General features: G+C 38.5%; 1 protein-coding gene across 2 annotated transcripts; it reads right to left on the bottom strand.

Annotated features, from left to right (window-relative positions):
• Positions 1-33909: 33909 nt before the first annotated feature.
• On the bottom strand, positions 33910-193679 carry IL1RAP (interleukin 1 receptor accessory protein). Of its 2 annotated transcripts, none has more exons than XM_062210153.1 (11): positions 193514-193679; positions 148580-148644; positions 91618-91903; positions 87568-87754; positions 78379-78544; positions 75475-75546; positions 72829-72955; positions 70121-70269; positions 46393-46542; positions 44762-44905; positions 33910-34628 (listed from the first exon to the last, which is right to left on the bottom strand). In XM_062210153.1, exons 2-11 carry the CDS (start codon positions 148641-148643, stop codon positions 33910-33912), a joined length of 2064 nt encoding a protein of 687 aa, XP_062066137.1. In that variant the 5' UTR covers position 148644; positions 193514-193679. The 2 variants fall into 2 exon arrangements, with proteins under 2 accessions (XP_062066137.1, XP_062066145.1); XM_062210161.1 differs by lacking the exons at positions 33910-34628; positions 193514-193679 and adding exons at positions 38129-41466; positions 161031-161096.
• Between the last annotated feature and the right edge of the window lie 90573 nt (positions 193680-284252).

The raw sequence follows: 284252 nt of genomic DNA on the forward strand, positions 1-284252 counted from the left end.
GAAGTGACAAGGAAGCTACAGGTTACAACAGATTGGTGAGCTCCACCAAACACAGTGGTGGCAGAGCCTAGCTGCTACAAAGAAGACATGTTTTAGACAATACTCACATGTATGGGCAAAAAACCTTAAAGACTGTGTTTATGACTTACTATATAATAGTATATTTTATTTCTGTTTTGTGGAAAGGGTAAAAAATCCAACAAAGGGTTTCTTCTTTTTTTTTATCTTTTGTGCCCTGGCTGTTGATTGCTAAATGCAATAGTCTGTTCATGACACTGAATAAATGTGTTTTCAAAAAAAAGAAAGAAATGTATAAATTCCTAGAAAGTTATGACCTACTGAGACTGAATTATGAAGAAATAAAAAATCTGAATAGATTTATGACTTATTGAGGAGACTGAAGTAGAAATAAAAATCTTCACAAATATGAAAGCCCAGAGGCCTTTGCTGTAGAATACTAACACTTAGTGGCCAGCACTGTGCCATAGCAGGTAAAGCCACCACCTGCAGTGCCGGCATCCCATACAGTTTGAGTCCCGGCTGCTCCATTTCTGATCCAGCTCTCTGCTATGACCCAGGAAAGTAGCAGAAGATGGCCCAAGTCCTTGGGCCCCACCACCCTTGTGGGAGATCAGGAAGAAGCTCCTGGCTCCTGGCTTTATATCACACAGCTCTGGACGTTACAGCCAATTAGGGAGTGAACCAGAGCATGGAAGATCCTTCTCTCTCTCTCTCTTTCTCTCTCTGCCTCTCCTTCTCTCTCTGTGTAACTCTGACTTTCAAGTAAATAAATAAATCTTAAAGAAAAAAAAAGAATAGTAACACTTAAAGAAGAGTTAAAACCAAGTGTTCGCAAACTTATACAATGAATTGATGAGTGGAACACTTTCAAACATTTTCTCTGAGTTCGGCAGTATCCTGAGACAAGAACTAGACAAATATACCATAAATGAAAGGGTGCAACTAATAAACCTAATAAGTATCGATACAAAAATACTAAACAAAATACCAGCAAACTGAATTCAATGGAACATTAGAAAGATTATAGACCAAGGCCAAGTGAGATTTATATATGGAATATAAGGATGGTTGAACATATGAAAATTAGTAAGGGGTGGGCATTTTATGCAGAAGTTAAGATGTCTCATGGGATAAACACATTCTTTATCCTATATTGGAATGCCTGATCTCAAGTATTGGCTCTTCTTGTGATTCAGGTCTCCTGCTAATGCACACCCCACAGGCAGAGGAGATAGCTAAATTACCTGGATCCATGCCATCCACATTAATGTGCACCCTAGGAATGGTGATGGCTTAAATAGTGAGTCCTTCATATCAATGTGGGAGACCAAGATTGAGATCTAGGAACTTAGTTTGGCCTAGCTCCAGCTCTTGTGGGCATTTGGATAGTGAACCAGAGATGGAAGACCTCTGTCTTTATCTCTATGTCTATTGCTATCTCTATCTCTATCATCTCTATCTCTATCTCTATTTCTATCTCTATCTTTATCATGTCTATCTCTATTTCTATCCCTATTTCTTTCTTAACTCTCTGCCTTTCAAATAGACAGAAAACAAAATCAATAAATATAATAAATCACAGTAACAAAATGAAGGACAAAAAACACGGGATCATCTCAACTTATATGTAAATAGCATTTGGCAAAATCTAACATACTGTCATGATAAAAACACTTATAAATCCAGAATGGCAGTGAACTACCTGAACATAGTAAAAGTTATATATGAAAAACTCACAACTAACATCATACTCAGTCAGGAAAGACTAGCAACTTCATTTCTAAGATGAGTACATGTAAATAATTGTTCTTGCCACTACTAATCAACTGTAAGTCTAGCTGAGGTAATTGCATCAAAACTGACTATATAAATAAGAAAAAACTCTAAGCAAATTAAAAAGCATGTAAAATTATTTCTGATCACAGACCACATGACATTATATGTAGAAATCCCTAAAACATACACAGAAACATATCTTCAATTGCTGATTTAATAAAAGGTCTCTTCAAGTTTGTAGAAAAAAAATCAACACTCAAACATTATCTAATTGCATACAATATCATATTTATGGATTGTAGGGTTTACCAGTTACAATGGCCACACTTCCTTAAAAAATTTTCATGTTTGAAACAATCCTTGCCCAAATCCCAAGTGTTATGAAATATGAAGAGAGATATTTCATGATTATAAAGTGATCAGTTTACCAAGAAGTCATAATAATGCTGGATAACTGAGCAACTATTAATGAAGCTTCAAGGCACGTGAAGAAAAAACAGACAAGTTTCAGTAACTACAGACAAAACCTTTTTTTCTGCAACATAATTGACAGGAAACCTCAACAAAAAAAATACAGCTATTCTAAATAATACTATCATATTGACCAAATTGATGTTTATGGAACAATTCACCCAATCACTGCAAATAAACATAATTGTTAAGTGCACATTGGAAATTTACTAATAAATGTTATATGCTGAATCATAAAGCAGTACACACTATTTATCTTAAAATAATGAATATTTCAGAGTATGCTTTTAGACTATCCATATAAGAAAACAATAAAATGTTATATGGAAAATCCTGTTATTGGAAAATTTGGCAATACATTCTAAATGACTGATAGGTCAATGAATAAGCCACATAAAATTATAAAATATTTTGAATTGAATGATAATAAAAATGTAGAATATTTTAATTTGTGAGATAGTTTAAAAACACCCTGCACCCCGTGGGAGACCAGGAGAGGCACCTGGCTCCTGCCATCGGAACAGCGTGGTGCGCCGGCCGCAGCGCGCTATCGCGGCGGCCATTGGAGGGTGAGCCAACAGCAAAAGGAGGACCTTTCTCTCTGTCTCTCTCTCTCACTGTCCACTCTGCCTGTCAAAAAAAAAAAAAAAAAAAAGAAAAAGAAAAAAAAGAAAAAAAAAAGAAAGAAAAAAACACCTAGATGCCCAGCTTAAATTTTAAATGCTGATATTAGAAAAAAGAAAGATAATAAATTGATAGCCTTAACTTTCACCCGGTAGAGATAGAATTATGAAAGTCAGGCAGAAAGCAGCAAGAAATTCAAAAGTAGAAAAAAATAATATAGGAAAAAGGCAAGAAATTAATACAAAAACAGTTGACTATTACAAAGAATAATATAATCCACACATAGAATAAACAATAAAAAGTGAGAATATAGAAATTACCAGTATCATGAATAAAAAGAGTATTTTAACAATATCCTAACATGCAAACAATCTAAAAATGATATATGTGTAGCTTTTTATCAACAGATTTGAAAATTTAGTTTGAACAAAGTTTTAGCAAATACAATTCACAATAAGTGGCATAAAATGAAATAAAAAATCTGTAAATAATTAAGTTATTGAATGTATTAAAAATAACAGAAACCTTCACACAATCAGCATTTAGATCTGTTTTTCCGATGGTTTACTCTAACAAACTCCTGTGAGAGAATTAACACCAAAACTACAAACCACCATTTGCAGATGACATTATGACCAAGTAGCATTTATCTCCTAAGATTTGTTTAACATTTGAAAATCAGTAGATATAATTCCCCATATTAAGTGAATACCGGAGGTTTTCTATAGCATTTTTTCAATAAGTCCAAAAATAAATAACATTCAGAAACTATTTATGATTTAAATTCCTAATAAACCATTAACAGAACATATCATTTTCTGTTTAAGCTTGTATGTGTGTGTTAATGTGTGTATGTGTATGTGCATGCTTGTGTGTGCTTCCGTGTTAACAAAACTATCATACCTATTGAAAAAAAATTCAAATGGTGATTCTCTTTCCTCCAGGATCAGAAATAAAGCAAGCTTGTCCAATTTCATCAATTCTATTTACCATGATAATGGAAGTCCTAGTCATGATAATGGAAAGGAAGAATTCAAACTGTATTCAAATAGCATGGTAACTATTAAAACAACATTACCAAGCATTGTACAAAGCAACCATTAAAACTGATAAATGTATGGTGGATATCTGTCTAAATGGCTGTGTGTTAGAATGCCAATGTCTCATATCAGAGTGCCTTGGTTCAATGCTCTCCTCTGCCTATTCCAGCTTCCTGCCAATTTGGATACCAAGAAGCAGTGGGGTGAGGTTCAAACGTTTGGGCCCCTGTCACTCACATGGATGACAAGGATTAAATTCCTGGATCTCAGCATCACCCTTCCCTCAAATGTTTCTGGCATTGGGAGAGTGATGGGAACTCTTCCTATTTGTCTCTTGAAAGAATATATATATATATACATATTTATATATATAATATATATCTTAATATATATTTTATATATTATGTATATTAATTTTGCTGATAAATTAATTTAACAAGGTCAGATGATACAAAATCAGTTTGTCATATCTGTTACACTTTTATAACACAGTAAAAAAATTGGAAAATACAATTGAAAATAGTGATTTCACTTACAATAGCATCAAATAACAAAAATAATTAGGGATAAATTTAATGGAAGGCATGAAAGACTGAAAAATTTTATTGTTTTTAAAGATCAACTGATTTCTTTTAAAGACAGCATGAAAGTGAAGAGAGAGAGAGACAGATCTTCCACCCACTGGTTAACTCCCCACATGGCCGTAGTGGCCAGAGTTGGTAAGATCAAAGCCAAGAGTCTACAGTTTCATTTGTTCTCCCAAGTGAGTGGCAGGAGCCCAAGCAAGTGCACTGTCTTTCTTTGCTTTTCCCAGACCATTAGCAGGGAGCTAGATCAGCAGTGGAGCATCCTGGACACAAACCAATGCCCATATAGAATGTGAACAAATGTTGGCCCCTAGACAAATTTTCATAAGACCTAAAAAAAAAAAGAAAGCTCTGCCATACTCATGAATGGAAAGGCTGAACTTGTTAAGATGGTGATTTTATCCAAATTGATTTATACATTCAACATAATCACAATAATCATATTAAAAGAATTTTAAATTGACATTGACAACATGATTCTGGAATATGTATGTAAATGAAAAAGTACTCATAATACCAAAGATCACTCTGAAAATGAAGAGCAAACTTTAAGAGCTTACAGAACTTGATGATTCACCATAAAGCTGTAGTGATCAAGACAGTGTGTTATTAGCATAAATAGACAAATATATCAGTGCAACACAGAAATAGACCTATACTTAACACAGTCAATTGACTTTCAATTAAATTACCAGAACAACTCATTGAGAAAGAACAATCTTTACAACAAATAGTGTTAGAACAGATATACAAGCAAAGAGGGAAAAATAAGTTTGGACCTTCACTTAACACCATATGCAGTCATTGCTTCAAGAAAATAATGGAACCTAACCTAAAAGTAAACTAAAAAAAAAAAAAAAAAAGCTTTTAGTAGAAAACACAGAAGAATTTTTTTTCTATCCTTGGATAAACAACTTGTAAAGACAGAAATAAGAGAAATTGGTAGTCATAAGAAAATAAGAAAGACTTCATTTAAATTAAATTTTTGGTACATCAAAAGGTTACATTAAGATTAATGAAGAGTCTACATGCTGACATAAAATATCATATATGCATATAACATACATATGCATATACAATGCATACATATCATCAAGGTCTTATATCTAAACAATATATCAAGCATTGCTAAAACAATAATGAATATATTTTAAAAATGCAATCAGTGTGGGAGGCAAAATATTTAGACATATAAATATGGCCTATGAGCAATTATCATATGATGACATTCCAAGCATAATTTCCCATTAAGGAAAACCAAATTCAAAATGTGATACAAGTACCCAACCACTACATTGGCTAAAATTTTTAAAGCCTAACATTATCAATAAAGACCAGCATGTGAAACAATAAGCCATAAGAGAGTAAGAGCTTTCACACACTGCTCTTGGAGACATGAAATACCATAATTACTTTTGAAGAAGTTTAGCAATTTCTCATGTAGTTTCAAATATATACTTACCCTGTAATCAAGTGATTAGTCTCATATATTATGCAATAGAAATGAAGGCATAATTTCTCAGAGACTTGTATAGAATATTCATAAATTTGTTCTAAAAAACCAAAGACTGGAGACAGCTCAGAAGTTCACAGAGAACACAATGATTTATTTTTAAATTATAGTATAGTCTCACAGTAAAATGCTATTCAAGATTTAAAAATAAGTAAAATGCTGATGCATGCTACAATATGGATGAATTTCATAGGTATTCTCCTGAGTGAGAAAACACTCACAAAGAGAAAGTACTATGCTATACTACATATGAATTTTTGGAAAAAAGTAAACTAATTTTAAAGTAGCAGGAATAATTTCCTCTGATGGTGGGGCACATACATAACTTACTGATAAAGGCCATTGAGGAACTTTCAGGGATGGTGTAAAGATTGACTGTAAAGGTAATTATATTGGTATGGTAACGCAATTTTTAATAAATAACATTAATGTACATCTCTTCCCTCTCTGTGGGTGCAAACTGTTGAAATTTTTACTTAATATATACTAAATTGATCTTCTGTATATAAAGAGAATTGAAAATGAATCTTGGCCGGCGCCATGGCTCAATAGGCTAATCCTCTGCCTGCGGCGCCGGCACCCCGGGTTCTAGTCCCGGTCGGGGCACCGGATTCTGTCCCTGTTGCTCCTCTTCCAGGTCAGCTCTTTGCTGTGGCCCAGGAGTGCAGTGGAGGATGGCCCAAGTCCTTGGGCCCTGCACCCACATGGGAGACCAGGAGAAGCACCTGGTTCCTGGCTTCAGATCAGTGTGGTGTGCTGGCTGCAGCACACCAGCGGAGGCAGCCATTGGAGGGTGAACTAACGGCAAAAGGAAGATCTTTCTCTCTCTCTGTCTCTCTCTCTCTCACTGTCCACTCTGCATGTCAAAAAAAAAAAATGAATCTTTTTTTTTTTTTTTGACAGGCAGAGTGGACAGTGAGAGAGAGAGACAGAGAGAAAGGTCTTCCTTTTGCCGTTGGTTCACCCTCCAATGGCTGCCGCGGTAGCGCGCTGCGGCCGGCGCACCGCGCTCTTCCGATGGCAGGAGCCAGGTGCTTCTCCTGGTCTCCCATGGGGTGCAGGACCCAAGCACTTGGGCCATCCTCCACTGCACTCCCTGGCCACAGCAGAGAGCTGGCCTGGAAGAGGGGCAACCGGGACAGGATCGGTGCCCCGATCGGGACTAGAACCCGGTGTGCCGGCGCCGCAAGGTGGAGGATTAGCCTAGTGAGCCGCGGCGCCGGCCAAAAAAAAAATGAATCTTGATGTGAATGGAAGGGGAGAGGGAGCAGGAGAGGGGAGGGTTGCGGGTGGGAGGGAAGTTATGGGGGGGGGAGTCATTGTAATCCATAAGCTGTACTTTGGAAATTTATATTCATTAAATAAAAGTTAAAAAAATTAATGCATACATATAATATTTATGAATTTGAGTTAATGTAAATTTTCAAAATAAGTTTATTTTTAATACTAACATTTTTAATACACAAAGTAAAAACACAAAGTATTGCATAGAAGGCAGTAGAAATGATCATTGACTTCTTTCCAGAGGTCTTTAAAATATTTGAAAGTAAAAGAATCAAAACAAACTGTCACCTTGAATTCCATATCATTAAAATATCCTTTAAGATTCACAAAAAATAAAAAAGTTTCATACTGACAAAATCCAAGATAACTTGTTTCTAATTCACTTGTACTGTAAAAACTTTAAAATGCCAAATGAAATGCTCAGGCTAAAAAGAAATGATACCAGAGGGGTATCCAGTTCCCTGGATTGGCAGGAAGGAATGAATAGCATCCAATAGATACATATCTGGGTAAATACATTAAAAAATTTTGTCCATATATTGTATGTCATTTTAAATTTAAAAGAATATTAAACATTTGAAACAAAATAATTTAAGATGATTTGTACAGGATATGTGGATGTAAAATGAAACAAAACTGGAGTACAGTAAATGGGAGGAGCAGAAATAGAATTATATTACTTAACAGTCCATGAAGTGTGGTTCTATAACATTATTTGAAGGTAAATTTCAACAATGTAACAATGTTTGTTCTTATCTCTAGAGCAATGGTTAAAAATAACATAAAATCAGTTAGTTCAAAAAGCAAATCAGAGGATGAAAATGCATACTACAAATAGTGAGTTCTGATTCCCTCAAAATGGTAGAAATGATAGAGTACAGAGTGGACTGGATAAACGAAAACCTTAAACCATATTAGTAATTGACTACATGAAAATGAGCTAAGCATTCTAGTGATAATAAGGCAAAAATCCCCACACTGTTTTAAGGAAAGAGCTAACCATATGCTGTTTACCTGAAGTACACTTTAAAAATAGACTGCAGAACTAATTGCCTTAACCAGAGCTCTAGATCACACAAGGGATTTTTAAGGCATCTTCACTCTGCATGGAGACCTTAGTCTTCTGGTAAGGTAAGAAGAGCCAACCAGGCTCTATGGAAAACATCAAGTATAGAAATGTGTGCTTGGCAAGAAAGGTTCAGAAGGAAAAAGTGTTGTTGGTAAGAAGGGCTAAAAAGGAAAGAGCTTTTTAAATAAGGAAAGGACATGGTTTGTAAGAATGACTTTATCCTGATGGCTAGTTTACTCTAGACTGGAATGAAAATGGTAAAATGTTTAAAGTAAGTTAAAGAGGGTGTGTAAAAGTCACAAAAGGTTATAAAAAAAAAAAGTATTAAACATGCTAACTGCTGCTCCAGGGGGTATCTGTGCCATGCTCCAGGAAGAATGTTGTTTCTGGGTCAGACTGGACAGGTACAAACCCAAATTTGTACTTTTCCTGGACAATTCCAAACAGCTCCAGGACCAGGCCAAGCAGGGCTGGGATTTCTGGCCTGACATCTGGTCATGGAAATCTTGGCTATTTCCTCTCCTTGGCCCAATAACTTCTGTAATCTTGCTGCTTCTCTTTGGACCGTGTGTTTTTAATGCCCTTGTTCGTTTTGTCTCTAGCAGACTAAGAGCTGTTGAACTCCAAATTGTCGTCAGACAAGGCTTCCAGCCCATCCCACTGTACGACCTGAGCAGCCCCCTGGACCGAGCAGCACAGTCTTTCTAAGGCTACTGTCACATACCATAAGACAGATAGCAAGAGGAAATACCCAAATCTCCCTCGACGCCCACATGCCAGCTTTGAAGAAGTTACAGAAGATGGAACTTCATCCATAATCCCAAAAAGAATTTTGGGTATTACCTCTTGAGGGGGGAATGTTAGGTAGGAAGTCAGTTATGAGCTTATGTGTGTGTGACAGGCCTAAAGAGAAGACATCTATATGCATCTGCATCTCAAAGTCATCCTAACAATGTTTCAGGGGAAGCCCAGATTTCACATCCTGCCTGCCCTGCCCCCTTTTACCTGATAACCTGCCAGGTGGAGGCCCTCACCCCTCCTGCTTCCTGCCTGATAAATCTTCCACAATCTCCCAGGTGCAGCCCAGTATCTGCATGTCAAACACCCTGCTCCCTTCCTCAGGTCTGATAACATTTGCATCCATAAAGTCCTTTGTTTCAGACCTTCAAGAGAAGTTTTTCTATTTACATCCAAAAAGCCCTTTGTTCCAAGAGGAGCAGAGGTGGGGAAGCAAGACCCATCTCCTTAAAACCCCCAGCCTCAACTGGACTGCACGCTCAGCTCTCTGCATCTTTGCTGAGTTGCCCGCCTGGCCTGGCCTGGCCTGGCCAGGTGTACTCTCCACTCACCCATGCAGCCCCCCCCCCCCCAGTCTGAGGGACTGGGCACTCTCTCTCAGGTCCTGTCTGGAGAGGTGCCCATCTGTCCTTACAGATGTTCCTTCTTAATAAACCTTGCTATTTTACCTCCCACTACAAAAAAAAAAAAAAAAATAGACTGCAAATAGGTTGAAAATAACAAGGTACAGTGTTTTTTCTCTTTTTTTTTTTAAATCTACCATATAGTACTAAACATAAGGAAACTGATATGGCTATACCATATTTTGCCACAGCTTACCCAAATTAATCATAGTTTCTGGGTGTGTCAATGAGAGAATCTCCTGATGTCAGCAGCATTTGAAATATGTACTCAGTAAAATCCATGCTCTCCTCAGTGTGTGTGTGTGTGTGTGTGGGGGGGGGTTATTCCAAGGACTGAGGGCCTGAAGAGAACAAAAGGTTTAGAACATAGGGATTCTTTCCCTTTTTCTAGCCTCAGCAGTTATGCTGAGACATGTCTTCTCATTTATTCTTTACACCCTTGGCCTCCCTGGTTCTCAGGCCTGTGAACACAGACTGAGTTAAACCCTGGCTTTCCCAGGTCCCCAGCTTGTACATGGCACATTCTGGGTATTCCCACCCTCCACAATCATGTGGATTAATTCCTCATAACAAAGGTACCTTTCTGTATCTGTGTCTATGTCCATATCCATATTATCAATTTGAAATATATCTGTATCTCCTGTATGTCCTGTTTCTCTGGAGAACCCCAACTAAGACGACAATCATGAAGGACTCCAATCACACTGAACCCAGGATTTTAAACAGCAGAATGAAGACACATCAGGTATACATCTACAGCCTTGCTTACAATACTAAATAATTGATCAATCATATTTGAACTACACTTCCAGTTGTACATGGATCAAGACATTTTTTCTATTGTGTAATCACAATTTTTCAAAGTGACAGTGTTTATAGCCAAAGATATCCCAGTTTACTGAAAAGTAATATGTCATTGTCAAAGTATGTAAATAAAACAGGTATAATCTTCCAAACAAATTAGGAAATAAGTTCTTCACAATACAAAAGATTCTTGAGTTATCTGCTACAGCAAAACTAATACTGGAGAAACATCAGCTTTGTCTGGGACCATCAGGGTCATGTAGAATCATTTGGAAGGACATGAGTTCTCTGATGTTTAAGATGTCATTTTATATTCTTTCTGATTTCATGTTTTAATCATGACTAAAAGATTCCCAGAAGCATCTTGAGTCTAACAGATGGAATTAAATTAAATTCCTAATTTTTTCAAACCACCAATTTGATGTTATTGTTTCTGACTGTAAACTTCTTTCACTACAGTCAAGCTTAACACTCTTTCCAATGCACCTGCTTCTCTTCTCATATATGTTACTTTGTAATTCTTCTTATTTTTCATTTTTCTGTCATTCAACCTATAAGTAAACTACTTGAAAATTTTGCTTTCAATATCTTAATATCCTCCATGTCTGATTGAGTACCTGCTTGAACAAATGTTTGTTGGTTTAAATTGAATCAAGTACAATTAGACAAAGTCAAGCTAAATAATTTACATTTTAGCATTGATATTTATCTTTTCCAAATCTGCTCTTGTATTTCTTGGATGTGTGTGTGTGTGTGTGTAGTCTTTTGAAATTAAAAGTAATAAAAATTATTTTAGCTACTTTAGGTAAAGTAGTCTTTTTTAAGGATTTACGTGTCAATACACAATCACACAAAGGAACCCAGAAATATCTTGAAAAGCTAATGGAGTTACTTATTCACACCAGATGCAGGAATTCATGATCTTCACTTTGGTAATGTACTATTAATATGAATTGACTACTTCTAATTAAAATGGAGGTGTTTTAAAAAATTTAAGCATAAAATGGTATATTCACCATTAATTAATATATTCACCATATATTCACCATATTTTAGTGAAAGAAGCAGTGCATTTCACCTATCCCCCATCTCATTTCTCTTTCTTATTTCCAGAAACAACCACTGACAGGAATTGAGTATACTCTTTTCTGTATTTTTACCTAGACATACCTATTCATAATTCATATGTAATATATTCCTGGATTTTTAAACTTGGTCAAAAAGATACTATACTAGTTGTTAATATTAGTTTTATCACTTAATTTGTGTTTTTTTCTTTATCATGATTTGTTTTTGGTCCCTCCATTTCCTACTTCCTAAAGATTTACAGAATTTTCTGTTTGTATGAATGTTTTCTGTCTTTATATGTGTTACTTTTGAAGTCAAAATTTGATGTTCATTTACTAGATTTTGTCATATTAATATGTGTACTTGATTTATGTTTTTCTGAAAAACTGGACTTGATATTCCTATATTTTGCCTAAACAGGAAAAACAGTCATCTTAGTTATCCCTATCTATTCTTTTATATGTTATCAAGTATTTCCATTCCACCATATTTTTCCATACATGAAAAAATAATCATTCAAAATTTACATTAACCCTCAGGTTTATCAAAATGAGTAATTTAATTCTTAATTCATATTTTATTTTTGCATGCTGTTTCTTTCTACTTAGTTTACTTTCTTAACTGCTTAAGTATAATTTTTATTTATAAATTTTATGAAAAGTGTTTTTACTTATTATTTGTTCTGGGACAGGTCTTTATATCATCAAATGATATGAATTAAGGTTTACGTGGGTATGCAATCTTAATAGACAGTCTTTTCCTCAGCACTTTAATGATAATATTCCAAAAGTTGGCTATCCTCAGTTTTTGCTTATGAGAAGTTCACTGACAGTCAATAATACGCATTTTTTCAAATCATAACCTTCTGTGCTTTTTCTTGTTATAGTTTTGTTTTGTTTGATCACATTGAACATTTTCATCACATAAAGGTAGATTTATTTTAATGTCGCCATCTTATTTACCTTATTACCTTGGCTCCATACAATAATTTCCTGTTTGCTAAACCTTTTGTCTATCCATATTTCATGTCTTTAAGAAAATCTTCAATGTTTGAACTTGCCACAGAACATTTTGCAAAATCTAAAAACTGGAATTTAACTGGGAATTGGTTCTTTTTATTTGTTTTAAGATTTATTTTATTTTTGACAGGTAGAGTTATAGAGAGACGGAGAGATGGGGTGGGGGTGATATTTCATCTGCTGATTTACTCCTCAAATAGCTGCAACAGCCAAGGATGGGTCAGGCCAAGGCAGGAACCAAGAGCTTCTCCCATATCTCCCATGTGGGTGCAGGGGCACAAACACTTGGGCCATCCTTTGCTGAATTCCCAGATGAATAAGCAAAGAGCTGGATTGGAAGTGGAGAAGCCTGGAGTCAAATCGGCACCCATATGAAATATCAGCATTGCAGGGGTAGCTTTACCCCTGGGAGCAGTTTTATAGTTGCCTCTGCTTTGTTCCTGTAGGATAAGCTAGTTCCAGTTTTTACATCAGTTTTTCTACTTAAGGTCTTCCAAACTCTTTAGGTAGTATAAATTTGGGCTCCACATAGGTATAGGACTGAGATATCAATATCTTACTGGCAACTTTGTTCAACCTATGAATCTCAGGTGCCACTGGTCAATGGACAGAGGTTTCAGAGATTTTATGATCCCTTACAAATACAAAACATCATTTGTTTTATTTCCAGTTTATACTGAGTTCAGCTACAGTTATCATCACAATGTGGGAAATAAAATACTGAAAATTATTGCACACAGCTTTAAAAGTCATGCCACTGATGCATATACTGTTACTCTCACAGAGACAACATAACTTCAACTCCTGCTTATCATTGCTCTTGGATTGTTTTTCATTCCCTGTATTTGTAATTTTTCTCTTTCTTGCATGGTATGCTATCTAACTACTTTAAGTTTATTTTAAAGATGTTTTCCAGAAATGCTGTGTGTTCAGAAAAAAACCAAGGGCATCTGCTGTATCAAATCTGATATTTAGCTCAAAAGTATGGCTCTCTTAGTTCCTCAATCTCTCCTTGTCTTTAGATGTCTTGCTATTTATTTCTCCCTATCTAAAATTATTTTTTCTAAGTTCAAATTCTGGAGGAATAATATCTGCTTGGTTCTCTGTCAAATATCTGTGAGCATATATTTCTCACTAGGTAATATTATGTTAGTAGCAATTTCAAGAACAACCTAAATCAGCTTCTCTTAGTGGAGGTGGTAGATTAGGTTTTTATTCCAAAATACAATAGAACTGGTAGGCACTGTCCTTAACATATCTAATGTGCCCTATAATATATGGCTCAATCTTGGGAAATGAGTGATTTCTTGGACATCATTTAAGAAATAAGACTGTATGTCATATAACAGGTGTGTGAAATTAGCTATTGAAAGGTTGAATACATCAATGAACATATGGCCTACCTGTGTGTTTTCATCTAGGCTCTTTATTCATTTGATTTGAGCAAACCCCCTTTTCTGTCCCACAATTTCTCAACTCTAAAATGGTGAGAATAATATTGGCTCTGCCTACTTCACCGGTTGCCATGAGAACAGAATCACACAGTTATAGAGTATTTGGAAATATTTTGAAACTGTAAAATGTTTTCTTAATGTGATTTATTGCTGGTGCTATTGCTGCAACATAACAGGAACTATATTTTCAATCACACGGTCATTTATGTAATCTCATTATAATCTATAATGACAAAGTAATAGGGTTTATTAATCATCAAACCCATCTAGATCACATTTCATTATTATAATATGTCAATAGTGTAAAATTATGAACAACGGTTTACAAATTATGCTTAGTTGAATGCTATGAAACAGTCAGATCTGTGAAGAAAACTTAGACATTAAAGCCGTATTTATCTGGTTTTCAAATCCTGCTAGATGTTTGATCTTTTAGTGTGTTAGTTTTTCTAATCTCTATTTTCTCTTCCATGAAATGGGGATAACTAGCCTGCCTATTGTCATTCTTAGGATGATTAAGTAGCACGATGTATGTGAGGGTGGGAAGCCCATAATACTTTTCATCTTGCTATCTCTCCAACAAGTTCCTTACTGTCTCCCACACGCAATCCTTTGTAACAAATTTCAAGGTCAGAGAGATTGAAAATAACTATATGGTACAAAGAAAATATTTATTTTTAAAGGAAATCAATATCTGCAAGCATAACTATTTATAAAGTACCCAGCTGTGGCATTTGTCTTACATTTTTTATCAATGTAGGCCATCAGAAATGTGCTCCAAGAGATAGATCATTGTCTGCACTTAATTGAACTTGATGATCAATTGCTATGGTCTGTTGCATGCAATTAATGTAATTCTCTGAATAAATCGATGTAATTTTCTGAATCAAATGTCTAGTCTAGGGTTTGCCAGATTAGGGTGTTTGTAACAAAACAGTGTTGTATTTTATGAATATGCTATTGTTTATTATTCTGTTATCCACCAGAAGGAAAGGTGTTATCTTTATTTCTTCTTTTAAAATTCTTTAAAAAACAATTTTACAAAAATATGTGTCTTAGATCTACTTACACTTTTCAAACTTTGAAAATAATTATTCAGTGTACTTAGAGAATTTTTTTCTGTGCCTTTTGTGTTTAACCTGTCACTGTTCTGTTCTAGTGGTTGCTGAATTAATGATAATTGATTAATTAATTGACTTATAGCTCTGAATATAAAATTCAACTTCATGAATGAAATGTATTAAAAGATCTTCCTGAGGGTAAGTGGTTTCATAAAATGTAATGGGAAGCAAATTTGCTTTGAAATATTTTGGTTTTAAATTTTTCTTTGTTTCTCTCAAGGGCAGATTTTGTCTTAAAACTGTGTGACTTGTGTTCAATATGGGTACTGTCATAATTGAATGAACCCTTAATTGTAGACTTTGGGTGGGTTTCAGAAGGAGGAAAGGTTTCTTTTAAATATCTTTGCCTAATTATCTCTGCACTAATGGCCTGACTGATGCTATTCATCTTAAGAAAAGCATAAATAGAGAATTAGGACTAAGAAGAAAAGTGCAAGACAGTCTTATCTCCCCACTGTTCCTGTGATGGGTTCTAGAAGACTTGATCATTTTCAGGAACTTGACCACCAGGCACACTACTTCTGACTTTTCATAAAAAAAAAAAAACAAAAACAAAAACAAAAAACAAAACAAACAAACAAACAAAAAAACTGTGGTCATTTACTTATAAAAGGAATATGTTCACATCAGCTGTTTTAAGAAAAAACAGAAAATGTATTGATATACATGATTTGAAAATCCAGGGGTTTGAATTGCTTTAAATACTGCTTCTTCAAGAGACTAAAAATAGGTCTTTAGGAGTCATTCTCTCTATCTCTGGGCTCATCTTTCTACCCACTTTGGTTTAATTCAGGTGATCTCTTTTGTGGTAAAGATTTTGGTAGCTCCTATTCTTTCAGCAACCCTATTAAAAGATAATTTGTTTTTTTAGAATTGTCAAGGGTAGCTGCAACTGAATTTTGGACTGATTTGGATGACATGTCTTCTTAAAACTAATTACTGGCCAGCATCGTGGCTTAACAGGCTAATCCTCCGCCTTGCAGCAATGGCACACCGAGTTCTAGTCCCGGTTGGGGCGCCGGATTCTATCCCGGTTGCCCCTCTTCCAGGCCAGCTCTCTGCTATGGCCCGGGAGTGCAGTGGGGTATGGCACAAGTGCTTGGGCCCTGCACCCCATGGGAGACCAGGAGAAGCACCTGGCTCCTGGCTTCGAATCAGCGAGATGCGCCAGCCGCAGTGGCCATTGGAGGGTGAACCAACGGCAAAAAGGAAGACCTTTCTCTCTGTCTCTCTCTCTCTCTCACTATCCACTCTGCCTGTCAAAAATTCAAAAAAAAAAAAAAAAAACAAACTAATTACTGTATCAGAAAAACACTACTACTGAATATTCTTAAGTTTTATGTACTCTTCTGAATTTAATCCTACTCCTTAAACAGGAATTGAATAAAGGAAAGAGATGGATGACTACCCCCCCCAAAAAAAAAAAAAAAAACAAGCAAACATTAAAAAACTAGAATTTTATTACTGTGAAAAGGAAGAATGTATAAGAGTTACAGAAATGTATTTTTGTACATTTGTCAAGAATATGATATTTGGCTGGCACCACGGCTCACTAGACTAATCCTCCACCTGCGGTGCCGGCATCGCAGGTTCTAGTCCCAGTTGGGGTGCCGAGTACTAGTCCCAGTTGCTCCTCTTCCAGTCCAGCTCTCTGCTGTGGCCCAGGAAGGCAGTGGAGGATGGCCCAAGTGGTTGGGCCCTGCACCTGCAGAGGAGACCAGGAGGAAGCTCCTGGCTCCTGGCTTTGGATCAGCGCAATGCGGCAGCTGTAGCGGCCATTTGTGGGGTGAACGGAAGGAAGGAAGACCTTTTTCTCTATCTCTCTCTCACTGTCTAACTCTGCCTGTCAAAAAAAATAAAAGAAAAAGAATATGATATTTATATTTAGCCTCAAATGAAAATCAAAAATTTATAAGGTGAACAAGTAACTTACTTTTAAGAAGCACTGTAGTAGATATTTGAGGCAAAGGATATATAAAAGACACAGGGATCATTGAAGGGCATAATAATTTGGAGAAATGATTGTTGGCTATTCTAGTGGCTCAATCTCATTGTATCAATCTCCATATTGTATTACTTAAGCAGAAGCAGGACAGTTGAAGCTCTAGTCATTCCAAGGATAAGCATTTACAAATTATATTGTACAAATTTGAGGCAAAATAGGAAAGTTAGTTAGTTCAAGAGTAAGGAAAGGTGGATAGATTGTTACCTCAACATGCTTACAAAGAATCTACTATGCATAAGACCTTGAAGATTTTTAGAGAAATTAAGGAAATAGCAATAATTTCAAGGAGCTGTTAAAAGGGTACTACCAGTGTCTTTCAAAAAGTTTTGGGGAAATGAAATTACAAGACATTTATTTTGGTGCAAAAAATCTGTAACCCTTGCATAGAAGCATCCTAAAAAGTTCATGGAAAAATGTGTATTATGAAAACTGATGCCCTAGAATGTTAACTAATCATTATTAGTAGTTTGCAAAAAAAAAAATATCCTTCTTTATTATGCCCTTCCCCAACTCGATCTAATCTCATATCCATCTCTCCTCTGGTGTCTATGAGTCTAGTTTCATCACAGATGACACATGAACTCAAGGCTCCCAGAACATCTTCATTCCATGGACTATAATTCACACCTGGTTCTATGCTCTCTCTTTTCTGATCATACTCTTATTCCTCTCTAACTACAACATTTTTCACTCTGCCCTCTGCAACTGATGGTAAATAGTCAGCAAAGTTTCTGATATTTGCTCTAAGTTCTCTTCTTCTCTCACTCTATTTGGAACTGTTTAGCCCTTGAAGATACTGTTTCTCCCCTAACACTCCCAAGTAGTGACTATTTCCTTTCCTTGTCCCTTATTTCTCTGGTTAGCAGTAACTCTTCATGTTGCATCTGGACAATGTCCCTCTTTCCTCTACACCTTCCCCCGATCTTAAATTTCATATATAGTACCCCAATTGCCTGCTGAGTACAGTCATTTACTAAGGCCTGGTTTCTTCCTCTCATTTACTGTCTTATTCATGATAGTTTCGCCTCAATTCTTGGTGACTAAAGTATTCACATAGACTATCCTTCTGATCTATCTATTTTCAATCTACTTATTTCTCTCACTGTCACTGCCTTACACATAATATTATGATTCTGAAGGATTTCAGCTTCTCCTTTACCTCAGTTCCAAGTATCTCGCTCTGTGTATCACCTATCTCTCTAGCTCATGTAAGAGAGTAGTCTAATTCCAACAATCCTTTGACTTTGCCAAGACCCCAAATATACTACTTTTCACTACTCCTAACTCTCTCTTTCTTTCATTCCTTATATGACTTCAATTCTACAGTCAATCAACATAAGCAAGACTTGGCATTCATTCTCAATCCACATTATAGTGAAACCCATCTCTCCACCTACTCTTCACTTGTATACATGTACCCAAATGTGATGGAGAAAAACATACAACCATATTAACTTATCTCATATCAAATTCATAACCACTAATCTCATAAAGGCATTATTTACCCAAAGAAATCATATTATATTACACTCTTACTTTTCTAGATGACTATTTCATACCTGAACGTTTTGTCTGAAATCTAGCACCAATACTTCGTCTCCTATTCTCATTCAGGATATGTATTTCCTTGATTTAGAAACTAATAGAAGAGAAATAGACTCAAATTATCAGCACTACATCTGTTGACCTGCACTTTGCTCAACTGTGATAGTAGGGAAACTTTTCCACTTTTGTACTAAAATTAGTTCATTCTGGATCATTCCTTCAGAAATTTTCTCCTCTTTACACTACTTGTTTAATTTTTCTCTCTCTACATACCTATCTGTCCATGTGCTCCTAAATGTGGGTGAAAAAACATGCAAGAATGATTAAAATTTTCATATCAAACTCAGGTTTATCATTCTGAAGTGAAGATTTCTTGATGGTTTTAATCACATCATTATTGGAAAAAAGCAATCACTTTTCTTGATGTTACTTTACACCACATTTCTCTGTTTCCCCGTAAAGCCATTTTCCTTTGAGAATTATTTTACTTGTTGTATCCAAATGTCTTTCTCCATGCTCTTGAACTTGCTCCAGTTGGATCTTGCTGCCACTATACTACAAAACTGTTTGTCAAGTTCACTAGTGAACCATATGTTGCTAAATTCAATAGTTAATTTTCAATTCTCATCCTACTGGATCCAGCCCCATCATTTTCAATGCTTATCATTTCCTTCACTTTGAAACATTATCTTCCCTTGACTTCCATGGATCTACATACTTCTGATTTTCTTTATTTCAGTCTTTTTCTTAGTCCTTTCTCATTATTTTCACCTTCCATTACTGGGATCCTTCAAAGGTAGTCTTTAGAGCTTTCCTTTTCCCAATAAGTAATGACCTTATTTTCTAGAAGCTTCTAGTGAGGCCACTAGAAACTAGATGCATTTTCTGCCCAGTCCTTTGTCTTGAATGGCCCTTCTTATTACTAAGCTGTCTCTTGAACATTATAATTCTGTAATTTCAGAGCATCTTACACTTTAAAAATCCTTGATCTCTGATCTCCGCCGTCAAAACTGTCATTCCATATTTCCAGTGGCTTAAGCCAACCTATGAATGCATCCATGGGTTCTCTCATACTTGCATGCATACTATCTAATCTGTCATAAAATCCTCTTGGTTTAACTTCTAAAACACTGGCTTAGAATCATTTCTTTTTTTTTTTTTTTTTTTTTGGACAGGCAGAGTTAGACAGTGAGAGAGTGATAGACAGTGAGAGAGACAGAGAGAAAGGTCTTCCTTCCGTTAGTTCACTACCCTAATGGCCACCATGCCCAGCTCTGTGCCGATCCAAAGCCAGGAGCCAGCTACTTCTTCCTGGTCTCCCATGCAGGTGCAGGGACCCAAGCACTTGGGCCATCCTCCACTGCCTTCCCAGGCCACAGCAGAGAGCTGGACTGGAAGAGGAGCAACCGGGTCTAGTACCCGGCACCCCAGCTGGGACTAGAACCTGGGAAGTTGGCACTGCAGGTGGAGGATTAGCCAAGTGAGCCACAGCACTGACCTAGAATCATTCCTTGACACATCCGTGTTAACATGCTGATTCAAATCGCCATCATCTCTCACTTTGTGTAATTTAATTACTTTATTGCTCCCCTAAAATTTGTTTTCCACAAGACAAATGGAGCTATCTTGATAAACCTTAAAGCAGATAGAAGGCTCAGAAATCCCCAGGAGATTGCAAGGTTGAATATCTGTTGCATATCCTCTAGAGCCTCTCTGCTCTCCATGCTGCTTTCTGTCTAGGAGATTGAGCTTTCAGCAGGTACCTACAACATTCCCTGACTTTTAAGTACTGATTAAGAGACAATAGGCAGATTGTTGGGCAGGAGAGTGAAATATTTTCCTTGCTTCTATCAGTGGAACAACTATTGACTATACCCTCTATTGAGAGCCTCAGCTGCTGTCCTACAGCCCATTCCATACAAATAGCCCTTTTTTCTTATAACTACTCCTTCCCTTGGCCATTTTAAAGTTAGGGTATTAATTCATTCTTGCTGTTGCCAAGACTGGGTGTTATACTATCTCTTAATGTGTTCCCTAAACATTGTCTGCACATCTGTAAGAAGATATTTTATTAAATTGTCTTTAAATATTCCAGTTTATGTGTGCCATCTGTTTCCTGCTGGGACACTGGATGATACGCTTGTATTTCACTAGGAGAAAACTGAAAGGCCTTTACATTGTCTTGCAACAGCATACATAATCACCACTTTAGTATCTCTGACTTCATTGCCTACTCTCCCACATACTCTTTGTACACCAACCACAGTTATTCTTGGTTTTCTTTTTTGACATCTTTGGCCTTTTACATTTGTTGTAGAATCTGTTCATTTCCCCACTTCATTTAGATCTTTACTCAAAGTCATCTGCTCAGCGGGGCTTCCTATGAACATTATTTAAAATGGATAATATACTCCCAGTACCATCTATTCCATGTCTTTGCTTTATCTACTTCTATAAAAGCTTTTATAATAAACATATTTATTTCATTTACTGTGTGTCCTTGCTGCTAGAACGTAATCTTGGATAGAAAGAAATTGGTTAGGTTGTTCATTATTGTGCTCTTAGTTTTTACAACAGAGCTGGGTACTTAGAATATATTAAATTAATATTGTTAAGTGGGTAAACAAATGAAAATCAATAAGAAATGCTATGAGTGATTTAATAGGAAAGAATTTATTCTCTAATGGAAGCACTGGAAAAATGATATTTGAAGTAAACCTTGAGAATCACATGTGAGGTATATAGAATAGTTTTCTCAGACAGTGACAGTTTGGACTTGGTCATACTGATGGAAAAGTATTCAAGAAACAGTAATTCCTTTAGTTGGAATGCTGAGTGAATACCAGCGAAATTCATAAAGTTCCTGGAAAATGGAATTAAATGATAAATTTATTTTGGTGCAAAAATTTGATATACAAATATAGTTTATCGTAATATATATTTCTATGAACATTTGTGAACATCCATGATATTTTCAAAGAAACATGAAAATATTACATTTCATTTTATATAAATTTTTTAATTATATTCATATATGGGAATATGTATGCAGCCTGAGGCTACATATAGGAATGGCCTTAAAACAAGGTAAAACAAACTGAAACAACTTTATCTAGTATTAAGAAAGATGACCCAGTCTGTGTAATGTCAAGCATTGTAATGGGCGTTGTACTCACTGGTAGTAGTGATTTGATGATGGGTATAGAGTGCTTGTGAAAGACTAAGACTGGAGTCATCAAAGGAAACTAGAAAGCACTTATGAAAGGTGATGAGTCTTGAACTGTAGCAGTTATGATCAGCATGGAGCAAGATGTAGGATGTCTAAGATAAGACAGCAAAAGTTTACTAGCTGATGGAAGACAGTGCAGAGTATTTGGAAGCATGAATCTTTTAATCAATATAGTACCTAATTTTATTGTTCCAATATCATTTAGATTTTGAGGCAGTAAACAGGTTTAATGTTTTTGTTTTTGTTTTTGTTTTTCTGCTTGCATTCATTAGCCAGAAATACTGTGCGGCACACTCTAGGTAGCAGTATTTATCACAGTTTAGTGTTCATCATTTTGAGAGTATTTAACAGCAAGATCATAGACAGAACATCTGCCAATGAGCCTGATGCTTAATCCAGCATGAGCTATTACTGCAGATAAACAGGAGAGGAGCATTGATGGACATCCTTAATGTGAGGGTGGCAACAAGGACAGACACGGCACAGCTGGAGCTCTTTCCACTTTTACTTGGTTGTGGATCATTTGTCCTTAAGTAACATCAAGGGGGAAACTGAAGGTGCAGGATGTTGTGTTGGGAGCCCCCGGATTCCAATACTGAAATAAATCTTATGCACTGATGAGCAAAAGCCTAAAATGATGAGTTTACTAAATACTGTATTTTTGATGGAGGGATGATGAAACAAAGAAGGAAGGGGAGGGCACTTGAAAATCTGCCTAGGGAACGTTTAATAACTTTGGAAACATTTGATATGAGCCTCAAGCAGTGTAAGTGCTCTTATATGGAGAAGGAAGAAGTAGACATTGTAAGCAGAAGGAACATGAACAAAGGCATATGAGCTATGAAAGCAGACAGTGTGTCAGGAAGTGGAGCACACATTATATATGTAGCATAAACTCCTGGGATTCCTGGGGAAATGGAAGCTAAGGAATTTTGAAAGAATTGTGGACAAGAACTTGTCTCATTATGAGTGGAATAGAGGAGAGATATGTGAGATTGGGTTTGACTTCATCCACTCAACTAGCATGTCATGTACTTACAGAAAATTCCAAAATTTTTAGATATATGATTTGGAGTAAGTATGAAAGTGGCATGTATTGTTCAATGAAATACACAAAAAAGGCTCTCTTCACTATTATTACACCATTCCCCAGAATATCAGAGAAGGAAGGCAAATGGTGATCCTTCAATTGTTTTAGTGGGTAAGTATTTCTCTGTTTGTGCCTTGATCAAGGTCTCATAACAAAAGAAATATAATTTGGATTAGAACTCATATTTCTTAACTCCTGTTCAAAACCAGTCTCTATTTATTTGGTTTGGTAACATGAAATATATAGACATGCATGAACAATAGGAAGGTTTCTATGGGTAAGAGTTAAGGGCACAAACTTGTTAGGAAGACAAAAAGTGGTATGGGCATTTCTCTTAGTGATAAAGACACCTGTGTCCCACTGCATCCCACATCAGATTGTTTTGGGTCTGCTTCCTGTTTTCGGTTTCCTGTTGCTGCAGCTCCTGGGAGGCAATAGTAATGATTGAAGTTGCTGGATCTCCACCACTCACTTGGGAGACCTGGATTGAGTTCTTGGTTCCCGACTTCAGCCAGACCCATCCCTGTCATTGTGGGCATTTGAACAGTGAACTAGTTAATGGGAGTGCTCTTTCTCATTCTCTCTCCCCTTCTTACATACATGAGTAAATAAATATTCTTTAAGATTTTATTTATTTATTTGAATGCCATGGTTATACACAGAAAAGTGAGAGACATGGAGAAAGGTCTTCCATTCACTGGTTGACTCCCCAAATGACTGTAATGCCTAGAGCTGGGCTGATCTGAAGCCAAAAGCCAGCAGCTTCTTCCAACTCTCCCGCATAGATGCAGGTGCCCAAGCACTTGGGCCATCTTCCACTGCTTTCCCAGGCCATAGCAGAGAGTTTGATGAGAAGTGAAGCAGCTGGGACTTGAACTAGCACCTACATGGGATGCCCGCACTGCAGGCAGAGGTTTAACCTACTATGCCACAGCACTGGTTCCTAGTAAGTAATTATTTTTTAAAAAGGAAAACAAAATGTATCTTTTTTCCTATCTAAATTACAAGCCAGTTAACTTGGATCTTGATGTTAAAATTTGTTTCGAGAAATTCGAGCCATTGGAATATGAACAGGTTCCATGTAGACAAAACACATAGTCTCAGAGCTACTAGACCCAGTGACAGAAAATAAGAACCTAAGTTTAGCTTTACAAATGAGAAATATATGTTACAACAAGTAGACCTAAATATATAGACTAGGTGTTTCTGAATCATTTGAGAAGAATCCTCAGACTTCTAAAAAAAATATTCTTTCTGGTATCGTGAGACACTGAATATGTGTGTGTGTGTTCATGTGTATGAGAGTTTATGTGGAAAAGTGAGGGGATTTTTTAAGTATTCCATGAAATCAAACATTCTACATATCCTACATAATTTTTAGTTTAACCTCATTTATTTTGGGGGAACAAAAGTCTGAAACACGGAGAATAAAAATGATTGCAATATTAACATTTAACCATTTCAGTTCAGAGCTAAGATGAGAACATGAATTATTTCAAAGTGAATCAAATGCACATTTTTTCCCTTCAGTGGCTGTGTTTTGGAATAATCACTTTCAGTCTCTCTAGAGGTAACACTGGAATAAAGCTCATATTTCAGTACCAAGTCCCCAGATCAAGACTGTGATCCTCTCCAACTTCCAGCACCTGTCTTTTCTTTTCATCAACTAAAATAGAACCACAGTGAAAATGAGAGAATGAGTGATAGACAGAGTGTGGTGGTGGTGGTGGAAAGTGGAGAGGTGGGGGGAGAGTAAGAGGGAGAGGGAGAGGGAGAGGGAGAGGGAGAGGGAGAGGGAGAGGGAGAGGGAGAGAAGGATACTGGAGCTTCACAGTATAGAATTCTTCCTCATTCTACAATTTCTTAACAGGCAAAAACTTATCCTGGACAGAAAAGAGAGCATTCATTTGCTTGATAGTCCCACTATAGCCAGTTAGGTTACCAGGTTAGGGATGAAGTTAGGAAGGGTGAGGACAATTCACTTTTCTTTTCTGGACCTCAGTTTATTCAACTGAAAAAATAATTGGCTATGTTACTATGGTGACTTTAAAATACATTCACAGATTCTTTGAAATTCCTCCATTCAAGTGGTAGAGCTGAATTCTCCAGCTCTTGAATTTGGGCTGAACTTCTGGACTCATTTCTAACACATAGGATGTTGCAGAAATGATAATGTGTCTGGGAAATTTGGGTTATTAATGGCTCTGTGGATTTTCCAGGTTCACTCTTTTGGATCTCTTGTTCTGGGATAAGGAAGCTAATATCATGCAGATCCTCAACAGCCCGATGTGGAGGTTCATATGACAAGGAACTGAGGTTTCCTACCAACTTCCATAGGCCTATACTTGCAAGTGTATCCTCCACCTCAGGTGTACCAAAACCCTAGCCTGCAGTTTGACAGTCTGGTCATTCACAGCTAAGGCTCTTCCATATTTCAGAACCACAGGAACTGTACATTAATAGGCTTCTTATAAGGTAACTTGCTCATAGCAACAGACAACAGTTATTTCAACTAATTTTTAGTTTTCCAGAGTTTTCTTGATTATTTTCAACCATTAAGATAATTTAATACTTTAGTTTATATTCCCTAAATTTTAGGTATCAAAGATTATACCTGGATCATGTGATATGGAATTTAGTAAGTTGAGGGGCTTCATTTAAATGTCTTCACTGGGGACAGTGCTGTAGCATAGTGGGTTGACGCCCTGGTCTGAAGTGCCGGCATCCCATATGGGCACCAATTTGAGACCCGGCTGCTCCACTTTCGATCCAGCTCTTTACTGTGGCCTGGGAAATCTGGGAGTGGCTCCTGGCTCCTGGTTTTAGATCGGCGCTGCTCTGGCCGTTGCGGCCAATTGGGGAGTGAACCATTGGATGGAGGACCTCTCTCTGCCTCTCCTCTCTCTGTGTAACTCTGACTTTCAAATAAATTAAAAAAAAAAATCTCTTCACTGTTCCCAGGTTTCTTGGGTAACAAAACATCGATAATAATTATAGTACTATTACCAAGGATATACTTTATAGATTTTAGACATTCATATTTATTATATAATTTTATCCTTACAACAATCCAGTGAGGGGGTTTCTATATTATTCACATTTGAAATATGTAGAAACTGAAGATTTGTGAGCAAAATTATGTAATTGAAAGTAGTAATGCAGCCATTCGAAGAATATTCTGATTCATATCTTTTACTCCAACTTAATATTTTTATACTTTTAACAAAAGTACTTATAATAAGCCATCTAACTTTATTCCCTAAACCCTAACATCTATGCCACATGTTAACTATCCAGTCTCATTTCAGGGAGTTTTTATACATTCCTTTCTCTTTTACATTACTGATGTTTGGAAATGGTAAATGAGCTTTAATTTCTCCTTTGTTATTCTGATTCTCTTTACAGGTCATTTCATAGTCTTTGTACAAAAGCAAGGCATTATATCATATTTGGTTTGTCTTATTTTGGATGACTGATGACAGGAAAGTAATAAATACTAGGGTCATGGCATCTTTTAGCTACCCAGTTCAGTAGCTACAGTATTTCTTTCATTTTATTATGTTTATTTTGCTATTTGATATTTTATATAAATCATAAAAGATGTTAAAGAATCCAAGTCTCAGTGTTTAGCAATTCATTTCAAGTTTTGAACTTTATGAAAATAATATTATCTACAATATAAGGATTTGTTTTTACATTTTTAACCAGTTTTTCTAATAAATCATTAATTTTTTCACTGAAAAATTTGTAAAAATTTTCAAGGTACAAAAGCTGTTCAGTTGTTTTGGAAGATTTAGTAGTTTGGGGTAGGTCCAGGCCTGTGCAATTTTTAAAATATGGTATTCAATTCTAGGTAAGAACTACAGACTCAGATATCTCAACGTATTGTACAAAATAAAAAAAAAATGAATTGCAAACGTGACATAGTCTATGAGGATAGAAATGAAATGAAGCTTTTGTGTATGCTTTTTTGTTAAATAAAAATAAATGCATAGAAGAGTTTGTCTCTCAATTTTTTTCTAAATAAAATATTGGAGTATTAAAATCCCAATCACCAACGTTAGATAAAAGTAGCTCAAGATCTGGTTTCAGAATTGATTTAGAATCTTTCTGAGACCCTGGTGAACAAGACCCCAGCAGAAGGAACAGGCCATCAAGGAGAGAGGCGCCTTTCTCTGAAGGGAGGAAGGAACCTCCACTGTGACACGGCCTTGACTAAACAAGTTCAGAGTCGGTGAACTCAAGGGACTGCCATAGCCTAGACAGCTCATAGCAAGAGTCTCGGGTGATTGCTGACGTCATAAATAAGAGTGGCAATTGTTAAATCAACAACAGGAGTCACTGGGTACATGCTCCCCTCGTAGGATCTCTGTCCTTAATGTGTTTTACTATGAAACTTAAAAACACTACTAGTCGAACAATACCCTATACCTTGTGCGGTTGTGTGAGTGCAGCCTGTTGAAATCCTTGCTAAGTATATACTAAGTTGATCTTCAGTATATGAAGGTAATTGAAAATGAAACTCGATAAAGGGTGGGATGGGAGAGGGAGGGGGGAGGGCCACGGGAGGGAGGGAGGTTGGGGGGGACCACAACAATATAAAAGTTGCACTTTGTAAATTCACATTTATGAAATAAAAAATTTAAAAAAGAGAATTTCTGTTTTCTCTCCATGAACACATTTTCAAGGATTTTTTTTTTTTTTTTGACAGGCAGAGTGGACAGTGAGAGAGACAGACAGAGAGAAAGGTCTTCCTTTTGCCATTGGGTCACCCTCCAATGGCTGGCGCACCACGCTGATCCGAAGGCAGGAGCCAGGTGCTTCTCCTGGTCTCCCTTGCGGGTGCAGGGCCCAAGCACTTGGGCCATACCCCACTGCACTCCTGGGCCATAGCAGAGAGCTGGCCTGGAAGAGGGGCAACCGGGACAGAATCTGGCGCCCCAACCAGGACTAGAAGCCGTGTGCCGGCGCTGCAAGGCGGAGGATTAGCCTGTTGAGCCACGGCGCCGGCCCAAGGATTTTTTTCTTTCTACTTCAGTATTTGTAAATGTATGAACTGCCCAAAGGAAAAACATTGTTAATGATTCTAAAAAGGATTTTGAATGTATCAGAAATCTGGCTGTAACAAGAAATAAAACTCTTCCTTGTTCAGCATTATTATTTACTAACATAGCTCTAGACTCGTTAACCCTAATTTTTATCAACCTAAAGAACTCTCATGATCAACTGATACTGAACACATTAGAGAAGTCACATAAAATTTTAAACCTTAAATATCAACCGAATCCAATTCATAGTGTGAACAGATGCACAGTGAGCAGCAGACTTCATAACATCCACACTAACATTTGTCTCATAATTCATCTGAGCTTTAGTATGTTCAATTTGAATTCTCTGTTTAGCTCTTCAGATAAATGGATCAAGTGATGCTTTCTAATGATCATGTTACATGCTCTGCTGTGTTTTAAATGTCTTTAATTCTTCTGAGGCTCCTTGGATGTTCAAATTAAAACGGCTCATTTACAAAGAGTTTGAGCATCACAGCCAGAGAACTAACTAAAACTGCTGAAGAGAAAGTAATCAAATATAGCCGCTTTCAAATTTTCAGGCATGCTTCCTCCTTATCAGAAGCTGTAGTATCATATATTCCTTCAACAACTTTTCTTTGGGCAACATTTATGAACAATTTCTACTATTTTCTTTGTGATTTTTTTTTTCCTGATACCTTGGTACACTGAGGTGAGATGTTAAAGTCATTCTAAACTTCCTTCATCAAAAGTGTACCCTGTATCGCAGTTTGAAGGCATCATGCCTCTTCACATTCTCAGTATCTCATTCTTGTCTCATTTGTAAAAAAAAAAAAAAAGACAATGCTGTGTGTGTGTTCACCAAGTTTCATTTTATTTTGCTCTTCCCATGGAAACAGAAAGATTGTATTTTTTAGCTTTCTCTGTGACTGTATTAGGACTTTGGAGCTGTTCGAGCCAATAAATTTTAAATTTTAAACGAAAGAAATGGGTGCTATATTTAAACTGAAGCATAAAATAAAAGAAAGCCACACAGTTCAGATGGGAAACTGCAAAGAGTATGCTGGGCAAGTGGTATAAATAGTAAGGCTTGTTACATGAAGCTACTGAAATATTGGGATTATTTGTAAGTGCAACATAGCTTATCTTAACTCTGTTTAATATGCTAGATGACTACAGCTTTCCCATGAGGTCCCAAATGTCAGTGTTTGATAATTCATCTATTGCACGTATACTCTGCTAACCACTCTATTCAACTGTCTTCTTGTGCTGAGGCAACTCCAAGGACTAAACATGCCCTGCATTTTCATCTATTGCCTGTATACCCTTTGTTATACTGATGATTCGTAGTCTTCCTTGACTGGAGAAAATCAGAGCCTACAAGGAGTTAAAGAAAGATAGCAATTAATGGTTCTTAAACATTTTGAACATCAGAATCACTAGGGAAGTTAATTCAAAGTGCAAATCTTCCCCATTTTAGATATTCTCATTCTGTTAATCTTAGATTGGGTGAAGTACACATTTTAATATACACCCCAAAGCTTCTAATGTGAATGCATCAAAAAATATACTTTAAAAGCTTGGAAAAGGCTCTAAGACTTTCCAGGGCCAGTGCTGTGGCATAGGAGGTAAAGCCGCTGCCTGTGGCGCCAGCATCCCATATGGATGCTGGTGGTTTGAGTTTTGGCTGCTCCTCTTCCAATCCAGCTCTTTCCTGTGGCTTGGGAAAGCAGTAGAAGATGGCCCAAGTCGTTAGGCCCCTGCGCACACATGGGAGACCCGGAAGAAGCTCCTGGCTCCTGGCTTCAGATCGATGCAGCTCTGGCCGCTGTGACCATATGGGGAGTGAACCAGTAGATGGAACACTTTTCTCTCTGTCTCTCCCTCTTTCTGTCTGTAACTCTACCTCTCAAATAAATAAATTTTTTTAAAGACTTTCCTTTCCTTACACCTTGAATTATAATCTATAAAATATGAGAAATATTTTGAAGAGTTAGCATAGAGAAAGTTTTCCAAGTTGGACCCATAGACTATTTCATTCAAATTCTCAAGGCACAATTTAAAAATGCCAACTCCTAGACAATGCCCAGCTCCTAATGAATCAGCCTTAAGGGCAAGGGTATATCCTTGGATTTTCATTGTAAGATGCCCCCTAAGTGATTCTTAGATGCACAAAAGTTTAAAACAATGGTTATATGACTTGTTTGTTCTTCTGTGCATACCTTTATAATTGCTTCCATTTTTTATTTGAACAGGAATTCTATTTTTTTCTGAACAGAAATACTAGTTTTCCCGTGCACCTCAAATCTTCAAACAGGAAGTTAATATGATATAATTACAATTTGTAATAGTTATAAGAAGAAGTGACTCTAGTACTCGCAGTGTCTAGCATAACTTCTGGAAAAATAAATAAAATTAATTTTTCAAAATAAATGGTGAATATATTTCTTAGAAAGAATACAAATAATTAATTTATCTTGAAAAAATTTATGGTAGAATTATAGTCTGTAGGCTATCTGAAATGATTATGCATTTTAAATACTTTAAAAGGTTATAAAATGAACACATATAATATAACATGAAAAGGTCAAATGATAACATCAGACAACATAATATTGAATTTGTTGTGTATGGCTTTATGTGAACTGCTTTTTAAATTATAACATGTTTCCAGTGAAATAGTCACATTAAGGTGATTTGTAATAGAAATACAACTACCTAATCTTACAGGGATCATTCTAGAACAAGCACTGCTCAAGTATTAGAAAAATAAATTAGAAGTCCAACTCTGTTACCAATTAGATGAATGTCACTAGGAAAGTCACTTAACCTGGATAATATATCCCTGTTTATACTGCTTTATGATATTTTATAACAGTAAAAATAATACATATGAAATAAATTAGTAGCATATAATTTAATGCTCACAGCACCCATGAGGTTAATAAATTATCTCCATTTTGAGGAGCAAGAGATAGATGTGTACATAGGGAAACCCTGGTCAAACCATGGTCAAACAGATAAGAGAGAAGCTGAATTTTAAAATCTATAAAGTATGTTTCTAAATAGGTAATTTCTATGTAATGAAATATCCATTTAACCTATGTTTGTATCATTTCAATTATAGTCACTTATGGCCCATGAGAAAGTTTTCTTTCTTATCATTTGCCTTGTTGATTTGCATGACACAAAATATCACATTCAATTGTGGCATATCTGGTCACAAAATAATAACAACCTCTAAGCCTTTCTCCATGCAGTAAAAGCACAGCCCATTATCTGTGAACCCTATAGAGCTAGTACCAAAATTTATGGCTTTATACTGCTTAAACTATACTTATTTTGTCTAATGAAATTAATATTGACTAAAATTTGGCTTTGGGATGATCAAATTTATTCATAATCAGAGCTTGTATTTAATTTCAATGTCTTTGCCACTAGTTCCTTAAGAAAATGCATAATAAATTTTGTAAGTAATTTTTCAATATTTCTAGGGTTATTTTACAGTTTGGGACACCATGTCAATAACAAATAAGACCAATTATGATTAGCAGCCTTTCCTTCCCTAGAATTTAGAGCCATTTACGTTACCTGCTGTTAACAGTAGAGATAATCTATTGCCTACCAAGTTAAGATCCTTGAACATACATCAAGGATGTTTTACCTTTTTGTAAAGAAGAGATATAATATAGAGCAAGGCATTTGATTGTGTTGTAGTTTTTTGCTGGCTACTAAAGTAGGTGGTCTGTCATTTCCAAATTACAAGCTCATTATGGGCCCATATCTCCTCATTTTCAGTTTTCCATCTTCTTGTTTCAACAGGACAAGGATCTCTGTTTCCTTTTCCAAGAGGGGTGGTGTCATAATACTGCTTTTTCTCCATGCTACTCATTCTCTATTAGTGCTCGGGAGGCTACCACTCCTTAGACCATTCAGAGCTCTCTAGCAGTCAGTGCTAATGGGGTGAAGGAGGAAGTTATGTTTGATACAGTCTCTTTTTTCACTGTGCCCCTGTTTAGGAGCAGCAAGTTTTATGCTTTGAATTTTCTTACAGTAAACACAATAGGCAGGGGATCTACAAGAAGATGGAAAACACACTCCCTGTTGGCTTTTCCCCCTCTGATGGAGGGTTAAGTCATATCAGTTCTGGTCTGAGGCCCACATGTCTTCAATTCAGGGAGGAGATAAACCTCCCCCATCATGTCCTCAAGACTAGTGTATGTTCTCCGCAGTTCTACTGTAGGCAGGAGCTCTTGAATCTCCATTTGGACATATGTTCTTTGGCTGAATATCTTAGTTCTGAAATAACAGACTAATGGCCCTTAGTAGGAGTATGTACCACAAATGTGTTTAACTTAGCTCTTCTTATTTTTTCTAAGTTTAAGCTATTCCATAACTGACAGCATACATAAAAAAAATCTGGATTTTCAGAGGCTCTGGAAAAAACAGGGCAATCTGGCAACACAGGTGCTAAATCAGTGGCAACAACCAAATGGAGCTGATTAAAGCTGACTTCTTTTTAAAGAAATGTGAGAATACTTCAAAAAGGTCACAAAAATGTAATTAAAATATGTTTATATTGCAGCATGAAAATTTGAAATCCATGCATACTTTCTCATAATATGGATTTCCCATTAAACTTTTGAAGATCCCATATATTTGTCCCTGACTTGAAATAAAATGGCATGTGCCTTTTATGTTTTTGTGAAATTATTTACAGAAAAGAAATACTTACCAATGTCTATATTCCTGTGCATATCGGCATTAAAGACAGACCATGTATGTTATACTTATATATGGCTTCTTTTTCTCTTCTTTCTTACCTTCTGATCCTTGTAAGCACTTGTATTTACTACAGTTTCTCACAATCCTGAATGGGAAGAAGGTTTTCAGGCACCAAACTCTACACTATGAGCTATCAGTTTCATAGTAATAAAAATAAAATCTTTGCATGAATTTTCACTTTATTTTAAAATCTCTAACTCCCCTCTGATCCATTTCCAGGTCATTCTTAATACACATTAGAAGTAAACTAAAGACTCATCTATGGATGCTAAACCATATTTTGATTTCCTGAAATGCAGTATTTTGAGATATGAATATAGAAGTCACACAAAGTAGAAGGGAGATGAAAGGCAAAAATATGTTAGTACTAGTGAAGTGACATAAAAATATAATTTTATTAATGCTAACAACATCAGGAAGCTTAGAGAACATTAGTTTACAGTGAGGCAGAGTACACCAAGTATCCCTGGATGGATATTCTTGGTTCTTTGGGGGAAAATGTGCTGTAGATTTTTCTGTTGAGCTTTGTCCTACAGCCTCCACCAGAACCTGTTCCTCTCCAGGATGCTTCCTTGGGAAATTTACCCTGTTAGTGTTGTAGCCAAAGCACACCAGACTGGCTCACACATGAGACTGATTAGCAAACTCAAAGAAATATTTAAATTCTCTGCACACTTTTAAACCACTGGGCAAGACAGAGGATCAGACTTTAGGCAACTTACACATACTGACCTTCTAGGGCCCAAGAAGAGTGTGCTCTTCTGAGGCCATTAGAGGCAAGCACTCTGGATTCAGGTCCTTCAGGTCTTTTGTCTCCTAGAAATAGACAGTTTTTAAAAATCAATAAAGGGGACACAAATCTGATAGTCCACTAGATGATAAAAACGTCAGTTATTCCCATAGGTTCATGACATATGTTGGTAGAGAGAGCAGCCACCACCCACCGCACACCGTCATTATAGGATATAAAAGTCGTTGTTATTGGATAAATCCGTGAAATGGTGAAGAGCAAGGGCTGAGATCTGGGGAACAGGGGGTTCCAATCTGGTGCCATTTTGTATCCATTGAGTTTCTGACTCTTGGGGAACAGGCTTACAAAGGTGTGTCTCCCACTGTGGCTGGGTATTAATCTCTGCCCGACTCTTGCTCCTTTGGTGGCTTTCTCCTTCACAGTAGGTGACACAGCAGCGACAGGCTGCAGAGGGCTTCCCTCGGTGCTTGGACACTGTGTCTGAGGCTGGAGGAGCATCTGCAGCCCTCTCTGAGCTCTGTAGTTCTGGCGGCTCTTTCAAACGACTTCTCCTTCTTTGAACATGATCCAAACTGATGTCAGACTGGGAAGAGAAGCTCTCATTCCAGCCAGAACTGGCACTCAGACTTCTCAGGGGAAGAGCCAACCGTAAGGCTTTCCAGAATTTGGAGCCAGAATGTTTGGACTTTTCTCCCTTCCAGCTCACAAAAGAAACAGATTCCTTCAGCTGCAGGATGCTTGGATGTGGTTGCTCAAGGGGGCGATACTCCACCACAATGAGTTTTGTGGCAATGGAGTTCTGGCACATGACACCGAGTTTGAACTCCAGCATGCTGATGCTCTTTTCTGTCACATAGTCTGGACTCAGGACAACAATCATCCTTCGGCTCCTCTGAATGAAATCAAAAACTGCTTCCACTGTATCTACAGGAAAATAGAAAAAAATAGCATAGTGTCTAGTAAAAGCTTCCCAGTTCATCATGCCCATCCTACAAAGGATGGGAAATGAATAAATATTTAAGAATACAGGATCTCAGTGCTACATGATATACCAAGGCAAGAAATGTGATCTACAATCTATATCTGCTCTTTCTAGTGGTTGCTAAGGATCTGTTATCCTCATGGATGAAGATGGGTCTCTACTGCAGACCTTCCTTGCTTCAGCTGTCTCCTTGTTGAATTAATTATTCTTTACCATCAAAAACAAATATAGATGGAGAATTAAATTAATTACTTCAAAAGGCAGCGAATTTGAGCTCTGCATGTAAATTATTTCTTGTTTTGAACTCTTCAATCCAGCAAGCTATATTTGGTGATCTCAGATTTGATGTCTTCAAGTGTTTGAAATACTGGACAATTATTGTGGTATCATTGTATGTTTTCTTACTGTCAAATTGAATAACTTCATAAATTTTCTCTTGTTCCATATATAAAATGTCTTCAAGTCCCCTCCACTCTTTGATCACTTTCTTCCGAATAATATTCAGCATATATATGTATATATATATATATAAATACATATATGTGTGAGTGCATGTGCATGTGTGTCTCTCCTAATGGTAGTATATTCAACAGGAATAAACATTCTATCACAGTCTGACCAGTGCAAAGCTCCTCCCAGGATCCCCAGTTTTATCTCTTGATTGATATTTAAGATTTTTGGAAATGACATCAAACAATATAAACAATACTCCCTGTTGTCAACTAAAATTCTCTCACTATCCTTTCTGTGTGAAGAATTCGTCTGATAATTTACTAAAGGGACAACAATAACAACAGCTAAGAATCAGTCAATTAGTTAAGACTTCTGGCAAAACATTCAGTTCTAATGCTACTGACAGGGATTTGGACTGGCCCCAAAGGAAGTTCTTTAAATTAATAGAGTGCTTAACTCACCATGGTGTTTAGGAACTTAGGCAATGTAATTATCTGAAGAGAAAGAATTCTAGATAGTAAATCTTAACCATTGACAACTCAGAAAGCAGGTGTCAGCTTTAGAATGAGGCTGAGTACCTAGTCTTTCGGAGTTAAAGCTGAAACAAGGATGGAGAGACTTTTTACCCTATGGAAATAAGGTAAAACTGCAATTAATTTGTTCCATATGAACTTCTCAGTGAATGAGGAAACTTAGTTTCTTACCAGATTGACTCTTTCTAATTAGTGGTTTTGATATGAGTTGAAATGGAAGTCAGAAACATATGTGCTCAATTTTGGAGTTTTGACTGGTTTTAACAAGAGTGTAAAAATGTTTTAGAGAATTTTTTGTTTTGTTTTTTAATGATAAACCTATATTTTCATTTGTCTTCAGAGACTATATCTGTGTGTGTGTGTGTGTTTGAGTGAGCATATGTGTATTGATAATTTATCTGTACCCTCTAGTCCTTCTCAGAATATTCTGGAAAATATCACAAATAAAAGAGGATGAGAGTGGAAATCTGCTTCTCTTGGCTCATGAGGAATGTTAAATAAGCTTAAGGTAACTAAGGTAACATGAATAGCTTCCCAACAAAGGGAACTTACACCAATTGTGTTTGTGTGTGTGTGTGAGTCTGTGCAGTGCTTTATTTCAACTTGGTCATAAAAAATGGTCTTTCCATTGACTATACCACTATTGAAACATTTTCTTAGATCCGCTAAAAATGTTTACAGCCTGTGGTTATTCATTTCTTTCTTTCTTTTTATTGGTACTCCTTCCACAAAGTGAGAAATTTACATTTGAATGGCAGCAATGCTAAATATAGATATAAGTGGTGAAATGCCAGACACTGAGGAATGAATGTAAGAGATGCTTGTCAGATAGGGTTTGGTCTGTATGTTGGGGTCTTCAAGTGATATTTCAAAGGCATTTGCCTCTTTTGTGGAATTTTTTCTGAATTTTTGGCATTATCAAAATTCATATTTTTGAGGATGAGAGTATTATTTTTTATGCTAAAGTATATTTGGGGGATAGTTCCATTTGTTAGATTGCTTACTCTGTTTTGGCTCAAAAATGAGGTATGGTTATATAGTAAACAAAACCAGGTTTCTTCTGTGGTATTAAACTTATTTTGTAGTCATGTTTTCTGGTCTATAACTCTCCTTTGAAGGTCAAAATTTCCCTGGGATTCACCTAGAAGAAAACTAGGGCTGTAATTTTGTTCTTTTGTTAGAATAAAGAATGGGCCTATATCTCAGTGATCCTCTTAAAGCTGGAACCTCGTGAAAAGGGAGTACCAATGCTGGAAGATGTATCTGAATCCAAATCTTGGTTTCTCTTTGAAATCTGTTTTAATCTTTGGGTTATTTTGTTGTTTGAATCTTTCTATCTTTGAACCTGAATTCATCCATCAATAAAATGCATACGATGGCAGCAAACTTAAGGAGATGGTAGACAAATTAGAGATACTTTTATACAAATGCCTAGCACACAGTAGACATTTGAATAAATCAATTTGAGTAAATTATCACTCAATATCTAGCAGGGGCAATATTAAAATACTATACAGGCTAATGTATATCGATTCAATATCAATTCCTAAATTTAGAACAGCAACTTAATATGTGAACATATGTGAGTAATTTGGATATAAAAAATCTATCTATTCAGTTTAAGATAGATGGGGACAAAAAATACTTCTGAAACATTCAATCCCCTACACCATTGCTAAAGTTACCTGGAATTACTTGAGTAGAAACAGAGAAATAAGACAGACCACATAAATGTATCTCTCGTACCATACCATGAATTTAGAGTGAATGACCTAGTAACATTATCAAGCAACTACAGAAAATATCCTAAGAGTTTCAACAAGTAAATTGTAGCCACACACACATGATGCTAACAAAATGCTAGTCACTATTCTGTTCTAGAGGTAATTTAATTATGTTCATAATTGAAAATTATATCAGACACACCACTAAGAGATGCAAATTGTCAACTAGTAATACAGGGTATTAATTTTCTCAACTCATTCCAAAGAAACAGCTTTGTTGTTGCATTAAACCAATAAAAGTTAAGAGATTACTATAAGCTACCCAATTTCAAAGTTGAATGAAAAGGAATAGGCTTCTTTGTTTTAAGAGAATCACTCTCATTCTCTTCTCTTCTTTGTTCTCTGTCTCTATATCATCTATCTATACTTTATCTATCTATCTATCTATCTATCTATCTATCTATCATCTATCCATATCTATCTATAATCCATCTATCTCTTTACACACACACACACATACACACACAAAGATACTCTAGTTTGCTGAAACTACTTAAGGGGTTTTATCACTCACCTGTTAAGAAAATGGTCTTGATTTGAAGTTATAATTTTTCACAGATTTCTGTCAGAAATAAACTTAACTAGTGTAATTTATTAAATTCCTTCTTTGTAAGTGCAATTATTAACTTTTTATTCTTACATGATAATAAAGACATAAAAACATGCACAAAATAAAATTCAAAGCTGAAAATAAATGGTTTATTTTAAAAATAGGTAAATTTACAAATCAGATGAAAAATGGAATATACAAAAGTTCATGAATAAAATTAAAAAGGTAATCCTTAAATATTAAAACCTGTGTATAGAAAATGGATAGTTAATAAGTGATTTTTTATTTTCCAATACAATGGAGTCTTTTTTATTAGAATCCTAAGGAATCATCTATGTTACAATACAAAAGAGAATCAAATAAATTTTATATCATGGTCTTTTGTTAACCTGGGTACAGAAGGTCTTACAGAGGATACCCAAAATCATTGTTTTGTTTTTAGTGAGATGTGATTTGTTATTGCACTCTAAATTACAAGGATGTTTCCCTCATCAAATGTTCTGTATGGGACATGTCCTGGAGCATAAAAAGTACCATCAAATAAATTTCTTTAGGATGAGCCATTTCACTTAGATCTGATATACTTTATACAATAAAGTTTGGAAAATTTCAGTATCAAAGACAGCAATATAAATAGGAAAAAATAAGGAGTTTCTAAGGGCACCCAACAGCATTTGGGATAAATAGGGAATCCAAAAGTGCAAAGAATGCAGTACCGGCAAGAGACTGGCCACTACAACCCACTACCTAAAGCTTATGTAAGAATTGATGCTCAGTTTATCTGGAGTCCGCACTCCTGTAATCTTCTGAGAAGTGTTAATAGAGGAAATAGCTGTGATTTGTAACAAGGAAAAGAATGAATAAGGCTAAAAATATTATATCTAAGAGTGATTCTACATCATTGTTTTATAGTCAAGAATTCAAAGGTGAAGCTTTTCTCAATTTAAACAATCAACTTTCATATGTGGAAATGATTTATTATGAACTTTAGAATTGATGGAGGACACTTAAATGTGGGGAGCAATCTAAGATTTGCTTATCAACATTTGTACTACTGGGATAGGGTTTCTTTAACTTATGATTCGTTGTGCTTTTTTAGGATACTGAGACTTACATATATGTATATTTATTTTCCTTTTAACTCAACAGTCTAAATTGATGGGCAGTGAGATTAACATAACTTAGTTTCTAAATGTGTTTCCTGGGAATAGAGTATAAAATCAATTAATATCAGAGACTGGCTACTGCTTAACAGTGACCATGGAAGCTCTATGCACAAGAGATTCCACTGTACCCAAAGTCAACTGTAGTAGTAGTAAGCTGTTTGTACTAACAAGAGAAGGCAAGTAATAATGACAAGTACCACTCTGCCAAATGTGAATTTACAATTACTATTAATGTACCAAAAACACTAACACAAAAGCATTACAGTAAAAACGTAACAACTGGACAAATGTTCCAGTGGTTTGCCATATAGTACTGATGGCTGTTATTTTATACACATACATACACACACACACTTACAAATGAAGGTACGTAAAATAATCCATGGAAAAAAAAACAGAAATAAAATGTAAGTTTTTTGGTGCAAAAATTTTGAAATCTATGCATAGTTTTTTCTTAACAGCATTTTCCACAAACTTTTTAAAGTACTATCATATAATTCATGTGGCAGGATAGTGTGTACATATATATATATACATATATATTCATATATATGCACACATATGTGCACACTTTATATACGCATATCCACACAAATGTATAGAAATTTCATATGTGTGGATATATATACATATATACATGTATATATATATATATATATAAAATCTACATGTAACATAGATATTCACCACTCTGTAAACTTTGCACTTAGCTTTAACTTTTCCAAGTCTTGCAAACAATAAAATTTTACTTAAACAAAAACAAGTTTCACGGAGAATGACTTTTCAGAATGATTTAACTGGGGCAATGTTTGATCTATACTGGTGCATAAATTATGGGAAATATAACTAATTCTCTGAGACTGGTAATGTTAAAAGCAATACTCAAGGTTGCTAAGTCTAAGCTCCACACTTTGCAAGGAAGAGACAAAAACAAGTGAGGTGGGACCAGTTTCCTAATATTCACATTAAAAAGGCTAGGATTAAAAGACAAATCACCAAACACCCTGTAATGTGTATTTCCACAGGACAAAATAATTTCTGAAAGCATTCTGCTGTTATATCACTCTCCATTACCACCATTAGAAGAAGCTTTCTTTCAGAATGAATCAAATGTGGAGCCACCTGCAAAATCTGTTTGTTTGTTTTCTTCTCATTGGATCTGCACACTTTGAATAACTGATACAAGTAAATAGGGAGATGGAATGATACATATGGGTTGATCTGAAGACAATCAGGAATTTACTATAATAAAACAACAATCATGATGTATTTTTCAAATTTACAAATATGATGTCAATTACTTGAGATGAGGGTAAAGGTGATACAGTGGGTAAAAATGCAGCATACTTTTCAAATCAATTATAAGAAGCATTTTCAGTTACACTGCTTTATCTCATTCTAAATGGGTGATGGTGTGGGGGTATACTGTGCAGCTGAATGAGCCAGTGCGTTTGTTCATTCTGCTAGGCTCAAATAAATGCAAGCCCTGATTTTCTTGTTAATGAATAAGTAAAAATAAAAGAAAAAGAAATACTTGGAAACTCATAATGCCCCTGTTCAACAATGTCATATCTTAAAGGGATCTATATTTAAATCCATGGGTAAGGCTGATTCATAATATTAAGATTTTTTTTTAAGTAAGGATATATACGAATACAGACAGAGGATGCAAAAGGGGAAATCCACATCAACCAAGTCTTTGCCTGCAAAGAACATGATGATCTCAAAGTCTGGTGACAGGCTATTGACAACATATTCTAAACTTTAGTATTGCCTGAGAAGCAGAATAGCCAGCCCTGTCCATAGCATCCTGAATTGATCCCTATGGAAAAGCTTAGACAGAATTTTTTTCTGCCTATGCAACCACAAACTGGGAATGAAGAGTGACTCTTCCTTCCTGGAGTACACTTTGTTCTTTGTCCCCTTTCATATGTTTTTCAAGGATGAATAGGAGAGACCCTGCTCATCACTGCTACACCGCCTGGGACTTTTCTTCACTGGCATGGCCACCTGTAGCTGTTTCCAGAACCTGCCCTGTGGATACTTGGATTTCTCCCCCTTCCATTTAATGACCGTGAGCACCGTCTTAGCCCTCTTCAGCTCTTTCACCTTCGTCTCCTTCACAGCTTTGTACTGTACTAAAATGACGTTGATGTTGCCCCGAGAGGCCATATTTTCTAGGCCAGCCTTGAGCTCCAGGAGGGCTTGGGTTCCCTGGAGCACGTAGTTGGGGCTTAGGACAACCAGGAGTCGTCTGCTTTTCTGAATGAAGCTCAAGGTCTCATCTGTGACAACTGAGAAAGAAAACACCATGGAAATTAGTGTTGGCCAAGAACTCCCCAAGAGCATGGGGTTTTGGGGTTTGAGGAGCAAATGTAGGGAATTAGGGTAACAGCCTGAGAATAGAGGTGAATCTTTTTACCAGCAACAATTTGAACAACTTAATGCTTAGATTCAATAATGCTCTCACTAAACACGACTCTTCTTGGGGAAAGTGGAAGTATTCACTTACATTCCACCCCAGAAAGAATCCCAACAGACAAATAATGAAAATGTGCTATATTGCATGAAATTCATCTTCCAAAGCAATATTTGAAATATGAAGAAGAGATGTGTTGGACTCAAGTCAGTTTCTTCAAACTATCTGGTATGTTATGGCCCAGCCAAACCAGCTTTTGAGTCCTTTCTGCCCAAGGTTACTCATATATAAACTCTTTATTTCCAAAAATGCATAAACAGATATTCATTAGAAGTCACAATACTCCATTTTTGGCAACACAGGACAATAGTGATAGAAACCTTTATTTTTTGAAAGTCCCTTTCTGTTGTTGGACTCTTCCCTAAATCAAACTGATGTCACTATGTCACTGGAACAGGATCTTTAAAAGGTCCAGGCATTAGATGGCATCTGGCTAGCAATACATTCTCAACTCAGTTTTCTCTTTCTGCTCTAAAGCCCAAGTTACCCCTGAACCTCTCTCTAAAATTCTATGAATACTATGGAGGCATGCATCTAGACAGCTGCAAGCTGATGTGCCTGCTTTTGCAAATAAGCAAGTGCTTTCTGCAAGTAAAAAGAAGAAAAAGCAGGGAAAATGGAAACATGGTGTAATTGTATTCTAATGTCAAGAGCTTTAATGAATTCCTGTCACTATATTCTTGATGCCAATCCATCTCCTCACAGTTGCATATTGAAGATTGCATAATCTTTTACCTGGGGCTCAGAGTTACCAGCTTCAGGTAATGCACTGGAGTTGTGGAAAATCTATACCACGGCTTGCCATACCAATCTTATTCTTCACAGGTATAGAAGCTGTAGGCAAGTACTTGCAATTAAAACCTAGAATGTGCTGCCTGGAGGAGAATCTAGGAATAAGGATTTGTATTCTACAAGAAGTGTCACAAGAAGCTGACCACGTGTAAGCATAGCAAGAGATCCAGAGGCAAAGAAGATTAAGAGAAGATGGAAGAACACAAAAGAATACAAGGACCAGCTATCCAAAGAAAAACGCAAGGGTGATCATGTAGAACTTGACCTCTTCAGAGGATTATTCACTCATATTGGAGGATTCTAGCTATGTATATACTATGTATGTTTACACAACTTTTTCAACAGTAGTATATGTTGAATGGCTGTATGAATTGATAAATGGACAAAAAATACTCGTGATTTGAGTGTGATTTGCCCTTTACCTCTATAGTTAAGTCATCATTGCCTAGCAAATTTATACTGAGCAAGGTATCATCTGTAGAAAATAAGCATTATGGACTTTTGGATGGCTATGATTATAAAGTGATCAAACTAATTAAAACTGAACATAAAATCTTGTCTATTTTGTATCTCAATTATTCATAGATTTTTTAAACGATAAACAGGTGATTAAGGTAAACAGGATTTTAAGCGAAGAAGATTAGTTTGTCATGCTTAAGGTTAAACATATTATATATATTTCAGCAGTGAAGGGTTTAATAGTAGGTATAGAGATGTTACTGATGTGTTTTATTAAAAGAATTAATAAGGAGAGAATGTTCCAACATGGAAGCAGTCCATACAGCAGACTCATAGGATGGCAATCTTTTTAAACAGCATTCTGACCTCAGAATCAGCCCTTAAGGCATTCTGGTCTGGCTGGAATGCCCATGAGAGCATTTCAGGCATGCAAAGCCAAGATACTGTGGCAAAAATGTCTGACATGAAGGGTCTCTGTGTGAGAGACCCCAGTGGAAAGAAGTGGCCATCAAAAAAGGATGATGTATTTTCCTCTGAAGGGAGGATAGAATGTCCACTTTGCTTATGGAGTTATCTAAATATGACAGAGATTGTGGATTCAAAAGGCATCCATAGCCTTGGCAGCTCATGTCAAGAGCCTTGGGTGATCACTGACATCATACATAAGAGTGTTAATTGTTAAATTTACAACAGGAATCACTGTATACCACTCTACACTTACTTCCCGTGTAGGACTTCAGTCTTTAATGAGTTATGAGAGTTAATTGTAAAACTTGTTCTCGTTTGTTTTTTTTTTTTTTTTTTTTTTTTGTGCATGGGTGTGCAAACTGTTGAAATCTTTATTTAGTGTAGAGTTAGTCTTCTGCGTATAAAGTTAATTAAAAATGAATCCTAATGGAGAATGAGACTGGGAATAGGAGAGGGAGGAAGAGGTGGATAGGAGTGGGGGTGGGAAGGTGGGTATGGTGGGAAGAGTCACTATATTCCTAAAGTTGTACTTATGAAATTTGTACTCATTAAATAAAAGATTTCTTTGTTAAAAATTTTAAAAAGGAATTAGTGAAAAAAAAAAGACAAACGGACCATTATTTTGCGTGTTAATGTGTGAACCCAAAAAGAAGAGATGTGTTATGATTTTAAAACATTCAGCATTTCTGGTTTCATTTTCTTAACCACTAGAATACCCTGGTCTTCGTAAAATTTTCAATTATATCTCAAAAGTATAAGCTAACAAAGAGGAAGAAACGGACACAAACAAAGTGGAATCTGAGGAGGGATAGCTTGCCAGTAAATGAAAGAAAGGAAAAGGAAATAAGCAAAGGACAAAAGGCAACAGAATATTCTAGTTATTACCAGATAGTATTATAATGGAAAATTCCATACACTCTCAGTTGCAACTCAACTTTAGAAAAACTAAGTTAAACCTCATTTTCTGTAAATAACAATAATAATAACAATAATAATAATAATAAAACTAAGCTTTTTAATATTAGGTCTTTAAAAAACTGTAGGCAAACCAATTCAGGCCAGTCTAAACCTAAAAATCTAAGTGTGAGTAAATGGGATGTTTAAAGGTATGGCTTTAATAGAGCTCAAATCTACTGTACATATATAAATTTTGGACTTGGTAATCTTGAGGACTACCAAGAAAGGCAAATATTTGAGCACCTTAAATTGAGTTGAATACTATACATCTTACATTGCACTTTTGCTCCTAGAGAAGTCTATTACTTCAAAGAGTTGGACATTAAATATATAAAGTTGCCAACAGAAAGCTAAGACTCTCCCACATAGATCAAGGCTGATATTCTCCTTTGCTTTTTAAGGAGGCACCATTTGGACTCATCTGAAATACCTACTTCCCCCAGGAAGGCTGTCTCTGTCAAAGATGCACAACTTATATCCAAATTCATTCTCTAAAACTCCACGGAGAGTCAGTAAAACAAATTCCTCTTCTTCAGCATTCCTTGCATAGGATATATAAATATCATACTCCTTCCCATCTATGAAAAGAACACAGATACAATATGAATTAGAATATACAAGATGAAAAAATACAACATAAATTAGGAAAGTAACTCGATAGTATTGCATTTTTCTTAAATGAAACTTTTGCATATTAGATATGCTCTTTTTTTACATATATGAATCATGCCACGGATTCCAGTGTAGTTTTCCACTTCTGGCAAATCTCCAGGCGAAATGACTATTTTCAATTTAGTTTGATCTGATGTGTCTTTTAATCCCATCTTACCGAATTGAGTCTTCAGTGTAGAGAAAAAGTGAGGTTTGGCTCATACAACTTTGAATTAAAGAATCAGGACATAAATCATAAGTGCTGATAATTATTACCACCCAGAAAATTTCTACTGTGTGTCTCAGTTGATCGCTCATAAATATATTGGAATCATAAATGGAGCAAAACTTTTTGAAATTGTCAAAATTACTTATAACTACAAATAAATAAAACTCAAAATGTGCTCAGATTCACTGGATGATTTTCTCAAAGTTATAAATCATTACCCAATTAAAAAAAATATAGACTCTGTGACTTTCCTACAATCCTGCTTAATTAGAATCTTTGTAGAGTGAACCTAAGAATCTGTATGGAATTGGAAGCATAGGCAGAACTCAAAGCCAGACAGTTTGATACGTGGTGTGGGTGTCCTAACTGCAACTTAATCACTGAGCCAATGCCAGCCCCATGGGTCACCTTTTCAGTACAAAGAGTGTGGACTTTCACTGTTTAACACAAATCACTTGTATCTACTGAGCACCTGAAATGTGGCTGGTTGAAGGAAGATATGCTGTAAGTGTAAATGTAATATATTCTGAATTTTGAAGTTTTTAGGTATCTCATTAACTTTTTATTGTTCGTTGCATGCTGAAATAATAATATTATGAATAGATGGAGTTGAATAAGTATCTTCATTTGTTTGTTTTCTTTTCCTTTTCTAGTGTGGTCAAAAGAGAATTTTAAATCTCATATATGGCTATATATATTTCCATGTGAGCAATGCTAACTTATTCTGAATCACATTTATTAAAGGAAAGAGGATAATGCACATTGTGAAGATTTTTCACTGGTGAGACCTGAAATAATATAATTGTTTACAGCCTTTGTCACTACTGTTGAGGAACAATATTTTTCTTTTCTTACTATTTTTTGAATTATTTACTTAGTGTAGGATTAATCTTATGAGTATAAAATAGACTGAAAGTAGGTCATTGTAAAAATTAAAAGAAAGAATAAGAAAGGAAAGAAGAGGGAGTATGAGAGTATGGATGGGAGGGAAGGTAGAGTGAGCCGTATCACTATGCTCCTAAATCTGCATATATGAAATACGCTAAATTTGTTCACCTTAAAAATAAAAAATAAATTTAAAAAGATAATCTGCTTACATTTTCCAGCTAATCTAGATTTCTTCAAAAGAACATGTTTTCTAAAGATCACTATAGAAGAGATTTACATCAAACTTCCGTTACTTACCTAAAATGGTTTCATCTGTTCCAAAATGGGCTCGGTAAAATAGGACCATCTCCAGCCAGTAAACATGATAAACAACAATGAGAATCACCACTAGCAGGACTGTGGCTCCAAAGCCACATGCCAGTTCCACTGTGTATCTTGGAGCTACCACTGTAATGAATAACAGAGAAACAGAATTGATTTGTATGCCGTGATCTCAATGACCAATGATCTTACAAGTGGTTGGATAATTCAAGCAGTTGAACCATGCACCTGACTTACATGTATGAACAAGCATGATGGAGTTTACATACTACTTTTTAATAGCAGACTGTCATATTTACCACTTTTGTTTTCAGCACGTGGCACCTAGGAGTATATACCTGTTAGTTTATTTTAATACACTTTGATGATACAGGAATTAAAACAGAATCTTAATACTGGGAAGCATTTAAGAGATTACATAATTCAATTCACAATTTTTAATCCTTTGTTTTTTATTAATTTCTTTTTTGTTGAAAGGCAGAAACTGGGAGGGGGGAGAGAAATATTTCCCCCATTTGTTGATTTCTTCCCCAAGTACCCACAAGAGCTCAGGCTGAGTCCAGCCAAGGCAGAGAGCCTGGAACTCAATTCAAGACTCCCATGTGGGTGGCAGGGATCCAACTTCTTGAGGCATCACAGGGCGCACATTAGCAGTAAGTTGGAACTGGGATTCAAAACCAGGCACAGCATTATGGCATGTAAGTATCCCAAGAGCCACCTTAACTGCTGTGCCAAATGCCTGCCTATCAATTCACAATTTTATACTTGAATCTCCTCAAAAATACTTTTGAAAAATGTCATTTCATCCTGCGTTCATCTCTTGAGAAGAAATCCTCACTGCTACCAGGAGAAAATTGAATTGGTAGAATTTTAGTTATTGGCGCAGCTTATCTGAGTACCAATCTTAATGTGTTCTGATCAATTTTAGTTTCATCCTTTGTCCAGTGTCAGTTGGAAGGAATTTAATTCCCTTTCCAATATGCTGGAAATAGGCCTTAAAAACGTGTTTTTATTGGGCAGCACAAGGGGCACCCACTAAATGCTGAGTATCTTTGGCTTTAAAATGATCTCTCATGTCCACAGTTCTAGGATACACATTCCAAAGATCAATTTGTACTATCTGAGTATGGACAGAGTCCACATGACCTGCTTACTTTGTATGCTAAACCTATAACTCTGCAGCTTCCTCCGAACTATCAGAAATAGAATGAGGTAATTCACAATTATCCAACGAACAGCTGTTAACTCATTAGCCCTGGGAATAAGGTCCATCACAACTATGCAACTACCTTCCTGTCTCATTGCCATTGCACTTTCATCAGAATCATCAGGGATATTGAATGTTGTGCCTTTCTGGTTCAAACAGTGCTTTCTCCTTTTAGTTAGTTTTCAAGCCCATGCTCAAATGTCATTAGTTTGAATAAACTTTCATAAGTTAAAACTATTCTTAAAACCTGAGCTCAATTTGGTAGAATATCCCATTCTTCCTTTGTCTATAATTCTTGTATAGTGTTTTTAACTATATTGTAATTTGTTTACTGGCTTACTGTTCCACTCCCTCTTACTCTCCATTAAACTCTACATTGACAGTCTTCCAGGTGAACATTATGCATTTTCCATCCATCTTACCCCCATTACACCTATTACTACCATCTCCTAGTACTATTATCTCAAAGCACATTTCTGTATTTCACATGTCATGTTTCTGGCATATTTCAAAGATGCCCCGATGATAATACTTATTGATATTGATTATTTGTCAAATGCTTTTTTAGAATATAAAGGTAGATTAGACATATAGGCTACCTGCCATATGGGGATTCATATTCTAATTCAGAATAATAATTAAACAAGGAAATAAGTGAACCAATTATTTTTAAATATTGATCAGTATTATAAAGGAAACAAACAGAGTTACGTGATAGAGATAATTAAGGGGCAGGGCTGGGGCAGGAAGGAAGGAGGATATTTCAAAATGTTCATGAAAATACTAGATGAAAAACTAAGTTTATTTTGGTAAAAAAAAATTTGAAATCCATGCATACATTTTCTTTTTTTTTTTTTTGCATAGAATTGTATGGAGGTATGTTTAATGATTTCCTTATTTCTCTTTTTTTAAACTTTTATTTAATGAATATAAATTTCCAATGTACAGCTTATGGATTACAATGGCTTCCCCCTCCCATAACTTCCCTCCCACCTGCAACCCTCCCCTCTCCCGCTCCCTCTCCCCTTCCATTCACATCAAGATTCATTTTCAATTCTCTTTATATATGGAAGATCAATTCAGTATATATTAAGTAAAGATTTCAACAGTTTGCCCCCACATAGCAACACAAAGTGAAAAAATACTGTTTGAGTACTAGTTATAGCATTAAATCGCAATGTACAGCACATTAAGGACAGAGATCTTACATGAGGAGCAAGTGCACAGTGGCTCCTCTTGTTGACCCAACAAATTGACACTCTAGTTTATGGCGCCACTAACCACCCTAGGCTCTTGTCATGAGTTGCCAAGGCTATGGAAGCCTTCCAAGATCACCAACTCTGATCATATTTAGACAAGGTCATAAAAGACAGGGTGAGGATAGTAACCAATGATCCTAAGAGCGGCATTAACCAGGTCTGAACAATTATACAGCATTAAGTGGGGAAGAGGACCACCAGTACACACAGGTTGGGAGTAGAGCCATTGGTGGTAGAGTAGAGGTTATGATTACAAAGGAATGAGGCCCAAGTGCACTAGACAGGGCGTAGAACAAAGGACAGAGTCATTATTAGAGGAGCTAAGAAAGGTGCTGTCTAAGCTACAATTAAGTTTTCTGATTGAGAGGCAAATAGAACCTGATAGAAGGGACTTGATAATAATCTGATGGGCTTTAGGCCTTGTAAATTCAGAGGCCCAGACCTATCTATCTCTTCACATGGGGTATATCCTAAGGGAGGTGTGAACCTCTTAGGGGAAGGCACTCTGTTGACTTTCATTACTTGGCTGGCCTGGGAGGAGAGTTGGTCAGGTAAAGGCAGGTGGCATTTCTAACAAGAAATTTACAGTTCTGCCTGCAATGTTGCTGACCCTACTTGGCCATCCCCTCAGCTGCAGTGGTCACTTTGGAAGTTGGGCTGAGTGAAGGGCTTTTCAGCTTAGAGCCAATAAGATCTGTGGCTCTGACCTGGGCATCCTTCGACTCCAGGGCAGGTCCATTTCCAGTGATCCAACTCTTGGCAGAGCTGCCAGTGCTCTTCACAAGCTGACTTCTGCTGAAGCCCAGGCTTACCACATTGAAAGCCACTGCAGTGGACTGGCCTGTTGGGTCTCCTTGAGGGCAGATCACTGTACAGATCAGCCATTAATAGGCCTGTCACCCATTGCTTCTGATGCCTAGCTTTCTTTTCCTCCTGGTTTGTGTTAAAGCAGACCAGAGGATGCAAGTCAAGGGAGTGCCCGTGTCCCATCTCTAATCTTCTGTGGCCTGAACTACAAGTCTATAGTCACAGGCACGTTCTGTAGTAGTTTTTCTAAGGTAGACAATGCCCATGAGGAAAATTATATTCTCACTTTCAAACTTTCTTTCCCTTTGGTCTGAAAGGGAGGTTTTTTTTTCTACTTACTGTATACTTTGCTGATGGCGAAGTGAATCTAGCTATGAGATTATTATTTAAGCTTTTATTTTGGCTATGCTATTACAGAAAAATATTAGCCATCTCTTTTATAAGGTCTAAAGATTAAATTGTGTGTCCTACAGATTCCTTCATAATAAAATTAGTGTCCTACCTTGAGGAGAATAGAGAAATGAAAGAACAAGTTGGGCTTAGAATAGAGAAATGAGGGAGCAAGTCCTAGATCACTTGCTGACAATAGCAATATTACATGAATACTTAGCAAACAGTTTCAACCATTAGATAACAACTTAAGAAAGCATTTACCAGAAGGTCCAATGCCTTCTATAAATTTTAAGAATCATGTATTTGGAAACACCTCTTAAATATCTAACATGGTGTAGTTTGTTTAACCAGAAAACTTAAGCACAATCATATAAAATGTTTTTAGCTTCTTTCTACCAACAAGTTTAAAACATATGATGCAGAGATTCTGGTCACACGAATTAAAATGTATCTTTGATTAATTTTAGCAGCTTAAATTTATGGACAATCTTATCTATAAGCCAATTAAAATAAAACTCTTAATAAAATTTTCCCATGTGGACATACAATATGTACACACAAAGAACATAACATAATAGACAAATATAGCAATTTTAATAATAGCTTTTAAAATCTTTAACTCTTTTTGTAGATTGCCAATTGATTTGAATTGCTTTTTGTTTTTAGTAACTTCAGTTAATCATACTTTCTCTCAGTTGGTACTGTTAATACATTATTGGCTTCATCTGTTTACAGAGCCATCCCAAAGTACTGAATACAATAGAGGTGGCTGGAAAAAGTCCATAGGAACCTATAGGAGGACAGCTAAACACAGAACCAACAACGCTTTAGTTTTATGAGCAGCATACATTTACACAATATGCATTTTCCATGAACTTTTTGAAAATCTATCATGTACATGGATTTCAAACAATTCTGCACCAAAATGGAATTAATTCCATTTTCCATGGACCTTTTTTTATTATTATTCAAGAGGCAAAGAGACAGAGAAAGGAAAGAGAATGGGAATTTCATTTGATGGTTCATTCCCCAAATTTCAGCATCAGCTAGAACTGGGCCAGCAGAAGCCAGAAACCAGAAACCAGAATTCAATCCAGGTCCTCCATGCGGTTGGCAAAGGATCCACTACCTGAGGCGTCTCCTGCTACCTCCCAGGATCTGTATTGGCAAGGAAGCTGGAGTCTGGAGTGAGAGTGACAAAACCAACCCAGGTACTCCAATACGAGATTCTGGGTTTTAATCGCTAGACCAAGTATCTGGTGAACTTTTTGAAGTCTCTTCATATATTTTGTAGGCTGTTGAGGAGGGCTCTTGTGAGTTCCTGGAATGTTGCAGCTAGTTGCCTGATTACTGAGACATGGCACATAAAAATCTCATCCAAAGCTGGAATTGCTGTCAAAGCTCCCTGGCTCTTAAGTACAGGGATTTTTGCATAGCACCACCATCAAGTCCAATTATTGATTATATCCTAATGGAAAAATCCCTTTTAAAACAAATGTGTATCCTAAGGGGAAAACAGTAAGCAGCCTGGAGCTGAGCCTAAATTTTATAATTAAGAGGCAAATTATTAAACTTCAACTTTTTTTATCCCAAATCCCAGAATATCAATACTGCCATCGGTATGGGACTCAGAAGTCAGAATTATATCAGAAACTCTGGTACTCATTCAATGAATAATAAAACTTTAAAAAATGCTCTATCATAAAATGCCAGAAACACTGTCAGGGCAGTTGTTGAGAATTTACTAAGATCAATTCAGATGTCTGGCATAAAAATGACTGTGTCCTTGGTACTTCTGTGTACATGTGATGTTAACAGTACACTGGTGTAACCTGCACTGTTATTTTCCTTATTTGCTCAGTTATTTTGGTTCCCTCTGGATAAACATTTTTAGTGGGTGGGAAAGGCAAGGTTATTGGTTGCACTTTCCTGAAACCGATTTTTAAAAAGTCAATAGAGATCTTGCTTGACTACCATGAGATCAATCACACCCATAAATTACTCTCTGTCACATTCATTTTACTACTATTTTATTTTTAGTGGGGTTTTTCAATTTTGTTTTGTGTGACACAGTCACATGTGCCATATTTATAGGCTGTATTTTGTGTAGCCATCTAGATATCAATGAATCCCAAATGTTACTTAACTAATTGGACTCTTAAGATAAATAATCCATCAGCTTGATTTTCTAAATTGCAGAAGCTGTGTGTAGGAAGAGCTCTACAAGGCTTTCACATAAAGCATTGTTGGTTTACAGGGAAAGAGTGACCCTTAACCTGTATTTTCTGCCTGCCCCAGTTGGAACTGTGATGCAATACCAAAAAGAGGCTTTCTAATCAGGCAGGGGTGTGCAAGTTGACCCAACTGGACTCCTAAACTTCTTCTCTCCTTGATTTCACAAATAATCTGATTCAGGATGCAGGCAAATCTATTCATTTGCTTGCAAATTTCACCCTGCATCAGAAATCCTTCCACCCTGTTAACAGTTCTACAGTAATAAATGCTCTGGTACTCAAATTTCCACTGATCACCCTTAGATCAAACAGTACAAAACCTCAGCTATAGTTTTTCTTCCTATTTCAACTTCTCATTCTATAATTGTGTTTTTCCTTGGAAATCCAATTAGGATTTAAACCTTCATTACTGTGGCTCCAGCCCTGGTGTCTGTTGATTTTCCAAATCAAATACCAGCTATTTGGATACTCAAGTTCCTGCTGCCACTTAAACTGTGACTTCTGCCTTTTAAACTCCTGGGACTCCTTGACAATTTTTGCTTCTTTGGAACTTAGGTAATAAGCCTTTTCCTGATTTGCAAACAAAAAAATGTTTATTTAAATGATGGCAAACCAAAGACCTATGACTACTTGATCTTAAGACCCGAAATTGTTTGGCTATTACTTTGTGATAAAACTTGTGCATTTTGGACTTGCCTTCTTTCCCTGATAGTTAAGATAATCTTTTTTTAATGTTAAACCATTTGCAGCACATGAAGATTTGCAAGGGAAAAGACAGCAAAAAAAGAAACCCCATAATTGTGCTGACTTCTCTAAAGACCCATTCTGGAATGTGGCACAGAAAGAGGAAAGCCAAAAGAAGACAGTAGTCACACCAAGTTAAGGATACAGAAATTACATTTTAAGATTATTGAGTTGGGTTGAATTCTTAGGACTGCACACCAGAGAGAAGAACTGTGTAGAAAGTAAACTGCAAAAATTTGCATGGGTTATTTATTGTCCAAATGCAAGATTGTTTGTGTGTGTGTGTGCACACACACATTTTATAAGCTTGGTGAAGAACTACTTGGAATGAAACAACTCTAGGAACTCAGGTAGAACTAGACAACGAACAGAGTTTTTTCACCTCCTCAAGTAGTAAGTGGAGATTTCAGATAGGCCAGTAGGTCCAATCTAGCTCTACAGAAAAGGCTACTTCAGACCTAATCTAGCAAAGATAAAGATGATTCTTTTTTAGTGTAATATTATACAGATAAATTGACCACCTGCTAGAACAAAACTTAACACTTTGTTAAAAATGCAGATATTCATTGATGTATACAGCACATGATAAAAAGAAAACAAAACTAGAATAAAGCAAAAAAAAATCTAAATTCAGAGATAAAATCATCCAATAAAAATAACCAGAATTATCAAAGATGATAGAAATACCCAAAAATATTTTAAGATATATTTATAAAATGTATTTGTTGAATTTCACAAAAGAAAATAGACATTCTGAACAGCAAAGAGAAAATATCAAGAATTTTCAATGGGGTAATGTAATTCAAACCCTGAAGAATCCAATTCTGAAATTAAAATCGCTGAGGATAACATCACAACAGAAATGATTAGTGCACATTATTAAGTAACTATCCACAGAGGGAAGAAAAGGGCAAGAATGGATGAAAGGAAAATGAGAGTCCCAGAGATCTGTCAGCTACTACCTAGCAGGTATGGTCTAATTCAAATGTACCTGAAGTACTAAAAGAAGAAAAATAGCAGCGAGGGGCAACAAAATATACTTGCAGATACCTTGGGGAAAAGTTTTCATACTAATTGAAAAACATAAACACACAGACCAGGAAGTTTAATGAACTTTAAATAAGATACATGTTAATAAAACCACACAAGATACCATAACTGTTAAAAATCAATAAAGAAGAAAAATATTAACACCTGCTAAATAAAAAGAGACAAGCCATACAAAGGGGAACAATAAACAGAACAAAACAACACAAAGTAAGCTTCCCAATTTGCATCATAAATAATGTTCATTGATTTATTTATTTATAATATAATAATAGCCCAGAGAAATTCAAATGAAACTTTGAGGGACCAAAAGAAGGCAGAAGGATACACGAAAACTTTTAACCTCATATTTATGATGGAAGCACTGGATATTGGTATGAAATGAAAACCAAACTTTAATTTTTATTTCTCACCATTCACACACACACACACACACACAAATTTGAGCTGGATCACGGACTTAAATAGAAGGTGAAATGTCAAGATTTTGTGACATGTAAACCTTCCTTAGGACACAAAAAACAACATGATTAAAGAAAACCGACACCATTTGATGTAGTTGACCAATGAATATAGAAAGTCAGGACTTGAACCCAAGTCTGTTGAGAAGTAAATCTGGGTTCCATGATGGCAGAATAGTGACAGGGTGATCTGATTTACTCATGGTGAAATTAATAAAAAAAAAAGTGGAGAAGGTACACTCTCAGGTTAAGGCTGCAGGGGAAATTGCATTGGGAGATCCTGTGAAAGCAGTAGAAATGGCCCGGACCAGTGTAGAATGTGCAGACATGCAGCAAGGTGCAATGAGACAACAGAAGGCCCAGCAGCTTGGATCCAGGAAAGAAGGTACCTGCCCTGTCAAACCAGGAGAGATCAGACTCTATGGACCCACACCACTGTTGATATAGTGGGAGGGAGAGCTTAGAGAACTGTACCTTTTTGAGTGGATGAAGAGGAATGGTCACCTCTGTTGGTGTAACCACTCCTTCTCCTTCAAGCTGAGGGATGCCCAGGTGATAGCCCCCTTGTGTTCAACACTCATCAGTACCACCATATAAACTGTATGTATAATCTGTGCAGCCCCTCCTGTGAGCACTGTTCCCTCTCTGTGAGCTGCTCTAAACAACCAAGGAGCTCTGAGAGTGTGCAGCAATACTCTGTGATTGCCCAGGTCGCAGCCACACCCAGTCTCTTCTCACACAATCACTGTGTTTTCTTGCTTTCAACACCCAGGGCTCTGAGAGTCTAGAAGTACAAGAAGAGCCACTCCACCAGATCCCCCAGGATAGCAGGGTGAGTGCTCACCATGTGGGGAGAGCAGATGTCTCTCTCTCTCCCCTCTTCCCTCCTACAACAGCAGCCTGCAACCAGTGATGGGAAGGTTGGCACCATATTTAGACATAGGCACTTAGCCACAGCCACAGCTTGTGTGCATATACCCAGTAATTTTTGGGTCCACCAACAATTGTCACTTCTCACCCAGTTGCCCTCCATGGTACTAGAGAGCAACTAATGGAGACAGTCTCCACTGTGCCAGTTGCACCAACCTGGCAAAGGGAGGGGTGGGGCAGCCATCCCTATGAAACAGAAGTGCAGCCTGGGGGACTCTCCTATGTGACCAACACAATTCCAAAGTAAGCAGGGCTGCAGCTGGCAGGTATTGTACACACCTGTGATCCAGAGATCTTACCAGAGAGAAAAACCCACGTCCCCCACTAGCATTGACTCTGGTTGGGAGGACAGGACCAAAAACAAGAAGAGGAAATTAGAAAACTTAAAACAATGTTGGAGATATTTGGAATACTATTAAACAACCCAAGACACAGATATTAGAAGTGTCTGAAGGAGTAGAAAAAGAAAAGGGAATAGAAGGCCTACTTAGTGAAATAATTATAGATCACTTCCTAAGCTTAAAGAAAGGAAGGTCCAAGTACAGGAAGCACACTGAACTCCTAACAGATATGACCAGAAAAGATCTTCACCATGACACACTGTAGTCAAACTTTCTACAGTAAGGTATAGAGAAAACATTCTAAAATGTGTACAAGAAAAATGCCAGATAACCTTCAGAGTATTTCCAATTACAGTCACAGCTGTAATCCTACAGGTCAGAAGACAATGGCAAGAAATAGTCCAAATTTTAAGAGAAAAAGATTGTCAACCCAGAATACTGCATGCTGCAAAGCTCTCAGTTATGAACCAAGATGAAATAAATACCTTTCATAACAAACAGAAATTGAAAGAATTTTTCACCACATGTCCAGCCTTACAAAATATGCTAAAGGTTGTGTTACACATAGAAACACAGAAAGAAACCCACCATCATGAAAGAATGTGAAGACAGAAAATCCACCTGTAAAAGTAAAAAAGAAATTCAAAGTAAATGATAGTATTATTCATGGAAAAATGGCACAGCTAAATACTTATTTATCAATAGTTACCTTGAATGTAATGGCCTCAATTCTCCAATTAAAACACACAGACTAACCAAATGGATTAAAAAAACAAGACCCATATATTTGCTGCCTATAAGAAACAGACCTCACCAACAAAGGTGCATATAGACTGAAAGTGAAAGGATGGAAAAGATATTCCAAGCTAATGGAAAAGAATAAAAGGCTGCTGTAGCCATCCTAATATCAGATAAAATAGACTTTAACAAAAACTGTTTAAAGACAAAGAAGGGCACTATGTAATGATTAAGTGATCAATACAACAGGAAGACATGACTATAACAAATGCATATGCACCCAATTACAGGGTGCCTGGCAAATTAAAAGACTTGCTAAAGGATCTAAAGGGAGACATAGACTCCAATACAATAGTAACAGGGGAATTCAACACTCTACTTTCATCCATGGATAGATGAACTAGATAGAAAATCAACAAAGAAATAGAACTAATTGACACTATGGACCAAAAAGACGGAACTGATATCTATAGAACTTTTCACTCCACAGTTGCAGAATACACAGTCTTCTCAGAAGTGCATGGAGCTTTCTTTAGGATAAACCATCGACTAGGCCATAAAAGAAGCCACAGCAAATTCAAAAAAATCAAAATCATGCCATGTACCTTCTCTGATCACAATGGATTTTAGCTCAAAATCAACAACTCAATAATCTCAAGAACATATACAAACACATGGAGATTGAACAACATGCTGTTAAATGAACAGTGGGCAATAAAAGAAACCAAAAGAGAAATTAAAAAAAAAAAAGACCCAAATAAACAAAATCAGAGATGAAAAAGGAAATGTAACAAAAGATACTGCAGATATAAAAAGAACGATTAGGAATTACTACAAAGAGCTGTATGCCAACAAATTGGGAAACCTAGAAGAAATGGGTAGATTCCTGGACACAGACAACCTACCTAAAGTGAGTCATGAAGACAGAACACCTAAACAGACCAATAACAAAGCAGAGATCGAATCGCTAACAAAGACCCTTCCAAGAAAGAAAAGCCCAGGTCCTGATGGCTTCAGTGTTGAATTCTACCAGATATTTAAAGAAGAACTAATTCCAATACTTCTCAAGCTATTCAAAACAACTGAGAGGGAGGGAATCCTCCTAAACTCCTTTCATAAAGCCTACATCACCTTCATTCCTAAGCAAAAAAAAAAGATATGACAGAGAAAGAAAACTATAGACCAATATCCCTCATGAACATAGACACAAAAATTCTCGACAAAATACTTGTCAATCAAATCAAAGAACATATCAGAAAGATTATTCACCTGGAACAATTGGGTTTTATTCTGGGAATGCAGGGATGGTTCAATACCTGAAAATCAATAAAAATGATTAACCACATTAAAAAGCTGAAGACCAAAAACCGTATGATTATCCTAATAGATGCAGAGAAAGCATTTGGTGAAATTCAACACGCTTTTAAAATGAAAGCCTTAAACTAATTAGGTATAGAAGGAAACTTTCTCAACATAATGAAAGAATTCCAGTTCTTCTCAAGTTATTCAAAACAATTGAAAAGGAGGTAATCCTTCCAAACTCCTTCTATGAAGCCTGCATCACCTTCATTCCCAAACCTAATAAATATGCAACAGAAAAAGAGAATTACAACTAATTTCCATGATGAACATGGATGCAAATATCCTCAACAAAATTCTAGCCAATCAAACCCAACAACATATCAGAAAGATCATCCACCCAGACCAAGTAGGATTTATCTTTGGTATGCAGGGATGGTACAACATTCACAAATCAATCAATATGATACACTACAATAACAAATTGCAGAACAAAAACCATATGACTATATCAATAGACACCAAGGAAGTATTTGATAAAATGCTTTCATGATGAAAACTCTAAGCAAATTGGATATAAGGAACATTCCTTAACACAATCAAGGCAATTTACGACAAACCCTTGGCCAGCGTCATATTGAATAGGAAAAATTTGGAAGCATTTCCATTGAAATCAGGTACCAGACAAGGATGCCCACATTCACCAAATTGCTATTGAATACAGTTCTGGAAGTTTTAGCCATAGCCATAAGGCAAGAAATCAAATGCATACTAGTTGGGAAGGAGGATGTCAAACTATCCCTATTTGCAGATGACATGATTCTATACATAAGGAATCCAAAAGACTCCACTAAGAGACTTTTGGAATTCATAGAACAGTTTGGTAAAGTAGCAGGATGTAAAATCAAGACAAAAAAATCAACAGCCTTTCTATACACAGATAATGCTAAGGCTGAGACTGAGCTTATAAGATCAATCCCATTTACAATAGTTACAATAAATCATATACTTTGGAATAAATTTAACCAAGGATGTCAAAGAGATCTACGAAGAAAATTACAAAACATTAAAGAAATAAATAGAAGATACAAAAAATGGAAAAATCTTCCATGTTCATGAATTGGAAGAATTATTATCATCAAAATGTCCATTCTTCTGAAAGCAATTTACAGATTCAATGCAAAACAAATGATGCTGAAATTCATACAGAGGTACAAGAATACTAGAATAGCTAAAGCAATCTTATAAAACAAAAATAAAGCTCTAGGTATAACAATACCATACCTCCAGACATACCGCAGGGCAGTTGTAATCAAATAATCTAGTACTGATACAAAAATAGATGGGTAGACCAATGGAATAGAATAGAAACACCAGAAATCAATCCAAACATCTACAACCCACTTATATCTGACCAAAGAGCTAAAACCAATCCCTGGAGCAGGGACAGTCTCGTCAACAAATGGTACTGAGAAAACTGGATCTCCACATGCAGAAGTATGAAGCAAAACCCCTACCTTTCACCTTACACAAAAATCCACTCAACATGGATTAAAGATCTAAATCTATGACCCATCCCCATCAAATTATTAGATAATATTGAGGAAACCCTGCAAGACATTGGCACAGGCAAAGAGCTCTTGGAAAAGACCAAAGAGGCACAAGCAGTCAAAGCCAAAATTAACAAATGGGATTACATCAAATTGAGAAGTTCCTGTATGGCAAAAGAAACAGTCAGGAAAGTGAAGAAGCAACCGACAGAATGGGAGAAATTATTTGCAAACTATGCAACTGATAAAGGATTAATAACTAGAATATACAAGGAGATCAAGAAACTCTGCAACAATAAGACAAACAACCTCATTAAGAGATGAGCAAAGGACTTTAACTACAGACATTTCTCAAAATAGGAAATCCAAATGGCCAACAGACACATGAAAAAAATGTTCAGGATCACTAGCTGTCAGGGGAATGCAAGTCAAACCCACAATGAAGTTTCACCTCATCTCAGTTAGAATGGCTTTCATACAAAAATCAACAAACAACAAATGTTGGCAATGATGCAAGGAAAGAGGTAACCACATCCACTGTTGGTGGGAATGTAAACTGCTAAAGCCACTATGGAAGTCAGTATGGAGATACCTCTAAAATCTGAATATAGAGCTACCATATGACCCAGCCATTCTGATCCTGGGAATTTACCCATGGAAAATGAAATCAGTAAACAACAGTGCTATCTGCACTTCAATGTTTATTGCCGCTGAATTCCCAATAGCTAAGACATGGAATCAACCTAAATGCCCATCAACTGAAGACCGGATAAAGAAATTACAGGATATGTACACTATAGAATACTACACAGTGGTTAAAAAAGTGAAATCTGGCCATTTGCAACAAAATGGATGAATCTGGAAAACATCACATCATACTTAATGAAATAAGCCAGTCCCAAAGAGACAAATACCATATGTCTCCTTGATCTGTGGGAACTAACAGAGCACCTAAAATTAAATATATAGGAGTGACATTGAACTTTGAGAACAGATGACATGAGCTGCCCTTGTCTTGACTGTCAAGGAACAGTTTCATTTTTTTGTTGTTTTTATTTTCTTCATAGTATTTGTCACTTATGGCCTTTACTTTACATAGAGTTAATTGTATGTGTATAAAATCAATTGAAAATAGATCTCAGTAAAAAAAAAAAAAGAGTGGGAATAAGAGAGGGAGAAGGAAGTTTGTAACTGTAAAGCTGTATAGTTCTGCATACATTCCTCAAGACTTATTTCTAAGAGCAGAGTTTAAAAACTTGTCAGGGGACCTCAAATCTCATTAAGCTTGGTGGTAAAAATGCCATCTTAAGTGTTAAAGAGATTATATTAAGTGTTAAAGTGAACATATAGATAGGATTAAGTGTTAAAATGATCATATAAATATAATCAAGTGTCTGGTAATAATAGTAGATAGAACTAAAATTCAGGGAATGTTCCAATATGGGAAAGAGTCCACACAACAGACTCATCGAGTGCTAATTGCTTTAAGTAACAATCTGACCTCAGAATCAGCCCTTAAGGCTTCCTTGTCTGGCTGAAAAGCCTTTGAGGGCATTTTAGGCATGGAAAGTTAAGACACTGTGGCAAAATAATGTTCTACATGAAGACTCTCTGTGAGTGAGACCCCAGTGGAATAAAGTGGCCATCAAAGAAGGATGTACTTTACTCTGAAGGGAAGAGGGAACTCCTACTTTGCTTATGGCCTTGTCCAAATACTGATGGAGATTGTGGATTCAAAAGGCTTCTACAGCCTGGGTAGCTCATGTCAATAACCTTGGGTGGCCACTGAAGGCATACATAAGTTTGTTAATTTTGTTAAATTAACAACAAGAGTCACTGTACATTAACTCTCCATGCAGGACCTCTGTACTCATTTTGTTATATTATGAGAGTTAACTGTAAAACTAGTTCTCAAACAACTTGTGTTTGTTTGTGTGCAAATTGTTGAAATCTTTACTTGGTATAGAATTGGTCTTCTGTGTAGAAAGTTAATTGAAAACAAAGCTTAATGGAGAATGGGACTTGCAAGGGGGGAGGGAGGAGGAGAAAGAGGGGTGAGAGTGTGGGTGGGATGGCAGGTATGGTGGGAAGAATAACTATATCCCTAAAGTTGTACTTATGAAATTTGTATTCCTTAAAAAATAAACTTAAAAAAAACATAATGAAAGCAATTTAAAACAAATCCACATCAGCATTGTACTGAATGGGGAAAAAATGGAGGAATTCACATTAAGATCCAGAAGCAAACAAGGATGCTTACTTTCACCACAGCTATTTAATATATTCCTGGTGGTTTTAGCCACAGCCATCAGGCAAGAAAAAGATATCAACAGGATACAAATAGGGAAGGAAGAAGTCAAACTATCCCTATTTGCTGATGACATGACTCTATATATAGGAAACCAAAAAAACTCCACAGACTATTGGAATTCATAAAAGAGCTTGGTAAAGTAGCAGGATATAAAATCAACACACAAAAATCAACAGCCTTTGTATACACAGACAATGCCATAGCTAAGAAAGAACTTCTAAAATCAATCCCATCACAATAGCTATTATAAAAATTGAAATACCTTGGAATAAATTTAACCAAGGATATCAAAGATCTCTATGATGGAAATTACAAAACATTAAAGAAAGAAATAGAAGAAGACATAAAAAGTGGAAAAATCTTCCTTGTTCATGGGTTGGAAGAATCAACATCTTCAAAATGTCCATACTACCAAAGGCAATTTAAAGATTCAATGTGATACCAATCAAAATACCAACAACATTTTTCTCAGGTCTAGAAAAAATGATGTTAAACTTCATATGGAAACACAAGATACCCCAATTAGATTAAGCAATTTTAAACAACAAAAACAAAGCTGCAAGCATCACAATAGCAGACCTCTAGATATACTGCAGGGCGGTTATATTCAAAACAGCCTGATACTGGCACAAAAAGAAATGTGTAGACCAATGGTACTTAGAAAACTGGATCTCCACATGCAAAAGTAGGAAAGACTCCTATCTCACACTACACAAAAATCCACTCAAAAAGGCTCAGAGACCTAAATCTATGAGGTGATATCCTCAAATTACTAGAGAACGTTGGGGAAACCCTACAAGACATTGTAATATGGAAAGACTTCTTGGAAAAGACCCCAGAAGCACAGGCAAGCAAAACCAAAATTAAAAAGTGGAATTGCATCAAACTGCAAAGCTTCTGCACTGCAAAAGAAACAGCAAAGTGAAGAGGCAACCAACAGAATAGAAGAAAATATTTGCAAACTATATAACTGATCAATGTTTAAGAACCAGAATATACAAAGAGATCAAGAAACTCAACAACAACAAAGCAAACAATCGTATTTACAAATTGGCAAAGTACCTGAACAGACATTTATCAAGAGAGTTCATTTAAATGGCCAATAGATACATGAAAAAAAAATGTTCAGGATCACTAACCATCAGGGAAACGGAAATCAAAAGCACAATGAGGTTTCACCTCTCCCCTTTTAGAATGGCTCTCATACAGAAATCAACAAACAACAAATGTTGGTGAGGATGTGGGGAGAAGGAAACCTTAATCCACTTTTGGTGGGAATGGAAACTGGTACAGCCACTGTGGAAGACAATGTGGAAATATATCAGAAATCTGAATATAGACCTACCTTATGACCCAGCTATCCCACTCCTGGGAATTTATCCAAAGGAAGTAAAATCAGCAAATGAAAGAGTTATCTGTTCCTCCATATTCATTTCAGCTCAATTTACAATAACTAAGATGTTGAATCAACCCAGATGCCCATCAAATGAAGACTGAATAAAGACATTTTGGTATAGATAACACTATGGAATACCACACAAGAGTTAAAAAATTAAATCCTGTCATTTGCAACAAAAGAGATGCAACTAAAAACCATTCTACTTAGTGAGATAAGCCAGTTACAAAAAGACAAATACCATATGGTCTATTTGATCTGTGGTAACTGGTAGAGTGCTTAAAATGTAGGAAGCGAAACTATAGGAGCAAAACTGACACTTTGAGATGTGATGACTTTGAACAGCACTTGCCTTGACAGTCAGGGAACAGTGTTTTTCCTATTTGCTTCTTTTTGTTCTTTACTTCTTTTTCTTCATACTAATTGGTGAACTCTATACTTAGTGTAGGGTTAACCTTATAAGCATAAAAATTAACTGAAAATTGATCTCTATAAAAATAAGAATAGGAAAGGAAGAGGGAGGAGGAAGAAAGGTGAGAGTAAGGGTAGAAGGGAGGTGGTGGGGGGGGAAGCATCATGTTCCCAAATATGTATATATTAAATGCATGAAGTTGTATTCCTTAAACAAAATAAACAAATAAAAATAATGGACGGGGGAAAAAGAAAAATAGAAAGCATGAGCAGGGCCAGTGTTGTGGTGCAGTGGGTTAACAGTGGGTTAATGCCCTTGCCTGAAGCGCTGGCATCCCATATGGACACCAGTTCAAGACCTGGCTGCTCCTCTTCTAATCCAGCTCTCTGGTATAGCCTGGGAAAGCAATAGAAGATGGCCCAAGTCCTTGGACCCCTTCCACCCATGTGGGAGACCCAGAAGAAGCTCCTGGCTCCTGGCTTTAGATCAGCATAGCTCCAGCCGCTGCAGCCATCTGGAGAGTGAACCATCAGATGGAAGACCTCTCTCTGCCTCCCCTCTCTCTGTGTAACTCTGACTTTCAAATAAATAAATAAATCTTTAAAAAAAAAAGCATGAGCAAAGAGCACATGACATAAAATGAAATACATATGTAGAGGCTGACTATCATTTGCAGGGGTTAGGGCCCAATGCCATGGTGAAACTGAAGTCCATTTTACATGGGGGGATTTAATATTTAAAACTAAGCACATAAAAAAGGAATTAGTAACAGAAAAACCAACATCAATTGAGGTGACTGTTCTCAGAGATGTTTTTTACATAGTTTCCTTCTGGCTGTCCCTTGTCTTTCTTGCACTATCCTAGATCTCTTTCAATAGGTATATTTTCTTTTCCCCCCAGAGATAGCCATAATTTTATCTGCTTTAGTTTTATGAATCAGCTTCCACTGTGGAAAAGTTCGAGGTGACTTTTCTACCCTGGTGTGTGAAGACTTTGAGAGTTCAAGAATTGTCTCTGTTGTATGGAACTCCTTCTCTCAGGAAGTAGGTTCAAAGAATGATAGACATGAAGTTCCTGGAAACGTCTCATGATATATTGTCTTTATTTTATCCCATCCATACACAAGTATAAGGAGTGGCTTTTGCCAATTCTAACTATGAGTTAAAAAGAGTAAAAAGAGTGTAAGATATAAAATATAAACATAAAAACACAAATTTGATATTTTAAGAAATAGTGATGTGGAAACTGGTATCATTGTTGTAATAAATTTGATAAATATTCATGTAAGAATAAACAAAATAAATATTATAGAAATAAAAAAAAGAGAAGCAAATCCTATGTCCTTCCCACTCTATCATACATTAGAAATACCATTCTCAGGTAGTTCTGTCTGCAAATTCCCATTCTTGACTTCATTTGATTGCTGATTGTTTTAATTACCAAAATGTAAAGGACAATATAAAATATTACAAATTACTTTATCAAAAGTGACTTAACACAGTCAATTTTAAAATTTAAATAAAATTTCCCACATACTATAATTAAAAGATGAAGAAATCCCCCAAATATATACAAATTAACATGTTTCTATGTAATCCATAATTTTTAAAAAAAGGAAAATTAGAGAATGCTTTGAATAATGAACATTCAACATTTTGATATTTCTTGTATTAGTTAAAGTATTTCTGTGAGAGAAATTCATATCTCTGAATAGTTATATTTGAAAAGAAGAATTACTTAAATCAGTGATCTCAAATTTCACTTTAAGGTAATGCAAAATGCAAAGCAAATTAAATGTAAGCTAAGCCAAAAGAAGAAAATAATACAGAAGTAAAGATGAATATATTTTAAAAACATATAAACAATAAAGAAAAATCAAATTAATCATGCTTAGACATTGAAAAAAATTAATAAAATTTGGAAATCTTTATCTTGAATTACCTAGAGGAGAAAATTAATGAAAGCAAAAATTACTAATATCAGGAATGGGAGTGGAGGTTCTCCATTATCATGTGGACATTGAAAGGAGAAAAAGCAAATAATGTAAAAAAAAGTATGGTAATAATATGACAATTTAGATGAAATGAAAAATTTCCTTAGACAAAAGATGAAAATTCTCTTGAAAAGCAAATCCTAACATGCAACATGAAGAAACAGAAAATCTGAATAACGGCTAAAGAAATTGAATTTATAATTAAAAGTTTCCCATAAAGAAAACATCAGGTCCACATGGTTACATGAGTAATTCTTTCAAAAATGTTACCCAGAAATAACACCAATTTTAATACACAGGCTTTCAGAAAACAGTAAAATAAGGAACATTATTCAAATCAAATCATGAGGTTAGCATAATTTTGACAGAAGCAATAAGCAAGCAAAATGGCAAACAAATATCTCTCATAGTTAAAGATAAAATTCCTACATGGGAGCAAATATGATTAGCTAATCAAATCTAACAGTATAAAAGGACAATAAATCACAAAAATACAGTAGTTTATTACAGGAATGCAAGACGGGTTGATTATTTCAAAATTAATCAGTGTAATTATCACAATTACTAATAAATGAAAAATCATGATATGTCTTCAACAAAATTCAACATACACATTAAAAAAAAGTCTTAGCAAACTAAATGTAGATCAATACTTCTTGTAGATAAATGCCATCTGCAAAAAAATTCCTACAAGTAGCATTACATTTAATACATAAAAACCAAATTCTTTCTCTCAATTTGGAAATAATGCAAAGCTGGCCGCTCTTGTAATTGCAAATGATCAGTATGCCAGAGGTCAAAAATAGGAAGTAAACAGTCACATCATCAAGCATAAAGTTGGAAAAGGAAGAAGGAAAGAGCTATTTATGAGTCACAGAATCAAGTTTGTAGAAAACTGCAAAGAATCAAAGAAATAAAAGAAGCAAAAAACCTGCAATTAGCAAATTGGAAAGATCAAAATGCCAAGATCCAAATATAAAAATCAAATTATTGCATTTCTATGTTTTGTGGGGATGAAATGGACCCTAAAATAGTCAAATCAATCTTGAGAAAGAAAATGGAGGAGGACATACAATATCTGACTTTGTGACTTACTTTAAAAGTTTGTTAATCGGAGCCAGCGCTGTGGCACAGTGGGTTAACTCCCTGGCCTGAGACACCAGCATCCCATATGGGCACCGGATTGAGTCCAGGCTGTTCCACTTCCTATTCAGCTCTCTGCTATAGCCTGGGAAAGTAGTAGAAGATGGCCCAGGTCCTTGGACCCCTGCACCCACGTGCGAGACCCAGAGGAAGCTCCTAGCTCCTGGCTTCAGATCCGCGCAGCTCCGGCTGTTGCAGTCAATTGGGGAATGAACCATCTGATGGAAGACCTCTCTCTCTCTCTCTCTCTCTCTCTCTCTCTCTCTCTTCCTCTCCTCCCTCTGCGTAACTCTGACTTTCAAATAAATAAATATATCTAAAAAAAAGAAGTGCTCTCTAAAAAAAAAAGAGTTTGTTAATCAAGATAAAGTAGTATTAGGATAAAGATAAGCATTACACAAAACAGAGTGAGGAAAGCAGAAAAAGACCCCTCTCAAAGAGTCATTAATTAATTATGTTTTCAAAGTTAAATAAAAGACAACAAAAAACAATTTTTCAATATAACAGTGAAACAACTGGTTATTTTTATGGAAAAACAAAACAAAGTAATAAACTGTAACCCATATTTCACATCACATAGAAAATATTTTTAAATGGATCATAGGCTAAATTATTAAGAATAAAAATATACTTATATTCCATAAGAAAACAAACGAGACTATCTTTCTAGATTTGTTAAGGTTAGAACATTTGATAACACAAGTTCTAGAAAGCATTAATCACAAAAGTAGAAACTGAGAAAATGAACTCCATCAAGTTTTCAAAAATTCTCATCAAATGAAAATGAATTCACAAAATGAGTGAAAATATTGAGAAGACACATACTTGGCAACAGACTTGTGCAGGTGTGTCCATCGTATTATAACACACTGAATTAAAAAGCAAACAATCCAACACTAAAATGGCTTAATATTGTAATGGATATTTTACAAAAGAAATATTAATTAATGATCATGGATAAATGCTCAAATTTATAATTATTGGGGGAAATGTAAAGGAAAACACAGTGTGAACCACTGCATATTATTACTATGGTTGAAATTTAAGTTTGACAACTCCAAAAGTTGATATGGAAATAGAACTTCTGCAGTTGATAAACATTGCTAGTGGAAGTGTAAACTGGTTACAACCTTTGGGAAATAAGTAAGACAGTTCCTTGGTCCTACCACTCTCCTATTATAACGTAACTGTTTAGTATGGTTACATTAGCTGCTTCTTTGTTTTAACTAACTAGACTGAATTGTGCTGTCATTAGAACCTATCCAGATAAATCCTTCTTCCAGGCCTGAATGCCTTCCTGTCACGTCCTTCATAAAGTACACAGGCTGTTTTGTGAATGAATTCAAAGAAGGACCCACAGTGTAAGGTATGAACATGAACTCAGACACCACCTCTGAATGTCAGCATCAGCAGCCTCAGTGTGGAAGCTCAGGAACCAAAGCTACAACTCCTGTGGTACCATGATGTACACAGACCTAACTGGATCAGAGGTCAGCAGTGAGGACAGGTCATCTGGCCTAGAGGATCCACTCATCACTTCTCATGCCTGACACTGACTACACTACAACACTTACTGAAGGGGCTTCTAAGCAAGGGGGTTACACAACTAGCTTTGAAGGGGAAACTCACACTTTACTCCTACATAAAACAATATTTTAATACATTGTATTGGTATTGTCCTTGACAATAACTTACTAATTTATGTCATTCCCCCATAACTGTTCCCCAGTATACACATCTCAGAAGATGAATTCACAAGATACTCTTTATTTAAGAAATCTGGAATCAAATATATATGAAAATATCCTGTCTGCTATAATGAAAACCCTTGCAGATACCCACACCAAATGTTAATATATGAAACACTCTAAGAATCCTGAACTAAAGTAATTAATTGACTTGTTTTATGTAGACTATAATGACACTTATTTGATTATACGAGCCTTTGTCAAATGCCATCTAGGAAACAGCTTGTGGAAACAGTAAGAGCTAATATTTATTGAGCATTTAATAGGATTATATATATATGCCAGTAACCAGGCTGAGCTCTTGAAAACCAGCTTATGTGACAACGGTTTTATTTATTTAATTTATAAAAATTGAAGCTCAAAGAAATTAAGTGACTTTTTTTTTTTCAAAATTAAATAAGTCTGATGCATAGATTGGGATTTCAACAAGCTACCTGACTGTAGGGCACAAATAATGCACTGCAGTACAACAGTTCTTAGCAGTGTTTTTAGGAAGTGACATTGGGAAACTGCCTAACATGTACTTGAATCCTGTCTCAATACAGTGGTTTCAAGGAGCAGAATCTATGGATTTTCCTTAACGAATCCACTAAAACTTCTCATAAGGTATATACACTTCAGGTCTTCGCTCTTTACTTTCTACAGTGTCATGAAATGTCGGCATGAATCCCGTTTGCTTGTCAGCTTTAAAAAAAAATTAAGTCCCACTGCAAAATGTAACAATCATGAGTTAATTTTTTTTTTTTTAGATTTTGATGTAAATGATGGAGTTTACATATACATGACAGACATATAGACTCCATCATTGACTAATTAAGGAGGATCCTGAATAACCTGTCTGAATGTGTAGGAAGTCATCACTCCTTTTCTCCAGATCTCTGAAAAACTTTTGCAGGGATTAATAGTCTAGGATTTGGTGTTTAGGAACAGACCCAAAAAGTAGTTTAGATATAATCTGTTTAAGAGCAACAGCTCACAAAAGAAGGCTTTATATTTTTTATTGTTTTAGAAAATATAGTAATTTTAACATAGAAATAATTTTTACATCATTTAAAACAATGGTTTAAATAGTTTTCACTTTAGCAATTGTAGCTAGTGGTATATTATAAACATGTATGATTCTTGACACACAGTGTTCAAAATTATAATGCTGATGTTATTTTATACATTACTTAACTACATGCATATATTTAGATGACTGCTATGTATAATACTTCATTATTATAGATATTGCTTCTAATAATATAAAATTTCTGTTATTTGCTCAGGAAATATTTCAAAAGTAGTATGCCATGCAGTATGGCTCTTTAACTCTGCCACCAATGATTTCTAAAAGAATCTGTATAACACACCAATGATGTGTCACTCTGTAAATTTGATTATATCCTTGGTAGCTTGGAATATTTTCTTTATTTTTCATTTTCATGATTATATAGATATAAATTTATGCCTTATTATTATAATCACAGAATATTTTTAGGCACATTTGGGTGCTAAATTACTAACCACAACAATATTTTGAACATCACTGCACAGATGGAAACTTCTAAGATTTTTCATTCAACTTTTATTCATTACTATCTGTAAGATGTGCTAGGTGCTGAAGAACTACAAGTCTCAATTTCTCCTTTTTCCTCATTCACTTATTACATTTGGTTTTCACAGATTCATCCACTGAGTGCATCCATTACCTTTCTGTTTCACCTTGGCTGCTTTGTCAACTTCACCTTTGGCATTTCTAGCATGACAGACATAGTTGCGCTTGAGATCCTCTGGAGTAACTTTCTTGATGCTTAAAACATGTGTTCTTGTTTCATCTTCTGTTTTACTATAACTTAGACTAGAAATAGACAAAATATATTCATGAGACTCAAAAGTCATGTACTTTCTGTGAATCAGACAAGTAAGCAATCCCAGAGCCCCTAAACAGGGAACACATGATGTTGATAAACTGTAACATAATGGTTATAAAAGGAGAACAGTTAGACAGCAATCCTGGTCCTTATCATCTACACTGAACACCATACCAATGTTTATATCAAATTCCAATCTTGGTTTCTTACTATAGATCTTTCTTCAAAGCAAAATGCTTCATGCTGTGCTAGTTTAGACAGAATTTCCTGGGGCCAGATCTACCTGAGTTTCGATACACATTGTCACGGCTGATCTATCATGTCTTGTGTTTCTCTTTTGCAAGAAGAAAGTAGTGACACCTACAACAATATATGGCATGCATTAATTACTCAAGGATCCTGAGAGCAGGATATATGGATTCACATCCATTAGAAGAATGCTTAGTAACTGTTCATGTACAGCTATTATTATTATCTCACAGTAATAGTTGCTGCATTTCTGAGATTCCAAAAGCCTGGATTTCGAACATAGGTAGAATGTTTTCATCAAAATGCTAAAATACTATGGTTAATCTTAACACACAACAAAGTGGAGCAGCAAATTTTTTGATAATAAATACATTCAAATTTTGGTGAGTCACAAATTAAGTGTGTTGGGTTCAAGATCAAGATTCAAAGTCCTAGGGATTGAGCCACCATCAGCAACACCAGCATCCCATATTAGCACTGGTTTGATTCATGGCTGCTCTACTTCCAATCCAGCACTATGCTAATGCATCTGAGCACAGGATGATGGTCCAAGTCCTTGGGCTCCTCTACCCATGTGGGAGACCCAGACAGCGTCCCAGGTTGCTGGCTTCGGCCTGGCCCAGTCCTGGCTGTTGTGACCATTTAGGGAGTGAACCAGCAGAGGAAGATCTCTCTTTCATTGTGTTTTTCCCTCTCTGTTATTCATTCAAATAAAATAAATAAATCTTTACAAAAAAAAAAAAAGATCCAAAGTCCCTTTGAACTACTTTGTTCAAATGAGAACAATCTTCCTCCTCCAGCTGCTGGCTATGCAGGCTCCATTTGGGATTAGGCTTACTGTCAGTCATACAGATTTGATTAAGGGCTCTGACTGGTTTAGCTAAGCTTAACTCTACTGCTTTTGTGAACACTGACAACGCGTTTCCATAGCAGCCAAAAAGAAAAACACGACTTTCACTATTATTCATTTATTATTATTACAAGAATGGGGAGCATAATGTTCGGAATTCCTGAAATGATCAATTACTCCCTCAGAGCCTCCAGCCACATCTTTCATCAAATTCTTCTCAACAAAGTATTTCAACTTCAGGAAACGCCTTTTCCAGCTTTGAGTCTGTTCTGCTTCAGTAAACTCCAGGCCTTTGCAAATGATGTTCCCCATACCAGAACACATTTTGCATTTATTTCTCTATCTAGTTCCCATTCATCATTCAAATCTTAATTTAGATACTATACCATCTGACAAGTATTATCTAATCTCCAAAAAACTGACTGAACCTCCTAATAAATCCTCATATCATCATCTAATACTACTCAGTCACGATATTTATCACTTTATATTGAAATGTCTGCTCTCACATTGTTATTCCTATAAAACTTATCTAGTTAGGGACTAAGTACCTGAAGCAAAGTGAACATTTTAGAATTTCTGCACAAAGTCTGAGTTTACTATTAGGAAAGAAACATCTTCTAAATTCTAGAAACTCATGTAGCTTAAGATCAGTAGGCACATAGATAATGAAGGTTAAGGTCATTGAGCAACTTGATCATGTAGCTGATTAGCTGCTAATTCTTACCAACTGTTGAGGTGAACCAAATGGTCTTCAACAATGGTATACTGTATTTATCGAGTAATTTTGTCTTTAAGGACTAAAATATTCCTTAAGAAAATCAAGTTTACTTAGTAATAAAATGACTCAGGTTATTATTTTAAGTGAGGTATGTTACTACCCACACAGATTTAAAACACAATTTAGAGAACATACACGCATTTGCTCAATATTTTAACAATTATCAGTGATAAGTGTAACATACATGTGCATTAAGAAAGAGGCAGAGGCAGGAAGTCCATGTTCATTACAACTCAACAAATGAAACATAATTATTAAGGCACAAAAATATTGGCCTAGATGATAAGATTGAAAAAGAAGACCCAAGTACCTCAATAAGATTTTCACTTAGGATTTGTATCCTATTTCCAAGTGAGTATCATAAATATGTGAATCTTGCTGAGCTTAAGACAACAAAGTGCATGCCCTACAGACAAACTGTGATGAAGATGCCTACCTCCAGAACATTCTAATTCAAATCTGTGAACAGTCATCAGGTAGCATCTGGCTCTGAGACAATATGTCCAACAATCCTGCTTTGGGGGACAACTACTGAAGATTTGAAAATCTTCCTGATTTTTGCTAATGATAATCAAAAATGATAATTTGTACTTTCATTATTATACAACAGGAAGCCTTAGACTGAGGGACAAGGGTTAGTGAGTCCCTTGCCTGCACCCATAGTACCTTTCATTAATGGTTACATCAATGCTGATATCATCGGGCTTTTTTCCATCAATGGTCCACCAAACCTCATTGCGAGAGTCCATCATGAAAGTAAAATAGACTTCACAGGGGATGAGTAGCTCCTCTCCTGAAACAAACAAAAGGGCAATTTAGTAGATGAAGTTAGTACAATGATTTGTAACTTTTATGTGGTTGTAACTGGTTTTACTCTATAGCTAATCAGAAACTATAAAAACTACATACACCTAGCCGGCGCCGCGGCTCACTAGGCTAATCCTCCGCCTTGCGGCGCCGGCACACCGGGTTCTAGTCCCGGTCGGGGCGCCGGATTCTGTCTCGGTTGCCCCTCTTCCAGGCCAGCTCTCTGCTGTGGCCAGGGAGTGCAGTGGAGGATGGCCCAAGTACTTGGGCCCTGCACCCGCATGGGAGACCACGAGAAGCACCTGGCTCCTGGCTTCGGATCAGCACAATGAGCCGCAGCGGCCATTGGAGGGTGAACCAACGGCAAAAGGAAGACCTTTCTCTCTTTCTCTCTCACTGTCCACTCTGCCTGTCAAAAAAAAAAAAAATTACATACACCTAAAACTCTGCTTTTGGTTTTCTAGTGAACTTCCATAAAAGAATTTTCTTCCAATCATACAAAAACAGAATAAAATGCCAGAAACTTATACAAACTTATCAGAATAGCCATTATTAATAAAATCTAAATATATTATAACATGGCAGCATTGGTTCTGAAAGGCTCTGACAAAATACTATGTAACTCTAAACTTCCTTTCTCACTTGCCATTTCCTTCCTAAACAAGGAAAGGTTTTCTAATCAGAGGTCCAGGGCAGATGGGTGATACCATCACTGAGAGACTGGCCAAAGAGGATGCATCCTGACATGCTCAATCTATAGCAGTGCACTCAATAAATCTAAAGACATTTTACAAACAGAAAATTCTATGCTACTCTTTCTGAAACAGAACATGAGTTTAGGGACATCCTTACTAAATGTGAATTTGGTAAAAGTCCCTGTGCCACGTATTTAAACCTACTCATGGCCTTAAGCAATTGTGTACAGAACAATATGATGTATTTTTTTTTAAATGGATGTCCACCACATATAAAAGCTAAAGCTTAGGGGACAGTGGTGTGGCGTAGTGGGTTAAGCATCCACATTCAGTGCCAGCATCCCAAATGGGCGCCAGTTGGAGCCCCAACTCCTCCACTTCCAATTGAGCTCCCTGCTGCTGATAATCTGGGGAAGCAGTAAAGGATGGCCCAATTGCTTGGGCCCTTGCACCTGCATGGGAGACCAGGAGGAAGCTCCTGGCTCCTGGCTTCTCTAGCTGTTGTGGTCATTTGGGGAAGGAAACAGTGAATGGAAGACTTCTCTGTCTCTGCATCTCTCTGTCTGTAAATCTGATTCTCAAGTAAATAAGTAAATCTTTATAAAAAACAAAAAGAGGAAATAATGGTAAAGCTTAAAGATGTTAAAGGGCATTCCTAGTCAAACTGTCAATATGTGATAGACCAGGATTTGACCTAGGCTCACCTTCCATTCCAAGTTGCTTATAAACAATTCTGTTTTTTTTTTCCATTCCTGCATAGCTATTCATATTGACTGCTTTCACTATCAAAAAGGTGTCCAGGTTTAGATGATAAACTATATCATCACCCTAATTTAAATTTAGGTTTAACTCTCTGAGTGGTCATACTCTATCCTCCTTCCCAATTCGTGATTCCTAAGTCCTTCTCCTCCAGTTACCTATATCCATACATTACTAAAGAACATACAATAAACATGATTTTGAGGATATTTATATCAGCATAATATGAGAGGTAAATGAAACACATTTAGGTCATTAATAAGGGCTTATCCCAACTTCACTAAGAATGTTCATATTAATATACAAACCATAGCTAATTGTACAAATGCAGTTCCATTGAGGTTAGCAGATTCCTTAATGTGTTCTCTGTTTAAGTCAAATCATACTTACAAACTTATTTTATTTTGTTGGTATTATTCTTTTCTAAACCTTGAATTGAATTTGTAGTGAATATTGCAAGAGATACAATATAGAAAATTCTAAAGCTTTCTGTGTTTGCCAATTCACTTAATTGTGGGAGGATTTGAATTGGAAGAATAAACTGTTATTTGATCAGTAGTAAATGATTTTTATTGGGAATAAAAAAATCACTATTAGACCCACAGTAAACATTGTTTGTATGCTGAATCCAGGTGTACCAGTTCTATCCATTGCTACTGTGTACATCCACAGACCTGCTCCAAACTCCAACTCTGCCCTCTTATAATGGAGAAGCTTGAAGGTTGTCTTCAGCTCCTATTGCTCCTTCTGCAAAACAATGTCCCCCCCACACTGACATTTTCCTGAAACAGCAATCCCTAATCAGCAGAGGAAGACTATGAGAAGACAAAAAGGGAGCAGATGCTGAGACAGAGATGAATACCTCTCACTGTCCCTGAAGTTGATAAATAGCTAATCCCCTTAGTAGCCTTGACTTCTCACAACATTTCTGTTTTAATCTATGTTTTTCTTTTACAATAGCCCTGTGTCATCCAGCACCAACTTAATGGGCATTTGAATTCCTTGTAGGTAAGAAGATCTAACTGAAATTCACAGCCATATCTGTAATTACCTGGTTCTTTCTCATACACCACATGATCATTGGGTGAATGGATCTGAGGGGGAACTGCATCTTTTGGAGATCCTGTGATAGAGAAGAAATAAAATAGAGAGGTTTATTCAAAAGTCTGCTCTTCTGTGAAGTCTCACCCAACTTCCTGGCCTGGTATAGTTTGTTAAAAGAAATCCCTTAATTTCATTTTTATTTAATTTTTGCTCTTAATTTATCTAAAATAAGCAAAGTGTGATATGACAAGAAATGCATGATTTGGTCTGTGCTCCAGACTTCTAAAATTCTTGTAATTTCCTGAATGAAGGAAGTAGCAGGAGCAGCTTTTGTTATATTTGGTTTCCTTTCCTACTTTTGGACACAGTGCTTGTATGACCTTTGGAATCTCTGGAATGATATATCGTATTGAGATGAATGGGGCTGAGGTCCCTTGGTAGCTTCAAGGTGAGGGCTGGTAGCCAGAAATGAAGATCATGACATGATTAAAGAACTAGAAATCTGAGCTCACCCCCAAAACTCCAGGAAGTGAAGAAGGGCCTGGAGATTGAATAACTCCCCAATAGTCAATGATTTAACCAATCATGCTATGCAATGGAACTTCTGTAAAATACCTTATAAATGGAATCTGGAGAACTTCTGGGTTGTACAAGCAAGGAGGTTGTGGCATCTCAACTCTACAGGAACTGAAGCTCCTACACACAAGACCCTTCTATAACTTGCACCCGTCTTTTATGTGAATCCTTTGTAATAAACTTCCTAACATAAGTAAAGCGTTTCCTGAGTTCTGTGTCATTACAGGAAGCCATAGAACCTGAAGAGGGAGTTGTGGGAAACTTCACCTTGTAGACAAGTTGGGCAGAAGTGTGGATAACCTTGGCAATCACTGACTAAAACTGGTATCTCAAGCAGGGGTAGGGCCGTCTTGTGGGACTAAGTCCTCAGCCTTTGGGAGCTGGGCTAACTCTGATAGTATCAGACTGAACCATATTGTAGAACATGTAGTTGGTGTCTACAGAGAATCAGAGAAATGCTTTGTATTTCATGTTTGTGATGGAGTATTCTGAACATAGAAAAACAATTTCCCCCCAACATAAAAACAAATACAGCATTCTCTATGTCTCAGCAGATGGTTTAATCAGTTTTTTTTTTTTTTTGCTTTTCAAAGCTTACATGAGATACACATATCACACTACATTACTATTAATTGCTTTCATATCTTAATTATTTCTTCTCTATATTTTCCTCAATATTTCCAGATTACCTAAAATATTAAATTAGTGAGTACATAAATGGAAAAATCAAAATTATACTTTAAAAGAAAGCATATAAATCTACTTGAGGTCAGTTACCAGCTGAATTGTATTATTGGGATTGCTGCTCTTCTGTAATCCCACATTGAAAGAACAATACCTGGAAAACACTTTTCAGTACACTGGACTCCAAACATTTGGAGCAAGATCTAATCCTGATTTGGCTATTTACTAAGTGTATTAACCTAATTTTTTTATTTGATTTTTAAGAGACTAATTTTCTCAAACTATAAATTGAGGACAAATAAAATTCACCTCATGGTTTAGGTACAAGGTATAAATTAAGTAATATAAATTAAAACATCCCTTAGTAACAAATAATAAGTATTTAATACTTTGCAACTCCAAAAAAATTAAAGTCTCCATTGCATGAGAGGTGGGTAAGAATCCCCTGCTCCATTTCTGTCAATTTTTATATCTATAAATTAGAGTATCCAAACATCCCTGTTCCCAACTTTCCAAAAATGAATAAATTTAAGTATATTTCTATCTCTATCTGTATATCTAAATATTAAAAACTACTGCCAAGATGAATAAGGTTCATTCATAAGGTTTGACTTCTAAAATCCATTCATGTTACATATAAAATTTAGTCTGCTTTTTTTTTCCTTCCTGAATTAATATCCATCTCAGAATTATCTAGAAAATAAGCAGCATTATCCAGAAAGAGCAAAAATGGTTACAAAACTGTTTGATTTGAATTTATTTGCATTGTGGTAAAACCCTTCATTTTTGTAACTTACACTGAATCTCAGTTTCAGTCTAGTGCAAAAAAAACCTGACAAAGAAAGATCTGGGGTTTAGAATTACTTCTATTATCTCATGGAGTTATGTGTAAAAGGTTATTCTCTGTCCTAAATTTCAATGTTAGTAGGGCAGTGAATCCTATGAAAAGATGTGATATGGCAAAATGCCACTTTCCTATGCTATTATCACTATTAACACAATGAATGCAATCACATATCCTGTCACTAGTTCTCATGATATTGGAGAGGGAGGGGATCAGAGTCTATCGACTGCCTTTGAACTTCTCTAGTTTCTCATCCTCTCTTCTCTCAGTGCAGAAATTGTACACTGCCAGTAAACAGTTTCAGGAACAATAATAGCCGTTTTGGTACACACAAAGATAGAGTTTAATTAATCCAAATAAAACACTCTTTTGAAATACTATTAACTAACATTCATTCATTCATTGTCTACCAGTTGCAGTCACACAATATACTATTTCTAATATTCTGGATCTTCCCGAATGCACACACTGGTCCCAGATTTCAGATAAGCAGACTAAAAGATTGACCAAAGTCACGTTGCTAGTAAGTGGCAGTAATATAATTTGAACACAGTCATAGCTGGTACTCCTTTCACTTCCCAAACTGCCTTTACATCATTCATTAACAAATTTATTCAGTTGATCTATTCTTATTGAATTAACACCACACACATGGACTTCCTGTAAAGTTCAGAGAATAATTCAGTGGACTAAAAGCATTAATTTATTTTCTTACAGTGCTTACATATTTGTGTGTCACAAACTACTAGAGTCCTGAACAAAATCTTTGTGCTTTTGCTGGGTATAGTTAATACAAATCATGCTTACCTACCACCTTTACAGTCACAGTCCTTGTGAGATGAAAGATACGCCCATTTTCAGGATATGTGACAACACACGTGTAATTGCCATTATTTGAAACCAAAGCAATGACAAAATTCAAGTTCATGCCTTCCGGTATTACGTTATGAAAATCTTGCACTTTATAACAGCCCTATAAGAAGTAAAACAAAATATGTTTATTCTTTTGTTAAAAATATTTATTTTAAAATCAGAGTTATACAGAGAAAAACACATACACACACACACACACAGAGAGAGACAAAAAGAGAGAGAGAGAGAGAGAGGGAGTAGGAGAGAAAAAGAGAGAAAGAGAATCTTCCGTCTTCTGGTTCACTCCCCAAGAGGGCTGCAATAACCAAGTTTGGGCCAGACCATGCCAGGAGCCAGAGCCAGAAGTTTCATCTAGGTCTCCCATTTGGGTGTCAGGGGCCCAAACACTTGGGCCATCCTCTGCTACTTTTCCCAAGCCATTAAAAAGGACTTGAATCGGAAGTGGAACAGCCAGGACACAAACTGTCACTCACGTGGGATGCAAGATCGCAGGTAAGTTGTTCTATCCACTACAGCAAAATGCAGGCCCTATTCTTTCCCCCCCCCCCCACTTTTCAGAAATTTTAACGTTTAATTTGAATTTAATAGATTCAGTGTGACTTGTAGATATAATTCTAAGAACACAATATTACCTTCCTCCCTCCCCACAGTTCTCTTCTGCCTTCTTTCCATCTCCATTTCTTTTTTTTTTCCAGAGGGTTAACATATTCTAAAATTACATTACAGCAAAGACTTAATGCTTCTTCGAATGACTAGTCTATATTCCCACTAAACTAAAGCCCCTTTTATTTAGATATATGTATAAAAATACACAAACACATTTGCACAAAACATACAAATATCTGTGTTTCATTTTTATGAGATTATCGTGGTCAAATGCATGATAATGTTTCTAAAATGAATGCATTTGTCATTATCTTGTGTCTGTAAAAGATACATTAAAATTCTGAACTTACATATGACTTCAATAGCATAGGTTTTCTATCTCAGGTTCCAGTATTAAAATTCTTGGAATCCTATGTTGATAGTGAAGCAACATTAAAGTTTTAAAACAATGATTAAGGAAATTTGAGCAACTGAAAACTGCTGTTTAGAAAAGAATTGTTTTTCTTTTTCCTACATTTCTTCATGGATTATATTAATTCAGGAATCTGGTCACACTGTTTGGTAATCCAGGACTAAATTTAGATGTCTGTTTTTTGACATTGTTGATTACTCTGTTGAATCCCTGTGTACAAGCATTTTTGTATTCCCCCCACCACCATTTTATCCTGTTTTCACAATTATTACAGACTCAATAATCTAAAAGTAAAATATTTTTCATGAACTTTATTAAGACCAAGGAGTTTGTTTCTGCTCTAAAGTTACATTTCATATATTCCAGTTGTTTGATATTGAAAATCCCCTTTAACATATCTAGAATCTTGTATTTCATTTCTCAGTTTCACTAAAAGACTACATTGTTTTACCTTTTATATCTGTAAAAATATTCAATGTATTATCTATGATGAAAATATATGTTGATTATATATACTTTTAGAGAAAAATCTTGATTTTTCATCAATGACAAAATGTAGTACATTATCTCAGAACATTTAGATGTTTAAAAATCTGGGAATCTATCACTGACTTATATGTTCAATTTTCTATATTCATATATTTAAACTTTGAGTCTAGTATACTTAAGGTTCTTTTACTTCAATTCCCGGATCATGTGTTTTGAAATATGACAGTTACGACAAGAAGCAAATTTTGTAATTCTTTGCAGCAGGAAATGTCTTTTAAAAACAGCACTGAACTTCTGTCTCATGGAGATCATCAAGAGGAAGCTGATATATGCTCAGGTTAACACATTTTGTCAATTTCTCCAGTTTGGTTAAGCAATGCTTCCAATCATTTGTCACATCAGCAAACAATTTCAAAACCCTTAGGTCATCACAAAGCATAATGCCACAAAAGCCTGTATTCCTACAATGAATTTTCCTTAGATTTGGTTTAAATTAAGTTAAAAATGTCTATAGAAATCTATTTGATTTTTGTAGCACCTTTCATTTAATCAGTTCAAACATAAGTTTTTCCCTTACTTGTTATATTAGGTGTTTTTAAATTCCTGTGAAGCAGACAAATCAGAATAAATATGCTCTAGTTGTGCAGATGGAACAAAAGGAGACAAAATATATTCTAGATAGCACAATACAAAGCTGAAACTCAGTTTTCCAAATGGCTGAATAAACGTCTTTCCCTAGCTTCCTAACTGAAAATCAACACCTACTCAGCAATGAATTGAGGCTGTAAAAATTTTACTGAGCCACATGCTTAACATATATTCTATTATCTCTTTTGATCTTCATTCCAAAGTTACAAAATTTATAAGGCACTAATTTTGTAGATGAATAAGCAAAGACTTGCAAAGGTTAAACAATTGCAATGTCACACTAGTATCAAAGCTGGAGTGTGAACTTACTTCTATTTGTTTTGCAACTATTGCTTTTTAAAAATGCATTTATTTATTTGGTCATATAAAGAGAACAGATTTCATCTATTTCATATATACAATTTTAAGAACATAATACTTCCCCTTTACCCTGCCCTTTTTCCTCTTTCCTTTTTTCTTTTTCTTTTTTTTTTAAACTTTTATTTAATGAATATAAATTTCCAAAGTACAGCTTATGGATTACAATGGCTCCCCCCCCATAACTTCCCTCCTACCCGCAACCCTCCCCTTTCCTGCTCCCTCTCCCCTTCCATTCACATTAAGATTCATTTTCAATTCTCTTTATATACAGAAGATCAGTTTAGTATATATTAAGTAAAGATTTCAACAGTTTGCCCCCACATAGCAACACAAAGTGAAAAAATACTGTTGGAATACTAGTTATAGCATTAAATAACAGTGTATGGCACATTAAGGACAGAGATTCTACATGATATTTTTTAAAAATTAATTAATTTTCTATGCCATTTCCAATTTAACACCAGTTTTTTTTTTCATTTCCAATTATCTTTATATACAGAAGATAGATTCTGTATATAATTAGAAAGATTTCATCAGTTTGCACCCACACAGAAACACAAAGTGTAAAAATACTGTTTCAGTACTAGTTATAGCATCACTTCATTTTAGACAACACATTAAGGACAGATCCCACATGAGACGTAAGTACACAGTGACTCCTGTTGCTGACTTAACAATTTGACACTCCTGTTCATGGCGTCAGTAATCTCCCTATGCTCTAGTCATGAGTTGCCAGGGCTATGGAAGCCTTTAGAGTTCGCTGACTTTGATCTTATTCTGATAGGGTCATAGTCAAAGTGGAAGTTCTCTCCTCCCTTCGGAGAAAGGTACCTCCATCCTCGATGGCCCCGTTATTTCCACTGGCATCTCACTCGCAGAGATCTTTCATTTAGGTCTTCTTCTTTTTTTTTTTTCTTTTCCATGGTGCCTTGGCTTTCCATGCCTACAATACTAAGTTCCATTTACTTTATAATTACAAGTTTAATGTTCTGCTAAATAGAGAATTCAACAGTATACGGTAGAAACACCACATCTGATATTGTCTCCTCATCCTATATAGTGGCCCTGAATCTACGTCACAGGCAGAGCCAGCCTCAGTGTTAATAGTGTTAATGCAACTTAAATCAGGCTAATTCTTCCAAACTGTGGTAAACTGGAAAAGCATGCTTTTCAAGATGAGAAGTCAGCCATTATTACTGAATTTGTCATCAGTAATTATTTCTTAACAATGTGCTGAAAAGAACTTTTCAGCTATTTTAAACCTACAAGGCTTATAGCAGTTTAGAAAGAAAATAAAGGAAATATTTTACATTCCAAATGCCCATATATGTATGTATACACACACAAACATACAAGGTGGGAGTAGTTTCAGGGCACTATTGAATTATAAATGTTCATCAACTTTAGCCTGTAGTGTTTAGTTAGTTTCCTCTCTCTCCCTTTCCCCTCTCTCTCTCAGCAGCTCCAATTTTTGACCCTTTAGCACATGCACCAAAGACACATGATATTTTGAAAGATAAATTAATTTTGCAAATAAGTCCTGCAAATTTTATCATGATTTCAAAACCCTTTGAACTGCAGAAGAAAATGATCATTAACAAAGGTCTGGATACCCAAAGTATAGAAAACATGTTTCCAAATACAAGAAATTAGTAGTAAGTGAGTTTCCACAAAGAAGCAAACACTTGCCTGACTAGAAGACAAATAGTCCATCTAGTTGACCTATCAGTTCCTCATTCTGAATTCAAAAAAGAGAAGTTAAATAGAAGAGCAATTTTCAACCATGCAATGATCACCATGAGAATTAACCATAACATTATATGGAAAGAACAGCACAAGAAATGAATCATGAGGGTAGATATTGGGTACATGTGAGGCAATGTTATGAGAAAATAAAGGTAAGTATTTTAATTTTAGAAATCTACAACATGTAAAGAATTGTGTGAAGGCACAAGGAAGGAAAAGATGTGGTGTTTCTCATATTCGTATTCACAGCCTAACACAGAATTGCAACAAATGCAATGCAGGTACATTGGGGCATGAGACTGTGGGAAGAAAATCAAAGAGTAAGCACTTAGAAAAATTTAATAAGGTAGATTTGGGCCGAATCTAAAGGATAAGTGGAATATTAATAGCAATTAGGGAAGAGTGGAGATGTGGGAGATAAACACAGGAACAAGTAAGAATTACCCTGCCTGTCATAATATTTCCCCCTCATTCTAATGGCTTAAATTATTTTACACTAATGTTCTGTTTTCATGTAGAACTGCTCTTCTGGGAATTCACTCCATAAAGGAGAAGTGGGGAGTGGATGAGTTCTGTATCTGTATGACTGACAACTGGCCCAATACTTGGCCACATGGTAAATATTCAGTGTATCTGTGTTGCATGAAGAAAAGTATGAATGAAAGAAACAAAATAGCAAGTAATGAAATTGTGAGCCCCTGGAATATATAAGTGATGATGAGTATATGGAATATATATATTGGGTGGTAGACTGCAGGATGGGTAGAGAAAGTTGGAATGAGGATACAAAGAGTTAAACTGCAACATAAGACTTAAGCAGTTAAGACTATCTACTGAAGTTTGTGCATCAAAAACTATGTTGGTATAAAATCCACTATACATTGTCACTAAGTGCTATAAAATTTCTACAAACCAATCACTTCCAATGGACAGAAATAAGTCTTCCAATATTTATACAATATTTATATTTACAAAGTCCCTTGTATGTGCTGGGCACATAATAGCCAGTAACAGTAAAAATGGTACTGATTTTCTGGAATTTTACAGCCCAGTCCAATCTATTCAATTATAGAGTCAATTCATAAGTGTAATGTATCTTGTCTCTATTTTGTGCTATGTGTTTGGTATTCAAGGGGATAGAAAGAGAAAGAGAGACTCCACTACCTGTAACAGAAAAAAGAAATACAATCATGATACTAACAAAAAAGAAATATGAGTGGAGTGCTATTAAAATTATAGAATTGGTTACTCACTTTATTTGGCTTCAGATATTTGAATTTGCTTTAAGTTTCAATAATCAATCTTGGGCCATTAGAAACTTTAAAACTACATATAAAATGCTGTGTGTGTATGCACATATAGAACTATAGGTAACTCTGAAAGAAAATATGATACTCTTTATGTATTTAAAAATTACTATATTGGAAGTTTAAAGAAGTTTAACATAATTTGTTAAATAAAATTGGAGAAAGCACATAAAAATAATCTATTAGACAGACCTTGTACTAACTTCTCAACAACATGTGCTATGCCACCAGAAAGGCTTGTCCTGGAACATTCTCAGAAATGTTCTTTCCTGGCAGTAATATCAAAAAAAGCAAAGACCTTCCTATTTTATGAGACATTTACAAACAATATCTGATGAATTTTGACTAACTGCAGAAAAACTTAGAAGTGGAGGTAATGTATCACTTTTTAAATATTGTATGTATTTATTTGAGGACTATATATATATATATATATATATATATATATATATATGGAGAGAGAGGAATATATAATTAATTATAGAGGAATCTATATAAAATTATATATAAATAATTTATTTGAGGAATATATATATATACATACACACACACACACATATATATATATATATAGAGAGAGAGAGAGAGAGAGAGAGAGAGATCTTTCTTCTCTTTCTTCCTTCCTCTGGTGTATTCTTCAAATGTGCACAACAGCCAAAATTGGATCACTCTGAAGCCAGGAGCCAAGAATTCCTATGTGGATAATGGCAGGAACCCAAGTTCTTGGGGCATAATCTGCAGCCTCTCACGTGTATTATTAGCAAGAAGCCGCATCAGAAATGGAGGTTTGACTTGGTTCCAGACACTCTGGTATGAGATACGGGCATCCTAAGTAGAGGCTTAACAAGCTCCATCACAATGACTGACCCAGAATATAAATTTTAATGATTAAAATGAGTAAAGGAACAAACATACTTTTGCAAACTATTTTTCATAATTATATTCATATATCTAAATAGAAGTTGTGCATATTTCAACAGCTGCCATAAATGTAATATCCAAAACACCAAACAGAACTTCATCTGATGCTTACAGGAAGGAAAAATTGCCTTTGCTTTTGTGTCTCTAAAAGTAAAAAATTCAAATACCCAAATTTAACAATGGAGACTTAATGTAGTAATTTTAATGTGAAGATGACTTGCCATATTTTAAAATCCAAATGTCTAAATAAATATAATAATAATAGGAATAAATAACAGGATCACACATGTGTATCTACTGGTATATATTTTTAGATCCCTATGTGAATAGGCAGTATCCAATTTATACCCATATTGTGTTCCAGACATTCTTTTATAAGCAACTTGAAATTCAGCAAATCTCTTACAAACCATGGCTTGTTCTCCAGGCTAGTTACAAAATCTAGCTTATTCAACAAACATTTATTGGACACCAATTTAAATCACAGTATTTTTGAATTATAGAACTGTCAATTCTGAGTCCTGAGTTAAGGAAGTCCTGCCATGCAAGAGTGAAGAAAAAGAGGAAGAGAAGACAGGCAGAGGAGAGAAATCCAATCCTGTCCCATTTTCTCTGCAATTCTGTAATATACATGTTTGTGTTTCTATTCCCCCAAACTCAGTTTGTTTGAGATCCTTCTGCTTTTCCAAGTCTCATGGTCCATCCCACAACCCAATATGTATCAAAAGATCATTCTGCCCTTCAAAGTGCCCCAAGCTCTAAAAGTAAGCATTGCATCACCTTCTCCATAGCAGTTCTAAAGAATACAGGATTTGGAACTACATCAAACTTGTTTGAAATTCCAGATTTGTGCATTAGCAGCTGGATTGTTTGGAATATCTTTCTCTCTGTCTTGTCTCCTCTCTCTATATAACTTTGCCTTTCAAACATATATTATAAATAGTTAAAAATTATATTAAAAAACTTCCATATAGACATAACTTACAATTGTCAACTATGTGGAATTGTCTGCTTCTCCCATGAGTTTAGTCAACTTTTGTCTCATATATTTTGAAGCATTGTTAAGTACATATGCTTTTATTATGTTTATGTCATACTGATGAAGTAATCTTTTTAACAGTATTAAATATCTTTTATTAAGGGTAAAATTCACTGTTTACTTTATCTGATACTGTTATGGCTATCAAGCCTTCTTATTTTACTCATCATTTCTTTTGACTTAAAAAGTTTTCTTTGTCATCTTCTATTAATCTTCAGTCATTATTATCAGAGGTAATTTTCTCTTTGCTATTATGTTCATTTTTATTTAGTCTCATTTCTGAAATTAATTTATTTCTTTCCAAGTTTTCAGTGAATTATAGAATTTCTATACTTCTCTAATTGTTATTTATGTTATTTCATATTATAAATAATTTTCATAATTCCTTTTAGCTCATTTTTGAAATAGTGAATTATGTCATTTTGACATGCTTTATTTTTTGTTAGAGATGTTATTCTGGTGTTTACTCTTTTTTTCTTGAAAATTTGAATTTTTGCCTTCATTCTTCTTGATGCTAATTTATATATGAAGTTAGCTTCATTTAAACTTCAGAATATGGCAAGAATTTCTAGTTTCATAGAAATTACTCTTCAAAACCATGGTGACTCTGTCCGAAATGTTCTGACTCTGCTTTGCTTCACTATTTCTAGCCAGTCCTTCTCTTTATTTTACTTATATTATCCCGATCCAGTTTATTTTTTATTCCAGTCTCAATAGTTTCTTTTCAGTCTGACTAGTCATATTTCATAATTGTAAGGCACTAGAACCTCTCCAAACCCTTCAGAACTTCTTATAGTCATTCTCCTATACTTGCCCTCTATTAGACAATAAACCCCTCCCAATTTCATCTGCCATTCTCAACACGTTCCAGTGAATGCCTGCTGGCTCTTTGGCTGTCTTCTTGTTCTGAAGACTGTCATAAACAACACTGCTTCTATCTGTTCCTCTTCTACAAACATTGATTCCATACAAGTCTTAGGGTTGCTGGTGGTTTGTCTCACTTTATTGAAAGTGTTCTATGATGAACTTGTCACTGAGTTTTGTTGTAAACTCTGTCCTTGAATTTTTGGCTTTGGTGTATGTGGATATTTGAAGAGATTCAAAATCCATGCTGCTGTCACAGTGTCACCTTCCAACACTTTTTAATTAAACACTTTGCAAATCCCTCTGATGCAAAAAAGACAATAGATGTACAGTACTCAAAAATGAAGGCAGATAAGAAAATAACATAAATACTAAAATATCTTACAGATTAATCAAGAAGTTGAAATCCAGCACATGAATTATCTCCTTACTTAACTAAATAGTGAGGAAAAGCAAGCATCATTTCTCAAATGTTCTTCACAGGAAGTTGAGAAATATGGTAGTTCTACTGTGCTAGAGAATGTAATTTCAAAAATAGTGGGATTGGGCAAGGCACCCCATACAACTTCCTTGAAATTGGTAGAAAAGCAGGAATGGTCAAAGGTTTTTATAAAGTTGTTGAGAAGGAAATCACAAAATCTGAGTAGAAGAAATGTCTCAGAGTCTACATTTAACCCAAAAAACAAGCATCACCATTGTAGAAAGGATAAAATGTCCTTGAATATGCTTACCATATACCAAGTGATGATGGGTTTGACACTGGAAGGAAAAAATCCATCTACATTTGGACAAGTGATCTTCTGAATACCATATTCTATATACAATCTATGCACTGGGAGTTTCATGGGGGAATTGAAACAGCTGTCTTTTTGAACAACTTCCAGGGGAAATGCAACTTTGCTGCAATATGTGGTATTCCTGAAAAGAGAAATATGCCATGAATGTGTAGTCTTATTTGCATTTGATTTAATATAGCAACCAGATTAAATCGAACTAAGTGAAGCTATGCTATGTTTTGAGACTTCATTTATATATATAAGTTTATGTAAGAACTAAATGACTTATGAAAGTATTCCCTATGCCAATTCAGATCACAGAAAGAAAAACAAAAACAGATGCAATTATCTATTATTAATGCACTAAAATACTTATACTTTTAGATACGATCCTATCGGTTCTTGGCCTTTTGGCTAAGATCAAGTGTAGATATAATCCTAAATGTGTGTATTATGTATAAATAATATATATAACTTTAAACATTCTTAATATTAGTGCTGATAATGACCTTTTTAAGCACAGCTGTTAATGGTATAAATAATCTTTGAAAAATAAGTATTTTTCCAGAATCATAAAAAAAATCTTAGCTTTTACTCTTGTAATTCTGTGTCTGGAAATTTTTTTTTCAAGTGACAGAAGAATGGAAGGAAGGGAACAAAGAGGTACTTAACCAAAAATACCTACCCAGTTCCATCTCAGTAAGGAAAATATTAGAATACACAGAAAAATCTAATAAAAGGAACAATACAAAAAAAAAAAACTATGGCACAAAATTGTTGTAAGCACCTATGAAAACAATCACACATGAGGAGCAAAGAAAAACAAATAAATAATACATAAAACTTTGGATAACCTCACAATTGTTTGGTGTTATAATGTTTGCATGGGCTGTTATGTCTGACTGGAGGGTTCTTTTTCTCTGTTGTCCTCTATTTACTCTATATCTAAATTAAGTTTCCCATTCATTGAGCACCTTGGATGTTTCCTTGACTAAGGTTAGCATAGTTCATAATTACGTGGTTATATTAGAACATCCATCTATATTCTGTATAAAATTTCAGTTCTTTATAATCACTTCTGATTTTTACTACATTAATTACATCCAGTAGAAGTCTAAACATTCAAAAGGTGCTAAAAAAGCATTTAAATGAAAGAGAGAAAAAACTATTGTCTATAGGAAAACAACAAAGGATAATGAAAATAATTGATTTTCTAGACTAAAGGGATACTAAGCGTTTCACTTTCCATTTCTTCTTGTGATTTTTATCTATTGCATCAAATACAAAGTAGATAGTAAATGACTAATGAATTAAGACTAAATATGATAGAAAGGGGAGAAGGATTCCCAAACACGGTAAGAGGGGCACTTATTCTGACAATAGCTGGAAGGTGGCAAGAATTGAATAGCATAATCTGTTCACAAATAGCAAAGTATCTACTGCATGGAAAAATGATTCTCTTTGTGTATGTTACAGGTAGTAAATTTCAGTTAATCTAAAAACACAGTTTCTGATTTTAATGAAAGTGAGGAGCAATAGTTGGTCTCCCCAATTTGACTAGTATTGGAGCAATCATATAAGCAACTTAATCCTGGAAGATGAATCCAACTGTAAGGCCATAAAAATATCCAGGCTTATGAGTCCACATGGTTCCATTTAAGCCATTCTCAATTTAAGAATCAGGACAATGAAGCTTTGTCATGCTCCTACCACATAATTTCAATCCTAGGTTTGCTTTGAATACATGGAATATGACAGACATGTAAACTGAATAAGTGAAAATCTGGAAGTAGATATTTAAAAAAATTCAAAGGCACCTACAGGCCTTAGCCATGCAGTCCAATTCTTGTAATGTAAAAGACAATTTAAAAGTTTTGGGACAGAGTGGGTGCTGTGGCATGGCAAGTTAAGCTGCTGCCTGCAGTGCTAGAATTCCATATGGGCTCCAACTTGAATCCTGGCTACTCCACTTCCAATCCAACCCCCTGCTAATGTGCCCAGGAAGACAGTAGAAAATGGCCCAAGTGAAGCTATTTGGGGAGCAAACTAGCAGATGGATCTCTCTCTCTCTCTCTCTTTCCCTCTCTCTCTCTCTCCCTCTCCCTCTCTGTATCTCTGCCTTTCAAATAAATTAATAAATCCTAAAAAAAAAAAAAGTTTGAGGAAGAGTTCTTGGCAAATTTTGGGTAGATAGAATCATAAGCACTTTAGAATGCACAACAGAAACCAAAGTCCAATAGAAAACCACTCAGGATTCCTTCCCAGGTATATGCTAATATTCACTTGGGAAATGCTAAGTTTAACAATAGTTTGAGATGGCAAGGAGCTTAAAGAGAATATAGGCCAGTTGTCACTGTGCACATATAGATACCAAAGATTTGGGCATAACTTACATAAGATTTCTAAGTAATAGCAGAGTTGGCCTAGTTATTATTCCTTCTCATCCAGTGCTCTCTCTAATATCATTTGTTTGAAGTTCTACCAAATTGTATTAGGATATAAATAAGGGGCAGCTAACTGTCCCAGGCTCCATTGACACTCACACATATCAGAATAGAGCCTTCTTCCATAAAATTAAAGTGCCAGTTCAAAGTCTCAGGGGGCCATAAGTGATTACAGGGTTCCCCACAGGCACAGGGATACACAGAATTTCCTGTGATAGAGAAGAGGACTTTTCCACATGATCTTAATGTAACTTATCAAAACACAGTCATAGTTCTCCAAAAGAGAACCACTAACATCCATGAAAGGAAAAATAAGTGGTATTATTTAATGAACTCAATTGTGTCCTTCCCAAACTCATATTCCTCCTTCACTCAGAGTGCAATTGTGTTTATAAATGGTACATTTAAAAATGTACTTAAGTTAAAATGAGGTCATAAGGATAGGCAATAAACCAATGTAACATGTGCCCTTAAAAAAAGCAATTAGGACACAGACACACTTGGAAGAAAGTCATATGAAGACATGAAGACAAGTTGGCCATATACAAGCTGAAGACTGAGGTACTAAGAATGAAAACAACCCTATCTACACTTAGACCTTGAACTTCCAGCCTCCAGAACTATGAGATAATAAATTTCTGTTTATATCACCCAGTCTATGGTATTTTGTATTTGTAGCCCTAGCCAACAAATACATCTATTAAATAGCTCAAAATTAGGTTAAAAGTAAATAAACACACACACACACACACACATATCTAGGAATTAAGGAATTAAAGCCTGGTAGTTAAAAATATCCGATAGGTGAAAAGTAATCTAAGAACCAAGGCTTAAAATGGTTATTTTTTTGGTGATACCTCTGTTTATTTTAAGATTTTTTTCTTCTCAGTTCAAAAACAACATTAATCTGTAGTAAAAGAAAAATAGTCATATTGTGCGGTAACACATAAAAATTCACATGGGCTTTAAAGAAAAAAAAAGTGGATTTGAAAGAAAGTTTGCAATAATGGTAGGCTGTTATCTACTCATATTCCAAGGGATGTGGTGTTCACTTGCTTTTGAGAGGAATTTTGGTAGAAAAGCTTCAAAAGCACTGCCCTAAATACATTTGACACCTCCCAAATACTCTTTCTTTTTTAAAGGCACCCTGAGTCTCTATTGTGCCATTTACTTCAAAAAATGCCAAGAATAACATATGAATGGACTCTACTCCTTGCGCTGTTCTTGTCTAGGAAAATGTATGCTTCTAAGTGCAGCAGCTTCCAATGTCATGTAGGCAAGTTCCAATGACATGGGAAGAGAGTAAACAAGGCTTTACCTTTGGACAATGTTGACATGTGTCAGCTTCAGAAAAGAAACCACCCACAGAGAATATTCTCAGAGGTAAAACCATTGTCTCTTTATACCTCCTTCCTTCCTCCCACCTCAGCTAAGCTAATGTGAAGTGTAATTCTGTCTAAATGCTTCCTTTCCCTCCTCTGCTTTATAGCACAAACATCAACTGGATCAAAGTCCAGGAACTAAAGGGGAAATATAGAGTCACCACTGAGAGGTAGGCTACCTTAACATGCAGGTATAGTTGCCTGTGTCATTGAGGAGGATGGGCCGGAACCAGAGCACATCTTTCTCCTTACTAATGCGGTTCTCCGGAAGGCGGAAGTTAATTGGCTCCTCAAGTTCACGGTCCTGCCTAGTCCAATACCAGATCAAAGTAAGGCCAGCCGAATGCGCTGTGCTGTAGTTAAACTTCAAGAAGTGTTCAAAAAGTGGGCACTTGATGCGAGCTGGCTCATCTTCAAAAACTTGGATTTGCCTCATGGTATCTAGTCCCCAGTCATCACAGCGTTCTGGAACAATCAGAAAGAAAGAGATGGCAGATGAGTAACTTCATAGGAAGGGTCTCCAGAGAACACATCTTCTCCTCCAAAGCCCCGTCTTTTCCAGCAACTGCCTTTTCTGTCCATCTTCAATAAGATCCCCTTTACTGTTCATGTAGCAAGGCACCTGTGGTGTGAAGAAATTACTTCCCACTATTCCTTCAGTATCCATTAAGTATCCCTTGGGCATCAATTTGATCTGAGGGCTTGATTCTGTTGAACCCTATAAGGTATGAGGGAAGATATCATCTAAAAAAGATGCTCCATGTTTTTCACATCATGGGGATGGAGGAGGTTCTAAGAAGGAAATTGCAACTGAAAAGATAACTTCACATGAATGGGTTAAGAGGATTCCAGTTCTCCCTCGGTCTCTGTAATTTTGTTATAGATCTTCAGTGTCAAATAGAAATATAATGCCAGAAACACACACAACTTTAGATATCTTAGTTGTCACATTAAAAAAATAAAGAGGCAGGTGAAATGAATAGAATAAATTTTGGTGAATTTTTGTTAAATGTATATAAGTATACCAAACATAAAAATACATTTATGAGCTATTTAATGTTTATAATTTTGTAGTATATCTTTAAACTCAATGTTTGAACATCAATAGAACACCCTAATTTTGCCCACTCATGTATGTCTACTGGAGAATAGAACTGTATATTTCAAGAACTTAAGAGTCCTTGGTGACACCCACTGGGGTTCAAAGGTGCTAGAATTTCAAGGACTGAGAGTCAAATATAATTTGTAATGTTTTTTACATTTATTTATTTGTATTTGAAAGGCAGAGAGACAGAGCAAAGTCTCCCATTCACTAGTTCATTCCACCAAATGCCTGCAATGGTAAGGGGCTGGGCCAGGCTGAATAGAGACTCCCACATGGGTTTCAGGGACCCAAGTACTTAAGTCATCATTTGCTGCCTCCCAGGGTTGCATTGCTGCAAAGTTGTCATCAGAAGCAGAGCCAGAACTGGAACCTAGGCACTATGATATGAGATGTGGGTGTTCAAAGAGTCATCTAAATCATGGTGCCAAACATCCACTCCACAATTTCTTTTTATAATGTAATCACTTGTGTATTCAGGAGAAAAACATGATAGTTATATCTTTCCTTTCCTTAAGAGTGGTATCTGAATGGAGGGCTCTAAAAGTTACCACATGAATGCAAAACAGAGTGCAGTGCTGATGGAGTCCTGTGAGGCTCCAAACAATCATCTTAAAACAGGTATTTTTTTTTCCTATCATCCCTAACATAAATGTACACACATGCATATGTATGGGTGTATGTATATCTACACATAATTTTACTTTAATTAAATATATTTTATGTATTTATTTATTTATTTATTTGGAAGGAAGGAAGGAAAGAAGGAAGGAAGGAAAGAAGGAAGGAAGGAAGGAAGGAAGGAAGGAAGGAAGGAAGAAAGAGAGAGGGAAGGAGGGAGGGAGGAAAAGAGGGAGGGAGGGAGGGAGAGAGAGAGAAGAAAGCAAAGAAAGGGAAAAAAGGAAGTTATTTCAAGTTCATCCTTCTGATTCATTCACTCCCCTAATACCTGCAGTGGCTGGGGTTTGGTTCAGTGGTCAGAGTTAGGAGCTAGGAACTAATTTTAAGTGTCACAGGTCAGGGCAGGAGCTCAAGTATTTGAGCCATCATTATTGCCTTCCAGAGACTACATCGGCAGGAAGCTGGAGAAACCAGAGCTGGGAACAAAACCTAGGAACTTCAATATGTATCACAGGTATTTTAAACTCTAGGCTAAATAAACTCTCCTGATAGCTTTTTTTTTTTCATCATTTGATTCTTCAGTTAAATTTATAAAGTTCTAAGCATTAAAAAAATTGTTTTATTCTGCCATTATTTTTGCTATGATAACAGCATTCACAAATTAAATAACATATTTTATTAGTAGTTATTAAAGCAGAAATATGGAATTTTATTGGAATTCAAGCCTTAATAATGGGCTAATTTGGAATGAGAGGTATCTGGCTTTAGCTCAAAATTGTTGGCTTACATCTATGCACTTAAGAAATTTGTTCCTAACTAGAAATAAATGGAATTTAGTGCTAGCAAGTCACTCAACTGTTTAAACACTTTTCGAGCTATATGCCCAGTTTACATCTTTTAAAATATTTATTTATTTATTTATTTGACAGGCAGACTGAGAGGTAGGGGTTGAGATGGAGGGGAAAGAGAGGGAGGGATAGAGAGAGAGAGAGAGAGAGAGAGAGAATGAGAGAGAGAGGGAAGAAAATGAGAGAGAGACATCTTCCATCTGCCAGTTCACTCTCCAAATGCTGCACTGGCCAGAACTTGTCCAGGCCAATGGCAGGAGTCAGGAACTCCACCTGTGTCTCCCACATGCATGGTAAGGACCGAAGTGTTGGGCTATCTTCTGCTACCTTCCCAGTTGCATTAGCAGGGAGCTGGAACACAAGAGAAGCAGCAGGCACTTGAACCTGCACTCTAATATGGGACGCTGGCATGACAAATAGACTTAACTTGCCTCCACAATACGGGCCCCCAAGCCAGTTTACATTTTCAACAGTAAAAATTGCTTTTAATTATCACTTAACAACTCTGTACAAGGATCTGCAAAATCAGCTCTAGTTCTGATCCTCTATACATCTTCACCTCCTGCAAATGTGAAACCGTGAGTCTTTCCATTAAGGAAAGCCTGTTTTGCCACCCCTAGAATCTGGGCTACCCTTGTGAGTTACATCGGACAGTAAAATGCCGCAGAAGTAGCCTCGGTTTTCAAAGCTATTGTCTTTTCTTGTTGAGCCCTGTTACCATGATAAGAACAAGCCCAGGAAAGCAGCAGTAAATAATAGACCACGTAGATTAGAGCTGAGGTGTCATGGGCAGCAGCTGGCTAATATCCAAAAGCACAACTGTCCAACATTTCCAAACCTGATCAACAATGCAAAAGGAAGCCCAGTCTTTATGAATGGACTATGGACTGGAGAGCAAACCTTTCTACTGATGGGCAAAAACACATGCATAACAAATAAAAGGAAGTTTTTTCACTGACACTTTGGCTGTTTATTGAGGCAACATTCTTGCAGAATCAGAAAACTGGTAGAATAAATAAAGTAGTAGTTATTTTAACTTTGACAAAAGCAAAGAGTTTGAGGCTTTCTGATTTCTCACTCGAGTAATGAATAAATCTCTGGAAAGTTAAGCTGTTTTTCCCCAAAACTTCACAAATGACTATTTGGTGCTAAGCTTTCCTTTAGAAACAACTTTTAAAATTCAACATAAAAATAATTGGAAAGATCAAAACATTATATTTATCAATGTGCACTGGAATATCTACAATACTTTTATAAAATATCTCATTATTTAAATATATTTTCACTGTCATGCAAAGCTGCAAAGTTAGCTCACTGATTACATTATATATGTAAGATTATATATTACAATCACAGTTTTAAGATAAACAACAGATTGCCTTCTTTCTGAAGCTCACTAAAATAAAAATTATTTTTCATGGTATATTCCCAAGTAAAAGCAAGAGCAGGAGAAAAAACCTAAAACAATAGCAACATCAAAACAGACAAATGGTAACAGCTTAGTGGAATTTAAAAGACAAATTGTAGACCAGCAGGGAAAACTGGAGAACAAACCAATCTGGAGAACAAAACAAAACTGGAGAGAAACCAACATTCAGAATGTTAAAAAGACCCATGAACTAGTAACACCAAAATAAGGAGCCCTTAACACTGTCCACCCAATATTTCTGGGCTTTCTTCTTAATTCTATTGTAAGATTATAGTTTTCTGCAACTCTTAAGCAAGGAGAGGCCAAGTGACTTACTTTGGCCAATAAGCTATAGTCTTACTGTAGTCACCTATGGATAATTTCACTTTGTATCAAAATTATAATGTACACCTTAGGAGGCATGATGGCTCAAGTACTTGGATATCTGTCATCCAAATGGATGACTTGGATGGTATTTTGGGTTCCTGGTTTTGACCTGAGTGCTCTCTCTTGCTTTCTCTCTCTCTTTCTATCTCTGTATTTCTCTCTCTTTTGATCTATCAAATAAATAAAAACAAGTAAGTGAAAATAATTGTAATGTTTATATTATCCGATGACATTAGCAGTGTGGAGAATTATGTGGGAAAAGTAGTTGAAAATAGTTAGCAAAGGATACAAATTAAAGTAACTATGTGGGGGCTGGTGGTGTGGCACAGCAGGTTAAAGCCCTGGCCTGCAGTGCCAGCATCCCAAATGGGCGCCGGTTCGAGTCCCGGCTGTTCCACTTCCTATTCAGCTCTCTGCTATGGCATGGGAAAGCAGTAGAAGATGGCCTTTGTCCCTGGGACCCTGCACCCATGTGGGAGACCCAGAAGAAGCTCCTGGTTCCTGGCTTTGGATTGGCACAGCTCCGGCTGTTGCAGCCATCTGGGGGGTGAACCATTGCATGGAAGAACTCTCTCTCTCTCCCTTCCCCCTTCCACCTCTCTGTCTCTGCCTCTCTGTAACTCTTCCTTTTAAATAAAATAAATAAATCTTTTAAAAAGAAACATAGATGGGAAATGTCAGAGAAAAAAAAATATTCAAATGTAGTTATTCCTGAGGAGGAGATCTAGTGGGAGTTAGGAAAATTAAGGCAGAAGGAATACAATTATTTTGTTATAAGTCTTATAACATCTGGACCTTGAAAAAAATCTTGGTGCATAACTTGCTTTAAAAATACTTAAAGTAATTATTAGAAAAAAAAGTAGGAAAGATGGAAGGGAGGCAGGGATGGGGTATGAAGAAGATACACATCGTGTAATACAATTAGATAAATCATTCTTACTATCCAATCTTCCTAATCACATCTATTTTCTCTTAGAAAAAGTCTTGATTTTATTTTTCATCCCAAAAATTGTGTTGAGATCCATTGACATACCAGGCATTTTACTTTCAAATTATATTAAGTATACATTAGCTTAACAGAGAAAACAAGAGAGACGGGTAATTTCACCATGTTATTTGTTGTTGTTGTTGAGTGTTTTTTTTCTTGGGGGGTATGGACAAAATAAGATGTCACTACCCTCTATATTTCATGGAGATATTCTTTGTGCTATTCCCAAAGGCATTTTTTTCTCAAGATCCTGCACTTTTTGAATAAAATTGGATGACTGTAGAGGCAAGAATATTAAATGTAAACTAGCCTCCTTTGTGTGACCCCACTCCAAAATATGTTTCAAATCAGATCACCCCAGCTCAGGCCACAGATCAGTTCTGATATCACGATTCACTCTTAAACGGAACATTGGTAAACTGGAGAGAAAAAAGGAACCCCTAAGGGGGTAAATGATGCCTTTATTAAAGAATACTTTCTGACACCAATCTTAGAAAATGCCACTTTGGCCCCTGGAGATCTATATAGCCTTGGGTAAGGAAGAAGAGTAAAACAGATGATGAGTGACACATAGATATTTGATTGTGTAAAGCAGATGGATGCTAGTTGTGAATGAGGGGCTAGGAAAGGAGAGTGAGCAAAACATCTCAACCACCAGGAGGTACTCAGGTAGGCCAAACCTGGAGGAATTATGAAGAGGATTTTGGTGATCACAAAGACAGGCTGTGGTAGACTGGCCGGATGCTCATTAATCATGTTTGCTTTCCTTTGGCAGATATGAAAATCACATATGGCAATTTTGCTGGGGCCAGATGATTTTGTTCTGGTAAAATGATGTAGGCAGGAATGCTATGCAACCTGAAACTCCCTGAATAATCTTTGGTGCTCTCTCTCCTCTTTCAAAGAGAGTGTGAAGGCCAGAAGTTTTGCAAAGGTGCTTCTACAAGATGGTAGGAGCCTTGATTCTTGCCATTGGTTGGAGCAAAGCTACTCAAGAAAATCATCTCTCTTTCAAGGGGCTGTGACATGAGCAAAAAATAAACCTTTATTGTATTAAATCCATGAGATTCTTCACAGAAAGAAGCACTGCCTACAGTGACTGATAAAGGAAGAATTTGCCTTTCATAACAAAGGTTGATAATCCAAGATCAGATGCTTTTTTAAAAACAGCATTTATTAAAGATCCTAACATAGCAAAGTTTAAATAGAGATCAATCGCCAAGATTTTTGGCCAATCCCATGGACTTTTTGTTTTCAATGAAATTAATAGCAATACATTTTTAAAAGGAAAAAGTATAATTATATCAGCTGTGTATATTTTTACATAGTATTTCATGGGCCAAGTGATTATGTCTATAATGTGAATCATGCTCCTTTACAATAGGGACTGAAAATGTATGCATCAGTATTCATAAACATTACTCAATGTGGTATTATTACTGTGCTTTTTCTCTGGCATATTTGCCCATTTGTAATTTGTTCTGTGAGTTTTTAAGTTTCAATAGCCAGCCACCTGAGGGTGTTCTGTCAGAGTTTTTTTTTTTTTTTTTTTTTTTTTTTTTTTTTTTTTAATTATCCAATGAACAAACAAAAATAAAATCTATGGCAACAGGCTGGGGTGTCATGTAATACCAAATTAATTATATGATTCACTGCAGGCACCTGCCTCAGGAAAGATAGGGAAGGGCTGCTATGCAAATAGATTTGCCTCTAATAAGAGCAAAGGGAATTTAGCAAATTACTGGCACAGTGAATTACTTTTTTTGTTTAAAATGCCCCATTTTTATGCAGTTTACTCCACAGTGGAAGTCCTTTCTAATTTGGCCCCGCAACCTGGGGGACCCACAAACTCATCATTTCTCTCAGCCAAAGGGCTTCTGAAGGCTGAGCTTTGGTGGCACAGAGGACTAATGGAAATGTGCAAAGCCAAGTCACTGGAAAATCCAACCCACGCTCCTGACAGCAATTAGCATTTATATAGCAGGGTATACATTTTAACTAATTAATCTCACAACACCCTCTGGGGCTTTCATGCCCATTCCCACATTACATGCCAGGAAACGGAGACAGAGAGATTAATTGACTTACTTTTGCCTGAGTGGTAGCATAAATAAAAGCCGCCTGAACATAGATCTAGGATGCTTGTCCCAAATCCATGCTCACACAATCAAAGCAGGATATTTCCCACAGGAAAGCTGTTCATATATTTGTATTTGTTCAATATTTACTGAGGTCTTGTGGTGAGCAAGGCACCATGCTGAGTTTGATGATAAAGGCACATGTAAGTAAAACACACACACACACACACACACACCTCAAGATATTCAGGTATACAAATAGAAAGAGTAAAGATTTGAATTTTGGAATGCATAATTAAGGTGGAACTACTTTCCACATGCAATTAATTGTCATGTGCCACTTCCTTGCCATAATCTTGGACAAAGCACTTAGACTAAGTTTCCACATGTAAAACCTACCTATATCAAGGTGTTGTATGAGAATTAAAGTTCCGAGCATCTGAAAAGAACTCGGTATGTATCACACGAATCTGCATGACAAATTGGAATGTGTCCTACCCTATCAAGAAATTAATCTTTGTTAAATAAAAGAAAGGCAAAGACACAAAATTAACTGAGTTAACTGAATTAACTGGTGTAAGAGGCCTCTAAACAGAAACATAAATATTTATATCATATTGCATTATATTATAATTGGGTGGAGATAGGAGGTGGAAGTCCTGAGATTGAGCTAAGATCAGAGTCAGTCCCTTTTGATATTCTGACCTGGAACCCAATCTGGTTGCAGCTGCTTTAAAAACTGTCACATCAGCATGTGCTAGCAATCCTGTCTAAGGCTAAGGGCAGAGACTAAATTGAACAGAAGAGCTGGTTTTGCATCCATGCCGGTAGTTTTACTTAATGTTTTCTAGTAGCATGCCTGACTCTCCAGGAAATATTAACCTGGGACTGCAATGAGAAGATGTGTGAGCAAAATGGTTAGTTTGCCTAGTGATGCTGAGTGACTATCATGAACACAAAGAGCAGATGAGCAGGTTAAGTGCTGACAAGTTTCTCAGGCAAATATAGGAATGCCAGATACTCCAACATCAGCAGGAGCCCTGACAGAGCAGGCATGTGGCACAGAGCACAGAGCACCAGGTGCGGGATTTCAGACATGATTCAGAGACAGGCTTTGGCACCTATTGGCTCTATTCATCCATTTAAAATTTATGTAGTCAAGATCCCATCACGTGCCAAGTACTAACGGAGGTACTTGGGATGCATATGTAAACAAACCACAGGTTTTATGGAGCTCACCTTTTTTTTTTTTTTTTTTTTGACAGGCAGAGTGGATAGTGAGAGAGAGAGAGAGAGAGGTCTTCCTTTACCGTTGGTTCACCCTCCAATGGCCGCCACGGCCAGCGCGCTGCGGCCGGCGCACCATGCTGATCCGAAGCCAGGAGCCAGGTGCTTCTCCTGGTCTCCCATTTGGGTGCAGGGCCCAAGCACTTGGGCCATCCTCCACTGCACTCCTGGGCCATAGCAGAGAGCTGGCCTGGAAGAGGAGCAATCGGGATAGAATCCAGTGCCCCGACCGGGACTAGAACCTGGTGTGCCGGCGCCGCAAGCGGAGGATTAGCCTATTGAGCTGTGGCGCCAGCCCGGAGCTCACCTTTTAAACCTAAAGGACTGACAATGAATGATGGAGAGGCTAACTAAGAAAAGTAGATGATAAGTCAATGGAACAAAGAAAAACAGAACTCAGTAAGAAGGGTCAAGAAAGGGGGAGAAATAAGAGAGAAGAGGCAGGAGTACACAATTGTAATGAGGGGAGTAAGGCAAGAATTTATGACCAATAAAGTCCTTCAACCATTTCGAAACTGTTTCTACATCCAAAAAATGATTCTCATGATGGTGTAGAAAACCACAGAACCTAGGGAGTCCTAGGTATGCATTAGGTACAATTAATGTTTGAACTTTGATTTTCTATTTGACCTTGGGAAACCATATCCCAGGGCAGAAGCCCACGTCTGTGGCTCCAGCTGCTTGATGGGTCCCAATAACCTTCCCCCACAACACCTTACTCCTCTTTTACAGAATGAGATTTTTCAGCTGGGTACGTAGCCATTTAGAATAAAGGTGGTAGAGGGTCCGGCAAGATAGCAGAATAGGAAGGGAGCACACTGATAATCCGGAAAGAAGCAGTTTAATAAAAGTGGAGATACTGCAGGTTCAAGGAAAAATTGGGGAAAAACAGCAGAGGAAATACTTCTGGAACTAGTGATTTGTGGTAGACTTGCGTGGATGGTGTGGGATCCCACGGCTCAGGACACCAGCTGCAGAATCTACACAGCAGCGCTGAAACGTGAGGTGAGCCAAAGCACAGTAGCCTGAGACACCAGCGGGAAAGTGGAAGGAGGAGCCTAGAGGGAATGAGGCTTGAAGCCCCGTGGGGAAAGTTCACCAGGCAAACTAGAGGAGAGAGGGAAAAAAAAAAAAGGACTGGTACGGACATGAGTCTCTCTTTCTCCACTCACCTCTCAAAGGCGAGCAAGACAAAGAGCAGGTGCCATTTTGGACATACCTAAAAGTTGAGCGACCTAAGGGCTGCACCTGCCCTCAGCCAAGCAGAAAAACCTGACTCTGGGAGACTGAAATATCAGGAGGTTAGGACCTAGTGAATGTGTGGAGCTAATGAACTGAGACTGAAAAAAGAGACGGTGGGTAAGAGAACTCACGGAGTTCATGTTAGTACTCTCCAGAGACGCTACAATTTGGTAACCATGGCAACCCAGTGGGAGACTGCAGGGGAATTTGAGCCCACACTAGGGCAGCACAGATTCTTTGTGTGGTCCTTGGGAAAGAGCAGGTGGATGTTACACACACAGGAGCCAGAGATTGGAAGCTGACTACGTTCAATTCCGCTCAGCTGTGCAGAATTACTTCCCTTCTGAATCAAAAAGAGAGAGAGAGAGAGAGATTTATCTGGGAGTGTCACCTTTGGCACACCCTTAACACTGAAGAAACAAACAGAGCTCTCTGGCCACACCCATCTCAAGCCACTAAGGATCCATCAAAAGCAGGCAGTCCACTTACTACAGTCATAGTATAACAAGAAAAAAACACCACAGCGAGGGAAGAAAAATCCAAAGAATATCTCCAGAATGCCAAGCAACAAATGCAGAAACCGAGGAAACAAGAACAAGGAAGACATTACGATGCCGCCAAATAAACAAGACACCCCAAGCCATGGCCGGCGCCGTGGCTTAACAGGCTAATCCTCCACCTTGCAGCGCTAGCACACCAGGTTCTAGTCCCAGTTGGGGCACCAGATTCTATCCCGGTTGCCCCTCTTCCAGGCCAGCTCTCTGCTATGGCCCGGGAAGGCAGTGGAGGATGGCCCAAGTGCTTGGGCCCTGCACCCAAATGGGAGACCAGGAGAAGCATCTGGCTCCTGGCTTCGGATCAGTGAGATGCGCCGGCCGCAGCGGCCATTGGAGGGTGAACTAACGGCAAATAGGAAGACCTTTCTCTCTGTCTCTCTCTCTCTCACTGTCCACTCTGCCTGTCAAAAAAAAAAAAAAAAAAAAGACACCCCAAGCCAAGACTATAAAGATGATGAGATAGAAGAAATGCAAGATACGGATTTCAAAAAATTTATGATAAGAACAATTAGAAGTTTTCAAAAACAAATTCTGGAACTACAGAAATCCTTACTGGACAGGATAGAAAATCTCTCTCATTGAAAACGAAATCTTAAGGAGGAATCAAAATGAAACACAGAAACTAGTAGAACAGGAAAGTATGATAGTGAAGAGAAATCAAAATGAAATGGAGAACTCAATAGATCAAATGACAAACACATTAGAGAGCCTTAAAAACAGAATGGGTGAAGCAGAAGAGAGAATATTGGACTTAGAAGACAGAGAACAGGAAAGTATACAGTCAAACCAAAGAAAAGAAGAGGAAATTAGAAATCTAAAAAAGAAAAACCAACATTCAGGTTCTAGGAGTTCCTGAAGGCATGGAGAGAGAGAAAGGATTAGAAGGCCTTTTAGTGAGATACTTGCAGAGAAATTCCAAGGTTTGGAGAAGGATAGAGACATCCTAGTACAGGAAGCTCATAGAATTCCTAGTAAATATGACCAAAAGAGATCCTCACCACGACACGTTGTAATCAAACTCACCACAGTGAAACACAAAGAAAAGATTCTAAAATGTGCAAGAGAGAAACGTCAGATTACTCTCAGAGGATCTCCAATTAGACTCACAGCAGACTTCTCATCAGAAGCCCTACAGGCTAGGAGGGAATGACAAGACATAGCCCAGGTACTAAGAGAGAAAAACTGCCAGCACAGAATACTACATCCTGCAAAGCTCTCATTTGTGAATGAAGGTGAAATAAAGACTTTTCATAGCAAACAGAAACTGAAAGAATTTGTTGCCACTCATCCAGCCCTGCAAAAGATGCTTAAAGATGTATGACACACAGTTACACACAAACATGGTCATCAATATGAAAGAAGGTAAAGGAAGGAAACCTCACAGCAAAAGATCATCAGAAGTTCAAAGCATGTATTATAAAATATCTTTGGGAAAATGGCAGGGCAAAGGTACTACTTATCAATAGTCACATTGAACGTTCATGGCCTCAACTGTCCAGTTAAAAGACACAGATTGGCTGAGTGGGTTAAGGAACAAAACCCATCTATTTGCTGCTTACAAGAAACATCTTTCCAACAAGGATGCATGCAGACTGAAAGTGAAAGGCTGGAAAAAAATATACCATGCCAACAGAAATGAAAAAAGAGTGGGCGTAGACATCCTAATATCAGACAAAATAAACTTTAACACAAAAGCTGTTAAGAGAGACAAAGAGGGGCACTATATAATGATTAAGGGATCAATTCAACAGGAAGATATAACGATTATTAATGTATATGCACCTGACTACAGGGCATTGGTTTATTTTAAAGATATGTTAAAGGACTTAAAGGGAGACTTAGACTCCAATACAATAGTACTGGGGGACTTCAATACTCTGCTCTCAGAAATAGACAGATCAAGCAGACAAAATATCAACAAGGATACAGTAGATTTAAATGACACTATAGCCCAAATGGATCTAACAGATATCTACAGAACATTTCACCCTACATCTAAGGACTTTACATTCTTCTCAGCAGTACATGGAACCTTCTCTAGGATTGACTACATACTAGGCCATAAAACACGTTTCAGCAAATTCAAAAGAATTAGAATCATATGATGCAGTTTCTCAGATCATAGGGGAATGAAGTTGGAAATTAGCAACTCAGGAATCCCTAGAGCATATGCAAACACATGGAGATTGAACAAACATGCTCCTGAATGAACATTGGGTCATAGAAGAAATCAAAAGAGAAATCAAAAACTGTCTGGAAGTAAATGAGGATAACAGCACAATATACCAAAACTTATGGGATACAGCAAAAGCAGTGTTAAGAGGAAAGCTTATAGCAATAGGTGCCTATATCAAGAAATTGGAAAGGCACCAAATAAATGAACTTTCAATGTATCTCAAGGATCTATAAAAACTGCAGCAAACCAGACCCAAATCTGTAGGAGAAGAGAAATAACTAAAATCAGAGAAGAAATCAATAGGATTGAATCAAAAAAAATTACAAAAATCAGCCAAACAAGGAGTGGTTTTTTGAAAAAATAAACAAAATTGACACTCCATTGGCCCAAGTAACTAAAAAAAGAAAAGACCCAAATCAATAAAATCAGAGATGAAAAAGGAAACGTAACAACAGACACCACAGCAATAAAAAGAATCATCAGAAATTACTACAAGGATATTTATGCCAACAAACAGGGAAATCTATCAGAAATGGACAGATTCTTGGACACATACCTAAATTGAACCACGAAGACATAGAAAACCTAAACAGACCCATAACTGACAAAGAAATTGAAAGAGTAACAAAGGCCCTCTCCACAAAAAAAGCCCAGGACCAGATGGATTCACAGCTGAATTCTACCAGACATTTAAAGAAGAATTAACTCCAATTCTCCTCAAACTATTCAGAGCAATCAAAAAAGAGGGAATCCTCCCAAATTCTTTCTATGAAGCCAGCATTACCTTAATTCCTAAGCCGGAAAGAGATGCACCATTGAAAGAAAATTATGGACCAATATCTCTGATGAATATGGATGCAAAAATCTTCAATAAAATTCTGGCCAATAGAATGCAACAACACATCAGAAGAATCATCCACCCAGACCATGTGGGATTGATCCGTGGTATGCAAGTATGGTTCAATGTTTGCAAATAAATCAATGTGATACACCATATTAATAGACTGCAGAAGAAAAACCATATGATTATCTCAATAGATGGAGAGAAAGCATTTGATAAAATACAACGCCCTTTCAAGATGAAAACTCTAAGCAAACTGGGTGTAGAAGGAACATTTCTCAATACAATCAAAGCAATTTATGAAAAACCCTATTGAATGGGGAAAAGTTGAAAGCATTTCCACTGAGATCTGGAACCAGACAGGGAGTCCCACTCTCACCACTGCTATTCAACATAGTACCGGAAGTTTTAGCCAGAGCCATTAGGCAAGAAAAAGCAATTAAAAGGATACACATTGGGAAGGAAGAACTCAAACTTTCCCGATTTGCAGATGATATGATTCTTTATTTAGGGGATCCAAAGAATTCTACTAAAAGACTATTGGAACTCATAGAAGAGTTTGGCAAAGTAGCAGGATATAAAATCAATGCACAAAAATCAACAGCCTTTGTATACACAGGCAATGCCACGGTTGAGAAAGAACTTCTAAGATCAATCCCGTTCACAATAGCCACAAAAACAATCAAATACCTTGGAATAAACTAAACCAAGGACATGAAAGATCTCTACAATGAAAATTATAAAGTCTTAAAAAAATAAATAGAAGAGGATACCAACCAATGGAAAAATCTTCCATGCTCATGGATTGGAAGAATCACCATCATCAAAATGTCCATTCTCCCAAAAGCAATTTATAGATTCAATGTGATAACAATCAATATACCAAAAGACATTCTTCTCAGATCTGTAAAAAATGATGCTGAAATTCATATGGAGACACAGGAGACCTCGAATAGCTAAAGCAAACTTGTACAACAAAAACAAAGCAGGAGGCATCAAAACACCAGATTTCAGGATATACTACAGGGCAGTTGTGATCAAAACAGCATGGTACTGGTACAGAAACAGATGGATAGACCAATGGAACAGAATAGAAACACCAGAAATCAATCCAAACATCTACAGCCAACTTATATTTGATCAAGGATCCAAAACCAATCCCTGGAGTAAGGACAGTCTATTCAATAAATGGTGCTGGGAAAATTGGATTTCCACGTGCAGAATCATGAAGCAAGACCCCTACCTCTCACCTTACACAAAAATCCGTTCAACATGGATTAAAGACCTAAATCTACGACCGGACACCATCAAATTATTAGAGAACTTTGGAGAAATGCTGCAAGATACAGGTACTGGCAAAGACTTCTTGGAAAAGGCCCCAGGAGCACAGGCAGTCAAAGCCAAAATTAACTATTGGGTTTGAATCAAATTGAGAAGTTTCTGTACTGCAAAAGAAACAGTCAGGAAAGTGAAGAGGCAACCGACAGAATGAGAAAAATATTTGCAAACTATGCAAAAGATAAAGGGTTAATAACCAGAATCTACAAAGAGATCAAAAAACTCCACAACATCAAAACAAACAACCCACTTAAGAGATGGGCCAAGGACCTTAACAGATATTTCAAGAGGAAATCCAAATGGCCACCAAACACATGACAAAATGTTCAGGATCACTAGCAATCAGGGAAATGCAAATCAAAATCACAATGAGGTTTCACCTCAGCCTGGTTAGAATGACTCACATTCAGAAATCTACCAACAACAGATGCTGGCTAGTATGTGGGGAAAAAGGGACACTAACCCACTGTTGGTGGGAATGCAAACTGGTAAAGCCACTATGGAAGTCAGTCTGGAGATTCCTCAGAAACCTGAATATAACCCTACCACACAACCCAGCCATCCCACTCCTTGGAATTTACCCAAAGGAAATTAAATTCGCAAACAAAAAGCTGTCTGCACCTTAATGTTTATTGCAGCTCAATTCACAATAGCTAAGACCTGGAATCAACCCATATGCCCATCAACAGTAGACTGGATAAAGAAATTATGGGACATGTACTCTATAGAATACTATACAGCAGTAAAAAAAAAAATGAAATCCGGTCATTTGCAACATGATGGAGCAATCTGGAAAACATCATGCTGAGTGATTTACGCCAGTCCCAAAGGGATAATTATCATATGTTCTCCCTGATTGGTGACAAGTAACCGAGCACCAAAAAGGAAACCTGTTGAAGTGAAATGGACACTATGAAAAACAGTGACTTGATCAGCTCTTGTCCTGACTGTTGATGTACACTTTAATACTTTATCCCTTTTAGTATTTTTTTGTTCTACTTAATACTATTGGTTTAACTCTGTAATTAACACACAATTATTCTTAGGTGTTTAAATTTAACTGAAAAGTGATCCCTGTTAAATATAAGAGTGAGAATAACAGAGGGAGGAGATGTACAATTTGGGACATGCTCAATTGGACTTGCTCCAAATGGTAGAGTTAGAAACATACCAGGGGATTCCAATACAATCCCATCATGGTTGCATGTACCAATGCCATCTCACTAGTCCAAGTGATCCATTTCTGTTCACAATTGATCATAATGATAGGACTAAGAGTCAAAGGGATCACATAAACAAGACTAGTGTCTGCCAATACTAACTGATAGAATAAAAAAGGGAGAGAACAATCCAACATGGGAAGTGGGATACACAGCAGACTCATAGAATGGCAGATGTCCTAAACAGCACTCTGGCTTCAGAATTAGCCCTTAAGTCATTCAGATCTGGCTGAAGAGAATATTTTAGGCATGGAAAGCTAAGACACTCTGGCAAAAAAAACAAAACAAAACAAAACATCTTAATGAAAGATCTCTGCGAGTGAGATCCCAGTGGAAAGAACGGGCCATCAAAGAAAGAGGTGCCTTTCTCTGAAGGGAGGAGAGAACTTCCACTTTGACTATGACCTTGTCTAAATAAGATCGAAGTTGGCGAACTCAAAAGGCTTCCATAGCCTTGGCAACTCATGACTAGAGCATAGGGAGATTACTGACCGCATAAACAAGAGTGTCAATTTGTTAAGTCAACAATAGGAGTCACTGTGCACTTACTTCTCATGTAGGATCTCTGTCCTTAATGTGTTGTTCAATGTGAATTAATGCTGTAGATATTTTACACTTTATGTTCTGTGTGGGTGCAAACTGTTGAAATCTTTACTTAATATATACTAAATTGATCTGTATATAAAGAGATTGAAAATGAATCTTGATGTGAATGGAATGGGAGAAAGAATGGGAGATGGGAGGGTTGTTGGTGGGAGGGAAGTTATGGGGGGGAAAAAGGCATTGTAATCCATAAACTGTACTTTGGAATTTTATAGTTACTAAATAAAAGTTTAAAAAAATAGAATAAAGGTGGCATTCCTCAGCTAGACTCCACCTGCAGGAGGTCAGGTGACTAAGTTTTTGCCAATGTACTGTTTCAAATTGTCCTAGGGTAGACTCCAGACATCTCTTTGGAGGCACTGGCATGTTCCTATGCTTCTTCTACCATCCCATTTCTTTCATTCTCATGCCTGGGACATGGATGAAATGGCTGGTGCTACATCACGGACCTCAAATACAGGGCCATAACCTAAAGATGATGGAATCTGAAAGTGAAGGGAGGTAGAATCTAACAATTTACAAAACTGACTTACTTGCCCTGAGTTCTCTACGTCTATTTTACATGGGAAATAAACTTATTCATACTCTTGTTACTCCAGTGTGGTTGATAATCCACCAAGGCTCGTTAGCATTCCTTCAGGGTTCGGCAGATCTGCAGACTGCCAGATACCATCCAGACCTACTATATCAGGTTTATATTTCAGCCACTTCCAAGTGGTCCCTATGTATGTACACTATAGTTGTAGAAGTATTTATATAAGCATGGTTATTGTGAGTCTCCTTACAGCTGATGATCATCCTCATTAATAATAATATCTTACTCCATGTGTTAAAATCAGTGGAAATGCAGGCATTGTGCTGCCGTGGTAGGGACTCCCACATCCCATATTAGATGGCCTAGGTCCAGTGTAGGGAACCAGACCGGAGGAACCGTGCCCCTAAGATGGCGCCGACTCCCTGCTTCCGGGTTCTTCCTCATCTCAGGGAGTTCCCGCTCTTGCTCGCTCCTTCCCGCCTTAGATTTCCCGCTCTAGCTCGCTCCTTCCCGCCTTGCCACGAGATTGTCCTATCCCCGCGCTTCTAGCCTATCACCTGATTTGTGACGTGTATTGTGCATATAAACCCTTGCTACGCGGGTGTAAGGGAAGTTCCTGCCCAGAAGAGATCGAAGCTGGATCTCCTGCTTGCCGAGCAATAAAGGAACCCCGTGCAAAGTGTTCGGTCTCTGTCTCTTGCTGGACGAGGACGGCGCCGAGCAGCTGGTGGCCCGTACGGGGAGCTTCCTCTACGTTGCCCGGTAAGTAGAAGGTAAGCGAGGTCAGTCTTACCGTCTGGGCCCCGCGAGTGAGGTATATCTCGTGGTTGGAGGGTGGACGCACCCTAAGATAGCGGACGTGTTTCCCCGCTTTAAACTGAAAGAATAGCGGACGTGTTTCCCCGCTTTAAACTGAAAGAATAGCAGACTTGTTCCCCCGCTTTAAACTGAAAATAAGATAGCGGACGTGTCTTCCCGCTTTAAACTGAAAATGGGAAATTCATCTAGCCATTCAATGTTGCTTAATCCGTTAAAAGCATTATTGCGTAGCAAAGGGATTAAGGTTTCTAAGACCACACTTGTCAGGTTCCTTGGAAGTGTTGATTTCTTTGCGCCGTGGCTCACCCACGAGGGCCAAATAACTCTTGAGTCTTGGGAGAAATTAGGAAAGGATCTCCGGCGCACAGTTAACGATCCCCAGGAACCCGATATCGACCCCGTTGTTCTCCCCTTATGGGAACTACTGCGGGCGTGCCTCCAAGAGGAGAGGTCGGTGGGAGCGGACCGCCCGACTCTTACGGCGGTTCGCGAGGCTCTCGAGGAAGTTCGTTCTCAGAGCTCGGACGGCGCCCGGGACCTCATACAATTTAAGGACACGGGATGCCAGACTTCCTCACTGGCCTCAGGCTCCGAATGTGGCTCCGCCTCCTCTGAGTCTGAGGGGGAAGGGGACGGCGATCCTAAATCCCCGCCTCCTACGTATGCGCAGCTGCGGCAAAAGTTAAAAGATGCCTGTTTACGCCCTCTAGTGCCTACGGCTCCTCCTATCGATGTCGTGCCCGCCCATCAGATTAAAGACGCAGCGCCTCCTACTGGCGGTCATGTAGGCGTGCCTCAGCCCCATCTAACACCCGTGCCGCCATGGCCATTAAACGTCCCAAATGTGCCACCTTTTTCAGGCAGACAGTTTCATCAACAAGCCTGGAAACAGTTGCGAACTGGCGCTCCCGCTGCCCCCGCTCAGGCTTACCCTGTTTTGGCTTTGGGCACGCGAGAGGCCCGGCACGAACCATTGGACATGACAGTATTAAAACAACTTAAGGCTGCGGTCCATGACTATGGACCCACAGCCCCATTCACATTGTCACTCCTTGAATCAGTCGGCCAGTCCATTTTAACACCTAGCGACTGGACCCAATTGGCTCGGGCCTGTTTAAGTCCAGGCGGCTTTCTTTTGTGGCAATCTATGAATACAGAGTGCTGTCATGACCAGGCAGATGAAAATGCTGAGGACGGCCACCCTACGTGGAATGCTGATATGCTTTTAGGGCGTGGACCTTATCAGGCTGACCAGACCCAATTCCCTAGACAAGTATACAGGCAAATTTCCAACTGTGCCCAACGTGCGTGGAGGCAGGCGTCCAATCCAAGTGACTCAGCTAGCCACCTCACCAAGATCGTTCAGGGCACGGCCGAACCCTTCGCTGATTTTGTCGCTCGCATACTTGAGGCTGCGTCGCGTATTTTCCCTTCCGAGGTTGACGTTCAGCCACTGGTCAAACAAATTATTTTTGAGCAGGCTAATAAAGAGTGCAAAAACATTCTTCGACAATATAGACATAAATCTCTGGACTCCTGGTTAAAATACTGCAGAGATACCGGTGGGCCACTTACTAATGCGGGCCTAGCTGCGATGCTGGCAAAAGTCAAAGAAAACAGTCCAAAATCTAAATCGACCCGACCCCCCATATCTTCAGGACTTTGCTTCCAATGTCATCAACCGGGTCACAGAAAACGCGATTGCCCCAATCTCAGCCATGGGTATTCCACGGCACAGCCTTCAGGCATAGAGCCTTGTCGCCGTTGCCGCAAGGGCCCTCATAGGGCAGAGGTATGCCGTTCTGCTTTCGATATCGATGGCAACCCACTTACAGGTAGCGCCCAGGGGCCAAAAAACGGCCAGAGGGGGCTCCCCAACCCAGCGAGGAGCCCCCAAAATCAAATCTACTCTCAGGTTCCACCTCCCGTGTCTGCGCTACACCCAGTGCACCCTCAGCCCGTGCCACTCACGGGTCCGCAGGCCTGGACCTCCGCGCCACCTCCCCTCTCCTCTTAACTCCGGAGATGGGGGTACAATTAGTGGAGAGCGACTGCTCCGGTCCTCTGCCCCCGGATTCGGTTGGATTAGTGTTGGGTCGGTCCTCCGCCGCCCTCCGAGGGCTAGCTGTGATCCCCGGGGTAGTTGACTCTGATTTCACTGGTAAAGTAAAGATCATGGTTCAGGCCCCTCAGGGACCTTTAGTAATCAATCCTGGAGACCGTATCGCACAAATGTTATTACTGCCCAGTCTTCACTCTTTAATCCCAGCTAAAAACCACGTTCGCGGCGCTGGTAACTTTGGGTCCTCTGGCATTAATTTTACCGGCTTACATATGCTTTTAAATGAACGTCCCACTTTAGTGTTGCAGATCAATGGCAAGGACATTAAGGGACTTTTAGACACAGGAGCCGACAAATCCATTATAGCAACAAAGGACTGGCCTAGTACATGGCCTACAAATGTGGCGGAACAAACCTTGCAAGGACTTGGTTTTGCTCATTTCCCAAAAATCAGTGCAGCCTTGTTGTCATGGCAGGATAGCGAGGGTCATAGAGGACAGTTTTCTCCATTCATTTTACCTCTACCCATTTCCCTTTGGGGGAGAGACGTCCTGGCCGAAATGGATGTTGCTTTGGTCACCACTTCCCCTGCAGTACGATCTATGCTACAAAATATGGGTTACGTCCCAGGCAAGGGACTCGGTGTCCAGCTCCAGGGCCACCCTTCCCCCATTGAACCAAAACAAAGACCAAGTAAAGTTGGCCTGGGTTTTTCCTAGGGGTCACTGTTTCGCCTCCTAAACCAGTGGAGCCTTTACCCATCTCGTGGCTAACGGACGTACCCGTCTGGGTTCCACAGTGGCCCCTATCTCAGGAGAAACTGGAGGCAGTCAACACTCTGGTCTTGGAGCAGGTCAACGCTGGTCATTTGATCCCATCCACCTCTCCATGGAATACGCCTATTTTTGCCATCCGCAAAAAATTAGGTCAATGGAGACTCTTACATGATCTTAGGGCAGTCAACGCACAGATGCAGCCTATGGGCCCTGTGCAACGTGGTCTTCCTCTGCTTTCGGCACTTCCCAACCAATGGCCTGTTATTGTAATAGATCTTAAGGATTGTTTCTTTTCCATTCCATTGGACAAAAAGGATACCCCACGTTTTGCTTTTACTGTCCCCACCCAGAACCAGGAACAACCGGACAAGCGTTGGGAGTGGACAGTCTTGCCTCAGGGTATGACTAATAGCCCCACCATGTGTCAAGTCTATGTAGCCCAAGTACTAAAACCTCTTAGAGACCGATATTCCGACTGCAGGTGCCTACATTATATGGACGACCTACTGTGTGCAGCCCCCACAGCAGAGAGGCTCCTGGCCTTATACAGTACACTCCAACAAGTGCTGGAAGGGGCAGGGCTGCATATTGCACCTAATAAGGTGCAATTGTCGTCTGTAGTTTCTTATCTTGGGGCTATAGTCGCCCCTACTCAAATTAGACCTCAAAAAATTCAAATAAAAATCAATGCTATCTCCACTCTAAATGACTTACAAAAACTTTTAGGGGATATCAATTGGATTAGGCCCTACCTTAACATTCCTAATGCTGCATTGCAGCCCCTCTTTAATATACTTAAAGGAGACCCGGATCTTGCTTCCCCCCGAACCTTCACCTCTGAGGCCAAACAAGCACTGTCAATTGTCAACGATGCCCTTAGTAAAGCTGCCCTAAAACGTTGGGACCCTGCGGGAGACCTTACTCTTTGGGTCCTCGACACCCTTAAACAGCCCACCGCGGTCCTATGGCAGGATGGGCCTCTCCTCTGGATCCATCCCTCAATGTCATCTACTAGATCTATTAGTTACTATCCCGTGGCAGTGGCGGAGATAACTCTCCTAGCCATTCAGAGGGCTATCCAACATTTTGGACGCGAACCATCCACCATTGTTGTCCCCTATTCCATGGAACAGGTACGTGTGCTAATCGCTTGTACTGATGCTTGGGCGGTTTTAGTCTGCTCCACTTCCGCAACTATTACAAACAGAACACCCTCTGATCCTTTGCTAACCTTTGTTCAGTCTCACCCAGTTATTTTTCCAAAGTCCACATCCCAAAAGCCCTTACAGGGAGCCCCAGTAGTGTATACCGACGGTTCTAAAACAGGAGTCGGTGCATATGTTGTTTCAGGATCTGTGCCAAAAACATTCCAATTCGCTACTAACTCCCCCCAGGTAACTGAACTTCTTATAGTTAACCAAGTCTTCTCTGATTTCCCCGGACCTGTCAATATTGTGTCTGATTCACGCTATGTGGTTAATTCTGTGTCTATCCTTGAGGCCGCAGGACTAGTCAATTCTTCATCCTCCGTAGCGACAGTTTTCCTCACCCTGCAAAAATCTATTTGGAATCGGTCTGCTCCTTTCTTTATTACTCATATTAGAGCTCATTCTTCCTTACCTGGACCCATGACCACAGGCAATGCTATAGCTGATCAAGCCACACGCCCCATTTGGATACTCCAATTTTCTTCCCCAGAAGAGCAGGCTATCCAGTTTCATTCAGAGTTCCATGTAAACGCAAAAACCCTTGCCGCCAAATTCGGTCTTTCTCGTGCTGCCGCTCGCGATATTGTTCGCCATTGTGCCGCATGCCCTACTTTAACCCCTGTGCCTTCGGTGGGGGTTAATCCCCGAGGATTACTACCAGGACATATCTGGCAGATGGATGTCACCCACATATCCGAGTTTGGGACCTTAAAGTATGTTCATGTGTCAGTTGACACCTGTTCCCAAGTAATTTTTGCTTCTCTGGAGACGGGTGAGCGTACCACCCATGTCATTAATCACTGCCTTGCTGCATGGGCAGCCTGGGGCAAACCAAAAACTTTAAAAACAGATAATGGTCCTGCATACACAAGTAAATCATTCCAAGATTTCTGCACCCGTATGCAGGTACAACATAAAACTGGAATCCCTTATAACCCTCAGGGACAGGCCATAATTGAAAGGGCTCATCGAACCCTCAAGGCTTTTCTCTTAAAACAAAAGGAGGGAATTGCCACGGGCAAAACCCCTCGAATGCGCCTCTCCCTTGCACTGTTTACTATAAACTTTTTGAATTTGACAGATCATTCTATGTCCCCCGCTGAGAGACACATGTTAAAGGAGCCATCTTCACGAGGCTATGTCCGTTGGAAAGATGTCCTCACGGGAAAGTGGTACGGCCCGGATCCGGTATTATGCTGGAACCGAGGCGCGGTCTGTGTCTTCCCACAGGAATCTGGAAGAGAACCTCTCTGGATACCGGAAAGATTGGTCAGAAAAACAGCCCCGCCGCCACAAGATACACCTCTATCACCTACGGACGACATCTCCCCCGAGATAACCGAGATTACCACGCTCTCACAGGACGACAAATTGCAACAAAACAACGAGACGTCCCTGTGTACTTCGCTGGGTGAGCTCCTTCATCAACAACAAGTTGGAGAGCGTCAGACATCAGTTCCGCGCGGCAGCGTATGCTGCTCTCCATCACCGTGATCCGGATGCATATGCCATGCTGGCTCGCATGACTTATGACCGGGTCCATACCAGCGATTAAAACCCTCGTCCCCCCATCCCTACTCACGCCTCACATATGGACAATGCCTCCATCAGGCACACACCTTCCTCGAGTTGTCTTGTTCCCCCTCTCATTCATTGGGCTGTATCACCCATCCCTGACGGGGAGCGAAAACTGGGTATGCGAGACCAAAGGTACTGCAGCAGGAGTCCACCCGGGGGTTCCGGGGGTCCTGGGAGAGCATATGCATATGCATGCAGGTTCAATTCCCAGCCTGCCCCAGCAAAAGGGAATAAAAACTGATCCCTAACGGAGACATCAGGGGTTGTGGCCAGGCCCTTGAAGTTCCGTAACTAACGGATCACAAGCACGCTGGGTATGCACCTCTACTCTCTGCCTAGTAAATATTCTCCCGGCCCTCATGAGCCAGGGCCGTCGGGGATGTGATTTGTGCAAAAACAAAAGGAGGGAGATGTAGGGAACCAGACCGGAGGAACCGTGCCCCTAAGATGGCGCCGACTCCCTGCTTCCGGGTTCTTCCTCATCTCAGGGAGTTCCCGCTCTTGCTCGCTCCTTCCCGCCTTAGATTTCCCGCTCTAGCTCGCTCCTTCCCGCCTTGCCACGAGATTGTCCTATCCCCGCGCTTCTAGCCTATCACCTGATTTGTGACGTGTATTGTGCATATAAACCCTTGCTACGCGGGTGTAAGGGAAGTTCCTGCCCAGAAGAGATCGAAGCTGGATCTCCTGCTTGCCGAGCAATAAAGGAACCCCGTGCAAAGTGTTCGGTCTCTGTCTCTTGCTGGACGAGGACGGCGCCGAGCAGTCCAGGTCCATGCTCTGCATGTAATCCACGCTCCTGCCAATGTGAACCCTGGGGAGGAAGCAGGTGAAAGCTCAAGTACTTGGGTCCCTGATAATCTTCTGGGAGACCTGAATTGAGTTCCAGGGTCCAGGCTTTAGCCTTTAGCCTGGCCCAGCCCCAGCTGTTGTGGGCATTTAGGGAATGAACTGTGGATGAAAGATCTCTCTCTCTCTCTCTCTCTCTTTTTCTCAAAATATCTGGAGAGTTGAGCAATTAATGGGGCTTTCTCCACCCTATGAGTATATGACTCTCATTATATTTGCATTTTAAAAATATATTCTTTATTGTTCTGCAATGAAAAAATATTTAAGATATATAAGATCTTTTCCTAGCACCGTCATATAATATCTGCTAATATCATTTACCTTGGGTATGATTTACAATGGAAAATATTATTTGAATTTAGATATTTTTAATGAGAACTACACCACAAGTCTAGAAAAGGTTTCTGAAAATTCACATTTGCCAACTAAGCCATCCAAGGGAGGGAAGACTGAGAGAGAGAGATAAGGAGAAGGAGAGAGAAAGAGAGAGAGAATTTTGAGGTGGGAGGGAGAGCTGGGGTGGATGAAAGCATCCCTCACATGCCCTCACACTGCTGGTCCTCTGCCACAATGCTGGGCTAATAACTCAGCAGATGGCTTTCCTGGACCAGATAATTAGAAATACCTTATTCCCACCAAAAAAAGAGTTTTCTTGATTGAGTAATTTGAAGAAAATAGGAAATAGCTCTGCACAGAGATAAAGAGAAAATGCCAAATTCAGAAAAAGGCCTGGGGGTGGGAGGCAAGGTACACAAACCACAGCTTCAGTTTTGCAGGGCTTGTTGGAAATTTTACTCAGAGCAAGTTTGATCTCTAATAGTGTAATACTGTTCCCTAAGACACTCGACATCCATCTTTACATTGTCCTAAAGAAAATCCCTTATACTAATTGCAAGTGGCAGGCCTGGCTTGTTAACAACAAACAATTTGGAAAAGGAAAAGAAACCATCACAAATGAAAAGAAACAAATCCATGAAGTATATTATAGAACTAAAGTAAGGCACACTAAAAATTATAAACTGCAATTACTTGAAAGATGACTTAGAGGTAGGGTCCTCCAGAGTCTGTTCTATTATTTAAATTTGAAAGACAGGGAGAGGAAACAGACAGAGATCATCCATCTGCAGGTTCACTCCCTGAATGCCTCCAACACCTGGGGCTAGACTGCGGCCAGAGTCAGGAGCTGGAAATGCAACCTGGGTCTCCCATGTGGGTAGCAGGAACCTAATTACTTGAGCCATCACTTCGGCCTCAGATCTGCATTAGCAGGAAGGTGGAGTCAGAAGCTGGAGCCATGAATTGAACCTTGGTATGTCAGTGTTGGATACTAGCATTTTAATTGCTCAGCTAACCACCCATTCCCCAAAGATGGTTATTGTAGGATCAATACTCTAGGATATCTTTACACTTTGACTTTCATCCAATGCCTGCCAGGCTGAAATTTCTCTCTCTCTCTCTCTCTCTCTCTCTCTCTCTCTCTCTCTCTCTCTCTCAGATTTATTTTATTTATTTGAAAGGTAGAGTTACAGAAGGGGTGTGGGAGAAGATAGAAATAGAGAGATCTTCCATCCACTGGTTCACTCCCTAAATGGCTGCAATGGCTGGGGCTGGGCCAGGCTGAAGCTAAGAGTCAGGACCTTCATACAGGTCTCCCATGTGGGTGCAGGGGCTCAAGTACTTGGGTCATTCTCAGATGCTTTCCCGGGCACATAAACAGGGAACTGGATCAGAAGTAGAGCAGCTGGGACTTGAACCAGTGCCTATATGGGATGCAGTGTGGAGCTGGCAGCTTTACCAGCTATGCCACACCATTGGGCCCAGTTACATTTTTAAGCTGTGAAAACAAGTGTCACCATGAACAAAGTTTCCTTTGTGGCAGAGGACTCAAGTAAAGCCTGGATGTTCTGGAGAATTTGAAAATCCTCAGGTCTAAAGGAGCTGCTGAAGGTCCCCAAACCCTTTCCTGGTCTCCATCAATCATTTCACAACTGGTTTTTGGGGCAGCCACAAAAAGACCCTGAATCATCATACGCTACATCCAAGAAAGGTCCAGTTGGCACTCTTCCTGCTGCTACACATAATAAGGAAGAATGTGGAATAGCATCATCTACTAGCCACCTTGAACAGGCTCTGTTTCTCTCATCAAAGCGGCAGCAGGGGTTAGCAGGCTAAAGAATGGCTTCTGGGTATGTTGCCTCTGCACCTCAGTTCCATTATTTTCTCTTAACAAAATTAATGACTGTAATGAGCATCCTCATGTGGCTGAGGGAATGATTTTCTTTTCAGGGCTGTTGTGACAATAAATAAACTGACTTATGTCACGTGTGGCACAGAACACTGGAGAAACTACAAGCAGTCATTAGCTGGTTTTTGTGTTTTTTCCCCCAAGCAATCATTTCTAATCCATGATTAAGATGTAAAGATCCAATTACTATTCTCGTATAACAACTGGATCTGACTTCTCTCTTTATTTTCATTATTACATAATATTTATTCTGGGTCCTAGGAGTGCTAGGGGCCATGAGCAAAATACAGAAAAAGCATGGTCTCTGCCATCAAATTGCTATTCAAGAAACAGACTGCCAGCATTGGAAGTAAAGGCAATTTTACAAATTACTGTAGAATCCCAGAACACACTTATATGCATCTTAGATTCAGGTGCAGCTTCCAGTTCCATGGGACAGCTGGTTACATCCTCATTCTGCAGGTGAAGTGAATGTAACCACAAAAGAATAAAGGACAGGTCTGAGACACAGGAACAATGTATGATTGTGGTGGGGAGAGAGAACTCCAAGGTTCTTATCTCCCACTTTTTTTTTTTTTTTTTTCCCTGTACGGAGTATACAGTGATGGCAAGTCTCTGACAATCCCAGGCTATTCCTTGTCCCCTTGCTTCCTTGCCATGTGAATATGTATAAGTAAGTTAAATATCCCCGTGTAATAGAGTGGTACAAAGATTAAATGAGACAATATTTTTATAGTATTTAGCAGAAAACTATTTATGTAGTCCTTGCACTGCTAACATTATATACCTTTCTTTCTCAATTCCAAATTGATTATATTCACTTAAAAACTGAATATTGCCTAACAAATGTTGTTAGCCCCTTCTGGAGATGGACCTCTAATGAAGTATTTGAGAGTGTTGAAATACAAGGGAATTTTTAAAAACATTTTGAAATATTTTCTTGTTTTACAAGTTAGGTGACTGACCCCAGAGAGCTAATTTGATGAATGATGCAGAGATCACTAGTGACAAGTGTAAAAACTTATCCTGTCAATCCAAATTTCATGTTTATTTTACTAAAAAATATTAAATTAACATACATATTAAAATACATATTCCACATTAAAACATATATTCCGGCCGGTGCCGCGGCTCAATAGGCTAATCCTCCGCCTTGCGGCGCCGGCACACCGGGTTCTAGTCCCGGTCGGGGCACCGATCCTGTCCCGGTTGCCCCTCTTCCAGGCCAGCTCTCTGCTGTGGCCAGGGAGTGCAGTGGAGGATGGCCCAAGTGCTTGGGTCCTGCACCCCATGGGAGACCAGGAGAAGTACCTGGCTCCTGCCATTGGGTCAGCGCGGTGCGCCGGCCGCAGCGTGCCAACCGCGGCGGCCATTGGAGGGTGAACCAACGGCAAAGGAAGACCTTTCTCTCTGTCTCTCTCTCACTGTCCACTCTGCCTGTCAAAAAACAACAACAAGAACAACAAAAACATATATTCCACATACATATCTGCACAGTCTACATTGGTATTGGGAGAACACAAAACACAGGATAATATAGGGTAACAATCAAACCAGAAATACTGGAACAGATAATGCTAAGAGTGGGACATTTGTGGCCAGCGTTGTGGTGTGGTAGGCTAATCCCGTACCTGTGGCGCTGGCATCTCATATGGGCGCCAGTTCCGGTCCCAGCTGCTCCTCTTTTGATATACCTCCCTGCTGTGGCCTGGGAAATTAGTGGTAGATGGCCCAGGTGCTTGAGGTCCCTGTGTCCATATGGGAGACACAGAGGAGGCTTCTGGCTTCAGAGTGGCCCTACTCAGGCCATTTCAACCATTCGGGGAGTGACCCTGCAGATGGAGGACCTTTCTCCTTGTCTCTCCCTCTCTTTGTCTATAACTCTACCTCTCAGATAAATAATAAAATTTTTAAAACAACAAAAAGAATGAAATATAGAAAATAACTTTCATGTGTTCTATATGGTCAGGCCACACAACTTTAATCCCTATTCTCGCCCTTCTGCTTTTACAGGTAAAGTTGTTAAGTGGGAATTACTTGACACTGAATGCAACTTAGGCACAGCATCCCAAAAGAAGAATCCCTTGCCTCAGTTGCCTCTTATTCAAGCCCTATTTTAAATGTTCCTGGCACTGTGGCATGGAGGGTAAAGCCGCCACGTGCAGTGCCGGCATCTCATACGGGTGCAAGTTCAAGTCTTGGCTGCTCCACTTGCTATCCAGCTCTCTACTCTGGTCTGGGAAAGCAGTAGAAGATGTACCAAGTTCTTGGCCCCTACACCCTTGAAGGAGACCTGGAAGAAGCTCCCAGCTCCTGGTTAAGGTTCGGCCCAGCTCCAACTGTTACAGCTATTTGGGGAGTGAACCAGTGGATGGAAGACCTCTCTCTCTCTCCCTTTGTAACTCTGCCTTTCAAATAAATAAATATTTTTTAAAAGTTCCTGAAAAATGCATACTATAGAAAAAAATTCATAGATTTCAAAATGTATGCAACAAAATAAACTTATTTAGTACAGTTTTTCCACTATTTTGATTCTCTTGAATAACAATACAAGACACTTAACATAAAGCTAATGAAAGCATCCTCCCTATACAGTTGTTACGGAAAAATTAGATCATATGTGAAAATGCCACATGGCCTCTGGTACATGCTAAGAGCTTAAAAGTTTTAGCCATAATTATATTTTATTTTTAACAGATGAGGAAATGAATACCTGGAAAAATAGCAGCGAAAGTGGTTTATTTTGTGCATTTGCTTCTGAGTTTTACTGCATTTTACTAGAGCCAGAGACAAAAATAAGTAAATAAAGATTTGATCCCTTAAAAAAATGTAGAAAGAAAGCCAAATGTGGACTCACTTCTTTTCCACTCAACAGTGTGATAAAAACTTAAAGCCCACCAGGTACTCAAGGGATCTCTTGCTTCGTACTTCTCAGTCCGAGGGTCAGGAGGTTCCTTCACTAAAAGTACATCAGGGGTCTTCAGCTTTCAACAAGAGTTAATCACCCCCTTCTGCACCCCTACTGCCACCTCAAACTTTGCAGGCACAACTACAAAGGCAAAGTAAAGCACATCACGCAAATCTCAGTAGCAATCTCCTCAGCAGTTCTCAGGAAGCTGCCAGGAGTAAAAGGGAGTGTGCAATGTTCATCACTTGCCAGGGGAAGAGACACAGGCTACAATCCTGGCACGGCACATAACAGAGGCATCACCTGTGGAAATGCCAGTGCAGTCTCATTCACATTTAATAACGTGTCAAGCATGTAGATTTTTCTTGAAGCTTGCTAGTGACAAGCAGAAAACAAAGGATTCTGAGAAACAATTGGATGTAGCAAGCTGAGAGCCTAAGAAATGAGTTTTGGCAAAATGCTTGGCAGCAGAACGATGATGGCGGGAAGAATTCAACAGGTGGGGCCTCGGAATGGCTGGGTCTACAATGGTTGCTCATCTAGTGAGCAGAGTCACCTCCCGCAGGGAGGGGCAGGATCTTGGAAAGGCAAATGCCCAGATGGAATCCTGGTCCAAGTTTCTAAATGTTTAAGTCACCTATAACACACTACACATCTTACAGAACCACTGCATGTTGGAGCTGGAATGAGACCTTAGAAACCTTCAGTCCTGGGACACAGTATACAGACCAGGCTCAGAGACCAGAGTGGTTAAGTGAATGCTTGCGGTGAAGACTAGGTTACCAGCAGAGGCAGGATGGAAACCTCCCATTTTCCTAGTTACTTGTCTTATATTACAGATATTACTTCAGGAACAACCAACCAACCACAAAATAGCTTACACCACAGCTACATCGGTCTTATTTTTCTTTTCTCCTGATATCTCAGAGGTTGAATTTTTATACCTACCTTTGTGTTCAGCTTCTTGACTCACTATACTCTAAAGGCTCAAAATGTTTTTCTCTTAGATATTTATTGCTAAGGAGAAAGCAGGAACTACAAACCAACTTCTCTAAAATCCAGAGTTCTTAAAACAAAAGAAGCGAAACAGAAGAACACACTCTTCATACAGGAAACAAAAGGAAACACTCCAGAGAAATCAGATTTGGAATCCTTGGATAACCTGGGTTGTTTCACATGGTACTCTCCTCTTTCACATGGTGCACACTTTCCCTCTCTATTCACACTACCCAGTGGATATACCACCAATGTTCTGCCACTGAAGAAAAGTAAAATAATTAGAAAATTTAAAAAAAAATTAGATGTTAGATGAGCACTGGGCCTGAAGTCATAGACACAGGACTTTTAGGAACTGCATGGCTCAGCCACTGCCAAAGTATAAATCGTACATGTGACTGTGTGTGTGCAGGTATCTCAAAGCAACATTGCCAATCCAGGACACTCATCCCTGGACTCTTTTAGTTTCCAAATCTGCGGTTCCCTGGCTCATGGAAAAACTGATAAGGAAGGTGGTTGCTTAAAAAGATGTAACACGAATTTTTATTTATATTTTTAAAATTATTTATTTATCTGAAAGGCAGATTCAGAGAGAGAGAGAGAGAAAGGAAGAGAGAGAAAGAGAAAGAGAGAGATCTATTCACTGATTCACTGCCCAAGTGGCAACTATGGCCAGGGTTCAGGGTTGGTATAGGATGAAGACAGGAGCCTGGAACTCCATCCAGGTCTCCTGCATGGGTGGCAGAGGTCCAAGTACTTGGTCCATCCTCTGCTATTTTCCCAGGTGTGTTAGCAGGTAGCTGGATGGGAAGCAGAGCAGCCAGGACTCCAATGGGCACTCTGATATGAGATGCCAACATTGCAGGCAGCAGCTTGGCGCATTGCATCACAACATAGCCCCAGCTTTTTTATTTCTATATACTTTAGGGTAGAAAAATGTTCCAAATTCATACTTAGGAATCATTGCCTTCTTTCCTTCACCACTCTTCACCAAAGATCACAAATTCAAAAATGCTACAGAATCCACAATAATTCGTAGTTCAGATAGCAGTTTCAGCCACATTACATCCTTTGTTGTATCCTTCCATCACAGAGGTAGGCATCATTGTACCATTTGGAGTTTGGAAAGAGGGGCTCCAAAAGTGATTTGGAAAGCTCACAGAGCTGTTAAGTAGCAGGATCTTCAGATTCCAGAGCAAATCCTCCTTGCACTGACCTTCTCAGGTGCGTGGGTTACACTCAGCTCATTAGCTTTAAGTTTGAAGGCTTTATATTCAGTGTCTCCTCTCAGACACTCCACTCACTTTGATTCTTTGTGTTAACAAACATTTCAAGACATATTCTTTCTTTCTGAGCTATGACAAACTACTGCTCCTTTCTTTAAATGTTGGAATTCATCTTCAGACAATTTCTTTAAACTTCCTCACCACTAAATATAGTCTCTGATGTATTCTCTATGGAGAATAATGACATAGGGTCAGGAGACCTGATTTCTTGTCCTAATTCTTCTGGTGGTGACCATCATTCTTATTATAATTACTACCACCATCACAACTTATAATTGAATGTCTTCCTTATGCCAGGTATTAAAAGTGTATTGCATTTATTATCAATTTTAATCCTCATGAAAGCATTTTCAGTTTTATTGTTGTCCCCATTTATCAAATCAGGAGCATGAGCCTCAGATAAAGAATAGCTTCACAATTGCAAAGTGAGTAAGCGGGAGTAGCAAGGATTCTAAAATAGATCTATATCTTTCCAGAGTCTAAAATTTAATATTGACTGTAGTAAAGAAAAATTTCCTTCCATGGAATTCAGTTCCTCATGGATAATGCCAGATGATAGAATTGGATGATCTTGAGTGACTGTCATTTATGTAATATGATGAGTTTATGATCAATGGTAACTTCAAGAGTATTTTCTAACTTGAATTCTAAAACCAGAAATTCAAGCCAGGTTTTCAGAGAAAGGAGTAGGGATGTGTAGACATAGAAAGTGGAACAAATCAAGTCCCTTTAGTTGAGAAGCTTAAGTTTTTGATTAGCAGTTCCCAGCTTTAGAAGTCACATGTCACAGCCAAGAGGCAGTGGGGCAGATCTCATCTGTCTGAATTAGTGAGTGTCATAATACAGTTTTGTTTCCAGTGGAGACTCCAAAGCTATCTTCATGCTCAACATTCCTGCAGAACAACCACTTTAAAAGCAGAGGAGTCAGAAATGTCAGCCTGTCCTCGAAGGCAGATCCCTCGGGTATCAGCTGCCTCTGTCTTATTAAGTATAGCCAGGCATGACTCAGCTCTTCCATCAACTGTCTGGGAAGAACATTTCATGCTGGTAGAAAATCACCTTAAGCAGAACAATGGCAGGCATTTAAGGTAGACAATTAGAGTCTGGTTGCTTATTACTCAAATCAAATCACACTTTTCCTATTCTAGAGGAGATAGCATAATTACAGACAATAAGGAAATAGGGCTGCCTTTGCTTAGAACACATCAGATCACTCTGTCACCTCCAGTTATAACTACCTGCCATTCAGACATCTCTTCCGTCTGGGTCGCAAAGCAAGGTGAACTGCAGGTTATGTCATGTCCTTCAATCAATAAAACTTCAGTGAGGACCCACTACACTCTACAGTTTATAATAAGCTCCAAAAAGGGATAAAGATAAAAGGAAGAGACATTCTCTGCTCTCCAAGTTTTCACTATCTAAAGAGGGTGAACAGTCAGGCAAATAATCAAAAGGCAAGCAAGGTGAGCAAATGCTAAAAAGAGAAAAGATGTAATATGTCGTAACAGCACAGAGGAGATCTTAGTTCTGATTGTGAGAGGGGTGGAGTTCAATGGAACTTCCACAGAAAAGATGGCATCTGATTTAAGCATGAAAAAAATGAATGGCATGTACACGAACAGATACCAGGGGAGGAGTCCAGGCTGATGGGGGCTGTGACTAGGAGCCAGTCCATCAGCCAGCAGAGGTGGATTACAGAGCGCTGGATGACTCACTAGAGCATGAGAATGATGTCCCTAGTACAGCAACACTGTTGACTTTCTTGGTAGCAACTGAAAACCATTGCGGTCAGCCAGCGCCATGGCTCAACAGGCTAATCCTCCGCCTTTGTGGCGCTGGCACACCGGGTTCTAGTCCTGGTCGGGGCGCCAGATTCTGTCCCGGTTGCCCCTCTTGCAGGCCAGCTCTCTGCTGTGGCCCGGGAGTGCAGTGAATGATGGCCCAAGTACTTGGGCCCTGCACCCGCATGGGAGACCAGGAGAAGCACCTGGCTCCTGCCTTTGGATCAGTGTGGTGCGCCGGCCACGGCAGCCGTTGGAGGTGTGAACCAATGGCAAAGGAAGACCTTTCTCTCTGTCTCTCTCTCTCACTGTCCACTCTGCCTGTCAAAAATTAAAATAATAATAATAATAATAAAAAATTTAAAAAAAGAAAACCATTGAGGGTACTTAAAGAATGAAGTGACACATTAATAATTACAACAAAAGATAAAAGACAGGTAGGGGAATGTGTTTGTGCTCTGACACTGATAGGTCACAGACATGAACAACTCTATTTATGGCCACATTTGTCAAGGATAGATTTTCTTTAACCCCTTGCTATCTTTGTTTTTACTTATATAAACCACAAATGATGTAAAAATAGATCATTACAACCTGGATTGAGGACTGTGGAGGGATATAATGAAGCTAATGGCTTCTGAGATGGTACCTTTGTTATACAACTGTTGGTGTTGAGACTGATTTATCAAGATGAGAAAGATTTCATTTCCCAGTGCCCACTCTTCCTCTATCCCCTAATTTCCATAATCATCAATAATAATCCATTGGGCTACTGAGGGGTCATCACTGTACTATCTAGTCTTTATTTGTTCCTCTCATGTGGAGTCTGACTTCAAAGGATTTTCACAACCTGAAACCTCAATGACTAGCTGTGCTCTCTGGAGGAGTATATTGTCTATAAGCCCTATTACACTCAGAACATTATTCCATAGTTTACAGATATTAATATACCTGTATTCTCTTTCCAGTTATCTAAAGTCTCCTTGTTCACGAGGTAATTATAAGTTTCATCTTCACAACCTACTCCCTCTCCCCAGTCACCGCAACCACCACTGTGTCTGGAAAAGCCTAAAAGTTCTGAAATTCTGCTGGGTGGAAAAAAGAATAACATAGATACAATGATGGAACTTCAAAAATATATAGAAAAATGAAAAAGTAGCAATGATAAGCCAGGCAAGAGGATATTTTTAATCACCTACCTGATAAAGGATTTATATCCCAAATAAAAAATTTTCAAAGTCAATAGGAAAACAAATTTTTGACAACATTTTTGAAATGCATAAGAAAACAAACGGGTCCACATTGTGGCACAGTGGGTTAAGGTTCCAGAATTCCACAGTGGAGCAATGATTTGAGTCCCAGATGATCTGCATCCCATGTCGTTTTCTGCTAATGGCCTGGGAAAACAGCAGAACATGGCCCAGGTACTTGGGCCTCTGCCACCCATGTGGGAGACTTGGATGGAGGTCTCCTGGTTCCTGGCTTTGGTCTGGACCAGCCCTGTGTGATGACTTTCTCTCTCTGTCTCTGTCATTCTACCTTTCAAACAAATAAATAATCATTTTTAAATTAATAAAAATCAAAAAGCATAATTTTAAAAAGTGCAAGAATGTTTCAAAAATATTTCATCAAAATATATTTATGACAAATAAGTTTGAAAAGATTCCCTGAATTATCAGTCATTAGATAAATGCAAATTAAAAATCATACAAGATACTACCACATACTTTTTAGAATGGCTAGCATTTAGCAAATGGAATACATGAGTCTGGTGAAATGTAGTCATTGAAACTCTCATTCATTGAATATGGGAATGCAAGATGAAATACAGCCAATTTGAACATTTTGGCAACTTCTATTAACTTAAACATATATTTACCATATGAACTACACACACCAGTCCCAAGAGAAATGAAAACTTATGTTCAGAAAATATTTACAGCAGCCTTAATCACAACAGCTAAAAAATTGAAACAGTCAGATGTCCTTCATTTAATGAACTGATTTAAAAATGATATTAAATACATGAAAAGCAATACTATCCAGCAGCAATGAATGAATTTTTGTTATATACAAACGGAAGTATCCCAAATGCATTATACTAAGTGAAAGAAACCAGTCCAGTATAATTCCATCCACATAAAATTCAAGAAAGGCATAATTATGGGAAAAGAAAACTAATCAGTGATTGCCAAACATCAGGGTAGGAGTGGGTTGACTAAACTGTCAGAGCCTGAAAGAAATCTGGGGGAGTAATGGAACATTTCTGCACCTTAATTGTGGTTTTTCCATGGTTGTATGTTTGTCGAAACTCACAAACTTCAAACAAGAAAAAGTTAACAGGACTTATATGTAAGCAAGAATGAGTAAAAAAATATTGTAAAAGGTACTGTCCCTGCCTCTTGATTAGAGACTTGGCTTTACTTGTAACAACTAGGAGAAATCATTTGACCCTTTTTGCAATGCCTTTTCTCACCTATTTCCAAGTAATCTAATTACACTAATCCTCTGTGGTATAAATTGGTTACTACACCTATAGATATAGTTGGATGCTCTCAGTTTCAAGAAATTTCTCTAATTTCAGACCACCATAGCATTTTCTCTATATCTCTCTGTGATACTAGGCACTTTGTACACTGCCTAATTGTTATTTGAGGTTTTGGCTGATCCCCTGCTGAATTGTAAACTCAAAGACCGAGCTTGGGATCCGCTCATCCAGAAAAATGCCCAACACACAGGGACTAAATGGTATCATAGTAGAAAAAAGCAGTAACTGCATACAAATCAAAGCTTATACTTTTTCATGACTCCCTGACATACACGCCATGTTCTTCCATACAGAATATTTTCTTTCTCCCTCTCTCTCTCTCTCCTTGCATGGCTTTCAAGTAAGTATATTAAGAACACATAAAATTTGTTCCCTTAATATAAATTTTAAACAGTAAAAAATAAAGTTTAAAAAATGTTAAAGCAAGACACAGAAGATAATAATAGAGCACCTGTCCCCATGGACCTCTTATTCTAGAGATAATGAGAAAAATTAAATAATGAACAAAACAATTAAATAAATGATCACACAGTAACTTAATTGCTATATGAATGGGTACCATGAAAAGCAAGTACAAGATTATGTGAATGGGGAAATTTTGCCTCTGGTATCAGTGCTTGGAGAGGGCGAGAATATATTCCCTGAGGAATTGACTATTGAGCTGAGTGCTATGGCATGAAGGCATGAAGGGCAAAGTTAAATGAAAAAACAGGACAAAAGAACTTAGAATAGAAAGGACACAGTATATATGAACACATAAGAGAATTTACAGGAAGCACCAAAACAATGGAATATGAAGAGGTCAAAGCAATAGGGAGGATCTAGAACATATAGGCTCATTTAAGAAGGCAACTACAAGAAACTGAAATTTAATTATAAGAATAACAGAAAATAGTTCAGTATTCTTATTGGGAGGGACATCTGATATAATTTCTCATTTTAAAGAGGTAACACAGGTTGTTGTATGAAGAACAGACTATAGGGTACAAGACTAAATGAGCAACATCCAGTTATGAAGCTACTGTAGAAAAATCCTAGAACAAGATGGTGCAGCTTGTACTGGGAATTCTAGTTAAAATACAGAGAGGTAGATATAGCCACATGAAAGAAGAGCTAAGTTTATTGATGAAAAATGAAGGGAAAAGTAAGGCAACCTGGTTCAGGTCTCTTGAACTTCAAACTTAATCTCAATTATGGAATCTTAGAGTGTTCAAGCCAGAAGGACTTAAACAATTTTACAGATGAGGAAACACAGATACAGAGAGGTTAACTAGTTTGCTCATGGTCACCTATCAAATTGGCAATAGAGTTGAACTGCAATATCAACATCTTTTTATGTTCATTGGGTTATTTCTCATTTATATTTTTGGAGTCTAAGTTTGACTCTACTTTGCTCTTCAGTTTTAAAGCAAATATAGTAATGGTGCCATCTATGAATCATGATGAATAATAGACACCAGAGACATTTGAACATAAAGCAGATTATATGTGCTATTCAAAAAAAAAAAGAACAATACCTATTTTGTTCACTATTGTATCCCAATGCTTAGCAAATGTGTACCTCAATAAATCACTCTTGGATGAATGAACATATTTTCTTTTCCTATCTTTTGCATTTAGTTTGAAAAATACAATGGAAAAGTAATGCAATTTTCAGCTGGCTTACAGACATAAAAACCAGAGTAAGTGGCAGAGAATCAAAGGACCACAGTTTAATCGGTTTTCAAGAATTGGTTTTGGGCCGGCGCCGCGGCTCACTAGGCTAATCCTCCACCTGCGGCGACAGCACCCCGGTTCTAGTCCAGGTTGGGGCACCGGATTCTGTCCCGGTTGCTCCTTTTCCAGTCCAGCTCTCTGCTGTGGCCCGGGAAGGCAGTGGAGGATGGCCCAAGTGCTTGGGCCCTGCACCCGCATGGGAGGCCATTTGGGGGGTGAACCAACAGAAGGAAGACCTTTCTCTCTGTCTCTGTCTCTCTCTCTCTCTCTCTCTCTAACTCTGCCTGTCAAAAAATAATAATAATAAAAAAGAAAAAAAAACAATTGGTTTTGAGGAATATGTTACTATCTGCCTTTTGATTCTTAGAAAGCTTGATAACTAAACATTTGGAATTTGTGAAAATCCTTCTAGGCAAGGATTCAATCGCCTTTGGAAACATGGATTCTTATGGACCAGCACACACCTTTGAATGCAAAAATGTCAATCCTATTCTCATAATTGAGGCTTACCCATCTGCTGAATGTGTAGTGTCAGTTTCTAGACTCATTGACTGAGCGTCTGCTCCCTTCTTTGCTTTTGCTGGCTACAGAAAACTTTTAAATACATTATCTTGCCAATCTTCAAATTCTGAGAAGGATATTCTATAGGTAAGGCCACTGAGAACCACATGGAACCAAAATTTCACCTGAGTCTGGATTTTTCTGCCTACCTTATATGTTGTGAACTACTCAGGGCATTTTATGACCTAGGACATTCTGTGAGCTCCCATGGCGCTAAGACTTAAATTTTCTACATCCACAAAAAAAGGAGATTCCCAGATACTCCTCTGCTTGATCAGAAATTAAGGGGCTGACACCTAGGAAATCATAGGACTTTTTCCCAACTCTTTCTCCTTTTGTTCTTCCCCCTTTGTGAAGCGTGATTGACATACAAAGAGATGTACATATTTAATGTATATAATTTGATGAATTTGGGTATAAGTATAAACCTATGAAACTATCAAAACATCTAATGCTATAAGTGTATCCATCACCTTCAGAAGTTTCCTTCTGCCATTGGATTTATTATTATTGCTGCTATAATTATTATTTTGGCAATAAGAATATGTTAAAATATCTATTCACAACACATTTTAAAGTATACAGTACAGTATTATTAACTATGGATACTGTGCTATACTGTAGGTCTCTTGAATTTACTCATGTTCTATAACTGATACTTCAAACCCCTTGACTAATACTTTTCTATCTCCCCTTCCTGCTCCCCACCCTACCTTCAGCCACTGCCAACCAGCATGCCATGTTCTGCTTCTCTGAGTTTGGCTATTTTAGATTCCCCAGGTAAGTAGTATCATATAACATCTGTCCTGTATCTGTCGTATTTCACTTACTATAATGGCCTCTAGGCTCATCCATATAAATCCTAAAAATGGTAGGATTTCCTTCTATTTAAAATACAGAATCATATTCTATTAAGTGTACAGTTAGCCCTTGATATGTATGCATTCTACATCTACAGATTAAACACATCATGCATTTAAAATATTTTTTTAAAAATATATGTACTAAGGCTGGACTATGGCGCAGTGGGTTAACGCCCTGGCCTGAAGCTACAGCATCCCATATGGGTGCCAGTTCTAGTCCTTTGTGCTTCACTATGATCCAGCTCTCTGCTATGGCCTGGGAAAGCAGTAGAGGATGGCCCAAGTCCTTAGGCTCTGGCACTGGCCTGGGAGACCCAGAAGAAGCTCCTGGCTCATGGCTTCGGATCAGCGCAGCTCCAGCCGTTGCGGCAAACTGGGGAGTGAACCAGGGGATAGAAGACCTTTCTCTCTCTCTGCCTCTCCTCTCTCTGTGTAACTCTTTCAAATAAATAAATAAATCTTTTAAAAAATTTTAAAAATTAAAATATATGTACTGAATGTGTACAGACATTTCTGTCTTGTCATTATTCCCTAAATAATATAACTACTCACATAGTAGTTATATTGCATTAGGTATTATAAATAATCCAGAGGCAATTTAAAGTATAGATAAGGATGTACATAAGTTATATGGCAAATATTACTTCATCTTACATGAGACCTGAGTAGATTTTGGCCTGGACTAGCAGCCCTGTCTGTTGTGGGAATTTGGGAAGTAAATCACTGGATGGAAGATTCTCTCTCTCTCTCTCTCCCTCCCTCCCTCCTTCCTCCTCCTTTCTCTCTCTTTCTTCACCCCCATTCAAATAAAGTAAAAAAAAATGACTATTTTTTAAAATTGTAAACAACTCAAATATCCATCAATGATAAATAGACAAATATAATATGTCAATAAAATTAATGAATTATTGATAAATACTATAACATGGGTGTACTTTGAATTCACTGCATTGAGTGAAAATAGTATGCTAAACCAATTGCAATGAAATGAATATAAAATGATTCTATTTACATGCAATGACCAGAATAGACAAATTTACAGAGATAGAGAGCAGATTAGTGGTTGCTTAGGACTCAGCAATTGGGAAAGGATATGGGAATTGGCAGTTAATGGATAAGCATTTCTTCTTAGGGTAATGAATATTCTAAAATTAGATGGCAGGCCAAACATGTCTGGATCTATTGCTTGCAAAACAGGGAGTTTTATCAAAATAAAGAATGCATTTAGTAGTTAAAGGTTGGGCTTCTCTCTGGTTGGTCAGGGAAAAGGTGAATGGGCTTTGGAAGAGAAGACAAGGGATAAGCCCTAACTGTTTTGGCTAAATCACCTAACCTCATTCAGGCTGTACTTTTTAAAATAGAAATAATGCTATACTTGACAATGTTATTCTGAGGATCAAATAATATAAGCACTTTAAAACTGTAAAACACTGTGATGCCATTAACCAATGTAATTATAAGTAAATATGATAATATTAACTGTACCTAGAACATAAGGCAAGTCCAATACTACATATGTTTTCTTGTATATAGAAATAAATGAATGCTGATAGATGAGGAAACAATGGACTTTGCTTAATGGACTCATACTCTTACCTATAGATATTGAAAGTTGACAGTTGACTGAGTATACTCTAGAACTGAGCTGTTTTCAAAAAGTAAAACAAACAAATGAGAAAACCAAGAAACTCCCTATAATCAACATAAATATTTAAATGAGACGATTGACATGGTGACGGAATGGTTAAGGCAATAGACTGCTAAATGAGAAGATAAAGTATAAAAGAAACAAGGTGTATAGGTATTTTAGGGACTGAATATCTAAAATTGGCAAATTTTGGAGCAAGAAATGTGTGTAGTCATTGATTTCAACTTCCAAGTATTTGGATAGCTAGCATTTATTTTCTTAACAATACATACATAACAAATACACAAATATGTGTGAGAAGGGAGCTAATTTGTAACATCTGAGTACCAGTTTCCAAAGGGAAAATACGCTCACCAAAGGCCAATTCAACAAATGGGTTTCACAAGCAAGCAGTAAGTAGCTCCCTCAAACAATTGTCACAGTTTTTTTTTTTTTTCCCCTATTTATTTATTTGAATGGCAGAGCTACAGAGAGAGAGGGAGGAAGAGAGAGAGAGGCAGAGGCAGAGAGAGAGAGGTCTTCCATTCGCTGGTTCACTCCCCAGATGGCTACAATGGCCTGAGCTGCGTGACCAAAGCCAGGAGATTCTTCTGGATCTCCCACGTGAGTGCAGGGGCCCAAGGACTTGGGCCATCTTCCACTGCTTTCCCAGGCCACAGCAGAGAGCTGAATTGGAAGTGGAGAAGCCAGGACTTGAACCAGCGTTCATATGGGATGCAGGCACTTCAGGTGGCAGCTTTACCTGCTATGCCACAGCGTGGGCCCCTGTCATAGTTTTTAAAAGTTTCATACTAGTCTTGTTGTGTTGTACCTGATTTTGAATAGAAATACCCATCACAAAGTTACAGCATTCTGGCCTCAGAAGCAGCCCTTAAGGCATTCAGATCTGGCTAAATAGCCCATGAGAGTATTTCAGGCATGGAAAGCCAAGACACTTTGGCAAAAGAAAAAAATAAAATGACTTAAATGAAAGATCTCTGTGAATGAGATCCCAGCGGAATAAAACGGACCATCAAAGAAGGAGGTACCTTTCTATGAAGGGAGGAGAGAACTTCCACTTTGACTATGGCCTTTTCTAAATAAGATAGGAGTTGGCGAACTCAAAAGGCTTCCATAACCTTGGCAGCTCCTGACAAGAGCCTCGGGTGATTAGTGACGTCATAAATAAGATTGTTAATTGTTCAATCAACAACCGTGGCTCAATAGGCTAATCCTCCACCTGCGATACCGACACACCGGGTTCTAGTCTCAGTCGGGGCGCCGGATTCTGTCCCGGTTACCTCTCTTCCAGGCCAGCTCTCTGCTGTGGCCCGGGGAGTGCAGTGGAGGATGGCCCAAGTCCTTGGGCCCTGCACCCTCATGGGAGACCAGGAGAAGCACCTGGCTCCTGGCTTCGGATCAGCGCGGTGCGCTGCTGCAGTGAGCCAGCCACAGTGTCCATTAAGGGGTGAACCAACGGCAAAGGAAGACCTTTCTCTCTGTCTCTCTCTCTCACTATCCACTCTGCCTGTCAAAAAAAAAAAAAAAAATCAACAATAGGAGTCACTGTGCACTTACTCTCCCCATGTAGGATCTCTGTCCTTATGTGTTGTACTATGTGAATTAAAGGTAAAACTAGTACTCAAACAGTACTTTATACTTTGTATTTCTGTGTGTGCAAACTGTTGAAATCCTTACTTAGTATATACTAAATTGATCTTCTGTATATAAGGAGAAGTGAAAATGAATCTTGATTTGAATGGGATGGAAGAGGGAGTGTGAGATGGCATGGTTGATAGTTGCGGGTGGGAGGGAGGTTAGGGGGGGAAAAGCCACTATAATTCAAAAGTTGCACTTCAGAAATTTATATTTATTAAATAAAAGTTAAAAAAAAACAAATTTACTTACACATCAAAAAATATCATTTTCTGGATACAGTAATTTATTTAAGCACTCACTAAATATTTACTGTTTCCAATGTTAACTTTTTTTAAAGATTTATGTTTATTTATTTGAAAGACAGAGTTACAGAGAGAGGGATAGCCAAAGAAAGAGAGGTCTTCCATCTGCTAGTTCACTCCCCAGATGACCACAACAGCCAGAGCTGAACTGATGCAAAGCTAGGAGCCCGGAACTTCTTCCAGGTCTCCCATGCAGGTGCAGGGGCCTAAGGACTTGGGCCATCTTCCACTGCTTTCCCATGCCATAGCAGAGAGCTGGATCAGAAGTGGAGCAGCCAGGATTTGAACCTGAGCCCATAAGGGATGCTGGTGCTACAGGCTGGAGCTTTAACCCACTACACCACAGTGTGCCCCCCTTATTTTTAAGTGCTATGAAAAACATAGTTTTTAATTCACCTGGATGGATTTCTGATTATTTACTTAGGCCACAAGTGTGAAGGACTCATTATAAGATTAAAAGGATATTTTGGTGGTCTCTTTGAAACAAACATCCCAGGTGCCCTTCACAAAGCCTATTCCAGGTAATTCTCCCCAGCTATGTGTGAGATTCTGATCAATGCTGCATAGCATTGTTCTCTTTAATCTTTGCCAAACTGATGAGGGAAAAATGGCATTTCTTGTTGGCTTAATTTGCATCTGTTTTCTTATTCATGAAATTGAGCTCTTTTTTTTATTTTCAGTATGATCAATTTGTTTTCATCCTTTCCGACTGCCTGAAGTGCCAGTTTCAAACTTCTGCTTATTTTCCTACAAAATATACTTTATATTGGAAGGATTTATTTCCTAAGGGCTTTGTATTTTGTATTCTGATGGATTGAACTCTTTGCCCTATACCCACATCTTCCAGATTTTCAATTGTCCTCTAACTTATAATATTTTGATTCTACACTAATACTATGGAGTTAAATGTATCCAATTTTCTTTATGGCCCCACCTACCATGATGTATCTAGAAAAACCTTCTCCATCCCAATATTATAAAAAATGCTTGCATATATTTTCTTCTAGAACTTTTGAGGGTTAATTAATTTGTTTGAAATTAAATATTTGATTCAACAGAGTTGTTCTGGGGAGTAAGGCATAAGGTAGGAATTATATTTTTAAAAAAATAACTCCTGTGCCTTAGCTTGTAGATACACTTTTCCCATAGACTCTGGATATTACCCTGGGCAGCCGCCAGCTGCAATGCTGGCCTCCTTTCTTCTCTAGATTCCTGTTTTTACTTCAGTTTTGGCCTCCAAGGATTTCTTACCAACTCAGCAATTCATTTTAAAAGACATTTATTTTTAAATGCAGCATTTCTTGCTGCTTTACAGCAAAAAGGGTGGTTTAAAGGACCTTGTCCAGTAAACTCAGAAACTGAAATCTTTCCCAATCTGTTCCCTACATAACAGCTAAAATTAACATTTAGTAACTTAGCTGGATAATGTCGGGACCCTATTCAATTATATCATTGGCTTTTCACTGTAATGAAGGTAAATATAATAGCACCCTTAGTATGTACTAGACCTGTCTATCTCTGCCTCTCCATTCCATGTCCCTTTCTTCCCCTTTATTGGAGCTCCAGCAACACTGGAAGAATGATCCATATGGTTTCAAGGCCTTCCTTCCCGATGCCATCCAGCAATCTTTTCTCTTTGCTTTGCATTTAGGTATCTCTTTTTCATCCTTCAATGCTCAATTAAGTGGTATCTTGTTAAGTAGATATTCCATAGCCTCTATAGAAGCTAAGTATCTTTTCTAATATGGTCCATTATCACAGTCCCCTATAGATAACCATGACAGAACTTTCTATAAAAATAAATTTATTTACTTCCTTTATTCAGTTCCCTCCTCCCTCCAAGACAGTAGCTCCATCACTACAGAGAGAACTTCTGTGTTATTCACCAATACTGGCACCCACAATGTTTAGCATATATCCATACACTATGAATGAAGGAATGAATGAATGAAAAATATCTGACTCATCTTTATGTTCTCTATGATACAAAGCTTTGTACATATCGGTGCCCAGGAAACATATGCTGGTCTGATTTTCGTATGTAATGATCAACAAGTGGCCTCCCTAAATGTGGAAGCTGTATAGATCTTTGACTTCTTTCTATTAAACAACAAAATGTATTTTTAAAATAAGAGAGTGATATATTTCATCCTTCTATGACAAAAGTATTATGTACACTAAAATGGGTAACTAGCCTTAAAAAAATGAATTTCCCTAGGCCTGAAGATTCATGCATTAAATTTGCTGAGATTTCAATTTTAGAGAGTTTTCAGTAAGTGAAATATCTTACCTATATATGGATTGCTGATAATCCCTCAAGCCCAGTCTTTTGTGTATTTATTGAGTCTAAATGACAGCAATTCTAGCTGTTTTGTTGTCACACACAAAAAAAGCAGCAGTTTCTGAGAAGGATAAAACATTCTAGTTCCATCAGAAATGAAATGGAACTTGGAGTGAAACCATAATCAAATTTTAAAATTCACACGCAATCACTGCCAAAGCTTAGCAGAAAAGAACTGGCATTTTTAGACTGAAAAGAATTTTCTACAGCTATATAATACATAGTGCCAAAAACCTCTGAGCCACATGTAAACATCATTTCCTAAGTCCCTTAGCACCTAGGAGGAGGGACAGAGCTTGCAGTAGTTGGAGAGGAGGAAAATCCATTGAGTTACAGTTATATCTCTGAGTTAGCCACATGGGAAGCCAAATGAATGATGCCAAAGCAACTTTGCAGCATACTGAAGTTAACAGCCTCCCACTCCACTCAAACCCATACATCTGTACTGAGTCACCTTTCCTTCCTCCATCTGCAAACCTGCTTTTATTTAGAACTGCTTTCCCTTAGACAAATCTTTATAAGCCTGGAAATATGTAGATAATCGGAATACATACAGTTGAAATATACCATATATGCTTATAAGAAGCCTGAAAGAAATAAATTTGAAATAATATCTGGAACAGGAAAAATCACATTGTATGTTCTCTGTTTTGTTAGCTGGTTGAATAATTCTTTTCAAATGTGTGGTTTTATTTCATAATTTACAGAGCAACGACATTAGTTACCAGGTTTTGAAAATAATAAAGAATTTTCATTACAGTCAACTCAGTAGCATCCTGGTACATTTAAAAAATCCAAACAACACAAATGTCATCACTTACTAGCTATCATGAACTTAGGTAAATTAATTTACTTTTGGTAACTGAACTGAATCATTACTGAAGATTGCAGATATATCCCTCTTTATCTCATGGGACTGTTCAGAAATATATACAATTAATGTTATTTCCCTTAACTTTCCTTTCCATCTCTCTCCCATACACACACACACACACACACTGCACAAAGCAGTTATTATCAATTTGCAAAGAATTAAAATAAAAGAGATCTAAGTCATGTTTAGCTTAACAAGATCTTTAGTGATTAAAATAGTTAGTATTGTCTAATGCTTTACAGTTATTATTTCAGTCATCAACTGTCATTGCATTGTAGATGAGAGGTACAATCTTTTTAATAACAGTATATTTAGAGTAATAAAGGTGAGATAATTCAGAATTTGCTTTAATAAAGCAACCAGGAAAAAAGACCCTGTCATCACTTTTTTTTTTCCCTCTGAAACACCCCTTAGCATAATCTAAGAACATTGCATGAATGGGGAGGGGGGACTCTTGCAACATTTCCATTTACTGATTATTCTATTCACAATTTTAATGATTCCAATGATCTCTAAACAATGCTACATCCTCCTCCTTTACCTGATTATATATAGTTGGGTTTACACTAACCTCAAGCAATTCATTGCTACTAGCAGACGTTTCACAGCTCAATGTCAATTCCAAACAACAGACTGTTTCCGCTTTAGATCTCATGCACCTGCAAAAGGGGAGCCCCCTGTCCCACACTTGCCTGCTACCTCCTCTTCCTTCACCACCCTGCAGGCCATGGAAAGCTATAAGCCCCCACCACGTCTGCTGCACACTTCCTTCACAAGACAAGGACCGTGGTTGAAAAGCATTACCCCTGGAGATGTTGTTAGTTCTCATAACTGGAGTGCACTATACATTTCTATATGGTTTCTATTTTATATCATTATTTTAATAAATCAGGAATGAGAAAGAGAGTAAGCATATTTTTGAAACCTGGAAAAATATTAATTGTCCTAACAAGAAAGTATCCAATATAAAGCTCAGAAAAAAAGAGAATATTTGAGTATGGTACATAAAAGGTGCTTTTTTGGTAAAGATTTATTTACTATACTTGAAAGGTAGAGTTATGGAGAGAAGGAGGAGAGAGAGCGAGATCTTCCATCCACTAGATCACTCCCTAAATGGCCGCAACAGCCAGAGCTAGTCCAGACCAAAGCCAGGAGGTAGGAGCTTCTTCTGAGTCTCCCACATGGATGCAGGGGCCCTGGGACTTGTACCATCTTCCACTGCTTCCCCAGGCCATTAGCCAGGAGCTGGATTGGAAGTGAAGTAGCAGGCCGGCGCCCTGGCTCACTAGGTTAATCCTCTGCCTGCGGTGCCGGCACCCCGGGTTCTAGTCCCGGTTGGGGTGCTGGATTCTGTCCCAGTTGCTCCTCTTCCAGTCCAGCTGTGGCCCAAGAAAGCAGTGGAGGATGGCCCAGATCCTTTGGCCCTGCACCTGCATGGGAGACCAGAAGGAAATATCTAGATCCTGGCTTCGGATCAGCACAGCGCGCTGGCCAAAGCGCCCATTTGGGGGTGAACCAACTGAAGGAAGACCTTTCTATATGTCTCTCTCTCTCACTGTCTAACTCTGCCTGTCCAAAAAAAAAAAAAAAAGAAGTGGTGAAGTAGCCAGGAATGGAACAATGGAATGCTGGCATTAAAGTTGGCAATTTAATCCATTATGCCACAATAACGCGGCCATATGCCATATATATATATATACTAATATATATATATATTAATCTGAAAAAAAAGAAAGTGCCTAAACTTCAATTAAGTCCAGCAAATCCCTCTGAAGAGAGTGTCTGTATTTCTACCTTTCCCTTTGTAATTCTCTTTCCCTTTCTCATTCTCTCTCTTTGCACCTCTTCTCTCTCTTCTGCCTTCAGTGTGTCCTCTGCCTCTCTCTCCTTCCTCTCTCCTTTTCCTTTTCTTTCAACTTGAAAAAGAAAAATGCTGAAGAGGCATTTAAAAATCAATCCATGAATGTCAAAGCATCTTGCATAAAAGAAATGGGGCTGTCCCCAGACAATCAGATATATCTAAATTGTCCAAACAAAATTAGAAAATATAAAGGTAAAACTAATATTGCCTCTCTGAAAACCAAAAATCTGCTCACTAATCCACTTTTGGGGCAATCTGAAGTCCCAAAGTATTTACAGAGAAGGAAAAAGCCTCCAGGTTAACTCAGGTGCATCATTTTAAAACTTGCAGGTTTACTTCATCCAAACATCACACAAGCATACAGCAAATGATGAAGGCTTCTTGCCCAAGTTAACAAAGGGGAAACAAAATGACAGTGATTGCTAATAATGGCTAGGGTCCATTTAGAAACAATGATATGTGTATATCTTTGCTTTAAAATGTATAAAATTGTATATTTCACTAGAGTTGTAATTTTTATGCAAGTGTAAATACTTAGAAATCAAAACTTCCCATAATAAATGAATAAAGATCAAAATGTATATAGAAAAAATGTTAGTGCATGATGAATGACCTTGCTCTCTGTTTGCTTCTTCTTGAGTATGTACACTCATGGGGTACAAACATTCTGTTGAGGAAGGAAAGTTGGCCACTGCTCTCTCCTGGTGCATCTTAATGGCATGGCACAGCAAGCCTAAATCTTAAAGGCACTATAACTGTCTGCTACATGAGCTAAGAGGTAAAAAGCAAACACTAGGACCTTCATATACATATCAAAAAGCACACTGCTGCTTATAGAGAACATTTAAAAAAATAAAATTATCTCAGAAGGAAAAAACATCGGGCTGATGAGTTAGAACTTTATTATTCTAGACCTAACAACCAATGTAGAAAAGTGATATGTATTTCACAAAAATGCACTGCTCTACCACATATTTTGATTCCTATGGCAGAAAGAGAAATGAAATTCATGAAAACAACATAACACAATCAAGTCTAGATTGTTGTGGGTGATGATTACTTTATCTCTTTATTTTCTCAGCCGTTTTGTATTTTCAGTGTTGATTCTGCTCCTAAATGAAAAAAAAAAAAAAAAAAAGAACAATTCTGTACATCATCTTTTATGCACTTGGATGGCAAGTGCTTGAAGTTACTGACTGAGGTTCCAGAATTATAAAATGTTCCATTTGCTCTCTGTCTCTCAAAAATAAAGAAGAGAATATGGCACTACCAGTGGATTTAAAAATAGAGTAATTGGGGCCCGTGCTGTGGCATAACAGGTAAAGCTACCGTCTGTGGTGCCAGCCTCCTATATGGCACTGATTTGAGTCCTGCCTGCTTCGTTTACAAGCCAGTTCTCTGCTATGGCCTGGGAAAACAATGGAGGATGGCCCAAGTCCTTGGGCCCCTGCACCCCTGTGGGAGACCTGGAAGAAGCTCCTGGCTCCTGGCTTCAGATAGGCTCAGCTCCAACTGTTGTGGCCATTTGCAGAGTGAACCAGTGGATGGAGGACCTCTCTCTCTCTCTCTCTCTCTCTCTCTCTGCCTCTGCCTCTCTGTAACTCTGCCTCCAAATAAATAAATAAACCTAAAAAGATAAAATAAAATAAAAAATAGACCAATCATCATACTCTCTAGAGTGATAATGTATTTAATTTCCTAAATAAGTTCATCAGGTAAATAGAAAACAAGATTTAAAATAGTGGAGTAAAAGTAATTAGGGCCTGGCCAGGCAATGAATCTGTGAATGTATAGACTTGGTTGTATAAAGCTCATTTAAATGTAGCGGAAACAATTATTTTGAAGGGGTAAGGGGAAGTGGTATGGAGATGATTCAAAAACAGAATAAATTCTTGTAAATCAAGCCTTCCCACCTAACCACTCTATCTGCACATAAATTCCCTCCAAGTACTCTGGTTTCTCTTAACTAACACAGTCATGCAAAGGAAGAATTGGGCCATTTTCCTGAACATATAGTTGTCACTGTGATTTAAGAAGGTATTTATTTGTCAAATCAGCATCAAGCCAATAAATTGTAGTATTCAAATCTCTTTGAAATCAAGCTACAGCGTAACCATCCTTGGGAAATATAAGTAACTTAAAGATAAGCACTAGTGTATTTTCAAAACACAAATGCAGTTTAAAGAAAAACAAAAGAGGAGTAAAGAGATATGTTCCCAAGGAACAGCATTTAAAGGACAACGGGATGAAATTCTGTAATTCCAATGACCTTTAGGCCTAAGAATAAAATAAAATGGAATTCACACATTCTCCAAATGTTTGGACTAAACTGCATGGAAATGAGAAGTGTTCAGGATGACCAACCATGGGCAGCAGAGGCAGGACTGAATGTCACAAGTACATCTGAGTGTGGAGGTTTTCAAAAAGCACATTCAAATAAAATGAGGCCATCGGGGCTGGCAGCAAATTGAATTCTTGCCAAAGGCTGAAAGAAACATTGCATAGCATTAAAAATATATGTCCTTGCAGAAGTAAGACAGATTTCTTTTTTTAAAAAAAAGGTCAATTATATTTAAATATATTAAATACACTTGATCTTAGCCAAAAAGCCGAGAAGCGATAAGTACATTAGATACAAATATTCTATTAACCTGAAGGGATTCTCAACTTTGTTTTTTTGTTGTTGTTTTGTTTTTTATTTGACAGAGTTAGACAGTGAGAGAGAGAGAGAGACAGAGAGAAAGTTCTTCCTTCCCTTGGTTCACCCCACAAATGGCCACTACGGCTGGAGCTATGCCGAACTGAAGCCAGGAGCCAGTTGCTTCCTCCTGGTCTCTCATGCAGGTGCAGGACCCAAGCACTTGGGCCATCCTCCACTGCCTTCCTGGGCCACAGCAGAGAGCTGGACTGGAAGAGGAGCAACTGGGACTAGAACCTGGCGCCCATATAGGATGCCGGAGCCACAGGCGGAGGATTAACCAAGTGAGCCACGGCGCCGGCCTCTAGGCATTCCCAACTTTCATAATCTGTACCCAACCTACCTTCCAGCTTGGTTTCTAAATACTTTCAGATTATCTTTCTGTTTGCTTGCACTATTCTGTTCCCAAATAAGAGATGTATTTCCTCCTGGAAAAACAGTTATTTTTTGACTGAGAAGTCTTTTCTAGCTACCATACACTATCTTATCTGTTATTTATTTTTTATTCTTTCTCTCAAACTTTACTGCAGGGCCCTTACAACAGGAATCTTCCCTCTTCTACCCTGGATTCCGCAAGATAAAGTGGTCACAGATGCTATTGATAGGATGAAGTAAAATCTTAATATTTCAATGATCCATAATGTTGCATAATAAAATATAAGAAGACAAAATTGGTTGGAGTCTGCTGCTGCTGTGGTTGGTTGATTGGTTTCATATATAGATAAGAAGACAGTGACAAAAGGGAAGAATGACTCCTTTAACATCAATAAACAACTCAAATGAAACAGAACTTAAATCAATGTCTCTCAATTGCTAATAAATCATAGTGCTAACTTATTTATTTATTCTGCATGGTATAATTCATTGCCAAATAAGTCAGGAGATTACTTCCACCCCCTGTAAATTTTATAAAAACATAATGGATAAAGAAACAGAAGATCTTAATAACTGCTAGCAGATCAAACTCCTAAGTGGCAATTCAGTATAAAGAAAAAAAACCACCATCTGGGGCGTCAAGGCAGCCTTCAAAACCTAGTTCTATGAGACACATCACCATGAGCTTCAAGCATGTAGGCTACCTCCATAGCTCTTCACTTCCTAAATATAAAATGGGTATAAGGAACTCTGGCCCCTCTCCCACATACAATGTTCTCTTTGAAATGAATGTTAGTACCTGTGAAATCTAGTCCCTCAGCGGGCACATGATCAAATGCTGACTTTGAAATAAAAAGCTATATTCAAATACCTGTGTGTTCATTTGGGGGACACAGTGTATGTTATATTTTTAAATGTGATCTATGTCACAAACAACTTTGATATGGAAATATTATTTAAATATACCATATTGTATATAGTACCATTTTTGTTCCTTCCCTCACTGGGTATCACAAGTTCTATATAGTTATTTCTACTCTGAAGGCAGCCTTAACAGTTTGCTTTCTCTAACACGTGGCAAATAAAGCACACCAAAGGGAAATCTGTGATGGGTGTTCTCTTTTTTGAAATCTTGCAAACAGCAACTTCTTTGAGTTTATTAATGTAAATGTTTATAACAAGTGAAACTTGAAATCTTGCATGTTGAGGTTAGGAGTACAGTGATTTTCCTCCTGAAGAAAATGTCAGGGGGGATTTAGGGAGGGATAGGCTGTAAACATAGCCCTTATCTAGAAAACACAGACACCTATTATTGAGGGATTCTTTAACAGTTAGCAAAATGATTCCTTGTGATTTCTTGCATTTTAATCTATTTCTAAGTTGTTTACGTTTTAGCGGAGCCCACGGGGAGAATATTTGACAAAAATAACATGAGTCTCAGGAACTGAGGCACTACTCAAAGTCAGAGTTATGCTGTTTCTGCCGTGTAATTTTCGGTAATTCACTCAACCACTTTAATTCTAAGTTTTCTTATCCAAAAAAGAAAAAAAAAAAAATCTGGGGAGGAGGACTAGCAATAGAACTGACATTCTCACAATATGGGTATGGAATGAATTACTCTGAATATATAAAATACAATCTGCCTTTTCAGTAAAGAGAACTTTAATGTTATTATTAACTACTACATTGTAACTATATTATCAGTATTAATTGCTTAAAAGGAAGCACGTGCTGGTTTTTTGCTATTTACTTTTGTCTTCACCTGAGATGACAATGTTGCTCCTCTATTCCTAAGGGCAGAAGGAAATCACAGGACTGCCACCAAAAAGACCTTGTTCTGAGGTCAGAATGTTTTTCCTTGAAGACTAATTCACTGCACTTGAAATTCACTGCATAGCACTAAAAGCTTATATTTCTTATGTTCCTTTCTTAAATATGGGGCTTTCCTTAAAAGAAGGATCCAATGGATGGGCTTAGAATTTGAAAATTTACAACAAAATAAAGCTCTAACTCATAGCTTATGCATGTAGAATGCTTTAGAATTTGAAAAATATTTCTCCCTTCTTCTTCATATCAACTAGATTTCCAGTAAGCTGGAAACCTGCAGCACACAGAGAGTCTCATGAAAGAACACTAAGTCTGCCAGCATCTCCATCCCTATCGAGGGCAATACCTTCAGTCACAGAGAGCTTGGTTGATCCCTCAGGATGTGCAATGATTCCTTTTTTCCCCTAGTAGCCCAGAGCCAGTTGCCCCTTTTATTTTTGTCAACAACGCTTCCTTTTTGTTTCTCTCCCTCTAACTAGGAAGTGCATCACTGACAGTGACACAATACACCTCTTCATAAGGAAGGCAAATGAGTATGTGCCAGATGGGCTGAGGGGATTACAACATGTTTCCTGCTCCCATGGTGACTCAATGGAGCTGGTATGAGAACTTATCTTATTCAAGAAGTCAGCTTCCCTTGGCAGAATTATGAGTCACAGTTCCTGGGTAGAAAACTCACTTACCAACAGTATTGAGGGAGGCACAGAGTGAGAGTTCCTTGGTTAGATTACAGTGAAGATCACTCAGAAAGGCAATGTAGCCAAGACCACTAGGGAGATTCCAGCACCCAGTTTTCTTCTGACACATCCATGTTCTCTCAATACAAGCAGCACAGGCACCTCTCCCTTTTTCTTCAAGGTGAGGCAAGATATACAATCACACTGATGAATAAGGATTTCAGCACTTTCACTAGAAAACTGGCCAGATTTGGGGAGAAAAGAAGATGTGAAGGAACTGTTAGACATTCTTTTAAAATATATGTATTGAGCATCTAGTATGTGTCCATGTGTCAACCTTTATTACAAGTGCTTGGATACCAACCAAATGGACAAAGTTCTGCCCATACCTTAACGACACAGAGAAATGTAGGTAAGGAGAAAGGTAAAGAGAGGGGCTGGCGCTGTGGCGCAGTGGGTTAACGCCCTGGCCTGATGCACTGGCATCCCACATTGGTGCCAGTTCGAGTCCCGGCTGCTCCACTTCCATTCCAGCTCTCTTCTGTGGCCTGGGAGGACAGAGGAGGATGGCTGAAGTCCTTGGGCCCCTGCACCCGCGTGGGAGACCCAGAGGAAGCTCCTGGCTTCAGATCAGTGCAGCTCCAGCCGTTGTGGCCATTTAGGGAGTGAACCATCAGATGGAAGACCTGTATCTCTCTCTCTTTATCTCTCTCTCTCTCTCTCTCTCTCTCTCTCTCTCCTCTTTCTGTGTAGCTCTGACTCTCAAATAAATAAATAAATCTTTAAAAAAAAGAGATAAAGAAATGTAAAGAGAGTGGGAAAAGGAAGGAAGAGTGAGAGGGAAAAGGTTGGAAGAGACAAAAGGAGAAAAAGGAGAAAGGAGAAGAGAGAAAGACAGGAAAGAGGATTACTCTAATGTCAGGAAACTTTAAGTGTTACAAAGGAAACTAAATCAGAAGAGTTATCTTAGTTAAGATGGTCAAGGAAGGGCTCTGTGAGCAGATAAGAAAAAATTATAACCATTATTTAAATATTTTAATATTCAAGAAAATCAAGATATTTAAAATCAGGACATCAAGTCACTCACCAATCAAATGGAACAGTCAGTCAAGCAGGACTACTTCTGGTCTAAAAATCCATCAGGCTGTAGATCAATGTATCCTAATAGAATATCAGTCCTGGTTATGATACAACTTTTCCTCTGTGAAGCCCCAAAAGACCAGTAAGTTTAGAAGTTATCTCTACTTCCAGCACTGCGCTCAACTCTGTCCCAGTTATACCTCTCCTTAGGTGCTATTTTTGGTTTCTAATACAATGCTTTCAGTGGCATAGAAAAACCGAAACACACCCAGAAAAGATGATCAGGATGCTAGGAGGGCTCAAATCCATGTCATGTGGAGGATACTTGCAGGTCTATATTATATTGCAGAACAGCAGGGTCATGGACTTATGATCATTCACTTAACCTTTCTGCAGGTCCCTCACATAGAAAAGAAACTAAAGTAATGATATTGAGAGTATTGTCCATGGTGCTCAGGAGAATAATGCTTTTTAAAATGAAGATCCCTAAACCCCCTGCATTAAAATTAGAGAACCTTTACATTAGCTATTTTCTGTTTCAATCAAACAACTGAGACAAATAAACACATGGAAATAAAGAGACACATTTCTGTTTTATGTACTAAAATATTTTTCTAAGAATTTGATCAGTTCAAATACAGAAAGGGTTCAATTAGATGATCACCAGTCAGAGATAAGCAAAGTTCCTCTAAGCAGTAAATTAGAGATGCAAAGAGACCTAAAAGATGTACTTTCTAATATCAAATCCCTTCCAGCTCTGATTTCAAATGAGTCAAGTCCAGGATGAATGAGTTTGGTCATTCAAACTCAATAAAGGTGCTAGGTGGCTCCTGTCATGACACAACATCCAAAGAAAGAAAGAGCCTAAAAACAGTGTCTTTTCTTTCATGCATATTTTTTATTCATTTTCAATTCTCTTTATATACAGAAGATTTCAACAGTTTGCACCCACACAGAAACACAAAGTGAAAAATACTGTTTGAGTACTAGTTATAGCATTAAATCACAATGTACAGCACATTACGGACAGAGATCCTACATGAGGAATAAGTACACAGTGACTCCTGTTGTTGACTTAACAAATTGACACTCTTGTTTATGGGGTCAGTAATCTCCCTAGGCTCTAGTCATGAGTTGCCAAGGCTATGGAAGCCTTTTGCATTCGCCAACTTCAATCTTATTTGGACAAGGTCATAGTCAAAGTGGAAGTTCTCTCCTCCCTTCAGAGAAAGGTGCCTCCTTCTTTGATGACCTGTTTTTTCCACTGGGCTCTCACTCGTAGAGATCTTTCATTTAGGTCATTTTTTTTTTTTTTTGCAGGAGTGTCTTGTCTTTCCATGCCTGAAATACTCTTCATGGGCTTTTCAGCTGGATCCAAATGCCTTAAGGGTTGATTCTGAGGCCAAAGTGCTGTTTAGGACATCTGCCATTCTATGAGTCTGCTGTGTATCCCACTTCCCATGTTGGATCATTCTCTCCCTTTTTTATTCTATCAGTTAGTATTAGCAGACACTAGTCTTGTTTATGTGATCCCTTTGACTCTTAGTCCTATCATTATGATCAATTGTGAACTGAAACTGATCACTTGGACTAGTGAGATGGCATTGGTACATGCAACCTTAATGGGATTGTATTGGAATCCCCTGGTATGTTTCTAACTCTACCATTTGGGGCAAGTTCAATTGAGCATGTCCCAAATTGTACATCTCCTCCCTCTGTTATTCCCACTCTTATATTTAATAGGGATCACTTTTCAGTTAAATTTAAACACCTAAGAATAATTGTGTGTTAATTACAGAATTCAACCAATAGTATTAAGTAGAACAAACAGAAAAAAATAGTAAAAGGGATAAAGTATTAATTTGTTCATCAATAGTCAGGGCAACAGCTGATCAAGTCACTCTTTCTCTTAGTGTCCTTTTCACTTCAACAGGTTTTCTTTTTGGTGCTCGGTTAATTGTCACTGATCTTTCATGTATATAAGCAGTATGACAGAAAATGTTATTTTTTAAAAATATCTCAATAGGCTACAACTATTTTCTCCATGACTGGCTCAAGTTTGCAAAACAGATCCTGCTAACATCACTGTCATTTCTTCTCACATAGGATCTGAGGAAAGGGGTGGAAATGGTACTCTATATGCCAAGGTGGTAAAAATGCCATGTATTATACACACCAGACCACAGCTTCAGGACTCTGTATGCTGTGAGGACTAGAGATGTGTCAATGCCTCTACCATCACCAAGATTTTATACCACTAGACCTCTAATTCTGTGCTAGAGCAAAAGAAAATGTAAATAGACAATATTCTGTTCTCATAAATTCATTCTCAGAGGGAATACATTCCCTTATACACGACTTGCATTTTAACTGGTTGTCAGAAGCCATTCACTTACCTGAGGCATCACTTTGGGGGATCCCATAGAAGTAAAGACTCATTACACACCACAGAAGTCTCATCCTGTTAACATAAACATAAGGGTAAGGGAGAGTACATAAAACTGTTAAGTACATAAATGACAATAACTAGTGTACATGTATTCTGACCATAGACTAGGGATAGTTCTAAGAGTTTTGCAATATAAAGTATAATTGTCAGGAACAACCAACATGATAGCCTTTGTTCTTCTTTGTTATTTTCTTTTTAATTCTCATACTACATAAGATAAGGGAACTCAGACAAATTTAAATAATGTATTCAAATTATTTGGCTAAAACTAGCAGAGCCATGATGAAACTCCAGGTACCTGCCCACTTAAGAAGTATTCATCTGATGGTTTTGACTAGGAGTCACATTTCTGGTAGATAAATTTAACCTTGTTACCCTTCTTCATAAGTGTTTGGTCTATTCCAAGTTGTGACCATTTCACGATCCAGGTAATTTTCCTTCTCAGAGATGAATAGTAAGTTTAGAAATACTTGTTTCAGACAGTCTGAATTCATACTAAGGGAAAAGAAAGAAAGCTCATGCCCTGTTGTTCCCACTCTCCTCATCTCACTAGAAGAGACAAAGGAAACAGGGGTCCAATTTCTGGGATATTTAGTCTTCCTGTTAATAACAGTTGAAACTGCCAACTACTATGAACCACTCCTTTACATTTGTTTGAATGATCTTTAAGGCAGAAATCCTACAGATTTAACAACTCTGTGAAGTATTTTTTTGTACTATCCTACACATATATGGCCAGTGATAAACTCTTTATAGGATAGTAAATGAAATCTGGAGATAACTGGGAAGCTTCATGCTCAAGACCTCCGCTTCCTGTTTTAAGCCCAGTGGCCATATGAGGATGCTTACAGGGGTTACAGTATATAAGGATATTTGTAGAGGTTAAAGTAACAGGTCCAGATCCTATTTCTGGGTGGGATTTATACCCACATCAGGCTAACTTAAAGCCTATTATCCCAAATAGTCTATGCCACAAATTTCATAACCACAGACCCACCAGCCTAAAAAAAAAAAAAAAAAAGGTATTTGATAAATATTGCACCCATATAATATCATCTAAAATGAGCTACCTTAAGAGTGCTATATAAAATCAAAAAGTGTAAAGGATTGCTGCCCAAACAACCCAGTCTGTGTAGTCATCCTAAAGTGCAATGCAAGTTTCCAAAGTCTGTTACCTCATTTTTTCACTATTACTCTTTTTAACTGTTTTCACAGATAGTTAAAAACTGTACATATTTAAAAGGTATTGTATAATGTTTTAAAACATGGATATATGTGTAGTGTCCAATTAGGATAAATAAATCTGTCTCCTCAAACATTTATCATTTATATGTCATCTTCCTTGACCACATATCAGCAAAAGTCTCTGGCTCATGTCATGCTTCCTGCTTCAGCTTCACAAATCACAGGTGAGTTTATCAGATCACAAGCAAGTGTTATGTGTCACAGATTAAATGTCTCTGTTCCAACCACCACCCCTTTCTCATTCTTATACATTATCATAGAGAAATCCTGTCTCTGTCATTTATGTATTCAATAAGGCATGTATTGAACATTTTCTATTTACAAGTTACAGGGATATAACTGCAGGGGCCTCTGTTAAGCAAGATGTAAGGCCTTCTCTAAAAGCACTTCTCTGTAGTAGAGATTAAACCCACGCACACCTCTTTAATATCATCAACTATGTATAAAATACACTCATGCAGAGGTACTTAGGAGATGTGCATGTTTATCAGACAGCAATTCTGGCACTAGGCAAAGTCTAGCAGGGACTTAAATGTGTATTGAAAAATAACTTAAATATAAAGCAAAAGTGATAAAAATAGAGAGTAACAGATAAGTGTTATTGAAGATTAGCGAAGGGAAGAGCTTACTCCAGGCAAGACAGTCAAAGAAGACTAAACACAAATGGTGGCTCTCTAACTGAGTAATAACTGATCTGGATATTTAGAATTGAGATGGGGAAAAAGAAACCCTTAGTGGAGAACAATGCTCAAAAGTAATGAAAGAGAGGAAAAAACAAATAGGAAACAGATTATAAATAATTCAGTTTGGCTCAAGCACAGAGTATTAGAAGAAGAACTGAAGATTTTGTTGGAAAGCAGAGACCGTTAGGATCAGAATATGGCAAGGGCTTGAATAACAACCCAAGGATTTAGGGTTTAACTTAAATAGCAAATAGTGAATCACTGAAGTGTTCTTATTCAAGGAATGATATAATCATCAAATTATGCCTTTTTGAGGTCACTCTGCCAGACACATAATAGATGGATTGCTTCTAAATTCTGTCTTGAAATCATTTTGGCTCCTAAGACTGTCATCACAATTATTGCTATCCTCCTACCTTTGTGTCATATACAAACTTGATCAGCATGCCACCTATGCCTTCTTTCAAGTCATTAATAAAACTAATTAATAATTCTGCATTAATCCTTGTCAGTGAGTGCAGCAAGATAATTCATTGCAATTCAAGACAAAGAAATTTCAGCCTCAGTACTCCACTACGCTAAAACACTCTGGCCTCCCAAATTGATTTGGCTATTAAAAAACACACGTTTCTCTAGATTTTCCCAATTTGCCTGTTTATAAGCTGCAAAAGTCCTAAGGCAACACTTAGAAGACATTCTAATTAGTGTGATTGAGGACTTTAATTAATATTCCCAAAAGTAACTGGATTATGCCAGAGGCAGCCAAGAGTCAGGTCACCAAGGTAAAGCTAATCTAAGGATAACCTATGTGCAAACACAGATCCAGTGACCGTCTTGCACTATGATAGATTAGAATAAAACCCACTGAAAAGAAAATGCGATTTTGCCAGCTTGTTTTCACAGACTAAAGGGACAAGTTTAGGAGGAGATGATTAGCTGGTCTGAAAACTCTCCAAGAATGCTAGATCATATAACATTTTATTGCACCCAGACAGAGAATTGTATTGTTATAAATAGCGATACAATTTGAATTCCTTTTTCTTAGCATAGGTGAGTGCTGGGCCAGAGATGGAGAAACAGCCAGAAAGCAAAGGAACATTCCTATTAATGATGGTTCCTCACTGTTTGAATTACTGCTTAGGTGATGGTGCCTAACAGACACTGTACTTGTGTCAGATGACTGGAAGCTACATATAATGAATTTCCTGTCAGACTTTACTGCATTACCCTTTTTATTTATTGTATGATCATTCTTATATCCTCCCCCATCACATACTGGTATTTCTCTTATGCTTAACATCACTGTTTCTGGATACATCAACTTGGATGCCAATATCATCTAGCAAGAAGTATTAAATATGTACTGAGTTCTATATAATCAACAGCAATGTTAAGGACAATTGTTAACATGTACCAGCACACTAATATCAATCTCTGAGTATGAGAATTGCTATTGTCTGCATTCCCCACACTTGATAAGCTCTTGTATCTCCTTATCTTTGAGTCACCCTGACCCCAGGGACTCTCTCAGGAGACCAGCAGGTGAGAGACTGAAATTGAGTTCGAAGCCCAAATACTGAGTCACCTTTTGTTCAGCCTCCTTCTTCACGGCAGCATTTAACCAGGCCAACAACTTTCTCCCTCAGTTTCTTGATTCCATAGTGAGCACCACACTCAAATAACAGCCACTCCTTCAAGTTAGGCTGGTACTTGTTCCTGATAAAGTCTTGTTCTAGGCTGGATAAACCTCATACAATAATGAAGTTGCTATCGCCTACTCCATTTCTGCCGCAGTCACCCAATGTCCTTTGCTATGCCCTGTCTAATGGAAAGCAGGCTGTTCACACAGTGGCACAAACTCCAACTGACCATATCCATGGGGGTACAGCCTGCTGCCAAATCACTTCCTAGAGTCCCAATCTCACCCAGATTCTTCTCTTTCCAATCTGTAAAAAGCATAAAGTTTCAGTTGATCTTGTCTTGGTGTGCACCAGAGATATAATAAAGAAGCCTTTAAAGTACATAGCACAAGCTATTATTAACCATACCATTCTACAGATTTTACCACTTTACAATATTTACTTAAAAATCAGGGTTATTTTCATCATCATTTGTAATCTTTATTTTTTTGAATCATAAGAAGATCCTTATGCAGATGACTTCATAATCTAATACTGATCAAAATGTTGGCAAAATGACACAGAAGATTCCAATTCCGGGTAAAATGAAGTATGCACACTACTCTGTATTTCCTAATGAATGAAGCTATAAAACATGGACATAATGTATGAAGCAACTATTTGAAGATTCCAAAAAGTAAACAGCATCACATTCTTTTTAAGTATGTATACCTTACCAAGTCTAACAGAATTGAAAGTAGGTTTTCTATCCATAATATTAACCCAGACATCAAAAATAAAAAGATAACAGGAAAATCTCTATGTACATCACATAAATAATATACTTCAAAATAATCAGTGGGTCAAATTGAAAATCACAAGAACAATTAGAAAAATTTTGAATTGGACAAAAGTGAAAATACAGCACGCCAAGTGTGGGGTTGCAGGTAAAGCAATGCTGACCGGGTAATCTGTACCATTAAAGATTTATACTAGAAATGAAGAGCTCAAGTGAAAAATGTTATCTCCCCTCCCTCTCCAAGCCCCTCCCCCAACCCTCACAGCCCAACCTCTGCTTAAAGATCCAGAAAAGGAAGAAAAAAAAAAAATAGGTAAGCAAAATAAAGGAAAGAATAATGAGTGGAAATCAAAGGATTTCAAAACAAAACAAAATAATATGCATAGAAAAAATAATATGCATAGAAAAAAGTGAAACCAGAAGTTGGTTCTTGGAAAAGAACAACAAAACTGATAAATATCTAGCCATGTACATCAAGGAGGAAAAAAGACAGACACATAAAACTAAAACTAGAAATGAAGGAGGGACTTGACTACTAATCACAGAGACATTAAAATGGTAATAAGGTAATCTCTAGGGACAGAAAAATCATGACAACATAAAAGAACCAGTGTCACAAAAACTGGGAACTATCAAAGCTGAACTTAAATGAAATAGACAATCTGAATAGTCCTGTGATTGTTAAAGAAATTTAAATGTATTCATCTCCAGGGCCTCCAGTAGGAACACAGATTTGTTAACACCTTGTATTTGGCCTTATAAAACCCTAAGCAAAAAATCCACCAAGTGGCAATCACACTATTCTTGGCCTTCTGACCCAGAGAAATAATATGTTTTCTTTTATACAACTAAGATTTATTTTATAGAACTAAGATTTAGACAGTTTGCTGCAGTCTTAGGAGAAAATAATATGAGACATACCATATTCATAAATTGAGAAACTCAACATAAGAGAATATGTCGATTTTCTTCAAACTGACCTACAGCTTTATTTAATTCCAATCAAAATCTCAGTAAGATATTTTAGATACAGAAAAATTGATTCTTTCATTTATATGAAAAGGGCATAAATGTTGAAAACTTTTTTAAAAAATAAGAATAAACTTTGAGGAAATCACCCAACCACAGACAATTTTTCAAATATTAAAAGCAGGGGACATATTTTATTTAAAAGACTGTAGAAAGCAAATAAACATGGTAAGATTTTCAACATCATTAGTCATTAATAAAATACACATCAAAAACCACTACACACCATACAGAATGGCTAAAATTTTTTAAAAAAATGTTGACAATGCCAAGTACTGTCAAATATCCAAAGCAACTGGAACATGAAATGGTACAGCTTCTATGGAAACCAGTTTGGCAGTTTCTGATAAAGTCAAGCATAATATTGCCATACTTACACAACCCAGCAATCTTACTGCTAGGTAACTCCCCCAAAAGAAATAAAAGCCTTTATGTTAACACACAAAAAAATTGTCCTTATGTATTTATAGCATCTCTCAATTAATAAAACTGGAAAGAAATATCATTCATCAGGTGAATGGATCAGTCAAATTCTGCATACAAAAAAATAGAATACTATTGAGCAACACTAAAGGAAGACCTTTAAATACTGTGTGTTGATATAAAAACATAGCTGAATCTCAAAGGTTTTGTGTTGAGAGTAAGAAACTATTTCAACAGGTTAACCATCTAGCAGCAAGCATGGTAGTACAGCAGGTTAAAGTCATTGCCTGTCAGCATCCCATATAGGACTGCTGGTTCAAGTCCTGGCTGCTCATCCAAGACTCTACTAATGTGCCTGGGAAAGCAGCAGAGATGCCCAGAGCTGTAGCCCTGCTACCCTCATGGGAGACATGGATGGAGTTCCTGGCTTCTGGCTCCAGCCTGGCCCAGTCTTAACTGCCATAATCACTTAAGAAGTGAACTAGCAGATGGAATAGCTTTCACTTCCTCAGTCTCACTCTATCACTTTGCTTTTCAAATAAATAAAATAGTTGTTTAAAAAATAGTTAACTGTCTTTATGCATTATTTCATTTACAGGACATCCTTAGGGGCTGGGGCTGTGGCATAGCAGGTTAGGTTGCTGCCTGCAAGTGCCAGCATCCCATATGGACTCTGGTTGGAGACCCAGCTGCTCCACTTCCTATTCTTCTCTCTGTTATGGCCTGGAAAGCAGTAGAAGATGGCCCAAGTGCTTGGGCCCCTGCACCCATAGGGGAGACCCCGAAGAAGCTATAGGCTCCTTGCTTCAGATCAGTGCAGCTCCGGCCATTGTGGCCATTTAGAAAGTGAACCAGTGGATGGAAGACCTCTCTTCCACTGCCTCTCTGTAACTCTGCCTTTCAAATAAATAAATAAATCTCTAAAAATGAAAAAAAAGAAAAGAAATGAAGGGCATCCTTAAAAAGACATAACTGGAGTGACTGAGAACAAGTCAAGGGGCTAGGGATGATGGGGGGGGGGGGGTGACTGCAAAGAGATTCCACCAGGGAGTTATCTAGACGGATAGAAAGGTTTGGCATCATGATCGTGGTCATTATTATGTGATTTGACACAGGGTTAAATTCATGCAGCTATACTCGAAAACAAGTCTTTTATTGTTTGTTAATTAAAAATACTAAAATATATTTTAAAGAGGTATATTTCCCTTAAAAAGCCTTTTAGAGCAACAAAGGAACTGTGAACTCTTTTAAATAAAAAATAAAACTATTTTAACCTAAATACGGTATCTATTTTCAACATTTACTTTGAAAATGACACAATCTTGTAGTTAAGTCTGGAATGTTCCAGAAAAGTCTACAAATAGAGCCACAAAGGGAGATCAATGAACTGCCCTAACTTTCAGCTTACCAAATCAGTGCTGCTGACCTTTACTGATATAACAGCGGGGTCAAAGTTCACACCAGAAAACATTACCACACTGCTCTTACATATAGCCTTCTCCTTTCTAACTAAATAGCTTCAAAGTGCTTGGAAATCTGAGGGGACATATATAACATAATGCATCACCTGCTGTCTTTAGAAGCTTGGAATAGAATGTGAGCAGATTGATTTCCCTTTGTTCTTTAATATTTTGAATAGCAATGTGCTCCATGGGGTGAGAGAAGAAATATCATCATGAAGTTCTGTCCCTCATGAGGGAGAACTAGAACTGGGTTTTCAGTGACAGAAAGGTGAAAGAGCAATTTTAAAAGAGCACTGAACTTGAGTTCCAGGATTGACTGTGTGACCTTGGACAGCCTGAGAGTAGAGGTGCCAAATAATCACGTTGACGCTTAGGAGGAGTTAGAGATCCGCTCACTGTCTTCAAGATTCATTTAGGACTAATGTTTGATGTTTTTACGGATACTTCTAAATGAAGTCAATGAAGTCAGGAACTGCAGTCCATTGGATAGGTTGTCATCACATCTTCTCTGTTTAGAGACCCTGAGGGATGGAGGGATGGTAGAAACTAATACTGGCCTTATCATTTGTTAAGAGAAATACAACCTATAATTCCTGTAGAGTAGTTAGCACTCTCCAGGGCCTACACAGTCCTCAGCAAAGGCCAGCTATCATCAGCTCTTATTAAGTAAGATAATAAAGGTGAGGCATTTGACAAACTGTGGAGGAGTAGGCAATGTGAACTGCTGCCAACATTACTGATAATGAAAACCCAAAGTAATTTGTTTCAAGTTGACCACTGACTATCAAGCAAAATTTGCCATGCCCCCCTTTTTGAGTGTTCAGATCCAAGTTCAGTGCCATTTCTAAAATACTTCAAAGAAGAGACTCACAGGTAAGTTTGAACCTATAAACTACAGGAAAGCCAAGTTTTGATAGGTTCTGTGATGAAACAGAAACTTGGAAAATTATGATCCAGAAGATTTCTCTCCTCTTGGCCTCGTATGTTCATTTTTAAAAACAGAAGTAAAATACCCTGCCCTGCTCATCTCATAGGTGAATGTAGAGGATCAAATGATGTTATGGATGATGTGGAAAGGGACTTCAAAATTATAAAGTCCTACACCAATATAAAGTATCAGGACAACTAGTTCTTAAAATGAAATAAGCTAGACTTCTTTATGCTTTATTTTGTTTAAATTTGAAATAAGCTCAAGGAGTGGAGCTCTTAAAGGCAAAAGTAAATATTTTATAAACTGCTTAATTCAAATCAGAACATGGATTAACTTTGGGAATAATGACAGGGAAGGGCAAGAACCAGACTCATGGTGTCTTGCATTCTATTCTTTGGTCAGGTGATGGTTATACAACAATGCAACTATAAAAATATCATCAAGATGAATATTAAATATTTATATAATTTACTGTTAATATGTTACACTTTTAAAGGAATTATGGAAAAAAACTTTGCTCATTTGAAGTTAAAGGGCATCTAAATCAATAGGAAAAATTTATAGAAAGATTCAGAACACACATGCACAAATATATGCATGTGCACACACACACAATGGGTCTTTAACAACAGTACGGGAAAGGTATATTATGAAAAAAGGAACATGGATTTCATAATTGTTGCACAACAATAAAAATATTCTCATTACCTTTTCCCGTGAGCCTTTTAAAGTACCCTGTGCATATGTGTGCATAGAATACATGCATGTATTTATAATACATAATTTTTCATCTATATTTATAGAATATATGAGTATATATATATCTCTCTCACACACACACACATAAAATTGTAAACCAAGAAAGCAGACTAATCTAACAGTGTGACGGGAAGTCATCTCTAGCAACTTTATGACTGGAAGGATAAACATTTCCAATGAGAGGAACTAATATTACTTCTAAGTTGCTCAGCAATTATTTACCAAGCTCTGCACACAGTCTGAAGAAGGAGAAGGAACAGAAACTGCTCTCATGAAGCCCACGCATAGCCCAGAGAACAGCACTGCCACATAGGCATTTCAAAACATGTGAGAGTATACAGGAAGAAACAACTGACTCAGGTAATGTGATGCCATTTAAAGTTCAAGTGGGGAATTAAGTGAAATTATAAGCACCAAAGACACAAAACAGTCATATTACCTTATGGACTAAGTTCCAACCACCTCCAGGTTAAGAAATTAATTACTTTTCCAAGCATAGAAAAGTGTCTTAGCCATCTTAGGTTTTCTCCCATTAAACCTGTAGTAACAACATGGGCACTGACAATATCTAATTCAAAGGGATAGTTTGATGATCACGATCTTGTCTGACACTTTCAAAAGAAAGGCACCTTCTACAAACTGTTAAAAAATCCACAGATATCAAAACCAGAGCAAAGCTGTCACATATTTCTCCAAAAGGACTATATGGTCTAGCTTCTGAGTCTACTGTAACAATTTGGAATATGTATTGAGTGCCTATTTCATACACTTTAATAAAAAATGTGTTGTGTATAGAAATAACACTTTTTTTCACAATCAAGGATTTCAGAGTTTGGGAGCCAAGCCAGACATATATACAAGGCAAAAGGAAAGGTGGAAAAAAGAAAAAAGCAAGAAAGTAGAGTCATGCACAACATAATCCCACCAAAATGCAAGGTGAAAACTAACATATTTGGGGTCAGTACTGTGGCATAATAGGTTAAGCCTCCGCCTGCGATACCAGCATCCCATTCAGGCACCAGGTTGAGTCCTAGCTGCTCCTCTTCCAATCCAGCTCCCTGCTAATGGCCTGGGAAAGCAGTGGAAGATGGTCCAAGTACTTGGGACCCTGCACCTACATGAGAGACCCAGAAGCTCCTGGCTCCTGACTTTAGATTACCCAGCTCCGGCCATTGGGGCCATCTGGAGAGTGAACAATTAGATGGAAGACATCTCTCTGTCTATAAATCTGCATCTCAAGCAAATAAATAAATCTAAAAAAAGCAACAACTATCCTATCATGTTCTACAGTGACCATTCTTCAGAAGGGCCATGTCATCAAAACACGAGTTTGAGAAATAACGGAACGCAAATGCCTTGGAACTTCATGGTACACATTGACATTTTATCAAATTTCCTGTAAGATTTTCATTTATTTATTTTACTTGTTTGAAATGGTGAGGGAGAGAGAGAGAGAGAGGGAGGGAGAGAGAGAGAGAGAGACATCTCCTATCCACTGATTCAATTCCAAAATGCTCACAACAACTGGAACTGGCTCAGATTAAAGCCAGGAAACAGGAACCCAAACCAACTCTCCCAAATGGGTGGCAAGGATCTACTACTTGAGTATCTGCAGCCTTCCAAGGTAGAATCAGAATGGGAGCTGGGACTCCAATCAAGGCACTCTGATATAGAATACTGACATCCTAAACAACATCTTAACTGCTGCATCAAATACCTGTCCCCATATGGGCATTTTATATGTTCAGGGTAATCAGACATGTAAATAATGTGGCCAACTTGGCTTAGCACAACGTTAACCAGTTACTATTGGACTGTGATTTTTTTATTATTATTCAATGTACCTTTTAGGATCCCACTGGAAATACTGGTATAGACAGTAAGGTTCTAATTGGTGAAGGAAGAACCCAGGTTATAACTACAGGATGAATCCTCAATCCATAAGATGAATATGCTTTTCCAAATTTATACATGGGACTAAAAGGCTTACCACTGAAAGAAAATGAATCTTAACTTTCCCATATCCTCATGCAAAACTCAACTCTCCCCTTGAGATTTCTTTGTTCTCTCTTGTCTTGGTATGACTGGAAATAAACTATCTCTTTTCTAAATACTTTGGGCAGTATTTGTACCTCTATTACAGCCCAAAGAAATTTCTACCCTGATCTAATTTGTCTAGGTTTTTTCTCTTAGCACTCCATTTGTTGGCCTGGAACACCATGTTGGTATCCATTGTCAATAGTTCAATGCTGTCAATTACAAATATAAATGCACAGTAACTTCTAGGTAGTAGCAAGAATATTTCCCTAGAACATAGCCATTCCCTGTTTAGTTTGTTGTTGGTCATATTTTAACTGTGTGGTCTTGGATAGTTTACTTAATCACTATGGAGTCTGGTATCCTTATCAATAAAATAAGGATAATAAATGTTTACCTCATGGCATATTATAAGGATCAAAATAGATTATGCTCGGCCGGTGCCATGGCTCATTTGGCTAAGCCTTCGCCTGCGGCACCGGCACCTTAGGTTCTAGTCCCAGTTGGGGCACCGGATTCTGTCCCGGTTGTTCCTCTTCCAGTCCAGCTCTCTGCTGTGGCCTAGGAAGGCAGTGGAGGATGGCCCAGGTCCTTGGGCCCTGCACCCGCATGGGACACCAGGAGGAAGCACCTGGCTCCTGGCTTTGGGTCGGCTGCAGCACGCTGGCCACCGTGCGCCAGCTGTAGTGGCCATTTGGGGGTATGAACCAATGGAAGGAAGACTTTTCTCTCCATCTCTCTCTCTCTCACTGTCTAACTCTGTCTGTCAAAAAAATATATTATGCTTATGAAAAAAACCTTCCTACATAGTGAAGTGTGGTATAACTATGAGGTATTGATGCAATTACATTGCACACATATTTACGGGCACAGTGCATTCTTTAGCAAAGCTAAAGGCTGCCCAGAGGAATACAACCTCCTCAATGGATTGGACTAAACAGATGTCATTGTGAGTTTTGTGACTTCCATCAAGATCCACTGACCACAAAATGAACCTGTCTTCAAGAATTAGCCTGAATGGATGTAAGGCACCCTTGGTCTAATAGCACCATCTTTTCACAAAACACTTCCTTATCCACCCCCTGACTCTCCACCAAGAAATTCTGTCAGAAAACTGATTGGCTTACTATAGATCATCCATCAGACGAGGGCCTTGCTTCCCCTCCTGTCACGGCCCAGAAGCCTCAGATAGGCTGCTCCTACTCAATCAGACCCTGCAGTACCCAGGGGCTCCTCCTTCTCAATTATAAAGAGAAGCATGTATGATAATCCCTGCTTCTTAGTCCTGACTCTGGCACTAAGTAGCTGAGTTACTCTGACCATGCCCATTATGGTTCTTGTGTCTCAGTTTCCATAACTAGTTTCTGTTTTTGTTTTTTGTTTTCAAGAAAAATTAAGGTTGGTGCTGACATTATGACACAGCCAGTTAAGCTGCCACCTCTGATGATGGCATTCCATATGTGTGCCAGTTGGTGTCCCAGCTGCTCCACTTCTGATCCAGCTCCCTGCTGATGGCCTGTGAAAAGCAGTGGAAAATGGTTCAAGTATTTCAGCCCCTGTCACACACACACACACACACACATACACACGGGAGATCTGGATGAATTCCTGGCAACTGGCTTCCACCTGGTCCAGCACTGGCTATTATGGCCATCTGGGGAGTGAACCAGAGGATGTAAGATCTTCATCTCTCTCTCTCTCTCTCTCTCTCTCTCTCTCACTCTTTCAAAATAAAATAAGTCTTAAAAAAAAAGAAATGTAAAGGTCAAGAATTGCATTGGAACTTTCACAGAACACTTGGAATGCACCATGTCATACTGTGCTAACTATGAGAAAGCACACCCCCCTCCCCCCACAAGGTTCTCGCTCCAGGCATTTTCAGTCTATTGTAGAAAATAGACTGTTAGGCATCCTCCCCATTCCCACACTTAAACCTGCCCTTGAAATTCAAATATAATATTCCAGGTCTTCCTAGCAATTAACAAAAGCTCCCCCCATGCAAAAAAAGGAGGGGTAGCCTTAAAAAATATCATGTCTCTGTATCTAAAAGAAAATCCCCTTATGAACTAACACTGAGGAGGTCTGTGTGAGACTGTGTCCCGGTTGAGAAAATTCTATGGCTTCTTTCACTAATTTTTGGGCACCAGGATCATCCTGACAGATGGCAATGTGTACCCACCAGTCCCATAGTCTGGGCTGTGACCTTAGTCTAACAGATCACAGTGGATGGAGGGACAGAAGGTGTAGGGGTCTCTGACCACCGTTCTTTTTATTTGACATTTTGTGACTTTATTAGAAAAAGTAAAACCATACATTTCCCCCTTTCACCAGAATGAAAATGAGCTCGAACTTTACAGTACTATTATCTACCAATTCATAAACCACTACAGACTCAAGTGACCCTAATTTAAACAAGTTTGCTTTATCTCTACCATACAGCTTCTTACAAGAAAAAAGAAAAAAAGAAAAGCTCTGACTGTGTCACAGAGAGGTACTCAAGCAGTGCTTAATATGAGGTTTCAAACTGCTTTGGCAAGAAAAGTGAGCAGGAGGGCAGAACATGTACTAAAAAAAATTGACAGAGTAAAAGAGGGGGTGTTTTGTGACTGCCATAAGCTGTTCAGAGGCATTTTTCCCAATGCAAAGCCAGTTAGTAGTAACAGAGTACCTATGATGTAGACTCCCTGTGCTAAATGCTAAAGGATGACATAGATTTCAGCATAACCTAGGTAGCCAGCAACTCACAAAGTAGTGGGGATCTCCATCTCGCATATGGCTAAGTGTAACCTCACAACAAAACAGCGGATTCTCTTAGTTAACCATTCCAGTTCCTAGCTCTGCCTCATAGCACCTATGCAACATCCAACAAGCTAATTAATCTCTTTGTGCCTTAGTTTTCCCAATTGCCAAGAGGGAAGAATAACAGCAACTACTTCTTTGGTCTATAAAGGGCACTGTTTGAGTTAGTGTATATAAAGTGCCTAAAAGAGTATTTGCTAGCATTATTTATTCAGTGGTACAAAGCATGTATTTCTCGTGCTATTATTAAGTATGCACATTAGTCCAAGCAACATGCTGGCATGCTCTGAGGAAGGAACAACTTGCATTCTAATGTGGTGGGGGAGTTTGGGGTTGGGACAAAGGGGAAAGGGTTTCTACCCAGGGGTGAGGATGTGGGATGAGTCCTTGCAGTCAGCATTACAGCTGGTCTCTGCAGAAAGATAGCACTCTGAAGTGCAGACATGTACACAGAAGACATTTAAGACAAAACTAAAACAAAATAAACCACATTATTTACCACTGGTCATAGAACTGTAGAAAAAACTTATTAGATGAATATTTTCTTGCAGGTATGAAGGAAAACTGTGGAACAGGCATTTTTTAGGTACATCTTTTCAAGGACACACACTCCTCGGAGTTGCTAATGGCATCAATGCGTGGCTACCATATTCCACACTAGGTAGCAGTACTAGTGATTATAGAATAGGACATTACCCAAGCAATGGGGCAATAAAAAGTATGTTCAGTTACAACAATAGTGACAGTTCAATAATAGAAGCTTTTTCCAATAGCACAAAAATATTTTTAAAACATTCTGCCAGGTAAAATATTTTCTTCACACACAGATACATTAAAACCTCTCAAAACTGCCAAGACTTTGGCATTTGGTATCCCCATTTTACAAAAGGAGTGATTTCCCCAAAGTTCCACAGAGAACAAATGAGGAAATCTGTGTTCAAACTGGTATGTGAACACCAAATCTCATGACCTTCCCACTGTGTCCTCCCTCTCTGCCCTTGTTATCATTACCTAAAATGTTAGAGTTAGACACAGAGAGGCATGGGAACATGATTTTCTACTGGAGTCCGAATGTCTATCTTCAGCTCAGCAAACCTTCTTGGCATTTGTCATGTCCTGAAGAAAATCCCACATTGCTGCATGCTATTGATCTGTAGCTGTCTCCAGCAAAAGGACCTGAATGCCTGCTGTGGTCCTGGGAATTTTAAATAAGAAGTCAATGAGAGATGCTGGTAAGTGGTTCTATAATTGTCTAGGGGTGGAGAAAACCTTGGTAGAATAATAATCATATCAATATGCTGGCTACATGAATGATCCTGCAGTGAATTACAACAGGGTACTTCAACTCCAAAGCCTAGGGTGGCAGATCTGCATAATTAATCTCACTCCACAATAACCCCACAGGGTCAGCAACATCGACATTCTACAGCTGAAATTAATGTCTTATTATTTCAGTCCCCTCTGGTGTTTCTCCAGATTCAGGAAAATAATATCAGACGTAGTAGCTCTGTTGAAAAACTCAAGGTTTTAAAGGGTCACCAAGTTACAAAGAAATCCTCACATAAATCCTCATAGAGGATAAATCCAATATATAGTCCTAAGAAATATCTCCATTAAATGCAAGCCTCGTGATATTTCTAAATTTTATTCTTAAATTAGCTAAGACTTTCCAAAGGCCACATATTGATCTATTTGGGCTTCTACATAATGATTGGAAGAAATTATGTTTGGATAGCTCATCTTCATGTTAGAGAAACATCTGGTTTTTAATATTAGGTAAAATATTAGATTGAAAAGTTATCTGTGTGTACATAACTTCTCAGGTCATTTTAAAATGCCAGTGGACACTGTAAAATGAAATTACTTAGAAATAACACTTGACAATGCTCCTCAACCTAACTGACTTTGGAAATTCCTGTTTGGCAAAATCTTTAAGCTTTGAATCCTAAAGCTGAGAAATGCTGACAGACGCTCTTTCTTAAACGGAGCATTTCAACACTGTAAGGCACCCCAGCAACAGGACAAGCTTTGAGAGATTCTTGCAAATTCTCATATGCACTGAATTACTCCTACTCAAGGTGATTTTAATAAAAGATTTATTTTTATTTATTTTGAAAGGCAGAGTTGAGAGAAAGAGAGAATGAGAGAGAGAGAGAGGTCTTCCATCTGCTGGCTCACTCACCACATGGCCACAATGCCTGGAATTATGCCACATCTAAGGGGCCCAAAGAACTGGGTCATGCTCTGCTGCTTTCCTAGGTGCATTAGCAGGAAGTTGAATTGGAAGCAAAGTAAACAGGACTTGAACTGGCCCTCATATGTGGTATCAGTGTAGCAGGCAGAGGCTTAACTCACTACACAACAATGCTGGCCCCAGTTAATATAATTTTATGGTAAGGGTCATGAATTGCCCATTGGGAACAAAGTGGGAATTTAAACCAATTTTATGATTTGCTAAAGCATTCCTGTGGCAAGTCAATGGAGGGATAATGGCATAATTATTTGCTAAAATGAAACATAAAACATGCTGGTAGACTGAAGTAGGATAAGGTATACTACACCAGTATAGCTAATTGGTGGTGATTACAAGTTCACTTATTCGGTTATTTTGGATACACAAAGATTATTGCTTTACCAGAACACAGAACACCAGAAAGTCAGAAAAACAGGGAGGATTCGTTCACTCCAATTGTATAAGGAGTGAGCACACAAGAGGAGACCCTGCATACACCCTTTTCACCTATGTGAACTTAATAGATGGTAGAAAAATGAAAGGTGGTAATAGTTTTAATTGCTCTGGTCTTTCTGAGAAAGAGAAGAAGGATAAAAATGCATAACTTCATTGAGCTGATCTAAAATTTAATAGATTTATATTTGCATATATATATTCTTTCTATCCACTGAAAAAACAGACTGAAGTCTTGTTCTCTAAAACCAAAGAAAGAGATTTTTACCACCACAAGCAAAAAGTCTGTAAAGCTTAAGGAAGTTTTGGGTGCCATGGGGATGCCAGTGAAAGGTGATGGATGACAATGAGCAAAGTAATTTCCCCATATATCACATCCTAAAGCTTTTCTCTGATGTCCTTCATATGACATTCTCAATCCTCCGGGATCTGGTGTCCAATTACTCTTGCCAACCCTTATACTGCACCACTGTTCCTACGGTGGGCTCCCAGCACAGGCACACATACAGATGGTGCTATACATCATCACTGTACCTTCCGTATCCTTTAATCATTCTTTCCAAATCACGTGTCCTTCTTTCCCCTATCCCTATACACAAATGCTGACCAGCCTTCAAAACTTATTCCCAAAGCAAGTTTTTTCATGAAACTTCAAGATTTCCCTCCATAGACAGAATTTATCTGTTCTTCTTCCAATTTTCACTATGCTGCCCTTGCATTCTCTGTATGAAATTTCATTTATCATGTACTACAGTTTAGTTTGTATGTCTTCTCTCTTGAGACTCTTGTGAACAGAGTCTATCTCTAATTCATTTGTCTCTCAGGGACTAGTATAAAGCCTGGAACAGAAAATATACTCTGGACTACTGGTTGAAAGAGTGCCTTTTTTGGAATGGAGTAATTCTACAGCGTATCAGTCAGTCCAGGAATACCTACAATGTTTTGGCTTGTTTTCCTCACTTCTGGTCTCTGAACACTCATTTCTTCCTTCTGATCATCTTAATGGAGGCATTTTTTTTTTCACTAAAATCAGCCAGGCAATTTACATTCAGCAGAATCCCCTGAGATTATCACCTGCTTTTGTCGGTATAAGCCCCAACTATGCCTTGTCATACACACATTTTGGATTTATCATGGGCCTGGTGGCACTAAAAGAGAGAATTCCTTGGTTCCTCCAAGTGTCTGTATGGAGAACTGAAATTACAGTCTGAATATTGCTTACTTTGAATTCACGGGATTTGACTCAGCATCATTACTGCTCATTATTTTTTGGTCAGGATGAAATCCCCTTAGCCTGATGATGCTGAGAGGAAGGGGAGAAGAAGACAATTTCCTTCAACCCATCTGAAGATGTTCTAGTGAATAACTTAATAACTCTGCGATTTCTGAGCCCAGGAAAGATTTGAGGAAAAAGCTAGATTGAGAAGGGGAATGCTGACCGAGGCCCACAAGATAGATTCCTGTGGCTGATCCTGTACCAGGCTTGGAGACTACCCATGCAGAGGGTTCTAACTGCTGGCACCTGGCAGGAGCTCCAGGAATATTTCTCCCACCTCTGCCTTCTGCCAATCAGGTAAACTGCTCCCGGGTGTGGCCTAGGCCCACCTGAAAAATTACTAGCCTATGTGACCTTCAAGCTGATTCGAGAAGCACAGCGGCGCCAATATCAGCTCTATCCTATAGAATTAGTGTTGCCTGAATTAGTGACGCCCCTCTGACTGCCCCTTAAAAAGTAATTAATAAAGTGGACATGTGCACCGAAACTTGTCTCTGGTGTTTCTTGTCGAAGAACGCCGTTGCCCCACAATCCTGGCAGTGTGGACCTTGGGGGCCAAGGCCGTAGATTCCTTGGCAACTTTTCAACATTCCTCTAACTCTGGACTCTAAATCTTTAAAGTAGAAAGCTAATTTGGGTAAGGACGAGAGGGTGTGATCAGGAACCAGAAGGAAGAGTGATGGAGGTTATTAGTCAAGCCAGGAGTACACAAGAAAAGGACTCAAGGAAAATTGACTTTGAGAAGAGTTATGTGTTCATTCCTTCAACCAATATTTTCCAAATTCCTACTAAATGCAGGTATCTTACTCAAATTATTCAGGCTTTGACAGTATATGCAGAGCCCTCCATGTCTCATTTTATTTTATATTCCCAGAAGTTATTATTCAGAATGGACCATAATTTTCCTATTTTTCAGATGATGAAATCTGGCACCAAAATGTGACATATTTAACTCAGGACATCACAGTAATCAAATAGCAGAGTTTTATTTCATTTCTTTATTTTTATTTTATTTATTTGAAAGGTAGATTTACAGAGACAGACAGAGAGAGAGAGAGAGAGAGAGAGAGTGAGTGAGAGAGAGAGAGAGAGAGAAAGATATTCTATCTGCTGATTCCCTCCCCAAATGGTTAGAATAGGATGGACTGGACCAGGCCACAGCCAGGAGCCAAGAGGTTCCTCCAGTCTCACATGTGCTTTAACAGGGAGCTGGATCAGCAGTGGAGCAGTCAGGATTTGAATCGGTGCCCATATGGGACTCCAGCATTGCAGGCAGTGCTATTACCTGCAACTCAACAATGTTGACCCTCAGAGTTCGATTTTAAATAAAGATCTCTGATTGCAGTAGATTGTCTGCCCTAATTCTTTCACATCATTCCCTCCCCCCCCAGTGCCTATGGCAAGCTATAAAATGGAACATATGGAAAAAAGTGTTCAATAGTCAGTTTGCTGCTTCATGAAATACTCCAAAAGATCAATTAAGAAAAACAAAGATTTACTGCAGGAAAGGCTCTGGAAAATGTCAAACCTAAAATTTGTGAAATCCCTAAATTATAAGCAAAAACACATCACTAGAAAACCTTCCTCACCCCCATTACATTGAAGGTAATGAAGTGGCACAAATGAAAAGCTTCTGGGGAGCTTCACAGGCTTGGATTATTCATAATTAGTATAGCATTGTTTGCATAAATGGTGACAACACAGTCAAAAGGTTTAAAGTTGTTTTTCCAAACCATTTCCAACTCCTACTCCCCCAAATCTTTGTTTTTCAGATCCTGGGCAAACACAACTTCTACTTAACACACAGGGGCAGGATACTGAATTTCATGGGCAGTTTTTAATAGTTGGGTTAAAATTCTAATGATAGTAGTTGTTGGGGTTAGTGGGAGGAGGGAACAGGAAATCAGTATTTAAATGGTACAATTTCAGTTGAGGAGATAGTTCTGGAGATGGATTTTGGTGATAGCTGTAAAACAACGTAACCAAATTGTAGATAAAAATTGTTAAAAGGGTACATTTTATGTATATTTTTAAAATATTTTATTTAGTTATTTTATTGGGAGGTAGAGTTACAGAGAGAGAGAAGGAGAGACATGGAGAGAGATCCTCCACCTACTCGTTCACGCCCCAAATGTCCACAATGGCCAGAACTGAGCTGAACCAAAGCGAAGAGCCAGGAGCTCATTCCAGGTCTCACATGCAGGTGCAGGGGCCCAAGCACTTGGGCCATCTTCTGCTACTTTCCCAGTTACATTAGCAAGGAGCTGGATCTAAAGTGGAGCAGCCAGGACTACAACCAGCACCCCTAAGGGATACAGATGTTTTGAGTGTTGGGATATGAAGGAAATGACAAGGAAAACTGTGCAACAAATATGTAAAGAATAGAAGAGAAGACAGGAGTGACAGGCAATAAGAAAAACAGCCATGCCAGGAAAGACAGGAAGATGGAGATATTGGGAGAAAGAATATGAAGAGGATATGTCCTAAGTGATTGTAATAGCCCTTCTGAAATTAAGAAGCTTCTCTTTTGTCAAAATTTTAAAGAGAAATAAACTAAAATAATATAATTTTCCTAGGATCACACTCATCAAATTTGAGCCTAAACCTCACACTAATCTTGTAACCAGACTTCTGCTCCTTGAAACAAATACCCTTACGACAGCTATACAGATTCAATCCTATTAATAAGACATTCATACAAGGTATTTCTCTGTGCTTTAAATATAAGCAATGGACAGCGAATTTACATGAATTTATGAAAGCTCTAATCCTCCATATCTTTGTGGCTTTTGTCAAAGAAGTGAGAAGAGGAAACAAAGATTTGCTAATGGGGTACCCCCCTGATTGAAAATACAGGCTTTCATTCAATACACACTCAAGGGTCCCTTCAGTCAGCAATACACTCCATCAAACCTTGCAGATGAAAGTTGAAGACACAGTCCCTGATCACAAGAAAAGGTCTATTTGACACGGAAGCAACCAATTGAAAGGCAAAATCAGACATATGCTCTATGACAGCGCTTCTCAGAAGTGCATATGGGCGATTCAGAGAACGGGGTAAAACAGAAACACATTATTCAGAAAGTCTAGGACAGGACTCAAGACTCTGCATTTGTACTCCACCTCCAGAGGCTGCTGTTGCTGCTTCTACCCCAGCAGACCACATACTGAGACGCAACAGTCTAAATAAATGACAAAGTATAAAATTAGGGCTGCAGAAATGCTCAGGTTAGGTTCTTCCTAACAGTTGATAGGCTTAGAGAGATCTCAGAGAGAAGATCCCATATCTAAGCAGGGAGAGGAGCAAAGGAAACAGGTAAAGTTAGAGTGGAATACAGGTGACAAACCGTGCTATCATGTCTTTCCTCTTGAGGTCAAGTTATCATGTATTGTTGAGGATCAGAGAGAGCACACAGAGAGAGTGTGTGGAGTAAGGAAAAAATGAGAGAAGGAAACAGGAGAAGGACATCCCAAATCAGAAAATAACTTGAGCAAAATACTGCAAGGAGAAATGTACATGGGATACCAAGCAAAAACCAACAATCTGATAAGGGGCTGCAGGATAATCTGCAGAGCAGTAGTCAAAGAATGTGAGAAATAGGTCTAATGTGCTATGCTGCAGGAGTGGGGGTGGGAGAGCATGCAGATCTTACATGGATTTGATTCTACTTTGATCCCAAGGAGGAGGGCATCTGATCACTAACAAGATGGGAAAATTCCAACTGAGACACAGAATAAAAGTCTTAAAATTTAGTTCTAAAGTTATTCATATTTTGCATTTTGATATGTATTACTAAGTATTCATTATCCTCCAAAATAATTGTCTCTCTGTAAATAACAGCCCTTCCTCAAATGAATAACCTTTTCTTTTCAAATAAAACTACATATATAGGGTCAAAACAAAATCTAGCTTCTTTCAAGCCACCTAGCACCCTAAAACCAGGCAGTGGCTTGGGGAAATCACAATCATTTGTATTTATTCTCAAAATATGATGTTTCCAGAAACATTTCATAATGTAATATCCTAAAATAAGGACACTAAATGAGACTATGAGAGTGCATAGGTTTTTCTAGGGCTGCCTACATGGAAAGGCATAGAGTAGAGTCAATGCAAGGTAATGGGGACAAGAGAACTCACAGGATGCCCAAGAAACTTGAGAAAACTGCAAGACCCTAGTAAGCAAGTCACTGCCTCCCCTGCCAAGATTATTCATAAAAATAAAGAGAAATGCAGTAACTACACTTTAAAGTACTTTGTTTCTTTTTTTCTTTTTTTTTTTGACAGGCAGAGTTAGTGAGAGAGAGAGACAGAGAGAAAGGTCTTCCTTTTTCTGTTGGTTCACTCCCTAAATGGCTGTTACAGCCGGCGCGCTGCGCTGATCTGAAGCCAGGAGCCAGGTGCTTCCTCCTGGTCTCCCATGCGGGTGCAGGGCCCAAGCACTTGGGCCATCCTCCACTGCCTTCCCAGGCCACAGCAGAGAGCTGGACTGGAAGAGGAGCAACAGGGACAGAATCTGGCACCCCGACCGGGACTAGAACCTGGGGTGCCAGCGCCGCAGATGGAGGATTAGCCAAGTGAGCCGTGGCGCCAGCCAAAGTACTTGTTTCTATGTCTTTCCATATCAGTAAGATCTCTTATGTATGGCACTACAGGCTGTGAGCATCATATAGCAAGAAGGTTCATATTAATTCCCTAAAAGTAAATAAATGAAAATATTAAAACACATAAAATATATAAATTACCTACAGACATATAAATAAATAGTATTATATAGTGTAAATACTAAAATCTAGGTAGTTGCAGACAGGTGTTCACTAAAAAATACTTTCAACTTTGCTGTGTGTTTTAAAATTTTCATAATATTGTTGGGGAAAATTACTTATAATGCAATTATCTGTCTTTTAAAAAGTGTATCATGTAAAATGTAGAAAATAAAAAAAAAAAACCTGTGGCTCATTCTTCTCTCCTTTCAGAATTCATCTAGTCCTATTCCCCATGTAAATCACATAATCTGAGTCAGATTTTCCTAAAACTTTTCTTTACATATATATAAAAGAATACATAATAATAATACATAATAATATGAATACATAATAATAAAATGAATATATATAAATGAATATAAATTTATTGTTTTTAGCAATATATCAATTTTTTTTCCAGTTTAGCTTAATTAATTATACTTCATTCAGTTTGATGGCTAAAAATGATTGCCACATACAGTTCATATTTTAGTCCTTTTTCTATTGATGACATTTTGATAATTTTTAAAAATATGTTCTTTTCATATCACATTTATGATTATGGTGACTTTCTTTTAGAAATAACTAAAAAGAGGCTGGCACTGTGGCACAGTGGGTTAACACCCTGGCCTGAAGCGTCAGCATCCCATATGGGCGCCAGTTCGAGACCCAGCTGCTCCACTTCCTGTCCAGTTCTCTGCTATGGCCCGGGAAAGCAGTAGAAGATGGCCCAAGTCCTTGGACCCCTGCACCCACGTGGGAGATTGGGAAGAAGCTCCTGGCTCCTGGCTTCAGATCAGCACAGTTACAGCCGTTGCAGCCATCTGAGGAGTGAACCATCGGATGGAAGACCTCTCTCTCTCTCTCTCTCTCTCTGCCTCTCCTCTCTCTGTGAAAATTTTTCAAAAAATAAATAAATCTTTAAAAAAAAGAAATAACTAAAAATAAATAGGATCTTTAGCATCTACCTCACAAGAAAAATCTAATATACATCTATTAGTCAATTAGCTTAACAACTAAAGAAAAGTGAGACCCACAGAATCAAAGGCATCTAGTCATTTATCAACAGTTGGTGCCTCAATTAATATCACTGTCAATTATTGAGTAAATACCCAGTAGCCAAAGGGCAGCAACCCAGAGTTCTAAATGGCAACATAAAACACTAATCAATTTCAATTATAGCACATACCCTCAGATCCTCATTCCAACAACTGGGTTATGTGAGTCTTTATGCCAAAGCAGAGAAGTAGTAAACTTAGATGGAAAGCAAATGATGTTATAAGTAGGCTTGTTGATTGCAGTGAAAAGGTTAAGATGTCAAAGCAAATAAGTAAAAAAAAAAAAAATGCAAGGGTTTGGGGCTATTTAGTGTTAGAGTGTTGGAGTCTTACACACACCAATAATCCCTGGGGACATCACTCTGCACAGTGAAAAATAATTGTCGCTCAAAATCATGATCCTGAATGACTAATGGAGTGTAATTTCTCAGTATACTTGCCAAGTATAAGATAACTTTAGAAAGATGTTCTATTAAAATAGTTACAAGATCTTTGGCTAAAGGAGACTTAAGGAAGCTATTGAACCAAGCATTGCATTTAATAACAGTAAAACAAAAGCATATAGATAACCTAATTGATCAAAGATCAGTAGGTTGCTGAAAATATTCAAAGCTGTAGCACAGGTTACAAGAATTGTTTGGTGTTGTGTTTGTAGATACTTCATGATTATAAAACTAGAAATTAGGAACTAAATTTTAACTTCTCCTAATGGTCTACAACCTAAAATGTACTCATCAGTATGTACATATGTACTCAATTATTAAACTGAGTATTTTCAGAGAGCTTAAGTTTCACTTTAATCTACCTTAAGCAATAATGTGCGGGAAGAATCACTATCACTTTGTTCCTAAAGTTGCATTTAATAAATAAAAAGTTTCTTGGAAAATAAAGAAGAAATACTTGATTGGAGCCAGTGCTGTGGCACAGCATGTTAAGCCACAACCTGGGACACCAGCACCCCATGTCAGAGCTGTAGGCCTGGTTACTCCCCTTCCAATCCAGCTGCCTATTAATGTGCCTAGGAAAGCAACAGAAGATGGCGCAAATACTTGAGCCCGTGCCAGCCATGTGAAGACTCAAATGGAGTTCTGGATTCCTGACTTCGGCCTAGACAAGGCCTAACCATTGTGGCCATTCTGGGAGTGAACCATGGATATAGGATCTCCCTCTCTCTCTTTATTTCTCCCTGTCTCTGTCACTCTGCCTTTCAAATAAATAAATAAGTGAAATCATAAAAAAATAAAACTGTCATCAGGAAATCTGAGCATGAGTGACTCTAGCAGGATCCCTGAGAGTGAGTTATAAACCATAGTTTTTCTTGGAGAAGGTAGACCTTCTGAAAGAAGAAGGAGATGGAGATGGAGAGGGAGAGACAGAAGGGGGGGACAAGGAGAGGAGGAGAGGGGAGGCAGAGAAGGAGAAGGTGGTGGCAGTACTTGTCACAAAAGGGAACGTACATCCAGAACATTTGTTATGGGAAAACTATATCATACACATGCTCAACAGGCAAAGCTTGATATATGTGTTTCTGGCCACTAAATTTTATTGTGTACAATCAATTAACTTTGAAGATCCAATCTGATTCTTTCTCTTGAAGTTCTCACAATGCTATATGGAAGCATATTGCTCAAGGAGTCAGAAGTCTTGAGTTCAAAGCTCTGTGTAACTCAGGAGAAGGAAGGGGCTCCGAATTGTTATGTAAAACAGTCGTGATTTGAACAAGATGACCTTTAAACTTCCTCATGACTATGATTCATATTTCTAGGCAGCTCTCAGCAAATAGAAATGAGATGAGACAAATAAGGGAAATCCACATATCGTATGGTGTGCAATACAGACTAAGTTTTCTATATTGGAGACTTTTGTTGCAATGAAGGCTTTCTGAGATGTGTTTCATGCAGTGGACTCTTATTTCCCGAAGCTCCACAGTCCTCTTTGCTTTTTTTTTTTTTTTAATTCTCTCATTCTGTATCTATCTTCTTATCAAGATGACCTCTGGAAAATCAAAAAGGACCTCAGAAGTCAATAATGTTATTTGGGACACTATTTGGGAAAACAAGAGCCCAGGAACCAGAGGTAACGTTCATGAGGTCAATAAGTTATTAGTGGAAAAGTATCTTTTAATTCCCAGTTCAGGCCTTTCTCAGATGAAACCATGCTACCCCCTAACTGAAAAGCCACTAAGAAATATATCTGTCCCCTAAAAATAACACACCATTTATATCCCAGGAAAGAATCATGTCTAAACAGGCAATGATCCTGTATCAAAAGAGGACAGCTATTTTGGCTGTCTCTGGTGCAATGAACAAGCTGCTAAAAGAGCTGAGGTTGCTGTTTTCTTCCTACGACTTTATGAAGGTTTATGGCATACATGGGAAATCTTAGCCAAACCTCCTATAGGCTGCCTTGGATCTGATCCCTAAGGAGTCATTGCAGCTACCAAGTTTTTGACATCTTTATTTTTCTGGTGACAGTTGGAATGACCTGATATCTGTGAGTTTCTGAAGCTTTCCTTTAAGGGATATGACTCCTGAGTTCGAGATATCCAAAACTGATAGAACTGAGCCAAGCACACAGTGCCATCACATTTCATTTAAAGAAAAATTGAGACTGTTTAGAGATTTGTGAGGTCTCTGTAAATTGTGAGGGAAAAGAGCACCTTATTTAATTGAAAAGCACTGTCTATTCTTAGTTGCAACGCTGACCAGTAGAATCTACTGCCAGTTTGTCTTTACCTCTTTTCATTCTTTCGAATCAAAGCTGTTAATTAGCTGTTGGACACTTCCTATCCTTGCAGCACTCTTTTCTTCAAGAATCAGTGAACTGTCCCAATTCTGACATTAAGTCAAAGGCTTATCATTCTGGAAGACTGGCACTTTCAGATAAGTAGTAAGCCAATTCAAAACATAGGAAGAAAATAGGAAAATATAAATAAAAGAATTGTGCTCCTGATATTCTGACCCGCAAGCTGTTTTCCTTTGAAATCACAAGAAGAACCTGCTCTCAAAGATGCTTTCTCATATGCTGCCAACTGCAAAGGGAATATATTTCAGGGGATGCTTGTCTGGTCTGACTCGGACTTGTTTCAGGGTGTGTCATTCCTACAAGAGGTTTGCCCTGGGCAAGACTTCATACATTAGGAACAAAAAAAAAAAAAAAAAAAAGAGCTAGCAGCCAGTGGGAGGTTTTTCTACACGGATGTGCACCTCCCACGTGCTCTGGTCACAGACAGAACTAGGCTGGTAAGAGGGCTGGACGGAACTGTGCCAGGTCCAGACACAAGTCTTCCATTCTGACACGGAGTGCTGCCAAGAGGGAGAGAACCACATCCTTCCTCATCCCAAGTCTCCTTCTTAAATCGAGTAGTTGTTCAGAAGGGGGAAGCACAGGGGGGCAGGGGGAGGCGACATCACTAGTTGATGTTAATTACAACAAGGGGAAACCTTTATTCTCAATATGAAGTTTCTAAGTGAATTCAAGACAGAATCTCAAGGCCGGAAAAACTCTTAAATGTCATTTTGATTCAAATTCTTTTTGTAATATTCAAATCCCCCTGTAACATCCTTACAAAAAGTATGTCTGGGTCCGTTTTAAATATCTGTAGTGATGGTGAACTCATTACCAATTTACTTTTCATATGGCCTTAGCTATAATAAAGGTGTCATTATACTGAGCCAGACTCTGCTCCTCTGTAATTTTGATCTATTTGTGTGTGTGGAAGGATGGTGGGGTCACATCTACAGAAACCTTTGGGCATAAACCAGTGGTTCTATGTATTTAAAAGCAGTGTTTCCATATCTCTGTAGACCTCATTTTCAAAAATCATAAGCTAGGGTTTTTGGAAAGCACTTACTTTTTCTCCTACTCTGCAGCCTGAAATTCAAAGGCAGAAGAACACACTGAGGAAATGACAATGTCACTAAAACAGGAAGAACAGTGATCAATTGATTAAAGCACTTCCCACGGTGACTAAACCTAAAAAGAAACTGGAAAAGGTGAAAAGGAAGCAACAAGAAGGCAGAAACTCAAAGGGCCAATAGGGCTGGCTCAGTCTATGCTGAGTTTCTAACCAATTTTCAAAGTAGTGTAGTAACTAAACTCCTGTTACAGATTCTCAACTGCATGTGCAGGCATGGTGGAGCAGGGTCAGGAGAGACAGAGCACTCCTCAGCAGGTCTAAGCAAAGCACAGGTTGTCAACATGATCATTAGAATCACATGGCTCTGAACCCAAATCCACCAAAATTCCTTAACCACACCAAGTTTCAGTTTCCTTCCAGGTGAACAGGGTCAGTAAAGCACCTTAGCAAACTAGGTAAAAGGATTACTGGTGATAATTTCATGAAGAACCTGGCACATAGTAAGCACTCCGAATTTTTGATCATTATTAATTTTTTCTTATAACTAGAAATCCAGCCATTGATTCTCCCAACTTTTTCCCCTACATCACCTCATATCTGAATGCCAAATATCAGGTAAGGAGAAATAAAGCCAATCTCACCTGCGAGAGTCAAGGCAAGAGGAAACAGTACACCACACTACCAGAACTTGGAAGGACTGATATAGACAGGTTTGACTCACTCTAACCATGGCATGTTCCTCTATTTTATATTTGCAAAGCTAGGGGTGTTTGACCCTAGTTATCATGGCATGTACTCCGTTGATGCCAGCCAGGAAAGTTTGACTTCTGTAAGCCTCGTCTGGCTCCTCTAAGTCCATGTCTCTAAATTATTAGCTACAAAAATTCTGTATTCCTCAAAGCAAAAACCTGAAATAGTCACACCAAGTTGATAAGCCCCAGGGATCCTTCTAGGAGGGCAAAAACATCACAGGGGTGCACTGAACAGAGATTATAAGGTTTTCTAGTCACCAGCTGTCAGTTATTGAAATCTTAGGCGATACAGCGCTGGGTTTCAGTGAGCATTTTAAATATCTCAAGAATGAATTCAGCTGTGTCTTAGCAAACAGGAACCCAAGAGATGGGGTTATTAAACATTCAGAAGTATGTACTAGGAAGTGCTGCCAGGGAAGACTTATGGAATGGTAGAACTAAACGATGTGAGAACCACCTAGGAATTTTAGGGTACCTCTTCAGGTATGTGTATATGTTCTACTATTCCCTGTGTTTGGTGTTCTGTGTTTAAGAGAGCAGTAGGAATATTGCATGGGGGTAAGGAATCACAAGAGTTCCTGGATTATGAGGGGCATGCCCTCCAGGTGGAAAGAAACCTTAAAAGTGATGACATTCAAAAACTATGGACAGATTAAGAACAGGGATACATTATGACCAAAGATCTATCTCAAGAAGATTTTTAGGAGTGGTGTGTGAAGTGAAATGGAAGCCTAAGAGATAGAAAGATACACACTCTGAACTCCAGTGAGCTGTCTTGAACCATCCAAGGCTAAGTGGCCACTTAAATCCTCATCCTACCTCTGAGCCTCAGGTTTCTCACTTACAATAATTCAGACCAAACTTCACAGAGCTGTTACCAAATCAAATGAGATAATGTAAGCAGTTTCTAAGATGTTGGGCACTTGGACAAAGGTGAGGGAATCCCCTCATAACTACTCAGGAGAGACAAAGAGCCTTGGTTTACTACATGAAACAGGTAGAATATTTGTTTTGTAAGATCTCTCCTATCTCAAAATGATACCGAAATGGTTGCATAAACCAGTTAAATTTTAGTCAATGTTCCAACTACATGCATACTTTCCTTGTTCTTCTCATACTACAGAGGAAACATCAGGGAACATTAGAGAAAAGTATCTGGAGTACCACCAGAACATAAGAGTTGACAAAATCAACCATATGTAAAATTGTCTTGATTTGCGATGTGCACCAACACTTTTAATTCCCATGCCGATCCTGAACAACCTCTTACAATGATTCTGGGTCAGTGAGAACAAGAGCAAGCTCTGGGAATACACTTTGTCTGGATTACTACAAGAGAATTCTCATTAGTTATCTGACTTATTCCCTCTCTTCAAGTGCCAATGCTTTACATCCCAATGCCACGTCTGAAACACACACCTAATATGCCCCCATGTTGCTCAAGAATGTTAAGTGTCTCTCCCTGCCTTACGAGATTGTGCACAAATTCCTCACAGGTTATTGACAATCCTCAACAATGCAGCCCCTGCTCACCTTTTCTGTCTGATCCTCCTAGCTCTCTGTGCTAGTGTGACATTCCCAGTCAAACTGGGCTCTCCCCAAGCAAGGCTCTGGGTTCTCTCATTTTGTTTTCAAATGTTCCCTTTATCACTTGTGGTTTTGAACTACTTCATCCTACTTCTTTCTCCCCTATGGATCTGAGTCAGAGATGGCTATAAGGAAATCCATCCATTTCAGCCCCTAGGTACAACTGCAGCTCCTGCACGTTGTAGTTAATTGCTGACTCACCACCTAGCTGAAAGCAACAATCTGACCCACTGCTCCTTCAATGCCTGCCAAATCTGACCCTTTAATTTCTCCAAGTCAGGCCTGGGATAGGTGTGAAGCTCCATACCCCTGCTGTAGGCTGCCCATAGCATCAGGGTTAAGCACAGTGAAAACAGTAAAGAACTACAACTCATCCTTGTGAATTCCAATTGCTCTTCACATCCCTCGGGCTTTCCCTCTGGCTTGTTTGTCCCACCACACATGGAGGCAATGGCCTTCCCCAGATTTCTTTCCCAGCTCCTTCTCAGGGACTGTGGCTGATGACTTTTATCTGGTTACAACTGTCCCTTTAAGGGCCTTGAATTGCCTAGCTTCTTCACAATTGTAGTTCCTCTGAAAAACCCCACCTTGCCTGTCATACATATTATCCATCCCTGTCTTTTCTGCTCCCCAAGTTGGACTTACACACACCACGCCTCCTCACTGCTCTATGTCCAAAATCTGCTCATCACATCAAGATTCACTTCAAACTTGACTTCCTCTTCAACTCTTTCCTGAGCTGCACAGTTATCTCTTCTTCTGAGACATCAAAATGTTATTATAAATCTTCTAAAACTTCCACTCTCTATCCATTCTTACTCTTGGAGGCTGTGTGTGAGTGTGTGTTTATTAATGTTTGTACCTCACCAGTGCGTGGCTACATAAGAGTCTCAGAAAATGTGCATTACCCAAAGGGTAAATGAATTATCCCTGCCACCCCTCCCTTTCCCCAACACAAGTAAGTGAAACCAAGTGATCTTGTCTATGATAGCACCTCAACTACATGAAGACTGCTTATAGAAACACCCTGCTTCCCATTCCTGCCCATAGAGAAGACTCCAGGCCACACTCAACACTGTTTATTCTCACCATACAAACTTATCACACATCTTCCTAGTCTACAGTAAATTAGAAATCTCTAATAGTATGGAAAATGAAGACAAAACTTCTTTAGTGAGATGTGCTGAAAGCAACAAGAACTAGCAGAAATAAGAGCACAGGCAGAAAATTTATGAAAATCAGATTATACAAATTAAAAAATACACTAGTCTGGAACCATTTGGTATCCGGATAAATGATATCAGCTTGAAAAGTTCTAAAGAAATTACGGTTGATTCCAATAATTGTCCTGAAAAACCAACATTAAGTAATACCACACATTTTAGAATACTCGTTCTGAAATAGTTTTTGAGGCAAAAATTGAAAAAGAAAGGTACATATTGGAATTTGAGCTTTCTTTTTTATTTTTTTAAATTTCACTTATTTAGTTGAGAGACAAGAGAGAGCTCCTATTCCATGACTCACTCCCAAAATGTCCACAAGGGCTGGGGTTGAGTTGGGGTCAAAGCTTGGAGCTAAAAACTGTATCCAGGTCTCCCACATAGGTGGCAGGAGCCAATTACTTGAGCCATCATCACTGCCCCCAGGGTTTGTATTGTTAGGAAGCTGACATCTGGAGCCACAGGCAAGAATTAATCCCACCCAGGTACTCTAATGTGGGATGCAGGCATTTTAATTGCTAGGTTAAACACCCACTCCTCATCATTTTTTAAAATCCCAAAGTAGCTCCTATTCATACAGGAAAAAAAAAAGGGAGGTAGTTATTTAATTTCTCAAGTCTTCATTAAAAAAATGAAGTGTCAGATATGAATCAGGCACAATTCTCATTAGTATGTGCACACGTGAAGACCTTTCCACAAAGGAAATAATAAACCTACCAGATTCTGTGAAACCCTTGAATTTAGGAGATGCGGGAAGATGAAAGTTACACCTTTTAAACACCCCATTAACAAACAATAGTAAGTCTAAACACTGTGGTTTGGATGTGTACTCCAAAGTGTATGTGTTGGAAACTCAGTGTCCAGGCAACACTGTTGAAAAGCAGAACTTTTACGAGGTTATTTAGGTCAGGAGAGCTCTGTCCTCCTGAAGAGATCAAGGTCAGTACTGTGGAAGTGGATTCCTTATAAAAGGATGAATTCAGCCCCTACTCTTTCATGGCCTTCCGCCTTCTGCCTTTCACCTTGGAAAGATGATGCCACAAAATGGCCCTTGACCTTGGACTTGCCTAGCCTCCAGAATGGTAAGAATTACATCTCTGCTCTTTATTAATAAAGCAGTCTCAATTATTTTGTTATAAGAGTACAAAACAGACTAACACAATAAATAAGCACCATACTGGTTTCTTAAAATGATGTGGCCAACAAAAAAAAAAAAAAAAATAGGACTCAGCTCATTGTCATTAGCTTCTTTCAGAGCAAAATAAACTGTCAGCTGGGATGAAGCTTCTTGCCATCCCCATACAATCTTTGCCTCATTTCTCTGCCAAATTTATCTTCACTGTAGGGGAGGTCCCTGGAGACTCCAGAAGTATTGCAACCTTGCACAATTTACTTTTGAAGAAAAATGTGGCAAAACACAAGCATGAATTACTTTATTTTATCTTCACAGCCTACTCAAAATACATATGGAAGTGACTATGGGAATTTATGTTCTCTTAGCTGTAAATCTGCTTTATAGCTAAAACTGATAATTTGCATAGGGCTGCAGTAATGATTGAATGAGATGATGAGAACAAAGCACTCAGCACAGCTCCTGGCACAGGAGAAGCACTGGATCAATGTTAGGTCCTAAACTTTTGGGAAGCACTGAAAATAGCCTCATTAGGTGTTACAAAGGACAAAACTTTACCCATTTCCCTTGTCACCCATAACACTCTGGACCCATCACTAGAATGCAAAGTAACTCTCCAACAAGGCAGCCATAGGCTGGAGAGAAGTATTGCAAGGGTGGAAGTGTCATCTGCAGATAGGTAAATATTTGGAGGAAACAGAATGGCCACAGAGCACCTTTTGCTCCCATTGCCATTCCCACAAGAGGATCTTTAAGAATCCACAACGCATGGTCCAACCAGGGCAATGGACAGAATGGGCCCTGCAGCAAAATTAACACCACTGATTATGTGTTTCTGTCTTTGGCTTTGATTTTTTTAAAGGAAAGTAAATAACAAACACAACTAAAAAACTGCTTGTGCATGTAAATGTGAGCATGTGTGTGGAGCATGTCTGAATTCAAATGATAATATACACAGGTCAATTAGACAGAACAATAATTGTTTTCCAGACATTGCACAAAGAACTTTAAATACAGAGGCTGGTATTGTGGCAGCAGCCTGGGACACCCACATCCCATATCAGAGCGCCCTCTTCGGTTCTGATCCAGCTTTCTACGGATGTGCACCATGGGAGGCAACAGACGAAAGCTAAAGTACTTGAGTTCCTGCCACTTCTGTGGGAGACCCAGATGGAGTTTCAGGCTCCTGCTTCAGCTTGGCCCATTCCTGACTGTTGTGGGTATTTGGGGTGTGAACTCGCAGACTGAAGCTTGATCTCTCTCTCTCTCTCCCTCTCTCTCTCTCTCTCTTCCTATCAAATAAAAAGTTTTTTTTTTTTTTCTTATTTGACTGGTAGAGTTACAGACAGCGAGAGAGAGAGAGACAGAAAGAAAGGTCTTCCTTCCGTTTGTTCACCCCCCAAATGGCCGCCATGGCCTGCGCTGTGCCCATCAGAAGCCAGGAGCCAGGAGCCTCCTCCTGGTCTCCCACTCAGGTGCAGGTGCTGGTGCCCAAGCACGTGGGCCATCCTCCACTGCCCTCCAGGGCCACAGCAAAGAGCTGACTGGAAGAGGAACAACCGGGACAAGAACCTGGCGTCTTGGCTGGCGCCGTGGCTTAACAGGTTAATCCTCTGCCTTGCAGTGCCGGCACACGGGGTTCTAGTCCCGGTTGGGGTCTAGTCCCGGTTGGGGCGCCGGATTCTATCCCGGTTGCCCCTCTTCCAGGCCAGCTCTCTGCTATGGCCCGGGAAGGCAGTGGAGGACGGCCCAAGTCCTTGGGCCCTGCACCCGCATGGGAGACCAGGAGAAACACCTGGCTCCTGGCCCTGGCTCCTGGCTTCGGATCAGCGAGATGCACCGGCCGCAGCGGCCATTGGAGGGTGAACCAACAGCAAAAAAGAAGACCTTTCTCTCTGTCTCTCTCTCTCTCACTATCCACTCTGCCTGTCAAAAAAAAAAAGAAAAAAGAAAGAAAAAAAGAACCTGGCTTCCATATAGGATGCCAGCACTGCAGGCGGAGGATTAACCAAGTGAGCCATGGTGCTGGCCCCAAATAAATAAAGTTTTAAAAATGAATTTTATGTGCATAATTTATCTAGCCTTTATAACAGCCCTATTTTTGTGCTAACACTGATGAGGACACAGGGTTAGAGATGTTAGGTAATTTTATCATATACTGAGGTGGTGAGGAACATTAGCCTTCCCAGGTTGTATTAGTCTAAAACCCATGTTTTTACCACTACATGATAACGAAGTGATACAACTTGAAAGAACAGATCATGTATTAGTTCTCTGATTCAAACCACTGTATTGAATTATTCCTTCATATTATGCACCATGAACTAATTGGAACAAATAGAGATGAATATATAAATTTGTGGGCCACTTTTTAAAATGTGTAGAATTTGCCCATATTCAAATATTGCCTCTAACACTGATCAACACTGTGTTCTTGGCCCCAATTTCTTCTGTGCAATGGTGATTAGACCTGTATCTACTCATAGCATTATTCTGAGGCTTTACAAAGCTAATATTTATAAAGCACTTGACATAGTGTTGGGCATGTGTCATCAATGTACCTTACAACTGTATTATTAAGACACCCATATGAGATTATATATCCATGTGCCAAGAAAGATTTATTTGAAGAGAAGTCCTATAACCTACTTCTTGAAAAGTTAGGTACCATTAAACTTGTAAATCTAAAAGGAAAAAGAAACTGACCTCATATGGAATTGAATTTGTCTTTTACATGCTCATTCTTTGGCATAGCAGATTTCACAAACAGGTAGTTGATGTTTTATAAGGAAATAGCTCTAGAACCAGTGTTTTGGAGGACTGATTACATAAAACACCTACACAAAAACTGTAAAATTTCCAGCTGAATTGAATTGGGCAACAGTGCATACTTTCCATCCACTACTTAATGCATTTGATGATAAGAATGTATTATTTGTGAAAAAGCAAAAGAATCTGGTTTTGCCTGTTTTGCCTGATCGTTTATTTTTTTCCTTTGAGACCTTTTAATGAGAATGAGAGGCTACTAATAATATCAATGAAAGGTTCTGAATAACATCAATGAAATGAACTGTCTTTGTCATCTGTTCATTGAAGCATACCTGAGACCAGAGCATCTTATCTCCTCATAAATAGGTTCAACAGTCCAAATACATTGAACCTGCTCACCATCCTACATCTATCCTTTAATGGACTTCCTGCTGCATTTTCATAAAATCCAAACCTCTTACCTTGGCCTGAAAGACCAGTCTGATCTAACCCTGCCTATCTTAGGGCTTTTTTTCCAGCCTTCTCTCCTTCTCACCTGGCCCTTGCTACCTCAACCATGAAGTCAGTCCCACCCTAGCCCTTTCTCAGGATTTACTCATAATTCAGCTATCACCATCTCAGAGATGCCTTCCCTGCCTATGTTATTTGAAACTTAATCTAAGTCCCTCATTTCTTTCCCTGAAGCCACTTACATTCATTTTTGGTCTGTTGTCAGTTTACTCATATAATCTCCCAACCATCAATATAAATCCTAACAATAAGGGGTTATTTCAATACATCTGCTTTGCAAGGTGGTTTTAGACAACTCCAATATAGACAGGGACATTTATATTTATACACACACTTATATACACATCAATACATAAATCATCATTTATATGTTCTAAATATAAAAATACTCCACATTCTACAAACAGGTCACATACACCTATACATATACATATGTATATGTATAGATATATACACATACATGTATAGGTATAAGTATAAATGTATGCATGTGTAATGTATACATTTTATTATTTAAATGTTATTTATATAATTTATTTCCTTATTTAATTCTATATATTTATTTCTACTTCTTGGGAACATCTATCCATAAAATTATTTATTCATTGTTGACTCATGATTGAGTATCAGCTACTTTCTAGGCACTATTTTAGTACTTGGGTTAGGTTAACAAGCAAAACAAATTGTACTTGTGGAATTTATGGTCTAATGGGGATAAAATTTTAAAAACTTTGCCAGTGCTGTGGTGTAATAAGTTAAATCTCTACCATATGAGTGCCAGCTCACGTCCTGGCTACTCCACTTCCCATCCAGTACCCTGCTAATGGCCTGTGAAAGCAGGAAGATGGTCCAAATACTTGGGCCCCTGAACCCATGTGGGAGACTCAGAAGGTCTCTGGCTCCTGGCCTTGGATAGGCCCAGCTCCGGCCATCATGGCTATTTGGGGAGTGAATCAGCGCATGGAAGACTTCTCTGTCTCTCCCTCTCTCTCTGTAACTCTGCCTCTCAAATAAATAAATAAATACATAAAATTTTAAAAACTAAACAACACACAGACCAAATATTATATGGAAACTAATGAGGCACCAATTTCTTAAAAAAAAAAAAAAAAAAGGAAAATGCAGAATAGGGTAAAAGAGAGCAGAATGAGCCTGGTTGACGCGGAAGAAGCAGGATAAGGGGAGATTTTATTTAAGAAAAAGTAGTAGCATTCACTGAGAAGACACTGAGCAGAGACTTCAACAAGATTAAAGAGTTAACCATGTAGTTCTCTGGACACTGGGTTTATCAAGAAACGTTGTATAAACATACAAGGTCTCACAAGGTATTTTAAAGACTGGATTGCAAACTGAGTGAAATACTGCACTGATACCTGTGCCAGTCTGTTTTAGACATTGCACATATGTTAAATTATTTATTTCTTTTTTTTCTTTTTTTTTATCTTTTATTTAATGAATATAAATTTCCAAAGTACAGCTTATGGATTACAATGGCTTCCCCCCCCCCATAACTTCCCTCCCACCCGCAACCCTCCCCTTTCCCGCTCGCTCTCCCCTTTCATTCACATCAAGATTCATTTTCAATTCTCTTTATATACAGAAAATCAGTTTAGTATATATAAAGTAAAGATTTCAACAGTTTGCCCTCACATAGCAACACAAAGTGAAAAATACTGTTGGAGTACTAGTTATAACATTAAATAACAGTGTACAGCACATTAATGACAGAGATCCTACATGATATTTTTTTTAAAATTTATTAATTTTCTATGTAATTTCCAACTTAACCCCAGGTTTTTTTTTTCATTTTCAATTATCTTTATATACAGAAGATCGATTCAGTATGTACTAAGTAAAGATTTCATCAGTTTGCACCCACACAGAGACACAAAGTGTAATTACTTATTTCTACAAGAACTCAATTGCTTATGCATGGTGTTTATCTTCATTTTTCAAAGAAATGCTAATTCACACACCTAGAAACTCATAAATGAAGCAGAATTTGAACAAATATAGACTCCAGATATATACACTAAACTGCTTTTCAGTATTGCAAATTCTGATATAATAATGCTCAGATTTCAGCACAGAGACCTAGACCTGCTTCTTCAACAACTTATCTAGATGATCTGATATAGATGATCCATGCAACACAATTTATCACTGCTCTAATTTCCACTCCACATGAAAGGTTCCTCGATATTTTAGGTAAATAACACATTTCTTTCCTATCCATTACCATCCCAGTTGTTTGTCAAACTGGACCACTTTCTCTTAGCCCAGCTGGGGCACCTCCTTGATATACTCCTCCTCTCCATCTGAGTTTTATCAAATGGGTGATGCTTTGGATAAACAGCAGGGCTGAGTGAAGAGAGAGGAATTAATATTTAATGTTTCCCATATAGGCATCAGCTATAAATTAGAATTGTTAAGTCTGGAAAGGCTAAGCAAGTACTATCTAGGACTCAAAACGCCAGTTAAGTTTTCACTACCTATTATATCCATTGAATCCCCCATTCCCATCATTGTCTCACTCTGTAATTGGAAAGCCAAAGTCCAACCTTCCAGTGAAGTGCTAAGTAGTGAGTATTACCATTCTCAATTCTCTATCATTTCTATAAACGGAAACAACTCCTATATTTCAAGCAGAACCATGCTTTATTCCATGAGTATTAAAAGCTCAAAAGAAGAAAGGAGAAAATGTGCACTTAAAATGATAAAATTCAGATGAAAGCAGTGAGATTTTATCTTTTATTTCTTATATAAGATTATGATGACTAATGGTAGTACAGAATTTGCTTTAATAAAGAGTCTATTTTCATTTTCTAAATGGTTAATGTTCATGTGCCTAACCCAGCTATTTTCTCTTCTCATTTCCAAACCTGGATTCTATGATGGTAAGGGATGGTCTGCAGGTCAGAGAAACATGATAGAATCACACTATTTAAGGACACAAAGGCATCTGACTTCTACTGTAGTGGTCAGTCATGACTCATTGAGGTCAACGCAGCTGCCAAGTATCTGTTCCTTACATTGCTCCCCATGTTGTAACATGTGGATGCCTCTGCCTAGCAAATGAAGTTCTGTTCTTAGCCTTTCATGCTACCCCATAATTCACCACCCTACACAGAATTATAGAACACAGCACCTTAGAGGGTGACTTGTCAAAATTCTTCTTCATGTTAGAATAGTGAAAACAAGGAGATCCAGAGAGAGAAAGCAACCAAAGCTAGTGAATCACAATGGTGAGGGCAAAAAGCATGATCTGGGAGCTCAAAACATGGGCTCCAGTCTCAGCTCCACTATTCTCTGGCTGCACATTCTTAGCAAATATCTAGCCTCTCTGAGAGCTGGAATATAAACTGTTGTCAACAGCATCCCTAATCACTTTAGTATTACTATAATAATAAATAATTTCATATCTATGAGAATGTGTGTATAAAATAGCAATCATTTAGAAGGCTTGAACTTCTATATAGACAAAAAAAAGTTATTTGAACCTAGGACTTTCATTTTCTAATCCAGTATCCTTTGGGCATTCAATGGGATCATCATTGCATTATTATTAATCATAATAAATATTAAAATCCTCATGCAACAGCTCTTAACAACTATCACAGCATATGATGGACACCTATCAAAAGCCTTACAAATGGATTTCATTATCCCCATTTTTCAAATGATGATAATGAGGTGGATATAGACCAAATAACTTGTCCAAAGTCTAATCCAGGAAGATCAGTCTGATGTCGATGTCCACCATGTCACACAATTATCATTTTAAGTCAGCATAACATTTAGCCATAACATGCTCTAAAAATGGCTCTATCAATGAAAGGGACCTTTTTAGATATCAGAGTATATGAAATGACTGATTCTCTTTTCTGTTGCCTTTACAATTCATTAGAAGAAGGGGAAACTCATTTAGTAATAAGGACTTAGGTACCAGGCAGGTAGAAATCCCAGGCATCTGCTTATACACACTAGACATAAAATGATGCCTGTCCTTATGTTCAACTGATGCCAATTATGTCAAATAATGGCTGGACTTAAATTCCTTACTGTTTTTAGAAATCTTGAGATTTCTGGAGCTGCCTACCTCCACACTAGAGCTGCCTACCTCCATGAAAATATCCTACTTTCTCTCTGGAAGTTTTTATAACACCTGACACTGGTCTTGCTGTCAAGCATGCACTTGCACTTCAGCATCACCCTTCATTGTGTTTGCTGACATATTAGGGTGGAAATGTGTTTTCCTATCATGGAAGCAATGGTATACAATCTTCTTAAAGTCTATGACTCCTTATCATTTTTTCAGATTGTATAATCACAAATCTAAAGGAAATTAAAATTATTTTATTAGTCCTCAGCAACAACCTTTGACCAAATTAATATGACAAAGTAGAACACTGGATGTCCAATTGCAGGCCAGCATGACAGAGTATGATTCCATCAGCCACTCAATTATGCACTCTCTATGCATAAGGCACTGTGCTAGGCACAGGGAAGGATAAATCATGCCCTCAGCTGCTTGGGTGCTAATCAGGAACAGGTACACAAAAAAGGCACAACATACTGACTCACGGTGTAAAAAGAATCACAACAGAGACAGAAGATGCTATAACCATTCCTGGGGAATCCATTGACTTGAAATAACCAATAAAGAAAAGCATTTTTGGAAAGGAAAGAGAGGAAGAAGAGGTAAGGAGATAGCAGATAAGCTGGTGTATGGTGTGAGAAAACAGAAGAGGACACTCATGAATCTAGTTATACAAGTCCTTAGATTTCATGGGGTGGTGCCTAATATTTGGGTATAGTGGCTTTGCAGTCAAGCACATACACGTTCTCATCTTTCCTAATTGGATAACTTTGGGCAAGTCGGTATGTTGACTCTGAGATTCAGTTCTTTCATTCGCAAAACACAGACAATAATATATATGACAGTTGCTTTGTCCTTAAGTGGAATCACAAGAGTATATGCCAACTTCCCTTGCCTTCCTCTATATGGCTGGAAAATACATCTCCTGGGCATAAAGCAATAGGGCATTTCTCTTCACTCCCCTTTGTCCCATTCACCCTTGACTTTGCAAAGAGATGGTATTACAGAATTCCTGTCAATTCTGAAAAATTGACAGGAATCTTCAAGAAAAAAAATGCATTGAAACAGAAGAACCTTAGAGAACAGATAATTCAGCTTTCCCAAATTTTAGGCCAAAAGGTAAAGAGACCTCAGTCACAGCCAAAATAAGACTGGGGCAGGACAGGCATGAGGTAGGTCACTGGTCTTAGTCCACATCGTCAGTTCTTAGTACAGAGGCAGAGAAAATTACATCCCTTTCTAATATGAAATGTACAGATGCACTTAGCATCAGCCCTTGCCTTATGTTATATGATTTAGGTTATACTACTTAATTTCTATGAGCCTCAGTTTCCAAAAAGAATCATTGCAAAAACTGAATGAGATGATACATGCAAACACTCAGCATAAACCACGATGGAGTTCGGTAAAGTGTTGCTGTTAAATTTTGATTATTGACATTTCACAGACTAACAAAGTGAACAGATTTTTGGCAGAAGGAGGAATTAGTGGTAATTAAATGTCCCCTGTGAATAAGGTGATGAGAGAAGCCCTGAAACTTTAAGTAGGTACCAGACTCCCTGTTTTGTAGCTCCAAAAACAGGGCATCATTCTTGTTCCCTCAGGTACATGCCAGATTCTAAAATCTACATTGCCACAGCAGATAGGGACAGTTAGGACAAAGTCAAACCAGAAAGAGGTCTCCTAACAACCCTATCAGCATGAACCATGCAGGCTAAGTTTTAAAAGAAAGGAGCAAATGAGTAGCTAACCTGGATTTATGCCTCAAAATATCAGATACCAAATGTTCTATAACCTTCCTGTTCTTTGGTGCTTTATTCCCCCACATAACAATTTCCAAAATGGGCAAAAGAGCACAGTAGGTGGCTCTCTTTAATATTTCATAGGCAAGGCAACAGTGACTCACCAGATCCTACATCTGTGTCACCAGCAAAAGCCTGATGAAGTTCAACAACAAATGAAATTGTGTGTGTGTATGTGTGTGTGTGTTGAAGATAACCTTTGTTTCATTTTTCTTCAGCATCCTTCCCTGATCACCAGACACATTCTGGTTACCTAACTGTGCCAGGTAAGATGATGCTAGCTAGCATCCTACCTTTTGGCAAAAGCAAACATATCTCCAAATGCTAAATGCAAGAAGTAAATCATTTTGCTCAGAACTACATTTGCAAACCTGCCTACTTGCTACAAAAGAGAGACCTGTGAGGAGTTTCAATGGATAAATGGCCCCACTTCCTGGACAAGAAACAGATCCATTCATCTTCCTTCATAAGTTTGCAGCCATCAGTTTCCATATGGAGGACTACAATTCCCGACCAGTGATCTGCACCACCAGCAAGTACTGCTTTTTTTCTTCTTCTTCAAATGCTGTCTTTTTCCATCATTCTCACTATTCTACCCTTTACCTATAGAATGGATGAAAGAGGGAACAAAGTTATCTATGGCCACACATGGCATTTGTTACTCAATCTTCTTAGCAGCCTTCAAACTGGCACAGGATGGTAGAGGGAGGAAATTGCTCCAGAGAAGAAGAAAAATTCACATAGTTCTCATTTTCATAGTAGACATCCTCCTGGTATATGAGGTATATTACATCTAACACATCAGAATAGGATTCATTAGAGATTATTGACTCCCCACACTCCACAGATTCATGTTTAAACATTGTCCTGCTAGTAAAGAAATATTCACTTGGCCTCAAAAAGTACCCTGAAGTCACCAGCCAAATAAGATCAAGCTAACAAGTGAAGTAAGTAGATGTAGATTGCATTGAATATGTGGCAGGGTGTGACAGGGAAAGCCCTAAGCTAGAAGTCAAAAAAACATGAACTATATTCCCAGGACTGAAATTTAATAACCACGTGATCCCTGGAAAACTCTTGTTTCTATCTCCATTCCTATTTCCTTCTCAATGAATTGAGCTAAGAAGATGTATCATTGAGTGAGCACTTACTGACTACAAGTACTTGACATTAATCCATTGAATTTAGTCCTTACGTAAACTCTTGGAGTGAACATTTTTCCCATTGTAGAATTGAATGAAACAGATGCTCTAAATGGTGAAACAAATTTCTCGGTATCACCCAGTTACTTTGGTACTGGAACTGGAATTTGAAATTACAAAACACAGCCTCTTTCCAACTATTAATGGGCCTACCATATCTTCCCAAGGCAATTGCAAGATACAAGGAAGACAATAAATGTGGAATGTACTTTCAAAGTTTAAAAGTCCTATGCATACATATGGTTTTGGTAACAACTAATAATGCATATGAGTAGAAGGAGGAAGAGTATAACTTAGCATCCTTTCTTCAAAGAACAAGAACTTTAAAGAAAAAAAAAAACAGTTTTCAACCTCCTTTCTATCTCCTTGTTCTGACCTTATTTTGAACACTTTCCTTTCTGCCACAAGTCCCCAGTCTCCCAGGCAGACGTTCAGATGTATCCTGGCCAGCTCATCACAATGCACGCCTATAGAAACAAGCTGAGAGAAGCAGACGATCCCATGTTCTGCAAATGTTCCATGCAGGAGGTACCTAAGCCAGTACCACTGAGATCCTACCTTCCCTCCAGATGTGTCACACCCCACTGCAAGCACTCATCAGGACTGTGCACACAAATGCTACAGACTAGGAAGGAGGAGCCATTTACAAATGCTGGATGCTAGATTCAGGGATTTACAGCACAGCCAGTAGATAACAGTAAATGATTTTAAAAAGTATATCAGAATAAAATCAGTAGTCAGGAGCAGGGCAGGGGTGTAGATGAGAAACTGTTTAATTGTCAAATATGAATATCACAAGAAGACTCCTGTGGGATGGATATCTGTTCATATTTAATAATACATGTTTGTGTCCAGAACAGACTGACTTAGTAACATTCTTACACAATGCAAGAGAAATGTAGGTCAATTTTGTAGTTGTTTTTTGATATTATCTAAAAAATCCTGTTGCTTGACCAAGCAAAGAGAGCAGGTTCTGAAGGCTTAGACTGTCTGGAACACAGCTGCAACTTCCAGATTCCTCCTCTTGTCTTCCTACCTCTCACCAAATTCAGCACCCTCTTAGTCAATAAAGCATGCCTCTAGTTAACAGGAATCTAGTAGGAAAGTCACTTCACTGAGAAACAGCAATTTTATTTCCAAGTCAAACATTCAAGATTCAAGTAGCAGACGCAAAAAGCACTACAAAGAAGTGTTCAAGCTTCCAAGAAAAAGGCACTATCACATTTACAGATTAAAAAGAAAGAAAGAAAAAAAAAGTCATGCTTAGGTAGTGTGAAATCATCTTTGTGAAAACCCACTCTCTGCAGGGTTACTGTATAGCAATATTTACAATAGTTGCAATCAGGTTTGAAGTGATCAGGGGATAGGCCAGACACAGAGCTAAATTTGTTACTTAAATTGTCTCAATTCATCCTCCTAACTATCCTAATGTTTCAGTGTAGTCACTATAATCTCTATTTTATGGCTGGGAACATTTTTGTTTGTGTCTTTTAAATAGCTGGAATTGAAACAAGGTAAATCTTTCTCAGCTGGTAGCTGGACCAGGACCTGCACAGCAGAGCAGCAAATCGCTTCTGGTGGTGGTGCCCTGTTCACAATTTCAGGTTCAGGTTCCGGAGTGGAAGCAGGCTGGGGGCTGGCTCTTAAAGGCAACAGCAGAAGTTTGCTTTTATGTTTGTGATTTTTCTCTTAAACTCAGCTTCCTCGTCTCTTCCCAAATTTGCAAGTGGGGAAGGGGTGTATGGCTCCACGAAGTCAGCTCATGAGATACATCCTATGCTTTACAAGGCCAGCAGCTTCGCTCTCTCCCGGGACTGGAGAGAACAGCGCTGACCATCCGAGGTCACCAGAGCCAGGCGTCCGTCATCGTCGCCTGCCCCCATCCCCGCCCCGAGCCCGGACTCATCCAGGAGCCGGAGGGACACCTTCGCAACGGGCATCTTTCTGAAAAAAGCAGGTTAGTCAAGGGGGAAGCAAGCTGTCACAGCTCCGGTCAGGGCGACAGACACCCAGTGGGCAAGCGGGGACACGCCGCCTCCTTCCAGCCTCCGGGCTCACAGCCGCGCTCTGGAGAAACCAAGCCGGGGCTGGGGATGTGGGAGCGCAGAAGGGGAACCAGGATGGATCTCTCCAAGGACTGAGAACGTGGGCAGTAACGTTCAGCAATCTTCCTACCGGGCCACTTAAATCCCTACAAATGAAAAATCGGGGCTCTAGATATAAGGGTTCGAATCCTGGCCACAGCACTGTCTAGCAGGGCGCTCCTTCCCAGCCACCACCTCGCTACGCCCTCAGTGTTCACTTCTGTGAAATTGGAGGGTTCAACTCTGAAATCCATCCACCCCGAGAGTCTGAGGATCTGTGATTCCGCCCAACCCTCGCTGCAGCGCGAGACTCACCTTTGCTGGTTAGCTGAGCGGGCGCGGCGAAAGCGGCAGAAATGCGTGCAGGGTCGCCAGGCACTGCTTCTTTCCGCGCCCGTGGCCAAAGAGGAGCTTCGGGGACCCAGATCCCGACGGTCTTCCCCAGTGAGCCTCTTACTTTCCGCCGCACTTTCTTTTTCCCCCCTCGGGGCTCCTCCCCCGACGCAGCGCGATTGGCCGTGGCCGCGCGGTTCGGCTCCACCCGCTGCCCTGACTCGCGATCCACGAGCGCTCCGAGCTTCCCGGAGCCGCGGCTGCTGGGCGGCACCACCGGGCAGTCCCGCCCGCTGCAAGGAGGAGCCGCGCCGAGCCGGCCTGCGGAAGACTGCGAGGCTGCGCGGGGTCCCTTCGCCCCCTGCCACCGCCTGCACTGGCTGGAGCGTGCCCAGAGAAGCGCGCAGCTCAGCTTGGCCCGCTGCGGGCGCCCTGAGAGGACACGCCCCGTGCGCGCGCGCGCACACACACTCTCAGAACACACTCGCGGAGGCGCACACAGGCGCTGCGGGCGGGATCGCGGTCCCTCGGCGGGACCCAGGCGGAGGTCGTGCCACCCTGCGTTTTCTTCCCGTCTCTGTGGCTCTATCTGTTACGCTGCAAGGCCGTAAGTCCGTTCAGAGTATATACGATTTGTGCGACCACCGTGTGCCACTCACAGAGCGTGACAGGAAGAACCAGAGAAGCCATCTCGACCTACGGGAGCTGTTGCTGTGCTGGAACTGATAGCCGTGGGGACAAGCAAGGAGTCACGGCAGCAGGACTGAAGCTGTACTGTCTGCTGGGGATGCCTGCCGTGTGACCCTGTGCCTGGCACAGCCTCGCTGCTCAGTACACGCGTGCTGAATGAGCGAATGGATCAAATGACTAGTAGGACTAGTAGGAGGAAAGAACCCTGCGCCTTCACCTCATTCTCACTTCTCCAGGTTTCTGCAAGAACCCCCAGCAGCCCCTCCCATTCTAGTTCTCAAGATATGTAATCATCCCAAGAAGCATGAAGACATCTTCTGCAACAGCTCCCTTGTTCAAGATCCTTCTGTGTCTACTTTTGGTATCTACCGCAATTTCTCCCTGGCTGGCAAGACCTCTCAAGCCCTGTCCGCTTGTCTGAGCTGCCCTGAGGAAGCCCGTCCACCACACCGATTTGTCTCTTCGCACAGGCCTTGCCGTCATACCTCCCTGAATTCTCTCCCACTGGTAGAGTTACCTAGTTGAATCTTGCTAACTTCCTTATGCAAGGAATTAAGACCAAGAGAAAGCAATTTAAGAGAAAAAGGAAAAGGCTGGAAACCAAACCATGTTTCCTCCCAATTTCCCCAGCTTTGTAAAATGCACTCTTTTTAAAAAAAATAATAATAATAACGATTTATTTATTTGAAAGGCAGAGGGAGAGAGAAATATTTTCTGTCCTCTGGCTCACTCCCCAAATGGCTGCAAGGGAGGGAGCTGGGATGAACCAAAGCCAGGAGCCAGGAACTTCTTCCATGTCTCCCATTTGGTTACAGGGGCCCAAGCACCTGGGGCATCCTTCGCTGCTTTCCCAGGCCATAATCAGGGAGCTGGATCAGAAGTGGAGCTGCCAGGACTGGAACTGGTGCCCATACGGGATGCAGGTGCCGCAGGCGGCAGCTTTATCCACTACACCACAGTGCCAGACCCAAAATGCATTATCTTTTACCTAGTTGCCCAGGTCAAAAAGTTGTGGTCATTGTTAACTCTTCTCTTTTTCTCCTAGTTCATATGCAATTCTTCCACAAACATATTGTTTTCTCTGCATTAAAATTAGGTCTAAAATATAACCACATTTCATCTCCTCTACCACAAACCCCATGGCCCAACTCATTGTCATCTCTCCCCTCACTGATCTCCCTGCTTTATCTGTTACCATAAGAGTTTGTGTCCCAAGTATCAGAGAATCTCATAGATGGAAATCAGAATACTGGCAAGTGATCGAGAGCATGGACTTAGAAATCAGAATGTCTGAGTGCAAGTTCAAATTTTGCATCATTTTATATAACAAAGTTACTTCTTTTTACCTCATTTTCATTCTTTGTAAACAATTTTGTAAAACGTTTTCATCAAATGAGTTTAGATAGATTAAAAAACACTTAGAACATGGATTGCAACCTATAAGGGCCATAGAAATATCACAAGAAATATTCTGTTAGACTGCACTAAGATATTCAAAGATTTCCTATTAGGATTAGGCGAATTCCCAGAGTTCTTACTGTGGCCAACCAGGCTTCACATGTCCTGGCTTTGAAGCCTCTCATTTACGTGCCCCTTGCTGTTGTCCATGCACACTAAGGTGTTCCTATTCCAGAACACTTACATATTCTGTTCATTCTTCCTATCATGCTTTTCCCTTGCAGTTCACTTCCTCATTTTATTCACATGCCCAATTACATCTTTACTCACCTGTCACCTTCTCAGCAAAAACTTTCCTGACAATCACCAGAAATGATATCCTTTTTACTTCATTCCGTAATGATGTTACATTTCAATTTGTTTATTGAATGTGTTTTTTCATTAGAATGCAAACCCTAGGGGCCACTGCTGTGGCTTGTAGAGTGGAGATGATACCTACGGGTGCAGGCGTCTGATGTGGGTGCCAGTTTGTGTCCCGTCTGTTCCAATTCCAATACAGCTCTTTGCTGTGGCCTAAGAAAGCAATGGAAGACGATCCAAGTCCTTAGGCCCCTGCACCCATGTGGGGGACCTGGAGGAGGCTGCTGGCTCCTGGCTTTGGATGAGCCCAGCTCTGGCTGTTGCAGCCTTTTGGGGAATGAACCAGGGGATGGACACTCCCTCTCTCTCTCTCTCTCTGTAACTCTGCCATTCACATAAATAAATATTTTTTTTTTAAAAAGAATGCAAACTCTAGGAGAGTAATATGTTTCTCTAACAAATAGACAATACTTAGTGCATAAGATTCATTTAATGAACAGTTGTAGATTTGTGAATCAATCTAAAAACTCTCATGGTTTAACTGAGATTAAGTCACTAATTAAGTGACTAATTCATTGTCCTGATCCTCTGATTTACATTTCTCCAAGGCCAGGAGAACTGAAAGCAAGATAACAAATAACTCTTTTGTTTCATTTTGTCTTGTTTTGTTTTTGGCTGGGTCCAGGGTAAAGAAAGAACAGTACGGAGACATTTTATTTCTGAGGTTTGGAAGGAAGGTGAAAGGCAGTATTGAGCCTAGAGAAAAACTGTGAAAACAGAAGAGAAAATTGTCATCTTTTGTGTCCCTTTATGTTATGACCTGTTATACTTCCAGTCTCCTATTTCCATCCCCACTTGACCCACAAAACTTTCCTGTCACTGTTTGACAGCACACTGCAGTACTTACCTAGACCTTTCACCATTCCCTGGAGTTGCCTCTTCCTCCTTACTGCCCCTGTTCCTGATCAGTGTCCCTCTCCCCTCAGTTTTGAACAGCCAGGTATGAAACAGCAGCAGATAGAACAAAGTCATGTCAAGGTAGAGATTACAAAGAGTTGAGTCTTAGCCTGTCAGGGTTCTATGTCCATTTGCCCAAACACACCTAGCTAACTATTATAATTCAAGCTATTGTGGCTGTGTGGTAGGAAGCTGTCTGAGTTCCTAACTCTTCATCTAGCTGAGTAAATTATGTACGAGCCTGAAAGAGGAGAAAGGAAAGGGGAACTCCTGGATCTCATTCATCCAGAATGCTCCTTATATGCATAGGGATGGAGGTGAGTCTCATGAAAGGGCACTACTCTCCTGGCAGGGGTCAAAGTTGAACACAGCTGCACATTAGTTACAATCGTGAAAACAGATTTCATTCAGTAACTATCGATAGTGTAGAGAGGAGCTCCATTACCTTTTGTTAAGAAGTGATGTGGGCATTTTGAAGGGTGAATGAGGGAAGCCACAGCACAGAGTTTCAGCAGAGTCACAGAAGTGAAAAATCACAAAAGGTTGGTAAGTGTGGATGTGATTAGGTCAGTGGTTTCTGCCAGCCGACAGTTATCAAAGTTAGGATTCTGTCCTCCCCACAGAGACTGGGGCAGAGAGGTCCTGGCCTTCCTGATGGTTGGATTTTAAAGGAATACCTTTCAGAGAGACATGACTGGGTTGTAATGGACACATGTTCACAGTTGTAAGTCCTTTTTAGTAAAGTCTCTAAGAATGGTGAGGGCAGGAACCTACCACCAGGTTTGAGCAAACACTAAATTCTGGAATCCTTGAGCTTTCTCAGGCAGACATTATAGGGGAGGAGGGGATTGAGAGACTGGGGTCATCCTAGGGACGTGGTCTTAGGGTGCAGAAGCTATGCTAGAGCCTGATCACAGGGCTTTGACATGCGCAGTGTGTTGTAGTTCTCAGGGGTCATTGGATTCTCTCATAAAATACCTGCAGTTAAAGAACAAGAATCCTGTTCTCTGAGTTGTGTCTCCTCTAAAACTTGCAGTCCTTTCTCGGAATATTTGTCTTCATGTTGATGCTGCTCCGGTGCCACCACAGGGGCATGTTATTGGCTCAGAGACAGGTAAACCTGTATTTTTTAAAAGACAGCTTGAATCTTCCTGGCCTATGGCCTAAAGCTCCTAAAGACTATTGAAAAGGACCTAATTTTCTCTCCTTGCTTTTCTCCTTCCAAACAGAAGCTTTGAAGCAAAGGTCAGGATTTTAATAAAATTTTGGAGGATGGTTGTTATACAATGTTAATATTTTACGCCAGCAGGAAATTTTAAGAGATCTTCACCTGTAAAAAGGGAAAATTTACCATTAGAATTTTTTAAAATATTTATTTATTTATTTGAAAAGCAGAGTTACAGAGAAGCAGAGGCAGAGAGAGAGAGAGGGAGAGAGGTCTTCCATCTGCTGGTTCACTCTCCAGATGGCGGCAATGGCTGGAGCTGCACCAATCTGGAGTCAGGAGCCAGGAGCTTCTTCTAGGTCTCCCATGTGGATGCAGGGTCCCAAGGACTTGAATCATCTTCTACTGCTTCCTCAGGCCATAGCAGAGAACTAGATCAGAAGTGGAACAGCCAGGACTCAAACCAGCACCCATAGGGTATGCCAGCACTGCAGGTGGCAGCTTTACCTGCTACACCACAGTGCCGGCCCCAAAACTTACCTTTATAATTCTGACAGGGCCTTGTAAGTAGCTAACACATTTATCAGCTTTTAGACTCTAGACTTCAAATTCTAACCTCTATAGAAGCATGTTATTCCCACTGATACCATATTCTGTATTATCCCCTACATTCAAACACTACACGGTTCTTTAAGGCAGACCTGATCTAAATTGTTTGTCATCTGGTGAATAACAGTCAATGCCAGTTAAAAATCATGTTAATATTTGCTTGTTCCTGCAGCAATATGAGAGAACTGTGAGAGCTCTATTTTTTTCAGGAAGACTAAATGATCCTGCAGCAGGGAAGCACTTGGATTATTCAACTCCAGAGAATCATTTTCAAGTACTCATATGGTATTCAGGGACTTTGAGTGGGATTCTTTCCCTGTTCCCTGCATTGAGAAATTTGTTTGATTTTATTCATTCTTTATTCAAAGATGTGTTGAACATGTGCTCTGTAAGGATACTTTGAGAGATGCTGAGATAAAGTAGACATGTTTCTTTTATTACAGGCAGGATGAGTAAATGAAAAGATAAATTGTTGACATAGATTACACAATACAAAGTTGAAATGTCTGCTCTTCATTGTGCCATTGGCTTTGAACATGTGGCATGCTCTTAAAACATGCTTTATTTCCAAATCTTACAACAGCATTTAAATTAGCAGTAGTCCCCCCTACTTTTAGTGATGGGAAAATGGACAACCTGACTTGTCTAGGGCCACACAGCTTGTTAATGTTAAGATCAATACCAAAGGCTAGGTCTCACAAACTGTAAAGACCACACTTCGTCTGCCACAATAAGGTCCACAAGAAAGTTCAAATAAAGTGCCATTGGAGCATTAAAGAAAGAAAATGGCTTCTGTTCAGAGGGCATCTCAGAAAGAAATGGAGAGGGTGTCCCTAGAAGAGATTGGAAGGAATCAGGGAATTAAGATTTAGGTGAAAAAAAAAAAAGAGAGAGAGAGAGAGAGAAGGACTGAGACACAACAGGGAAAGGGGAGAACGTTATCCATTTATCAATTCAACTACTACTTGGTATGTTAAAGTAACAGCAGCATAATCTGATAAGTGCTTTTGGGAAGATGGTATGTTCTATGGTTTGAGTGTGGCCCCTGAGGGTTCAAGTGTTTATAGTTTATCTTTACCATGAGGATGTGGATAGGTGAACCTTTAAGAAGTGGTGTTTTAGGACAGATGTGTGGCACAGCTGGTTAAGCCTCTGACTGTGACACTGGCATCCTATATGAGCACCATTTCAAGTCCCAGTCACTCCACACCCAACCAGCTCCCTGCTAATGCACCCAGGAAAGATGTGGAAGATGGCCCAAGTACTTGGACTCCTGCCACCTAGATAGGAGACCTGGATAGAGTTACTGGCTCTTGGCTTTGGCCTGGCTCAGCCCCAGCCATTGAAGTCATTTGGGGAGTGAACTAGTGGAAAATCTCTCTGTCTTTCTCTTTCTATGTACATTTGTCTTTCAAATAAATAAATTTTTTTTTTAAAAAAAGGTGATGCCTAGTGGGAGGTCCTTGGGTCACTAAGGGTAAGCCTTCAGATGGGATTAAGGAAATTCTCATGAGACTTCTGAGTTAATGCCCATGAGAGGGCTATGATGCAGGAACAAGCCTGGTCACTCTCCAGCCTCTCTGACTTCCTGTCTTGCCATGTCACTCCTTCCTCTGTGTACATTTCTGAACATGTGAATTCATCACCTATGATATAAGGCAACCGAGAGCCCAGATGAATGGAGTTGCCTTATTTTGGGTGTTCAGCCTCAAAAACTATGCGCTAAGTGAACATCTGTTCTTGATACATGTATTTTATTACGGATACAGAAAACAGAATAATACAATATGATATTCCACTTACATCAAAGGAAGGTGTTTTCACATAGCACTGAGTGGTGAGAAGGGTTAAGCAGGTGAATCCAATGACTCAGGCTGGAGAATATTTGGGAGATAGTGGAAGAAAAATCTGGAAAATTATGCTTGATTTGACATTCGAGAAAAAGCAGGGAAATATTATCTATGTTATTCAGGGAAAAAGAACTGTAACTTACTTGCTTTTATGTCTGAGAAAAGTGCTTAATATAAAGAACATTTGAACAAATGAATGAGTTATTGATGCCTGCTGAGAAGCAGGCATTTTATTTAAGATTTATTTATTTATTTGAAAGGTAGAGTGACAGAGGAAGGGGGAGAGAGAGAGAGAGAGAGAGAGAGAGAGAGAGAGAGAGGGGATCTTCCATTCACTTCCCAAAGACTGCAACAGCTAGGAATGGGTTAGGCCAAAGCCAGGGGCCTAGAAACCCATCTGTATCATCTAGGAGGGTGGCAGGGGTCTAAGTGCTTGCACTGTCCTCTGCTGCTTTACTAGGCACATTATTAGCAAGGAACTGTATTTGAAGGCACTTGAACCTGTGCTCATGTGGGAAGCCAGTATTGTAGGCAGCAGCTTAACCCAATGGGCCACAACCTCGGCCCAGACAGGTATGTTTTAAGCCTGTGATTTTTACAAATATTACATTATGTTATCATCATATAACCTTCATAAAATAAGTTTTATTTTTCCTGTTTTACAGATATGAAAATATGAGGTTCAGGGAGATAATTTGTTTTTTCCAACATCACAGGGCTTTATAGATATAAAGCAGAATTTTGAAGTTTGACTCCAGAATTTGTGACTATTTTCTATTCTCTTCCTTGTGCTAAGTGACAAACGAAGGAAGTTCTGTTATTATTATCTTTGTTAATACTCTCAGTAAATATTTCATTGTAGTATAACATAAAAGTTACAAATGCACTAATCATATAATCATTCAGTGTCACAAATTTCAGCAAAGTTAAACACAACCATGTAACTGATCAAAAAATCATTACCACAGGCTACATAGTTTGTACTTAGTATTATAGTGAATATATTCATTTCTGTTGGGATGAAATGCTTCCCTTTGTAGCTTTTTTCACATACACACTATTATTAGGAACTCATGAGCTTTTGAGTCATCCTTTGCCTGGAGACTTAGTTGGTGAATGACAGCTTCTTTTTAGGGGACATGTGTTCTCCCCCAAGCCAGAAGTTACCTTTATTAAGCAACAGCGCTGGAGAAACCCCTTGGGATCATTGGACCTGGGGCAAATCTAGCTGCCTCTGAATCCTGAGTAGCAGAAAAGGAAGCAACAGTGAGACTTCTGCATCTATTTTTTTAAAATTATCTATATTAGCATATGGGTTCACTGTAGCTTTGCAAATTGTAATCTGTAAAACTTAAAATAGACAGATAGCCCAGATATAGAGCCCTAGAAAAGACTTGTATGGATAGAGATGAAGGCAGTAAAGGGACCACCCGGCACACTTATCTAGTGCGAGGTGCATTCAGTTCTACTCTAGGTTGACTGCTTGTTTGCTGTTCTTGTCGGAGTCGCTTCTGCTTACCGAATTTTTGGTTCCTTCAAAAAATTATTGTGAGTTTGCAGCATTGTCCTAGAAATTTTATTTAAAGATTTATTTATTCATTTGAAAGTTACACAGAGAGAAGAGAGGCAGAGAAAGAGAGAGAAAAAAGGGTCTTCCATCTGCTGGTTCACTCCCCAGTTGGCTGCAACGGCCAGAGCTGTGCGGATCCAAAGCCAGGAGCCAGGAGCTTCCTCCAGGTCTCCCACATGGGTGCAGGGGCCAAAGGTCTTGGGCCATCTTCTACTGCTTTCCCAGGCCACAGAAGAGAGCTCAATCAGGAGTGGAACAGCTGGGACTCGAACTGGCGCCCATATGGGATGCTGGCACTTCAGGCAGTGGCCTTACCCGCTATGCCACAGTGCTGGCCACTGTTCTAGAAATTTGATCATTGGCTCTTGCTAAGCATCCAAATCACCTATAGTTTTAATCAATGTTTTATTGGGTTTTGAATAGTTGGTTTTTTTGGTTTTGTTTGTTTGTTTTTGACAGGCAGAATGGACAATGAGAGAGAGGGACAGAGAGAAAGGTCTTCCTTTGCCGTTGGTTCACCTTCCAATGGCTGCTGTGCTGCGGCCAGCGCACCGCGTTGATCTGAAGCCAGGAGCCAGGTGCTTCTCCTGGTCTCCCATCGGGTGCAGGGCCCAAGGACTTGGGCCATCCTCTACTGCACTCCCGGGCTATAGCAGAGAGCTGGCCTGGAAGAGGGGCAACTGAGACAGAATCCAGCGCTCCGACCGGGACTAGAACCCAGTGTGCCGGCGCTGCAAGGCGGAGGATTAGCCTATTGAGCCACAGCGCTGGCCCTGTTTTTGTTTTTAATAACTAGTGGTGTCCAATCCCTGTGCTGGCCTTCATGTTGTAGGTACTGTGTGAGACATATCATTTTACTTCAGAGGTGACCACTTAACCTTGAATTTGATATAGAGAATGACTGGAGTTGCTGATTCCTGGGTTATGTTCCAGGACAATATTTCTAAGATCATATATAAGTTCAAACACAAATTTGTAAAAAGTTCACAAGTGATCACCTGATTTGACTCCAAAGGATATAGCATAAATACTATATATTCAAAATGAATTACATCACAATTTTTCTCACAAGAGATAATTAAATTGAAAATTCATTTGGTAAGATTAGCACATATATAGTTACCAAATATCACCTGAATTCTGCAAGAAGGAAGAACAATTATGAAATTGACCGTGGTGTTGTGGCCAAATTAACCTCAAATTAACGGTAATATTCTTGGCTTATTTAAGACATGCTTTGATATTCAAATAGGTTATCACATGGGAATAGTTTAAAGTAATTCAGAGTTTAAACTACTAACAAATACAAAATCATGTGTTATATTCCACAGAAAATACAAAGGTAACTATAGATTTCTAAGTTGAAAGTTTTAACAATAGGCACACTCATATCCATAACATGAAATACAAGATGAGTTTCAGCCAAGAAATCAGGGAAGATTTTTTTAGAGATGATATTTGAGATCAAGTTTGAGAGACTGAGTCATTTAGTCAGTAGAAATAACAGAGACAGGGGTGTAGTGGCATGAATTTGCATAGCAAGGAAGCAAGATATGGTCCAGTTCTTGTGGCTGAATATTCCAGGAAGTAGGCAGAGATAGAGTAGGAAAAGTTAGTTAGATGCTAGTCATGGCGGTCCTGGCCATGTTAAAACATTGGTTTCCGAATTAGATGAATTAGATGAGTTAGATTGGAATTCAAGTGATCTGAAATTTAAAGATCATTTTCCTTCTCCCAACCACTCAAACGTGGCTTATAGGGTCATAGAAGAGTGACCTTGCCAAAGACCCAATACTTAGAGATGCCCAGACTTCTCTTTAACTGTGTTTGGTAGTGGGATTCTTTAGAAGTGAAAGACAGGCAAGACATTTACAATAAATTTTCCCCTCGTGGCCTCCAGGCTTCCTCCAGAGTTAAGTTCAACAGTTACTCATCAATGCAGAACAGCAGTATGCAGCACGTTGGCATCAGGAGGCACAGAAAGGGATTGCATTAGAAATTGGAGAGGGAATTTAAAATTGGCTGAATGCAATTACCCACACTGGAATTTGGCCAAGGTCTCCAGATTTAATATCACCACTCATCCTGGTCCTTGTAAAGACCCTCTGTGGTCAGAGACTTTAATTTTATTGTTCCTGTAAAATCCATGGGACAGCATTTCTCAATCTTCTCCCCACTCCCCACCCCCAAGCCAGGACCCATTACTTTCTTTTCTTGGCCACATTGCTTCCAATGTGGCTTTGATTGCTGCTGCTAACACCAAGACAGTTTCATTGCCACTGAAGGCTCTTTTATTTATTGGTGCTATGTTTCCAAAAGGTGCATTTATCTCTACCGAATGTTCAGCTGGCCACGTAATAGCACAGGCTGACATTTTGGTGACCACTCATGAGAGCAGCAGATTGTGTAAATTCCACAGCTCTGGCATGTCATTTGTGAGGTATCTTGAAAAAAATCATGCAGGTTGACCTTGCTTTTTAAAAAGAAACACAGCAAATATAGTTGGGTGGAAGAACTTGGGGAAGTACTGTATCTCAAAAGTAAGAAATATTTAATTAACTATTATGCACACACACGAACATACACATAGCCTTTTTACAAATGAAAACTAAAACATAACTAAAATTAAAATATGCATAAAGATAATATTGAAGGATATTTGAAAAAGTGATGAAACAAATATCCAAATTCTAATAGTTAAGGAGGCAAATATTGATTGAACTATGAGTAAATAAGGAAAGCTATTAAGGTCAATAATATATGAAATAATTTTTATATCTTCGATAATAAACAAAGAAATGAAAATGGCGACAATGAGGAACTTTTTTACATGTGTTATTGAAGAAAACCTTAAAGCTAATTATGCTAGTGAAATTTTGGGGTTATTGTTGCATTTTCATAGTGTTTCATTATCATAACACAAACATTAACATACAAAACTATTTGAAAAATCAATTAGGCAACAATATCAAGATCTTAAAGATATTACATTCTTCAAGTTAGAAATTTGATCCTGGAAATTTAGCCAAAGAAATAATTCAAGGCCTCCATGCTGTGGTGTAGAAGGTTAAATCTCTGTCTGTGGCACTGGCATCCCATATGGGCACTGGTTCGAGTCTTGGCTGCTCCACATACAATCTGGCTCCCTGCTAATGCACTTGGGAAAGCAGTGGAAGATTTCCCAAGTGCTTGGCCCCCTGCCCCAACGTGGGAGACCTGAAAGAAGCTCCTGGCGCCTGGTTTCAGATCAGTTCAGCTCTGGCCATTGTGGCCCTTTGGAGAGTGAATCAGCATATGGAAGACCTCTCTCTCTCTGTCTCTCCCTATGTCTGACTTTAACTCTCCTCTCAAATAAATCTTAAAAAAAGAATGAATGATACAAAAACAGGAAAATGTATCCCTATATACCATTCATTGCAAAATAATAAAATTATTACTATTATAATCATTATATATAATAATATAAGTATTTATTATTATTATTATAAAGGTAACTCAGAACTCACAACCAGCAATACATAAAAGACTCCGACAACTCAACCACAAACACAAATAATTTGCTTAGATAATAAGCCAAGGATTTAGATAGACATTTTTTCAAAGATGATATGCCAATGGCCAATAAAAGCATGAAAAGATGCTCAATATCGCAAATGGGATACAATTTAAAATCACAGTGTTATACCACCAGACACCAACTAGGAGAGCAAACATATAGAACAGAAAGAAAGAAAATAGCATGTACTGTCTACAATGTAGAGAATTAGAACTCCTGTGCACTGTCTGTAGTGTATAAAATGGTACAGTCTCTATGGAAAAGAGTAAGATAATTCTTCTAAAAACCAACAATAGAATTATCGTCTGACCAAACAATTCTAGTTCTGGATAACTACTTAAAAGAACTGCAAGGAAGGTCTCAAAGAAATAGTTGTACACCTTTGTTCATAGCAGCACTTTTCACAACAGACAAATGTGAAAGCAATCCAAGTGTTCATTGACAGATGAATATATAAGCAAAAGAACGTGTATACTTACCTTCAAATATTATCAAATCCTAATACAGAGTAAAGAAGGAATTTCTGAAACTTGCTACAATACGGAATAACCTTGGGAGCATTATGCTAAGTGAAATAAGCCAGTCACAAATTTACAAAGACTGTGTGATTCATTTACATGAAGTACCAAAAGTGTTGAAATTCATGGAGACAGAAAGTAACGATATCATTGCCAAAGGCTCAGGGAAAGGGAAAAATGGAGAGTTATTGTTTAATGGATATAGAACTTCAGTTTTGCAATTCAAAAAGTTCGGTAGATTGGTTGCTCAAGAATGTGCATGTACTTAACCCTATATACTATTGACCTGTGCATTTAAAAATGATTCTAAGATGGTGATTTATTTACTAAGTGCATTTTATCACAATTTTTCAAAAACAGTATTCCAATTTTATTAGAAAGTAGGAAAATTACTTAGCAATTAAAGATATAACATGACAGAGTATTACATTCCTATAATCATTAGAAATTGTAATTACATAAGAGCATGTAAATTTAATATAAATTTTATTTTTTAAATATTTATTTATTTGAAAGGCAGAGAGAGAGAGAGAGAGAGAGAGAGATCTTCTGACTGCTGGTTTACTCCAAAAATGTCTTCAATAGCAGGAGTAGACCAGAGAAAACAAGGAACCAGGAACTCCATCTGGGTCTTTCATGTGGGCTATAGGAACTCAAGTACTTGGGTCATCATTCACTGCCTCCCAGGCACATGAGCAGGAAGCTGGATGGGAAACAGAGCAGAAGAACTCAAACCATGCACTCCAATTTGGGATGTTGACCTCCTTAGTAGGGGCTTAACCTGCTGCATGACATCCCCGCCCCCCTTTTAAACTTTAAAACATAAAATTCAAATTTATTATATTTATAGCCCAACTGCCAAATATAAGAATAAAATAAGTGAAATGTTAGGATGCTTGTAACATGCATCAGCATGTAAACACCAATTTTTTAAAAAAATTATTCTACCATAATTTTTTTGTGAAAGAAACAAAATTATCACTATTCCTCTAAGAAGAGGTGTTGCTATCTTTTCCCTCAGGGGAGAGGATTAAAAAAATCAGTGTTCCTCCTCCTCATAGAAAAGTACACAAATAAGTATTTGGTTATAAATTTAGGAATGAAAATCAAAACTATTTAGTTTGAGATAAAAAAAGCAATAAACCAGAGGCTAAATCATGAACTATAGAACATTTCAAGATTATAATAAAATGAGATATCATTATTTTTCACTCTAACATTTCTAATTTTGATTCATTATTTTATTGTTACTATTAACTATTATTGTTATTATTAAAGTTACTTTTTCTTTTAGATGCTGATTTTAAGAGGTTATTTGTTTTTTCTTTGTATGTATTCGTATCTTCTTATTATTCTTTTTTTTTTTTTTTTTTTTTTTTGGACAGGCAGAGTGGACAGTGAGAGAGAGAGACAGAGAGAAAGGTCTTCCTTTGCCTTTGGTTCACCCTCCAATGGCCGCCACAGCCTGCACTCTGCGGCCAGCGCACCACGCTGATCCGAAGCCAGGAGCCAGGTGCTTCTCCTGGTCCCCCATGGGGTGCAGGGCCCAAGCACTTGGGCCGTCCTCCACTGCACTCCCGGGCCATAGCAGAGAGCTGGCCTGGAAGAGGGGCAACCGGGACAGAATCCGGCACCCCAACCGGGACTAGAACTCTGGGTGCTGGCACTGCAGGCAGAAGATTAGCCTATTGAGCCACGGCGCCGGCCTTGTATGTATTCATATCTAATCCTGCAAAAACAATTTTCCACTACAATTTATCTCCAATTGTGTAATAGGTATTAAGATGAAAATATAACTGGCATACAGTATTTATAATAAATAATTTTAGAGAGCATCAATACTATTGTTAAATGTTTATTTGTTCAATAAGTATGCACACTCTCTGCTATGGCCCGGGAGTGCAGTGGAGGATGGCCCGAGTGCTTGGGCCCTGCACCCGCATGGGAGACCAGGAGAAGCACCTGGCTCCTGCCTTCAGATCAGCACGATGCGCCGGCCGCAGCGGCCATTGGAGGGTGAACCAGCGGCAAAAAGGAAGACCTTTCTCTCTGTCTCTCTCACTATCCACTCTGCCTGTCAAATAAATAAATAAATAAATAAATAAGTATGCACACATTTTTTCTTTGCTAAACAATTTATGATAACTGAGATATTATCAGATATTAACAAATGTATCAGGGCCGGCACCGCAGCTCAATAGGCTAATCCTCCGCCTGTGGCACCAGCACACCGGGTTCTAGTCCTGGTTGGGGTGCTGGATTCTGTCCCGGTCGCTCCTCTTCCAGTCCAGCTCTCTGCTGTGGCCCAGGAGTGCAGTGGAGGATGGCCCAAGTGCTTGGGCCCTGCACCCAAATGGGAGACCGGGAGAAGCACCTGACTCCTGGCTTCAGATCAGTGTGGTGCGCTGGCTGCAGCGGCCATGGGGGGGGGGGGGTGGTGAACCAACGGCAAAGGAAGACCTTTCTCTCTGTCTCTCTGTCTCTCTCTCTCTCACTGTCCACTCTGACTGTCCAAAAAAAAAAAAAAAAAAAAAAGACAAAAAACAAAACAAAAACCAAATGTATCAGATGTTTCTGAGATATCATGTATCATGCCTCAAGTTCCCTAACTGTGAAAATGAAGTAAATGCTCTGGTCTCTTCTGTGATATCAGATACTCTAAGGATAAATGAAATAATATGCAACCACCATATATGAAACAATTATCATTTATATGAAGAGTTCACTGTGAAGCTGGCCACTGGATAACAATAGAGAAAGCAGGAGGGAGGGAGGGAGGGAGGGAGGAGTGGGGGAGAGAGAGCGGCAGAGAGAGAGCAAAGTATACATTTCCTGAAAATGTGAGCTTGCAGAACACATAAAAGTGGAGTCACAAAAAATGAACGAGGAAAGGACTGCTACCATCAGGCCCTGGTGTGCTTGACCAGCCTTTCCTGATGTCTGATGTCCTGAGCCTGACTTAGGCTCTGGCCAGAGTTGAATTTTCTATTCTCTGACAGGTTGGATGTGGGTTCTTGAGTAGTTACCTGACTTCTTATGTCTCAGTGTTTACACATGAGAAATGATGATGAGAAAGACTCAAAAGCTTAGTCTTTGTATGGAATCAAACTGATCACACATTGAAAGCACCTCCCTTAGTGCTCCAGCTTCTCGACTAAATGTGAAATTTTAGCTTGTGTCTTGTCTTCAAGGAGCCATAGGAACTTAAGGAAATCATAGCCTGCTCGGCGCCGTCCTCGTCCAGCAAGAGACAGAGACCGAACACTTTGCACGGGGTTCCTTTATTGCTCGGCAAGCAGGAGATCCAGCTTCGATCTCTTCTGGGCAGGAACTTCCCTTACACCCGCGTAGCAAGGGTTTATATGCACAATACACGTCACAAATCAGGTGATAGGCTAGAAGCGCGGGGATAGGACAATCTCGTGGCAAGGCGGGAAGGAGCGAGCTAGAGCGGGAAATCTAAGGCGGGAAGGAGCGAGCAAGAGCGGGAACTCCCTGAGATGAGGAAGAACCCGGAAGCAGGGAGTCGGCGCCATCTTAGGGGCACGGTTCCTCCGGTCTGGTTCCCTACATCTCCCTCCTTTTGTTTTTGCACAAATCACATCCCCGACGGCCCTGGCTCATGAGGGCCGGGAGAATATTTACTAGGCAGAGAGTAGAGGTGCATACCCAGCGTGCTTGTGATCCGTTAGTTACGGAACTTCAAGGGCCTGGCCACAACCCCTGATGTCTCCGTTAGGGATCAGTTTTTATTCCCTTTTGCTGGGGCAGGCTGGGAATTGAACCTGCATGCATATGCATATGCTCTCCCAGGACCCCCGGAACCCCCGGGTGGACTCCTGCTGCAGTACCTTTGGTCTCGCATACCCAGTTTTCGCTCCCCGTCAGGGATGGGTGATACAGCCCAATGAATGAGAGGGGGAACAAGACAACTCGAGGAAGGTGTGTGCCTGATGGAGGCATTGTCCATATGTGAGGCGTGAGTAGGGATGGGGGGACGAGGGTTTTAATCGCTGGTATGGACCCGGTCATAAGTCATGCGAGCCAGCATGGCATATGCATCCGGATCACGGTGATGGAGAGCAGCATACGCTGCCGCGCGGAACTGATGTCTGACGCTCTCCAACTTGTTGTTGATGAAGGAGCTCACCCAGCGAAGTACACAGGGACGTCTCGTTGTTTTGTTGCAATTTGTCGTCCTGTGAGAGCGTGGTAATCTCGGTTATCTCGGGGGAGATGTCGTCCGTAGGTGATAGAGGTGTATCTTGTGGCGGCGGGGCTGTTTTTCTGACCAATCTTTCCGGTATCCAGAGAGGTTCTCTTCCAGATTCCTGTGGGAAGACACAGACCGCGCCTCGGTTCCAGCATAATACCGGATCCGGGCCGTACCACTTTCCCGTGAGGACATCTTTCCAACGGACATAGCCTCGTGAAGATGGCTCCTTTAACATGTGTCTCTCAGCGGGGGACATAGAATGATCTGTCAAATTCAAAAAGTTTATAGTAAACAGTGCAAGGGAGAGGCGCATTCGAGGGGTTTTGCCCGTGGCAATTCCCTCCTTTTGTTTTAAGAGAAAAGCCTTGAGGGTTCGATGAGCCCTTTCAATTATGGCCTGTCCCTGAGGGTTATAAGGGATTCCAGTTTTATGTTGTACCTGCATACGGGTGCAGAAATCTTGGAATGATTTACTTGTGTATGCAGGACCATTATCTGTTTTTAAAGTTTTTGGTTTGCCCCAGGCTGCCCATGCAGCAAGGCAGTGATTAATGACATGGGTGGTACGCTCACCCGTCTCCAGAGAAGCAAAAATTACTTGGGAACAGGTGTCAACTGACACATGAACATACTTTAAGGTCCCAAACTCGGATATGTGGGTGACATCCATCTGCCAGATATGTCCTGGTAGTAATCCTCGGGGATTAACCCCCACCGAAGGCACAGGGGTTAAAGTAGGGCATGCGGCACAATGGCGAACAATATCGCGAGCGGCAGCACGAGAAAGACCGAATTTGGCGGCAAGGGTTTTTGCGTTTACATGGAACTCTGAATGAAACTGGATAGCCTGCTCTTCTGGGGAAGAAAATTGGAGTATCCAAATGGGGCGTGTGGCTTGATCAGCTATAGCATTGCCTGTGGTCATGGGTCCAGGTAAGGAAGAATGAGCTCTAATATGAGTAATAAAGAAAGGAGCAGACCGATTCCAAATAGATTTTTGCAGGGTGAGGAAAACTGTCGCTACGGAGGATGAAGAATTGACTAGTCCTGCGGCCTCAAGGATAGACACAGAATTAACCACATAGCGTGAATCAGACACAATATTGACAGGTCCGGGGAAATCAGAGAAGACTTGGTTAACTATAAGAAGTTCAGTTACCTGGGGGGAGTTAGTAGCGAATTGGAATGTTTTTGGCACAGATCCTGAAACAACATATGCACCGACTCCTGTTTTAGAACCGTCGGTATACACTACTGGGGCTCCCTGTAAGGGCTTTTGGGATGTGGACTTTGGAAAAATAACTGGGTGAGACTGAACAAAGGTTAGCAAAGGATCAGAGGGTGTTCTGTTTGTAATAGTTGCGGAAGTGGAGCAGACTAAAACCGCCCAAGCATCAGTACAAGCGATTAGCACACGTACCTGTTCCATGGAATAGGGGACAACAATGGTGGATGGTTCGCGTCCAAAATGTTGGATAGCCCTCTGAATGGCTAGGAGAGTTATCTCCGCCACTGCCACGGGATAGTAACTAATAGATCTAGTAGATGACATTGAGGGATGGATCCAGAGGAGAGGCCCATCCTGCCATAGGACCGCGGTGGGCTGTTTAAGGGTGTCGAGGACCCAAAGAGTAAGGTCTCCCGCAGGGTCCCAACGTTTTAGGGCAGCTTTACTAAGGGCATCGTTGACAATTGACAGTGCTTGTTTGGCCTCAGAGGTGAAGGTTCGGGGGGAAGCAAGATCCGGGTCTCCTTTAAGTATATTAAAGAGGGGCTGCAATGCAGCATTAGGAATGTTAAGGTAGGGCCTAATCCAATTGATATCCCCTAAAAGTTTTTGTAAGTCATTTAGAGTGGAGATAGCATTGATTTTTATTTGAATTTTTTGAGGTCTAATTTGAGTAGGGGCGACTATAGCCCCAAGATAAGAAACTACAGACGACAATTGCACCTTATTAGGTGCAATATGCAGCCCTGCCCCTTCCAGCACTTGTTGGAGTGTACTGTATAAGGCCAGGAGCCTCTCTGCTGTGGGGGCTGCACACAGTAGGTCGTCCATATAATGTAGGCACCTGCAGTCGGAATATCGGTCTCTAAGAGGTTTTAGTACTTGGGCTACATAGACTTGACACATGGTGGGGCTATTAGTCATACCCTGAGGCAAGACTGTCCACTCCCAACGCTTGTCCGGTTGTTCCTGGTTCTGGGTGGGGACAGTAAAAGCAAAACGTGGGGTATCCTTTTTGTCCAATGGAATGGAAAAGAAACAATCCTTAAGATCTATTACAATAACAGGCCATTGGTTGGGAAGTGCCGAAAGCAGAGGAAGACCACGTTGCACAGGGCCCATAGGCTGCATCTGTGCGTTGACTGCCCTAAGATCATGTAAGAGTCTCCATTGACCTAATTTTTTGCGGATGGCAAAAATAGGCGTATTCCATGGAGAGGTGGATGGGATCAAATGACCAGCGTTGACCTGCTCCAAGACCAGAGTGTTGACTGCCTCCAGTTTCTCCTGAGATAGGGGCCACTGTGGAACCCAGACGGGTACGTCCGTTAGCCACGAGATGGGTAAAGGCTCCACTGGTTTAGGAGGCGAAACAGTGACCCCTAGGAAAAACCCAGGCCAACTTTACTTGGTCTTTGTTTTGGTTCAATGGGGGAAGGGTGGCCCTGGAGCTGGACACCGAGTCCCTTGCCTGGGACGTAACCCATATTTTGTAGCATAGATCGTACTGCAGGGGAAGTGGTGACCAAAGCAACATCCATTTCGGCCAGGACGTCTCTCCCCCAAAGGGAAATGGGTAGAGGTAAAATGAATGGAGAAAACTGTCCTCTATGACCCTCGCTATCCTGCCATGACAACAAGGCTGCACTGATTTTTGGGAAATGAGCAAAACCAAGTCCTTGCAAGGTTTGTTCCGCCACATTTGTAGGCCATGTACTAGGCCAGTCCTTTGTTGCTATAATGGATTTGTCGGCTCCTGTGTCTAAAAGTCCCTTAATGTCCTTGCCATTGATCTGCAACACTAAAGTGGGACGTTCATTTAAAAGCATATGTAAGCCGGTAAAATTAATGCCAGAGGACCCAAAGTTACCAGCGCCGCGAACGTGGTTTTTAGCTGGGATTAAAGAGTGAAGACTGGGCAGTAATAACATTTGTGCGATACGGTCTCCAGGATTGATTACTAAAGGTCCCTGAGGGGCCTGAACCATGATCTTTACTTTACCAGTGAAATCAGAGTCAACTACCCCGGGGATCACAGCTAGCCCTCGGAGGGCGGCGGAGGACCGACCCAACACTAATCCAACCGAATCCGGGGGCAGAGGACCGGAGCAGTCGCTCTCCACTAATTGTACCCCCATCTCCGGAGTTAAGAGGAGAGGGGAGGTGGCGCGGAGGTCCAGGCCTGCGGACCCGTGAGTGGCACGGGCTGAGGGTGCACTGGGTGTAGCGCAGACACGGGAGGTGGAACCTGAGAGTAGATTTGATTTTGGGGGCTCCTCGCTGGGTTGGGGAGCCCCCTCTGGCCGTTTTTTGGCCCCTGGGCGCTACCTGTAAGTGGGTTGCCATCGATATCGAAAGCAGAACGGCATACCTCTGCCCTATGAGGGCCCTTGCGGCAACGGCGACAAGGCTCTATGCCTGAAGGCTGTGCCGTGGAATACCCATGGCTGAGATTGGGGCAATCGCGTTTTCTGTGACCCGGTTGATGACATTGGAAGCAAAGTCCTGAAGATATGGGGGGTCGGGTCGATTTAGATTTTGGACTGTTTTCTTTGACTTTTGCCAGCATCGCAGCTAGGCCCGCATTAGTAAGTGGCCCACCGGTATCTCTGCAGTATTTTAACCAGGAGTCCAGAGATTTATGTCTATATTGTCGAAGAATGTTTTTGCACTCTTTATTAGCCTGCTCAAAAATAATTTGTTTGACCAGTGGCTGAACGTCAACCTCGGAAGGGAAAATACGCGACGCAGCCTCAAGTATGCGAGCGACAAAATCAGCGAAGGGTTCGGCCGTGCCCTGAACGATCTTGGTGAGGTGGCTAGCTGAGTCACTTGGATTGGACGCCTGCCTCCACGCACGTTGGGCACAGTTGGAAATTTGCCTGTATACTTGTCTAGGGAATTGGGTCTGGTCAGCCTGATAAGGTCCACGCCCTAAAAGCATATCAGCATTCCACGTAGGGTGGCCGTCCTCAGCATTTTCATCTGCCTGGTCATGACAGCACTCTGTATTCATAGATTGCCACAAAAGAAAGCCGCCTGGACTTAAACAGGCCCGAGCCAATTGGGTCCAGTCGCTAGGTGTTAAAATGGACTGGCCGACTGATTCAAGGAGTGACAATGTGAATGGGGCTGTGGGTCCATAGTCATGGACCGCAGCCTTAAGTTGTTTTAATACTGTCATGTCCAATGGTTCGTGCCGGGCCTCTCGCGTGCCCAAAGCCAAAACAGGGTAAGCCTGAGCGGGGGCAGCGGGAGCGCCAGTTCGCAACTGTTTCCAGGCTTGTTGATGAAACTGTCTGCCTGAAAAAGGTGGCACATTTGGGACGTTTAATGGCCATGGCGGCACGGGTGTTAGATGGGGCTGAGGCACGCCTACATGACCGCCAGTAGGAGGCGCTGCGTCTTTAATCTGATGGGCGGGCACGACATCGATAGGAGGAGCCGTAGGCACTAGAGGGCGTAAACAGGCATCTTTTAACTTTTGCCGCAGCTGCGCATACGTAGGAGGCGGGGATTTAGGATCGCCGTCCCCTTCCCCCTCAGACTCAGAGGAGGCGGAGCCACATTCGGAGCCTGAGGCCAGTGAGGAAGTCTGGCATCCCGTGTCCTTAAATTGTATGAGGTCCCGGGCGCCGTCCGAGCTCTGAGAACGAACTTCCTCGAGAGCCTCGCGAACCGCCGTAAGAGTCGGGCGGTCCGCTCCCACCGACCTCTCCTCTTGGAGGCACGCCCGCAGTAGTTCCCATAAGGGGAGAACAACGGGGTCGATATCGGGTTCCTGGGGATCGTTAACTGTGCGCCGGAGATCCTTTCCTAATTTCTCCCAAGACTCAAGAGTTATTTGGCCCTCGTGGGTGAGCCACGGCGCAAAGAAATCAACACTTCCAAGGAACCTGACAAGTGTGGTCTTAGAAACCTTAATCCCTTTGCTACGCAATAATGCTTTTAACGGATTAAGCAACATTGAATGGCTAGATGAATTTCCCATTTTCAGTTTAAAGCGGGAAGACACGTCCGCTATCTTATTTTCAGTTTAAAGCGGGGGAACAAGTCTGCTATTCTTTCAGTTTAAAGCGGGGAAACACGTCCGCTATCTTAGGGTGCGTCCACCCTCCAACCACGAGATATACCTCACTCGCGGGGCCCAGACGGTAAGACTGACCTCGCTTACCTTCTACTTACCGGGCAACGTAGAGGAAGCTCCCCGTACGGGCCACCAGCTGCTCGGCGCCGTCCTCGTCCAGCAAGAGACAGAGACCGAACACTTTGCACGGGGTTCCTTTATTGCTCGGCAAGCAGGAGATCCAGCTTCGATCTCTTCTGGGCAGGAACTTCCCTTACACCCGCGTAGCAAGGGTTTATATGCACAATACACGTCACAAATCAGGTGATAGGCTAGAAGCGCGGGGATAGGACAATCTCGTGGCAAGGCGGGAAGGAGCGAGCTAGAGCGGGAAATCTAAGGCGGGAAGGAGCGAGCAAGAGCGGGAACTCCCTGAGATGAGGAAGAACCCGGAAGCAGGGAGTCGGCGCCATCTTAGGGGCACGGTTCCTCCGGTCTGGTTCCCTACAATAGCCAATGCTAATTCTTATTCTCTACAAAGTGCAATACAATTACTTGCATGTGATAGGTAGCTGATACATATTTATTGATTAGCACAGGCACTCAATAAACACTCTTTGATCGATCAACATTACAGTAGAAGTTATATGGTTTTAAAATGCTCTCTTGATTTATTGTGGGCAGTCTGAGGCACCAGATGCACAGAAGTTATAAAATCAGCTTCTCAGTATTTCAGGAAAGAAAGGTCTTTCCCTTGGATAGTAATAATGAGAATTATGTTTCTACAGTTAAATATGCCATAAAAGCTATTATCATCTATAAACTTGATCCTCAGAATAATTAAGTAAGAAAACTAAGAAACAGGAATTACTATTTAAATATTAGGCTCAAAGTGAGTGTTGTGACTTTACCAGGGACAGATGCACATGGTAAAAGTCAACCAAGGAAACTGATCCTGTTCAGTTTCTTTACACAGCAGGTTCTCTTTACAATGCTGCTTTGGTGTGATCTTGTTCTATCACAAACCCTCACACAGCCTTGCAGTCCTGGCTTTATTATTTGCTTAAATCCTTAAATTACAGGACTAGTTGGTGCATTTATTACAGTTTGACTGAGTCTCCACCTAAGATTGTGTCAAGAACTAATTATATAAGTTGACTTCATCATAAAATTACTGTAATCATTATCATTTCATATGAGCTACTCCAACAGTGCATTACATACTCCATATTTGATAATCATCACTTTTTGAAATTCTTTACTTTTGATGACACACAACTCAAATTGAAGTTTCAAAAAACCTCGGTGTTGAGGCTGGCACTGTGGTGCAGCAGGTTAATGCCCTGGCCTGAAGCGCCGGCATCCCATATAGGCGCAGGTTCTAATCATGGCTGCTGCTCTTCCGATCCAGCTCTCTGCTATGGCCTGGGAAAGCAGTGGAAGCTGGCCCAAGTCCTTGTGCCCCTGCACTCCCATGGGAGACCCGAAAGAAGCTCCTGGCTCCTGGCTTTGGATCAGCGCAGCTCCGGCTATCTGGGGAATGAACCATCAGATGGAAGACCTCTCTTTCTCTCTCTCTCTCTCTCTCTCTCTCTCTCTCTGCCTCTCCTCTCTCTGTGTAACTCTGACTTTTAAATAAATGAATAAATCTTTAAAAAAAAAACACTCGGTGTATAAAATAAATGGGTAAAGTTGTGTTGCCTACAAAGTCAAGAAGTTGGTATCTCAAGAGGAGAACTTCTGGTATCCTTCCCAAGACTATTGATGGCAGCTATCTTGATAGGAGCTCAAACACCATGTGAGTCAGTTTCATCAGACTAATCTGGCTGACCCAACAAGCCGATCTAAGAAACTTTTATGTGTGAGGGGATATTAAATCATGTGGGCACCTTTCTCGATGATATGTTTTACTCTAAGCAATAGGGAACAAAAATGATTCTGCAAAATTGGTTGACAACATCATGCAGGAATACAGAAACCATACACTACAATCCACGTGCCTTTAATATTAACATCACATCCCTTCTCAGGCCTGCAGCCAGTTATGTATTGTTTCCCATACACCTACTGTGTACAAATACTGTGCAAAGTATTGTGGAAAAGAATTTTGTGACTTTAGGCCCATTCTCTGTCCTCAATATATTTTTAGAATTTTTTAGGAAATAGGAGTATACGAGCAGTTTCACAGAGGAAAAGTGGCATGGGAGCCACAGAGAGTGGAGATGGGTTTAAAGATGTTAAGAGAAAATCACTCCAATTTTTTTTGAGGGGGTGGGGAGAAATTGTCCTTTGTGTACTGTGTATTCCTTAGTTTAAACAATTTTGTTAAAATCTAGCTTCCCTTACTCTCACTCTGTATCCTATGCTGGCCATTCCTGAAATAATCACCATTCAAAAATAAAATTCTCTCTGCCTCTTCCATCTCTCCTCTTAGATTTAGAAAGAAGTTACTTTTGCTAATTAGATTATTTCAAATACTATGCTATTCTTTCTGTTAATGGAAATCTTAGCATCCATAGAGCTAGATTTTCAAAGGAGATAGAAGAGGGGCATTTGTCCAACTGACTGACCTCAAGGTCCTGACTTCAGATGATAGGAACATCTCTCAGACAAAAAAATGGAGAGGAGACAACAACTGACAGCACAACCTGCATCCCATCACTGAGAGTTCTAAAGGTCAGACTGTAAGTGACCTAATATGTGAATTTCACAATGACTACAGAACAAATGTTCTGAAGAGATTAGCTGGATAAAATGACAATTATATACTTATCGTTTACGTATGTCGGGACAAATGAAGCAATGCAATAGCACTTTTTTTCTGAATTTCTTTGAAATATGACAGACAAAATTAATTTGAGACTAGAGAATAGAAAGGAAGAGTTATAAATTTGGAATTTGACAAATAAGGCGTGCATACATAATGTGCCAAGTCTGAAATAAAAAATGAATGTGTTAGAAAATCCCAAGTCCTTGTGACAAAGTCTCTCCACTTAAAAATTTTTGCCAGTCAGAATTTTATCTTTTTTTTCCTTTATTTTGTTATTCCTGTTTGTATTGTTTCCAAAATTATGATACATTATCAGAACACCATCATAATCATCATAGAAAATATATTAATAAATGGATGTAAATTTCACGAGGTTATAATACAAGCCAGCATATAAACACTTCAAGCTCTACAGCCACAGGGGATAATTTAAAGAATACACTAAAATTAAGCAACAGTATATATATATATATATATATATACACACATATATATATGAATTATATATGTGTATATGGCATGTATGCAGGTCAACCATAAATTTATGGTGTTGATTTTTCAAATGCATACATACTCGTGTGCACACATAAACACACACTTCTCCAATACATGTGTGTTTACCACAACACACACTTTATATAGCATTTTGTCCATATGTTTGAGAAATTTTCATACATTCCCTTCAATTAGAATAAAATCTGAGTATGTGTTTCCCTTTTAGGATCCTGATGAAGTTATCTGTTTCTTTCTTTTTAAAAAAATGATTCACATTTATTTGCAAGGCAGATTTACATAGATGGAAGGGGAGACAGAGAAAAAGAGAGATCTTCCATATGCTGGTTCACTTCTCAAATAGCTACAACAGCTAGGGCTGGGCCAGGCCAAAACTAGGAGCCAAGAATTTCATCTGGGTCTCCCAAGTGGGTGGCAGGGGCCCAAGCACTCACTCAGGTCATCTTCTCCTGCTTTTTCAGGCACATTAGCAGGGAGCTGAATTGGAAGTGGAACACCCTGACTCCAAACCAGAGCTCATATGGATTCCAGCATCACAGGTGGTGGCTTAACCTGCTGGGCCACAATGTTGGCCCTTTCATCTCTGCTAAGAACATGGTATACAGTTTTCAAAACACCGTAAGCATTTAGTAAATATTGTTTGAATTATATCATAGTGAATGGCAAACATGACAATTACTTGATTAAATGAACAGAATGTTGATGTGATGTTTCCTATCAGTACAATGGGGGTTAGTTTAAACCTATAATCAGAATAATTTAGGACATGGAGTTTTGAAGTATTACGGTATAGTGAAAAGCACATACCCAGGCATAGGAGTCAGAGAGCCAGTGTGTCAATTTCTGCTCTGTTGCTGCCACGGTTTGGAAGCTAATTTGAATGTTGAATGCCCCCTAGATACCCACATGTTAAAGGAATACCAGAGGGAGGTTGATGAAACACTTGGAGGTTTATAAGGATGTCCTTGGGTCAACACTGGGGCTCTGCCCTCGGCAAGTAGTTCTCGTGTGACTGCTTGAATTCTTGTGAAAGAGTTGTTATTAAAACTTCAGTCTAAGTGCACACCCCCTAGTTCTGCTTTCTGGTTGGCCATGCGATCCCCTCTCCTCCCCCTTCATCATCTTCCATGGGGCCTCACCAAAGCATAGGTCATGCTGTTTAGATTTTGAAACTCCAAAACCATGAGCTAAATAAACCTTTTTTTTTTCTTTATAAACATTCTGCTCCAGATATTTTGTAATAGTTATGAAAAAGCTGACTACTACAGACATTAAATTGCTTTGTGGCTGGGGTGATTTATTTACCGTTTTGAACAATACTTACCTAGCTGAAGACCTGAAACTTCAAACAAAATAACATGTAAAGGAAATTTGTACATGTGATTATTTAAATATATGTTGCTTTATTTTCCCTTTTCTATTCTGACCAAATGTTAGCTATTTAATATTTGGGAATGATACCATAGTACTTTGTCAATTTTAAACACAAAGTCTCTTTCCCACTTAACAGAATATTAAGTGCTTTGAAAACATTTGACCTTGAATTCATCTATACTATCCATCATTTTATTCAAAAGTGTAATTGGCATCTAAAAATTACCAAATTGTGTGCAACATGTTAGGATTAGTGAAAACCTGGTAGAACAGCACAAAATCATACAGCACTTGGGAGACTCAGAATTAGATAATGGCCCTACATGACAATAAACAAATATTGCTTCACTCATTGGGCCATTATTTCTTTATCTTTAAACTGAGCTATTTTAACCATATCTAAAAGATATTCTAAGAACTATGTTCCTCAATCTGTATGTATGAAATGCATAAAATGTGAATACCTTAAATAAAATTTATAATCAATCATAATAACTTCAAAATAAAGCAAATTTAGATCCTATAAATTTCAGCCCATCATGGGCTTGCCTCAAAGTACTGGACCCTCATTGGCCTTGATGAAACAACAGAGGGTATTTCGACCCTAATGGTCTGTCCATTACTCTTGATTCCAATTATTTGATTTATTTATTCAACAAATATTTATAGAGTGACTCCTCTGTACCAGATAGTGTTCTAGAAGTTGAGGATACAGAACTAATTTAACTGACAAAGGTTCATCACTGTTCCTTGGGAGAAAATTGTTTGTTATAGGACCAGGTCAGGAAATATACAAGATGAGCCTAGAACCTTTTGTAATGTCATAAAGGAAGAAAATAGTAAAAAACAAAACAAAACAAAAAACTGAGGCTATGTTAACAAACTACAGAAGCAATTGAAAGATATCCTGATGGTCAAAGGTAAAATTATTTCAGCAACAAAACAAAATAGTATTGGATTATTACTCAAAGTGTTAAAAATCTGTGAGTTCATACTGACAAAAAAATAAAAGACTGAATAAGTTAAAGAAGAGTGAGAACCCCGGAGCCGCGGCTCACTAGGCTAATCCTCCGCCTGCAGCACCGGCACCCCGGGTTCTAGTCCCATTCGGGGCGCTGGTTCTGTCCCGGTTGTTCCTCTTCCATTCCAGCTCTCTGCTGTGTCCTGGGGGGTGCAGTGGAGGATGGCCCAGGTCCTTGGGCCCTGCACCCGCATGGGAGACCAGCAGGAAACACCTGGCTCCTGGCTTCAGATCAGCGCAGTGCGCCAGCCGCAAGGCGCTGGCCATAGTGGCCATTGGAGGGTGAACCAATGGGAAAAGGAAGACCTTTCTTTTTTTAATTTAATAAATGTAATTTTACAAAGTGCAGCTTTTGCATTGTTGTGGCTTTCCCCCCCCCCCATAACCTCCCTCCCACCCACAGCCATCCCATCTCCCATTCCCTCTCCCATCCCGCTCTTCATCAAGTTTCATTTTCAATTACCTTTATATACAGAAGATCAACTAAGTATATACTAAGCAAAGATTTCAACAGACTGCACCCACACAACTGTACAAGATATAGAGTACTGTTCGACTAGTAGTTTTATCGTTAACTCTCATAGTAAAACACATTAAGGACAGAGATCCTATGTGGGGAGCATGTGCACAGTGACTCCTGTTGTTGATTTAACAATTGACACCCTTTTTTATGACGTCAGTAATCACCAGAGGCTCTTGCCATGAGCCGTCGAGGCTATGGAAGCCCCTTGAGTTCACCAACTCTGAACTTATGTGTCAAGGCCGTGTCACAGTGGAGGTTCCTTCCTGCCTTCAGAGAAATGTGCCTCCTTCTTTGATGGCCCATTCTTTCTGCTGGGATCTTGTTCACCAAGATCTTTCATTCAGGTTGTTTTTGCCACAGAGTCTTGGCTTTCCATGCCTGTGAGACTCTCATGGGCCTTTTAGCCAGATCCGAATACCCCTAAGGTTGATTCTGAGGCCAGAGTGCTGTTTAGGGCATTTGCTATTCTATGAGTCTGCTGTGTGTCCTGCTTCCCCCGCAGGATCATTCTCTCCCTTTTAATTCTATCCTTCATTATTTGCAGATACTGGTCTTATTTGTGAAGTCTCTTCGACACTTACCCTATCTTTTTGATCAATTATGTACTTAAACTTATCACTTTAACAAGTGAGATGGCATTGGTACATGCCTCCTTGATAAGATTGAATTGGAATCCCCTGGCACATTTCTAGCTCTACCATTGGAGGTAAGTCAGGAGTGAGCATGTTCCTACCTGTATATCTCCCCCCTCTCTTATTCCCACTCTTACATTTAACAGAGATCACTTTTCTGTTAATTTTAAATGCCTAAGAATAATTGTGTATTAATTACAGAGTTCAACCAATGGTATTAAGTAGAACAAAACAACAACAATAACAACAAAATACTAAAAGGAATAAAATAGTAAGTTGTTCCTCAACAGTCAAGACAAGGGCTGATCATGTCATTGTTTCTCATAGTGTCTATTTCACTTCAACAGGTTTCCTTTTAGGTGCTTGGTTACTTATCATCGATCAAGGAGAACATATGATATTTATCCCTTTTGGACTGGCTTATTTCACTCAGCGTGATATTTTTCAGATTCCTCCATTTTGTTGCAATTGACTGGATTTCATTGTTTTTCACTGCTGTATAGTATTCTATAGAGTACATATACCATAATTTCTTTATCCAGTCTACTGTTGATGGGCATTTAGGTTGATTCCATGTCTTAGCTATTGTGAATTGAGCTGCAATAAACACTGAGGAGCAAACAGCTCTTTTTTCCCATTTAATTTCCTTTGGGTAAATTCCAAAGAGTGGGATGGCTAGGTCATGTGGTAGGGTTATATTTAGGTTTCTGAGGACTCTCCAAACTGTCTTCCTCAGTGGTTTTACCAGTTTGCATTCCCACCAACAGTGGATTAGTGTCCCTTTTTCCCCACATCCTTGCCAGCATCTGTTTTTAGTTGATTTCTGTATATAAGCCATTCTAACGGGGTGAGGTGAAACCTCATTGTGGTTTTGATTTGCATTTCCCTGATGGCTAGGGATCCTGAGCATTTTTTCATGTGTCTGTTGGCCATTTGGATTTCCTCTTTTGAAAAATGTCTGTTAAGGTCCTTGGCCCATCTTTTTATTGGGTTGTTTGTTTTGTTATTGTGGAGTTTGTTGATCATTTTATAGATTCTAGTTGTTAATCTTTTATCAGTTGTGTAGTTTGCAAGTAAAGTCTCCCATTCTGTTGGTTGCCTCTTCAGTTTCCTAACTGTTTCTTTTGCTGTAAAGAAACTTTTCAATTTGAGGTAATCCCATTTGTTTATTTTATCTTTGATTACCCATGCCTCTGGGGTCTTCTCCAGGAATTCTTTGCCTGTTCCAATGTCTTGAAGGGTTTCCCCTATGCTCTCAATTAATCTCATGGTGTTGTGGTGTATTTCTAGTTCTTTGATCCGTGTTGAGTGGATTTTTGTATAAGGTAGTAAATTTCAATGAAGAAAGCAGTCCCATTAAAACAGTTGCAACAAAAACTGAGAAATAACTCGGACTAAATTGAAACAAAGGGGTAGAAGAGATTACTAAGACCTGGAAAGTCATCCCGCGGTCATGGGTTTGAAGAACTAATAGGTTTGAAGAACTAATGTTTTTGAATGTCCATACTACTAAAATTAGTCTACAGAGTCAGTGCAGTCCCTGTCACAATACCATGACATTCTTCACAGAAACAAAATGGGAGAAAATACTTCCAAGTCGTCCAGATGCTGAGATGAAAGAACTCAACCCAACACCCACCCCCACCCACATCCAATTTAAAAAGTGAGCAAATGATCTGAGTAGGCATGTCTGAAGAGAAAATACACAACAGGGCAACAAGTATCTGAAATCATCAGGGAAAGGGAAATTAAAGCCACAGTGAAATACTATCACACCTGTTCATATGGCTAAAGAACAAAAAAGACTCAGATTCTGGTGAAGATGTAGAGAAAGGGGAGCTCTCCTACACCGTTGATAGGAATGTTAATCAGTGCAGCCCCGTGGGAAACTGCAGTTTCCCCAGAACTCTAGAACCAGAACTGCCTTATGGTCCAACAGTCCCACTGTGTGTTTTTATATCCAAAGGAAAGGAAGCCGGAATGTCCAAGAGATTCATGCACTCCCCTGTTTATTGTTGCACTGCTCACACAGCCAGGGTGTAGAGTCGACCTGGGTGCTCCATTGGTGGATGAGTAGATAAAGAGCACATGGTTACCTCTATGCAGTGGAATAGTACTTTTCCATAAAAAAGGATGCAGTCTTGTCGTTTGTAGCAGCAGAAATGAGGCAGGAGGACATTGTGTCAGCACAGAAAGAAAACTCCTGCATGTTCTCACTTCAGTGTGAAAGCTTCGAAAGCTGATCTCAGAAGAACAGGGGTCACCAGAGGCTGGGAGGAGGAGCATGGCCCATGGGTGCCCGGGTGCAGCCGGGTGGGAGGGGTAACTTGGTAGGTCACTCACTGAACAGTTGTGTCTCAGAGTAGCTAATGGGATTCTGCATGTTCCCAACATAAGTGATCAGCATTTGAGGTGACGGGAATGCTAATTAACCAGGTCATTAATGTTGTGTACATGCACTGGAATACCACACTGGACCCCATATGGATGTATGTATGTGTCAATTATGAATAAATACACTTCACTGTCTTAAAACAAATCAACAAGGAAACAACAGAGCTAATTGACGCTATAGACCAAATAGACCTAGTAGATATATTCAGAGTCTTCCACCCCACAGCCACAGAGTTCACATATTTCTCCCCAGTACATGGAACATACTCTAGGATTGACCATATGCTAGGCCATAAAGGGAACCTCAACAAATTCAAAAGAATTGAAACTATACCATGCATCTTCTCAGACCATAGCGCAATGAAACTTGAAATCAACAATCCAAGAATCTCTACACCGTATGCAAACACACGGAGAATGGACAACATGATTCTGAATGAACAGTGGGTCATCAAAGAAATCAAAAGAGAAATCAAAAGATTTCTAGAAACAAATGAAAATGACAACACAACCTATCAAAACCTGTGGGATATAGCAAAAGCAGTGCTAAGAGGAAAGTTTATAGCAATTGGTGCCCATAACAAGAAACTGAAAGGAACCAAACAAATGACCTCTCCATGCACCTCAAGGATTTAGAAAAACAGCAGCAAATCAAGCCCAAACCCAGCAGAAGGAAAGAAATACTAAAGATTAGAGAAGAAATAAAAAGAATTGAAACCAAAAAAGCAATATAAAAGATCAACAAAACCAAGAGCTGGTTCTTTGAAAAAAAAAATAAATAAACAAAATAGACACACCATTGGCCCAACTAACCAAAAAAAGGAGAGAGAAGACCCAAACCCATAAAATCAAAGATAGTAATAGAAATGTAACAACAGACACACAGAAATAAAAAGTATCATCAGACCTTTCTCTCTCTCTCTCTCTCTCTCTCTCTCTCTCTCTCTCTCTGTCTAACCCTGCCTGTCAAAACAAAACAAAACAAACAAAACAAACAAAAAAAAATCAGTGAGAAACAACAAATCTCCCATGCAACAAAACTCCAAATAATTTACATGTTTATTCTTCCCTCAAGGAGTAAGAGCTCCTTAAATGTAGGCTATGTATAGTGACTTCTTTCCAAAGCATTCAGTATGAAAAGAGAGATCAGCAGTAACGTTACAGTGGAGAAATCTGACAAATAAATACTACAGGAGTCAAATGAATAAGGTCAACATTATCAGTCATAATCCATGCTGATAGAACACACCCTCAAAATGATGTGATAAAATGGCACTTTACCTATATTTACTTTCCCTCCAAAATCTACAATCTCAATCCAATCTTGAAAAATACTCAGAAAATTTCCAATAACAGGGCATCCTCCAATATATCTGACTAGTACTTCTCCAAATTATGAAAGTCATCAAAAACATGGAAACTCTGTTAAACTGTCATAGCCAAGAGGAGTTTAAGGAAATATTACAAGACAAAATTACGTAGTGTTCTGGATGGAATCATGATATACAGAAAAAGACTTTAGAGATCAACTAAAATAATCTGAATCAACTTTATAAACTTTAGTTCAATAACGTATCAATATTGTTTCATTCATTGTGACAAATGCACCATAATAAAATAAGATCTTACTAATAGGATAAACTGGATGTTGGGTATGCAGGAAAATTCTGCATTATTTCAATTTTTCTGAAAACATGAAGTTGCTCTAAAAATAAGTCTGTTTTGGCCGGCACCGTGGCTTAACAGGCTAATCCTCCGCCTTGCAGTGCTGGCACACCGGGTTCTAGTCCCAGTTGGGGCACCAGATCTATCCCGGTTGCCCCTCTTCCAGGCTAGCTCTCTGCTATGGCCCAGGAAGGCAGTGGAGGATGGCCCAAGTCCTTGGGCCCTACACCTGCATGGGAGACCAGGAGAAGCACCTGGCTCCTGGCTTCAGATCGGCGAGATGCGCCGTCCGCAGCAGCCATTGGAGGGTGAACCAGCGGCAAAAAGGAAGACCTTTCTCTCTGTCTTTCTCTCTCTCACTATCCACTCTGCCTGTCAAAAATAAAAAAAAATTAATTAAATTAAATAAAAATAAGTCTGTTTAAATAATTTTATGATTTAATATGATGTTCCTAATTTATATGATAAATTATAAGATATACAATGTTTAAAATGGAGTAATTTCTATTGAGAGTAAATTATAAAAAGTGTGGAGTCCTGGAGGAAGTATAGTTTTATATAACGTGGTCAGAGAAGATCTGCTTGAGAAGGTGACATTTGAGCAGATTTAACAGAGAGGAAACAATGAGGCATGCAGTTAAATGCAGAAAGAGAATCTGAGGAGATGAAATAGTAAGATCTTGAGATATGAGCAAACTGTCATGTTTGAGGAATTTCAAGACACTGATGTGGGTGCAATGGAGTGAACAAAGGGAGAAGTAGTAGAAGGTAAAATAAGAGATATAATGTTTGACCAGATCCTGTAGAGTCTTTTAGCATTGTAAAGTATTCTTATGCTCCAAGTGAGATGGAAAGCTATTGGTAGATTTTTAATAGAGTATTAGCATTAGATTAGATTAGGTCTAATCTACTTTTAGTGGGGCCACAGTGCTATGGGTTTCAAAAATTGTAGAAGGAGAGACAAATCAGGAGACTGGTCACAAGGCTATTGCCTTTAGACAGCTGAGAGATGATGATGATTTTGGCTCAGGAGTTTGATAAAGAGTTTGTGAGAATTTGTTATTGGGATTTATTTTAAATGTATGGTTGAGTGTTTGAATGAGAGCTGTGAGGGAATAGCATGGAATAGCAGTAGGATGAGGGGGTAGCCATTACCTTAATCTAAACAGATTTATAAAGGAAAAAGAAGGATATCTTAAGTTAATGGACAAAAGTTAATCATTACTACAATTTGAATATTTGTCCTACAGAACTCAGGAATTTAGTTCCCAAAGTTTTATGTTACTGGTCCTAACAGAGTAGAAATTTAATTTAATTGTGATATGAGGCCTTCCAGCAGTGACTACACTGGATTGTGTTGTTAAACTGGAGACCCAATAATTGAATCTTAGTGGCTTTATTAGAGACAACATAGACATGGACCACAAGTGTGTTCCCCTTTTCTTACTGCTCAGTGACACTCTGCCAGCTAGAACACCACCATCACTTAAGAGGCTAAACCATGAGGCCTGTTTGATCTTGGACTATGTATCTCTTGAACCATGAACCAAAATAAAACCTCATTTCTTTATAAAGTTAGGCTACATCATACATTTTTATAGTAATGAAAAACTATTTAATATAGTCATCAGGTTTATTTTCTTCTTTCTTCTAAATATATTTCAGACTTGTCACTGCTACTCTTTTCATCAAATGTCTATTTTTCTTTTTCCTGGATTAATGCCATAGTCTACTAACTGAATTCCTGTTCCATTCTTGTCCCCCTCCTACTACTTCTCTTCCTATAAATGAATATGATCTTTTAAAAATGTAAATAGACTAAAATCTCTCAATTCATAAAGCTCTCTAAAATAGTTTCATTCACTCACTGCAGCTAAAATCTAAACCTCTGTAATCCCAAACCCATCTTCTACTCACTGAACTCCAGTTACGTTAGACTTTTTTCAGTTCCCCATGGAAAACTTTTCTTCCCTGCGGCACCCCTACTTCTCATTTCTCCTTACCTCACTCCCACCTCAACCATGGCATTTGCACAAGCTATTCCTTCTACCTAAAATATACACCACATACTTGTCACCTTGTCAGTCTTCACACCTAAGCTTTAGAAAGCCCTCCTCTCTGAATCACAGTTAAAACAAACTCCCTCTTTCCTTATTTCTGATAACTTGGTTATTTCTGACCATAATTTGTGATTATGTTGCTTTTCTTTGTCCATCTTTCCACTTGATCTTTTAATCTGTGAAAGCTGGACCAAATCTGTTTACTTCAGTAATTTATTCCAAGAATCTAATGCAGTGATTTAAGCATGGTAGGTACTCAATAAATACTTGATGAGTTAATGGGTTTATCAATTCTTTTTTCTCTTTATCAATATCTACCTTGGGCAGTTCCTTGTTCTCAGTTTTACACCCTCATCCCATATGGCTAACTGTGGAGTTCGTAGAGAAACACTGATAAATGCTTTGTAACTGGTCTCAGCAATAGAATCTCATTGAGTGGGTCTCTATTCTGCTCAAGTGGAGTAAAAATAGGCACTGCTTAGCAACCAGCATTTTTTACTGATCTCTCTCCTCTGAGAAAGGCAGAGCAACACTAGGGCTCAAATAGTGAAGGGATTTAGGAACTGGTAAGTATATTAAACAATTACGAATAGTGCTTTAAGAAAAGGCTCCACACAGTTGCTCAAGAAGAACAAGAACATGACATGCTAATAATGAAAAGACCCCCTTTTACAGGAAACCTTTGTATCAAATTAGACAAGACATTCAGGTCATAGCACAGAAGGATGGTTTAATTGCATACAGTTCTTCCCTATACCTCCTGTTTAGCTTGATTAATTGTCTTATTGTTACACTCACAAACTGTGGAAATAAAAGCAAACCAGAAATTGGGAGAGGGGGTTATTAGTTTGGAGCTTTGGTTTTATTTTTAATCCTAAACTGCCTACTGTTGAATTCAGATTAGTTTGTGTTACTACATCTTTGCACGAATGTGAGCAAGTCAGTTTTACTCAAGAGCCACTTTTCCTCACTTGTCAAGTAAAGTGATTCAATGACACCCCACTCACCCAAACCTCATTTATATTTAAAAATAGCCACCTACTCAGGCTCTCTAGGTAAATGCTAAAGACTGGTGGCCCAGAAGGTCATAGACTCAGCATGTGTCTATGACTCTACCCCTACACCATCTGGCAGCTGATCCCCTGTAGGTCACTTGCACTGCAGAGGGTACTGATGAGATTTGAACACCTTCTGAATTCATCCTTTCTTGGGCACTCTATCTACCCAAGAATACCATATAGAGTTTCTGTATATATACAGTTACTCTTTTACTACAGTTATATATATATATATGTAATATGTGTGTGTGTGTGTGTGTGTATCCAAACTCCCCTAGTTAACATTTGAAGTGGCTTCCACCTCCTGATTGGACCCAGACTAGTATAATCAGTGGAATTAAATTTATGGCACAGAATACTTATCAGAAGAAAGGCGAATCTCATAATCAAGAAGAAAGTAATACCTTAGAGGATAATACACATTGGAGGAGATAAGTTTTCAATAAACATTAATCTCTGGCTTGTTCTAATTGACTTAATGAAGCCAGGAGGGAAAACTGATAAAGACACTTCTAGCAAACAACCCTAAGGAGGAATTGAAGAGCATTTCAAGTTCTTTGAAAAGTACATATTTAATTTGGCTCCCAAATTCTGTTCATTCTTCCCCTACTTTGCATATTGACTGTATTTTAAAAATTAGAAGGTTAGGAAATATGAATTCAATTGAGAATGAGATTGATCTCTCAAAAAAAAAATTTGTTTGGACACCAGTACACTTTAGGAGTTGGAAAGAAGTCACTAGCGGGATGGAAAAGGAATCTATTTTGTACATATTTTGTTTCGGTATTTTTGCTAGTGAGTAAACACAAAGGAAGAAGATTCCTTAAGTTTTCAAATAATAGATGCTGGGGGGAAATGAAAAATGTACAGCTACAAAATAAAGAAACACACAGATCTATAAGGGTTGGTGCTAATACGCATCGTTTAACATAGCTAAATGAAAGTTGAATTTTTAGTAGACTTACACACCAAGATAAGCACTAAATGGAAGTTGAATTTTGAGTAGATTTATATTTCCACAGACAAGTTCCTAAAATTTTACAACTCTCCCCAAAGGAGAAAAGGTTTACAATTTTCTCAACCAGAAATTATGGGTATTGCCTATGTCTGCTGATTTCTCTTGGTGAAAGTGGAACCATTAATGAATTTTCAGAAACTTTCGTAAATATAGAGGATGTTCTTTCTCCATCTTTCTTTCCCTTAACAATAACTAAGAATCAGATGGATTGTGCTTACACAAAACCATAAATCTTAGAAATTCATGTTGAACAAAAAAGTCAGATGAATAAGAAATAAATCAAGCTGATATTAGCTACAAAACAACTCCTTAGATGATTCAATTTTTCAGTTTCCAAATACTCATATATGTGTCTTACACAACATTTAAACATAGCTACATTTAAAGGTGGGTTTATGGAAGTTACAAGTAGATATAATCAACCCATAACTAAAATTGAGTAGCATATATGTGTGACTTTAATAAAATCATCTTAGAACATAGTGTAAAAATAAAATATAATAATAAAAAATTTAACAATTATTTAGAGTATTCTATTTGCCATATGCTGTGGTAAGCACTTTCCTTGTCTTAGAGATTAAATAATTTACTTAGATCCATACAGCTGGAAAATTGGAGGTGTTGTATTTGAGTCCTGCTGTGTCTAACCCCAGAGGCATTTTCCTTCACTGCCACAGTTGAAAGGAGTCTGGAGAATATGTATTTCTAAGTTCTTTCTGTGGAAATAGAAGTGACTTGTGTAAAGTGGACTTGCAGAATCAGAACTCAGACCTATGACTCTCCGTTACATGTTTTGCATCACAAATGTTTTATAAAGGATAATACATTCTCCCTTGTGCTGTGCGTTTCTGAAACTGTGGGGATAATGAGGATGAGGGGAGTGGCAATAGTTGAATTAATTTAAAGCAGAATTTATGGAGTTTGTAATATCCAGGTATGAATTATCAGTTTAATAGATATTTACCTGTGCTTACTATAGGACAGTTACATGCTGGGTGCTATAGCAGAATAACAAATCAATCATGCTTAATTTTTTCTTCAAAAGAAATGTGTAAGTCTACAGACTAACTTAATTTATAACAGTCCTGTTTAAGTCCATCAAAGATTTGTTTAAAAAGAGTAATGTCTTATGCATCCTCCTTAGATCTTAGGTTCCATGGTACAAAGACTAAGAGCTCAATCTTTGGGTTTGTGCTCCCTGGTGAGTATGAATCTCAGACATGTTCATTTGTTGATCGATCCTAGGCAGGTTGCTAATTTACCTGAGTTTCAGCTAACTTATATGAAATAGACATGAAAAAATAAAAATACCTGTGTTATAGGGTAGAATTAGATTAGTACAGGAAGGAAGGAAGAGAATAGAGGACGGAAGGAGAGAAGAATGAAAAGTGCTACCAGATATAGAGGAAATAGCAATTAATTCCATTAAGTGAAGCAATTCTTCGCTCCTGGGAAGTTACAGATCACAGCTGAGCTACACTTTAAAGACTTCATAGAGTTTCAACATGTAGAGTAGGATAATTTATTCAACCTCAAACTCAGTCATATTCTAAAAATTATAAGAAATTGATAGGCTGGCACCACGGCTCAATAGGCTAATCCTCTACCTGCGGCGCCAGCACCCAGGGTTCTAGTCCCGGTCGGGGTGCCAGATTCTGTCCCGGTTGCCCCTCTTCCAGGCCAGCTCTCTGCTGTGGCCCGGGAGGGCAGTAGAGGATGGCCCAAGTACTTGGGCCCTGCACCCGCATGGGAGACCAGGAGAAGCACCTGGCTCCTGGCTTCGGATCAGCGCAGTGCGCTGGCCGCAGCGCGCTGGCCGTGGCGGCCATTGGAGGGTGAACCAACGGCAAAGGAAGACCTTTCTCTCTGTCTCTCTCTCTCTCTCTCACTGTCCACTCTGCCTGTCAAATAAATAAATAAATAAATCCTGAGGCTCTGAGATTAAAAACAAAAACAAAACAAAAAAAAAAGAAATTGATAAAAAATAAGATCTAATTTAAAATGTCCCTTTCCACACAGGCATTTGGCCTGGAGGTTAAAACGCCACTTGGGACAATTAGATTGTTAGGGTCAAGACAAGCTCTTCTTTGTTGAGGTTGATTTTTTCTGAGAGGAGGAGTGTGGTGGGGGCAAGAGACACGGAGTCACCACACAGACCCTGGGAGTCGGGTGAAAGCGGGCCAGAGGCCAGCAGCCCGTAGACTCGTTTATTTCAGTTAGTTCAGCAGCTTAAATAGCCAAGGCATGCAATCCAGTCAAGGGGCAGTTTATGCCCTAACCAATCACATACTGTTGCCAGGCAGTATCCAAAGCCATCCAATCACAGCCTGTTGCCAGGCAGGCTCTGTTGCCAAGTGGGTTTTGAAGCGATTCCTGAGTATCTGACGCTCGCTTGCCAGCTGCCATCTTGGCATGGCCTTCTCGTTCCACCACACTTCTCCAATTCCAGCTTCTTAATAAAGCTCACTCTGGGAGGTAGCAGGTTATGGCTCAAGTTTCTGTGTCCCAGTCACCTTCATGGAAGTCAAGGACTGAACTCCTGGTTACTGGCTTCATGTTGGCCTAACTCTGCCTAGATGCTCTGGATATTTGAGAAGTGAGCCACTAAATGGCAAATCTCTGTCTCTCTGCTTCTACTGCTCACATAAATAAGTTAAAAATGAATTAATGAATGAATGAATAAATAAATAAATAAATAAATAAATAATTCCTTGCTTTCCTCTAGTGTCACCATCCTAGATGGATAAACAAGACCTTGTACCCTATAATCCAGGACAGAGGTCACCATCTCGAAGCCTATGGGCCAAATGTTGACTGATCCATGAACTTTTTATAAATTTGTGATTATTTGCTAACATTTAAAGCTTAACAATTTTTAAAAAGATTTTATTTGTTATTTATTTGAGAGGTAGAGTTACAGACAGTGAGAGAGAGAAGCAGACAGAAAGGTTTTTCATCCACTGGTTCACTCCCCAAATACTCACAACAGCCAGAGCTAGGCCCATCCAAGACCAGGAGCCAGGAGTTTCTTCTGGGTCTCCAATATGGGTGCAGGGGCCCAAGGTATTGGGCCATCTTCCACTGCTTTCCCAGGCCATAGCAGAGAGCTGGATCGGAAGAGGAACAGCCGGGACACAAACTGGCACTCATATGGGATGCCAGCACCACAGGTGGAGGATTAACCTGTGCCACAGCACTGGCCCCCCAAATTGAGAATTTTTGCATAAGAGAAAGAATTTCCTGTATCTTCATCCCAGGTAGACATGAACAATTAAAGCCCAAACACTATTTTTTAAGGCTTCTGGACTTCATAAGCCCTCAAGATTTCTGCATGACACAGGAGGGAGGAGGACCACCTCTCCTGCCTTCTGGAAACAGCGACCGAAATAAAATTCCCTGTCTTTCCTTGTGGACAGAGACAAATCCAGATAGATATATTTGAACTATAATTACAAACAAATATATTTTTGGCATATAAACAAAAACATAATCCTTTCATGAATACAAATACATTACATACAAGGCAACAACTCTGGAGTGCTCAGGGAAGGAAGGGATATGAAGGAACAGCTACTTGGGGTGGGGAAGGTGGCAATGAAGTGAGGAATACAGTGGGGAGGGAAAATGAAAGAGTGATTGTGGTCACGTCATGGAAGATCTTGACACCCAAATTAAGGACTGTCTGTTAAGGTATTTTGTCTTCCTTATTCCCTTTTGAAAAAGAAAAGTAAAAATTCTGAAAACTTGTAACAATATAAACAAAGAGTAAAATTTTAAAAAATCAACCATTATTTCAATCACTTATTTTTCTGTCCATATTCCTCTTACATTCATATTCATTTTTTTTTTTTTTTGACAGGCAGAGTGGACACAGAGAGAGAGACAGAGAAAGGTCTTCCTTTTCCGTTGGTTCACCCTCCAATGGCCACTGCGGCCGGCGCACCATGCTGATCCGAAGCCAGGAGCCAGGTGCTTCTCCTGGTCTCCCATGGGGTGCAGAGCCCAAGCACTTGGGCCATCCTCCACTGCACTCCCGGGCCACAGCAGAGAGCTAGACAGGAAGAGGAGCGACTGGGACAGAATCCGGTGCCCCAACCGGGACTAGAACTTGGGGTGCTGGCACCGCAGGCGGAAGATTAGCTTATTGAGCCGCAGCGCCGGCCACATTCTTATTCATTATTTATGACAGTCTCTAAATATTTTCTATATATATCTGTAAGAAGGGGTGTAATATGAATAAATCATGTTTTCCTATAACCACCTCTCAGTTATTTGGGCCAATTGTGTTTTAGTGCTTGGCTTTACCCATTGCATATATAGATTATATTATATTACATAAATATACATATCCCACAACAACCTTGGATGTTGCATAAATTGTATATGTTCCAGATCTATGTGAGGGCTTTACAACCAAACCATAGCACAAACACCAAATGAAGTTGACTTCAGTTTCTTGTGAATTCTATGTCCATACTTGTTACACAATTCCACAATCACCACTGAAGTGTGTCTTGATTTCCTGGAACCTCTGCACAAAAAATTGTTTTACTCCTTAGGATGGATCAACTGAAGAAAGGTTTACTTGGAACTAGTTGCATCTATGAGGCAGGTGTTGGATAGTAAAGTTTGGGAGTGACGAGCATGCAGTTGCAAGCCCTATATCCTAGGAGAGGCAATGGACCATGAATGAGAGATGCTCTGGAATTCCCGATGGCATCCAGAAGACAATTGTATTGTGGTTCCCAGGATACTAAGCAACTACAGTCTATGTAAAAAGAATCTATGACAAGTAAGGGAAATTCTATATCTACATTCTGCTGGGTATGTTAGGAAGGCGGGGATCCAGGGACTCTAAGGAGTCCAGGAAAAATTTAGAGTATTATAAGCAGCAGTTCATCTCAAACTTTCAAGTACACAGGAATCACCTGGGGTCTTTCTAAAATGTAAATTCTTGTTGAGTAGGTCTGGGCTAAGATCTGGGATTCTGCATATCCAAAACATTCTAAGATATTGCAGATACCTGTGGTCGTCTGCTGAGAAGCAAAGTTTTAAAGTAAAAGCAGCAGCTCAAGTTCCGTTGCCTGCCAGCAGTCCTAGAGAGGATCCATCCTGAAAACTCTGAGCTAGCAAGTGGGATCAGCAACCGTGTGCTATACAGTAGGAGTCTGAGTCAGCACAATAAATGTTAGACGGAGCCACCTCCCCAGGACTGTTTGATGATAGTTGTGATGGATAAAACTCCCAATTCATAACCAGCAAGAACTCCTCAGGGACCCACAAGCCATGCAGGCCCATAATTTCAGAGATAAATGATTTTTAAATAGGCTTTAAAGTATTTGTAGAAAAAACAGAAGTCCATCATTTTAGATCCTACCTAAGTCATTGGGAAATAGCTACTATTTTTTTAATTGTTTTAAAACTAGCAGTAAATTTTGGAACATGGTTCAGCTTCTGTTGCTTGCCCAAGAGAGCTGAAAATAGGATTCACTGGCAAAGAATGTCATCTGCTGTGCTAGAGATTAAAACAAAAGCCAGATGGGCCCCAAAGACAGAAGAGACAGGGCAGATGGGAAATGCCCACCATGAGCTATATAAAATACAGGGTGAGAAACTTGCTTGGATTTTACCCTTTTGAACCATGAGAATACTAGGGAAGTATTCACCTTAAGATTAGGGAAGTATTCACTTTAAGATTAGACTGGCAGCTGTCTAAGAAGTCCCAGTGACAACAGAGACTGCTAGAAAGTTTTCAAATAGCTCAACCATTAAGAAACTCTGGAACCTGAAAAATAGGCTTACAGAATTTTCCCTTTAAAGCAATATAGTCACAGTACCAAGGATGCTATCTAAAAAAATTATGGGTTATAATAATAATCACAAAGTCAATCCATAAAAGATTAGCCCCAAAAGAACTGACCATGGTGATTCAGAGTCCCATCCTCAGTATTCTCATCACTGGCTCATTTCATAAACGTGTAAAAGTGATCCCAGAAAGGTTAGCATTTTGACCAAGAAACAATGCTAGAAGTTTACAAGGTAGGAAGGGTCAGAGATGTCGAGCTGGTAAAGTGCTGTGGGGAATTTAATTTCACAAATAACAGGATTATTGTTCTATCCTAAATAGAGTGAAATTGCTCTCATACTCCCTGCACACCCACGTTCATGCCTGTCTTATGTAGCTTCTATAGATCGGGTGTAGACGGAGGCAATGAGTCTGCGGTGGCATCTGTGCTGCTAGGATGCCCTGGTATCCTCCAAATCTTATCTCCAGCCCTATGCTATGTCTTTTCTTTAGAAAAATCTACAGTAGAAGAGGACTGTTTGCTCTCATCCCTCTCCCTAGTACCACTCCTCCCCCTACACACACAAAAACACACATTTCTCCCTTGAGTCAGTTTGTCGAACCTTTTGTTATTTATCCTTTAGCATTACAAATAAGTCTGGTCTTGCCAACATTAACCACGTTGCAGTATTATTTATATAGCAGCAATTGCTTCCTACATCTGTGATTATAACCTAGGGGAAAAGACTAGATCATCGGCTGGTCTTTCAAGTGTTTCCTTTTTGCTTAAGTCATTAATGTTCCAACATTCAGTGCAGGTTTTCTGTTATAGCTTTTAGCCGCTAAACTAATGTTACATTAAAGTGATAAATGATGCTATAAAAACGAGGAGCCCCAGCTGAAGGATTAACGTGAGGAACCCTTTAAAAAGGATTTAGATTGTGTGTTCTCAGTGTATTTGTTATGGGATTCCTTGAGCATTTTAGTGATATACCAGTTTTAAACCCCTGCATCCTGCTGTCCTCTGTTTAAACAATGTCAGATCATCTCTGGCTACATCAGATAAATCTTCTCATTAAATGAAGCTCTTTTGGTCCTGTCCAGATAGAAGCACATGGTAGGCAAATGATTAAACAACTCCTCTGAACTAGTTACTATTGAATCAGTCCATTGCCTTCCCCTTCCTGATCCCTTCTGTTTCCTTCACAAGAACCACTCTGTGTTTTCAGACCAAATGAGTGAAGCCCAGCTCTGTTATCCTACCATACAAAAGGTCTGGCAGGGGACAAAATCTTCATTACTATAAGCTGAGCAACTAAGACTTCTCCCTAAAACAGGAACATTTTGTGTTGTCATTCATATGATATATTCCAGATCAGTTAGGGAAAAGAACACTCAAACGTTTTCAATTCTCACCATAGGTGTATTTATTTTATCTTACTCTTCACATTTGTGGTAAGATTTTAAACTAAATCCTTTCTCAATCAGTTCCCAAGTACCAGTTCTTACAGTCATTGCATCATAAGACTTATGTGTTAATATTTGCTATGAAGATAATTACATTTCCATTAACTAGAATACTGGCATTAAATATTCCTTCATGTCACCTTTAGTGAGTAGATTTTTTCCTACCAAGCCTTTAATCTAATGTCACTGTCCTATCTTCTTTTACTAATATTCTCAAGACTTATGATAAAGGATGATGTAAGTACCAAAGACTTCATAACAAAGAGAAGCAGCTCTAATTATTCTGCAATGCTATCAAGAAATCAATTTGGTTTTTAGGAGTGCACTTCCTTTTCAAGTTAAGGAAGTCAGCAGTCTGTGTAGATTGGCCATTACATAGACCCTTCAGAAGTACATGCAGAGCTCAGTAATTCAGCCTCTTGTTTGTCTCACTGATGATACAGGGGGTGCAAAGGGAAGTGGAAAATCTAAGGAAGTACGTGGCTAAAGCAATCCAAAGATGCTCTGGGGAATGCCTCATTGTCACATTTCATCAGTGAAGTCCTAATTGAAGAACTAAAAGTCTTCTAAAACTATTAAGTTGTTTTACTTCTCTTGTTCTGTTTCTCTCAAAGAATTGATTTTTAACTGGATAGATTATGTGTCTCTGGGTACATTCAGAGACACAAAGAAGTGGTTTGAGTCCTGAACATCAAAACCCAAAAGGAAATCATAACTCAAATATCACTTCTGATATGGCTGATTAGTATAATCAGTTTTCTGTGTTAAAGACCTCAACTTATGGAGATTTTTTATTTTATTTTATTTTTTTGACAGGCAGAGTGGACAGTGAGAGAGAGAGAGACAGAGAGAAAGGTCTTCCTTTTGCCGTTGGTTCACCCGCCAATGGCCACCGCGGCCGGCGTGCTGCGGCTGGCGCACCGCACTGATCCGAAGCCAGGAGCCAGGTGCTTCTCCTGGTCTCCCATGGGGTGCAGGGCCCAAACACTTGGGCCATCCTCCACTGCCCTCCTGGGCCACAGCAGAGAGCTGGCCTGGAAGAGGGGCAACAGGGACAGAATCCCGTGCCCCAACCAGGACTAGAATCCGGTGTGCCAGTGCCGCAAGGCGGAGGATTAGCCTGTTGAGCCACGGAGGAGTCACTGTGTACTTACATCTCATGTGGGATCTGTCCTTAATGTGTTGTCTAATGTGAAGTGATGCTATAAATAGTACTAAAACAGTATTTTTACACTTTGTGTTTCTGTGTGGGTGCAAACTGATGAAATCTTTACTTAATATATACTGAATTGATCTTCTGTATATAAAGATAATTGAAAATAAAAAAAACCTGGTGTTAAATTGGAAATTGCATAGAAAATTAATTAATTTTTAAAAAATATCATGTAGGATCTCTGTCTTTAACGTGCTGTACACTGTGATTTAATGCTATAACTAGTACTCCAACAGTATTTTTTCACTTTGTGTTGCTATGTGGGGGCAAACTGTTGAAATCTTTACTTAATATATACTAAACTGATCTTCTGTATATAAAGAGAATTGAAAATGAATCTTGATGTGAATGGAAGGGGAGAGGGAGCGGGAAAGGGGAGGGTTGCGGGTGGGAGGGAAGTTATGGGGGGTGGGGGAAGCCATTATATTCCATAAGCTGTACTTTGGAAATTTATATTCATTAAATAAAAGTTTAAAAAAAAATCTCAACTTAAACACATATTTAATAAGTAGGAATACTGGGGCTGGAGCTGTGGCACAGCAGGTTAAAGCCTTGGCCTAAAGCGCCGGCATCCCACATAGGCTCTGGTTCTAGTCCTGGCTGCTCCTCTTCCGATCCAGCTCATTGCTATGGCCTGGGAAACAATGGAAGATAGCCCAAGTTCTTAGGCTCCTGCACCGATATGGGAGGCCAGGAGAAAGCTCCTGGCTGTGGATCGGCGCAGCTCCAGCCATTGCAGCCATCTGGGGAGCGAACCAGTGGGAAGACCTCTCGCTCTGTCTTTCCCTCTCTCTGTAACTCTGTCTTTCAAATAAATAAAATAAATCTCTAAAAAAATAAGTAGGAATACTACAGAAATACTGCAATCTGAACTTTGTTATATCCAGACCACTATATTCTCTACTAAAAAAAAATTAGAGAGCGAGAGAGATAGAGCAGCAGGAGTAGGGAGGGAATTGAGCCCCCAACTGCTGGTTTACTCCCCAAAACACCTGCATGGTCAGAGCTGGGCCAGATCAGAGCTAGAAGCCAGAATCTCAATGTGGACCTCTCACTATTTTCAACTCTGTTAGTCATCAATCACCAAGACCATATTTATTTCTATATAAAACCAGAAAGATATCTACACCAAATAGAGCTTCATTACACAATTACTTGTGACTATTTTTACCTTCTTTTAAAATGTTTTTATAATCATTTCTCTCCTTTGCCATTCTCTACCTTAAAAGATTGTCTAGAGCCCCTTAATTATATGGATGACTTCTCAATATCAAGATGTAGCCTTTCATAGTAACAGTGCTCATTCTGGCTAAACCTATAGCCTTTCAGGAATTTTCTTAGCAATCTGTTGAGCTACCTTTGGTCATACTACTGGATCCGAGGGTCAGATGTGCTAATTCTTACATCTATGTATGAAACTACTTTTAATTGTCTTGAAATAGACAACATACAAATAGAAAATAATGGGAGATGGCAAGAGAAACATAAAGGAAAAAGTGAGATTATAGTTATAAAACATAATAGAGGAGTCTGATTAATGATTGTTTGTTGTATAATAGACACTTCCCCCATAAGTATTTACCTTCAACCTAAAATATTCTGACAGTTTATTCTTGTTCTCTCTCCTTTTATGCCTCTGTTTCACAAAATTAGATATTATTATGGGGATTTCCTAGTAAAAATCATCTATATCATTTTTCTCTGATTAAGAATCCTCAGGTGAACCTATGGAAATGGTAGACTCCTGGTTGCATCTCTAAGCTAGTGAGTGAAAATCTCTGCTTCTGAATTATAATAATCCTTGTGGTAACTCTTGTATATGTATTTATACAGTGCATTCTAAATTACCCAGTTTCCCCTGAGAGATACACTAACAAAAATGGCACCTAATTTTGCAGTAGCTTAATTAGTTCCTGAACTAGCCATGTTCTTTGTCTTTAAGAATCAGAAACTCTCAAGTTCAGTTATGACAAAAAGAAAGTTTATAAGAAGAACACATCAAGGACTGAGATAGCTCTATAGAGAAACCATTCTCTTAGGAAATTCATGGTTTATCTTTAAGGCACTTCTTTCTGCTAACAATTTCATCTGTCACTGCCTTGATTCTATCTTAAAGTATTTGTGTGTGTGTGTGTATCCTCTTTCTAGCTTTGCCTTGAGATTCTAAGTTCAAATAATCAAGGCAGGGAGTGTGTTTGGTCTCATATAAGCCAACATACAGGTTTTCAGCTAACGTGTGGAGTCGCAGACCTTTATTCCAGTATGGAGTACTTGGAGACACAGACACATAGTAGGAATCATGAATTTTAAGAGAAATCCATGAGCAATGTATGGATATATAGATAGCCTCAAAGAAGAGACTGTATAGGATATGAACTGCATCAGTTAGCCAAGTGCATACTGTATCTTGCACCCTAAATACATGCAGCAAGTATCCTTGTCTTTCCTGAAAAATATGCTACGCTTTACCGTATTTCTGCCTTTATGCGTGTTTCTTTTAATCTGAAGTGGCCTACTTTCCCAACCTACATCTGAAGTCTTATTATTCTTTAAAGATCTTTCTCGCTTTAATTTCATGAAGTTTTCCTAAACAATGTGAATAAAATTAAACGCTCTGTGACCTATTTTTTCCAATACCCCTTTGGAAATGCCTTAATTTATTTGTTGTTTATTTTTCTTAATTTATTTTTGTCAGTGGAACTTGTGGAGTTATTCCCTGTTATTTTTTTTGAAATGTTGATTCATTAGATTTATTAACATATTCTTTTTTTAACTTTTATTTAATGAACATAAATTTCCAGTGTACAGCTTATGGATTACAATGGCTTCCCCCTCCCATAACTTCCCTCCCACCCGTAACCCTCCCCTCTCCTGCTCCCTCTAACCTTCCATTTGCATCGTTTGAGGAGCAAGTGCACAGTGGCTCCTGTTGTTGACCCAACAAATTGACACTCTAGTTTATGGCGCCAGTAACCATCCTAGGCTATCATCATGAGTTGCCAAGGCTATGGAAGCCTTCCAAGTTTGCCGACACTGATCATATTTAGACAAAGTCATAAAAGACAGAGCGAGGATAGTAACCAATGATCCTAAGAGTGGCATTTACAAGGTTTGAACAATTATACAGCATTAAGTGGGGAAGAGGACCATCAGTACACACAGGTTGGGAGTAGAGCCATTGGTGGTAGAGTAGAGGTTATGATTACAAAGGAATGAGGCCCAAGTGCACTAGACAGGGCCTAGAACAAAGGACAGAGTCATTATTAGAGGAGCTAAGAAAGGTGCTGTCTAAGCTACAATTAAGTTTTCTGATTGAGAGGCAAATAGAACCTGATAGAAGGGGCTTGATAATAATCTGTTGGGCTTTAGGCCTTGTAAATTCAGAGGCCCAGGCCTATCTATCTCTTCACATGGGGTATATCCTAAGGGAGGTGTGAACCTCCTAGGAGAAGGCACTCTGTTGACTTTCATTACTTGGCTGGCCTGGGAGGAGAGCTGGCCAGGTAAAGGCAGGTGGCATCTCTAACAAGAAATTTACAGTTCTGCCTGCAATGTTGCTGACCCTACTTGACCATCCCCTCAGCTGCAGTGGTCACTTTGGAAGTTGGGCTGAGTGAAGGGCTTTTCAGCTTAGAGCCAATAAGATCTGTGGCTCTGACCTGGGCATCCTTCGACTCCAGGGCAGGTCCCTTGCCAGTGATCCAACTCTTGGCAGAGCTGCCAGGGCTCTTCACAAGCTGACGTCTGCTGAAGCCCAGGCTTACCACATTGAAAGCCACTGCAGTGGACTGGCCTGTTGGGTCTCCTTGAGGGCAGATCACTGTACAGATCAGCCATTAATAGGCCTGCCACCCATTGCTTCTGATGCCGAGCTTTCTTTTCCTCCTGGTTTGTGTTCAAGCAGACCAGAGGATGCAAGTCAAGGGAGTGCCCAAGTCCCATCTCTAATCTTCGGTGGCCTGAACTACAAGTCTATAGTCACAGGCATGTTCTGTAGTAGTTTTTCTAAGGTAGACAATGCTCATGAGGAAAATTATATTCTCACTTTAAAACTTTCTTTCCCTTTGGTCTGAAAGGGAGGTTTTTTCTACTTACTGTATACTTCACTGATGGCGAAGTGAATCTAGCTATGAGATTATTATTTAAGTTCTTATTTTGGCTATGCTATTACAGAAAAATGTTAGCCATCTCTTTTATAAGGTCTAAAGATTAAATTGTGTGTCCTACAGATTCCTTCATAATAGAATTAGCTTCCTACCTTGAAGAGAATAGAGAAATGAAAGAACAAGTTGGGCTTAGAATAGAGAAATGAGGGAGCAAGTCCTAGATCACTTGCTGACAATAGCAATATTACATGAATACTTAGCAACCCATTTCAACCATTAGATAACAACTTAAGAAAACATTTACCAGAAGGTCCAATGCCTTCTATAAATTTTAAGAATCATGTATTTGAAAACACCTCTTAAATATCTAACATGGTGTAGTTTGTTTAGCCAGTAAACTTAAGCACAACCATATAAAATGTTTTCAGTTTCTTTCTACCAACACGTTTAAAACATATGATACACAGATTTAGGTCACACAAATTAAAATGTATCTTTGATTGATTTTAGCAGCTTAAATTTATGGACAATCTTAGCTATAAGCCATTTAAAATAAAACTCTTAATAAAATTTCCCCATGTGGACATACAATATGTACACACATATAACATAGCATAATAGACCAATATAGCAATTTTAGTAGTAGCTTTTACAATCTTTAACTCTTTTTGTAGATTGCCAATTGATTTGAGTTGCTTTTTGTTTTTAGTAACCTCAGTTAATCATACTTTCTCTCAGTTGGTACTGTTAATACATTATTGGCTTCATCTGTTTACAGAGCCATCCCAAAGTACTGAATACAATAAAAGTGGCTGGAAAAAGTCCATAGGAACCTATAGAAGGACAGCTAAACACAGAACCAACAACGCTTTAATTTTATGAGCAGCACATCATATATAACTGTGGATGACAAAAGACTTTAAGTCGCCATGTTTACAATTATAAAATCATCAACCAACAAGAGGCACTTGTTTTCTTCACAGTATTTTTGAAAGCACCTGTAGGATTTTACAAGTATTTAACCCTTTAGGCCTCTGGGTCTTTCTCATTAAGATAACTATCATGTCTAGTAACACAAGATCATTAGACTTTTTAATTCTCAAACATTTGTACTAATAGCATTTTCCATTATAGAAACTTAAAGTCTGGTACCACATCACATCTTGACATTCCTTCTAATATAATCCAAATAGACTGATTAGTTGGTGACTCTATAAGATGGGAGACATAGGTCCTTTGATTTTTTTCAGTTGGGCCCAAACTGGTCAAACCAAAGTCCAGGATTTACTGGAAATTTTAGAGACCAGATTGTTTGAAACTTTGATTTTTTGAATGCCTGTCAAGAATGCCAAGAAGGCTCAAAAAACAAAATATTTGGTTGAAATAAGATTCCTTAAAATCATGACATAACATAGACCAAATTTGATCATTGTTACAAGGTGATTATTCAAATCTTTGAAAATAAGCACATATTTAAATAACCCATAGCTCTTAATAAAAATTCAGCTGTTTTTGAACAATTAGAATTTAACAGACATCAAGAGAACATAATAGATTACTTTAACACATTGCTTTAACAGAGCATCAGAGTTTAATTCTATGTCAAAGAGAAATTGAGCTTCCTGTGATCTTTTGCTGTGAGGTTTCCTTCCTTTACCTTCTTTCCTATTGGTGACCATGTTTCTGTGTTTCTGTGTGTAACACATCTTTAAGCATCTTTTGCAGTGCAGGATGAGTGGCAACAAATACTTTCAGTTTCTGTTTGCTATGAAAAGTCTTAATTTCGCCTTCATTCACAAATGAGAGCTTTGCAGGATATAGTATTCTGGGCTGGCAGTTTTTCTCTCTTAGTACCTGGGCTATGTCTCGCCATTCCCTTCTAGCTTGTAGGGTTTCTGATGAGAAGTCTGCTGTGAGTCTAATTGGAGATCCTCTGAGAGTAATCTGACGTTTCTCTCTTGCACATTTTAGGATCTTTTCTTTATGTTTCACTGTGGTGAGTTTGATTACAACATGTCGTGGTGAGGATCTCTTTTGGTCATGTTTATTAGGGGTTCTATAAGCTTCCTGTACTAAGATGCCTCTGTCCTTCTCCAAACCTGGGAAATTTTCTGCTAGTATCTCACTGAAAATGCCTTCTAATTCTTTCTCCCTCTCCATGCCTTCAGGAACTCCTAGAAGCCAAATGTTGGGTTTTTTAATAGTATCCTGTAGATTCCCGACAATATTTTTTAGATTTCTAATTTCTTCTTCTTTTCTTTGGTTTGCCTGTTTCCTTTCCTGTTCTCTGTCTTATAAGTCTGATATTCTCTCTTCTGCTTCTCCCATTCTGTTTTTAAGGCTGTCTAATGTGTTTGTCATTTGATCTATTGAATTCTTCATTTCATTATGATTTCTTGTCACTATCACAGTTTCTTGTTCCACTAGTTGTTTCATTTCATTTTGATTCCTCCTTAATATTTCATTTTCACGAGAGAGATTTTCTATCTTGTCCATTAAGGATTTCTGTAGTTCAAGAATTTGTTTTTGAGAACTTCTGAATGTTCTTATCAATTTTTTGAGATCTGCTTCTTGCATTTCTTCGATCTCATCATCTTCATAATCTTGAATTGGGGTGTCTTTTTCATTTAGGGGCTTCATAGTGTCTTCCTTTTTCTTATTAGCTTGGTTTTTGCGTTTGTTGTTTGGCATGTTGGAGATATTTGGTTTCTTCACTGTGGTGTTTTTTCTTGTTACACTATGGCTTTATATTAAGTGGACTGTCTGCTTTCAGTGGAGCTTTAGAGGCTTGAGATGGGTGTGGGCTGAGAGCTGTGTTTGGTTCCTCAGGGTTGAGGGTATGTCAAAGATGACACTCCCAGGTTAGGTGTGGTAAATCTCTCTTTCTTTTTTTGATTCAAAAGGGAAGTAATTCCGCACAGCTGAATGTAATTGGAGGTAGTTAACAGGCAAATGATATACCCACAGGAGCCAGAGATCGGAAGCTCTTTCCCAAGGACCACACAGGGAATCTGTACTGCCCTCAGTGTGGGCTCCAATTCTCCTGCAGTCTCTCACTGGGTTGCCAAGTTAGATCCTAATCTCCTGTTATTTCACCCCTAGCCCCAGAGTCAGGTGTTTCTGCTAGGCTCAGGGCCGGTGCAGACCTGAAGTCGCCCTGCTTTTGACGTATGTCCAAAATGGCGCCTGCTCTGTCTTGCTCGCCTTTGAGAGGTGAGCGGAGAGAGAGAAACTCGTGTCCGTTTCGGTCACTTTTTTTATTTTTTTGCTCTCTCTCTTCTAGTTAGCCTGGTGAATTTTTCCCCACGGAGTTTCAAGCCTCGTTCCCTCTAGCCTCCTCTTTCTGCTTGCCCGCTGGTGTCTCGGGCTATTGAGGTTCGGCTCACCTCGCGTTCCAGCGCTGGTGTGTTGAGTCTGCCGCTGGTGTCCCGAACTTGGGCTCCCACGCTCTCCACGCAGGTACACTGTGAATCACTAGTTCTGGAAGAGTTTCCTCTGCTGTTTCATCCCCTGCTCTTCCTTGACCCTGCAGTATCTCCACTTATATTAAACTGTCTCTCCCCCGGACTAATAGTGTGCTCCCTGCCTATTCCGCCATCTTGCCGCTCTCTCTCTCCCTGTTATTAAAGTACTTGCATAACAGAATCACTGAAAGTAGAGAACGTTGTTGAATTTATCTCATGTTTTCTCTACAGAATTAAGCATAGTGTCTCTAAGCATTAAGCACAAAAACAATGTTTTTGAATTTTATTTCATGATGTGGATAATAAAAAATTGCAAAATTCGGGGTTGGTGTTGTGGCATAGCAGGTTAAACTATTACCTACAGAGCTGACATCTCATATAGGCTCTAGTTCAAATCCTGGTTGCTCCACTTCCTATCCAGCTCCCTGACAATGCATTTGGGAAAGCAGCAGAAGATGGCCCAAGTGCTTTTGTCTTTGCCACCAAGTGGGAGATCCAACAGAAGCTCCTGGCTCCTGGCCCTCGACCTGGCCCAGCCCCAGCCATTGAGGCCACTTTGGGAATGAAGCAGTGGATGAAAGATCTGTCTCTGTCTCTCTCTATAACATTAACTTTCATATAAATAAAATAAATCTTTTTTAAAAAAATTACAAGGTTCATATCAATATTTTAGACTCTGGATGTAATATAGAGTAGTATTACATTCAATTTATGTGTTAATATGTTTAATATTGTTATATGAATAGAAAGACTATAAGAGCAATACCTATGGCATGTGTTCCATGTTAAAAAAATACATATTTCGGCTGGCGCCATGGCTTAACAGGATAATCCTCCACCTTGCTGCGCCGGCACACCGGATTCTAGTCCCAGTCGGGGCACCAGATTCTATCCCGGTTGCCCCTCTTCCAGGCCAGCTCTCTGCTATGGCCCGGGAAGGCAGTGGAGGATGGCCCAAGTCCTTGGGCCCTGCACCCGCATGGGAGACCAGGAGAAGCACCTGGCTCCTGGTTCAGATCAGCGAGATGCGCTGGCCGTGGCGGCCATTGGAGGGTGAACCAACAGCAAAAAGGAAGACCTTTCTCTCTCTCTCTCTCTCTCACTATCCACTCTGCCTGTCAAAAAATAAATAAATAAATAAATAATACATATTTCATTTAGGTTTTTTTTTTTTTTTTTTTTTTTTTTTTTTTTTGCCAGAGTGCCTTGGCTTTCCATGCCTATAATAATCTCATGGGCTCTTTAGCCAGATCCAAATGCCTTAAGTGCTGATTCTGCTCTGAGAGTGAGATCCCGTAGAAAGAACGGGGCCATCAAAGAAGGAGGTACCTTTCTCTGAAGAGAGGAGAGAACTTCCACTTTGACTACGACCTTGTCTAAATAAGATCAATGTCTGTGAACTCAAAAGGCTTCCATAACTTTGGCAACTCATGACTAGAGCCTAGAGAGATTACTGACACCATAAACAAGAGTGTCAATTTGTTAAGTCAACAGTAGGAGTCACTGTGCACTTACTCCTCAAGTAGGATCTCTGTCCTTAATGTGTTGTTCAATGTGAATTAACGCTATAACTAGTACTCAAACAGTATTTTACACTTTATGTTCTGTGTGGGTGCAAATTGATGAAATCTTTACTTAATATATACTAAATTGATCTTCTGTATATAAAGAGAATTGAAAATGAATCTTGATGTGAATGGAATGGGAGAGGGAGTGGGAGATGTGGGGGTTGCAGGTGGGAGGGAAGTTATGGGGGGGAAACCCATAACTTCCATAATCCATAAGGATTAATCCATAAGGTGTACTTTGAAAATTTATAGTTATTAAATAAAAGTTAAAAAATACATATTTCAAGGGGTGTTGTATTCCTTGTATCTTGTGTGATGATAAATAAGTTAACAACATTGAAAATATTACTCCACATTTATTTAACTGTTCTTGGCCTTGGTTTCCCATTTATCAATTACAAAGGTTTGTATGGATTGTTTAGATGGTCTGTAAATTACCTTCTAGTTCCCACATCCTGTACTTAGGTGCTTCATGGAGCATTGCCAACATCACACAAGTTCCATGTCATTCCTCTTTATTTCTCCTTCCTTTTTTTGCACTATCTTTCCTTAGTTACCTATAGAGATATAATTTACACATCAAAATTATGGAATTATATGGTTACACTATTTTCTGGCTACCTCACTTGGATTTATGTATAATGGGATTTTCATATTCATTTCATTATCTTTCATTCCAAGCTATGTTGGGAGAAATAGTCCACATCTCAGTTCTCTTTAATTTAATTTCTTGAAATGTACCTTAATTAGGATGTTTAGAACACTCCATGTAACTACATAACTTAATAATCAGGAAAAACTTCAAGGGAAGTACAGGCAGCTTGTTAGATTACATACATTGGGGATTTTCACCACTGCTGTCTTTCCTAAGGGAACTTCATAATTAATGAAAAAGTTTTAATAATTGTCTATTTACCTATCTGTCTACACACACCTATCTATTTACACACACACACGCACTCACATACATACACATTAATGGCTCTGTTTCTCTGGTAAACCCTAGCTAACATGCTAATATCCCACTTTTAGCAATAGACCGATCAACTAGACCAAAACCAATGAAGAAACAACATTTAATCCACACTATTAACCAAATGGACCTAATTGATATCTACAAAGCATTTCATCCCACAGCTATAGAACACATATTTCTTTCATCTGTACACAAAATTTTCTCAAGGATAGACCATATGCTAGGACACAAAACAACTTTCAGAAGTGGTCATTGAAGAAGGAGGTACCTTTCTCTAAAGGAAGGAGAGAACTTCCATTGTCTAAATAAGGTCAGAGTCTGTGAACTCAAGAGGTTTTCACAGCCTTGGCAGCACATAGCAAGAGTCTCCAGTTATCACTGACGTCATAAATAAGAATGCCAATTGTCAAATCAACAACAGGAGTCATTGTGCACTTGCTCCCCATGTAGGACCTCTGTCCTTAATGTGTTATACTATGAGAATCAACGGTGAAACTAGTATTCAAACAATACTTTATACTTTTTGTGTCTGTGTGGGTGCAAACTGTTGAAATCTTTACTTAGTATAGAGTTGATCTTCTGTATATAAGGCTAATTAAAATTGAATATTAGTGAAGAATGGGATGGGAGAGGGAGTAGGAGGTGGGATGGTTTGGGGGTGGGAGGGCAGGAATGGGGGCAAGAACCTCTTTAATCTAAAAGTTGTACTTATGAAATTTATATTTATTAAATAAAAGCTTTCTATAAAAAATAAAGTGACTTTCAACAAATTCCAAAAGAATACCATTGTGTTCTTAGAATTTTATTTACAAATCTCATTGAATCTGTTAAGAAGCAATTAAGATTTTGAAAATGTATAAAATAATTATATAAAAGAATGAATTTTATTTATTTCATCTATACAGTTTTCAGAGCATAATTATACTTAAAACCCTATCCTCCTTCCCTCCCTTATTTCCACTGTTCCTCCTTCTTATTTTTCTTTTAATTTTTAAAAATGACATACTTTCAATTTTCTTTAGAATCACAATAATAACCTTCCACAAAATAGTGAATTCAGGATGTAGTAAGTAGACAATCCACTGTTACTCAAGCACATAGATAGGGCTCTAAACAAAAATCAAACTCAAGATGTCAGTTTCACTCATATATGCTACATTTTTCTGTATTCTGTATATATATATATATATATATATATATATATATTATTTACCACAAATCAGGGAAAACATGATATTTATGTTTTAGGGGGTGGCTTATTTAATTAAGCATAATTGTTCTTTGTTGCAAAAGAAAAGATTTAATTTTTTTATTGTTGAGTAGTATTCCACTGTGGATATATACTGCAATATTCTTAGTCAGTCATCAGTCCATAACTGACAATTTGGTTGATTCCATATCTTAGCTATTATCAGTTGAGCTGCTATAAACAAGGGGGTACAGCTAACTCTTTTATATGCTAATTTCAATTCCTTTTGGTTAATTCCCAGGAGTGGGCTCTCTGGACCACCAGATAGATCTATTTTCAGATTACTGAGGAATTGCTATACTGTTATTCCATAATGGTTGAACAAATTCACATCCCCAGCAGTGTATTAGGGTATCTCTTTTCCCATATACTCATCAATATTTATTATTTTTAAAAAAATTCTGGATGATAGCTATTCTAACTGATGTGAGATAAAATCTCTTTGGGGTTTTTATTGGAATTTCCCTGATTGCTAGTGATCCTGAACATCTTTTCATGTCTGTTAGCCATTTGTATTTCACCATTTGAAAAATGTCTGTTCACATCCTTAGCCCATCTCTTAAACGGATTGCTTGTTTTGTTGTTGAATTTCTTGAGCTCCTTATATATCCTGGATATTAATCCTGTAGCAGATTTATAATTTCTAAGTATTTTCTCACATTCTTTGTTTCCTCTCTACTTCGTTGAGTGTTTCCTTGCAGTGCAGCAGTTTCTTGATGTTATCCCATTTGTCTATTTTTGCCTTTATTGTCTGCATTTCTGGGATCTTATTCAGGTTTTTGCCTATGCCAATGTTTGGCAATGTTTCCCCTGTGTTTTCCTCTAGGATTTGATATTTGCAGGTCTTAGATTTAGATCTCTAATCCATTGTGAGTTGATTTTTTTTTTTTTTTGACAGGCAGAGTGAACAGTGCGAGAGAGACAGAAAGGTCTTGCTTTTCCATTGGTTCACCCCACAATGGCTGCTCTGTTAGCATGCTGCAGCCGGCTCATCACGCTGATCCGAAACTAGGAGCCAGGTGCTTCCTCCTGGTCTCCCATGCGGGTGCAGGGCCCAAGCACCTGGGCCTTCCTCCACTGCACTCCCAGGCCGCAGCAGAGAGCTGGACTGGAAGAGGAGCAACCAGGACAGAATCCAGTGCCCCGACCAGGACTAGAACCTGGGGTGCCAGCACTGCAAGTGGAGGATTATCCTATTGAGCTGCGGAGCTGTCCTATGAATTGATTTTTGAATAGAGTATATTGTAGAGGTCTTGTTTCATACCTCTGCATGCAGAGATCCAATTTTCCCAATACATTTTGTAGAAGAGACTGTCCTTTCTCCAGGAAGTGATTTCAGCTCATTTGCCAAAGTTTAGTTTGTAGTAGATAGTAGATTGATTTGTAGAGTTTCTAGTCTGTTCCATTGGTTGACATATCTATTCTTGTGCCAGTGTCAAGCTGTTTTGATTAAAACTATCCTGTAATATGTTTTAAAATCAGTTATTGTGATACCTCCAGCTTTATTTTTATTGTTTAGGATTGCTTTAGGTGTTTGAGGTCTCTTGTGATTCCATATGAACTTTCAGGCCATTTTTTTTCCAAATTTCAGAAGAACATATTCAGTCATTTCATTGGGATTACATTTAATCTGTAAATTACTTTTGGTATTATGGGCATTTTGTTGGTATTGATTCTCATGGACATGAAAGATTTTTCTATTTTTTGTGTCTTCTATTTATTTGCTTAGTGTTTTATAATTATCATTATAGAGATCTTTCACATCCTTGGCTAGATTTATCCCAAAGTGTATACATTTTTTGTAGCTACTATGAATGGAACTGATCTTACATTTTCTTTCTCAGCCATGACATTTTTTGTGTATACACATTACATTGATTTTTTGTGTGTTGATTTTATATCCTGCAGCTTTTTCAAACTATCTTACGAGTCCAATAATCTCTTAGTGGAGTCTTTTGTTCCCCTTATATACAGGATCATATGATCTGCAAACAGGGATAATTTGACTTTCAATTTTCCCATTTGTGACTATTTGATTTCTTTTTCTTACCCAATGGCCCTAGATAAATCTTCCAAAACTATATTCAAATGTAATGGTGAGAGTAGGTATCCTTGTCTGGTCCTTGATCTTAGTGAAAATGCTTCCAACATTTCCCCATTCAATATGATGCTGGCTGTGGGTTTGTCATATATTGTCTTGATTGTGTTAAGGAATATTCCTTCTATATCCAATTTGGTTAAGATTTTATTATGAAAAAATGCTGTATTTTATTAAATGCATTCTCTGCATCTATTGAAACAATCATATGGTTATTATTGTTCAGTTTGTTAACGTGATTTATCACATTTATTGATTTGTATATGTTGAACCATTCCTGCATCACAGGGATACATCCCACTGATCTTTCTGATGTATTGTTGGATTTGATTAGCTACTAATTCATTGATGATTCTTGCATCTATGTGCATCACTGATACTGGTTTTTAATTCCTTTTTTTTTTTTTTGTTTTGTCTTTTTCTAGTTTTGCAATTAAACTGACACTGGCCTCATAGAAGTAGTTTGGGAGAATTCTCTCCCTTTCAATTGTTCTGAATAGTTTGAGAGGAATTGGAATTAGTTCTTCTGTAAAAGTTTGATAGAATTCAGAAACAAAGCATCCTGTCCTGGGCATTTTTTGTTGAGATGATTTTTATTACTGACTCAATGTTTGTCTTGGTTATTGGTCTATTTAGGTTTTTTATTTCTTCATGGCTCAATGTTAGTATTTTGTATGTGTCTATCCATTTCTTCTGGATTTTACAATTTGTTATCATATAGCTATTTGTAGTAATTCCTGATTATTATCTTTATTTCTGTGGTATCCATTGTAATATTTCCTTTCTCATCACTGATTTTATTACTTTGGTTGGGTATTCTCCCCACCTCCATTTTTTTGGTTAGTTGGGACAATAGTGTATCAATTTTATTTTTTTTAAATCAGCTCTGCATTTCATTGATCTTTTGAATCTTTTTTGTTTGTTTCAAATTTATTTACTTCTAGAATTTTTATAATTTCTTTTCACCTACTAATTTTGAGTCTGATTTTTTTCTTGTTTTTCTCGATCCTTGAGATGCGCGGTTAGATCAATTATTTAATGCCTTCCAACTTCTTGATGTGGACACTATTTGTTATAAACTTTCTTCTTAACACTGTTTTTGCTATATCCCATAAGTTTTGATATGTTGTATTGTCATCTTCATTCATATTTAGGATTTTTTATGATTTGTTCTATGACCCACTATTTATTCAGTTGCATGCTGTTCAGTCTCCATTTGTTCGAATAATGATATTCTCTTCCTCTCTCCCTCTTTCTCTTTCTTTTTTTTCCTTTCTTTCTAATTTATAAGAAAATATTTTAAAATTACATTACAGTCAAAGGCTTAGTACTTTGCCAAATAAGAACTTTAACCTTGGCAGCTCATGACAAGAGCCTTGGATGATTACTGACGTCATAAAGAAGAGTGTCAATTGTTAAATCAACAGCGGGAGTCACTGTGCACCTGCCCCCCATGTAGGACCTCTGCCCTTAGTGTGTTGTACTATGAGAATTAATGGTGAAACTACTACTCAAACAGTGCTGTATACTTTCTGTGTCTTTGTGGGTGCAGTCTGTTAAAATATTTGCTTAGTAAATACTAAGTTGATCTTCTGTATATAAAGATAATTGAAAATGAATCATGATGAAGAATGGGATGGAAGAGGGAATGGGAGATGGGATGGTTGTGGGTGAGAAGAAGGTTATGGGGGGGAAATGATGCTATAATTCAAAATTTGTACTTTGGAAATTTATATTTATTAAATAAAAGTTGAAAAGAAAAAAAAAGAAGATCCTAGTTTAATGATTATATAGACAATGGCTATAAATAAAAATTGAACAGAATAACAACCATTTTACCCATATACAATACATTTTAAAGTAATCACAGATCATTAAAATGACAGTAGTATGACATTCTTAACCATTGGTTTGACAAAGTTATAAAACAAAATTATACAAAATTATATTTTCTGCAATACTGATATTCACAGACTTTTTTTTTTATATTTTAGTACCCATATAGAGGTGAGAACATGTGATATGTGTCTTTCTGAGTCCAGCTCATTTCACTGAAAGTGATGTCCTGAGTTGGGTTCATTTCACTGCAAATGGTAGTATTTCATCCTTTTTAATAGGTGAATAATATCCCATTGTGTATATATACCACGTTTACTTTATTCAGTCATCTCATGATGGGCACCTTGGTTGGTTCCTAATTTTGGCTATTGTGTACAGTGCTGCTTTAATCATGGTGTTGCAGATATCTTTTTGATACATTGTGTTCAAGTCTTTTGGGTATATACTCAATTGTGGGATTTCTTGATATATGGCAAGTTAATTTCTAGTTTGTAAGACATCTCCACATTGTTTTCCACAGTGGCTGCACTAATTCACATTACCACCAACAGTGTGTAATTGTTCCCTTTTGTCCACATCCTCATCAGCATTTCTTATTCTTGGTATTTTGCATTTTAGCCATTCTCACATGGGTGAGGTGATATCTCATTGTGGTTTTGATTTGCATTTCCCTGATGGCTAGTGATGTTGGGCATTTTTCATATATTGTTAGTCATTTATATTTCTTGAAAACTGTCTATTGAAGTCCTTTGGCCATTTCTGAACCAGATTGGCTTTTTGGTGTTGTTGAGTTTTTTAAGTTGCTAATATATTTGAGATATTAATCCTTTGCAAGATAAGTAGTTTATAAATTTTTCTCAATCTGTTGAATGTCCCTTTACTCTACTAATCATTTCTATTGCTGTGCAAAAGTTTCCTCATTTGATATCACCACATTTGTTTAGTTTTGCTTTTGTTGCCTGTGGTATTGTTCAAGAAGTCTTCCCCCACCCCAATGTCATGGATTATTTGTTCTACATTTTCTTGCAGCAGCCTCATAGTCTTAAATCTCAAATGTAGGTCTTTGATCAATCTTGAGCTGATTTTTATATATGGTGAGAGGTATGTATCTAATTTCATTCTTCTACACATATGCCACCAGTTTTGCCAACACCATTTGTTCAAGAGATTATCCTTATGCTACTGTAAAGTCTGAGCACCTATCAACAAATTTTTAAAAACTTACCCTTAAAAAATGAAACCACAAAATAACCATGCTATACCATGTACTCACAGTTTTCTCAAAATATGCTGACTCTTTCTGGTAAGGCGAAATGTGGAAATGGATCATAAGTGAAAGAGATAAATAGTTAGGAATCAAGAGATCTGAGATGGAGGATTATGGTGTCACAGTTAAGTCACCACTTGCGACACCTGCATTCTGGATCAGAGTTCTTGGGCTGAGTCCCAGCTACTTTGTTTCCAATCCAGCTTCTTGCTAATGTACACACTGTAAGGCAATCAATGATTTCGTAGTACTTAGAGCTTTGCCACCCATGTGGGAAACACAGTTCAAATCCAGGCTGCTGCCTGGCCTGGGCCAGTTCCAATGGTTGTAGGCATCTCTCTCTCCCTCTTTTCTCTCTCTCTCTCTCTCTCTCTCTCTCTCTCACACACACACACACACACACTTTTTCTACTTTCTAAATAGAAAAATAAGAAATTAAAACAAAGTCATCCCCCCCCCCCCAAAATCAAAAGACCTCAGACCTAAGTCCTATGTCAGGCTCTTCCAGGACTTCTCTGAGATAATCAATCACTTTAGCTATCTAGAACTCAATTTTTACAACCTATAAAATTCGAAGTCATAGTAAATGGACCCAAACTTTTATAATAGTATGACTTATCAAAATTATTTTCTGTCAAATTCCAACTCACTATCCTTTGTTACATAAGAATATCTTCTCTAAACACAACTAGCCTCTATCTTGACTTCCAACTGCATATTTTTTGCTAACATCATTGTTTAATTACATAGTATATATTAAAGATTACCTATTTAAATAACTTTCACTATTAAGCTAAGAATTTGTATAGGATAAAGCCTTCTTAATTACACTCCTTTATATAAATCTTAAAGAACTGCCAAAAACTTAGTAGTATTCATTAGGGATTACTATTGAATGCAAATACAGTTAACAGATGATGATTTACCATGTAGCATATGTAATGCAGTATATATTCTACATATTCCATGAAGTCCAAGGTAAGTAAGCCTGTGTCTAATATGCTTATAATATAATTTAAAGTAGAGACAATGATATTCCCTATACTATAAAATAAGCAGAATTCACATTCTCATCTTCATACTGTTTATGTCTTGGGCTGATGATGCTTCACTGAGAGGCACTGTTCTGGACATTGCAGGAAGTTAAGTGTCATCTCTGGCTCCTTTCCATTGCAAATTTGTCCCATTTGTGACAACCAAAAGTATTTCCATACATTACCAAACATATCCTCGTGGGCACATTTGTCCCTGGTTGAGATATCTTAGTTAAATTAAGATAGGAGCCATAACGTAGAGATGATGAAGCACGTTAGGGATTCAAAATAGTTGAGGCAAACCTAGCCGGGAACATTAGGAAAGTTTTCATTGAAGAGTTGTCAGGGATGAGCCATCAGTAGCACTAAGTCCACAGTATATTTTTAATTTTGGCTAAAATGTCAACCCTTGATCTCTGAGCAAGCTTGATTTGTTGGTTTTGAACTTGGATGTTCATAAAGAACATTCATAAATATAGAAGAAAATCATAATGTGAATATATTCCAATATATAGAGATCAATGAAAAAATAATATACTTAAGTCAATTACTTACATATTTTCTAAATAATTTATTTCATTTACAAATTTTTCATTACATATTGAAAATATAACTTGCAAACATTGCCTATATTCTTGATGAATTGTTCCTGTTTTGATCGCATAACACCTTCTCAATTGTTAATTATATCCATAACCTTCTTAATTCTAAATGATACTTTTTTGCCTTAATATTTATATTGCCTATTAGTAATACTGATACATTAATTTTTCCTTTGGTTATAAGTTTTTTCACTTATCTTCCAACCCCTAAACTTTTATTATTAATTATTTATTATTTTAATATTAGGTTCTTCTATTGTAGATAGCATTCTTTCTTGATATTTCTAAAAATCTATTTTGAGAGTCTTTTAACAATCTTATACGCTGATGTTGTGGTGCAGCAGGTTAAGATGCAGCTTTTGGGGCTGCGTTGCGGCATAGCAGGTAAAGCCGCCACCTGCAGTGCCGGCATCCCATATGGGTGGGTGCCTCTTCGACTCTCAGCTGCTCCACTTCCAATCCAGCTCTCTGCTATGGCCTGGGAAAACAGCAGAAGATGGGCCAAGTCCTTGGGCCCTTGCACCCGTGTGGAGGACCCAGAGGAGGATCCTGGCTACTGGCTTCAGATTGGTGCAGCTCTGGCCATTGCGACCAGAAGGGAAGTGAATCAGAGAATGGAAGATCTCTCTACCCACCTATCTTTCTCTCTCTGCATCTCTCTGACTTTCAGATAAGTGAATACATCTTTTTTTATTTTTATTTTGTATTTTATTTTTTAAAATATGTGTTTATTCTCTCTGGTGCTTTTAAAATAAATATTTTTTAAATGAAATAAAGTACAATATTATGCTATTTATATCTAACTGGTGAGTTAGATCAGAGAGCTGGATCAGAAGTGGAGCAGCTGGAACTCGAACTGGCACCCATATATGATGCTGGCACTGCAGGCGGTGGCTTTACCCGCTACACCAGAGAACTGGCCCCAAATACATCTTTTAAAAAAAAGATGCAGCTTATGACACTGGCATCCCATATTGAAGTGCCAGTTTGAGTTCCAGAAGTTCCACTTCCAATCCAGCTTCCTGTTACTGTGCCTGGGAAGGTATCTTGTGATGGCCCAAGTATTTGGGCCCTGCTAACCATTTGGGAGACTTAGATAGAATCCCTGGATCCTCTTCAGCCTAAAGCAAGGACAGTTAGGGCCATTTGGAGAACAAGCAGATACAATCAATCTCAATCTCAATCTCTCTCTCTTTCTCTCACTCTCTCTGGTGCTTTCAAATAAATATTTTTTAAATTATGAAATAAATTACAATATTTTGCTATTTATTCCTAACTGGTGAGTTAGATCCTTTACAATGACTATAATTAATAATATTTAGATTTATTTCATCTTTCCAATTTTGTATATGGAAAAATATACTGGTAAGAGATTGGATCCTAAAGTCATACTCTCTGTTTACTTCTTTATATGCATGAGTTTGAATAAGTTATTTAAATAATTTTCATATCAATTTCTTTATCTCAAAAATGAAGTAATTATGATATTTATTTAATTCTCACCGCACTTCAGTGTTAGTTAGGATGAAATGAGAAAACATACGTAATACACTTAAAATACTGCCTAAATTTATTTCGTGCATTCAATAGATTTATATATAAAATATGCTTTACTATATATATGTGATTTTATGCTTTCTGTACCATTCTTTCTTCTTTGCTCTGTTTGTCTTTCCTGTTCTTCCATTGGACTAATTTTAGCATATCACCAATAGTTTGTCACAGTTAATTTCCAGGTGATTAATTTCTTTATATTCTTTTTGTGGTTAAATTTAATTTCTAGATATGACTGTAAGTTTAATCAATAGCTTTACCTTTCACATAAGCAATATGAACACTGCAAGAATAATTCAATGTTTATATTTACTCAGACATTTCTCAATACTTTGCTCAGCATTGAGTATTCTTCCAGAGTTTAAAATCCTGCTTTCTGAAACAGGGGACTATCTGGGGAAAACTGTCTTTATTGATCGGCTATTTTCATTGCGCAACCATCTTTCTTGATTATTTATAGACCTTTTACACTGTGAGGATATTACTTTATAATCTTGAGCCATTGTTTTTCTTGAGTTGTCCTTAGTTTAATTGTATGACTTTTTAATGAAATCTATCTTTTCTATCTAACTTTATTTTACATTTTGGTTTTGATTTAAAGAATAAAAATGAAGGTCCACAAAATTGTATCTAAGTGTGGAATTACTTATTCTCTATATTGCATATGCTTCTTCCCTATGTACAATTTTTATTCTTCAAATTCTGTCATGTTTTCTTAAAATTGTAGACTCCTTTCTTTTATACATTGGCTTCTTCTAGAACTTGTGTCATATACATACTGGGAATTCTTATTCCATTCCCCACTGCCTGTGAACTTGTCTTCCATGTTTTTATCTCATTATCTAGGATGCATTGCGAATAATTTCCTTCAGTACACCTTTTAACTGTCTAATTCACTATTCTGTTCTTTTTCTTTTAAAGATTTATTTTATTTACTTGAAAGGAAGGGAGAGAGGGAGAGAGAGAGAGATAGATCTTTCATCCACTGGTTCACTTCCCAAAAGGTCACAAAACTTGGGGCAGGGACTCAAGTACGTGGGCGATCATCTGCTGCCTTCCTAGGTGCATTAACAGGAAATTGTGTCAGATTCAGAGGACCTTGGCCTTCAACCACACTGATAGGGGATGTAGGTGCCCCAAGCTGCAGCCTAACACACCACAACACAACACCCACCCCTCACTCATTTGTTCTCATTAACTTTCTGCAAATCATTTTTGTGTGATATCATTTCAACAGAGATTAGTTAAGATTTCTTTGTAACCTGAATTGTAACATCTGTCTTTAAAATGATTTTGTATTTACTTTTGTCAGATATAATAATTTAGGATTAACTTTTATGTTATTACTGAGATGGAGATTTCTACATTTTGCAGCTATCGGCAATTTAGATTTTATTTTTCAGACTTAAATTCAGGTTTACAAATCCTCTTTTTCTTTCTAGAACCTAGTCGAAGAGAAGCTTCATTGCTTTCTATCTGCTTCTTTTGTCAGTGTTTAGCCCTTATTTTATTTTACCCTTCACAGATGTTTCAGCTCTTTGTACCTACCCCAGCTCTAGCATCTAACCACTTTGCAGCTTCTTACTTGAGAAAGCAAAGGTGAGGTCATTAAAATGTAGGTGTTACAGACCTATTTAATTCAACTGAAAAAACCTTCTAAATAAATAATAAATCAAATCCAGAAAAAAGTAAAAATGACATCTGATTCACTAGATGATTATTCTTTTTCTCTTTTGTGTTTCTGCTCTAGAGCTAATCTTTTGTACTTTTGTGGGTTCTCATGATAATAATCATTGTCCTTTCAATTCTAATGTAGGACTCTCATAAGTGTTATCTTCCTATACTCATTAGATTTTGATATAAGGATTATGTTGATCTGAAAATCAGTTGGAAAGCATTTGATCTTTCTGTATGTTCTGAAAGAACATATGTTTTTGCTATTATTTATTTTTTAGAAGTTTAAATAAATTCACCAAGGAATTACTTAAGCCTTTAGTTATTTCTGGGAGATTTTATTTTTTTTTCTTTTTTTAACTTTTATTTAATAAATATAAATTTACAAAGTACAACTTTTGGATTATAGCGTTTTTTTCCCCCATCACCTCCCTCCCATCTGCAACCATTGCATCTCCCACTCCCTTTCCCATCCCATTCTTCATCAAGATTCATTTTCATTTATCTTTATATACAGAAGATCAACTTAGTATATACTAAGTAAAGATTTCAACAGTTTTCACCCACACAAATACACAAAGTATGAAGTACTGTTTGAATACTAGTTTTACCATTAATTCGTATAGTACAACACATTAAGGACAGATATCCTACATGGGGAGTAAGTGCATAGTGACTCCCATTGTTGACTTAACAATTGACACTCTGAATATAATTTATTGAATACAAGTGGGACCACACAGAATTGTTACTTCTATGTCAGTTTTCTGAGTTTGCATTTTTGAAAAAAAAAAAAAAAAGCTCATTGTACATGAGTTGATCCAGCAACCCCATTACTGTGTATTTATCCAAAGGAAATGAAATTTGTTCTCAAGACATCACCACTTCTATGTTTAGTGCAGTGCTATTCACAATAGTCAAGATATGGAATAAGATTAAATGTCTATTGAAAGATGAATTTATAAAGAAAACATGCCATATACACATAATGGAATACTATTAAATCACAGAAAATATTGAAATCCTGTGATTAGTGACAATACGGAAAAACCTAAAGGACATAGTGTTAAGTGAAATAAGCTAGATGCAGTGAGATAACACCATGTGATCTTACTCACATAAAGAATCTTAAAAAGTTAATCTCTTATAAGTTGAACAGAGGTTACCAGAGGGAGCAGAGGAAATGGATAGAGGATAGTTGATAGATAATAGTTACAGTTAGAAGGAACAAGTTTTGCTGTTCTACTATTTATGCAATGGAATGAAAATAGTTAATAATGCATTGTATATTTCAAAATAGGATGGAGGAATTTTTAATGTTCTCATGATAAAGAAATTAAGAATGTTTGAGGTGTTGAAAATGCTTATTACTTTGATGATTTTTTTTTCTGACAGGCAGAGTGGACGGTGAGAGAGAGAGACAGAGAGAAAGGTCTTCCTTTGCCATTCCAATGGCCGCCGTGGCCGGTGCGCTGTGGCCGGCACACAGCGCTGATCCGAAGGCAGGAGCCAGGTGCTTCTCCTGGTCTCCCATGAGGATGCAGGGCCCAAGAACTTGGGCCATCCTCCACTGCACTCCCGGGCCACAGCAGAGAGCTGGACTGGAAGAGGGACAACTAGGACAGAATCCGGCGCCCCGACCGGGACTAGAACCTGGTGTGCCGGCGCCGCAAGGCGGAGGATTAGCCTAGTGAGCGGAGGTGCTGGCCTATTACTTTGATCATTATACAATATATACCTGCATTGGAACACCCCATAAATATGTATAATAATATCAATCAAAAATAAAATAGAAAAATTCATAAAATAAGATCAAATGCTAGACATACTGAGTCTACCACTCAAACTTTTTGTCTATTGCTCTTTATGGTTTCCATAGATTCAGCCCATAAGCAAGCTTACTCTTCATACTAGCACCTGGGGATTCTCTTTTCATTTTGTGAGTTCAGCTACACATTTGATACATCTTTAACTTTTTCATATTAGAAGTAATTTTATACTACTGTGGTTCACTATTTTGCCAGGATCAGGTGGACCAACACTATCTATCAGAATCAAAACTATATATTCAAAGATTGCCATGCATATGACACCATAGGAAAATAAATGAATTTTTAAAGGAATTTTAAATTCCAATTTCTATTATGGTAATAGCAATAAGATTTCTCCATTTAGAAGTGATGGGGAGCCAGGGGGTTATTGGTTCTATCAAAAATTACTCAGTAAAACTCAGAGAAGACACCCATAATCATCTTCTGGTTTTACCATTAGGACCCTCCTATAATCATATTTTCTAATTGCAAAACTGAATAATCAGTCATATTTGTATAACAAAGCATGTATCATAGGTCCAAACATATCATCACTAAAATAATGAGCAAAAATAAAGATGTTAAAATATATTAACATGGTAATTATAGACAAGTTCTTTGAAAATCTGAAATGAAAAAGAAAATAAATTATACAGTCATCCAAATTCTGAGGTCTTCAACAATCAGGTTGGGTATTTATTATGCTGCATTCACATATACCATCCAAATGTGAAATTTCAAATGCAATATGCATGAATTAGCTGATGAAATTCCTTAAAGCAGAATGTATTTCAGTATTCATTGTTAAATGGTTTTGTCAAGGAAATGGACTTCATAATGCGTCATGAAAAGTGCCAGCTATTATCATATAATTTCAAAGTCCAGTCTAAAACTGTATCAGTATCTCAAAAAATGGAATAAAAATTACAACTCTTGTATTTTTAAAAGTCATTTGCTTCATTTGTGTCCTTTACTTTACAAGATTCGGTGAAATTTAAGGCTTAAAACCCAGATAAATTATTTTGTCAGTTTTTTACCTGTATGCCAATTATAAGCTATTTGGATAAAATTCTAATGAACAAATGGGAATATTGTGGTGAGGCAGAAATTAAAGTAACTGCATGAAGGATCAAATATAATTTTAAAATTACTCCTTATTCATTTACTGAAGAGTAAAAAGCTTATTAAGGTAAAAAATTACATTCACAGTAGTTTAAGTCTTCAAGCCATAAATTTCAGATATATTTTATTGCATAGCTGTTCTTCTAAGTGATGAGCACCATAAAGAGCTTGCAGATAGCCTCTCTCACAATGGGTCCATCATATTCTTAATTGCTTTCTCTAAAAATGAAAGTTTATAAGTTAATGATCAGATAGATAACTTAACAATTTAGATACCTAATTACAAACCAGTCTGAAACCTAGGCAAATTAAAATATGGTTAAAGACATAGTAGATCAACAGATGTTGATTATTTTTGAATCAATATTAGGGACATCAACAACGTAGACAAAACTCAATTAGTGCATTCTTCTTAGGTTTCTCTTTTAGCTTCACAAAATGAATGCATAATACTAAAATGCTTCTTAATAACCAAAGATAGTAAACAAAAGTATTCATTCATCTAGCTGTGTAGGGCTTCTGAGTACTACAAGACTTTATTTTCTAAAGAGATCTGGAGTGTATACAGAATTTCCACAGAGAGGTCTGGCGATAAAATACTAAGTAAATTGGTGCTCTGAGAAAGAGACTTTCCCAAGCATAGACAAACAAATTAATTCCAAGAAGGACTAACATTCAGATGTTCTTTCTTGTGTTCTATAAACCTCACTATACACTGGAGATGTAGGATAAATAAATGAATTCCACTTCTTTTGTCACAATCCTCCCTCCTCTTCCATAATCTGAAGTGTGTGTGTGTAACTCCTGATAGAATATATGACCTCTAAAATGCTGTAGAACATGACACAAGGAAAGCAGCATGCGTGCCATTCCTGCTCTGCTGTGGGAGTTCCCAATAGCCCAGACATTCTACAGACAACAATGACAGATTCCACACAAAATAAGGCAACTATCTTTTGTTCCACAAGGGTAATAAACAGAAGTGAACAGATCATTGAATGCAGGCAAAGCATGAAGAAGAAACAAATAGGAGGGACGGTGAGTTCTCAGCATTGCTTTATCTCTGTTTCGCAGAAGTTAAAAGTGAATCATAGCTACAGAGTGGCACAGTGTGGACAGTTCAGTCTTCTTTCTGACCACAGGACATAAGGACAGGAACACAGGTGGCCCGGGGATGTGGACAGAGGGAAGACAAATACAAAGAGAACATTTAGTTCTGGGGATGACCCTGCACAAGCCTCAGTGTAATAAAGTGTAGAGAACTGACACAAGGAATGGAGGTGAGTTTGGAAGAAATGAAGTGAAACTTGAACCATCAGCCTCAGTGGGTGAAACAGAACTTGCCATTTAAATATAACTAGAACGGTGAAATAGATTAAATAGGAACATTTCCCAGAGAATTATCACAAAACCCACAATACCTAACAAAAAGGCAGAGAGGAGGCAATTTCTCTCTTCCTATGGAGCTGATACACATTCTCTCCAGTCCTGTCACTGGAGCTTCCCTGGTTCACAGACTATTGGCCTTGGGTTTAGAATTATACCAGAGGCTCCCCTTGTTCTTAGGCTTACAGACTTAACCTCATGGTTTTCCTGATCATACAACTTCCACATGAAAAATATGCCTTGGTAGTTGCATGATCTAATTCCTATAATAAATCCCTTCTCTCTCTCTCTCTCTCTCTCTCTCTCTCTCTCTCTCTATATATATATATATATATATATATACATATATATCCTAATGATTAATATATATAGTGATATATATATATATATTCTAATTGTTCTGTTTCTTTGAAGAAACCTGACTAAAAACAGGTATTAAAAGGATAGTAAAATATAGAAAATCTTGGTGCCAATAAATTCGACAATTATATAAATTATAAATTATACAAAATTTGTAGAAAAATACAGTAGCCAAAACTGACCCAAAAGAACCAATAAATATGAATATGATATCTTATTAAATTTAATTTTTTTAAAGATTTATTTTATTTATTTGAAAGACAGAATTACAGAGAGAGGTAAAGACAGAGAGAAAGGTCTTCCATCCTTCCACTCCCCTGATGGCCACAACAGCCGGAGCTGTGCCAAACCGAAGCCAGGAGCCAAGAACTTCTTCCCACATGGGTGCAGGGGCCCAAGCACTTGGGCCATCTTCTACTGCATTCCCAGACCATAGCAGAGAGCTGAATCAGAAGAGGAGCAGCCGGGACTGGAACTGGTGCCCATATGGGATGCTGGTGCTTCAGGCCATGGCTTTAACCTGCTGCATCACAGCGCCAGCCCCACATTTAATCCTTAGTTAAAACATTCCCTCAGAAAAGGTTCCAGGCCCATAAAAGTTAGATTTAATAGAAGTTTTTTATAAAATGATATGAAATAGTATATCATAAAAATTATATAAAAATTTATAAAAAGTATACGTCCAAAGAACAAATATAAATAGCCAATAAAGACAAGAAAAGATGTTAAAAATCATTACTAGTAAGGAAACTGTTAACCATAGTAAGATATCACTTTGTAACTATTTCTAGGATAACTAAATTTAAAAAGCAAGATAGCAGTTTCAAAAATGATTTGGAGAGACCAGTGCTGTGGTGTAGTAGGTTAAGCCTCCATCTGCTGCCCCGGGTATCCCATATGGATGCTGGTTTGAATTCTGGATGCTCCACTTCAAACCCAGCTCTTTGCTAATGGTGTGGGAAAACAGTGGAAGATGACCCCAAGAGCTTGGGCCCTTCTTCCCATGTGGGAGACCCAGAGGAAGCTTCTGGCTTCTGGCTTTGGGTCAACTCAGATCCGGCCGTTGGAGACATTTGGCAAGCGAACCAGCACATGGAAGACCTTTCTCTTTGTCTCTCTCTCTCTCTCTCTGTAACTCTACCTCTCAAATAAATAAATAAAATCTTTAAAAAACTGAAGTGAGAAGTCTGAACTCTTATATTTTATTAATATTGAAAATGGTACAACTACTTTAGGAAACAACATATTTCCTCAGAAGGTTATAGAGTTATCATTTAACCCAGAAATTCATTTCATATGCGATATATATGAATGTGTGTCTTTATATACAGATGTAAAGATACACACATATATGTGAACACACACGAAGATATGTATATATACACACAAACACACACATAGACATACACACACACACACACACATATATATATATATATATATACTCATAACACACTCACATATATATCTTTTGGAGATTCCCAAAACATACATGTAAGTATGTATGTGTATCTGGCCATAAAATATGGGTGGACCTTGAGAACATCGAGTGAAGAAACTAAACCCAATGATTACATATTATAGGAGCCTGTTACTTTATAAGTACAGAGTAGGAAAATCTACAAGAACAGAATGTACATTAGTGGTGATTTTCTAGGGATGGAAAGGATGGAGGATTAGGGGCTGATAGATAAGGATTGCAAGGTTTCTTTGGTTTATAATGAACACATTCTGAAATTGTGATAATGAACTGGACAATTCTGTGAATGTATTATAAATCATTGAATGGTATTAGTATACTTCAAAAAATCCATGGAAATGTATATTATTAAAAAATACTATGCAAGGCTTTCAAAAGTTTTTTGCACCAAAATGATCTTATACTTCTGGTTCCATTTTCCACAACCTTTTTTAAAGATCCTCTTTTAATTTAAATGGTGACTACTACAAAATGTTGATTGCATCTCTATGAGCTGCTACAAAAACAGGATAGTTTGTCAAGACCAGTTTTTTATACCTGGAAAGCAAGAGTAGTTTGATATTTAAAAATCTAACAAAATTCATGATGCAAACAAAATAAAAGGAGAAGCTTTATATGGATTATTTTAATAGATACAAGATAAGATTTTTTAAAATTGATTTATTTATTTGAAAGTCAGAGTTACACAGAGAGAGGGAGAGACAAAGGAGAGAGATAATCCATCGACAGGCTCACTCCTCAAGTGGCTGCAACATCAAAGGCTAAGCCAGGCTGAAGCCAGGAGCCAAAAGCTTCTTCTAGGTTTTCCATCTGGGTGGCAGGTGCTGGGATAGTTGGGCAATCTTCCACTGCATTTCCCAGGCCAAGGAGCTGGGTTAGAGGTGGAGCAGCCAGGACACAAACTGGTGCTTACGTGGGAGGCCAGCAATGCATATGATGGTTTTATCCCCTATATCACAACCCTGTTCCCAGCAAGGTTGTTTTTTTTTTTTTTTTTGACAATGCTGAATATTCATTAATAATTTTAAATTTTCAACAAAAAGGAATATGAAACTTTCTCAAGTAACCTTATGGAAAAAAAATCAATCCTTACCTCATCCCATACACAGAAATTACTCAAAGAGCATCCTAAACTAAAACAGAACAAGTAAAAGTAAAACATTTCTAGAATAAAACAAAGGAAATTACTTTGTGAAATTGGGGTAGGTAAAGATTTATTAGAAATCACATAAAGCAATGAAATATAAATTAAAATATACATTGAACATCATTAAAATAAAGATTTTTACTTATAATAATATAAAAATTATAAGCAATTGACTGCACTATATTAAAGGATTTGCATCTGAACATATTAAAAAGTTTTGCAACTCAACAGCAAGTTAAATCAATTTAAAAATATAAAATTTGAATAGATATCTTGTAAAAGATACACAAATAACCCAAAAGCATATGGGAAGCTGCTTAATATTTATCAGAGCAGTGCAAATAAAACAACACCATGATATACCACCTCTGGTTCTTCAGAGCACTTGGCATGAATTCAGATGACTGCTGCAAATGTTGACAAAAATATGGATCATTTTTAACTGTCATTCACTGCTAATGTTAATGTCAAACATTACAACTGCTTTAAAAATATTTACAAATTTTCTAAAAAGTTATTTTTCACAAGTGTCTCAGTAATTTCAATCTTAGGCATTTATACAAATGAAATAAATACATTTATGCTACCAAAACCTTCATATACATGTTTATAGAAGTTTTATTTTTAGTTGATAAAATTAAAAAAAAACAACCAAGTGTCCATTACCAAATGAATCCATAAACAAATTGTGGTAAACTGAATATTATTCAGTAACAAAAATAAATAAACTATTGACTTATGAAGCATATGGGTAAATTCAAAGGAAAAAAGCTAGATATCTAGATGTAAAAGAGCTCAGAACTTGTTAATTTATTATATTCAATTATAGAGATTGCTAATAATGCTAGAACAAATCAGATAGAGATCCCTTGGGAATTTGTTGGAGGAAGGCATAGATTTCAAAGAAACTTGAGGAGAATCTGGGGTTGGCTGGAAATACCTTGAGTATGACTGTGGGTTCATGGATGTATACAAGAATACATGAATTTAAAAATTATTTTTTTACCTAAAGTTAACATTTTTATTTCTATTTTCCTTGAAATTTTTGAAGTGACTTTGTAAATGTATTAAATTTATTGAGCCAGAGATTTTAAATAGTTTTAGCATATTACATCATTTATACTTTGAGTGAAATGAGGTAAACCGTAAGACAAAAAGTTCTTCCAAATTTATTTCATTTAATTTTTAGACAATTTCCATGGCTGTTAGATCTCCTGATGTTATAGTCTTGACACAATTTTTGTAATATTTTAAGTAATATAACAAATGTGAACCATATAGCTAGAGGGATTCATTAGGTTGTTAATGTGTAGGTAATAGGGGCCACTGCTGTGGCATAGTGGGTAAAGCCACCACCTGCAGCACTGGCATCCCATGTGGATGCCGGTTTGAGTCCAGGCTGCTTCACTTCTGATCCAGATCTCTACTGTGGCCTGGGAAGGCAGTGGAAAATGGCCCAAGTCCTTGGGCCCCTGCACCCACGTGGGAGACCTGGAGGAAGCTCTGGCTCCTGGCTTTGGATAGGTGCAGCTCCAGCCATTGAGGCCATCTGGGGAGTGAACCAGTGTATGGAAGACCTCTCTCTCTCTGCCTCTGCCTGTCTATAACTCTGACTTTCAAATAAATAAATAAATCTTTAAAGTATAGGTACTATATCACTTGTCAAGTCTTGTAAGAACTTTCTCTTTTTCTTGCATTTTCATCTTGCCTTTCTCTTGTTCACTGGAGGGTTGTGGGTGGGAGGGAAGTTTTGGGAGGGGGAAGCCATTGTAACCCATAAGCTGTACTTTGGAAATTTATATTCATTAAATAAAAGTTTAATAAAAAAAAAGAAGAAAAAAAATTCCACTTTAGGATACTGAAATGCTTGATTTCCCTTCTTTTACTCTCTTCCTTTTTTCATTAAAATGGGGAATTTAAACATTTAATTCTGAAGCTGTTGGAAGCCAATAGGTTTTTTTTTAAAGAGTTATGTGATCAGTTTTACAACTTTGAAAAATAAGCCAGCCTGGGAGTTTATATTAGGAGGTGAAGAAAAAGATGGGAGGAGCAAAATAGTAAGAACAACATAAAGAATAAAAAATTACAGACATGCAGTCCCAAACTGGCACAGGAGGCAGGGTGTAATTTTGAGTTGTGAAGGAGCCAGATTTGTGCATTAGTGGGTGATTAATTCTGAAAATTAGAATGACAGTATCAAAGAAATATCCATATTTTTTTCTTGAGTGATAGGGTAGATAGAGTAATACCACACAGAGAGCACAGAATGAATGATAGTTGGACACAAGATGATGTGCTCAACTGCAGATGGGTTTATCTGGAAGTATACATGGAACTGTCAGGAAGATATATCTATGGGAGAGTTGAAAATATAGGTCTGCTGTTAAAAAGTTTTCAGCTCTAGCCATACGTCTGGAAACATACAGCAAGCGGATGGCAGTTGAAGTCCATGAACAGTATGAATTAATCTAGTGTCTCTTTAGTAAAGAAGGCAGAGGCAACTGGCATTAAAATGGCTAAAGGATACAGAAAAAAAAAAGAATCAGAAATAAGAAGAAAGCCAGAAGAGAGGGATGTTCTAGAAATTTAGAGAGTAAACAGTTAAGAAAAAGTGGCCAACATTTTCAAATTCAGTTGGGGATTATCACTTTTCAGATCAAGTAACTAAAGTCTTTAATCCAGAGAAGTAAAATCTGCATGACAGGAGAAGAATCGGTTATCTGGTTTCTCCGTATTAAATGTCTTCCATATCTTACACAATTTTATTTAATGTAAAATGGAGTGAATTTGTTTCTTGTCGTATCAAAAGCCAGAACTAGAATCAGTTTGTAGAATGTCTTTAAAGAAAGATTTAAGCTCAATTCAAGGAACAAAAGTCTTCATTTTGTGAGACCTACTCAAAGATAAAAATGGGCTGCTCCAGTGTAAGAACTTAGTAAAAGACTGATTGGAGGGATCCATGTATAAAGTTCCCATTTATCTATTTCCATGACCTACAAGCATTCAGTAATTAGTGGGTTGTATAAGATGTAATTTACAATATCAAAACATTTTAACCAGCAACATTATGATTTATATGGTTTAACTAATGTTTTCTGAATGAAGAAATACATATTAAAACAGGAAGTCTTTTTATTTCCACAGGATAGAAATGTAATTGCTTTTTAAAAAATGAGTTTCAAAAGTACTAAAAGAATTCAAGGCCGGCGCCGTGGCTCAACAGGCTAATCCTCAGCCTTGCGGCACCGGCACACCGGGTTCTAGCCCCGGTCGGGGCACCGATCCTGTCCCGGTTGCCCCTCTTCCAGGCCAGCTCTCTGCTGTGGCCAGGGAGTGCATTGGAGGATGGCCCAAGTGTTTGGGCTCTGCACCCCATGGGAGACCAGGAGAAGCACCTGGCTCCTGCCATCGGAACAGCGCGGTGCGCCGGTCGCAGCACGCTACCGCGGCGGCCATTAGAGGGTGAACCAACGGCAAAGGAAGACCTTTCTCTCTGTCTCTCTCTCTCTCTCACTGTCCACTCTGCCTGTCAAAAATAAAAAAAAAAAAAAAAATAAAAAAAAAAAAAAAGAATTCAAATAAAAGTACAAATTGACTACGGTGTTTACTTGATGGAAAAATCTTTCCTTCCACTTTTAAATAAATATTTTTCAAGGAGTCAAAAAGCAGTATCTTAGGTAAGAATTTACTCAAATATTGCCTGAAAGCTCATTATAGGCTTTATATTTTGGAAATCAAAATCATCATTATTTTTATTATCATGGATAACACCAAAAAAGGAAAAAAAAGATTACCTAATAAATATTCCTGTAAATCAGGGAATATAATAGCAGAATACTATTTTTTACAATTGAAACAACAAAGTCTTATCTTCCAACTCAGTTGCATAATTCACTTTCTGTTGGCTTTTTTTTTTTTTAAATCCAAGTGTAAGGTTCTTAAACTTCAGATAAGGAAAGAAATTGTTCATTGTTGATCTCATTTTAATGATTCTGAGCAACTATGAACATTAGTTTCTCATGCCGATGCCAGGGAGTCATAAATGTCACCACAAGTGCAATTTTTTGTTCTTATGTTGATTTCCATTGACTAAGCCTTTCCCTCTTCAGCCACTTAGTGTCACCCTATCACAACCCAAATTATAGTTTGAATTAGAAGCATGAAGTGCTCTGTTCCTCAGCCACAATGAAATGCAGACTCCTTAGAGCATAAGTTATTCCCCAGGGTACTCATTAGTCAATCTTTCATTTTCTTTCACAATCCTCATTCAAGAGAATTCTAGGCAAAATATATGATAAAGAAATGAATATTTTGCTTCTTCAGCGTTTGGGGACATTCATAGTCTAAATTATCTCCTAGTTATCCTAGGAATATGAACACTATTTGCATGTTTAATATCTGAATAAAAACTAAACAGATGATTATTTATTAATGATATGCTGAAGTACATTCGGCCATTTTTTGATCTAGATGTAAATATTGGCAAACACTTCACTTGACATTTTCTCCTGCAGAAATCTCATCTGTGGATGAGATGCTTAGGCATGGTGTCACCTTACTCAAAAATCCAAGAAATTTTATTTCTCAAAGGGATATACTTACCCAGTTTATTTAGTTTGATAATCAAAGTCTCCATGATCTACTCCTAGATCCCTATATCTAGCCACAGTGGAGTTCCTGGCTGACATTCCCCAACCAAACAGTATCTTACACAGACTTCTTTCTACCTGAGATGACCATAGCCTTCACTTTACCTCTTTGCATGCCTCCTGATCCATCTCCAATATTATCTATTCCATGAATCCCAGTATGAAATAGACATATTTTAAACACAAGACATCCATAATCAGAAAGTTGTGATTTTTAAATCATTTTCTTGTTAGTATTTTAGTACTGTTTTCTATAATCCACATAGCATAATTTTCTCATGTCTTGTTGTTTAGAACTAGAAATGCCTAAACTACTTATTCTCAAAATGAATGAATGGATCTCAATTATTTGAGCTACCCATGGGGTTATAAACTAAGCCATATGGAAGAGGAGTACATATTTCAATTAAATCAGTATTAAAAGAAGGGAGGAACAGATTTAGGGTAGATGTTGTTATTTTCAGCTCTTCCCATGAAAAATGAACTGCTATCTCTTTAAAGTTAAGTTGACTGCTCTTTACACAGTTATTAAAAAAAAATGTATTCTGGTCTAACCTGTGTTTGACATGAGGAAACAACCTGAGATTTCAACTATTTTCTCCAATGTAGATGGCACACAGTGGGTACAAAGATCTGTGGAAGAAAATCTCATTAGAGTGGTCATCACTCTCTCTATATATATAATATATATAATATATATATTATTTAATTTATATATATGATTTATTTATTTACTTGAAAGTTAGAACTACAGTTAAAGAAGGAGAGACAGAGAGAGATATTGAGAGAAAGAGAGAGAGTTTGCATCCACTGGTTCACTCTTCAAATGGCCTCAATGGCCAGGGCTGGGCCAGACTGGTGCCTGGAACATGGAATTTCTTCTGGGCCCAAGTACTTAAACCATCTTCCATTGCTTTCGCAGGCACATTAACAGGAAGCTGGATAGGTGATGGAGCGGCTGGGACTCGAATGGGCACCTTTATGGAAACCTGGCACTTTAGACAGTGGATTAGCCTACTGGACCACAGTACCAGCCACCAGGTGTATTCTTAAATAACAGAATGATGAATCTGTATGTATTCAATGTCTGGAAGGCAGTAAGTTGATACTGAGGGAAGAAAAAGAGCTTTATAAATGAACAATATTGGCAAGCACAATAATTTCTGCTTCTAGTTCCACCAAAGTCATTTCCTAGCTCTATGATATTTGGCAAATTACACAAACCTGGTGCTTTTACTTTCTCCATCTGTGAAGAGAATGACATTATTTGGAAAGTTATGATAAAGCCTTAGTGAACCAATGTTTGCAACTTACTTAGTCAAGAAGCAGGGACTTGATGTATAGTAGCTACAGTTATTGTGACCTGCTTAGATCAAAAAGTCATGGATATTTTGGCCAGTGTGATATCTGGGAAAAAAATAAACTTCCTGAAGTATATATTTTCCTCCACAAACCAAATAAACTCAATTTTCATAGTGATATATGAGCCTAGTATGTCACATTTGTACTACTAACTTATATGGAAACAGAAAAATCTACAAACACTGCTTTTCTCCATTATCTCTTTTTTTTTTTTTTTTGACAGGCAGAGTGGACAGTGAGAGAGAGAGAGACAGAGAGAAAGGTCTTCCTTTTGCCATTGGTTCACCCTCCAATGACCGCCGCGGCCAGCGGGCTGTGGCCAGCACACTGCGCTGATCCGAAGGCAGGAGCCAGGTGCTTCTCCTGGACTCCCATGGGGTGCAGGGCCCAAGCACTTGGGCCATCCTCCACTGCACTCCCAGGCCATAGCAGAGAGCTGGCCTGGAAGAGGGGCAACCAGGACAGAATCCAGCGCCCCGACCGGGACTAGAACCTGGTGTGCCGGCGCCGCAAGGCAGATGATTAGCCTGTTGAGCCACGGCGCCGGCTATTATCTCTTCTTGATCCAAAATAAGAAAACACATCAAAAAGTATATTTTGTTATTATTTCTCAAGAATTACTGACTAATATTTATGTGAAGAGAAAATCAGGCACCTCAAAATGAGGATAGAGGCAAGTAATTTGGTGTGTGAAAGAAAAACTGAGAATATATCTCATACATTCACAAAGGTTTGTACTGTCAGAATCTTAAACTTGTAATATTTGACAAGAAAGAAAATCCCATTGAGGTTTGTGAGAGCAACTAAGTTCAGTTTAGTATCTGTCAAATTATGTTTAGTTTAGCAATAAACTCAGCTATTTGGCAACTACAACGTTTATCCAACGGTTTTTCAAGCACACCTAGAATTTACTGTTTTGGGGAGTTCCATTATGTTGCACGTTAATAAAACAACTCTTGGGGCCAGCTCTGTAGTGTAGTGGGTAAAGCCACCGACTGTGGCATCAGTATCCCATATGGGTGCCAGTTTGAGTCCAAGCTGCTCCACTTCCAACCTAGCTCGCTGCTAATATGCCTGGGAAAGAAGTGGAAGACAGCCCAAGTCCTTGGGCCTACACCTGTATGGCAGATCCAGAAGAAGCTCCTGGCTCCTGGCTTTGAGCTGGCTCGGCCCTGGCTGTGGCAGCCATTTGGGGAGTGGCCCAGGAATGAATGATTTTCTCTCTCCCTCTCTCTCTCTCTCTCTCTCTCTCTAACTCTGCCTTTTGAATAAATAAATAAATTTTAAAAATTAAAACAGTCTGCCCTTACGCACATTCAGCCTAAGTGCAGTTAGTCAATTATTACCAAAAACAGTGGCACTTATAGCAAATGTTTAACTCTAAGTTATGTCAAAGCACTCTTCAGGGTGATACGATTTGTGTTAAATTTGAAAAGTCTGCATTTAATGGTCCATTTTAGACATGGACTCTTAGTTGCTGGTACAATCTAGTAATGAATGTAGAGCAAACCAATGTCAAGTTTTTCCACTCAAAAAGCCACAGAGACACTAGCTCTCCAAGCTGGCCTCACAGTCATCTAACTATAAGGTCTTTGTATAACTTTGCTTCCCTTCTTCCTCCATCTTTTTCTAGTTAGCATCTTATGTTCTCAAGATTTTGTCTTGGGAAAATTCCAGCAATAGTGACCTAAAACTGTGCTAATTTTCTCCCCTTAAACAACTACTGGAAGAAACTTTCAGGATAGAAAAAGATCTAATCCCCTGCTTCTAGTCTCTAGTTGAGCTCATTCATTGGTTACTTAATCAACTAGTTCATCTGTTCATCAAATAATTTTCTAATGCTTACAATGAGAAAAGAACTGTTTTAAGTTCTCTGAAGTAATACAGGGAGTAAAATACTGAACTCTCCCTTTCTTTATGATGTTTACATTCCAGAAGAATTATAAACACAAAATTATTATTATATATGCAGGATTACAATTAGGTATTTTTAAAAATTATTTGGAAAGCATAAATAACAAATGGATAGGGGGCACTGGCTGGGGAAGAGGTTGTTGAAATTCAAATATAGGTTTTAGGAAAAACCTCACTGAGAATGTGGCATTTCCAAGAGGACCTTAAGGAGATGAGGGAACAAGCCATCTGGATACATGAGGAGATGCATTTCACAGACACAGGGGAGAACAAGTGCAAGGATCCGGAGGCAGGAGAGTGCCTGGGAAGCTCAAGGGAAGTAAGGAGGCAAATGTGCCTGGAACAGACTGAGCTAAGAGGAGACTAGCGTGTATGAAGCCAGAAAGAGAGGTGAGAACAGAACTTACGAGCTTTGAAAGCATTGTAAGGACTGTTTTTGTTTTTTTGTTTTGTTTTGTTTTGTTTTATCACTGTGAAGAAAATAAGAGGCTATTTGGGAATTTTGTAGAGAGAAATGACAAGATGTGATGTGCAGTTAAGGGAATCACTTTGTTGCTAAATTGAGGGTCGATTATAGCTAGGGAAGTATAAAGCCTTCCTAAGAAGCTACTACAATATTTCTGAAGATATGCAATTGTGGTTTGTGAATAATTAGGAGAAAAATAGCTGTCGAATGTAGTGAAAACTGGTGGAGGCCTGCCAATATTCCAAAAGTAGGTACTATGAGAGTTGTCTTTATATTGAAATGGTATACAAGAGAGAACTCAAAAGCATTTGTGGGAACTGGGGTAGAGGGACATTTGGCCTAGCAGTGAAGATGCCAGCTAAGATACCCACTCCTCCAGTGGAATGCCTGGGCTTGATACACAATTCTGCTCCTGAATCCAATTTCCACTAGTGAGGCTAACCCAGGAGGCAGCAGTGATCCTGCAACTGAATGGGTTCCTGCCACACATGTGGGACTCCTAAATTGAGTTCCTGCCTTATGGTTTTGGCTCTGGTCTGCTTCACTCCCTCTTTTGTGCTCTCTCGCTCTCTCTCTCTCTACCCTCCCCCCAGCCTGTGTGTGTGCGTGAGAGAGAGGGAGAGAGAGAGAGAGAGAGAGAGAGAGAGCATGCTTCAGCAATCAAAATGAAAGAGTTTTACTTTACTGAAATAGGGGAGACCTGTTGTGGATAAAAGGAATAATCAGAGGCTAGACTGGAGGAAAAGTTGTAGACAGGGCTGGCGCCGTGGCTCACTAGGCTAATCTTCCACCTGCGGCACCAGTACCCCAAGTTCTAGTCCCGGTTGGGGCGCCGGATTCTGTCCCGGTTGCCCCTCTTCCAGGCCAGCTCTTTGCTGTGGCCCGGGAGTGCAGTGGAGGATGGCCCAAGTGCTTGGGCCCTGCACCCACATGGGAAACCAGGAGGAAGCACCTGGCTCCTGGCTTTGGATCGGCCGCAGCGCGCCGGCCGCAGCGGCCATTGAGGGGTGAACCAACGGAAAAGGAAGACCTTTCTCTCTCTTTCTCTCTGTCTCTCTCTCTCTCTCTCTCACTGTCCACTCTGCCTGTCAAAAAAAAAAAAAAAAAAAGCTGTAGACGTAAGTCTAGTGACATGCAAATAGTGACATGACATGAGGTCTGCAGGGGTTGATCTTGGAAAGGAGACCTGGATTGAAGAGAGGAATTTGTGAAGTGTCTGTTTATAGATGATAACCCAGGGGAATGAATGAGATTTTTAAGAGTGAATTCACATAGATAAGAAAGGTCCAGGGAATGCATCTTAGGGCATGTCTAACATACAAATTCTGGGGAGATAAAGCATAATGGCCAACAAAGTGAGGGGAAAATAAGGAAATGCATTGTTCTACCAGCCAGGTAAAGAACGTGTTTCAAAGAGTGAGAAATGATTAATTATGACAAATGATGAGTACTCTTTCAAATAAGATGAAGATTGAAAGTTGACCATTAGTTTAGCAAAGTGATTAATATTTCTTAAGTGGTAGAAGAAGCAAATAAAAAAATCACAGACTGATACAATGAGGAGCTTGATTATAAGTCAGCCTTACATTACCCCCATTCTTACAGTTTCTGTGGGTCTCTGAACTGATTTTGGAATTCTTCATCTTATTTTTGCTCCAGCAGTCAATCCATCATGTTTATGTAATGTCTGATTTCATGTTGGTATTTTTAATTTTATCTTTAAATAAAATTATTGGAGTTAAGACAATATCATTGTCACTTTAGGAAGCAGTTTTCTACGAAGATCAATGACTGTTTGATTGTGTTTTTTTTTTTTATAAGTAGTTGTATTTCTTCTCTCCAGCTCTAGTGTTTCCTATAATACACTATGTCCCTTTTCGCTATCTCCCAGCTCATTCCAATTTTTCTTTTAAACAATCATAACTTACTACTTTATTAGGGTTTTTAAATGGTTTCTACCAACAAAGGTGAGCTCAGTGGTTGAAGACATCTCTGACAAGAGCTGTGTCATCTCCCTGTTCTTTTTTAACAGCACTTATTATCAAGTGTTACAGTGGATGTGCTACGAAATCTACATAAACAAATTTTTAATTTAATCAACTAACCAATCAATCAATTTGAGGCTGGGGCTCGGTTAGGCTAAAAGTAGGAGCCAGGGACTCAGTCAAGATTTCCCACAGGGGCGGCAGTGGTCTGACAATTTGATCCATCATCTGCTGCCCCCCAGGCACATATCAGCACAAAGATGGAATGGACAGCAGAGCTGGGACACCAAGCCAGGCACTCTGATGTGGGACGCAGTGTCCTGACATCTTAGCCACTACATCAAATGCCCACCCCAGCTCTGGATCCTTTTCACTCCTTGTTCAGACTCTATCTGAGGCCTCTTCATTGTCAGAGTAAAAGAACCTAGCTGAGTGGAAGCTAGAACATCTGTCCATCTTAAGTTTTTGAATGCTGCTTTTACTGTATGCCAACTTAAAAACAAGAGAACAAAAAACAAACCCCCCCTGCTGTTCAGGTCCCAGGCTCTTTTTCTCTTTCTCCATGTTCTAGGCTGCCAGAAATACCAATGAAAGATACTGCAGAGGCAAATGCCAGTTGCTTTGTTAGTTTACTCTTTTTTTTGTTTTTAATTTATTTTTGACAGGCAGAGTGGACAGTGACAGAGAGAGAGAGACAGAGAGAAAGGTCTTCCTTTGCCATTGGTTCACCCTCCAATGGCCGCCCCGGCCGGCGCACCGCGCTGATCTGATGGCAGGAGCCAGGTGCTTATCCTGGTCTCCCATGGGGTGCAGGGCCAAGTATTTGGGCCACCCTCCACTGCACTCCCTGGCCATAGCAAAGAGCTGGCCTGGAAGAGGGGCAACCGGGACAGAATCCGGTGCCCCGACCGGGACTAGAACCCGGGGTGCCGGCGCTGCTAGGTGGAGGATTAGCCTATTGAGCCGCGGCGCCAGCCCAGTTTACTCTTGCTAATTAGTGCTATTTTTCTATTTCTAGGCCCCAAGGAACTCCCTCACTTTTTTTTTTTACTGTTATTTAATGAATATAATTTTCCAATGTACAGCTTATTGATTGTTGTACTGGTGTTTGTGGTGACTTTAGCCAAGGTCTTCTGATTTCCAGATCCTTACCTGGCTCTTTTAGTTTTCCTTGCTTGTTCTTTTACCCTTCTTTATACATGCCCATTTTTCCATACATTTATTTATTATTTCTTAATAAATAATCTTTGCCCTTGGTTCATTTCAAACAGCCATATATCATGACAAATACTGATAGATTTCAGAGCTACCAGAAAATTGAACTTAGTTCAGGCTGTGAATCCAAAGGTCAGTTTTCATATTCCCTTCATCCACTTATTGGAGACTTAATTCCTCCACATAAAGGGAAGAGCTAGGAGAGCTGGTGTTGTGGCATAGTGGGTAAAGATGCCGCCTGTGATGCCAGCATCCCATCTGGTTGCAGATTCGTGACCCTGCTACTCCACCTCTGATCCAGCTCCATGATAATGGTGTGGGAGCAGTAGTAGATGACCCAAGCGTTTGGGTCCCTGCCACACATGTGAAAAACCCCAGTGAAGCTCTGGGATCTTTGCTTCAGCCTGGCCTAGTAACCAAAGAACCTTAGTGTCCTAAGGACCATATTGTTTTGAATAGTTTTTGTCCATCTTCATCTTGATTATTTTCAGTGATAAGAACTCATTGCAACGAGCTCATACACATAAGCATGCAGCTGGACCAACAGAATTAACCGTACATTTGAAATAATAAATCATAAATTATAAAAGTCATGTGGATAATAGATTATATCAATGTTAATTTCCTCATTGTGAGATTGTACAAGAGTTCTAGAAGATGATATCATTGGAGGAAATTGAATGAAGGGTTTGTGTGATCTCTATATTCTTAAAAGGGTAGGCTATCTACAATTATGTTAAAATAAGTTAAAACAGTATTTGTGGTACTTCATTTTCCAAGACCAGCCAACTGTCATGATGCTACATGGAGAATGTACTAGAGTAACTATTGTCTCATGTAAAATATGCAATGCTGGACTTTGGAAGTTTCATGATAAAATTCACAGAAGTCAATGGATAAATGGCATTCCGGGGTAGAAAAAAATTTATAAAGGACATGAAATTTAGTACCAAATACAGTTGTAGTGTCTGTAGTATTACTTGACTATAGACCCTATCTCTAACTATCCAGATGTTCTACTGCTAGTTAGCTGCCTGCTGCAAGCATGTCCTTTTTTTTTTCTTGTGCTTTTCTTTTTTTTTTTTCCTTCTGACAAGAATCATTTAATCTATGTATCCGGATGGTCATTGTTACAATTTCTAAAGCTAAACCAAACATGCTGTTCTTCTTCCCATTCTATCTCTTTTCTCATCATCTGGTCTTCCTTTCATTTCCCAGAAATCCTTAAATCATTGACTCCACCAAAGGAAGTCAGGCTTCTGACGGCTTAATAAATAAGTTCACCAGTGAACAGCCTATTTCTCATTCTGTTTAATTACAGGCTTAGAGACACTCAAAATGGAGGGTGTCTTAGGGATAAATAATATTGTAGGCTTGGTTTACTTTTTCTGATGGGCATTGGCATCCAGCCCTTCCTCTGCTTTGAAATTCATGACATGACTGTGGATGCATACTAAACAGATCATGGCCACCACACAGCCTGTTTAACCCATCCAAATGCAGCTTGACTAATTCAGACACTGTAATGCCCAATGCGGAGCAGTGGTTTAGGTAACCAACAGGGTGTTTTTTTTCTAGTGTCATCTATGTATGTGTTTAAAAATGAGTTCATATGTTATCATTTGAATTACATTTGTTGAGCTTCACTCAGGTTGAAATTCAATATGCTTGTTCTGTGTTCTAGGTCAGCTTCAAAACTGACTCTTGGAAAAATACTTATGTATAAATAATTAGCATGTAGACATTGTAAGATACACACATATACACATAACACACACATGTGAGTACTTCAAAAAGTTTGTGGAAAAATGGAATAAAAGTAAGTTTATTTTGATGCAGACAATTTTGAAATCCATGTATCAATTTTTTGTAATATACATTTCCATGAACTTTTTGAAGATGCCTTATACCCCCCAAATACAGGAAGCTAACAGTAAAAAGTAGTTTTCCTTCCTACTCTTGTTTCCTTAGTCTCACATTTATTAACAATCACTGTTAATAAATTAATATAGAAACATTATGTATACATAAACACATATGCCTATATTTTACAAAAAGATAAACCATCATAGCTATGCCTGCTTATTGCATAAAAGTTACACTATGGTTTGTTCCATTTATTTAATATATCATAAAGAGCTTTATACATCAGCACCTGTGATTTCCAGATACCTTTCAAACAACCTCCCAGGATTCTTTTAGGTGACTACAATCATGTTAAATTTAACCAGTAACATTTTGATGGACAATTGGTGTTTCCAATGTGTTATTATTATCAACAATACTTCAATGAGCATCATTGCATATGATTATTTGTCCCATGTGTAGTAGCATCTGTAGGATAGATTCTTGGCAAAGAATTCTTGGCCTAAGGGTACATTTACTTTTTAGGCTTATAGATATTACCCAGTTGTCTTAAAGATGTTGTACAGTTTTGTCATTCACATATTTTAAAGCTTTTTTCCTCATACCTATCCCTCCCAACTACATATAGTTTTTCTTTACTTTGCCAATATAATTATAATTGTGTGTTATATTTATCTAATTATAAATGAACATTAGTATCTTAAAATCACTGTTGCCTTCTTTCCACCCGAAAGCTTCCTTTTTAAACCCTTGAGTGGGGCCACTGTTGTGGTGTAGTGGGTAAAGCTGCTGCCTGCAGTGCCAGCATCCCATATGGGTACCAGTTCGAGTCCCGGTTGCTCCAGTGAAAGCAATGGAAGATGGCTCAAGTTCTTGGGTATCCCGTACCCATGTGGAAGACCCGGAAGAAGCTCCTGGCTCCTGGCTTTGGATTGGTGCAGCTCCAGCCATTGCAGCTGTCTCGGAGTGAACCAGCAGATAGATGACCTTTCTTTCTCTTTATGCCTCTGCCTCTCTGTAACTCTGCCTTTCAAATAAATAAACCCTTAAATAATATTCTTATTTTCCACAGTAACTCAAAATGATAGCTACAATAAGTCTCTGTGTTTATTTAAGTCTAAATTTGAGCTTTCTGTTACATTTATTTTACTATTTGTATCCATCAGTACTGTTTTTGTAAATTACCATAGCTTTATTAGAAGTCTTAATATATATTAGTTTAGTTGTACTTTTATTATTTTTAACTTTTATTTAATAAATATAAATTCCCAAAGTACAACTTTTGAATTATAGTGGCTTTTCCTCCCATAACCTCCCTACCACCTGCAACCATCCCATTTTCTACTCCCTCCCCCATCCCATTCATCATCAAAATTCATTTTTAATTATGTTTATATACAGAAGATCAACTTAGAATATTCTAAGTAAAGATTTCAACAGTTTACACCCACACAGACACACAAAGTATAAAATACTGTTTTAGTAGTAGTTTTACCATTAATTCACATAGTACAACACGTTAAGGACAGAGATCTTAAATGGGGAGTAAGTGCACAGTGACTCCCTTTGTTGATTTAACAACTGACACTCTTATTTATGGCATCAATAATCACTTGAGGCTTTTGTCATGAGCTGCCAAGGCTATAGAAGCCTCTTCAGTTCACCAACTCTGATCTTATTCAGACAGGGCCATAGTCAAAGTGGAAGTTCTCTCTTCCCTTCAGAGAAAGGTACCTCCTTCTTTGATGGCCCATTCTTTCCACTGTGATCTCACTTGCAGAGATAATTTTTTTTTTTGCCACAGTATTTAGCTTTCCATGCCTGAAATACTCTCATGGGCTTTTTAGCCAGATCTGAATGCCTTAAGGGCTGATTCTGAGGCCAGAATGCTGTTTAGGACATCTGCCATTCTATGAGTCTGCTGTGTATCCCTGTTCCCATGTTGGATTGCTCTCTCCTTTTTAATTCTATCAGTTAGTATTAGCAGACACTAGTCTTATTTATGTGATCCCTTTGACACTTAATCCTATCATTATAATCAATTGTGAACTAAAGCTGATCACTTTGATTATTGAGATGGCATTGGTACATGCCACCTTGAAGGGATTGAATTGGAATCCCCTGGCACGTTTCTAACTCTACCATTAGGGGTAAGTCTGATTGAGCATGTGCCAAACTGCACATCTCTCCTCTCTCTTATTCCCACTCTTAAATTTAACAGTGATCACTTTTCAGTAAAATTTAAACACCTAAGAATAATTGTGTGTTAATTAAAGAGTTCAACCAATGGCATTAAGTAGAACAAAAAAGTACTAAAAGTAGTAGACAAGGGCTGATCAAGTCATTGTTTCTCATAGTGTCCATTTCACTTCAACAGGTTTCCTTTTATGTGCTTGGTTAGTTGTCACCAATCAGGGAGAATATATGATATTTGTCTCTCTGGGACTGGCTTATTTCACTCAGCATGATGTTTTCCAGATTCCTCCATTATGTTGCAAATGACCAGATTTCATTTTTTTACTGCTATATTGTATTCTATAGAGTACATATCCCATAATTTCTTTTTTTAACTTTTATTTAATAGTTGTAATTTTCAAGAATTTCCTGAAATAATCTTCCAAGTATTTTGTTGTTGTTGCTTTTGTTGATAGTGTTGGAGTTGTTTCATTAAAATAACACGGAAATGCACACTGCTAAATAATGAGCCAGAAATTATAATTTTGAACCCATTTATGAGACTAGAAAAGCTTTTTGTACAAGATTAATAAGAAATAGGATTTAAAATCATATGTAATAAGGGAAGATAAAAAGAACCAACAAAGGCAAGAAAACTGAATAAATGTTCTAAATA

Source organism: Lepus europaeus, chromosome 2, assembly GCF_033115175.1.
Source record: "Lepus europaeus isolate LE1 chromosome 2, mLepTim1.pri, whole genome shotgun sequence".
NCBI lineage: Eukaryota > Metazoa > Chordata > Mammalia > Lagomorpha > Leporidae > Lepus > Lepus europaeus.

Coding starts and splice junctions, on each gene's coding strand:
- IL1RAP (XM_062210153.1), bottom strand. CDS start 148,643: ATGAGACTTCTGTGGTGTGTAATGAGTCTTTACTTCTATGGGATCCCC. Junction 75,547..78,378: donor TGTGACTGTAAAGGTGGTAG/GTAAGCATGATT, acceptor TCTCTATCACAG/GATCTCCAAAAGATGCAGTT. Junction 44,906..46,392: donor AACAGATGAAACCATTTTAG/GTAAGTAACGGA, acceptor TTCTTTTCATAG/ATGGGAAGGAGTATGATATT.